Genomic DNA, 288,358 nt, shown 5'->3' with positions numbered 1-288,358 from the left:
CAGTACTCAGTGGTGCCTGACCAGGTCAGGGGCGCCACACATCAAGCAGTGAAAGTGCACGAACAGCGCAGTCTACGCGTTTCACGGCCATATAGCATATAGCAAAGATGCATTTCTATCCTGCAAAGATCTAACAGGTAGTTATAACATCAGCTGCAGCCACTCCCTTCTGCTATAAATATCCTCTTTACTCCTCCCTATGCCGGCTATAGCTCATTCCTATGCTGACCATTTTGTGGTATCGTTACTTTTACAGTTCCGAAGTTCCCTACGGAAGAATCCAAGGTGTACTGTTTGTCTAGCATCTCGGTGGCCTTCACTAGTCAGGGTGAGTTCAGAGCCAGCGAGGGCCTAGGCACATGACGGCGCCCAGGGAGAATGACTCATCTGGGGATGTTGGGAAGTGCAGAGATCAGCCTCAGGTGAGTGTTAGGAGGTGACCCCACTCCCCTCTCCCTAGACCAGGTCCTACTGTTGTATTGTACTGGTGTACCCTTTGTGTTGCGTCGCTCGCCAGGGTCCTCACCTCCTCCGTCATGACATTACCATGGTGTTTCTGGTGTGTTGCACCGCTCGTTGGAAGTCGAATCCCCTTGGTCCTGGCTTGACACCCGTAGGACGTTATACAGCAGTAATGAGCAGTGTGTCAGTGAATCCAGCTCTGCGATGACATAAAACACTTATTAGAAAGAATCAGCTGCATGGAGGACGTAATACAGCAGTTTGTGGTTAGGCAAATACTAAAAAGCAATAGCAGCATAGAAATTTTTATATAGCACCACTGCGCATTGTAGCTGTAAGTCCACCACTGAGTATGGCATTGCAGGGTAAATCACATGTTAGCCAATAATGTTAGCGGTAATTTTTCCTCCATTAGATCTCCAGAGGGAGGCAAATTGCAGTGTTTTTCTGCTTTAGCTAATAGGAAGGGTGCCAAATAGGAGAATCCCCTTCAAATCTGAATACCCTATATGTTCCTGGCATTAGTTGAGAGTTGCTTTCCCCCCAGAGCCTCCATTGATGCCAGACACATGTCGTGATTTCAGGAGTTGAGTTTTCAATAGATACTTGCTTGTAAGAGGTGAACTGACAGCTCCGTGAATTATGTTTCCTGCCTGGCATTAGGAAATGTCCAGTTTATTTAGGTATTTGGTCTGAGCCATTACCAAGAGCAAGCATGTGGTTAGTAGTCATTCATCTCTTATGGGCCATAATAAAAAAAAACAAAAAAAAAAAAACAAAAAAAAAAAAACAGGCCCCTTTAAATCCGCTGTGTATTTCTTTTTCCATCTCTATGACCAAACATTCATAAAAGTAATGCCAAAATAAATTAGCGGACAGTTCTTCAGTGTGAAAGTCTGAAATAGTGGGATTATTAATAACTAAATCTGTTTCTGGTTGTATGATCTTTTATAAATATTTGTTGTAGGACCCATGATTAAAGGGATTGTCCATGCGCCTATGGCCTGTACAACAGGCACAGCTAACACAGAGACATCAACATCACCATAGGAACATTAACGATGGAACCCCCCTTCCTAGCTTGAATGTACCGTTGCAGTAAAGAGTGGCCTCCACTCTGGAGGACTTAGCAGGACCATATATTACATAATTGTAAATGAATTTGAATGGATTCAATGTAATACCAACTTTCTCCTACAGAGGCCAATGCAGAAAAAATGTGCGGCTGCCAAAAACTTAGTCCAGATTCATCATGATGCTTAGAGTGAGGAATATAGTATATCCATACATACCAATCATACATATTTCCAAACATCCTGACCTGCAGCCGGAAGTCACTCTATTTAGGATAGAAACCAAATACCAAGATCCTGGAACAAATGGTAGGTGTCAAAATTACCAAAGTTAAGGAAAAAGCCCCTGAGCAGAGCACACCCCCTGGTGACAGAAGTAATTCAGCTAGGGAAGTAGGGAGATGATTGCTGCTTACAGAGAAGCTTCAAAGGAAAACCTTCAGACAGCCTGGCTCAAAGGTAAAAACTATAAAATTGTTGCGTAGCTCCCACAAATATGGCAGGCATAGTTTTGGCCTCAGGTCAGCGAGACGCACCTAACACATATTTTGTCTTAATGGAGGGACGTGTGTATCAGCTCATAATAAACTAGCCGTGGAAAGACAAAAGACCCATCATGTTTCCTAGCAATGGATAGATAAAATCATAATAGAAAACATGATGGTAATATCTTCTGCGTGGGACACTCAGAGGCCAAGATATGAGGAAAACTGCTATTTCAACATTTTCTGAAATCTGATGGCACATCCCATGTCTAGTCCTGTCATAGGTCACCAGGTGGGCGGTATATGGGAGGTACATGGAGTTACATGTTGGCAGAAGTGATGAGGTCTTATTGCGTGGCTCCGACATGTTAGAGATGTCAGGGTGGGGCTATGAGGTGTGGTTTCATCGCAGATTGATGAACCGGGGTTGGGTGTCTCTGTGACCTTCGTACCCCATGGCTGTGTGTGACACTTAGGATTTCAGATGCCAGATCCAAGTTCACTCCAGGTTGTCCAGAATGAAAAGTTTTAGATGTTCCTCCAAACCCCATAAAATCTCCTACTCCTAAGTCCACCTTATCCAGTAGGGTAATTATAACCTTTTAACATAAGCTGCAATGTGTATATACACAAGGAATAAAGCTATTTCTGGCCATTATGTGACCTGTATCCTACATTTTCACTAGATTTCCCCTCCACAGGCTCATCCTCTACTTGGCAATTGACACAATTGAGCTAGTAGGGGGAGACTAGCTGCTATGATGTCTCCCATACACAGCAGAGCACACAGAGAGGGATTCATTCCATGATTATAGCATAGACATAGCCTACAGAAAAATGGAGGATATTGTACCGAGAGGTGTAGATGTGAATTCACCTCTGAAGTGAAGAAAAGACTTATTAGAAAGCTCAGCTGTCATGCCTCAGGAATTGATCCAGTAACCTCTTACTGTGTGGTTGGTTTCCCTCCCTGCTGAGCCACAGGCCATTTTGGTTCATGTCTAACTGCTGATGGTTCTTTTGTCTTTTCTTATCTTTCTTGGTTATGCTTCTATATCAGATGTCTCAACTTACCTATTTGGTCTTATCCTATCGCATCTTTTGAGGGGCTATTTATACTGCATCGCCTTCTTTGTTGGCTATATTTCCAGGTGGATAGGTGGTTGTAGTTCCAGCTCCTCAGCTAGGGGTTTATCTTGCATGGTAAACCAAGTTGTTTTCCTAAAGTGAATCTGGGAGTTTATTTATTACAGAGTAGCGTATATTTCAGCTTTGTAGCTGCCACAAGTGTTATTTGTTGTTTCTTTCCCCACCCTGTTTGTCTTACTTTACTTGTGTTGTTTTATTGTAATAGTAGAACTAGTGTCTCGCTGACCTACTCACTAGTCAGGGTAAGTTCTGGGTCAACAAGGTCCTAGTCATATAATGGCGCATGGAGGATGGACCCTTCTAGGCACTAGTGTCTCACTGACCTCACTAGTCAGGGTAAGTTCAGGGTCAGCAAGGGCCTAGGGATGTGATAGAGCATGGAGGATGGATCCGTCTAGGCCCTAGTGTCTCGCTTACCTACTCACTAGTCAGGGTAAGTTCAGGGTCAACATGGTCCTAGACACATGACGGCGCATGGAAGGTGGACCCTTCTAGGCACTAGTGTCTCACTGACCTCACTAGTCAGGGTAAGTTCAGAGTCAGCGAGGGCCTAGGCAAGTGATGGCGCATGGAGGATGAACAATTTAAAGGCACTAGTGTCTTGCTGACCTACTCATAGTCAGGGTAATCAACATGGTCCTAGACACATGACGGCGCATGGAGGATGGACCCTTCTAGGTACTAGTGTCTCACTGACCTACTCACTAGTCAGGGTAAGTTCAGGGTCAGCGAGGGCCTAGGGATGTGATGGCGCACGGGGGATGGACCCTTCTAGAGACATAAGGGAGCTGAAGAATCAGTCACAGGTGAGTGTAAGATGGTGACCCTTCTTCCTATCACCAGGGCTTGCGCCACATATTGCTTGATTTTCCCCCTGCGTGTTGTGCCGCACGCCGGGCATTCTATTGCCCAGGCGTGACAGAGTCCCTCACATTGTAGGCTAGCTCCAACACTAACCTCGAACTGTCCTCACAGTTTCTTGTTGACTAGAATTCAACCTCCTCAAGGCACATTATAAACATTACCATGCATTATATTAAACAGGCAAATCACATTACTACATAGCACAGTTTACATGGAACATTATTTACAGAGACACAGGACACAATTCACATAACAACTTGATTGATGTTTTCAGAGAAGGAATGCAACAGCAACAGCCTTACAATGGCCCCCCAGATCTAAATATTTGAGACACCAGGAAACCAGTGACATGTTGCAGTCTGTGCAAACACAGCACAACAGTGATCTGCTGACCTCTCCGCGCAATCAAGTATACACAGGAGCTACAGCCGTCAGTCAAACCTACCTAGGTAGGAATTCATTACAAAAAAATGACTTCTCATGTTGTGCACTTTCATTTTGCCCCAGTCGCAGCACAGCCCCTGAATAGCCACCATATCGGTACAAGCCCCTGAATATCCACCATATCGGTACAAACCCCCTGAATATCAAGCAAATCGAGTGGGCTCAGGAGCTGAGTTATACATCCGGAACCCAAGTTTAACTGCTCAGATCGATTGCAGATAGCTTGACCTCTTAGATGCCTCTGTCAATCATGACAGCGGCATTCAAGAGGTTGGACATCGAGAAAGTTTTACCTTTTGACCCTCATCGCCCCCAGTTCGATGCCTTTGGCTTTGGCAACCGGGGGAGTGACGCGCCCACCAGGGCCGTGGGGCACTCGTTACTGGGCCGGTCCAGTTGAGTGAATGTCACGGTTGTAAGGCCCGGTTCCGTGACCCCGGCAGTGTCGTTATGAATGGGGGATTATTTACGGGGCATGATAGTTTGTGACGCCACCTGTGGTACTTGGCTAAAAATAGTCGACGCTGCGGGACGAGTTCCCTGGGGTAGGTGGTGACGCAGCTGGGTTGGAATAGCTCTCCACAGGTAGAGCTGGGCCCCAGGGCTGTTGGGGGTTGTAGTCCTCACCAATGATGAGGGGAGTCCATGGTGTTGTAAAGGCGGGGTGCAGGGCCGGAGGCGCTGGCGAACAACGGAGCGACACAAGGACGAAGACCCAAAGTTTTTATTCACTGTTACGGGTTCCAGGTTAACATGACTAGTCAGTGACCGCCTTTGGAGTGCTGAGATCCACTGTGATGGGCTCCAGCCGATCCCGGCTAGTTTGGAGGCCAAGACCTGTGCACCCTTTTATGTTCCTTCCCTGGTCATCTTCCTGCGCTGGCCTCTCCGGCCTGCCCTGCGCCTACGAATACAGTGCCCTGAGCCGATGTCTGCGGACCCTGTTGGGTGGCTTGAAGTTCTGTCCCTTGGCCCTATATGGTCACCTTCCAGTGGATTCGTGTGCGGTGATGGCTTCGGCACTTACAGTGTCCTTAGCCTCCGTTTTTACTAGTTGAGCATGTTGGTTAGTCTCCTCTAGTCTAGGGACCGGCTCTCAGAATGCGGCCAAGTCCCTAGACTTCGGTATGTCATATGTGGACCGATGTTACGAGTGTATGGCTCACTTCCCGTGGGCTCTAGGACCCCTTCTCTCCTGTGCCTGGGTCGAGCTGCTCCAGACCACAGGTCTTCACTCCTCCGCTCTTACTTCCTGACTCTCCCACTCCCAAATCCTTGAGACTGCATCCCTGTATTGCTCCGTTTTTTGTCTGCGCCTCCGGCCCTGCATCCCGCCTTTATAACACCATAGACTCCCCTTATTATTGGTGAGGACTACAACCACCAAAAGCCCTGGGTCCCAGCTCTACCTGTTGAGAGCTATTCCAACACAGCTGTGTCACCACCTACCCCAGGGAACTCATCCCGCAGCGTCTGCTATTTCTGGCCGAGTTCCACAGTGGCATCATGAACTATCATTTCCTGCAAATAATCCCCCATTTATAACGATATCGCCGGGATCACGGAACCGGGTCTTGCCGCCGCGACATACACCCAACTGGACCGGTCAGGTAACGAGTGCCCCACGGCCTTAGTGGGTGCGTCACCAGAATAATGAGAGAGAGAATGTGTTAAGGCATTCTTATTACTTTCTGGAAAGTCAAAAGTACAAGATTACTATACCTTTAAACAATATGGGACAGCCCATATGATGATGTCATGTCTTTAGAAGTTTCTGATAGGTTTATTGGTAACATCTGAGTTAATTAGAGATACACCTGTGGATGTATTATAATACCCACCTGAAACACACAGCTTCTTTTTGTGGCATCATGGGAAAGTCAAAATAAATCAGCCAAGATCTCAGGAAGAGAATTGTGGACTTGAACATCATCCTTGGGTGCAATTTCCAGATACCTAAATGTGGCTCATTCATCTGCACAAACAATTAAATGCAAGTACAAAAAGATGAGAATGTCCAGCCATCATACCGCTCAAGAGACGGGTTCTGAGTAGCAGAGATGAACGTGCTTTGGTCAGACATATGCATATCAACCCAAGAACAAAAGCAAAAGACCTTGGGAAGATGCAGGTGGAAGCTGGTAAGATTGTGTAATTATCCACAGTGAAAAGAGTACTGTGTCAACATGGGCTGAAAGGCTACTCTCCAGGAAGAAGCCATTACTACAAAAGAATTATAAAAAAGCCAAATTAATGTTTGAAAATGCACACAAGAACACATTTTTGGAGACATGTCTTGTGGCCTGACTAAACTAAACGTGAACTGTTTGGCCATCATTATGTTTGGAGGATACTAGAGGTGGAGAGACAAAGGCGCAATAGGGTCTTACCCGATATAACAGGGTAATGAGAAAGAAAATAGGTACACTCACCTGATGGGGTTGTGCCAGTCACAACTCCTTAAAGCACATGTGAGTGTCCGCGTGGTTCAAGCGGCGGCCCCGTGAATGCGTGATAAAAATATATACATACATACAGGAGGAAAACGGGTATATGCCGCGCTTAAAAACCACTGAGGCAGAACTGATTACATACAGGAGAAAAACGGGTATATGCCGCGCTTAAAAACCACTGAGGCAGAACTGATGATCAGTTCTGCCTCAGTGGTTTTTAAGCGCGGCATATGCCCGTTTTCCTCCTGTATGTATATGTTTGGAGGAAAAAGAGAACCTTTGAAGCCTAAGAACACAATTCCAACTGTGAAACATGGGGGTGGCAGTATCATGTTGTGGGGTAGTTTTGCTGCAGGAGGGACTGGTGCACTTCACAAAATAGATGGCATCATGAGGAAAGAAAATTACGTGGCAATACTTAAGCAACATCTCAAGATATCAGCCAGGAACTTAAAGCTTGAGCAGAAATGGGTCTTCCAAATGGACAATGACCAGAAGCTACTGCCAAACTGGTTACAAAGTGGCTTAAGGATACCAAAGTCAATGTTTTGGAGTGGCCATCATAAAGCCCTGACCTCAATCCAATTGAAAATTTATGGGCAAAGCTGAAAAGGCTGGTGCGAGCGGCAACCTACAAACTCTAACCTATGGCTTACTTACACCAGTTCTGTCAGGAGGAATGGGCCCAAATTCTTACCATCTTTTATGAGAAGCTTGAGGAAGGAGATCCAAAACATTTCACCTAAGTTATACAGTGTATGGGCTATTGTGGCACCCCTGAGGCTTCCGTCGCCACAGAGGTACTGCACCTCGGCCAGAGGTGTGGTATCCCATCCCCGGTAAGAATGGGGTCATTTACCGGTTCACAGACAAAACTTGCACACACCAATTGGTAGGTCACACACCGGGTCAGGGTTTAAGGCAGGCACTCCATTAATGCTGAGAGTAGCGACCAGTATGCTTGGTTATGGGTCCTAAAGTCGCATTCACTGGCCCATGAGGGGGTGGAGCCTACCAGGGAAGGGTGTGGGAGGAGTCAGGGAGTAGAAAGGGGAACTAGGAAGTTCAAGTTCAGACAGTCAGTGAGAAGGAGTAGAGGAGTGAGGAGGTGGGCTGTCAGGAGAAGACAGTGGTCGGAGAAGAAAAAGACAGAAGGAGGTTCCTGGTGGAGATCCTGGGGTCTTGCTAGGCCCAGGTGACACCGATAGAAGGGATTCCAGGGTGCCACGGAAGTACGAACTTCCCGTGGCCTTGTTCCACTAGAATACCGGGTGGAGGGATCCGGCTGCAATACAGGGACGGTCCCTAGACTGAAAGAAGAAAGACATTACTTTTAGTGAAACCGAAGGCCTGGGAGATCGTTGCAGGTGCTCAAGCCCACAACCCGCCACAGACCACCAGTGAAGGGGAGCAAGATACGACTGAGGTCAGCTACCTTTGTACAGGCCCTGTGGTGGAGGCACAAGACAGTCTACTACAGTTTGGCGTTAAAGAAACAGCCAGAAAGGACACATAGAGGGGTGCATCGGTACTGACCCTTGAACTATCCGGGATCGGCGGAGGTTCCTGACAGCAGATCCTGGCATTCCGTGGGTAACCGGTCAGCTGCAGCGTTGAAACTGAACAGTGAGTAAACATCTTAACTGCAAGCCCCGTGTTGTCTGCTTTTTCCTGCACCTCATCAACAAACACCATAGACTTTACCAAGTACCAAAGGTTGCCCCAGGGTACCCGCTCTACCTGTAGAGAGCAAGAAACACCTCAGCTGCCATAACATCAGCCCCGGAGATCCCTTCCAGTAGCTGCGGCTCCATAGCTGCAAATTACCACAGGTGGCGTTGTGGCGCCCTGGACAAGCCAGGGGCCACAGGTAACAACACACACACACCCCCACCCCCAGCAGTTCACAGCAGACATCCCCAGTGAGACCTGATTTCCTCCCTCGGGTTCAGACAGACACACCAGGTGGGCGGAGTCAGGCAGATGGAGATGCCCACCCAGGAGTCTAGGTGGTCTGAGGCAGGAAACAACACAGACAAGTCCAGGCAGAGGAAGAGAGAGGAGGTCTGCAGAGAGGCAGACGCAGACTGGGGCCTAGGTTGGAGCCTAGGTCCCTCGTGTAGCCAGTGAGGAAGACCGTAGTGGCCGTCTGCAGGAGCCGGGAAGACAGTCTTGGTGGAATCGTAGGTAGCCGGGACAGGGTAGTGGCCCGTCCGGTACTGAACCGGGGAGCCAGCTGGAAACCGGAGCACAGGAGGAGCGTACACGAAGGTGAAGGAAAGGACTTACACTACCAACCTGGGGTCAGGGGAAAAACACCGCAGCCGTCTGTGGGACCCGTCCATCCAGCCGTTTGTTTTACCGGAGACTTTGTATTCATCATTGGCTGAGTGAGTACCGGCACCGCGCTGCCCCCGCGACCCTGCACCTCACCAGGCCTCGTAACCCGCCTGTCATCCTTCCCTCACCGGGCCCCGGGACAACCAACCCCCCTACCAACGGAGGGGAGAAAACAACATCCAAGCTGCTCCCTGTCACCACTCCTGGGATCCCCGTCCAGAGCAGCGGTGGTGCCACAACCTCACCACAACCGTGGGTGGCGTCACGAACAATATTCCCAAACTAAACCACCCCCTTTCACTCACGGGCGAGGAGCGCCGCTCAAGTCCCCGGGATCCGGCCCACCGCTCGAGCCACCGAGCAGCAGCAGCAGCAGCCGGACCTGAGCAGTGGGTGAGCGCAGCGTCCCCTCCTCCGCCAGCGACAACTTGGTGTCACGAACAGGATCTTACCGCTCTGCCGTCTGGTAGAGGTGCGCCTTGTGACCGCCGGAGGTGTCCGGCCGAAATTTTTGAGAAGCCGCCATTTTGGGCGCGAAAAGTCCCCGCTCGAGCGTCTTCCCGAGTAGTGGAGGCGCGAAAGCCGAAACCCCGCCCCTGTAGAGGAGGAGCCGGAAAAAGACTAAGGGGGACGGACGGCGTCTAGCCGCATGTGAACCGCGGCTGTGGAAGCAGGGACGCCAGGACTCTGCAAGTATTTGGTTCCTGGAGCACCACTGCACGAGATGTCCTGTCCGTCCAGCACCGCTGAAACCTCAGTGCCCGTGCCCGCGGCCAACGCCCCGACTGACCCGTTACCCCTGTCACCGGTAGCGGAGCTCGCAGCGTCTGTGAGGGAGGGCCCAGACCTGGGGTCACCAGGCCTTACCTTCGTCACCGCCCTGCCACCGGTCCCGGCTTCCATCCCGGCCACACCGGAGATGACGACGACTCCGGCAGTCTGCCCGGCCGCAACGGCAGCGAAGTACCCGCCCGGGCAGCCTGGTGATGGACTGGGGCAAGCGGTGCTGCCCATTTGCTTAGGGGCAGCATCAGGGCCAGGTTGTTTGGGTGGGAGACTGAAGGACCCGTTCCGTTGTTATTATTAAAAGTGTATTGTTGTTGCAACGGTTGAAGTGATATGCCTCCCGTAAGGGAAGTTTTATAAAAAAAATTGCATGTGTGAAAATGTTTTAAAATGTTTTATTCTTTTTCAGTTTGTGAAAATAAAACCGGTGATGGACGGGTAGCCCGCGGACGGTCTGCATTTTACTAAGGGGGAATGTGGCGCCCTGGACAAGCCAGGGGCCACAGGTAACAACACACACACACACCCACCCCCAGGAGTTCACAGCAGACATCCCCAGTGAGACCTGATTTCCTCCCTCGGGTTCAGACAGACACACCAGGTGGGCGGAGTCAGGCAGATGGAGACGCCCACCCAGGAGTCTAGCTGGTCTGAGGCAGGAAACAACGCAGACAAGTCCAGGCAGAGGAAGAGAGAGGAGGTCTGCAGAGAGGCAGACGCAGACTGGGGCCTAGGTTGGAGCCTAGGTCCCACGTGTAGCCAGTGAGGCAGACGGTAGTGGCCGTCTGTAGAAGCCGGGAAGACAGTCTTGGTGGAACCGTAGGTAGCCGGGACAGGGTAGTGGCCCGTCTGGTACCGAACCGGGGAGCCAGCTGGAAACCGGAGCACAGGAGGAGCGTACATGAAGGTGAAGGAAAGGACTTACACTACCAACCTGGGGTCAGGGGAAAAACACCGCAGCTGTCTGTGGGACCCGTCCATCCAGCCGTTTGTTTTACCGGAGACTTTGTATTCATCATTAGCTGAGTGAGTACCACCGTGCCGTGCGGCACCGCGCTGCCCCCGCAACCCTGCACCTCACCAGGCCCCGTAACCCGCCTGCCATCCTTCCCTCACCGGGCCCCGGGACAACCAACCCCCCTACCCACGGAGGGGAGAAAACAACATCCAAGCTGCTCCCTGTCACCGCTCCCGGGATTCCCGTCCAGAGCAGCGGTGGTGCCACAACCTCACCACAACTGTGGGTGGCGTCACGGACAATATCCCTAAACTAAAGCACCCCCTTTCATTCACAGGTGAGGAACGCCGCTCGAGTCCCCGGGATCCGGCCCACCGCTCGAGCCACCGAGCAGCAGCAGCAGCCGGACCCGAGCAGTGGGTGAGCGCAGCGTCCCCTCCTCCGCCCACGACAGCGTCACGAATTTAAATAAACTACAACTACCATCATCATCTCCCCCATACCGCCAATTAAATTGACTCTGCCAGGGTCACGGAGTCGGGCCCCGCCACCGCTGACTACCCTGGACTAGTCCGGCCCGACACCGATACACCTAAGGCCCTGGGGCGGGCGAGTCACAATGGTACCAAATACTAATGAAATGTATGGAAACGTTTGACTTTGGAGAAAGTAATAAAAATGTCTTAAAACTTTCACTCTCTCATTCTGGCATTTGGTATAAATAATTTTGGTTCCTAATTGACCTAAAACAGGAAAGGTTTATTTTGATTTCATGTCAGACACTGAGAAAAACCTGCAGATGTGTCTTTTTATAAATGGTGTGCTAAACGTATTTGGGCTTTTTTTTTTACTTTCAAGGGAAATTCAATGACAAAATTGCTATAAATGGATTACACTGTAATCTGAGATTGATTATTATGGTCTTTTCTATGTACAAACCTGATTACGGTGCAATCAGAGAGCAGCAGCTGCCTCTACCCGGCGTGTCCCTACAAGACAGAAAACATCTGGACCGAGGCTCACTAAATAACATAGCGCTGATTGGACTAAAGACGTGGCAGAAGGAAAAGCCTCCTATTTCTGGCCCAAAGCGCTCCCCCTCCTTCCATTAAACAGAACCAAATGACACTGCAGACTCGCTGGTGTACGTGGCGTGTTTGCCACAAAATTGCTACTTATTTAGCTTAAAAATAAACCTTATAAAATTTACCAGAACTCGAATGTACTTATTATAGCCCGATGTAGAGAACGTATTTTATAAATGTGTCACAATTACTACTCTTTACTAAGGGGTTAAGTCAGATTTAACACAAAAATATAATATATTCATGTACAAACCTTAAAAAAAATGCACCCAAACTACAGTACTGTTCACACAAGTAATTTAGATGCATTTTTTAAAATAAAAAAAAAGTATTGTTCGTAGACATCATTCATATATTCCCGCAAACCAACATCAAATAAGACCATTATGTTTTAATTTCCCCCTAAAATGCTGAAAAACACATTATAAAAGCACAAAAACTTATACTAAAATGTGTGCAAATTCAGAAGTTCAGCAGTCACCACTAGAGGGAGCAGAGGAGCTTACTGCGCACTGTCTGTCTTGATTATGTACAGTTAGGTTCAGAAATATTTGGACAGTGACACAATTTTCGCGAGTTGGGCTCTGCATGCCACCACATTGGATTTGAAATGAAACCTCTACAACAGAATTCAAGTGCAGATTGTAACGTTTAATTTGAAGGATTGAACAAAAATATCTGATAGAAATTGTAGGAATTGTACACATTTCTTTACAAACACTCCACATTTTAGGAGGTCAAAAGTAATTGGACAAATAAACCAAACCCAAACAAAATATTTTTATTTTCAATATTTTGTTGCGAATCCTTTGGAGGCAATCACTGCCTTAAGTCTGGAACCCATGGACATCACCAAACGCTGGGTTTCCTCCTTCTTAACCCCTTAACGACCTTGGACGTACTGAGTACGTCATGGTGACATGGTGCTAAACGACCCATGACGTACTCAGTACGTCATGGCGAAATCGCGGTCCCGGAGCCCCGGGGAGTGAAATTTATTTACTTAAACGGTAGATTCGGGAAGGAGGGGACCTCTGCCTGACCTCAGGAGGGGTGGTGCCTCCTCCCCGAACCTACAGAGGCTGTGATTGGCTGACGAACGCCGCTCAGCCAATTACAGCCACTGTAATGTTCCAGCCATTGAAAATGGCTGGAACATTGAAATCCAGCCCTGATCAGTGCTGCTGTAGCACTGGCCATTGGCTGGAGCTGGGTGATCGATGCTTCACCCGCCCCCAGCTCTGATTGGAGAGACCGGTCTTGTGACCGCTCTCTCCAATCAATGTGGATCTGCGGCCTGTGATCGTCCCTAGAAGCCGAGGAGAGCGGTAAGTTGTTGTCCCCGCTCCACCGCTGTCCCCGCCGCCGCTCCCGATCCACCGCTGTCTCCGCTGCCATGCTCCCGCTGCACCGCTGTCCCCGCCGCCGCTCCCGATCCACCGCCGTCCCCGCCGCCATGCTCCCGCTGCACCGCTGTCTCCGCCGCCATGCTCCCGCTGCACCGCTGTCCCCGCCGCCGCTCCCGATCCACCGCCGTCCCCGCCGCCATGCTCCCGCTGCACCGCTGTCTCCGCCGCCATGCTCCCGCTCCACCGCTGTCCCCGCCGCCGCTCCCGATCCACCGCCGTCCCCGCCGCCATGCTCCCGCTGCACCGCTGTCTCTGCCGCCATGCTCCCGCTCTACCGCTGTCCCCGCCGCCGCTCCCGATCCACCGCCGTCCCCGCCGCCATGCTCCCGCTGCACCGCTGTCTCCGCCGCCATGCTCCCGCTGCACCGCTGTCCCCGCCGCCGCTCCCGATCCACCGCCGTCCCCGCCGCCATGCTCCCGCTGCACCGCTGTCTCCGCCGCCATGCTCCCGCTGCACCGCTGTCCCCGCCGGCGCTCCCGATCCACCGCCGTCCCCGCCGCCATGCTCCCGCTGCACCGCTGTCTCCGCCGCCATGCTCCCGCTGCACCGCTGTCCCCGCCGCCGCTCCCGATCCACCGCCGTCCCCGCCGCCATGCTCCCGCTGCACCGCTGTCTCCGCCGCCATGCTCCCGCTCCACCGCTGTCCCCGCCGCCGCTCCCGATCCACCGCCGTCCCCGCCGCCATGCTCGCCACTGTCCCCGCCGCCGTCGCACCCACCTTTTTCAGCCGCTGCTGCCCCCGATCGGCGGCGGCCGCCGCCGCCTCCTTCATCGGCTGCCCCTTCTCCATCGCCACACCACCTATCCCTCCATGTGCTGCAAGCCACCCTCCCCCCACGTGGGGGGAGGGTGGCTGGCTTGCAGCACATGTGGGGGGAGGGTGGCTGGCTTGCAGCACATGTGGGGGGAGGGTGGCTGGCTTGCAGCACATGTGCTGCAAGCCACCCTCCCCCTACATGTGCTGCAAGCCAGCCACCCTCCCCCTACATGTGCTGCAAGCCCCCCTCCCTCCCCCTACATGTGCTGCAAGCCCCCCTCCCTCCCCCTACATGTGCTGCAAGCCCCCCTCCCTTCCCCTACATGTGCTGCAAGCCCCCCTCCCTTCCCCTACATGTGCCATCTCTCTCTCCATCAGACTCTGCCCCCCTCCCCGATCTGCTGCCTGCTCTCTCCCATTTTCCATCTACTGCCCCCTCTCACCCTCCTCGATCTGTTGCCTCCTTCATCTGCTGCCTCTTCTGTCTGCTGTGATCCTGCTGCCTAGATCCATCCTGTAAGGTAGGTATCCCCATCTCACCCCCCCCATCCTCTGCCGCTCCTCCATCCGCTGCGCCATTTCCCATCCATCCGCTGCGCCATTTCCCATCATCCATCCGCTGCGCCCTTTCCCATCCTCTGCCGCTCCTCCATCCGCTGCGCCATTTCCCATCCATCCGCTGCGCCATTTCCCATCATCCATCCGCTGCGCCCTTTCCCATCCTCTGCCGCTCCTCCATCCGCTGCGCCATTTCCCATCCATCCGCTGCGCCATTTCCCATCATCCATCCGCTGCGCCCTTTCCCATCCTCTGCCGCTCCTCCATCCGCTGCGCCCTTTCCCATCTTCCATCCGCTGCGCCCTTTCTCATCTGCCGCCCCGCCCTCTCGCATCGCATTATCCAGCGCAGTTGCTCGCTTCCAGACTGCAGTGGATGATGCGATGCGAGACTCGTGCATTGCTCTCACGTTTGGCACTGGTCTTAGTGGCAGGCGCTTTTTTTTTTTTTTTTTTTTTTTTACTGATGTCTGTATTTTTTATTTCGCCAAACTAATTTTTTTTGTATGGGGGGGGGTCTAGTTTCCAAAATGGGATCACATGTGGGGGAGCTCCATTGTTTAGGCACCTCAGGGGGTCTCCAAATGAAACATGGCGTCTGCTAATAATTCCAATCAATTTTACTGTGAAATGACGCTCCTTCTCTTCTGAGCCCCGCCGTACGCCCAAACAATTGATTTCCACCACATATGAGGTATCGTCGTACTCAGGAGAAATTGCACAATACATTTTATGGTGCATTTGTTTCTGATACCCTTGTGGAAAAAAAAGCTACCTGTTTGAAAAAACAATTTTGTGGTAAAAAAAAGAATAAAATATTTTCACGGCTGAACATTACAAACATTTGTGAAGCCTCCAGGGGTTCAAAGTGCTCACTAAACAGCTAGATAAATTCCATGAGGGGTCTAGTTTCCAAAATGGGGTCAATTGTGGGGGAGCTCCATTGTTTAGGCACTTCAGGGGGGTCTCCAAATGAAACATGGCGTCCGCTAATAATTCCAACCAATTTTGCTGTGAAATGGCGCTCCTTGCCTTCCGAGTCCTGCCGTGCGCCCAAACATTTGATTTCCACCACATATGGGGTATCTGCGTACTCAGGAGAAAATGCACCATAAATTTTATGGTGCATTTTTTCCTGATACCCTTGTGATAAAAAAAGCTACCTGGTTGAAGCAACAGTTTTGTGGTAAAAAAAAATTTTTTTCTTTTCACGGCTCAACGTTATAAACTTCTGTGAAGCCCCCAGGGGTTCAAAGTGCACATCAAACATCTAGAAAAAATATTTGAGGGCTCTAGTTTCCAAAATGGGGTCATTTGTGGGGGAGCTCCATTGTTTAGGCACCTCGGGGAGTCTTCAAACCCGACATGGCGTCCGCTAATGAGTGCAGCTAATTTTGCACTCAAAAATTCAAATGGCGCTCCTTGCCTTCCGAGTCCTGCTGTGTGCCCAAACATTTGATTACCACCACATATGGGGTATCTGCGTACTCAGGAGAAAATCCACGATACATTTTATGATGCATTTTTCCTGATACCCTTGTGAAAATACTAATTTTTATGGCTAAAGTAACATTTTTGTGTTAAAAAAGTAAAATTTTCATTTTTTCGTCTACATTGCTTTGGTTACTGTGAAGCTCCTAAAGGGTTAATAAACTTCTTGGATGTGGTTTTGAGCAGAGTGAGGGGTGCAGATTTTAGAATTGGGTCACTTTTGGGTATTTTCTGTCGCCTAGGTTTCTCAAATCACTCCAAATGTGATGTGGTACCTAAACAATTTTTTTTTGTAAATTTTGTTGGAAAAATGAGAAATTGGTGATGAACTTTGAACCCTTCTAACTTCCTAACGGAAATTTTTTTTTTTCAAAAATTGCGCTGGTGTAAAGTAGACATGTGGGAAATGTTATTTAGTAACTTTTTTGTGTGACATATCTCTCAGATTTATGGGCATAAAATTTCAAATTTTGAAAATTGCAAAATTTTCAAAATTTTCGCTAAGTTTCCGAAATTTTCACAAATAAACGCAAAACATATCGGCCTAAATTTACCACTGACATGAAGTACAATATGTCACGAAAAAACAATCTCAGAATCACCAGGATCCGTTGAAGTGTTCCAGAGTTATAACCTGTCAAAGTGACACTGGTCAGAATTGCAAAAAATGGCCGGGTCTTTAAGGTGAAAACAGGCTGGGGGCTGAAGGGGTTAATGCTTTGCCAGGCCTTTACAGCCGCAGCCTTCAGGTCTTGCTTGTTTGTGGGTCTTTCCGTCTTAAGTCTGGATTTGAGCAAGTGAAATGCATGCTCAATTGGGTTAAGATCTGGTGATTGACTTGGCCATTGCAGAAGGTTCCACTTTTTTGCACTCATGAACTCCTGGGTAGCTTTGGCTGTATGCTTGGGGTCATTGTCCATCTGTAATATGAAGCGCCGTCCGATCAACTTTGCAGCATTTGGCTGAATCTGGGCTGAAAGTATATCCCAGTACACTTCAGAATTCATCCGGCTACTCTTGTCTGCTGTTATGTCATCAATAAACACAAGTGACCCAGTGCCATTGAAAGCCATGCATGCCCATGCCATCACGTTGCCTCCACCATGTTTTACAGAGGATGTGGTGTGCCTTGGATCATGTGCCATTCCCTTTCTTCTCCAAACGTTTTTCTTCCCATCATTCTGGTACAGGTTGATCTTGGTCTCATCTGTCCATAGAATACTTTTCGAGAACTGAGCTGGCTTCATGAGGTGTTTTTCAGCAAATTTAACTCTGGCCTGTCTATTTTTGGAATTGATGAATGGTTTGCATCTAGATGTGAACCCTTTGTATTTACTTTCATGGAGTCTTCTCTTTACAGTTGACTTAGAGACAGATACACCTACTTCACTGAGAGTGTTCTGGACTTCAGTTGATGTTGTGAACGGGTTCTTCTTCACCAAAGAAAGTATGCAGCGATCATCCACCACTGTTGTCATCCGTGGACGCCCAGGCCTTTTTGAGTTCCCAAGCTCACCAGTCAATTCCTTTTTTCTCAGAATGTACCCGACTGTTGATTTTGCTACTCCAAGCATGTCTGCTATCTCTCTGATGGATTTTTTCTTTTTTTTCAGCCTCAGGATGTTCTGCTTCACCTCAATTGAGAGTTCCTTAGACCGCATGTTGTCTGGTCACAGCAACAGCTTCAAAATGCAAAACCACACACCTGTAATCAACCCCAGACCTTTTAACTACTTCATTGATTACAGGTTAACGAGGGAGACGCCTTCAGAGTTAATTGCAGCCCTTAGAGTCCCTTGTCCAATTACTTTTGGTCCCTTGAAAAAGAGGAGGCTATGCATTACAGAGCTATGATTCCTAAACCCTTTCTCCGATTTGGATGTGAAAACTCTCATATTGCAGCTGGGAGTGTGCACTTTCAGCCCATATTATATATATATATATATATATATATATATATATAATTGTATTTCTGAACATGTTTTTGTAAACAGCTAAAATAACAAAACTTGTGTCACTGTCCAAATATTTCTGGCCCTGACTGTATAAACTGTATTCAGTAACCTTCTAAGCTCCCTCTAGTGGTGGCCGTCTGCTATGCATGTATTTGGGGCCTCAAATTATTTTTGAAATTGGGTTTCATTAAATATTTTGCATCGTTTTGCTGCACATAATACTTTGATGTGGTCTGTGGTCATAAAATAGCTGCGAAGAGCTCAAAAAAAGACCTTAGAGTTACAAACTAGCAATCAATACGAACTCACTGACCAATTCTCAGTTGAACCTTTTATGCACCTAACATGTTGTACTGCTCACAGCTGGTGTAGAGGCAGCGAGTGGAGTTAGTGGACCCACTGGACCATGGGGGGGGAATCGGGCTTACCCTTTTAGTGGGAGGGGCTTAACTAAGCGCCTGCTATGAGGCGGATGCCAGGTACCACTCCCAGGGCAGTGACCGGGATCTGTGGTAGCTGACCCCCAGGACAGGCGACGGACTCAGGTATAGACAAAGTATACACACTACCTGCATCTTGATTGTTTGCCGTGACTGGCCAGATGTCACGGCAATCTCATATATAATCTTGCGCTTATGTACTGCACCGCAGCTGCTCGGACATGCACACTGAATCTAGGTGTACATGCCCAGATGCAGGGGGGGTTAAGGGTTAGGCCCACTCCTGCATTTGTACCCTACACACCACTGTCCTATGTACTGGCTGTTAATCTCTGGTTTTATGCAGTTTCGCCACCAGGTGGCAGGGTTTCAACAAAGTTCTCCTGGCACCTGGGTGGGCAGAGAGAGAGCAGCAGTAGGAGGAGGACAGGAGTATATATAAAGGGGTGACATGAAGTAGACTGTAAGAGAGTCCCCAGGAAGATGCATGAGTAACAAGCCCACCATGATGATTCTGACCCAATGGGTCACCCCTGCGACCAGAATACGCGGGATCCGTATTGATCCCCCAGGAGAGGGGTATAGTCTAACAGTCGGGGGTCTGGCGTCCATTTCACCTGGCTGCTAATACTCATAGAATTTCACACTCACTGAAAGGTCAGTGCGTCCTTAGGTTGTAGGGTATGTCTGGACGGCCTGGACACGGATGGAGAGCCCTGTCAGTTGTGGTCCTTCTTGCGCTTTGGCGTCTCCTGTGGGTGGGGTGAATGGGCCCAATGGACTTCATGACAAGGTGTCGTGCCTGTGTGATGTGCAGTGATGGAAGGAGAGGCCTAGTGGTGACAGAGAGAGCCCAGGTGCCGGGGAGAAGGAATGCTACTAAATGAAATGTGAGAATAAATATGTAAAGTACCCCTATGAGAAGATTCCAGTGCCGGACAACTGCGGGCCGAGATACTGCTGAAGATAGAAGACAATAAAGTTGATTTGGTTGTTTAAGAAAAAGAGACTGTTGCTGGATTTTATTTCCTGTGAACGTGAGCCGCATGAGAGTGAAATGGAGTCGGTCCTGTGAGTGGTCTGGTGACAGGGAGGTGAGGGGTTAACTGCAAGTTGTGCTGTGACCTGTGGTTCCCCAGACACGATTACACTACTCTCTGCCTGCCCTGTGCGGACCACCACACCAGGATCCACTTAATATGTGGGCGTGTTGAATGCCTTGGGAGCGTGCACTCTAAGCACGTCCCTGTGTTCCCGCCACTCTGTGTACACTGTATGTGTGATGCCCCTGGACTAGTCAGGGCGTTACAGGATACTGCACTTACTGCTCTTTAGTGCTGGGCTCAACCTCCCATGGTTCCAACCTATGGTATTGCCTCCATCCGCATCCAAATTCCAACCACACCTCACTCCACACCCTGTCAGACACACCAGTGGGCTGCTGAGCTGGAATAGGGCCCCCCACCTAGGGGTCAGGCAGACTGGTGGGAGGGAAGGAAGGAGAAGTACAGAGTTGAGTGTTAGCCCTCCAGAAGTGAGGAGCTTGAAGTGTGTGGCTCCCAGGGGGTTACAGGGTGGGTCGCAGACGGTGGTCTGGGCCCGGAGGAGTCGGAGACCCGGTCGCAGGGTGTTGAGGCTTGATGCCTAGACCTGGTCTTGGAGGACGGTCAGCAGCTCAAGTCTAATAACCGGTCAGGGACCAAAAGCATGGCGGGGTACAGGACCCTAGGTTGGGGAGTAGCTTCAAGCAACCCGGAAATTTAACCTGCGGAGGATAGTGACTTTATGGACTGTCCCCAAGAAGCTCAGAGATCCGGGGCACGAGCGCAACGAGGGGCATAGGGCTTTCCAAACCACGCAGCCTACAGAAATCCCAAGCGTGAGCCCTTGAGAGTGCAGCTCTACTACCAACAAGTAGGGAGCGGGACCCGGACAGTTTTACGCCAACGGGCCTCCAGAACACTTCTAATTTGTGCACAGAGGCAGGCTCCGGATCACCCGGCAGTACCAGAGGGGACAGATACCCGGACGAGCTCCCACAAGAGGGCAGCGGTACCCAGAGACTTGGTTTACCTTGTTGTCAGAATCTGATTTGCGGTCGCATCATCCCCAACACTGCCTGAGTGAGTACGTGGTCCTCCCCTGCTTTCAACCAGTGCTGCGCTCCCCTACAACCAGCATCGCACCATCCAGAGTCCCGGGGCCTCCCCTATCCGTAGAGGGAACGTCATTTAGCTTTCCCGCTCCATCTCCCCCGGGTACTCCCATCGACAGCGGCGGTGCTCCCCTTACCGCGACCCACGGGTGGCGTCACAAAGTCTTATCCCCTGTAAATAGTTCCCTTTACATTTGAGTGGCCACAAGCCCCCGGATCCGGAGACCCTCGAGCCACAGCAAACCCGGATCTGAGCTGTTCGACCGCTGCAGGGGCATCACACATGCACACATATGAACTGAATCTGGCGATGTACACTCAGATTCAGTGCGCATGTATTATATCTGAGATTAACGTGACATCGGGCCAGTCACAGCAATCACAATGCAGGGGGTGTGGTGCATAATGTGAAGAGGGACCGTGACTGAACCAAAGAAAAGCACCACCCCTACGACTGAAGAAAAGGTATGACATGCATTCACAGGAGCATAAAAAGTGTTTTTTTTATTATAATAATGGGAAACTATTATTTGAAAAAAACATGCTAGTGAAGCACATTGTATCACTAAGAAGACATTGGGGCAATTTAATATAAATAAGGACAGGTTCCCTTTAAGAACAACAATTAAAAAAATAATTGGATTGTAAAAGCTAGTAGCATTTTTAGGAAGCTATCATTTACTAACCTGTACAACTCTATAAAAAGTTTTAGAAAATGTAGACAGAACAAAATGTATTCCTCTAATGCATTCCTCCACTATGACTCACTACAGAATAGGAAACTCAAGTGTTCTTGAGCTCAAAGCTGCAGCCACGTCACAAAAGCTCCAGTGAACTGAGGGCAGCTATATCGTGAGATAAGACTTTCTAGATTATCCATGATAAGATCCAGCGTAGACCAAACACTGAACCTGATCCTAGGATCACATCACGCTACACTGAGGTCTGCGGTAACATCTCCATAGTGTAAACCAGATTGCTGAATCCGGAGAGTGTTTAACATACACACTGTTAGGATTCCGCTCTCTTTCCTGTTTGAGTGATAGTCATGTGACCACTAGTATGTGATTTACATACTTCTGGTCTCATGCCAACTAGCATCTTTGACTACTATTCTCAATATCCTGTTGAGTGAAATGGATGAAAAGCTAGTTGGCACATGATTGAAAATATTCAAAGCACATGCTGGTGGTCATGTGACAACCACTCAAGATGGCAGAATCCTGACAGTGTGTATATTGCACACTGTGAGGATTAAGTCACCTGCTGTCACAGAGTGAGTGCAGATATATGTGTGCTGCCCCAGGAGCGGATCGGACCGCTCAGAACTGGGGGTAGTGTCCGATCGTGGCTCGAGGGTCTCCGGACCCGGGTGCTTAGGGACCACACTATAAAGAAAAAGGGGGGATATTTACAGGGGAGGTATAGTTTGTGACGCCACCAGTGGTGTGCGGTAATTGAGAGTACCGCTGCTGCCGTTGGGAGTACCCGGGGTGATGGAGTGGGGCAGCAAGGTGTTGTTGCCCTCCACGGGTAGGGGTAGGCCCCGTGACTCTGGATAGTGGTACTCGGTGCCGTGAAGGGGGGGAAATTACTCAGGTACTCACTCAGAAATAAGCAGACGCTGACAACCGGGTAAACCAAGTCTCTGGGTGCTGCTGCCGCTCAAAGGGGAGCTTGTCCGGGTCCCGTCTCCTGCAGTGCTGCCTGGTGATCCGTGACCTGCCTCCTAGCACAAAGTTTAAATTCACTGTAGTGGCTCAGTAGTCTGGAACTGGCTGGGCCCCACTCTCCACTGTGGCTAAGTGGGGGAGCCTGCTCTCAGGGCTCACGCTTGAGATTTCAGTGGGCTGCTTGTTTTGAAAGCCCTATCCCCCTCATTGTGCTAGTGCCCTGATTATGGAGCTAGCCGGAACAGTCCATAAAGGCTCCTTTCTTCGCAGGTTAATTGCCGGGTTGCCTGAAGCTTCTCCCCGACCTAGAGTCCATGTACCCCGCCGTGCCTTCGGTCCCGGACCAGTGATAGCACCAGGCTGCTGACCGTCCTCCTTGACAGGTCCAGGCACCTAGCCTTAATCCCCTGCAACCGGGGGTCCAACTCCTCTAGGTCCAGACCACCGTTTGTGCAGTACCCTGTGACAATCTGAATAGTCCAGGAGCATCACATATGTATAGCACTAAAAAACTCCTTTAAAGGGGACTCGTCACTGCCAATAAATATGTATTTTTTTTTTTACTGCTGTTCTCCTGATCCTGGAATTGTTTTTTATTTCTTCTTCAACTTCTTCTGTTTCTGAGATATTGCCCGATCTTCCCTGTGTATAAATGTAGTCTATGTAACTCAAGGAAGACGGTCCACAACTCTTTTCGAAGGTTTCTACATGAGGACCACACCCCCTGGCTTACATAATGTAGATTAGTTTTATGTACAAATAAGAAAGTACCATATTTCCGTAATGGAGAGACTTGGGAACAAAAGAAAACATCACTGGATTAAGGACAACAGCGGTATTTATACCAGGCAAATTTTTTACATATTTATGGCAAGTTGTAAGTTACATCTAAATTGTACTAAATGTCAGACACGAAATGGAGGGGAGATATGTATCACAGAGGTGGTTATCCACTGTGATGTAAGCCTGGAAGATAGCTCCAGTACTGACAGAGTAAATAGATCAAAAGGAGAAATGAATCAGCTCTCCATCTGGGTCAAAGCCAAAGCCTTTATTGCAGCTCACGCCTCAACGTTTCAGTTCTCCCAAGGCTATCAACAGCAGAAGACTGAATTATCGTGTGCCGAGATGTCCTGTTTCTACTTCTGATAGAATAAATATGGCTGACAAGTGCCAGGTTGAGGAGCAGTCAGAGACGGGTGGGACAGGCTGCTCTCATATCCCCACCCCGAGGCGTGATATGGTGGACATAGGAAAGTCCAGGTAGAATCATTAGCTGGTTGTGTGTGGAGGTAAGAAGTCCTCCTGTGTGAAATCTCCATGCTAGGACTGTGTGTCCTTTTCCTTGACATGAAGAAACATTTATTTTCCTTGTCTCTGGCAAGCTTTATTGAGTTTTAATAAAGCAGGGTGGATGTTTTGTTTACAGTGGCCTCCCATGCCTTCCTCAAAGGCCGTTGAGTGAGCTTTATCCTTACAATAGTCACAGCCAAAACTGTTGGTACCATTGAAATGGCTCAAGAAAATGAAGTATTTCTCTCAGAAAATTATTGCAATCACATATGTTTTGTTATACACATGTTTATTTTCTTTTGTGTATTGGAACAAAACAAAAAACAAAAAAAATCAAAGAAAAAAAGGCAAATTGGCCATAATTTCACACAAAACTCCAAAAATGGGCCGGATAAAATTGTTATCACCATCAACTTAATATTTAGTTGCACACCCTTAGAAATAAATAACTGCAATCAGTCGCTTCCTATAACCAGCATTAAGCTTCTTACTCCTCTCACCTGGAATTTCGGACTCTTCTTTATAAACTCCTCCAGGTCTCTCATATGTGAAGGCGTCTTCTCTTCTCCCAACAGCAATTTTAAGATCTCTCCACAGGGGTCAATGGGATTTAGATCCGGACTCATCTGCCACTTCAGAACTCTCCTGTGCTTTGTTGTCATCAATTGTTGGGACTTCTTGAGGTATGTTTGGGGTCATTGTCCTGGTGGAAGACCTATGACCTTGGCCGCAAACCCAGAATCTGACACTGGGCAATACATTGCGATCCAAAACACTTTGGAAATCTTCAGATTTCATGATCTCTTGCATACAGTCAAGGTATCCAGTTCCAGAGGCAGCAAACAACCCCAAACATTTTTGAGCCTCCACCATATCTGACTGTAGGTACTGTGTTCTTTTTTTTGTAAGCCTCATTCCATTTTTGGTAAACAGTAGAATGATGTGCTTTACCAAAAAGCTCTATTTTGGCTTATCTATCCACAAGACGCTTTCCCAGAAGGATTTTGGCTTACGTACATTTTGGCAGACTGCAGTTCTAGCTTCTTGATATCTCTGTGTCAGCAGTGGGGTCCTCCTAGGTCTCCTCCATAGAGAAGAGAAGAAGAAGACCAGCAACCCGATGACTTTATACAATCAAGATAATGGTGGAGAAGACCCTGGTGGACCTATCTAGGCAGCACAAGATTAATCTTCCTACAGAACGTTCATCCATCAAGTCGCCATGGCTGGAGATCGAGCTACAGACCGTTAAAAGAAGAGAAAGGGGGGGCGTGTCCAGGATGCTGAGCTGAGTGGACGTGGGGAAGAGGAGCTCCTGTTGACCCTCAGCTAAATCAGCACTTATCATAAGCACAAACCTACTCACCGGCTCTCAGGATGGGACCACGGAGGATTAAACCATCGCAGCAGGCATCGGTGGCCCCCCCGCTGCACACCACGGCGCTGGATACTTTCTTGGGCCTGGAACAGGGTCCAGGGGAGGCCCGGACGCCATCTTTCCAGGAGCATGGAGGGGAAATGGAGGCACTGGCCCGGCCTGCTAAGCAGCAAGAGAAGGAGAAGTGGGTGAGCGGGGACACAGGGGAAAGTGGAGGAATCTCTGCAGCAGTTCCAACAGGGAATGCCTTGGCTCAGCAGCCCTGCACTGCATCGGATCCTCAGGCACAGCAGCAGCAGGCCCAGGAGCACATAGTGGCTGTGGGAGATAAGGTGGAGGTCGGGGGGCAGCCCTCCCCACTGCCGGGAGAAGGGACTGCAGCCACAGCTGGTAATATCAGGGAACAGAGCAGCCTGCTTCCCCCCTCTGGGCCTCGGTGTGGAGATCAACCTTCCCAGCTTCCCCAGCACCAGACTAAAACTCCAGTGTCTATTACTGCAGGTGCTCACCTTAAAGGGCCAGACACCTTCTATAAGGACATGCATGATTTCATAAGTAAACTTCCTTCTAAAGAGGACTTTCAATGCCTCATACGTGAGGTTAAAGCAACTTGCAGGTCAGAAATAGCTGAAGTGAGGAGAGATTTGCAGCAATTGTCTAGCAGAATTGAATCCCTGGAGGAAGAGCATGACATCACCAGATCCCATGTATCAGAATTACACAAACTGGCAACATCGCAACAAAAAATAATGGAGGATATGCAGTCTCACATAGAGGATCTCGACAACAGAGGACGCCGTTGCAATGTCCGTGTGAGGGGGGTCCCAGAGTCAGATGGGCCCGAGGACACAAACTCCATACTACAATCCATCTTTAATGAAGTGTTGGACGCTCCCCCTTCTAACATCATCAAGCTGGACAGGGCACACAGGGCTTTACAGCCGAAGAATTTATCCACCCAACCCCGGGACATCATTTGTTGCATTCACGACTTCTCCACCAAAGAACTGATCATGGCTAAGGCTAGAATGAGGCGCACGGCACCTGTGTTCAATGGCAAGGAAATCCAGCTTTTCCCGGATCTTTCTCGCATCACACTCCAGAAAAGGCGGCACCTCAAACCCCTCCTCACGAGCCTGAAGGAGCACCAGGTTCCATACCGCTGGGGTTACCCGTTTGCACTAACAGCGCGCAGAGGGGGTAAATCGGCGACCCTTCGCACTCCAGCAGATACCACTCTGTTCTGTGAAGCACTGGACATTCCAGCGGTCTGTATCCCAGATTGGGACTTGCGAAGGGCCGCCCCCTCCCGTGTGGTCCAAGGTGAGGGGTGGAGGGCGTGGGGCTTTGGGGGGGAGAGGAGGTAGGGGCCGCGGGTCGCCCCCCTCCCCGGCTCACCGTTGAGGACACTTCTTAACCTGGTTGGTGCCTATTTCTTATACCCTCTGAGTTCCAGTGGCTGAGCATGCTTTGTGATACTGTGACTCTCTCTACAGGAAGCCTCTGACTGTCCTTTGTGTCATCTGCGGACCTCTGGGTCTGTTGAGCTGCATAAGGGGGGGGGCTGTAGCCACAATGATGCCGTGGGTGGTAGGGGGGTTGGCGGGAGCCCGGTCCCCTTACTTGGAGTTAGTGGTTGAGGTTTTTTGTTTTGTTTTTTTTTCCCTTGTTTCCTTTTGGCACGGGCCCGTGCCCACTGGACTGACCCCCGTGGGAGGGCTACTGGGGAGTGAGGTGGGTGGCTCTCTTAGCTCAGACGGGTTGGGGAACCTCCCTCTAGGTCTCTCCCTTCCGGGTTGACCCCCCGGGAATCTATGCCTAAGGTTTATGCATTTTGGTTAATGTTCTTAATTCATGTTCATTTCTATGTTTGTCCTTGTCTTCCCCCCTCCCCGATGTTTTTTCCTTATGTGTCCTTTCAGGTACCACCCCTTCTAGAGTCCCTGGGAGCTGCGGCCCTTTGTCGTATGGACCATCTCCTCTGGCCGGCTTCACAGGGGAAGTCATGCCCCCGACGGTATAGGTGTGCCATTAGCTTTTTCTTACTTCTAAGTTTTAGATATGACCCGCATTATCTCTCTTAACGTAAAAGGTCTGAATTCACCCCGTAAGAGGAAATTGCTGCTACAGGAACTGAAAACATCAGGTGCAGACATAGCCTTTATCCAAGAAACACATTTTGTGGAATCAAACACTTTCAAATTTGCGTCCCACCGCTTTCCCATCCATTACTCGGCTTACTCGGGCTCCAAGAGGGGGGGAGTTGCTATTTTAATATCCTCCAGTTGTCCTCTACAAATTACGGGTTCTCACTGCGATCCAGAGGGTAGATATGTGATTCTGGAGGGCCAACTGGGGGGATCCCCGCACATAATGGCCAACATTTATGCACCTAATGAAGGGCAGATACGCTTTCTTAAGAAAATACTCGATCTGATAGGCGGACTGGCACCGGCCTCTACGGTGTTGGGGGGAGACTTTAACATCCCTTTTTCGGAGGTGGCCGACAGACTCTCTGTGGGTGGACACCCTCCATCGGGTGCTTTGAAAAATTTGTCCCGGGACTTTCGTAGGCTCATTAGATCAGGGGCTTTATACGACGCTTGGAGGGTGGACCACCCGGGAGAGAAGGCCTTTTCCTTCTACTCGCATCCGCATCAGACGCACACCAGAATAGACTATTTTTTCATTGACTCACAGCTGCTGGGGCGTCTTGAGAGGGTGGAAATGGGATCCATTACGTGGTCAGACCATTCCCCACTCATAATGGACTTCAAGAAAGATGGTCCTCGACCTAGGCCTCAGCATTGGCGCCTTAATGAATCTCTGATCAAAAATCCCGACACTAGGGCCTTTTTAAATAAGCAACTGGTCGAATTCTTTCAGTTGAACACGGGCACGGTCACGTCGCCGGCAACACTCTGGGAAGCTCACAAGGCAGTGATGAGGGGACTATGCATTAGAGAGGGCGCCAGGGCTAAAAAGAATGCCACAAGCCAGCGGGACTCTATAACGGCCCATCTTAAGCTACAGGAGGGGAGACTGGCGGCTGCCCCATCACTGACTATTCTTAGGAGAGTCATCAGCCTTAGGGAAAAGTTGAGAGACTTGGCAATTGGCAGAGCAGAAAAATTGCTAACCTTTTCCAAACAAAGATACTATGAAAGGAGTAATAAGGCTCATACCTTACTCGCCAGGCAGCTTAAGGAGCGCGCTACATCCTCATGCCCTCAGGCTCTGCGCGACGAAAAGGGCACTATCCACTATCACCCCGCTTCAATAGCTGACATTTTTTTCAATTACTACAACAAGCTTTATAACCTTCCGGTTCCCCCGGGCATGGCTTCGCGCGGGGCTGGGGCACTTGGGGACTATTTTTCGGCCCTTGAGCTCCCTTCACTGCCTTGCGGAGCAGCCGCGGCTTTGAATGAAGAGATTACTACAGAGGAACTGGAGCAAGTTCTGGAAGCCCTGCCTGGCGGGAAGTCACCGGGCCCGGACGGCTTTACTTATTTTTATTACAAGGTGTTTGCGGCGGAGCTCCTCCCACACATGGCCGCCTTGTTTAACTCTTTCCTTCAGGGTGACCCTATCCCTCCATCCATGCTACACTCCCATTTAATCCTCCTGCCCAAGCCACCCAGGGACCCATTGGACTGTGCTAATTATAGACCAATAGCCCTTTTGAACTCCGATATGAAGATGTTCACCAAGCTCTTGGCGGCCAGGCTTAATCGATGGTTGCCCCAACTCGTGTATAAAGACCAGGTGGGTTTTGTCCCTTGCCGTCAGGGGGGGGACAACACCAGGAAGGTCATAGACCTGGTGGATGTGGCAAATCGGACGAAGCAACAGGCGTTGGTGTTGAGTCTAGATGCAGAGAAGGCTTTTGACCGCCTTGCGTGGCCTTTTCTCTTCAAGACAATGGAGGTCTTTGGGATCTCGGGTGGCTTTATGCGGGCCTTGAAGTCCCTGTATAGCGCTCCTACGGCCTCTATCAAACTCCCCCTCCACATCTCTAAGCCTTTTCTCATCTCCAATGGTACCAGGCAGGGGTGCCCCCTGTCCCCCCTCCTTTTTGCACTATGCATAGAGCCCCTCGCGGCCTCGGTCAGGAGCAACCCAGACATCTCGGGGGTCCTGGTCAGGAATAAACCGTTTAAAATCTCACTTTTTGCCGACGATGTGCTCATTACACTTACTAACATCCATGTGTCCCTTCCAATTTTAATGTGCACCTTGGGTAGGTACGGGAGCCTTTCGGGGTATAAGATCAACTCTAGCAAAACGGAGGCAATGCCCTTGAATCTCGACCCGGTGGCCCTGGATTACCTGCGTTTGAATTTTAAGTTTCGTTGGAAGACAGATGCGGTCAAGTACCTGGGGGTTAACCTCACATCTACTTATGATTCCCTCTATAACCTTAACTTCCCCCCCTTTTCCGAGAGCTGAGAACTCTTTTGAGCAAGTGGTTGCCCCTCCCTCTTTCGTGGATGGGGCGCATTGCGGCGGTTAAAATGAGCTTGCTCCCAAAATTATTATATTTCTTTGAAACCCTCCCAGTTAAGGTACCAATAAAGGAGCTGAAGTCCCTTCAGGCGGCTATCCTTAGATTTATTTGGTGTAACAAACGTCATAGGGTGGCCAGGGAGGTGTTGATGGCTCGGAGAAACAGGGGGGGGCTTTCTGTCCCGGACATCCTAAAATACTATTGGGCGGCCCATCTTAGGAGGATCCCCTGTTGGGTGTCCCTTTGGGCATACAACAGGTGGACTGAGATTGAAAAACTTTGGCTGGCGCCTATACATCCAAACGCGCTCCTGTGGCCCCCGGCCCAGTGTGATTCGCCCCCCCCTCTTCTTGGACCGATGCAGTTCACTAGGGACCTCTGGGCATTTTGCATTAGAAGATTTCCTTTGGCATCCCCCTGCTCCCCTCTGGTGTCCTTCATATACCAACCCTTGCTCCCAAGCAGTCTGGAGTCGGACATGGTGCACCCCTGGCTCAAGGCAGGTCTATTCAGATTTGCAGACATTATAGATGGAAGTACAATGCAGATCCATTCCTTTGAGTACCTTAGAGATAAATTCTCTCTCTCTAATCGAGAGTTTTTCCAATATCTGCAGATCAGAGACTTGGCTGGCTCCTTGTTTGGCAGGGCAGGGGCCTCGATTCCCACAGATTTTGAGAAAATTTGCAGAAGGGGCACTGATACTAAGGGGCTGATTTCGGAAATTTACATTTTGCTTTCTGATTCACGGGAGGGGCCCGAGGGGTCTTTTCCATACATGCGGAAATGGGAGTCTCTATTGGGAAGGCGGATACTTCCTCAGGAATGGGCAGCAATCTGGGGAAACGCCGCCAAGACGTCAATATGCACACTATATAAGGAAAATATCTATAAAATTTTGCTATTTTGGTACCACACTCCAGATTTCCTTCATGGCATAGACCCCTCCATACCGGCTTGTTGCTGGAGATGCGGGGGAGGCAGGGGCACCATTCTGCACATATTCTGGTCCTGTCCAGGGATAGTCCCCTTCTGGGAGCGGGTTAGAGGGTTGATCCATAAAGTACTATATATAGAGGTTGATCTTGATCCCCTGATCTATGTTCTGGGTCTTGGGAATGGGGGATTGGGAAAAACGGCCTCTAAGCTTTTGTCCCACATCCTTACGGCGGCCAGATGCTTAATTGCAAAGAATTGGAGGCAGCCAGGGACACCCTCACTCCAGAGCCTCAAGTATAGATTACTGGACGTTAGACGCATGGAACATCTCACGGCACTATTGCATGACACAGTTGACCGCTTCCAGGCCGTGTGGGCACCATGGGACTACTTTGCGGGACAGGAGGATCTGTGAGACTGAGGCCTATGGGTCCTATGGAAGGAGCATGGACTCTTGAAACCCTTCCCTCTTCCCTCCTATTTCTCCTCTCCCCTCCTAACCCTCCTCACCTGTCCTGTCATTGTTTGTCTAGGTTCGATAAGAATTGTGAATTTTGTTTTATTTTATGTATGAAAAACGTAAATTGAAAATCTCAATAAAAATTCAAAGTTTAAAAAAAAGAAGAGAAAGAATATTTATATATATATATATATATATATATATATATATATATATATATATATATATATATATATATAACATTTGGTAGAAGAATGAGTTTCCTGGCTTCACTGGGGTTAGAGATGCCAGATCCTGGATAGTTTTAGCAGGGGACTCCTGTTATTATAGAGGCGTAAATCCTTCAAGACTTTTGGATTTACAGTGGAGAAAGTGACAGTAAGTTTTATAGAAATATTACGTCATTGTGTTCTGCCAGATCCGCCCAACATACTGATGAATGCCGAACAAACTCCACTTGTGCTTGTATTCACTGCAGGCGATGAGTTGTCTGCCAGCGGTACGATATCATCATTTACAGCATGGCTTCTGGGCGAGCCTCTTCAGTGATGTGACATGTTGCTGTGCAGACATCGTTTTCCTTGCCACAAGCTGAAAACATACCCCCTGGAGCAAAAAAAAAGAAAAAAGACCAATCTATGCAGAATTCTCCTAGAGACAGCGGTTCAGCAGGATGGAAGGCATTCAGATGATGCTACTTAACACGTTTGTACAGTGTCGGGATAATCAAACATCTGCCATAGGATTGCAATGTAAACTCTAGAAGAGTAGGAGAGTAGTACTCACACTAAAAACATCAGCGACACCAATCATAATGGTCACGCGTGTAGGGGGGTCAGGGCTACGCCCACCCCTGCAGAAGTAGTCGGCACATGGGTAATCTATGTTTGATGGGTAAATATAGGAATGTGTATTGTGACAATAGCCACCAGCTGGCAGTGTTATAGCACGACTGTCCTGGCACCTTGGTGGGCAGGGAGAGAGTTAATAAGAGGAGAGTAGGTCATATAAAAGAGAGAGAGAGAGTAGGGAATAGGAGAGTCCCCTAGTAGGAGTTGTGTACAGAAGACTTTTGAAGCTTTTGACACCAAGGGTCACCCCTATGGCCGTGACACGCAGGATTCGCATTAAGATTCGTCATCTGCGTCCCCAGAAGCATGTTATAATCCTGACGGTCGGGGGTCTGGCGTGGAATACTCCAAGAGTCCTTCACTACAACTGAAGGTCAGTGCGCCCTCAAGGAGTAGGGTATGGCTGGATCCTGGCCTGGGCACAGACGGGAGAGCGCTGTTGGTTGCGGTCCTTCGTGGGTCCTAGTGTGACGCCCCTGCACTAGTCAGGGTATCACAGGGAACTGCACTCCTGTCCTTATAGTGCAGAACCCACCCTCCTTCTTTCCAGGTTACACCCAGTGGTATTGCTACCAACCGCATTCAAACCCTCAATCCACACTCACACCAGTACAAGACAGACAAGTCAGTGGGTAGGTCTAGAGAGGAAAGGGCCGCCTACTGAAGGATTAAGCAAAGGGAGAGGAAGGGAAGTAGAAACTCTCCAAAGGGAGAGGGGACCGGGGGTTGGAGCCCCAAGGAAAAGTGAAGTAGTGGCCCTCAGAGTGTGAGGGGCCGAGGAGTCGAAGCTCCCGAGAGGTCGGACTAAATTGGGACACCGCAAAAGCAATACAATTGGGATCCCTCAAGGAGAAGAGTATGGCTGGATCCTGGCCTGGCACGGACGGTAGAGCGCTGTTGGTTGCGGTCCTTCGTGGGCGCTAGCATCCCCTGTGGGTGGGGTGAAGTGGACCCACAGACTTTATGAACCGGTCGGTGCCAGAGTGAAGTTAAGTGGAGGGATGAAAGGCCTAGAGGTGTTGTACAGAACCCAGGTGCCAGAAGTATGGATAGCTGCCAAATTATATGCCAGAATGAGGTGTAGAAGGAACCCTGATGGGATGTGTAATGGTGCCGGTGTGACACGGGCTGAAGTAATGCAGGAGGGGAAGAATAATAAAGTTTACATGTTTGGAAGAAGAAACCTTGCCTCGACTCTAGTTACTGTAAGGAAGAAAATAGTGTCGTCTGGACTGTTGCGGAGACCTCCCGTGTGTGGTGTGGCGACGAGGAGGCATGGGGTTAACGAGCGGCTACGCTGCGGCCTGCTGACGTACGCAAGCACGACTATTACTGCCTGCCTCGTGCCTCCCACAATGTGTGCCACAAAATGTGAGCAAGAGGGTTAAAACACTTAGCAGTAGTTTTTCTAACTTTAGAAAAAAATAAAAAGAAAATTAAATAGGAATAAATTCATGAATACCATTAATTTCCAAATCATACTTGTTTAGTCTTCTTTCATAGGTTTAACTGCTTTCAGCTCGATCTAGAGCCATGGCGACTTGATGGATCAACGATCTGTATGAAGATCAATCTTGTGCAGCCTAGATAGGTCCACCAGGGTCTTATCCACCGTTTTCTTGATTGTATCAAGCCATTGGCTTGCTGGTCTTCCTTTTCGCCTTGTTCCTTCATTTTTTTTCGAACATGATGTCCTTTTCTAGTCTAGGGCGGTAAAAATGTCCACGGTCTTATTACATCTAGAGCAGAGGTCACCAACCTTTATGAGCTTGAGAGCCACATTCAGTTCTCAAAAAGGGTCTTAAGCCACATTCACCTCTGAGAGAAGGCCGTGAGTCACATTCACCTCTGAGAGAAGGCCGTGAGCCACATTCACCTCTGAGAGAAGGCCGTAAGCCACATTCACCTCTGAGAGAAGGCCGTGAGTCACATTCACCTCTGAGAGAAGGCCGTGAGCCACATTCACCTTTGAGAGAAGGCTGTGAGCCCCATTCACCTCTGAGAGAAGGCCGTGAGCCACATTCACCTCTGAGAGAAGGCCGTAAGCCACATTCACCTTTGAGAGAAGGCCGTGAGCCATATTCACCTCTGAGAGAAGGCCGTAAGCCACATTCACCTCTGAGAGAAGGCCGTGAGCTACATTCACCTCTGAGAGAAGGCCGTGAGCCATATTCACCTCTGAGAGAAGGCTGTGAGCCCCATTCACCTCTGAGAGAAGGCCGTGAGCCACATTCACCTGTGAGAGAAGGCCGCAGTAGTGGCACCCACAGACGATATTACTGGTAAAGTGATAGCCAAAGCTTTTCCACATAAATCACACCGTGGCAGTATATCAAGATCCAGGGGTTCCTACGGTACTCCCAATTAGATTTGATCTTCTACGTTGGGTTACTTAGAAAAGTCACCATCTAGAGACCTGCTCAAGCCGGAAGACAGCCGCAAGCCATATATCATGGATTCGGGAACCACATGTTTCTCCTGAGCAACCGGTTGGGGACCCCTGACCTAGAATACACCTGTGAGTAGGTGCAGTAGGAAGCTCGACCGCTGTGACCTAAAGATAACCTATAGTCCAGCCATCTTCAGGCCACAGCAGCTGAGCAGTAATAATTACCTCCAAAGACAAAACAAAAGTGATTTTCTAATTAAAAATATTTATAAATGTATTCACAATTACATTTTCTGAAATTAAAATAAAAATACTGATTTTTTTTTTATTTATTTTAAAGACACAGCACCACTCATGCCCAGTGGTTGTTTCTGGTATTGCACAAGTAAAGTGAATTGAACTGAGCTGCAGTATAACATAAAAGCCATTAAAGGGAATCTGTCACCAGGTTTTTGCTACCTTATCTTAGAGCAACATAATGTAGGAATATAGACCCTGATTACATAAAGGTATCACTTAGTTTACTGGGTGCAGCACTTGTTACACAGACTTCTTAGATGTAGCACAGCTCAGAGAACTGCCCTGCCCACAACTCTTTGTGTACATTGTCTATTGAAAATGAGTTGCTTATCAGAGGAGGGGGCAGGGTCAAATGACTTGGCACAAGCAACTACTCACAGCATTGACAATATCCTAGTGATACAATTTTCATTGTAATTATACAATAGCACATAGGTGATGATGTGTCATTAAGCTATCTCCTTCTGTTTTCTGATTTCATAGCAAAAACCTGCTGATAGTTTCGAGAGTATTGTCAGCCATTTAAATTGTTTCAGAAAATGAAGTATCTCTCCAAAAAACATATTGCAATTACACATGTTCTGTCATACACATGTTTATTTACTTTGCGTGCATTGGAACAGCAGAAAAATAAGAGAAAAAAACCTCAAATTTAGACATTATTTCACACAAACTCCCCAAAATTGTCTGGACAAAATTGTTGGCATCTTTCCAAAATTGTGGGTAAAAAAACTTTGCTTCAAGTATGTGGTGCTCTTTCAAACTCATCTGTGGTAAATAACAGGTGTGGGCAATATGAAAATCACACCTCAAAGTAGATAAAAAGGGGAGAAGTTGACTCAGTCTTTGAATTGTGTCTGGGTGTGCCATACTAACCATGGAGAACAGAAAGAGGAGAAGAGAACTGGAGGAAGGTTGAACTAGATGGACCTAGGTCTTTTTTCAACCTAACTATGTAACTGAGCACTGGAGAATCAAAATTGTTGAAAAATATCTACGACCTCAAAAGTTACAAGTCCATCTCCAGAGATCTTGATGTTCATTTGTCCACTGTGCACAACATAATCCAGAAGTTACAACCTATGGCACTGCAGATAATCTCCCTGGATGTGGATGGCAGAGAAAAATTGATGAAAAGGTTGCAATGTAGGATAGTCCGGATTGTGGATAAGTCGCCCCAGTCAAATTACAAAGCAATTCAAGCTGTCCTGCAGGCTAAGGACGCATCAGTATCAGCACAAACTATTCAGCAACATTTGAATGAAACAAAACTCTGTGGATGAGACCCAGGAGGACCCCACTGCTGACACAGAGACATTAAAAAGCTACACTACAGTTTCCCAAAATGTATGTGAGTAAGCCAAAATCCTTCTGGGAAAGCAACTTGTAGACAGATGAGGCCAAGATAGAGCTTTTTGGTACAGCACATTATTCTACTGTATTCTGAAAACAGACTGAGGCCTGCAAAGCAAAGAACACAGTACCTACAGTCACATATGGTGGAGGGTCAAAGATGTTTTGAGGTTGTTTTGCTGCCTCTGGCACTGAGTGTTTGATTTTGTACAAGGCATCATGAAATCTTAAGATTATGAACAGAATTTTGGGTGTCAATGTAATGACCAATGTCAGAAAAGTGGGTTTGTGTCCAAGGGCATGGGTCTCCAGCAGGATAACGACAAAAAACAATCTTCAAGAAGCCTCCAGGCAAGGATGGAAACAAAGCACCAGAGATGTCGGAAGTGGCAGCAATGAGTCCGGATTTTAATCCCATTGACATCTGTCGCGAGATCTTAACATTGCTGTTGTGAGAAGAGAAGACGCCTTCAAATATGAGAAACCTGGAGGAGTTTAGAAAGAAGAATCCAAAGTTCCGGGTGAGAGGAGTAAGAAGCTGCATGATAGTATAAGGAAGCAATTGATTGCAGTTATTTAATCCACAGCGTGCGCAACCAAATATTAAGTCGGGGGTGCCAACAATTTTGTCCAGCCCATTCTTGGAGTTTTGTGGGAAATTATGTCCAATTTGTCTATTTTTTTTTCCTTTTTTTAATGTTGTTCCAATACACACAAAGGAAATAAACAGGTGTAATTGCAATAATTTGCTGGAAGACATACTTCATTTTCTGGAACGATTTCAAGGGTGCCAACACTTTCGGCTACAACGGTTTATCAGAAAATGAAACCTTCTGGATTCTTGGAGGAGTCGGCAAATCATCGGAGCCTTACCAAATTCTCCTGGTAGTCAAAGATTCCAGAAGATCTATTGTGTGAAAATAAGCAAAGAAACATGGAGAGACAGTGAGTGCAGAAGTATCATTTATAACTGGACTCTGTGGGTACAAAACACCCTCTGCCACACACAAAAACACAGGATTATACATAATATCTGGTGAGTGGTTACAAAACCAATATTGGAACCCAAGAGCTTTAAAGGAGGCTTTTTAGTGGGACAAAATTACCTTTTTGGCCCTTTATTAACGCCACAGAAACTGACCTTCTTTTTCTAAAATTTAAAAATATCTTACAAAGGGTTCCTAAGTGATCTGAAATACTTTTACCAAAACTAGCATTGGGACGAGACATCAGGTTGACCCATTACAGTCTACAGTCAGGCCCGAAATCTCAGTAGAAAGAAGCCATCTCGGCATTCAGACTGCTTAGTGGGGAGAGAATAAAATTTGCATATATTACCATATGATGTTTTATACATTATTTTCAGATCTAGAGGGACAAGTGTGAACAAGGCCTAAATATTCTGTACAGAAGTGATAATAGGCATATAAATAGTATTTTTACTAGACCATCAACCAACGTTCTTGAAGTCCACATGGCACAGCTCACCCTCCATGCACAGAGCAGGAACAGCTGTTTAAATAAGACCCATTCTTAAATCCATTCAACAGTTTTTGCCTTCACCTCTGAAAAGAAGGAAAATACAGCCGGGTAACAGCAAACAGAGCGACACACAAATAGGCCGACGCCGCAGCTACAGGAGGTGTGGAGGTAGAAGTCATACCGGCCCCGAGAAGATCCCAAAGGCTTCTCTGCCACAGAAGAAGACACCAGTGTTGTAAATGGTACATAGTAGGTGGGGGGAGGGAGGAGGACGATAAGTGGTACATAATAGGTGGGGGTTCTGTAATGGTACATAGTAGGTGGGGGGATGGTAAATGGTACATAGTAGGTGGGGGGGATGGTAAGTGGTACATAATGGGTGGGGGTCCTGTAAACGGTACATAGTAGATGGGGGAGGGAGGAGGACAGTAAGTGGTACATAATAGGTGGGGGAGATGGTAATTGGTACATAATAGGTGGGAGTCCTGTAAATGGTACGTAGTAGGTGGGGGGATGGTAAGTGGTACATAGTAGGTGGGAGGAGGGAGGAAAGTAAGTGGTACATAATAGGTGGGGGAGGAGAGGAGGACGATAAGTGGTACATAATAGGTGGGGGTCCTGTAAATGGTACATAGTAGGTGGGGGGAGGGAGGAGGACAGTAAGTGGTACATAATAGGTGGGGGAGGAGAGGAGGACGATAAGTGATACATAATAGGTGGGGGTCCTGTAAATGGTACATAGTAGGTGGGGGGATGGTAAGTGGTACATAGTAGGTGGGGGGATGGTAAATGGTACATAGTAGGTGGGGGGGATGGTAAGTGGTACATAATGGGTGAAGGGGTCCTGTAAATGGTACATAGTAGGTGGGGGGAGGGAGGAGGACAGTAACTGGTACATAATAGGTGGGGGAGATGGTAATTAGTACATAATAGGTGGGAGTCCTGTAAATGGTACATAGTAGGTGGGGGGATGGTAAGTGGTACATAGTAGGAGGGAGGAAAGTAAGTGGTACATAATAGGTGGGGGAGACGGTAAGTGGTACATAATTTTGGGGGTCCTTTAAATTTATGCATAGTAGGCAGGGGTCATGTAATTAGTACATAGTAAGTGGGGGTCCTCTAATTGTATATAGTAGGTGTGGGGGGGGGGACGTTAAATGGTACACAGTAGGTGGGTGTCCTGTAAATGGTACATAATAGTTCCAGCTCCTATAATGGCACATAGTAGATCGGAGTCCTGTAATGGTATATAGTAGGGAGGGAGCGGTAAATGGTTCATAATTAATGGGGGGCTCTTTAATGGTACATAGTAGGTGGGGGTCCTGTAAATGGTACATAGTAGGAAGAGGTCCTGTAAATGGTACGTAGCAGTTGGGGGTGCTATAAATGGTACATAGTAGTTGGGGGTCCGATAAATAGTACATAGGAGATGGGGCCTTGTAAATGGTACATAGTAGGTGGGGGTCCTATAATGGTACATAGTAGGTGGGGGTCCTATAATGGTACATAGTAGGTGGGGGTCCTATAATGGTACATAGGTGGGGTCCTGTAAATGGTACATAGTAGGTGGGCGGTCGTGTTACAGGTTTTGCATCAGGGAACAGAAATTTCAAGTTCCGTAGCTTACATCTGACTACCATTAAAGGGACTCCGTTATCACACCGCTCGGTGCACCGGGGTGAGGCCAAACATTTAACTGCACCTTCCCACCTACTCGGTTTCCCTCTATCTCCGCCCTGTTCTTGCTCTTTGATGCCAGATTTGTCAATCACAGAAGAGAAGAGGATGGAGATAGAGGGAAAAACAAGCAGTTGGGAAGATGCACTTAAATTATTGACCTCGCCATCGTGCATCGAGCGCCTGTGCTTGGTTTGAACAGTCATTCTGTACCATTAAAAATGGTCACAAAATGGTATACAATATTTTCCTCAATATTTATATAGCATGAGATGTTTTGGTGCTCTTTAGAAGTTAGGCTCCAAATGTGACCTCCACCCTCTGAACAATTTATTTCAATTGTTTAATCAGCTAATGCACAAGAAAAAAAAATAAAAAAAAATATATATATATATATATATATATATATATTCATAAAAACGGTGTAATTACTCTTTGGTAATGATCTTGAAGAGAAATCTACAATAAATGTCAAATAATGAGCTATTATGAGGTATTATGCTCCAGATCTGCAATCATAATTCTGCCATCTTCACAGCAGAACTTTCATGGCATCCACGACAAGACCCAACTCTGCGTAAAAGTGGAAGTATGCCAGGCTTGTACTAAAGTGTAGGAATTTCTAGGAGTACATGTGATAAGGGTGTTCATTGTTTACAGTGATAGCAGCAGAACTGTGAATGCAGCTCTGAAGTATAATCTCTAGACTGTTATGCAGAATCAACCCTAGATCAGTGATTCAATGCTCTCACATAACAGTAGTTTCCCGGCGTCCCCCGCTGCGGGCCGGTATGCCCACTTGGCTTTTGTTGGCACAGGTCACAGCAGCTGCTGAATTACTGGGTGGACTCATTGTAGCAGTATATAAATAGCCCTAGCGGTGGCTGCCAACGACCTTCTTGTGTCTGGTTTCTTTCTTCCATTGCCCCGAAGCATTGAGGCTGCTTAGGAAATTGCATAAATAGCAGTTCCCTATAATACGTTCAATATTGGAAAAGCCGCTTTAAGATTTTCAGTAAGAAGAAAGAGAGAAATCATCTTCAATTACAACATAGGGACATACGTGCCAAAAAGTTAGGAAATCTCCCCTGCGTAAAGCAAAACTTTTGAAAACATTCCAAAAATCAGTGCATCAGGAACGTTTTGGCAAAGAAACGCTGGGATGTTCTCTAGTGATGAGCGGGCACTACCATGCTCGGGTGCTCAGTACTCGTAACTAGTGATGAGTGGGCACTACCATGCTCAGGTGCTCAGTACTCGTAACTAGTGATGAGCGAGCACTACCATGCTCGGGTGCTCAGTACTCGTAACTAGTGATGAGTGGGCACTACCATGCTCAGGTGCTCAGTACTCGTAACTAGTGATGAGCGGGCACTACCATGCTCAGGTGCTCAGTACTCGTAACTAGTGATGAGCGGGCACTACCATGCTCGGGTGCTCAGTACTCGTAACTAGTGATGAGTGGGCACTACCATGCTCAGGTGCTCAGTACTCGTAACTAGTGATGAGTGGGCACTACCATGCTCAGGTGGTCAGTACTCGTAACTAGTGATGAGCTGGCACTACCATGCTCGGGTGCTCAGTACTCGTAACTAGTGATGAGCGGGCACTACCATGCCACCCACCGCTGCTCCAACGTGCCCAGCTTGGCCGTATCTAGATGGGTCAGCGGGTTATTGTCTGTGTACGCAGTGAACTTGGCTGCTGCCAGGTAATGGCGGAACCGCTCGGTGATAGCCCACACTAGTGCCAAGAGCTCAAGCTTGAAGGAGCTGTAGTTCTCAGGGTTCCTCTCAGTCGGTCGAAGCCTTCGGCTAGCATAAGCTATTACCTTTTCTCTTCCGTCCTGGACCTAGGATAGAACAGCCCCCAAGCCCACATTGCTGGCATCGGTGTAGAGGATGAATGGGCGGCTGTAGTCAGGGTACGCTAGGATTTCCTCTCCGGTCAGGGCCGCTCTCAGCTGGTGGAAGGATTCCTCATGCTTTTCTTCCCTCACCAATGGGGCTCCTAGGGGCCTACCACTCTTGGTCTGTCCCACGAGGAGGTCTTGCATGGGGGCAGCCATCTTCGTGTACCCCTTAATGAAGCGACGGTAATATCCCACCAGGCCCAGAAACTGCCTCACTTCCCTCACCGTGGTCGGTCTCGGACAGTCCTGGATGGTGGTGATCTTCTCGGGGTCGGGGGCGACACCTTCCGCACCAACCACATGTCCTAGGTACTGCACTCTGGGTTTCAGCAGATGACACTTTGAGGGCTTCAACTTCATCCCATACTTGGCAAGGGACGCGAACACCTCGGCTAGGTGCTCCAGGTGGGCTTCATACGTCTGTGAGTACACAATCACATCATCCAAGTACAGCAAGACGGTCTCGAAATTTAGATGCCCCAGACAGCATTCCATCAGCTGTTGGAAGGTTCCAGGGGTATTGCACAGCCCGAACGCAGAGTCCCATAGGAGTAGCGAAGGCAGTCTTCTCTCGGTCTTCCGGTGCCACGGCCACCTGCCAGTACCCGCTGGTGAGGTCAAGGGTGGAGAAGTAGTTAGCGGTTCTCAGCGCGGCCAGGGACTCTTCAATGCGGGGCAGAGGGTAAGTATCCTTATGCGTTATCTGGTTAATCTTCCGGTAATCCACACACATCCGCATGGTACCATCCTTCTTCTTAACCAGCACCAATGGGGCGGCCCAGGGACTACAGCTGTCCCTAATAACCCCTGCCTCCTTCATGTTCCTCAACTTGTCTTTGGCGCATTGGTAGTGCGCGGGGGGAATAGGCCTGTATCTCTCTTTAATAGGGGGGTATGTACCGGTCGGGATGTGGTGTTGGACCCCTTTAATCTGCCCAAAATCTAGAGGGTGTTTGCTAAAAACCCGCTCATATTCCTGTACCACCCGGTATACCCCTTCCTTGTGGTGTGTGGGGGTATCATCAGTGCCGACGTGTAGCTCTCGACACCACTCGTCTAACTCCCCCAGGGATGAGTGGGAATCGGCAGTAGGCGGTGTGATCGGGGGAACGGCTTCATGGATGGTGTGGGGATCTAGAGTGAGCAATTTGGCAAGGGTAGCGTACCGGGGAAGCCTAACCTCTTCCTGCCCACAGTTCAGCACTCGTACGGGCACTCTCCCTTTTTTGACGTCTACCACCCCTCGGGCGGCCATTACTGTGGGCCAGTGTTCGGAGGACATGGGCTCTATCATGGCGGGGTAGTCTCGTCCTTGGGGCCCTACTGCTGCCCTACACCAGATCATCATCTCACTCCTGGGAGGCACAATCAAAGGGGCCGCATCCATCACCCTCACTCCTCCAATCTCTCCTCCTGTCGAGTTCACATGCTGGCGATACATCAGGGCCCGGATCTCACGCTGCACAGCTCTCTGTCGGCTCCCCGCCGCCGTGGCGGCTAGCTGCTGCAGTAGGGTCAGCACGTCACTCATACAGTGCTCCATGACATTAGTCCCTAACACTACCTTCGGGTTATGATCACTGGGTTCATTCATTATCACAATCATCCCCTGGTGTTGCAGTTCAGCTCGTCCCACGGTCATGGCCACCTGTTTGTACCCCACTTGGGTCAATGGGAGTCCATCAGCGGCAATCAGTGTCATGCTGCCATCTGGGGGGGTTAGTTCGTCCTTTCCCCAATATCGCTGATACAGTGTGTATGGTATTGTGGTTACCTGTGATCCAGTGTCCAGGAGAGCCATCAGCGGGATGCCGTCCACTGCCAGGGGGATGATGGGCCGAGCTCCGATGTACCGGTCCCGCCAGTCGGGGGGGCTACTGGGTTCGACTCCTGAGGACTGGCCCGTGGCCCCAGGGGTTGCTCGTTTAACGGACACCGTCGGGAGTAGTGGCCGGGTTTGCTGCACCTGTAACAAATCGGAGGTCCATACCGTGAGTCGTTGGCCCTTCTCCGCTGCATCCAGGGGACGTCCTTGGGGCGGTCGGCGAGCTGCAGCTTCCCGGGGGCTGGGACCTGGTCTAAAGCTGGAGTGCGGCGAGGATCTTGGCGAGGTCCCAATCCATGCGGCGGACTTGGGCAGCCAGTTCCTCCATCATTCCGTTTGGGGCTGCAGGTACCGGAGGGGCCACCACGACGGGAGCCGTCTCAGCTGGCCATGGGGCTGCCTCAGGGACTTCCGATGCTGGAGGCTGCAGAGCTTTAATGGCCCGTTCCTTTAACCCGGCAAAGCCCACATCGGGGTGTTCTAGGGCCCACAGCCGGAGTTGCTTGCGGTCCTCCGAGGACCTCATCCCCTGTACAAACTGCTCCACTAGCATTTTGTTGCTGTCCGCATCGTTGATGGTGTCTACCCGCTTCAGTGTGCGGAGGGCTGTTTGCAGACGCAAGGCGTAGTCCCGAATGCTATCCTCAGGCCGTTGCCGGCATTGATAAAACTGCATCCGCAGCTCGGCTTCGGTACGGGTCTCAAAGGCAGTCTGTAGCTTCTCAAAGATGGTGGCTACAGAGGACCGGTCCCCCTCGGCCCAGAACTACCATGCTCAGGTGCTTGGTACTCGGAACTAGTGATGAGCGGGCACTACCATGCTCAGGTGCTCAGTACACGTCGTAACTAGTGATGAGCGGGCACTACCATGCTCGGGTGCTCAGTACTCGTAACTAGTGATGAGCGGGCACTACCATGCTCGGGTGCTCTGTACTCGTAATGAGCAGATCCGATACTTGGACATGCTCAACTTGTGTACCAAGTATAATGGAAGCCAATGGGGAATGCAATAATTTTTCCAGAAGATTCCATGTTCTAGTCCCCCTTTGACTTTCATTATACTCAGTACGAGTCGAGTCCTCCAAGCATACAACTGCTCGTTACGGGTACTTGAGCATGGTAGTGCTCACTGATCACTAGTTACGAGTACCGAGCACCCGAGCATGGTAGTGCCCGCTCATCACTAGTTACAAGTACCGAGCACCCGAGCATGGTAGTGCTCACTCGTCACTAGTTACGAGTAATGAGCACCTGAGCATGGTAGTGCCCGCTCATCACTAGTTACAGGTACTGAGCACCTGAGCATAGTAGTGCCCACTCATCACTAGTTACAGGTACTGAGCACCTGAGCAAGGTAGTGCCCGCTCATCACTAGTTACGAGTACTGAGAACCCGAGCATGGTAGTGCCCACTCATCACTAGGTATGAGTACTGAGCACCTGAGCATGGTAGTGCTCACTCATCACTAGTTACGAGTACCGAGCACCCGAGCATGGTAGTGCTCGCTCATCACTAGTTACGAGTACTGAGCACCCGAGCATGGTAGTGCCCGCTCATCACTAGTTACGAGTACCGAGCACCCGAGCATGATAGTGCTCACTCATCACTAGTTACGAGTACCGAGCACCTGAGCATGGTAGTGCCCGCTCATCACTAGTTACGAGTATAGAGCACCCGAACATGGTAGTGCCCGCTCATCACTGGTTACAAGTACCAAGCACCCGAGCATGGTAGTGCCCGCTCATCACTAGTTACAAGTACCAAGCACCCGAGCATGGTAGTGCCCGCTCAACACTAGTTTCGAGTACCGAGCACCTGAGCATGGTAGTGCCCACTCATCACTAGTTACAAGTACCAAGCACCCGAGCATGGTAGTGCCCACTCATCACTAGTTTCGAGTACTGAGCACCTGAGCATGGTAGTGCCCGCTCATCACTAATGTTCTATTATTAGGAGGGGCCCTAGTTACCAAGTGACTATTTATGGGGGCTGAATTAGACCCATGGAAGGGGCTAACGAGAGGTGGAGCCTGAAAAAAGACATATACTGAAGGGTCCTACTGTGAAATACCATGGTCTTCCACAGTATGGCACCTAATAAAATTGGAAAACATTGAGATAATAGAAAACTATTGATTTCTATGGGAATTCAGAGTGCGTAGGGACCTAGGAGGAGCCCGTGGTGCACTTTTGTGTAGCTCTTCATGCGCAAAAGGCCTAAGTCATAACTTCCCTATGGTTTCAAAGTCAAAAAGCAAATTAAGCATATCTGAAAGACTTATCTTGTACTGATAATAAATTGCAGTCTCTTTATACTCCAGAGCTGCAATCATAATTCTGCAGTCTTCACAGCAGAATTTTTTTTTATGAGGTATTAATTATCTTGCTTGAAGGACACTATTTATTAGATACTTAGCCACTGCTATTTATTTATTGACAACATACAGTACAGACCAAAAGTTTGGACACACCTTCTCATCTCTAGAACAACAGTTAAGAGGAGACTTTGTGCAGCAGCCTTCATGGTAAAATAGCTGCTGGAAACCAATGCTAAGGACAGGCAACAAGCAGAAGAGACTTGTTTGGGCTAAAGAACACAAGGAATAGACATTAGACCAGTGGAAATCTGTGCTTTGGTCTGATGAGTCCAAATTTGAGATCTTTGGATCCAACCACCGTGTCTTTGTAGAAAAGGTGAACGGATGGACTCTACATGGCTGGTTCCCACCGTGAAGCATGGAGGAGGAGGTGTGATGGTGTTGGGGTGCTTTGCTGGTGACACTGTTGGGGATTTATTAAAAATTGAAGGCATACAGAACCAGCATGGCTACCACAGCATCTTGCAGCGGTGTGCTATTCCATCCGGTTTGCGTTTAGTTGGACCATCATTTATTTTTCAACAGGACAATGACCCCAAACACACCTCCAGACTGTGTAAGGGCTATTTGACTAAAGGGGGCTTTACACGCTGCGACATCGCTAATGCGGAGTCGTTGGGGTCACAGAATTTGTAACGCACATCCGGCCGCATTAGCGATGTTGCTGCGTGTGACACCGATGAGCGATTTTGCATCATTTTATAAACGTGCAAAATCGCTCATTGGTGACATGGGGGTCCATTCTCGATTATCGTTACTGCAGCAGTAACGATGTAGTTCATCACTCCTGCGGCAGCACACATCGCTATGTGTGACGCCGCAGAAACGAGGAAGCTCTCCTTACCTGCCTCCCGGCCGCTATGCGGAAGGAAGGAGGTGGGCGGGATGTTACGTCCCGCTCAGCTCCGCCCCTCCGCTGCTATTGGGCGGCCGCTCAGTGACGTCGCTGTGACGCCGCACGGACTGCCCCCTTAGAAAGGAGGCGGTTCGCCGGTCACAGCGACGTCGCCGGGCATGTAAGTATGTGTGATGGGTCTGGGCGATGTTGTGCGGCATGGGCAGCGATTTGCCCGTGTCGCGCAACAGATGGGGGCGGGTACCCACACTAGCGATATCGGGACCGATATCGCAGTGTGTAAAGTAGCCTTAAGAAGCAGAGTGATGGGATGCTACACCAGATGACCTGGCCTCCACAGTCACCAGACCTGAACCCAATTGAGAACCCAATCGAGATGGTTTGGGGTGAGCTAGACTGCAGAGTGAAGGCAAAAGGGACAACAAGTGCTAAGCATCTCTGGGAACTCCTTCAAGACTGTTTCTGGTGACTACCTCTTGAAGCTCATCAAGAGAATGCCAAGAGTGTGCAAAGCAGTAATCAAAGCAAAAGGTGGCTACTTTGAAGAACCTAGAATATAAGGCATATTTTCAGTTGTTTCACACTGTTTTGTTAAGTATTTCATTCCAAATGTGTTAATTCATAGTTTTGATGCCTTCAATGTGAGTCTACAATTTTCAGAATCCTGAAAATCTTTGAATGAAAAGGTGTGTCCAAACTTTTGGTCTGTACAGTATGTAGAATAATATTTTCCAAATACCAATTTTCCAGAGATATCGCTATATTGTGTGAAAACATAATTGACCCCACTCAGTCTCATTCACATTTGCTGCTGCTTGGTATTAGGGGGTTTAGGTCCATTCCTTATATACTACCGCCACCTGGTGGTTACTCTTGAAAATACATTTAAAGGGTAATTCCATTTTCTTCATCTATAATTTCAATCCATAAAAATAATTAAGTGATTTTGAAGACTGTCTGGATTATAAATATTTCATACAGCTCCGATGTAGATTTACAGAAAGAAAGGAGCAGTTAAATCAACCTTTTGCTACACCATGGCACTTCACTAAGGGGGAATTTTCTGTTTTTTTGTTTTTTTTTTCCTTCCTTCACATTATTTAAGAGAATTTTTTAAATTTTCCCCATCAACCTAGCCTCTTCATTATTTTTTTTTAAAGGGGGGAGGGTAATTTTATTTTTTTTTAGAATATTCTAAAACACATTTTTAGTTTTAGTTGCCATAGGAGACTACAACTTGCGATTGTTTAATCACTTGTCTATATACTGCAAACCTACAATACTGTTGTATAGAGGGAAAATAACAGCCATGTGCTGGGCTTCACAGGAGTATCAACATTAACAAAATTGCAGACATTGGGCCTTCAGATCATGTTGTAGGGGAAAGCGATGGGCACCTGTAAGGTCAACTGACCAGGATCACTGGCTTTAAAGGGAATCTATCACCAGGTTTTTGCAACCTAATCTGAAAGCAGCAGAGATCCTGATTCCAGCAATGTGTCAGTTACTGGGCTGGTTAGAATAGTTTTGATAAAATCACTAATTAATCAGCAGTAGATTATCATTATAGGACTTCTCATGCTGCAGGTAGTCCAGCATATTCATGAGCTCTGTTTAACTGCTAGATCTGCAGCAGAGAAAACATTCATTTTATCAAATTGACAGTAAACAGCTCAGTAAGTGACACATCGCTGGAATCAGGGTCTCTGACTCTATTATGCTGCTCTTAGATGGGGGCAGAGGGCAAAAACCTGGCAACAGATTCCCTTTAACTGCCTTTGTCAGAGATTCATTGGCAGCGATCAGAGACAACTCCTGTTGCTGCTGTATGGAGCGGCCTCAGCTCCTGAGCCCGCTTTATATACTCACAACATGGATCGTCCTATGATGACCCTGACAGGAAGGGGTTAAAGTAGACCTTTTACCTGTACTGGCATGTCTGCTTTAATAAGTAATTACATTCACTCTATTAAACGAATTGTGGAGCGACTTTTCTGACGACTAGATGCTGTGCTGTTCCTGTTATTCCTCCCAATCCATGAAACAATTGATAGCTGAGTGCTCCTATATGCGGAGGTGGGAGGGGGGGGGGGGGGGGGGAAGAGTGTCCCTGCTTATTCCAATACTGTCCAATTAGAACAAAATGTACCAGACTGCATAGGGACACACCACTTTGTTAAGGAAAGGGTAACGCCCAGTTGTCAATTTATCCATTTTTTTATTTTTTGGGGGGAAATTTCAGGATAAATACAACACAATTTTGAGTGCAGCTTTCTTTAAATGCCAAAGAAAAAAAAAAAAAAAGCATAAGCTGTGTGTGAACATACACCTAAAGTAATATACGGTGGTGTTGTAAGCTTAGTTCAATGTCACATAGACAAATTCTTATGCATTTTGGTCAATAGAGGTTACGTCTTGTTTGAGGTTTGCACAGGAGATGCTGGAGGTCTCCATGCCCAGTGTCTGTTGCCACCAAATATATCAGGTCTTTGCAGATACTTTCGGGTTTTTGATCACCGGCCTCCTCAGGAATCAGGGGGCAGCCTGTGAGAGACTACCTGGACGTGGCAGAAAAAAGGAGGGTAACTATTGATCCTGTATCTTTGCTTATAAAACTCCAGCTCTGGGAACCATTTAAGACCAGATTCAAATCACTTACGTTTTTTTCTCCCCTCTTTCTGCCTTGTGATATTAGTTGCAGTTGTAGAGGCCAAATTCATCAAATTGGTGCACGCAATTCTTGAGTACGATGCAAAGAGAAGACCACTTTTGCAACTTTTGATGCTAAAAAAGTCCCACTTTTGTGCCAAGAGTCGCAAAAATGAAGAAAAATTTTGAAGGACTGGACTGAAATTGCACCAAATTATGAAAAAATTTTTTGCGGAAAAAAAAAAAAAAAAAAATTGTAATTGATGAAAACAGCTGGAATAACTAAACACTGCCCACAATGTGGAACATAAGAAAAAAAAAATAACAGGCTCGTATACTGTATATAAAATACTTAAAGCCCCAAAAGTAAAAATGGATTGAGTGCAAGCAAAAAAAAAGAAAAAAAAAAAAAAAAGGAGGAGCTCGGGAAATGATGGATGCATGAAAGGGAACATTGTTATGTGAAAAAATGCTGTTAATCTGCAGGTTGACCGTGCTCTGAACCTGCCCAGCGCCCACATTTAGAGCCCTGCTGCTGGGAGGATATTAACTTTATTCCTCCTGGCAGCATTAGGCTTCCAGTCATAGAGGTGACGCTGGCAGAGGTTCAGTCACCACTTAGGCTCTAATGATGAGTCGGCTGTCAGTCACCGCGCGTGGTAGAGTAGATGCCACTGTCACTGGTATTTCAGGAGTGACATACAGCCCTGTGGTGTCCGGCTGCAGAGGGTCGCTGTGACTGGCTGCACAAACTGCTCCTTGACATTCCATTCTTTATTCTGTGGTGTGAATGGAGTTCTATGTATTTTATTTGTTAAGGTTAACGCTCTCAGTTTTGGACCCTGCAGATATCTTGGCAGTTCAGCTGCAGGTCCTCATCTCTGCTCCCTATATCTATATGTGATGCCCCTGGACTATTGGGTCGGTCGTCACAGGGTATTGCACAATCTGCCCTTCCGTGCAGTATCCACCTCCTTCTTGGTTTTGGGTCCCTAACTACATGGTGTTGCCTACACCAGCTAATCAAATCCTAGATACACCCTGCACCACACCCACCGGATACACCAGTGGACGGCTTGAGTGGAGTAGAGTCGCCCACCTGGGGGGGGGGGGTTGGAAAGGAGAGGTCAGGAGGAGAGAGTTGGGTCTGAGAAGTGAAAGTGAGAAGAGGTCCGGAGAAGGACTCCTGGGAAGCAATCTAAATGGCAGACGGTGGTCTGGGCCTAGAGGAGCTGGACCCCCGGTCGCAGGGGATCGTGGCAAGGGGCACGGATCTGTCGAGGAGGACAGCGGGCGGCCTTGCACCATCACTGGGCTGGGACCAAGGCACGACTGGGTATGTGGACCCTAGGTCGGGGAGTAGCTTCAGGCAACCCGACAATTTACCCGAGGAGAATAGAGCCTTCAAGATCCGTTACCACCCACTACAAAATCGGGGTACTAGCGCAACAAAGGAGATAGGACTTTCCACTCAAAATGGTCCAGAAAATGCCAAGCGTGAACCCTGAGAGCAAGCTCTCAAAGTTAGCCACACTTGGGAGCGGGACCCGACTGGTTCCATACTACCGGGACCACCAGAGAAGTAAACTTAGTGTCAGGAGGCAGGTCATGGATCACCAGGCAGCACCATTGGGGACGGGACCCAAACTAGCTCCCCTCAGCGGCATCCAGAACTTTGGTTTATCCAGTTGTCGGTGTCAGCTTAATGGACTGAGTGAGTACGAAAGTGACCCCTTTGCATCCGACACTCCCCTTCAAATCATCGAGCCCCGGGGCATTTCACCTACCCGTGGAGGGTCACAACACCTGGCTGCCGCATTCCATCCCCAACTGCAGCGGTGGTACTCCACATTACCACACACACACACCACGGGTGGCGTCACGAACTCTAATACAATCCCCTGTAAATACCCCCTTCATTTGAGTGACCGCACAACCCCCGGGTCCGGAGACCCTCGAGCCACCGCGGATGCGAGCAGCTCGGCTGCTGGCACCGGGGCGGCACACCTATCTCTGCATTCAACCCTTGGTTTGTTGCAAATGATAGTTACTTCTAAGCTGTCCAGATTGCAAACTGTCAGCTTGAAATCTCCTGTGGAAAACACATCATCATTTTATGTTGCTGTTGTTCTCCTAATGTCATCTTTGAGATAAATGTCCTTTTTGCATTTCCTGGTTTGTGCTTTAGAACTTAAAGGGGTTGATTAGTGCTCATCCCACCTGATCACTACCTAGGGCTTATTTTAGGGCCAGCTAAGGCCTAGGTATCTTGATAGATTGGTGCATAGGTGCGGAACCTAAGGACGTCAGGGGAGCCAGCGGTAGGCTCTCCCAGAGGTCTCCATCTTCCCCTGAGCGATGACTGAAGCTGCACCCATGACTGGAAATCAAATGCTGCCGAGAGGAATAAAGTTAGAGATCACACTTACAAAGATAATGACTCCATCATCTGGAGCTCCGTTACTTTAGGACCAGCGAGGGCCTAGGTATCCTGATCGGCGCATAGGATCAGAACCTTTCTAGGGCCGTCAGGGGAGCCAGCAGTAGGCTGTCTCCAGAGGTCTCCATCTTCACCTTCCCTAGTGTCAGAGTTTCCCTCTTGCTCCTTCCTGTCACCTTTCGTTTAGTGCTCCCCCATACCAAGCGTGACAGCCGCTCACTGTATACTGAGTGATGACTGAAGCCGCATGCCTATGACTGGAAGCAGAATTCTGCTGGGAGGAATAAAGTTAGAGCTCACGTTTCCAAAGATAATGACTCCATCATCATCATCTGGAGCGCCGTTATTTTAGGGCCTAGGTATCCTGATTGGTGCATAGGTACGGAACCTTTCTAGAGGCATCAGGGGAGCCAGTGGTAGGCTTTTTCCAGAGGTCTCTGCTGTATACTGAGTGATGACTGAAGCCGCACCTCTATGACTGGAAACCGAATGCTGCCGGGAGGAATTGAGTTAGAGCTCCTCTGCCGGGAGGAAATTAAATGCTGGGTAGGTTCAGAACACTATTAACCTGCAGATTAAACATAATTTTTTTTCAATTGACAGGTTGTCTTTAAGGTTTTGTATCCTTGTTTGTACAAGGCCATGGACTAAAGGCCACTTTACACGCAGGGATAAATCTTTGGCAGATCTGTGGTTGCAGTGAAATCATGGACATATTGTTCCATTTGTACACAGCCACAAACCTGGCACTGATTGTCCACAATTTCACTGCAACCACAGATTTATCTCTGTGTGTAAAATAGCCTTAAAGGGAACCTGTCATCAGAAATTTTCCTTTAAACCTAAATGTTTCCCCCTCTGCAGCTCCTGGGCTGCATTCTAGCAAGGTTCCTGTTGGTTTTTTTGTTCCCTTTTAGATCAAATATAATACTTTATAAAAGGTGTACCTTTTGGGATGCAAATTTTCTAAATCGTCCATGGGGGCGGGCTCTCTGGTGTCCGTTATGTCCATCCTGCCGATTTACTACGTCCCCCAACGAGATTATGGGCGGCGCTGTGATTATCATTGCAAGTGCCCACCCATAATCTAGTGCACGCGCTTTCCTCTCTGCCTCCAGCGTTCTGCGCAAGCGCTGGCCATAACCGGTGGTGTCCTGCTCTGATCCTCCCATGTATTTCCGGCTACAGGGAAAGATGGGAAAGAGGGGACGTGCGGTCATCTGGCCAGCGCTTGCGCAGAATGCTGGAGGCAGAGGGGAAAGCGCGGGCACTTGCGATGACAACACAGCGCCGCCCATTCTCGTGCCTGCGCAAACGTCACCAGCGGTCACACTGTGCACGCAGTGCACAGTCCCGCTACAGTGGCACTGCGCATGCGCCGGACCACGGGCTCACTGGGCGGCATCCTGGAAGTATGAAATGCTGCGTTGGGGGACGGCGTAAATCGGCAGGATGGACATAACGGACACCAGAGAGCCCTCCCCCATGGACGATTTAGAAAATTAGCATCCCAAAAGGTACACCTTTATAAAGTATTATATTTGGTCTAAAAGGGAGCAAAAAACCAACAGGAACCTTGCTAGAATGCAGCCCAGGAGCTGCAGAGGGGGAAACATTTAGGTTTAAAGGAAAATTTCTGATGACAGGTTCCCTTTAAGATTCCTCAGGAACGCTGCTAGAAGTCACATCTGCAGCAGGTTACAACAGCCAGAGAGGCTCTACTAAATACCAAAGATGCTGGAAGTCTAACCAAGTACATAAACGGAGTTCTCTTTTATATCTGACCCTCTGAAATCCTTTCCAGATGGATTCTTTGACCTAAAATATATATCACTTAAGACAGAGTTATATTGTATTTCTTTATTACAACAAACTACAGGCTTTTTATGCATTTACTTTTTTTTTTATGACAGAAAACAGAGGCACTTAAAAGAACAAGTCTATTCCATAATCAGATTCTCTGAAATCCGGACAACTAGCGAACAGACAAGACACACAGGTCCCCGACTCTTGCTCCACCGTCTCTTCATGAAGGATATAAGTGCCATGCGTCCATGAGTGCAGCTTTTTCTCTGATCTGAAAGATAAAGAATCTCATTTGATGAATTCAAGCAATAACAGGGATAAAGGGAACATTGTGATATGCTGTGTACTGTGCTGCGAGCCCATACAGAACCGGACAAGAAGATCAGATCTGCTGGAGTCCGAAGAATAGCGCCATCGGGTGGAAACCTTTGGGAGCTTCTATAGTGGTTAGATGCTTTCAAAGAAGGAGGAATGGAAACATGGCTGAGTTCCTGAGACACATTTAGATTTCTTTCTAGATGTTTTAAGCTGTGTACACACAGTGCTTTTATATTGCTTTTTTTGTTTTTTGAGCGCAGTTTTGATGACATCACAGTCTGAGAATCCTGAAGAATAATGCACACGCTGAGTAGTTTTTACTTTGCACAATTTGGTGCATGAAACAATCTGAAGGATGTCAATTCTTTCAGAGTTTTCACCTAATGATGTCAATGAAAAAAAAAAACAAAACGAGTGCAAAAAAGCGCACGAAAATGTGTCAAAGATGCATTTTTTTGCAATGTGTTTTTTTTTTCCTGCCAACAAATGCAGAAATTTCTGCAAATACTCCGTCTGGGCATATATCCTTACCCATACGTGCTCACGTTCAGTATGTGCAGCAGAAAAATCTATGAAGTGTTGGCAGGAAAAGTATTGCATAAAATACCTGCATCCCCCCCCCACCCCCAGTCATTTGAATGGGTGAAAAAAATTGCTTCAAAAACACTGAAAGAATGGATATGTTGCAGAATGGGGAAAAAAAAAAAAAAAAAAAAAAAAAAGCAGAAATCTCATTCACATTGGTAATACAGTAAAACGATTGAAAATTGTTTTGACAAAAATTAGGTGAAAAAGCAATGAGAACATACCCTATAGTTCGACAAAGGAGGATGGAAGAACATTTGCCTATGAAACCTGAAGTAATACAGGAGAGGGTAGCACATTTCCAAAGATAACGACTCCATCATCATCCGGAGCTCCATTATTTTAGGGGCAGCTAGAGCCTAGGTATCCTGATCGGCGCAGAATCTATTTAGAGACGTCAAGGAACCCAACGGTAGGCTTTCTCCAGAGGTCTCCATCTTCCCCTTCCCTAGTAGGGTTTCCCTCTTGCTCCCTCCTTTTGCCATTCATTTGGTCCCCCCCATAATAAGCGTGACAGCCACTAACTGTATACTGGGTGATGACTGAAGCCGCACCCCTATGACTGGAAGCCAAATTCTGCCATGAGGAATAACGTTAGAGCTCTCATTACCAAAGATGAGAACTCCATCATCATCATCCGGAGCACCCTTATTTTATGGCCAGCTAGGGCCTAGGTATCTTGATCGGTGCATAGGATCGGAATCTTCTTAGTTTAGGGTCAGCGGTAGGCTCTCTCAAGAGGTCTCCATCTTCCCCCTCCCTAGTATCATAGTTTCCCCTCTTGCGCCCTCCTTTTATGTTCCCCCACACCAAGCATGACAGCCGCTCACTGTATACTGAGCGATGACTGAAGCCGCACCCCTATGACTGGAAGTCTAATGCTGCTGGGAGGAATAAAGTTTAGAGTTCACTTTTCCAAAGATAATAACTCCATCATCATCCGGAGCCCCGTTATTTTAGGGCCAGCTATGGCCTATGAATCCTCATCGGTGCCTAGGTGAGGAACCTTTCTATGGGCGTCAAGGGAGCCAGGGGTCAACGGTAGGCTTTCTCCAGAGCTCACATTTCCAAAGATAACGACTCAATCATCATTCGGAGCTCTGTTACCAAGGATTGGTCATTCATATACAAATTCGACTCACACGTGGATGGGCGTATAGGCCCATGGATGGCCTTTTTCGCTTCTCCCCGCATCTTGAAAGGCTAGTTTCACACATCCGGCTTTTTGCCGGATTGCCGGATACAGCGCACTCCAGTACAGTGTATACAGTACAATGGCAGCGCGACAAGCTCCGGTCACATGCTGTCATGTGACCGGAGCAGGTGACCCAGAAGTTGCCACGCTGCCATTGTACTGTATCACACTGTACTGGAGTGTGCCGAATCCGGCGAACAGCCGGATGTGTGAAACTAGCCTTAGAGGAGACAGAGGAGGACACTTCTGCTCAGCACTGTCAATCGAAAACCAAGGGCGGCAACCGAGGGAAGAAGGACTGCAAGTCCACAAGTATGTCCTGCAGTGATACTTTTGAGCCTCATTTGTATATGGCAAAAAAAAATTGAAATACAAAATTTTGGTGTAACGGAGTGCCGGGTAACAATGGATTCTTGGAAATGTTACCCAGCAGTATCTCGGGTGTCCTAGGCACTAGCTCACTGACAGGTTTCCTTTAAGGCTGGAGTCACACTTGCGATTAACTCGCACGAGTGCAATGCGAGAAAATCTCGCATCTCACTCGGACCAATGTTAATCAATGAGGCAGCTCCGATCTGTTATTTTTTTCTGAGTCCAAATCGGATAAGTTTGATCCTCAGTGATTGTTTACAGATCTGTTAGATCCTCACCGCCACATTATTTGGTACATAAGTGTCTGACTTCTTTTCCAGTCTTCTTCAGAGTCTCCAGCAATTGGTCCACGGAATGTTTATCAGACTCGATCACAACCTTCTTATTCGGCAAATCAATTTCATACTGAACATCTGCAGGAGAAACAAAAGGAGATCAATCTATAGATAAATATAATAAATGAATGGTCGTAGGGACGTATGGAAAACATGGTGAGAACACAGCAGCGATAACATTCATAGAAAGGTTATACAATAAAAAACCCCTGGGATTTAAAGGGAATCTGTCACCAGGTTTTTGGACACCTAATCTGAAAGCAGCATAATGTAGACACAGAGACCCTGATTCCGGTGATGTGTCACTTACTGGGTTGCTCAGTGTAGCTTGATAAAAATCACTGTTTTATCAGCAGGAGATCTTCATTAGAGGACTAGTAAACCTGCTGCCATGTAGTCATAAGCTCTATATAACCCCACCCCCCACCACCACTGACTGGCAGCTTTCTGCCTATACACAGAACTAAGTGGTAATATAGAGCTCCGCATTCAGAGAATCAGTGGATCTACGATGGATAAAACAGTGATTTTATAAAAACTACAGCAAGACGTCCATAAAATGATACATTGCTTAAGTCCGGGTCTCTGACCCTACATTATCCTGCTCTCTGATGGATTGAAACTGGTATAGGATCCCAACAAAGAAAGGTCATCTTGCTGTGGTTAATGGACACACAAGAATTGGCCAATTTGTGAGCTAAAGTATATTTTATATAGCATTAATGCAGTTTAACTCATGTATTCTATGTTTGCGCGCTTACAGAGCGCATCTGTTTTCTTTTTATTTCGTATAGTTATAGCAGCTGGCACCTGTTCACACTTCTTATGTTCCATTTGGAGATGCAGTTTTTTGAAGGTAGCAAGAACCAGAGGACAGATTCCCTTTAAAACATAAGAAGCTGCCTGCTGTTGCCACTAGAGGGAGCTTGCTGTATACATGGAACCGAAAGGGATTTTCAACACCTTCAATATTCATAAACCATCTACAGAACAGGTCATCAACGTCAGATCAGGGAGCGTCCAACACTTGGAACCCCAATTAATCAACAGCTCCGCTCACTGTGTAGTGGCTGTTCTCAGGTACTGCAGCTCAACTCCTATGCAAGTGAATAAGAGCCGAGCTGCAGCACCTGGGACCTGGACCATAATAATACAAGTTTACAAGCCGCTGTATTGTTACATTATAGTGATGGTTGGGACATCGGTGGTAACTTTAAACAACTTGTTGCAGCAGGAGCCTCCCCCCTCTACTATAGAACACATCCTTTTAACTGCCTTGACTATTTAACTGCCCAAAATTAGGTTTGCGAGAAAATACACTACCCTCGCAAGCTTACTACAACACCATTTCTTTAAGGCCGTTTTACCCACGGATTTGCTGCGGAAATTTCTTGAGAAATGTCTGCAATCTTTGTGCAGACATTTCCCAGCAAATCCTATGAGAAAAAAAAAAAATAGCTGTGTGCACGCTGCGGATTTTTCTCAAGAAATTTCCTTGAGAAGATTTTCTTGAGAAAATTTCTTGAGAAAATGAGCATGTCAATTCTTTTCCGCAGGTACCTGCGGATTTCTGCAGTACAGCCTGCAAAATCCACAGGGAACAACCTGCGGGAAAATCGCGGCTAATCCGTGGCAAATCCGCATGCGGATTTACCTCGGATTTGGTGCGGATTTTTTCCGGAGGTCCGGAAATCTTCCACTCCCAGAAGTTTCTCAAGAAATTTTCTTGAGAAAATTCACATTTCTAGTGCGCACATAGCCTTAAGGAGTCAATATGACATTGCCTTAGGAGAGGTCATGAATATCAGGTAAATAGCCAACACTGATCAGCTGTTAGCGGGTCCTGCCTTGGATGGTAAGTAAACAGCGCAAAGAACCAAAAAACTGCACATCGCCATACGCTTTGTAGTGGTCATTCTCCTCGGGTACTGCAGCTCAACTGGAGTTAAAGGGGTATTCCCAGCTCTAAGAGCCATTCTTGAGGAAGATCTTGGAGATGGGAATACCCCTTTAAGCTGAAGTACCACAATGGTGTGCATGGAGGTGTGGTGTCCCGGATCCTTCTGCTGATTGGTAGGGGTCCCAAGTGTTTGGCCCTTACAGACTTGACGTTAATGAAACTAAGACCCTGTCTTTCAATGAGGGACAGCTTTCCACCTCTTCACATGTAACCGAGGACAGCTTTCTACATAATTACACATCTTCTCATACATTTTAAGAAACTTTACCTCCGAGCCGATCAAGTACTCGGGCCACAGCATTTGAGCAACCCTCACAGGTCATGTCCACGAAATACTCTTCCTTCTGCATGAGAAATCAGAAATCGTTACGACAAACCATGGACTGTATGACGGCTGTCACTGACAATTTCTTGTATAATGACCTTAAGATGATAGTTTTTGCATTCAGTTTTATGCCCACTTACCAACTTTTACAGCCAACCTTCCATGAGTTATTACCGTATTTTTCGGATTATAAGAAAACATTTGGGAGGAAAATGAGGGGTGCGTCTTATAATCTGAATGTAGCTTACCAGGAGGTGGTAGAGAATGGTGACAGGTGGCACTGCTCTGTGCAGCGGGCGGTAAGGTAGGGGCCATCCTGAAGACATCGGCGGTGCAGGGCTTCAAACGATGGTGCCTAGAGTCGACGCATGTGCAAATGTGGCTCTTCGCTCAAGATCTCATCTGCGCATACGCCGCCTCTGGCCCTTTGATGTCCCAGCAGCTGACGTAAGGAAAATAGCACTCGGAGATGGCACGTGCGCAGATCAGTTCTCGGCTTGTCATTGAGCCAATAACTCAATCTGCGCATACGCAGACTCCGGGTGCCATTTCTTTGAAGCCCACACCACTGACAGTACCTGGATGTTTTCTCTGCCTCAAACCGCATCTAGAACACCCACTGCACCACCTTGCTCCACGATCGCCCCTGCCTCTTGTGACCTCTTCCCCCCCCCCCCTCTAAATTTGGGGCGCGTCTTATAAAACGAAAAATACAGTAACTTGTGACGCACAAAGCGTTAGTGGAAATTTTTCATCAAATAGCCATGGCCCTAGCGTAAATCACACCCAGTTTCCTGCCCACAAATGGGCTAAACAATGCTTCAGGCACGCATCTTAAAGGGGAAGCCATCCAGAAGCGGAGTTCCTAGGAGGTGAAGGCAGCGTCCATCATGCAAAAGCGCACATGCAGCTGTGTACAAACCTACCGGGACCGTGCATCCCTGAGAGCTCACTGAGGGCTTGGACAGAGTGGTTTAGGCATATCACAGGGGTCTAATGCCCCGAACCCCAAGGGATCTACAGGGTCTTTAAATTGCTCCAATATTTAACAAAAACAACAAAAAATGATTTACGTTTCAATGAGTAAAGGCAGCTTTACAAGCAGCGACATCGCTAGCGATGTCGCTGGTGAAAGCACCCGCCCCAGTCGGTTGTGCGTCACGGGCAAATCGTTGCCCGTGGCGCACAACATCACTCGGACCCGTCACACGGACTTACCTGCCTAGAGATGTGGCTGTGGCCGCCAAGCCGCCTCCTTTCTAAGGTGGCGGTTCGTGCAGCGTCACTAAGCGGACGCACAATAAAAGCGGAGGGGCGGAGATGAGCGGCCTTAACATCCCGCCCACCTCCTTCCTTCCTCATTGCCGGTGGACGCAGGTAAGGTGACATTTCTCGTTCCTGCAGTGTCACACATAGCGATGTGTGCTGCCGCAGGAACGACGAACAACATCGTACCTGCAGCAGCAACGATATTGGAGATTAGAACGACGCATCGATGATCTGGTGAGTATTTTTGATCGTTAACGGTCGTTCCTGCGTTTCACACGCAACGACATCGCTAACGAGGCCGGATGTACGTCACGAATTCCGTGACCCCAACGACATCTCGTTAGCGACGTCGTTGTGTGTAAAGCCCCCTTCTGTAAAATAAAATCTTGGAGAAGGCAAGCTCAGCTGATTTTTCTTAGTAACGGCTCTTTCTATATCGAAACTATGGCCCTGTTTCCTCATTTTTTTTAGCTCTTTTAAGACTAGGCCAATTTTCGTCCCCCCACCCACTTTTCATTTTTTCCTACTGCCACATAGAAGGGTTTGTTTTGTACGTGACAATATATACACATTTTTGAAAAAGACACCATTCATTTTACCTTAGCATACTATTAAATCAGAAAAAAAAAAAAAAAAAAAAAAAAGTGGGGAGAAATTCTGAAAACAAAAAACCCCATTCTGACATGATTTTATGCAAAATACTGACCTTGCGATGTGATTCTCCTAATTTTGGCAACACCAAATTTGCCTAGTTTTTTTTATTATTTAAGTGGTGAATAAATAAAAAATAAATAAAATCAGAAATTTGTGGGGTTGTTGCTGTGATAGTTGTGTATCATTTTGTGTAGGTTCGTATTTCAGGCGTTGTGCTCTGTCCATTCTATGTATTTGTCCTGTATGCAGGTTAATAACTCCCTGCAATGCTTCTGTCCTTAGGTGTGGAGAAGGGGGCCTTAGGCTTTGTGCGCACGTTGCGTAAATTCATGAATTTACGCTGCGTTTAGCACTGCAGGGTAAATGCATGTGTCCTGCGTCCCCAGCACAATCTATATAGATTGTGAAATAATCCATCCGCACGTTGCTTGTTTGAATGCAGCAATTTGGATGCCAAAATTTTGACACAAATCCGTGCGTTCGAAAAAACAACATGTCAATTATGGCTACTTTCACACATGCGTTCAGCGCAATCCACCACTATGGAGAATAGTGCAGTCCGTTAACGCACTGCGCCATTCTCCATAGACTTGTATTGACGACGCACTAACGCAATTGTCTGCATTGCATCCGCTGGACGATGCTGTGTCGTTATTTTGACGCAGCGACGAGCGGAGGGAACACTACATGTAGCGTTTTTTTTGGGTCGTTAAAATAACGCACCTTGACGGATTCCGTTGGAATCCGCCAAGGTGTCTAATGATTGTCTATGGTGGCGGATTCCGCCGCTATGCGCTAAGCGGCGGAATCCGCTGACGGATTCCTTCACGTTCTACTGAGCATGCTCAGCATGTCCAGCAGAACGATCGAAATAGTTTAAAATCACTCCTGGTCTCTCTCCCCCTCTCTCATACTCACCGATCATGGGCGCGACGCTGCACGGCTGTCACAAAGCTCCGGCGGCTTTTCCTCTTTTGAAAATGCCGGCTGCTCATTATTCAATCTAGTGTTCACTGCTTTCCCCGCCCACCGGTGCCTATGATTGGTTGCGGGTCAGACCCACCCCCACGCTGACAGCTGTCTCACTGCAACCAATTACAGCCGCCGGTGGGCGGGTCTATATCGTGCAGTAAAGTAAATAAATTAAAAAAAAGGCATGCAGTCCCCCCCAATTTTGATACCAGCCAACGTAAAGTCACACGGCTGAAGGCTGGTATTCTCAGGATTGGGAGCCCCACGTTATGGGGAGCTCCCCAGCCTAAAAATACCAGCCAGCAGCCATTAGATGTGACAGTCCCGGGACTCTACCCGGCTCATCCCAAATTGCCCTGGTGCGGTGGCAATCGAGGTAATAAGGAGTTAATGGCAGCAACCCATAGCTACCACCAAGTCCTAGGTTAATCATGGCAAGCGTCTATGAGTCACCCACAATGATTAACCTGTAAGTGAAAGTAAATAAACACATACACCCGAAAAGATACTTTATTTGGAAGATAATAAAAAAAAAAAAAAAACAAAACCACACAACACACCCTCTTTCACCACTTTATTAAAATCCCCAAATACCCTTCCAGGTCCGGCATAATCCACACAAGGTCCCGCGACGCTTTCAGCTCTGCTACATGAAGCTGACAGGAGCGGCCGAAGAACACCGCCGCTCCTGTCAGCTCCATGCAGCAACTGAAGGGAGTCGTGCTGTCAGCGGGAATGTCACTGAGGTAATGCCTGTGTGATGATGAGTGCAGTAGTGCCTGCATGTGTGGTGATGATGGACTCACTCTCGCGGCTAGAAAACTTAATCCAACGCGTTGTTTCCCAGGAAGCCGTTGCCTTTATATCACACTATTTTCAAGGCATCCGTCACATAACGCAATGCAATGGTTGCCGTTCAACACAAGTGTGAAAGTAGCCTATTCCGTGCGCTTACGATGCAGCTCCCACTCTGTCTATGGTGGGGGCAGCATCCCGAGCGCATGAAAACGGGATTTATTGTGCTGAAACACTGCATCCATTGTGCAGTGTTTCTGCAGCGATTTGAAATGCATATGTGCTGTCTAAATCGCTGCAGAAATTTCAGCATTCACGTACACACAAAGCCAAACTCCGTTTACCTGGGAGATTATTCAGTCTGGCTGAAAAGGACAAGAGACAAGCAGGAAGATTCGTCCTCTGGGGGAGAAACTGAGGCTACAGGAATCACCCCAGAGAGCCGTTGAGAAACCCAGATTTTCCTGGAGAAGGACTGCTGGAGGATTGTGACCGATCCCTGGAACATTTATCCCATTACTGGACTACTTTACCCTCTGTGTGGTGGATTATTTTATGGACTTTCTGATTTTGCTTGGAATAAATATTCTTTGGATTGTTCCTCCATTTCCCGCTCTGTTGATTGTGTGATATGGGAGAAGGACCCAGTGACAGTTGCCATTTTCCAAGACCCATAATATTTTCATTTTTCGGTCGATGGAGCTGTGATGGATTTTTTTTTTTTTTATACCATTTTGAGATTGATATGATGTTTTGTGGCACTGGAGAAACCAAAAACCCCTTATTTTTTTACTTTCTTGATTTTTTTTTGTTTATAATGTTTACCTATCAGGTTAATTATTTTATACGTCAATAAATTGGACTTTTCTGAATGCAACAATACCACATAGGTGTATTTTTTTTAAATTATTTTTAAATGGGGAACAAGGGGGGGGGGTGATTTGAACTTAGTTTAATTTTTCTTTTTACCATTCACTGTATTTAATAGTCCCCTTATGGGACAATAACCTGCGATTATCTGTTCTCTTGTACTATATACAGTAATGCCCCACCACTGTATATAGCAGAAATCACAGTCTCCTTTGAAGCTCAGCCACAGGCAGAGTTACAAAGGAGCGTTGCTATGACAAGAACGGAGGTCATCAGCAGACCCCATGCTGTCATCGCAACACATTGGCGACCTGTGATCACGTCACTGGTGCGCCCATGGAAGCTGAAAATGGCTCACCCTATGCCGGCACATGGTAAATCCCGCTGTCAAAGTTTGACAGCGGGATTTAACAGTTGCTGGGGAACTCCTCTCCAAATATGGGGTGGACATCCCATGAACCTTTTTTATGTACCCGCTGTGTACTTGTGCGGCATATGTATGGAAGATTTTGTGAGGAAGATAAGTTGCTTTTCTTGTATCTGTCTTGTGGCATTGCTTGACATTTTTTTGCACAAAATTATTCAAAATGGTGCAATTTATTTTTTTTAAATGTCACAAATTATGAATCAGCCAAAAAAGATCTGGAACCTCCGGATCCTGCCTACAAAGTAGTATAAAAAAATAATTAAATATAAAAATAAAATTTAATATGGTAAATAAAATAATTCTGCATGGCACTTTTTTTTCAATTTTACTGTACTTTGAATTCCCCCCCCCCCCCCCCCATTTTCCAGTAAAATGCATGGTGTAATTCACAACTACAACTCGTCCAGCAAAAAACAAGCCCTCATATGTCTATGACGGAAAAATACAAAAAAAAACAAAAAAAACAAAAAAAAAAACCACACACCTCACATCGCTATTAAAAGCGATGTCGAGTGATTGTCACAGGGGACAGATGAGTAAAATATGTCACCAATATTGATCGGCGGGAGTGTAAGGCTATGTGCGCACGGTGCGTACTGGCCCTGCAGAAATTTCTGCAGCGATTTAAAGACCACACGTGCGCTTGAAATCGCTGCAGAAAGAGTCCGTAATTGGAAAAAAAAAAAAGCTGATTCCATGCGCTCTGGATGCAGCCCCTCCCATAGACAGAGCGGGGACTGCAGGCAAAGCGCAGGAAAGAAGTGACATGTCACTTCTTAGAATGCGCGCTTCGGGCAGCAGCCGAAGCGCTGCGCTCTAAGACGCCACGTGCGCACGTCTCCTGCATAATCTTCATAGATTGTGCAATGGACGCAGGACGCATGCAGTTATGTTGCGTTGCAATACGCAACGTAACTGCATGCAAATGCGCAACGTGCGCACATAGCCTAAGAGGGTTAGTGGGCCCGTGTGCCCCGCCCTGAAGACACCGATCGTCATTGTGGTATAATAATGGGAATTGTGTTGATGTATGAAATATATTCATGCATATGTGAGTACCAGGCCCGAACTCTAGAGAGGTTCCCCAGTCAGCGGACTGACCCCAGCAGATCAAGTCCTCAAGTTTAGGCTTGTCATTGTGCCGAGCCATTGGCCCAAGTCTGAGTGCAGTAGACGAGCTTTGTCCAACAGCAGGTGAAACTCCTAACCCCTTAACGACCGCGGGCAGTAACGTTACGTACTAACGGTCATAGGGTTAATCCCAGCGGGCTGCTGCAAGCAGCCTGCAGCGATCAGCGCACACCTCAGCCGGTTTATACAGCTGACATGTGTGCCTGCTAGGCATGAGCAGAATCACTATCCGCCCATGCCTTTTAACCCCTTAAATGGCGCTGTCAATATGTGACAGTGCAATTATAATAGCAATTGCGCTATAACTTTACTCACAGGCCGATACCAGAAGTCACGTGATGTGATCACGTGGATCTGCTGGTTGTCATGGTAGCACACAGTGTCATGCGATCCTGTCCAAGTCCTGAAAAGAAAAGAAAAAAAAAAAAAAAAAAAAAAAAAAAAGTCGAGTGCTGCTTGTTACAAAAGATGATCATTTTTCTAAGTCTGAGCGGTGCTGCTCTGATCGGAAGAAATGAATGAGCGATCAGACAGCTGATTATAGCCACCTAGGAGGACTAGTAAACGGGAAAAAAAAAAAAACAAAAAACACAAACACAACCCTAAAAGTTCAAATCCCCCCCCTTTTCGCCCCATTGAAAATGAAATGGTTTAAAAAAAAAAAAAAAAAATTTAATAATAATATGTACACAATTGGTATTGCTGCGTTCAGAAATGCCCGATCAAAATATAAAATCAAATTAACCTGATCGGTAAATGGCATAGCAACAAAAAATTCCAAACGGCAAAATTACGGGTTTTTTTGGTTGCCACAAATTTAGCGCTAAATGCAATAACAGACGATCAAAACGTACCATCTGCGCAAAAATGGTACCGTTAAAAAAAAATAAAAAAAAAAAGGTCAGCTCGAAACACAGAAAATAAGCAGTCATTGAGCCATAGCTCCCGAAAAATGGCGCAAAATGTATGCCACTTTTTTTTGGACAAACTTAACCCCTTAGATAAAAGTAAACATATTCAGGTTTGGTGTCTTCGAACTTGCACCGACCTCAGGCATCACACAGTGTTATCAGTTTTACCATATAGAGAACACCGTGAATAAAATATCTCAAAAACAAATCATGCAGTCGCACTTTTTTTTTTTGCAATTTTTTTTACCATTTTCCAGTACACTATATGGCAAAACTCATGGTTTCATTTAAAATTACAGCTGCTTTCACAAAAAACAAACAAGCCCTCACATGACCAGACTGACTAAAAATAAAAACAAAAAAAAAAAAAAAAAAAAAAAAAAAAAAAAAAAGCTATGTCTCTCGGAAGAAAAATGCTGGGGAAAAAAAAAAAAAACCCCGGATAGCGCAAAAATCGGCCAGTTGTTCGGCCCACCGAAGGACCAAGCCCACCCACCCGCGACTACTGCCCCGCACCACTCCCACAGGAGTAAAAGTGGTAAAAGTGTAACCCTCACAGTGACAAGGAGTTCGTAATGGTACTAGATTATTTCATGCAAACCTTAAAAAGGGAACCTGTCACCAGTTTTGGGGCCTATAGGCTCCAACCAGCACCGCTGGGCTCTTCAATACAGCATTCTAACATGCTGTATATGAGTCGCCCACCACAGTGATGCAGCGGTCGCCTCCGGGACACTGCAGGGACTTCTCTTTAGGGACCCCTCTGGCGACAGGTAGGGCAGGTTGTTTACTTCTGAGTCGTGACGCCACTCTCAGTTCTTGCGGTCCGGGTGATGGGTGACCGCCACTGCAGTTTAACAAGAGCCTGGGGGTGATGGAGTGTGCAGTTAGATGGTATGGCCTCCCGAGAGTGAGGCTGGCTCCAGGGGAACAACAGGTCGCGGAATAACTCAGTCTCAGTCCAGAAATGACTTGCAACTGGTGTTTACTCACTTTCAACTGCGACAAGTGGTACCCGGGCGATGCTGAGATGAACTACAGGGAGAACAGGTTTTCCTTCAGACTGTAAGCTTGCCTTCCTAGCACTTCTTGTTTCAGATAACCCCCGACTTGAAGTATATGGGATTCATCCAGGGAAGTCGCAACTGCCTTTTCTGGCCCGTTTGCTGGCAGCGTGGACCAAGTAAAGATGGCTCCTGGCCCCATCTCACTTATGGGCCCCCTCGTTGCTGCGGACTCTGTGTGTTTGGTGAAACACCTGGAGTGCCCTCACCGGCAGGTTTTAGCAGACCACTAAATGGATGTCTGGCTCTAGGGACCTGTTCCCCGTGCGTGCCTGGTCTACCAGGAGTCCCCATACTCAACTGCCTTGCTTCTTCCTGAGGTGTCTTTCAGGCTGTGTGGCAACCGAACTCCCCCGCAAACAGCCACTACACATGCAGGGTCTGACTAATGTGACCGCTCACTTGCGTCCTCACTTCAGACTGGCTTCCTCCATCTGCTCTCTCTCTCTGACTGCCACTGCTCAACTCACTTTCAGCATCTCCACCGCACCACTAGCTGAGATGTGGAGGCCACGCCCCCTCCTGGGTCTGCCCAGGGGGTCCTCTCTAAGGTGTGTGTGAGACCTGGTCACTAGTGTCTGTGCGTACACACCCTATTCAGCCTTTAGGATTACATGTCTGTACTCACCCAGCAGAGGTGCAATACTCAGTGGTGCCTAATCAGGTCAGGGGTGCCACATATATAAGAGCCCAGGCCACTGTGTAGAACATAAAACAAAACACTTCTAATACTCACCTAGAAGGTCGCTACGATGCACAATAGTCAGATGGGTTATGCTGTTCTCCAGGACCGACACCTCCTCTTTCAGCCATCTTGCTCTTCCATCTTCTGTGTCACACACTCGCCGGCATGGAGGTCCTGCGCAGGCACACTTTGATCTGCCCTGCTCAGGCCAGATCAGAGTATTGTAGTGCGCCTACGCAGGACCTCAATACCAGCCTGTGTGTATCAAGTAGGACGTGTCGTGTACCCAGGCTTCAGAAAAAGGAAGACCAAGATGGCTGAAAGAGGAGGCACCACCCATCTGACTGTTGTGCACCGGAGCGACCTTCTAGGTGAGTATTACAGTATAAAGTGATTTTTATGTTCTACAGTGCAGCCTGGGCTCTTATATACAGCATGTTAGAATGCTGTATATAAGAGCCTGGTGATGGTAGCCGCAGCTTATAGGCCCTAAAACTGGTGACAGGCTCCCTTTAAGAGCTCAGACAGCTTTTTTTTCCCATAAGAGTTCTATTTCACTTTTTTATGGACAGAGCTTATACATAGTATACTCTAGGGGACTGTTCACATGTTCAATAATTTTTGCGGACAGAGTGGTCAGCGCCAAATCACGGAGACATGTTTGAGTGTAGGAACAAAATCGTCAATGAAAGTCTATGAGTTTGTAGAAAAAAAAAAAAATACAACTCGGATGCTGAGTGCTGTCAGTTTATAACCGTTTCTCATCTTAAATCATGAAGGGGTGATTACTGCCGGCTGCTGTAGTGATGAAGAATAAGTTGTGCTCACTGCAATGACCTGGTGCTCGGGAAAAAAATAAGTCAATCAAGAAGGGTAATCCCGGCACACAGCATATGAAAAAATGGTAAGTCCAGGTATGGTATGCTTGAACAAAATTTCTTTATTTTTCAACAATTATTGTACTGCCCGCCCAACGTTTTGGCTCACGCAGGAGCCAAAACGTTGGGCGGGCAGTACAATAATTGTTGAAAAATAAAGAAATTTTGTTCAAGCATACCATACCTGGACTTACCATTTTTTCATATGCTGTGTGCCGGGATTACCCTTCTTGGCTGCTGTAGTGAGGCAGCGGCGATCCCTACATGTCTCCTTTGAACAGCAGACATGTGCGGCTATCAGGTGCATCCGTAGTTCTCCTGAGTCTGTGACCCCTTTAGATCGCGCTGCCATCAGAGGCCCTGTGACGCGATTACGGGAAGCCAATGATTGCCATGGTAGTGATGGGTCATGTGATGACTCCGGTCACTATCATGATGTAGTCCCTGTTACAGCCAACAGAGCAGCAGCTGTAACAGGAACGCTGCATTTCTGCTGATCAGAGCTGTGCAGCTCTGATCAACAGAAATGAATCAGCGATCAGACTGCTGATCCTTATAGTCCCATAGGGACACAAGTAAAAACAGCCGTCTGCATGATGTCTTATGGAGGAGACCTAACAAAGGGGAAAAGTGTAGCTATGCATTTCTATGAAGCCTGGGTGACTGATAAAATTACGGCTCCCAAACTGGCTAAAATGGCTGCTTCCCACACTAAACTACAAGGAGAGGACGAAACAGCACATGAAAGACCAAGAATATTCCTCAGGAATAGTTCTGACATGTGCTCAGAGCTTCCTACAACTATATTTCTGTCGATCGTTCCCACACTTTGCTGTAATTAAAGGGATTATATATTAATTTACGGGCGTCTACAAAAGGAAAGCTTTTATAGATTTTATGAATAGGGTTATCATTTCTGGCCAAAATACGATGCGTTTATTGTCTTTTGTATTCCAGACAAGTGGCTATAAAAGGTTTTTTTCTTTTGCTTTTTAGAGAATGACTTATGGTCGTCATAATTGCCTTTTATATTCCCTGCAGTGTAGTAAGAAACCTGCAATGCGGACTCCCATAGGAGTGATTGATTATGTTCTCTGGAGGATATCTAGCTGCACCCAAAAACCATTGCCAGAATCTTCATACTAAGGGGTGCTTCATACACAGCGAGATCGCTACTGAGATCGCTGCTGAGTCACGGTTTTTGTGACCTCATTAGCGATCTCGCTGTGTGTGACACTGAGCAGCGATCTGGCCCCTGCTGTGAGATCGCTGCTCGTTACACACAACCATGGTTCGTTTTTTTTTATTGTTGCTCTCCCGCTGATAAGCACACATCGCTGTGTGTGACAGCGAGAGAGCGACGAAATGAAGCGAGCAGAGAGCAGGAGCCGGCATCTGGCAGCTGCGGAAAGCTGTAACCAGGGTAAACGTCGGGTAACCAAGGTGGCTACCCGATATTTACCTTAGTTACCAGCCTCTGCAGCTCTCACGCTGCCTGTGCTGCCGGCTCCGGCTCTCTGCACATGTAGCTGCAGTACACATCGGGTTAATTAACCCGATGTGTACTGTAGCTAGGAGAGCAGGGAGCCAGCGCTAAGCAGTTTGCGCGGCTCCCTGCTCTCTGCACATGTAGCGACGTTATGATCGCTGCTGCCTCGCTGTGTTTGACAGCTAAGCAGCGATCATAACAGCGACATACAAGGTCGCTGTTATGTCACAGAAAATGTCACAGAAAATGGTGACGTAACAGCGACGTCGTTGTCGCTATGTGTGAACCCAGCTTAAGGCCGGGGCCGGGGCCACACGGGGACTACTGCGACCCTTGCATGACATTCGGCTCACGCTGGCAGCACAGCGGGAGCCGAGTGTCATGTGAGTGTCACTGCGACTGAGGTCAGATCGTGCGATCGGACCACAGCTGTGGAAGGGGGGGGGGGGGGAATGATCGGGCCGGCTCTGAGGAGGAGAGGGAGGGATTTATATATCTCTCTCTCTCTCCTCCGTAGCCGACTATTGCAATTCTCGCTCTGCACTCGCAGACACCGGTGTACCGCGAGTGCAGTGCGATCTCTCGCCCCATAGACTTGAATGGGGGCGAGAGAAACAAGGATCGCATTGCACCCACAGCCATGCTGCGACTGTTTTCTCGATCCGATTAGGGCTGAGAAAATAAAATTGCTCATGTGTGCTGGGACATAGGCTAATATTGATCCGAGTGGAATGTGATTTTTTATCGCATTCCACTGGCTCCGATTTTCATGTCGTGTGGCTTAGGCCTTAGTCTCAGTCTTACTGGGGCAATAGAGGGAAACGAAGCACAAATTGGGTGTGGTTTAGACAAAGTTTATCAAGAATAGGTGGTCATCATGATTGATTTGGGGCTGCATTAGGCATCCACAAGTTGGGGTTTAAACTAGAATTTCCAGACCCCCCCACTTCTGTGTTTTAGACAGCCCCCGAATTTAAGGAGCATCATTGTCAGAAGCTCCCTGTCCTCATCAGGAACACTCCCCTGCAACCAGAAAAAAAAAAAACGTAAGACCTGTCCATTCATACTGACAACGGACAAGATAAAGATTCCCAGATCACATCAGGACTACAAGATCCCAGGAAGCTTCAGCTGCAACACAACTCATGGGGTGTACTTAATTATATGTACCAAATGTCCAACTGGGGGTCTGTATGTAGGGGAGACAGGACAAGGATGAATTCTCACCGCCACACAATTAGAGAAAAAAAAAAAAAAATAGGATGGCTCTACATTTTTGTAACAGACCACAGCATCTTGGACATGACATTGCTGGTATTGAAAGGAAACTTCAAATCCCAGAGAGACAGGAGACTATGGGAATATAAACTTATGATGACCTTTGACAGATTCAGAGCAGGAATGAATGTGTGACATGGATTTATGTCTTTTTACATCAATGTGCTCCTCAGACCATCTGGGGTCATCACAACTCTGGACCAGACCTCAGTCAGAGGACAATACAACTTTCACACTGCTTATCTGTTGCTGCAATTTTTACTGCCACAACTGTTTGTCCCCTTGCCATACTGATCATTCTGCTTCACATACCTTGTGTTATTTACTGCTCCATTCTATGTCCTGTTGTGTAGAAATATGTGACTCTTCAGATTTTGTGTTATACTGAGGCTGATGAAGAGACCTGAGTGGTCTTGAAAGCTGCTGTTATTACCATCTTTATTAGTTAGCCATTAAAAGGAACCTGTCAGGTGCAATATACACCCAGAGCCATGAGCAGTTCTGGGTACATATTGCTAATCCCTGCCCAACAGTCCCTGTATACACTAGCATAGATAAAGAGATCTTTAAAAAAAGTATTTCTAAAGATCTTTTATGATATGCTAATGAGTGCAGGGACTAGTCCCCTGGGCGTTAGTTCCTCTCTCTAGTTGGCTCCATTAGCAGGTTAGTACGCCCCTGTGGGCCTGCTAACATATCTCACTCACCTCTCCGCTGCCATCGCCGCCCAACGCTGGATTTCGGCTCAGTGCTCATGACCCCGGAGATTCAGTCACGTGCACTACTTCAGTTTGAAGCCAGGACACGTACACCCGGAACTTTGGGGTCATGTGCGCTGAGCAAAAATCCAGCGTCTATGGCAGCTGAGAGGTGAGTGATCATCCTCTGACACTGCACATTTATTAGTATGTTATCATACCCACAGGGGTGTACTAACATGCTAATGGAGCCAACTAGCCAGGGGAACTAACGTTCAGGGGACTAGTCCCTGCGCTCATTAGCATATCATAAAAGATCTTTAGAAATACTTTTCCTAAAGTTCTCTTTATCTATGCTAGTGTATACAGGGACGGTTAGGCAGGGATTAGAAATATGCGCCCAGAACTGCTCGTGGTTTTGAGTGCATATTGCACCGGACAGTTTCCCTTATAAAGAAGAAAAAAAAAAACAAAAAAAAACAAACAACCAACCACTGGAGGACTCCGTTTTGATTAAACAATTTTTTTTCTATCTAGTGGCTAACATGGTACAATGATATATTTTACCTGCATAAAAGTATTTAGGAATTGATTTATAGGGATATTTTCCTGCTTTTGTGGCGCCCCTGACCTGGTCAGGCACCACTGAGTACTGCACCCATGCTGGGGACAGTACAATACAGGTAATCCAGAAGGCTGACTGGGGTGTGGTACACAGGCGCATAGTGATCAGGTCTCACACATGTACCTATGAGAGGACCCCTGGGGATTCCAGGAGGGGGTGAAGCATGAGCACGGCCTCCATCTCCTCTCAAGGGGTGTGGTAAGAGAGTCTGGTTGCTAGGTGGCGTAGGCAAGAACAGGAGAGGAGGGGCAGTGAGTCAGTTAGAGCAGAACTCCATAGGGCTCAGTGAGGAGCAGACCTGTGGGGCTGTTGCTGTCTAACAGCGCCCGCGCAGTGGCTACTGACGGGGGAGAACGGTCAACTAGGAGTGCTACCCGAAATCCATCTTCAGCTAAAGAGAGGGCACGGAGTGGGAAGTAAGGAGACTGCTAGAGAGTACCAGGCCCAAACGGGCGGCAGATCCCGGAGCGGAGATAGATCCAACTTTCTTTTGCTAAACCTGCCGGTGTGGGGCTCTCAAAGCCCACGCCACAACATTACCAAAAGCCGCAGCCACGTAGCCACAGTTAGGGCCCATAGGTCACAGGAGGCAAGCAGCTGGAGTGGCCTGGTCCAGGCGACAAGCACACGGCAAACGAAGGGGAGAGAGGCTGCAGCATCTTCCCTGGGTGACCCCCATAGGGACTAAAAGTCGGGGTTACCCCAAACCACCAAGGGCTAAGGAAGGCGAGTTAGTAGTCACCCTCACAAGTCAGCCTGAAGGACACCTGGTTCCCACTTGGTTCATCCCAGCTACGCCCGGGTCACTCACCCTGCCATCAACTGTGAGTAAAAACCCTGAAAGACATCCTGCTTGTGTGGAGTCATTCTGCGCCTTGTAGTTCTACACATCTACACAGGGCCCTGGGGCTTGCCTCACTCTCAGGAGGCCACTACATCCGACTGCACCCACCATCAGCCCCAGGCAGCCCTTAACCTGCAGTGGCGGTCCCCACTAACCGCAAATCTGAGAGTGGCGTCACGACAAGAAGAAGATCTCCTACCTGTGACCAGATCCAGCTGAGTGGAGTCCCTGAAGGTAATGCACCGACACAACACCTGTGGGGCTTCACACTTTCACCCAGTTCTGGAGAACCCCTTTAAAGTAATCCGGACAGAATTTTTAATCAATTAAATGTGTGGGTTCCGCCCTGATTAAAAGCTTGACTGTTCCCTGTAGGTAAGGTATAGCTACATGTATGTATTGAGGTGGATGCAAAAACTATGGGCAGAGCCGTCGGTTTGTAGCATTATTTCAGTGTTTATGGCTGTTTTTCTTACTTGCCCATAAAACTATAAACTTGTTCTTTTATGAGAAATGTGGCTTATGTTAAACAATACAAGGCAGAGCGCAAAGAATCATCCAAGATAATAGACAATGATTTTTTTTAGAAAGTAAATTTCTGTACGGCTAAACTAAAATGGGCAGTCAGCGCGCCTCCGAGAGGGACAGCCAAGCGCGCCTCCGAGGAGAGGGACAGCCAAGCGCGCCTCCTGGTAGGTGGACAGGACAGTCAGCGCTCCTGGTAGGTGGACAGGACAGTCAGCGCTCCTGGTAGGTGGACAGGACAGTCAGCGCTCCTGGTAGGTGGACAGGACAGTCAGCGCTCCTGGTAGGTGGACAGGACAGTCAGCGCTCCTGGTAGGTGGACAGGACAGTCAGCGCTCCTGGTAGGTGGACAGGACAGTCAGCGCTCCTGGTAGGTGGACAGGACAGTCAGCGCTCCTGGTAGGTGGACAGGACAGTCAGCGCTCCTGGTAGGTGGACAGGACAGTCAGCGCTCCTGGTAGGTGGACAGGACAGTCAGCGCTCCTGGTAGGTGGACAGGACAGTCAGCGCTCCTGGTAGGTGGACAGTCAGCGCTCCTGGTAGGTGGACAGTCAGCGCTCCTGGTAGGTGGACATCATTTCCGTCAAGTGTGTTGTCGGTGTCACTTCTGGTCCGGAGTACAACGCGCTAGTCGCCAGAGTGGATTGGACTCATGGGAGATGTGACGCACGCTCCCCATCTTTAGGGTATGTGCGCACGTTGCTTTTTACCTGCTTTTTACCTGCTTTTTTGCTGCTTTTTCTTCTGCGCTGTTTAATGCCAAAATGGATGTGTTCTTCTATTCAAGCAAAGTCTATGGGAATTTGGGTTTCTTGTTCACACTATGTTGTTCAAAATGCTGCCTTTTTGAGGCAGAACTTTGGTCAAAAACTCAGCTTTTCAAAGAAGCAACATGTCAATTGTTTTTGCCATTTGGGTTTTGCACTGCAAAGCTGAGTTTTTGACCAAAGTTCTGCCACAAAAAGGCAGCATTTTGAACAACATAGTGTGAACAAGAAACCCAAATTCCCATAGACTTTGCTTGAATAGAAGAACACATCCATTTTGGCATTAAACAGCGCAGAAGAAAAAGCAGCAAAAAAGCAGGTAAAAAGCAGGTAAAAAGCAACGTGCGCACATACCCTCAGCCCCCATTTAGTGTATCAATGAAATGCTGCAGGTGAAAAAGGGCAAAGGATGGTGGCCTTTGGGGGGGCGGGGGGTTATACTGCTGTGAGCATGCCTGTAGTGGGGTTTACAGTGGTGTCTATACTGCTGTGGGTTTTCCATTGATAGGATTTTAAGGGTCTATAATGCTGTAGGGATGTCATTCGTGGGATTTGGGGGCATACAATGCTGGCGGTACTCCTGTGTTGGGATTTTTTTTTTTTTTTTTTTTTTTTTTTTGGAGGGAGGGGTACACTGTTGTAGGTTTATAATTCTGAGGGTAGGCCTGCAGTGGAATTTTGTGGGGTCTATGATGCCTGTGGTGGGATTTGTGCTCTGTGCAGTGCAGATGGGGGACACTTTTGATGGATTTTTAGGGGGTGTGGGTGATGCTAGAGGAGGACTAGGATGGCATTTCTTGTGGAGAAGAATTTTATAGACCAGACTATGATCAGAGTGGTCTGTGCTAATAATGAGGGAGTTTCGAAATACTTGGATTCGCGATACTCATAACGAGTACCGTCTAATACTCGCGTATTCATTCCGAATAGCGTGTGCAATGCAAGTCACTTGGGAATACTTGCAAAGTAACGAGTAACCCAAATTCCGCACTATTTGCTAGTTGCAGAAATTGTACAGCATTCAGGTTACTAGTAACATTGCGAGTTTTTCCCCCATTGACTTGCATTGCACACGCTATTCGGAATGAATACGCGAGTATTACACAGTACTCATAACGAGTATGGCGAATCCGAATACAGAGGAACCTCTGTTTACGAGTAACTTGGTGTGCAAGAATTTCGCCATACGAGCAAAGCTTGCTGTAAATTTGTAACTCAGTTTACGTGCAAGCTTTGCCCTACGAGCAAATACTCACCGCACACACTTCCGGTTCCATACTTTCACCGCACTCTAACCTGCTCTTGCAGTCTGCACAAACACACACAAAGACGCACATATTATGCTCACCTAACCTTCCGTTCCATCGTTAGCCTCCTGGTTCTTGAAGTCCGCCGATACAGGATGTGTAACTGCTTATCATCGCGACGATTGAGGAACTTCCGATGTCAGCTGCTTCTGAAAGGCAGCGCGCTGACCAATCAGAGGCAAGCGGCTCCTACCTTTGACGTCAGCGCTCTGGCAGAGGAGGTTCCGGCATCGGTCACGATGGTTACCCGATATACATCCTGTACCGGCGAACTACAAGAAACAGTAGGCCGGCGATGGAACAGAAGGTAAGGTGAGCATAATATGTGTGTGTGAGTGTGTGTTTGTGTATGTGTGGAATGACACAATAGGTGACCAGGATGGGACATTTAACAAGTCGTGGAATGAATTGTCTGCATTGCAATGATTTCCTATGGGAACTCTTTGTTTGCTACACGAGTAACTTGGTTTACAAGCCACTCCCACAATAGATTGCTCTCGTAAACCAAGGTTCCACTGTACTTTGAAACTCGCTCATCATTAGTCTGTGCGTCTCAGTTTTGCTTGTATGTGGAAAAAAAAAAAAAAATAAAAGTTTCTCCCCATTCCTCCTTCTACATCTGGGGTCACGCGAGTGTATGAATACTCGGACCGACGATCATTCAGGAGAGTGTGATGAGTGAAGCCCGTTTGGTATTCCATAGGTCATGTAAGTGCTATATGAAGGTACCATCCCCCCCCCACCTCAGATCAAAATCTGACGTGTGTTCACATTTTCCACAGACAACACAGTCCGCGAAAAATCACAGACGTGAGTGGTCCCATAGACTATGGCTATGTTCGCACGTTGCGTTTTTTACCGCGTTTCTGCGTTTTTAGCAGCAGCGTTTTTGCGCTAAAACGCATGCATTTTTGTTTTCCAGCAAAGTCTATGGGAAAAGCAGAAATCCTGTCTGCACTTTGCTTTTTTTTCTGCAGCGTTTAATTTGCATATTTTGGGTCAAAAACCATGCTGAAAAAGAAGCAGCATGTCAGTTGTTTTTGCCATTTCTGCAGCGTTTCCTTAACATTGGAGTCAATGAGAAATGGCAAAATGCAACCAAAATCACAATTCCTGCGTTTTTCATGCTTTTTACCTGCTTTTCCACTGCGTTTTTGGCTCCAAAAACACGCATGCTTTTCTGGCCAAAAATTAATGGGTTCTAATGTTACTTTACACCAGGGGTCTCAAACATGCGGCCCGCATGCGGCCCATCAAGCTGCTTCATGTGGCCCCCAGGCTCGGGACCCTGTTACTATCGCGGCCAGTGCAGGGGCCGCAGCCACTGTCTGCACTTTGTTAGATGAATGTTTTGCCGGCACTGATCTGAGTCAAGGACTCTGTGCTCTCGCGCCGGCAAAACAATCATCTGACAGAAATCACTGACAGGGGCTGCGGCCCCTGCACCGGCCGCGATAGTAACAGGGGCACGGGTCTGGGGGCCACACGAAGCAGAGATGAGGAGCCGAGGGACAGGTGAGAAGAATATTGTGTGTGTGTGTGTGTGTGTGTGTGTGTGTGTGTGTGTGTGTTGGACGTTACCCCTTAGCGACCTATGCGTACTGAGTATATCATGGCTCCCTGGTACTTAAGGACCCATGACGTACCCAGTATGTCATGGCGAGATCACAGCCCCCGGTGGCTGCGATCGCTTTGCATTACAAATACCTTAGATTCGGGGAGGAGGGGACCTCAGGAGGGGTGGTGTCTCCTCCCCGGACCTACGGAGGCTGTGATTGGCTGACGAACGCCGCTCAGCCAATCACAGCCACTGATGTTTCAGCCATTGAAAACGGCTGAAACATTGAAATCCAGCCATGATCAGTGCAGCTGTAGCACCGATCATTGGCTGGAGTTGGGTGACCTGTGCTGCACTCGCCCCCAGCTCTGATTGGAGAGACCGGCCTTGTGACCGATCTCTCCAATCACTGTGGATCTGGGGCCAGAGACCGCCCCCCTCAGCTTCACTCCAGAGTCTGTGGAAGCTGAGAGTGATCGGTAAGTTATAGCCACTACTACAGGATGGGCACATTACTATAGAATAGGGACAAGGTGGGCACATGACTATAGGATGCGGACAAGGTGGGCACATGACTATAGGAGGGGGACATTACAAGGATGGGCATAATACTATTGGATGGGGACTTTACTATAGGATGGGCACAGTACTAAAGCATAGGGACATTACTACAAGGGAACAAGGATGAGAAACTTTACTATAGGATAGGGATAAGGCTGGGGACATTACTGTAGGATGGGCACATAACTATAGAATGGGACAACTATATGATGGGGACAGTACTACAGGATAGGGAGATTGCTACAAGGGGACAAAGATGGGGAACATTACTATAAGATGGGGGACAAGGCTGGACACATTACTACAGAATGGGCACATTACAACAAGATGGGGAACATTACTAAAAGATGTTGGCCAAAATTTCTATATAGTGATAATTGAAAACACTATTAGTTACAAGAAAGGGATAAAATGTAAAAAAAAAAAAGAAAAAAGGCATGACTTTTTCACCATCACATTTTTTTATTTTTTTTATTATATATTATATATATATATATATATATATATATATATATATATATATATATATATATATATATATATATATATATATATTTATTTAAACAAAGAATGTGCACATTTATAATAAACAAGTGAAAAATGTTCAAAATCAGTGATCCAAAGGAGTGTAAAAAAAAAAAAAAAAAATTATTTTTTTCCTCTGTGCGGCCCATACACCCAGCCGACTTTGAGACCCCTGCTTTACACACACACACACACACACACACACACAAAATTTAAATGTTAAAAAATAATAAACTTTACCTATTTTTCTGTTAAAATGTGCATAACCACTATTATTTCATTAAAATTGATAATTTTCCATATAGTTTTATTAAAAGTTAATTTTATACTTTTTTTCTCTTTTTTCATTCTTTTTGACTATTTCAACTTTATTTCTCAGTGTCTTGATCTACAAAACGCATCTGCAGAAACGCAGGTGAAAACGCAGGTAAAAAGCGCTAAAAACGCGGTAAATACGCATGCGTTTTTAGCGCTAAAAAATGGTCAAAAGTCATTTGGTCAAAAACCAAGGGAAGGAAAACATGCAGAATAAACTGCAGGTATTCCGACGCAACGTGCGCACATAGCCTATCACAGGTCCGAGTGCGATCCGTGAGAACCACACACAGCGCTCGTACATGAAAAGTGGGTGTATGAAAGAGCCCAGGCGGGATGGGAGCGAGTGGCCTTCTCACAGGCACCACCCAGGACAGGGTGGGCTCACACAGAGGTGTTTATTCAAGCAGAAACCTCTTCAGGAAATTCTTTTTTGGGTATTTTTTTTTTTTTTTTTTAATGATTTTTTCACCTGAACTGTTTATAGCCTTTCGATTTGGACATTGTCACTTTTTTGAAACTCCAAACTTGGCAGACACTAGCACTATGTTTTTTTTCCCCCACCAGGTAATTTTCGAAACCTCTTAAAAAAAAATAAAAATTTCTCAAAAATAACCAAACAAAAAAAAAACAAAAACACAACAACAACCAAAACACACAAAAACCTCCCTGTATTAAAGGCAAAGTGGATTTCTTGAAGAATTAGATAGGAAATGTTTTTGGAGCAGGAAGATAATGAAGCACATCTGCTCCAGAAACCTCCCTTATCAACCAATGTCTGACCCTTTAACGAGAATTATTTTGCGCCAATGTGGTCTTTAAGGCTATGTGCGCAGATTGCCATTTTTTTGTGACCACAAAGATGCAGAGTTTGTGCGTTTTTGGCTGCTAAAAAGACGCTCAAAAACGCACCCGTGGTTAGAAAAAAAAAAAAAAAAAAAAAAAGCCATGCGTTTTTAGCCCGCATTACACCTAGTTTTTGTTGCTGCGTTTTTTTTCCAATGCATTGCAAGGGTGAAAAACGCTGGCAAAAACACAGAAAGAATTGACATGTTGCATCTTTGTGGTCACCATAAAAATGCACCTAAAACAAAACTGCACTGTGCGGACAGCAAAACTCAAGACTTTGCTGGGGAAGCAAAGTCATGCAGTTTTTAGACCAAAACCGCACCCGAAAAACGCACGTGCGCACATTGAGTATTTGGTGAGTTTATTACCTCAGTATTTGTGGCCAAAACCAAAAGTGGAACAATCAGAGGAAATGTAAGAGGCTACGTTCCCACGATCAACATTTGTTGCGTTTTTTTATGCTGCAGAATTTTTACACCTTTAAGACTATGTTTACACAGAGCTTTTTTGGTAAGTTTTTGCTGCAGATTTGCCTTGGTTTTATGCAAATCCATGCTAATAAAATGCTGCTTTTTACAGTCCCAACAAGGTCTATGAAATTTCAGAAAACACACACGCAGGGTTTTTTCCTGACTTGTCAAATACCTGCGGTTTTGGTCAGGTTTTTAAAGAATGAACATGTCAATTCTTTGATGCAGATTTACTGCGTTTTTTCATTGATGCAAGCCATTTTGTAAAAAGGAAAAAAAAAAACAAAAACGCAGCAAATCCGTACCAAATCTACAGCAAAAATGTCAGTAAAATAAAAAAAAAAACAAAAAACGCACGAAAAACGCAACAAAAATACAGATGACTTAAAGGAAATTTCCTGCCACAAGATCAGGTTTTGTTCAGGGAAAAAAAACAAAAAAAACCCTGAACATAGGTTACTTGCAGTTTTTTTTTTCTTTGTACAGTGTCATGCTTTAAATAAAGCTGGTTTATAACGTTTCCTGGTATTGACACCATTAGGCAAAAAAAAAAAAAACAACAAATGTGTGTTTTTATTAGCATAGATTTGCATAAAAACAGACCAAAAAAAAAAAAAAAACACCCTGTGTGAACATAGCCTAAGGCTATGTTTACACATGGTATTTTTTATGCAGCAATTTTCTCAGGAGTTTTATGCTAATTATAAACTATTTTCTCCAGTACCAGAAAAACCTATGAGTTTCCAGAAATCCCATGCACACAATTGCTCTTTTCCTGACTGTAAAGAAAAACTGTTGCATTTTTAAAAGAATGTCAGTGTTTTTTTCACCATTGAAAGCAATTATAATACAAAAAACCCACTTGCTGCATTTTTGCTGATTTTGTAGCATTGAAACTAACTTTATTTAAACATGTACTGTAGACAAGACAAGAAAAACGCAACAATAAAAAGTAGCAGCTTGCTAAGGCTCTGTTCACACACTGCTTTTGTTCTGCAGCAAAACCTGCTCTCTTGGCAGTAATAAAGCTGCTTTCAAAAAAGCAGGTTTTTCTGTTTTTTTTTTTTATTAGTTACCTTTTTAGTGTGCCATTTGTTTACAGTACATGTTTAAATAAAGTTAGTTGAATTCTCCAAAAAAATGTAGCAAAAAAGGCAGCAAAAAAACCTCATTGCTTTCAATGGTGAAAAAAAAAAAAAAGAATATATATCAACATGTGAACATAGGCTGCTTTCACACATTAGTTTTTGGCATAAGGCACAATCCGGCTTGTGCCTGATGCAACGGATCCGGAGCAGAATATGCAAAAACTGATGTGCCTGATCCTTTTTTTTGACGGTTCCAATATACCTGATCTGTCAAAAAACGGATCCGGCGCATCCGTTTTTGCATCCCTTTCGTCCGTTTTTTTGCTGGATCCGTTTTTTTTTCAATACATTGGAGCATGCTCAGTTTACAAAAACGGATCTGGCGGCCGCATCCGTTTTTTTACCGCATTACGCCGGATCCGGCGTCCATAGGCTTCCATTGTAAAACACGCCGTATCGTGCCGGACAAAACAAAAGGTTAGGCTACACATCAGTTTTTCTCCATCAGGTACAATCCAGAAAAAAAACGGGTAAAACGGATCCGGTATTGCATCCGTTTTATCCCCATAGATTTGCATTGTTACCGGATTGTACCTGATGGCTTTGCGTTGCATTCGTTTTTTTCCGGATGCGCAAAATTAGTTAAAGCGGCGGCCGGAGGCAACGTAGCTTGCAACGCTTTTTTGTCCGGCAAAAAAAACCGCATCGCGCTGCATCTGGCTGCTGCGGCGCATTTTTCAATGCATGCCTATGGACGCCGGACGCGGAAAAAAACGCATCCGGCCGCCGCATGCGTTTTTTTCCACTGCGCATGCTCAGTAGCGTGCCGCAACCGGAAAAAAATGGACGGGCCGCATGTAAAAACTTACGCAAAGGATGCGGTGTTTTCGCCGCATCCGTTGCATAGGTTTCACAGCCGGATTGAGCCGCACTGCTCAAACTGGATGTGTGAAAGTAGCCTTACAGATACATTCCCTCCGGCCGCCGCTTTAGGCAATAATGACGGATCCGGCAAAAGCCGGATGCAACGCAAGGCCATCAGGCACAATCTGACGCTAATACAAATCAATGGGGATAAAACGGATCCGGCGCCAGATCAGTTTTACCCGTTTTTTTCCGGATTGTGCCTGATGGGGAAAAAAAAAAAAAAATGTATGAAATTAGCCATAAACATGAAAAAACGGATCTGGCGTCTGTTCCTGCCGGATCCGTTTTTTCCCCCCATAGACTTTCATTAGTGCCGGGTGGCCTTGCGTTTCATCCGTTTCTTGCCGGATCCGGCAAAATCTACTTGTCCGGAAGAAACGTTGAAGTGAACGTTTTTGTGTCCAGCAAAAAAAAAAAAAAAAAAAAAAAAAAAAAAATTGGATTGCGCCGCATCCGGCGCCGTGTTTTATAATGGAAGCCTATGGACGCCGGATCCGGCGTAATGCGGCAAAAAACGGATCCGGACGCTGGATCCGTTTAACTGAGCATGCCCAGTATCACACTGGATCTGTCAATAAACTAAAGGAACAGATGTAAAATCATGATGATGTGTGAAAGCAGCCATAGCCTTACTGCCAAGAAAGCAGGTTTTGTTGCAGAAAACAAAATGCCGCAAAAACGCAATGTGTGCACACAGCCTTATGGACACCACTTCTGCATTTTTCACCCACTCCTGGTTTTGGCTTACAAATACTGAGGTAAAAAACTCACCAAATACTCACCGTGTGCACAGGGGCTTTTACTTTGTCATTAGGAACAATTCGGATACTACGGAGTGTTCTTACCATTTTACATAGGACTGCAGGAACCCTACACCTGTACCGTAGCTCTGTCTGTATGCGGCGCTGATGTGAATGGCTGACTTACCATGGCTGCAGGCTGGGCTCACACTGGCTGACAGCTCAGCTTTTCTGGAGGGGAAGCAGTGATGAAGCCCGGCCCTGCTTCCTGTCTCACCATAGGAGGAGCAGCCCTCTTTCTCTCCAGGCCTGCTGGGGAAGCCGCACATGGGACATGATGCTGCTGCCATCTTCTGGTGTGCATGGTCAAAGTGAGGACAACACAGTTCTCATCATGGGAGAACCCGGCACAAAGTATGTACCCCCCCCCCCCCCCCTGCTTGTCCCCCTTGTTACTAATAAAGTCCTGCTTGGGTGTCACAACCAGCTCCACAATGCAGATGTCTCCTCTCTTCCTGTTTTGTTGTGGCACACCTAACCCTGCTGCACCCTGCCAGCCTCCACGCCGGGCACAGGCGGTGACCTGCATGTACAGTAATATGTAACATAGGAGAACGGAGGGGTCAGACACAGGGACGTAGCTAAAGGGGGAGCAGAGGTCGCCGTCGCACCTGACCTTTGTGCCAGAGAGGACACAAAGGTGCCTATGCCACCCATAAAGAAACTAGTGTTGTAAATCGCGCATGGAAGATGTGGCGCCTATGTCAGAGTATGAACGCTACACATTCCACCTCTGGAATATATCATCAGACTATACATAGCTATAAGGGACACAAAAGTAGCCATGACACCTGGGTCTGGGTGCCTGGAGGGATCCTAAAGTCGCTCTGCTATAAAATAAATCACCAGTGTGTCCAGTTACTGAGGAGTGGTGATGAGCGAGCACTACCATGCACGAGTGATCAGTACTCGTACCTAGTGATGAGCGGGCACTACCATGCACAAGTGATCAGTACTCGTAACTAGTGATGAGCGAGCACTAACATTGTACGGTTCTCATTAATAATGATGAGTGAGCACCACCCGGTACTCGGTAATAGTGATGAGTGACCACTAGAGTTGAGCGAGCAGTTGACTGTTCGTACTCGCTATGCTGTTAGTGAGTACTGTCCGCTACTTGCATATTCGTTACAAGTAGCGGGCGCAATGTAAGTCAATGGGAAATACTCGCTAAGTAGTGAGTAACTTGAAAACCGTTCTTTTCGTGCGAATAGTACGGCTTTCGGGTTAATCGCTACTTAGCGAGTATTTCCCATTGACTTACATTGCGCCCACTACTCGTAACGAATATGCGAGTAGTGGACAGTACTCACTAACAGCATAGCGAGTACGAACAGTCAACTACTCGCTCAACTCTAGTGAGCACTACCATGCACAGTTCTCGTTACTAATCATGAGCAGGCACTACCATGCTCAGGTGCTCAGTACTTGTAACTAGTGATGAGTGGGCACTGCCATGCTCGGTGCTTGTACTAGTGATGCGTGAGCACTAGTGTTGAGCGAGTATGCTTGTCACTACTCGGTACTCGCACGAGTATCACTGTACTCGGGCTACTCGGCGGGTACCGAGTAATCTCGCGATACTCGTGCTGTACTCGTGGTCTTCATGTTGGCGCTCTTTTGAGAGCCAGCCCTCATGCAGGGATTGGCTGGCAGACCGCAATGCCACAGCCCTGTTACTTGTGGAATTGCAGTGATTGGCCGGCCCTCACAGAATGACCGTGCCTTTAGCCCGACACTTCCCCGCTCGGCTACGGCCCCTCCCGCACTCCACTCCGCGTGTATATATATATGCACGCTTACACACACACGCACGTTTTTTTTTTTAATTTACAGTTTTATGGTTTCTACATGCTGCCGGTGGTCACTTCACAAAAATACTCGGGTCTCCCATAGGATAACATTGGGCTCGGTGCTCGGGCCGAGTACACGAGTATCTTGGGATGCTCGGCCCAAGCCTCAAGCACCCGAGCTTTTTAGTACTCGCTCATCACTAGTGAGCACTACCATGCTCGTGTGCTCAGTACTCGGAACTAGTGATAAGTGAGCACTACCATGCTCGGTACTCCTAATTAGTAATGAGTGAGCGCTATTATGCTCGGGTCTCGTAACTAGTGATGAGCGAGCACTACCATGCTCAGGTGCTCGGTACTCGTAACTAGTGATGAGTGGGCACTGCCGCCATGCTCAGGTGCTCGGTACTCGTAACTAGTGATGAGCGAGCACTACCATGCTCGGGTGATTGTACTCATGAAGAGCAAGCAGATGCTCGGATGGGCATGACTCAAGCACCTGAGTATAATGGAAATCAATGGGAAGATCTGGAAAAATGTTTGAGTCTCCATTAACTTCCATTATGCTCTGGACTTGAGTCGCGCCTATCCGAGCTTCCAACTGTTCTTAATGAGTATTGATCACCCGAGCATGGTAGTGCTCACTCATCACTACTGAGGAGTATGTCCAAGTTCACAGGTGGTGGTGCGAATCAATTCTCAGTCCTCAGTAATCTGCGGCAGACGGACCGGAGCCCTACGTCCTGTCTTCTGTTGACTATCCAGCCTGGTGTGACGACACGTGTGTAACATGGCAATGATGACATAGCGCCAGGCTTGGAGTCGGGGATGGCGTCGGGTAGGAAGTGGTTCTCAGGGCTCCCGTATGATGTGGCTCCTGTAAATCAATCCAGACCATTACGAGTCCATATATTGCGCTATGGGATGGGACCACGACTTCAGTATCGGCCCCCTGTCTCCTGACCCAAACTTAACCTCATAAAGGGTCAGTAGAGGAATCACACTCCGCACTGGGCCTGTGTAACATGGATGTCTGAATTTAGCCTTGAGCCTCATGATATCACTATGGCAACAAAATATTAAAATGTATATAAGGTCAGAGTCACACTTGCACGTATCTCGTGTGAGTCTCACATCGCATGACCTGGCACGGCCGCACTCTCCTGACAGGAGTGGATCGCCTGCATGTATTTCTATGCAGCTGAGACGCTCATGTCCGGAGAGCATTAGGCCGAGTCGGGTGATGCGATGCGAGACTCGCACGAGATATGCGCAAGTGTGACTCCAGCCTAAAACATTTATACGTAAGGCCACGTTCACACGCCGAATGTTAGGTGAGCATTTTACCTGTAAGGCCATGTTCACACTGAATTTTTGGAGAGTTGTTTACCTTTGTATTTGTAGCCAAAACCAGGAGTGGGTGATAATAAAGAAGTGGTGACGAGTTACTATTTTATACTTTTCCTCTGATTGTCCCACTACTGGTTTTGTCTTACAAATACTGAGGTAAAAAAACTCACCAAATACTCGTGTGAACATGGCCTTACAGATACTGAGGTAAAATGCTCACCAAATACTCATGTGAACATGGCCTTACAGATACTGAGGTAAAATGCTCACCAAATACTCATGTGAACATGGCCTTACAGATACTGAGGTAAAATACTCACCAAATACTGTCTGCACAAAGCCTTAGGCATCCTTTTTCTATATGTTAAATTTTCACTTTTGCGCTTTCTTCCAAGAACCATAACTTTCTAATTTTCCCATCCATATAGCCGTAGGAGGGCTTTTTTTTTTGTGGGACACTTTGTAGTTTCGAAGGACACCATTCACTTTACTATATGTTGTACTGAAAAATGAGGAAAAAAATATTCCAAGCTCGATGAGATGAGGAGAAAAAATGCTTTTCCGCCATTGTTTTATTTTTACGGTGTTCAGGATGAGATGTGGTCTATATTGGTGCCAATTTGGGGTAAATATGACACTCTTAGCGCTTTGAATTGCATTTTTTGGAGGGAGGTGAGGTGAGGTTATCAAAAAATGACAATTGTAGGGTTCTGTTGTTTGTTTTGCTTTTACTGTGTTTACCCCATGCTTGGGATGCAAGTCTGCAGTAACTGTGTGCTTGTGAATCCTCACAGCGAGCACAGTGCACACTGTTAGGATTGAAAAGTGCACAGGTAGGCATGTGACTGCAAGAATGGGATTTATATAAAGGAGGTCACGAGCCGACTAGACATGAGCGGCCTTGCTCAATACAAGTGAATTCGGCAATGCCGGACACGTCTAGTCAGTGTGTGTCTGGAAGACCACACCTTCCCAGCGCAAGAGAAGTCTGACAGTGCGCACACTGCACGCTGTGAGGATTCACATGTCTGCAGTCCCATAGAGTAACTGCAGAATTGCACCCCAAACGTGGGAAACGGGGATAACTCAGGATTTTACGGACACGACAATACCAAATATGCGCTTCCTTTTTTTTTGGTGAAAGGGGGTGGGATTTGTATAGAGGAAGAGATACAATTTTTTTTTTTTTTTAAATTTTCACAAATTTTTATTTTTAGTCCCCTTTGGAGACGTGATTATATGATCGATTGCCCAAAATACTGCCGTATTACAGTGTATGGTCAAATTAATGATCTATTTACACACATGGTGGTGATGATCGCCAACTGTAGGCCCTCATCTGCCACGGTGTAGCACATCAGCACCCATTTTGGGAGGTGGTGGGGGAGATAGTCACATATCCCAGGATATATTTACTTAAATGCTGCTATCAGCGAGAAACAACCCATGATGCAATGTTTAAATCACCTGACCGCTGCAGCCAATCACAAGGGCTGCAGTAGTCATGAGAAAGAGGACCGGTACCTTCACTTCTAGTGCAGCATGCGCTGAATACACAAGGGTGACAGCAGGTGAGTATGGCAGATTTTGGTAGAATAGGCTTCATTGTAAAAAAAAAAAGGTTCCCCGTTTGCCTTCTACAGCCTTTGTAATGTTGGCAGCTAAACGGTTTAACTGAGAATCGGTCAGTGAGCTCATTCTCAGTGTAATGAGGCAAATGGAGTGCAAAGTTTGGACTTCTTTTTAAGTAGCAGATAGTAGACTACGCTGTTGTATTTGGCGTAAAAGATGGAAGAGTCCAAATAGAAGGCCAAACTGAGCCTAAGGTGCAACCATGCCTGATTGTACTTGCCGTATACAGTATATCGCTCAGGGTGCGGGTGTATGAGAGGATCAGGAGCTTAAATTGCCCCAAAAAGGGCAGGCGCCGAATGTGTTGTACGCCAGGCTCCTGCCTCTGATTACTGCAGCCAGGTCTGATCACAGGAGTCTAAAAATGTAGATGCCGCTGCCCATCTCTGACAGTTACATTTAAAGGGGTGATCTGGGAGGTTTTTTTTCTTACTATGTGCCTAAAAACTAGCAGGTAGTTGTTAACAGAAACAACAGAGAGGTCACTGACTGCTCCTGGCGGCGACTCAGCTGCTCCCCGCCAACAGGGCAGTTCTTTCTCTTCCGGGCAGCTCTGTTGATGGGATGTGACAGCCAGTGTCATGCTAATTGATGGCTGGCTACCTGCAATTAGGCAACAGGGAGTCAGCTGTTTAACAGGCAGGTAGTGTCAGGAGCCGACTGTGACTTCTCGGTACTGGGGCCGGGTATAACAGGCAGGTAGTGTTAGGAGCTGAGTGTGACTTCTCAGTACTGGCACCGGGTATAACAGGCAGGTAGTGTCAGGAGCCGTCTGTGACCTCTCGGTACTGGTGCTGGGTATAACAGGCAGGTAGTGTCAGGAGCCGACTGTGACCACTCGGTACTGGCGCCGGGTATAACAGGCAGGTAGGGTCAGGAGCCGACTGTGACCTCTCGGTACTGGGGCCGGGTATAACAGGCAGGTAGTGTCAGGAGCCGACTGTGACCACTCGGTACTGGCGCCGGGTATAACAGGCAGGTAGGGTCAGGAGCCGACTGTGACCTCTCGGTACTGGGGCCGGGTATAACAGGCAGGTAGGGTCAGGAGCCGTCTGTGACCTCTCGGTACTGGTGCTGGGTATAACAGGCAGGTAGGGTCAGGAGCCGTCTGTGACCTCTCGGTACTGGCACCGGGTATAACACGCAGGTAGGGTCAGGAGCCGTCTGTGACCTCTCGGTACTGGCACCGGGTATAACACGCAGGTAGAGTCAGGAGCCGACTGTGACCACTCGGTACTGGCGCCGGGTATAACAGGCAGGTAGTGTCAGGAGCCGACTGTGACCTCTCGGTACTGGGGCCGGGTATAACAGGCAGGTAGTGTTAGGAGCTGAGTGTGACTTCTCAGTACTGGCACCGGGTATAACAGGCAGGTAGTGTCAGGAGCCGTCTGTGACCTCTCGGTACTGGTGCTGGGTATAACAGGCAGGTAGTGTCAGGAGCCGACTGTGACCACTCGGTACTGGCGCCGGGTATAACAGGCAGGTAGTGTCAGGAGCCGACTGTGACCTCTCGGTACTGGGGCCGGGTATAACAGGCAGGTAGGGTCAGGAGCCGTCTGTGACCTCTCGGTACTGGCACCGGGTATAACACGCAGGTAGGGTCAGGAGCCGTCTGTGACCTCTCGGTACTGGCACCGGGTATAACACGCAGGTAGGGTCAGGAGCCGTCTGTGACCTCTCGGTATTGGCACCGGGTATAACACGCAGGTAGGGTCAGGAGCCGTCTGTGACCTCTCGGTACTGGTGCTGGGTATAACAGGCAGGTAGGGTCAGGAGCCGTCTGTGACCTCTCGGTACTGGCACCGGGTATAACACGCAGGTAGGGTCAGGAGCCGTCTGTGACCTCTCGGTACTGGCACCGGGTATAACACGCAGGTAGAGTCAGGAGCCGACTGTGACCACTCGGTACTGGCGCCGGGTATAACAGGCAGGTAGTGTCAGGAGCCGACTGTGACCTCTCGGTACTGGGGCCGGGTATAACAGGCAGGTAGTGTTAGGAGCTGAGTGTGACTTCTCAGTACTGGCACCGGGTATAACAGGCAGGTAGTGTCAGGAGCCGTCTGTGACCTCTCGGTACTGGTGCTGGGTATAACAGGCAGGTAGTGTCAGGAGCCGACTGTGACCACTCGGTACTGGCGCCGGGTATAACAGGCAGGTAGTGTCAGGAGCCGACTGTGACCTCTCGGTACTGGGGCCGGGTATAACAGGCAGGTAGGGTCAGGAGCCGTCTGTGACCTCTCGGTACTGGCACCGGGTATAACACGCAGGTAGGGTCAGGAGCCGTCTGTGACCTCTCGGTACTGGCACCGGGTATAACACGCAGGTAGGGTCAGGAGCCGTCTGTGACCTCTCGGTATTGGCACCGGGTATAACACGCAGGTAGGGTCAGGAGCCGTCTGTGACCTCTCGGTACTGGGGCTGGGTATAACAGGCAGGTAGGGTCAGGAGCCGTCTGTGACCTCTCGGTACTGGCACCGGGTATAACACGCAGGTAGGGTCAGGAGCCGTCTGTGACCTCTCGGTACTGGCACCGGGTATAACAGGCAGGTAGTGTCAGGAGCCACCTGGGACCTCTCGGTACTGGCACTGGGTATAACGGGCAGGTAGTGTCAGGAGCCACCTGGGACCTCTCGGTACTGGCGCTGGGTATAGCAGGCAGGTAGTTAGTGTCAGGAGCTGACTGTGACCTCTCGGTACTGGCGCCGGTTATAACAGGAGCTGACTGTGACCTCTTGGTACTGGCGCCGGGTATAACAAGCAGGTAGTGTCAGGAGCCACCTGTGACCTCTCGGTACTGGCGCCGGTTATAACAGGCAGGTAGTTAGTGTCAGGAGCTGACTGTGACCTCTCGGTACTGGCACCGGGTATAACAGGCAGGTAGTGTCAGGAGCCACCTGTGACCTCTCGGTACTGGCGCCGGGTATAACAGGCAGGTAGTTAGTGTCAGGAGCTGACTGTGACCTCTCGGTACTGGCACCGGGTATAACAGGCAGGTAGTGTCAGGAGCCACCTGTGACCTCTCGGTACTGGCACCGGGTATAACAGGCAGGTAGTGTCAGGAGCCACCTGTGACCTCTCGGTACTGGCGCCGGTTATAACAGGCAGGTAGTGTCAGGAGCCACCTGTGACCTCTCGGTACTGGCACCGGGTATAACAGGCAGGTAGTGTCAGGAGCCACCTGTGACCTCTCGGTACTGGCGCCGGGTATAACAAGCAGGTAATTGGCAACAAAAAAGAAAACCCCGAAGCACTGGACATCCCCTTATGTGACATGACCCAGCTGGGGGTCGTTCAGCCGCCAACGACAATAAAATATATTTTAGTCACCGCGTTTGTAAAAGTTTGATCTATGAAAGCTCCAAATACAAATGTTCATGGTCTCGGAAAACGGAGACGCAAATATTATTCCGTAAATTGTCCGTTTCTCACATATATCGCCCCCGGTGGAGGGATTAGGCACTGAGCTGTGTTTTACAACCTTTTATGTCTGTATATTATTAAGGAGGACACTATGCAAACAAAAAACTGCAGCAGGTGCTCACATGAGACGGCCCAACTGACGAATGCCCATGAATGGGACAGGTTCTCTTTAAGAACCTTTTTTTTTTTTTTTTCCTCTCTCCTGTCAATCATGTGCCTAAAACGCTCTCATTGGTCAGCCGTTCCTTTTTCCCGCCTCTCTTTATGGCGGTCCAGGGTTTCCCGCTCAATATCACAGGGGCCTCTATTTCGCCACAACCACACTAGTTCGGGGCAACTTACACCAATCACGGCCAAGCTCTTTGCTTTGTTGGCTCATGTCCCGCCCATTCTTATGTATCCTATGTTGCTATAGGCTGCCTGTTGTCATTCACGGAAACTAGTCTGGAATCTTATTTGCTAGCAAAGACGTCTGTCATATGATTACCCCCCCCACTAAATATGTGATGCCCAATCGGCTGTTAGAGTTGTAGAGTCGCTGGCAGTGATTGGGTAGACGGGAGCAGTAGGCTAGGTTGCGCACTCAGTATATGTAGCCGGCAGCTGAGCACGCCGTTGCTTGTGCCGACGCTGTGTTAGGTAAACCAAGGCTGTACCGGAGCGCACAGCCCGCCCCAAGCCGGACCTTCCGCAGGTGAGCCCGCGCCGGCCCCTCACGGTCCCCCCACACACCGGGGTGGTTGGTGGTTAGAGCCGGGCCGCATCTTCTTTCTCCTTGAGCGTCGCGGCCTACGCCATTCCTCCCGGCGCGCCTCGCAGTACGCACGCCATGAGCTCCGGAGGCCGCTTCCTCGTATCTCCGTGCTGCTCCGAATCCTCGCGGGCTTTTGTCCCGTGTCTGGTTATCTTTCGAGTCCTCCTCTAAGATGGCTGATAACAGAGAACAATGGATATGCAGGGAAAGGACCGCAGTGAAATCCTGTCCGCTCAGGAAGTGATTGCTCGCACTTACTGCTAATGGTTTCTCCCACCTCCCTATTTTATGGGCGAGTTTGGTACCGGCCCAACACTACTGTGGGAACTGGATTACCTGGAGTGACGCCGTTTATTGGCCCCAGCTCACACCTGAGCGTTTTTGGTCAGTTTTCTTCTCTGGTGTAGAATCAGAAAAGTGAGATTAGTGACACTGCGGCCCTGACCCTATGGGTCATCATGGGATCCAATTGATTTACCCAAATGATGCCCATTCATGGCTGCAATTGTTCTGAAGCTCTCTCCTATCACGAGTATGAGATCTTGTCTATCATGAGACCCTACCCCCCTAAGAATGGGGGGGGTCTCCGCAGAGCCCCCCAGCATATGACTTGCTCCATTCATCCTTAAGGGGGTGACCGCAGCCTTTGGTCATCTTCAGCGCTCCCATTATAGGGGTGCTACTGACAACCCCTTCACAATCTGTATGCCCCCCTTTTTAAAGTATACCCCCCGGTGCTGATCCAGCGGGGTCGGCAGTGTCTCCTGGAATCGCATCAGTGTTATGTCGCACAATCCAAAGGGAGACCATGCTGATACGGCTGGACCAGCATCGGAGGTATACTTTAAAAAGGGGGGCATACAGATTGTGAAGGGGTTGTCAGTAGCACCCCTATAATGGGAGCGCTGAAGATGACCAAAAGCTGCGGTTACCCCCGTAAGGATGAATGGAGCGAGTCATATGCTGGGGGGCTCTGCGGAGACTCCAACCATTTTTAGGTGGGTAGGGTCTCATGATAGACAAGATCTCCTTGGAGAACGTACAGATTGTGATGGGGTTTTGTGACTAGTGGACAGCCCCTCTAAGAATGCTTAGAGCGGATGATAGACCTCCACCTTGTCCGTCTGGGCTCTTCATTTTCAGGGTCGGTGGGAGATTCTCCCCCAGGAGTCTGGAAGTTCTTCCCTACTCTTTGAGGAGTAACCTCCAAACTACCAGGATATCTTGTTCCACATCCATAGTATTGGGGACAACTGACTGCCTGACAGTGAATATAAAGGCAATCTGGCCAGCATCCCACTGTTTAGGAGTCTCTGCAGGGCTCATTTCGCTGGCGGTCAGACCCCGTGATCAGTGAGTCTATGGATAGCGTCTGTTTTCTCCCAACATTAAGGTGAACCTGTCAGGTGCAATATGCACCCAGGACCACGAGCAGTTCTGGGTGCATATTTCTAATCCCTGCCTAACTGTCCCTGCATTTAGTAGCATAGATAAAGAGATCTTTAAAAAAAAAAGTATTTATAAAGATTGTATATTATATGCTAATGAGGCCAGGGACTAGTCGCAAGGGTGTTACTTCCCTTGGCTAGTCAGCCCGCCCCTGTGGGCGTACTAACACGCTAATGAATGCGCAGCGATGCTGCACATATTTCACTTTTGATGGCGGAGGGTGGATGCGCACTCCGCATGACACCAGCGTTCTCAGCACTTCTGATCATGCGCACTAAACTGATGCCGGGTGTAAGCTTCCTGGCATCATCGAGGTATAGTGCAGTGCGCACGACCGGAAATGCTGGTGACTCCAGATCATGCAGAGTGCGCATCCATCCTCCGCCATGAAGAGTGAGGTATGCGCTGCGTGCGCATTCATTAGCATGTTAGTACGCTCACAGGGGCGTGCTAACATGCTAAGGGGGCCGACAAGCCAAGGGAACTAACGCCCTTGCGACTAATCACTGGCCTCAGCATATAATAAACTGTCTTTTAGAAATGTTTTTTCTAAAGATCTCTTTATTTATGCTACTAGATGCAGGGATTAGCAATATGCACCCAGAACTGCTCATGGTTCTGGATACATATTGCACCTGACAGGTTCACTTTAAGGGCTTTTCCATGATGGACACAATCGCCTAATATCTAACGGTTAATCCTTATAGCAGCGCTCTGACTCCGAACATTCAAAGATGGCGCATGTAGATGAGCCAATAACTGTATCTTGTACCTGATTATCCTCCCGTCTAATCAGGGGACACAATGTAACTGAAAAAGACAATGACCGCATATCCAGGTATTACACATTCATCTGAACCTGTCAGGTCTCCTAGGCTTTCCAGCCCAGCAGCATTGATGCCTGTATACCCATATTCCCTCCCTAAGCAGCCCTGTATAGCGCTATTCACTAACATGAATGGTTTTAAATAAAAATGAAAAAAAACAAACTTTATTAACCTTTTTGTCCCTATGCTAATTAGGCCTGTGACTAGTCACACGGGCGTTATTTTCATAGATTAGTCAGCCCTCTTTCCATATTACATCCCTGTGGGTATGATAACATGATTTCCATGAGCCAGTGTCACCGCCAGCTCCAGGAGAAGTCATGCATGTGCACAGCTCACTTCAATAGCGTCTGAATAGGCTTAAGTAGGCGCACAACACATGACCAGAAATCAAAAGATGGCTGCCATACATCTCTTCTGTGCTTCCGGTCATGCGCACTGCACCTAATGAAGCCGGGAAGCATAGACCCTGCTTCCAACACTGCCAAAATGAGCTGTGCGCATGTGAGATTTCCTGCAGCTGGCGGTGACACTGGCTCGTGGAAATCATATCACACTCAGAGGCGTAATAACACAGAAAGAAGGCTGACTAGTCAAGACCCTAATTAGTATAGGGAAAGCGGGGTTTATAAGTTTAACATTCATATTGGTGAATAGTGTTATACAGGGCTGGATAGGCATGGAATTTGGACAGGTGTGAATTGGGTTGGAGGACATAAGGACCTGACAGGTTACTGTTAAAGGGAATCTGTCACTTTTTTTTTTTTGTTAATATGGGCATACAGGTTACATAGAGGTAAAATTAGCCTTACCTGTATGCCTCCTGGATGAGGGGTCGTTTTGGAAAAATCCTCCTTTTATATCGTCTCTCTTCCAGGCTATGGGGCGTGTGTTGTCCGGAAGATAAGCCTGCCACAGATCTTTACACAGGATTTTTCCTCCCTCTCTCTTCCCTTGGGTCCCTGTGAAGTGCGCAGCCGAAAATCCTGCGCGTTCTGTCTGCCATCACTTCCCTGCACTGTGAAGTCGCAGCGACTCCCCGGCGCCTGCGCACATCAAAAGTGAACACTGCCCACAGAAGGGCACAATCTTCAATTTTGATATGTGCAGGAGCAGAGGAGACACTGCGACTTCACATTGCGGGGGAGAGATGGCAAAAAGAATGTGGAGGATTTTCGGCCGCGCACCTGACGTCATAGGCATACTAAAGGGGAGGAATCCTAATGAATACCGGAGGCAGGCTTACCTTCCGGGCAGCGCTGCCCCATAGCCTGAAAGATGAAAGGTGTTTTTTTTTCCCCAAAGTGGCCCATCAGCCAGGAGGCATACCGGTATAGCTAATTTTACCTTTTAAGGGTATGTGTGCACGCTACCGAATTTTTCTGCACCAAAAAGAGCACCTTGTGGCCAAAAAACGCATGTGTTTTGTGCATTTAATTTATTGTAAATTCAATGGCTAGGAGGATGGAAGAACGCACTAACGATTGTCATGCTGCTTCTTTTTTCTCCACCAAAAACTGCAAGGAAAAACTGAACGTGCGTACAGATTTTTTTTTTTTTTTTTTTTTTTTATTCTTCCCATAGACTTTGCCAGGATTAGGATAGACATGCAGATTTGGGCGACAAACTACACCATGTGCACAGAGCTTTATGCCGCTCGTATGCCCATACTAATAACTAAAAGAGAGAAAAAGGATGGCAGATTCCCTTTTAATTTGTACGAGTTGTTAATATTTATAGGCCAGATACAGATCTCCCGAAGTATGTACATCCAGAGCTTAGTTACCAGAGTGAGACATGTAGCTCAGGAGTGCAGACTCAGTCATTACATGTCTCACACTAGTAACGCCTCGTTTCATTTACAATAATCTCTGGTGGCAGATTGTCGGTATGATCTACGGGTGGTCCAGAGATCTTAACAGCTCTTATACATATTACAGGAACCTGTCACCAGATTTGGGGTCTATAAGCTGGGGCCACCACCAGTGGACTCTTATATACAGGATTCTAACATGCTGTATAGAAGAGCCCAGGCCGCTCTGTGTAGAACATAAAAAAACAATACCTAAACAGTCAGTGCGGTGGCGTTGGGTCATATGGGCGTCTCCGGTGCCGGCGCCTCCTCTTTCGGCCATCTTTGTCCTCCTCCTTCTGAAGCCAGGGTGCATGACGCATCCTACATAATACACACTCGCTGGCCCCATGCAGGCGCACTACAATACTTTGATCTGCCCTGCTCAGGACCTCCATGCCGGCGAGTGTGGATGACGTAGGATGTGTTATGCACCCAGGCTTCAGAAGGAGGAGGACAAAGATGGCTGAAAGAGGAAGTGATGGTAACGGAGACACCCATATGACCCAACTCCACAGCAGCGACTGTTTAGGTGAGTATTATAAAGTGTTTTTTACGCTCTACACAGCAGCCTGGGCTCTTATATACAGCATGTTAGAATACTGTATATAAGAGCCCATTGGTGGTGGCCGCAGCTTGTTGTCACCAAATCTGGTGACAGGTTCCCTTTTAAGAAAAAAAACATGGATTTCTCTGGAAGAAGACCGGACTGTCGATATCAAGATATCATTTTATTCAGGTTTCTATGACCTGTATGCCCACTTAGGAGGGTTGATCTGACATATTTCCTTTTGGACACCTGGGCCAAATGGCAAATGGGAGGGGGGTGATTGTATTAAGAAATGTAAAAATGAGGGGACAGACTATACATGACTGCAGCAGCCATGAACCACACACCCAGACCTTATACATTTCTCTCTAGTGTCGCCATCACGTGGCAGTGGGTTTTACACGTTCGGATCAAACTTTTTGCTAAGAAACTTGTGAATTGTTTAGTATGTAGAACAGATGATGTGTGGTCCTTTCCCTATTCATCAGCACATCGCCTCATGTACATAAGAAAACTGGGGGCAAAACTGTCCATCACTGTTTGATCTGCCTACGTAAACAGGCTAGAGCAAATTGTATGTAGTTGATTACCGGCCTGAATTGACCCCTTTTATAAATGGGTGATGAGGTTTTTAAGGGGAGTGTATTCTCAAAACCAGAAGTTATCCCCCATCTATTGAATTGGGGTAACAAGCCGATCACCGAGGAGCACAACGATCCCGAGAATGAGACTACAGAGCCTCGAATACAGTGTATGCAGTGCCTGGCTGAGTACAGCGCTGACAGTGCCATCCATGGTGACCCCAGCACCATACGGGTCCTGACCTTGTACAGTAATGGGGGGGGGGGGCAGCGAGCCTGGGGAGCCATGTTTGTTAGTTGCGGAGGGTCTTTGGCAATTAGAGATCTTTACTTTGTGGATGGGTGATAACTGGCCATTGTAGGAAGCCCATTTAACCCTAGAAGTCCCAGAGAGGGGTCATTTAACATTTCTACCATTTGAACCCTATGGAGCTCGAAAGTTCTGGGACTTCTAGTGTTAAGGGTCAGACCTAGACAAAGGTTGTAGTGACTCTGTTCTCCAGTCTGCTTTGGGCAGGTGATGATTGGGGCACCTCATCTCCCCCTTTAATCAGTAGGTCTGTGCTGGGAAGCAGTTGTAGGTATTGATGCTCTAATACGCTGAAAACTCCAGAACAGCGATGACTGGGAGGGGTGGCTAAATCGGCGGCTTCTGTCGCCTATCGTATGTATTTGGGGCCTGCGATATGCGGATGCTGCAGCATGTACAGAGAGGATAGAAGGATCATGCATGTCTTCTGTCAACATGTCCAATCTATTTTTCCTGGGGAAAAGCCGCAACGAAACTGTCTGGCAGTGGCTTAGTCTCCGCTACTCATTGAGCACATATCAGGTCTGCTGAACCAGCGTGTTGTGGGGGAGACTGTTATGTGGGGTGTATGGCCGCTTTGATCTGTGAGTACGGGGTCTCTTCTGCTAAATGGATGGGGCAGTCGGGTGAAGCAGTTTGCGCAGACGTCCATGTGCTCAGCTGGCATTACTCCACTTTTTTGGCAATGGTAACAAAGCGGGCAACTCCATTGTCAAATCAAAGGAAAAGTGGACCCATAAGTGAGCAGTCTGGGGGGCGTCATCCGGCAGAGTCCTGACTTTCGTTGTGAATGACGCCAACAATTCTGCTCACATCTGCCTGACCATTGATGCATTGTGACCATAGTGTGGACCATAGTGGTGCTTGTCAATTTTACAATGTTGGGAAGATGCTGCCAGAATCGAGATTTGGAAGGCAGGAGGCTATGATACAAAATTGACCAAAACCTTCAAAAAAGAACCATATATTACAGAACATAGAACTGGATCTAGACTGGTCTGTGGTCTCGGATCTGACTAAAGCATGAATTTAGCAATTGATGTCCCATTTTTGGAGGTATCCGGTCTAATCTTACAATTGACCCGTTCTTGCAGAGCTGTTACCGGAGGTCTGGTATGTGTCACAACCGGCACTAAAAGCTGCAGATTAAGTCAGGCCCATTCTTTAATATGCATGGGATCCTCCTGACTCTCCCCATGGCAGATAATGTGGGGTGGACAGAAGGATCCAACCTCCGAGTTTCTTTACTGGGAGATGAGCCACCACCAAAAGCGACTACTGTAATCTCTCAATGGAGGCCTTGGGTGACACCGCCCCTGTACTGAAGGTGGATGACCTGTGATGCTGTCCACTTGTCCCTCTGTAGCTCTTCCTGGTTGTAGTTTTGTCTCGGTGACTGTTTGGAGCACAGATCTGCCGGACGCGGTTGCCGTTCTCCTGTCTTCTCTTCTTTCCTTTCCTTTTAGGCTAGTTTCACACTTGCGTTGAACGGCATCCGTTGCATTGCGTTGTGTGACGGATGATCAGCTGATCGCTCACAGCAGCTGGCCGCCAGGTGATCAGCTGATCGTTTGGCCTCCGAGAATGGGGGCGGAGTGCGGGGTGGGTGGAGTCGAGTGGGGCCATGGTGCTGAGTACGTCAGTGCCAGGGACTGCATGGCTGTCTGTGTAGTGCGTGAGGGGGCGGAGCCAAGCGGGAAGTGTCGGGCTTCCTGCACACGTAGCCAGGGTAAATATCGGGTAACTAAGCAAAGCACTTTGCTTGGTTACCCGATATTTACCTTGGTTACCAGCGTACACCGCTTAGCGCTGGCTCCTTGCACATGTAGCCAGGGTAAATATCGGGTAACTAAGCAAAGCGCTTTGCTTAGTAACCCGATGTGTACCCTGGTTACGTGTGCAGGGAGACAGAGAGCATCCTAAGGATTCCGCTGCTCAAAAAACGTTACATGCTGCGTTCCTTCTGCCCAGCGAAAGCAACGCAGCATCGGCCTGCGGAAGCAACGTAGGTACTTCTGTCACAATCAGTCATCCATACAAGTCTATGGGAAACAGCGGAATCTGTTAACAGATTCCGCTATTTTCCAAAAGGGCGGATTGCGACTGAAGGTAATTAATGCGAGTGTGACACTAGCCTTCTATATACTTCAGGCCTGGAAGCTGTTACTTTTGAGGGTTTTGTAATAATGTTGCAGCTACTTTTGCTTTGTGCATATTTTTCTCCTCCTCGCTTGCTGTGAATAGTGGAGCAGTTCTTAGTAATGTGAGTACAAGTTATTTCCAGGTGCCATAAATAGCAGCAGCTGAAAATCAAGTTACAGCCGGAGCTGCTAATAACTCTGCAGGCAAGGTTTTTTTCTTTTTGCATTTTTTCCCCTATTGTCCTCGCACAGGAGATTGACTTCGCGCTGCTCTTGGGGCACGTTCCGGGTAATCAGTGATTCCTGCGGGAAGGTTCTCCGAATCGCTGGACTCCTGCACCGGTGTCTCCGCCCCGACATGTCAGACTTAGTAAATGGTTAATCTGCGGCGTCTCTTGTCTTTCCGGTTCCACAGTTATTCCTCCTGGAAATATCTGAATGAATTATATCACCTGGGTGTTACCAGCAAGGTGGCATGTCACTACAGCCTGACACTGGCCAATCAGTAAGGACTCGCTGAATGGATTGGGGGAACAGGAACACCCAAATGCTAATGTGTTTTGTACGTCTTGTTGAAGCATAATAAGAGGAGCGGTGCATGCAAAGTTTTGTAGTCGTTTCTTGGGAGACTCCAGTGCCGTTATTCTTAAAGGGATTCTGCCTGGGTTCAATTAGAATATAACAAACCACTCTGTGTAATGTGGATCCCGTGGCGAGCTTCTGGTGTCAGACCGCTGCAGCAATAACTGGCTCCACCAGTGTAAACAGGACCCCTGTCACTGATTAGCTACCTGGCTGTCAGTGGGAGACTACTGGAGGACCCAATGAAAGTGTGGAATTGTTTAAAGGGAACCTGTCAGCAGAAATTTTGCAATAAACCTAAAAGATTCCCCCTCTGCAGCTCCTGGGCTGCATTCTGGAAAGGTTCCTGTTGTTATTGTGCCCCCTTTGAGACCAAAATAAAGACTTTATAAAGCCTTACTTTTTTTTTTATGCTAATCTTTTTTTTTTTTTTATGGTCACGGGGGCGGGCTGTCTTGCGTCTGTTAGTCGCCCTCCTGCTGCTTTCGCCGTCCCCCATCGCTCATTTCGATAACGGAGGACGCCGCCCAGTGCTCCCGAGGTCTAGCGCATGCGCCGTTCCACTGTTGCGGGACTGAGCACTGTGCACAGTGTGACCACTGGTGACGTATTGCGCAGGCGTGAGATTATGGGCGGTGCTGTGATTATCAGAAAGTACCTGCCCATAATCTCATGCCCGCGCTTTCCCCTCTGCCTCCACCGTTCTGCGCAAGCGCTGGCCAGATGAACCCACGTCACCTCTTACCCATCTTTCCCTTAAGCAGGCAATAGATGGGAGGAGCGGAGAAGCAGAACGGTGGAGGCAGAGGGGAAAGCGCGGGCACGAGATTATGGGCGGGTCCTTGCTGATGACAATCACAGCACCGCCCATAATCTCACGCCTGTGCAACACGTCACCAGCGGTCACACTGTGCACAGTGCTCAGTCCCGTGAGAGTGGCACGGTGCATGCGCGACACCTCGGGAGCACTGGACAGCGTCCTCTGGTATGGAAATGAGCGATGGGGGATGGCGTAAAGCGGCAGGAGGGCGAACAACGGACACCAGACAGCCCGCCCCCGTGTACATAAAAAAAAAGATTAGCATACAAAAAGGTAAGACTTTATAAAGTATTTATTTAGGTCTCAAAGGGGGCACAATAGAAACGGGAAGCTTTCCAGAACGCAGCCCAGGAGCTGCAGAGGGGGGATCTTATGGGGTTTATTGCAAAATTTCTGCTGACAGGTTCCCTTTAACTTCACCCAGGACAGAAGATAGAATATTATCTGATAGGAGGCGACCCGCACCAGCTCATCAGGCTAGCAGGGATAAAACAGAGTGGCTGAATAGGTTCTTATATTATGTGAACAAGACACATGGTGTGGCCGCAGGCATCCTGACTTGAACCCGACACCTCGTAAATTCCTATGAGGCTCAGTTCGGGGCAAGGCTAGATTCACGTCCGCAGGTTCCATCACCCAAACTTGGCAGTCTCTAGTGTTCGGTCACGAGACCTGCGGCAGCTCCATGCATCGCTATAGGGCCCGAGACCCGATGTGTGAATGTAGCCTAAAGGGATGCGTGGCCAGACCGATCGTACTCAGACCGAGATTGTTGGCTGAGTTAAAGGGAACCTGTCACCAGTTTTTTCCATATTAAAAAAAATAAATTTCCCTTCTGCAGCTCCTGGGCTGCATTCTAGGAAGGTGCACCTTGTTGCTGCCCCCCCTTGCACACCCCTAAAAGAACTTTATAAAATCCCACCTTTTCCTATGCAAATAAGTTTGGTTGGCCAGATGGACGGGCTTTAATTCGGCTCCTGTCTCCCCTCCTGCCGCTGTTTGCCGTCGCCCAGTCATGATTTACATGGATGATGCCGCCCCACGCTGCTGGACAGGGCTGTGGAGTCGGTAATCCAAACCTTCGACTCCGACTCCTCAATTTCTCTTGCACCGACTCCTACATATATTGCTTATAGTTAGGTGAAAAATTTATTGTAGTACATGAAGATGTGTATGTGAACATCAGACATTTAATAATTTTTATGATACAATAATCAAGATATTTGGATAGAACATAAAATATATTTATTGGAATACAACTTTAGAACCCAAATTGTAATAAATTGTAAATATGTAATACACTATAATATACAAGTATTACACTTTAAAAAGTGTAACCCCCTCCCCTCTGCCTATACACCCTCCCGTGGATCACGGGCTCCTCAGTTTTATGCTTTGTGTGGAAGGAGGCACACATCCACTCATGCATTCTCAATTTAGTTATGTCGGTTGGAAGAAAAGAGGGCCCCCACGGGGCCCCCGGCATGTTCCCTTCTCACCCCACTACGTCGGCGGTGTTGTTAAGGTTGAAGTACCCATTGCGGGTACAGAGGCTGGAGCCACATGCCGTCTCCTTCACCATCCCTTATGCGGCTCTGGGAGAAGTGGGATCCTAAGCGGTCATCCATTTACTGGGACCGTGCTCCATCCGCAGCCCCTGTGGGACCCTGCCGGACCGGAGCCTCTTCAACCTCGGGGACCGGGCCCTGCAACTCAAAGGTACTCTGTGTCCCCATAGGGGACTGTGCAGGAGAGCACCTTCTTCCCGGAAGCTGCGGCAGCTGCTGAATTCAGGAGGCCGGTGGACTTCTGCGCCGACCGTGCCTGCTTGTCGGGCGCGGTCTCAAATTTAGCCCCCGGGCCTGCCTGTCAGGGGTAAGGGAGGGATTACCGACCTGACGTCGGATGTGAGGGCTGGAGCATCCTGCATGTTTCCTCCCCCCTCACTGATCACTGTGGGGACCCCAGATTCCCGCACTTTTCTGGCGCCGCCCACGGCTCCACTCCTCCCCTGAGCTCCAGCAGCCATTTTTTGGCATTCTGCCGGTGGAGGATTCTTAGTGAACAGCTCTGCAGCTCCAGGGGATCCAAGGCAGGGAATCTGGAGGACACAGTCCAGACCGGACCTTTCACAGGCCCCGGCCCCTGTTGGCTCGTCGCCTCCAGGCCCCTCTCGGTCCGCGCCGCAGCGCGCTCCCAGGTTGGCCCCTCAGTCTCAGGCGGAGGACTCCTGCCCGGACCGTAGTCCTAGACCGGCTAAGCGGGCTCGCTGGGACTCTTCCCCGACTTCCTCTCGCTGCTCGGGATCCCAGCTTGAGGACTCTCTGGAGGACGAGGCGGACGTCGCAGCTCAGGGCTCTGACCCGGATGTCGCCCTTAACCTTGATACACCTGAGGGGGACGCCTTAGTAAATGATCTTATCTCGTCCATCAACCAGGTGTTAGATCTCTCTCCCCCGCCTCCTCCTGTAGAGGAGTCGGCGTCTCAGCAGGAGAAACACCAGTTTCGGTTCCCCAAACGTACACGCAATACGTTTTTTGATCACTCTAACTTCAGGGACGCTGTCCAGAAGCCCAGAGCGGTCCCGGACAAGCGCTTTATTAAGCGCCTCACTGACACACGTTACCCCTTCCCATCTGAAGTAGTTAAGGGTTGGGCTCACTGTCCCAAGGTGGATCCTCCAGTCTCAAGATTGGCGGCTAGATCCGTGGTGTCGGTTGCAGATGGCTCATCGCTAAAGGATGCCACTGACAGACAGAGCTCCTGGTGAAGTCCATCTATGAGGCCACGGGCGCGTCTTTTGCCCCGGCCTTTGCAGCCGTGTGGGCACTCCAAGCTATCTCGGCTTGTCTGACTGAGATTAATGCTGTCACACGTAATTCTGCTCCGCAAGTTGCGTCTTTGACCTCTCAGGCGTCAGCCTTTTCATCCTACGCCATGAACGCTGTCCTGGACTCTGCTAGCCGTACAGCTGTAGCATCCGCTAACTCTGTGGCAGTCCGCAGGGCCATGTGGCTACGCGAATGGAAGGCAGACTCGGCTTCCAAGAGGTTCTTAACCGGTTTGCCGTTTTCTGGCGACCGTTTGTTTGGCGAACAATTGGATGAGATTATTAAGGAATCCAAAGGAAAGGATTCCTCCTTACCCCAGGCCAAACCTAAGAGACCTCAACAGAGAAAGGTTCAATCGAGATTTCGGTCCTTTCGTCCCTCCGCCAAGTCCCAATCCTCTTCGTCCAACAGGCCGGAGAAAGGCCAGAGGAACTCCTATGCGTGGCGATCCAAGTCTCGCCCACAAAAGGCCGCAGGAGGCACTGCCTCCAAGGCGGCTTCCTCATGACTCTCGGCCTCCCCTGCCCGCATCCTCGGTCGGTGGCAGGCTCTCCCGCTTTGGAGACGCCTGGTGGCCACATGTTCAAGACCGATGGGTGAGAGACATTCTGTCTCATGGTTACAGGATAGAGTTCAGCTCTCGTCCTGCGGCTCGCTTCTTCAGAACCTCTCCGCCCCCCGCTCAGGCCGACGCACTTTTTCAGGCAGTAGCCGCTCTAAAGATGGAAGGAGTTGTGATTCCCGTTCCCCTTCAGGAACGTGGTCGCGGATTTTACTCCAACTTGTTCGTGGTGCCAAAAAAGGACTGGTCATTCCGTCCCGTTATGGACCTCAAGCTACTCAACAGACATGTGAGAACCAGACGGTTCCGGGTGGAATCCCTCCGCTCCGTCATCGCCTCAATGTCACAAGGAGACTTCCTAGCATCGATCGACATCAAAGATTCTTATCTCCATGTACCGATCGCACCCGAGCATCAATTTTTCCTGCGTTTCGCCATCGGGGACGAACATCTCCAGTTCGTGACATTGCCTTTCGGCTTGGCGACAGCCCCACGGGTTTTCACCAAAGTCATGGCATCCGTTGTGGCGGTCCTGCATTCTCAGGGCCACTCGGTGATCCCATACTTGGACGATCTCCTAGTCAGGGCCCCGTCTCGGGTGGCGTGTCAACAAAGTCTATCTGTCGCTCTGGCGACTCTCCAGCGGTTCGGGTGGATCATCAACTTCCCGAAATCCAAGTTGACACCGACCCAATCACTGACGTACCTTGGGATGGAGTTTCATACCCAGCAAGCGTTAGTCAAGCTTCCGAGCGACAAACAGCTTTCTCTGCAGGCAGGGGTGCAATCCCTTCTTCGGAGTCAGTCACACCCCTTAAGGCGCCTCATGCACTTCCTGGGGAAGATGGTGGCAGCTATAGAGGCAGTCCCGTTCGCGCAATTCCATCTTCGGCTACTCCAATGGGACATTCTCCGCAAATGGGACAGGAGTTCGGCTTCCCTCGACAGGAACGTCTCTCTTTCCCTTGCAACCAAGACGTCACTTCAGTGGTGGCTCCTTCCCAATTCTCTGTCGCAGGGAAAATCCTTCCTACCCCCAACCTGGGCTGTGGTCACCACGGACGCGAGCCTGTCAGGGTGGGGAGCGGTTTTCCTCCACCACAGGGCTCAGGGAACCTGGACTCCGATAGTCATCCCTTCAGATCAATATTCTGGAGATAAGGGTAGTGTATCTAGCCCTATTGGCTTTTCATCGGTGGCTGGAGGGCAGGCAGATCCGTATCCAGTCGGACAACGCCACTGCCGTCGCATACATCAACCACCAAGGCGGCACTCGCAGTCGTCAAGCCTTCCAGGAAGTCCGACGGATTCTGCAGTGGGTGGAAGCCACAGCCTCCACCATCTCCGCAGTTCACATCCCGGGCGTAGAAAACTGGGAAGCAGATTTTCTCAGTCGTCAGGGCATGGACGCAGGGGAATGGTCTCTGCACCCAGACGTGTTTCGAAAGATCTGTCGCCGCTGGGGAACGCCGGATGTCGATCTCATGGCGTCACGGCACAACAACAAAGTCCCGGCATTCATGGCACGGTCTCAGGATCACAGAGCTCTGGCGGCGGACGCGTTAGTTCAGGATTGGTCGCAGTTTCGACTGCCTTATGTGTTTCCTCCTCTGGCGATGCTGCCCAGAGTGTTACGCAAGATCAGGTCCGACTGCCGTCGCGCCATTCTCGTCTCTCCAGACTGGCCAAGGCGGTCGTGGTACCCGGATCTGTGGCATCTCACGGTGGGTCAACCGTGGGCGCTTCCAGACCGCCCAGACTTGCTGTCACAAGGCCCGTTTTTCCATCTGAATTCTATGGCCCTCAACCTGACTGTGTGGCCATTGAGTCCTGGCTCCTAGCGTCTTCAGGGTTATCTCAGGATGTCATTGCCACCATGAGACAGGCCAGGAAACCTACGTCCGCCAAGATCTATTATAGGTCTTGGCAAATCTTCCTATCCTGGTGCTCTAATAACTGTTTTATTCCATGGCCGTTTGCCTTACCCACCTTTCTTTCATTCCTTCAATCCAGAATGGACAAGGGTTTGTCACTGGGCTCTCTCAAGGGCCAAGTATCGGCGCTCTCCGTGTTTTTTTCAAAAAAGTCTAGCCAGGCTTCCGCAGGTCCGCACGTTCCTGCAGGGAGTTTGCCACATAGTCCCACCTTGCGTCTGCTGGAACCCTGGGACCTTAACAGGGTGCTAACGGCTCTTCAGAAACCACCCTTCGAGCCGCTGCGGGATGTCTCTCTATCACGTCTTTCGCAGAAGGTGGCCTTCCTAGTGGCAGTCACATCACTTCGGAGAGTGTCTGAGCTCGCAGCGCTGTCATGCAAAGCTCCCTTCCTGGTGTTTCACCAGGATAAGGTGGTTCTGCGTCCGGTCCCGGAATTTCTCCCTAAGGTGGTATCCCCTTTTCATCTCAATCAGGATTTCTTCGGCGCTCCATTGGGAGACCCAGACGATTGGGTGTATAGCACTGCCTCCGGAGGCCACACAAAGCATTACACTAAAAAGTGTAAGGCCCCTCCCCTTCTGGCTATACACCCCCCGTGGGATCACGGGCTGCTCAGTTTTCAAGCTTTGTGCGAAGGAGGTCAGACATCCACGCATAGCTCCACTGTTTAGTCAGCAGTAGCTGCTGACTATATCGGATGGAAGAAAAGAGGGCCCATACTAGGGCCCCCAGCATGCTCCCTTCTCACCCCATTCCTATTGGCGGTGTTTGTTAAGGTTGAGGTACCCATTGTGGGTACGGAGGCTGGAGCCCACATGCTGCTTTCCTTCCCCATCCCCCTGAGGGGCTCTGAGGAAGTGGGATCTTACCGGCCCCCAAGCCCTGAGGCCGGGCTCCATCCACAGACCCGTAGAACCTGCTGGATACGGAGCTGGGTACCGTTCAGGGACAAGGCCCTGCAACATTCAGGTACTCTGTGTCCCCGTATGGACAGGCCGCGCACACTCCAGACTTGCTGGGTGTGCTAGTGCGCCGGGCACAGTAGCGCTGTGCGCTGGGGTTACAGTCACTGCAGTTTCTCTGAGGGACTTTATGTGTTGGGGACTGCCGCGCCGGCCGCCCCTGGAGCGGCGGCGCGGCTGAGACTTGTGGTGCGCCGGGGACTTAGCGCCGACCATGCTTTTACGACGGCGGCGCTTATAAATCTAGTCCCCGGCTTTTGCGGCCTAGCTCCGCTTCGTTCCCGCCCCCACCCTGTCAATCAGGGCAAGGGAGAGACGCTGTACGATAGTCAGCGCCGAGGGCTGGAGTCTTATTTACATACTCCAGCCCTCTCACTGAGCACAGTGGGGCGCAGGTTTCCCGCACTTTGTCTGCACACGCCCAGGGCCCGCCCCTCTCCACAGGACGCCGGCAGCCATTCCTACATGCAGTCTGGCTGGAGAACGGACACAGGCTCTGGGAGACCCAGACAAGGGATTTCTGGCGACCACACACCCGCGTTAAGCGGGCGGTAAGCAGCACATTAGTGCTGGCCCCACTAGTGCCACAGTGTTATATTGGTGTATTTTTTTCTCTATACCATATATATATATATATTGCACTGTAAGGTCGCTTCTTGGCTGTATACCCTATATTGCTCTGAGGAGACGACAACATGTCATCCGCAAAACGCAAGGGTGCCAAGACACAGGCTGTATACGCTACTTGTGCCGCTTGTGGGGCTGATCTACCGGCAGGTTCCAATGACCCCCATTGTGTGCAATGTTCGGTCCCTGTGCCACTTCGTCAGCCGGAGTCTATGGTGGTAGTGGCCCAGGCAGAGTCACCGGTGAACCCTGTCCCGGTGACGGGGACAGAGTTTGCAGTTTTTGCTGACAAGATGTCTGTCACTATGACAAATCCTAGAGACCTTGCAGGCCAGGCCAGTTACTCAGACCATGGACACTGCTGCGTCAATGTTCCCCGGTCCCCCTCAGTTGGAGTTAATCCGTGCTTCAAGGGGGTCCCAGGCATCTCAGGCTGAAGGCTCTGACTCAGATGACAGTCCCAGGCAGCCTAAGCGAGCTCGCTGGGAGAGACCCTCCACGTCATCACGCGGATCAGGGTCTCAGCGAGAAGAGTCTCTGCATGATGAGACAGAGGAGGGTGATCAGGAGTCTAATCCTGAGACCGCTCTCAATCTGGATACTCCTGATGGTGACGCCATGGTAAATGACCTTATAGCGGCCATCAATAGACTGTTGGATATTTCTCCCCCAGCCCCTTCAGCAGAAGAGGCAGCTGCACAGCAGGAGAAGTTCCATTTCAGGTATCCCAAGCGTAAACTGAGTACTTTTCTTTTTCGCTCCTAATTGGGAGACCCAGACAATTGGGGTGTATAGCTACTGCCTCCGGAGGCCGCACAAAGTACTACACTTAAAAGTGTAAGGCCCCTCCCCTTCTGGCTATACACCCCCCCCGTGGGAGCACGGGTCCCTCAGTTTTTGCTTTGTGCGAAGGAGGTCAGACACGCACGCATAGCTCCACTGTTTAGTCAGCAGCAGCTGCTGACTATGTCGGATGGAAGAAAAGAGGACCCATACTAGGGTCCCCAGCATGCTCCCTTCTCACCCCACTTTCTGTCGGCGGTGTTTGTTAAGGTTGAGGTACCCATTGCGGGTACGGAGGCTGGAGCCCACATGCTGATTCCTTCCCCATCCCCATTAGGGCTCTGGGCGAAGTGGGATTTTACCGGTCTCCAGGCACTGAGACCGTGCTCCATCCGCAGCCCCTGGAGAAGCCGCTGGATATGGAGCTGAGTATCGTCAGGGACATGGCCCTGCTCCGTCAAGGTACTCTGTGTCCCCGTGCATACGCGCGCACACCGCAGCATTGCTGGGTGTGTTAGTGCGCCGGGGACAACAGCGCTGCTGCGCTTGTGCCATTTCCTCACTTCAGCTTAGCTGAGTGGGTAGACTCAGGGAGAACGGTCGCGCCGGCCGCTGGGACTGCGACGCGGCTGGGACTTGTGGTGCGCCGGGGACTTCCGCGCTGGCCGTGCATATATCACGGCCGCGCTTATTACTACAGTCCCCGGTTTTTTGCGGCCTAGTTCGTTCGTTCCCGCCTCCGCACCTGCCAGTCAGGAGGAGGGCGGGACGCTGTACAGAGCATCAGCGCTGAGGGCTGGAGTCGTTTTTACATACTCCAGCCCTCACACCAGGCACAGTAGGACGCAGTTTCCCGCTCTTTGTTTGTGGCACGCCCACGGTCCGCCCCTCTTCACAGAACGCCGGCAGCCATTCCTGCCTGCACGCTGAGCTGCAGAGGGGAGACGGGGAGACCCAGACACGGGATTCTACGGCCTCATACCCGCTGTTCAGCGGGCGGTAAGCAGCCTCAAGGGCTCACCCCCACTTGTGCCATTTGTATACTGAGTATTTTGTGTTTGCAAATACTTTGTACTGTACGGTCGCTGGTGATTCTCGGCTATACCCCCTCCTAGATTACAAGGAGGCAACAGCATGTCGTCCGCAAAACGCAAGGGTGCCAAGGCACAGACATTATATACTGCCTGTACCGCATGTGGGGCTGCTCTACCGGCAGGTTCCACTGACCCCCATTGTGTGCAGTGCTCGGCTCCTGTGCAACTTGCACAGCCGGGGCCTCTGCTGGACGTGACCCAGGGTGTACCACCTGTGAATGCTGTCCAGGTGACAGGAACGGAGTTTGCAGCTTTTGCTGACAGATTGTCTATGACCATGTCAAAGATTCTTGAAACATTGCAGTCTAGACCAGTAACTCAGACCATGGACACTGTGGCATCATTGCTCCCTGGTCCCCCTCAGCTGGAACACTTCCAAGCTCCGGGGGTGTCACATGCACCCCAGGGTGACGATTCTGACTCGGACGACAGTCCCAGACAACCTAAGCGGGCTCGTTATGAGGGGCCCTCAACTTCGTCTCACTGGTCAGGATCCCAGCGGGACGAATCTATGGGTGATGAGGCGGATGTAACTGATCAAGATTCTGATCCTGGGTCCGCTCTCAATCTGGATACACCGGATGGTGACGCCATAGTGAATGATCTTATAGCGTCCATCAATAGAATGTTAGATATTTCTCCGCCAGCTCCTACTGAGGAGGAGGCAGCTTCACAGCAGGAGAAATTCCATTTCAGATATCCCAAGCGTAAATTAAGCACTTTTCTGGACCACTCTGACTTTAGAGATGCAATCCAGAAACACCACGCTTATCCTGAGAAGCGGTTTTCTAAACGGCTTAAAGATACACGCTATCCTTTTCCCCCTGACGTGGTCAAGGGTTGGACCCAGTGTCCCAAGGTGGACCCTCCAATCTCCAGGCTTGCAGCTAGATCCTTAGTTGCAGTAGAAGATGGAGCGGCACTTAAAGACACTCAAAGCTATTTCAGCTGGGCTTATACAAGTCGACTCGGTCACACGTACATCTGCCCCGCAGGTGGCACCATTGACCTATCAAATGTCTGCATTCGCGTCTTACGCGATTAATGCTGTCCTGGACTCTACGAGCCGTACGGCGGTGGCGTCAGCCAACTCCGTGGTTTTGCGCAGAGCCCTGTGGTTGAGAGAATGGAAAGCAGATTCTGCTTCCAAGAAGTGCTTAACCAGTTTGCCTTTTTCTCGTGACCGATTGTTTGGGGAGCGTTTGGATGAAACATTAAACACTCCAAGGGTAAGGACTCATCCTTACCTCAACACAGACAAAACAAGCCCCAACAAAGGAGGGGTCAGTCTGGTTTTCGGTCCTTTCGAGGCTCAGGCAGGTCCCAATTCTCCTCGTCCAAAAGGACTCAAAAGGATCAGAGAGGCTCAGATTCTTGGCGGACTCAGTCACGCCCAAAAAAGACAGCAGGAAGAACCGTTACCAAGACGGCTTCCTCATGACTTTCAGCCTCCTCTCTCCGCATCCTCGGTCGGTGGCAGGCTCTCCCGCTTTGGCGGCATTTGGTTGTCACAGGTCAAAGACCGTTGGGTGACGGACATTCTGTCTCACGGGTACAGGATAGAGTTCAGCTCTCGTCCTCCAACTCGTTTCTTCAGAACTTCCCCACCGCCCGACCGAGCCGATGTTCTGCTGCAGGCGGTGGCCGCTCTAAAGGCGGAAGGAGTGGTGACTTCCGTTCCTTTTCAGGAACAAGGTCACGGTTTTTACTCCAATCTGTTTGTGGTGCCAAAGAAGGACGGGTCCTTTCGGCCCGTCCTGGATCTAAAGTTGCTCAACAAACACGTAAAAACCAGGAGGTTCCGGATGGAATCTCTACGCTCCGTCATAGCCTCAATGTCTCAAGGAGATTTCTTAGCATCAATAGACATCAAAGATGCTTATCTTCATGTGCCGATTGCGCCAGAGCATCAGCGTTTTCTACGCTTCGTTATAGAAAGCGAACACCTGCAGTTCGTAGCGTTACCTTTCGGGCTGGCAACAGCCCCTCGGGTCTTCACCAAGGTCATGGCAGCAGTAGTAGCTGTCCTGCACTCGCAGGGTCACTCCGTGATCCCGTATTTGGACGATCTACTTATAAAGGCACCCTCTCAAGAGGCATGCCAACACAGTCTGAACGTGGCACTGAAGACTCTCCAGAGTTTCGGGTGGATTATCAACTTTTCAAAGTCAAGTCTAATCCCGACCCAATCACTAACATATCTTGGCATGGAGTTTCATACTCTCTCAGCGATAGTGAAGCTTCCACTGGGCAAGCAGTGCTCTCTGCAGACAGGGGTGCAATCTCTCCTGCAGAACCAGTCCCACTCCTTGAGGCGCCTCATGCATTTCCTAGGGAAGATGGTGGCAGCAATGGAAGCAGTCCCTTTCGCGCAGTTTCATCTGCGCCCTCTACAAGGGACATTCTCCGCCAATGGGACGGGAAGTCGACGTCCCTCGACAGGGATGTCTCCCTCTCTCAGGCAACCAAGGACTCTCTCCGATGGTGGCTTCTTCCCACCTCATTGTCAAAAGGAAAGTCGTTCCTACCCCCATCCTGGGCGGTGGTCACGACAGATGCGAGCCTATCAGGGTGGGGAGCAGTGTTTCTTCACCACAGGGCTCAGGGTACGTGGACTCAGAGAGTCCACCCTTCAGATCAATGTTCTGGAAATCAGAGCAGTCTATCTTGCTCCGCGAGCCTTCCAACAGTGGCTCGACAAGCCTTTCAAGAAGTCCGGCGGATTCTGACGTGGGTGGAAAACACAGCATCCACCATATCCGCAGTTCACATCCCAGGCGTGGAAAACTGGGAAGCAGACTTTCTCAGTCGCCAGGGCATAGACGCAGGGGAATGGTCCCTTCACCCGGACGTGTTTCAGGAGATCTGTCGCCGCTGGGGGATGCCGGACGTCGTCCTGATGGCGTCACGGCACAACACCAAGGTCCCGGTTTTCATGGCACGGTCTCACGATCACCGAGCTCTGGCGGCAGACGCCTTAGTTCAGGATTGGTCGCAGTTCCGACTACCTTATGTGTTCCCACCTCTGGCATTGTTGCCCAGAGTGCTCCGCAAAATCAGGTCCGACTGCCGTTGCGCCATTCTCGTCGCTCCAGACTGGCCAAGGAGGTCGTGGTACCCGGATCTGTGGCATCTCACGGTAGGACAACCGTGGGCGCTACCAGGCCGTCCAGACTTGCTGTCTCAAGGGCCGTTTTTCCATCTGAATTCTGCGGCCCTGAACCTGACTGTGTGGCCATTGTGTCCTGGATCCTAGGGACCTCAGGTTTATCTCATGATGTTGTTGCCACCATGAGACAGGCTAGGAAACCATCCTCCGCCAAGATCTACCACAGAACGTGGAAGATATTCTTATCTTGGTGCTCTGCTCAGGGAGTTTCTCCCTGGCCATTTGCATTGCCTATTTTTCTTTCCTTCCTGCAGTCTGGGTTGGAAAAAGGTTTGTCGCTTAGCTCCCTTAAAGGACAAGTCTCTGCGCTATCCGTATTCTTTCAGAAGCGCCTGGCGCGACTTCCTAAGGTACGCACGTTCCTGCAGGGGGTTTGTCATATCGTTCCCCCTTACAAGCGGCCATTGGAACCCTGGGATCTGAACAAGGTTCTAATTGCTCTCCAGAAGCCACCTTTCGAGCCTATGAAGGAGATTTCCTTTCTCGGCTTTCACAGAATGTGGCTTTTCTGGTGGCGGTCACGTCTCTTCGGAGAGTGTCAGAGCTGGCGGCGCTATCTTGCAAATCTCCCTTCCTGGTGTTTCACCAAGACAAGGTAGTACTGCGTCCAATTCCAGAGTTTCTTCCCAAGGTGGTATCTTCCTTTCATCTCAATCAGGATATCACTTTACCATCTTTGGGTCCTCATCCAGTTCATCAATGTGAAAAGGATTTGCATTTGTTGGATCTGGTGAGAGCACTCAGAATCTACTTTTCCCGCACGGCGCCCCTGCGCCGCTCGGATGCACTCTTTGTCCTTGTCGCTGGTCAGCGTAAAGGGTCGCAAGCTTCCAATTCCACCCTGGCTCGGTGGATCAAGGAACCAATTCTTGAAGCCTACCGTTCTTCTGGGCTTCCGGTTCCTTCAGGGCTGAAGGCCCATTCTACCAGAGCCGTGGGTGCGTCCTGGGCATCACGGCACCAGGCTACGGCTCAGCAGGTGTGCCAGGCGGCTACCTGGTCGAGTCTGCACACCTGTACCAAGCATTATCAGGTGCATACCTATGCTTCGGCGGACGCCAGCCTAGGTAGACAAGTCCTGCAGGCGGCGGTGACCCACCTGTAAGAAAGGGCTGCCTGACAGCCCGATCGCGAGGTATTCTTTTACCCACCCAGGGACTGCTTTTGGACGTCCCAATTGTCTGGGTCTCCCAATTAGGAGCGAAAAAGAAGGGAATTTTGTTTACTTACCGTAAATTCCTTTTCTTCTAGCTCCAATTGGGAGACCCAGCACCCGCCCTGTTTTTTCTGAGGGTATTTGTTTTTCGGGTGCACATGTTGTTCATGTTGATAAGTTACGTTCTCCGATATTGTTTATCGGATTGAATTTGTTTTTGAAACAGTTATTGGCTTTCCTCCTTCTTGCTTTTGCACTAAAACTGAGGGACCCGTGCTCCCACGGGGGGGTGTATAGCCAGAAGGGGAGGGGCCTTACACTTTTAAGTGTAGTACTTTGTGCGGCCTCCGGAGGCAGTAGCTATACACCCCAATTGTCTGGGTCTCCCAATTGGAGCTAGAAGAAAAGGAATTTACGGTAAGTAAACAAAATTCCCTTCTTCTGGACCACGCTGACTTCAGAGAATCAGTCCAGAAACACCATGCTTATCCAGACAAGCGTTTCTCCAAACGTCTTAAGGATACACGTTATCCCTTTCCCCCTGACGTGGTCAAACGCTGGACCCAGTGTCCAAAGGTGGATCCCCCAATCTCCAGGCTTGCGGCTAGATCCATAGTTGCAGTGGAGGATGGGGCTTCTCTTAAAGATGCCAATGACAGACAGATGGACCTTTGGTTGAAATCTGTCTATGAAGCTATCGGCGCGTCGTTTGCTCCAGCATTCGCGGCCGTGTGGGCACTCCAAGCTATTTCAGCTGGTCTGGCACAGGTGGACTCTATCATACGTCCAGCAGTGCCGCAAGTGGAGTCCTTAACTTCGCAAATGTCTGCGTTTGCGACCTATGCTATCAACGCTGTCCTGGACTCTACGAGCCGTACCTCAATGGCGTCTGCCAACTCGGTGGTTTTGCGCAGAGCCTTGTGGTTAAAAGAATGGAAAGCGGATTCTGCTTCCAAAAAATGTTTAACCAGCTTGCCACTATCTGTAGACAGACTGTTTGGTGAGCAATTGGCTGAAATCATTAAACAGTCCAAGGGTAAAGACTCCTCCTTACCCCAGCCCAGATCAAGCAAACCTCAACAAAGGAGGTGGCAGTCGAGGTTTCGGTCCTTTCGAGGCTCCGGGAAGGCCCAATTCTCCTCGTCCAAAGGGACTCAGAAGGAGCAAAGGGGCTCAGATTCCTGGCGGGCTCACTCACGCCCCAAGAAAGCAACCGGAGGAACCGCTTCCAAGGCGGCTGCCTCATGACTTTCGGCCTCCTCCCTCCGCATCCTCGGTCGGTGGCAGGCTCTCCCGCTTTTGCGACATTTGGCTGCCACAGGTCAAGGACCGGTGGGTAACAGACATTTTGTCTCACGGGTACAGGATAGAGTTCAGTTCTCGTCCTCCGCCTCGGTTCTTCAGAACTTCCCCACATCCCGACCGAGCAGATGCTCTTCTGCAGGCGGTGGGCTCACTAAGAGCAGAAGGAGTGGTGATCCCTGTTCCTCTTCAGGAACAAGGGCAAGGTTTTTACTCCAATCTCTTCGTGGTTCCAAAAAAGGACGGCTCGTTCCGTCCTGTTCTGGACCTAAAGCTGCTCAACAAGCATGTGAACGCCAGGCGGTTCCGGATGGAATCCCTCCGCTCCGTCATTGCCTCAATGTCTCAAGGAGATTTCCTTGCATCAATAGACATCAAAGATGCTTATCTCCACGTGCCGATTGCTCCAGAGCACCAACGTTTTCTACGTTTTGTGATAAGAGACGAACATCTCCAGTTCGTAGCTCTGCCATTTGGTCTGGCGACAGCCCCACGGGTTTTCACCAAGGTCATGGCGGCAGTGGTAGCAGTCTTGCACTCCCAGGGACACTCGGTGATCCCTTACTTGGACGATCTACTTGTCAAAGCACCCTCTCAAGAGGCATGCCAACACAGCCTGAATGTTGCGCTGGAGACTCCAGTCTTTCGGGTGGATCATCAACTTTTCAAAGTCAAATCTGTCACCGACTCAATCACTAACGTATCTTGGCATGGAGTTTCATACTCTCTCAGCGATAGTGAAGCTTCCGCTGGACAAGCAGCGGTCACTACAGACAGGGGTACAGTCTCTCCTTCATGGTCAGTCGCACTCCTTAAGGCGCCTCATGCACTTCCTAGGGAAGATGGTGGCAGCAATAGAGGCAGTCCCGTTTGCGCAGTTTCATCTGCGCCCACTTCAATGGGACATTCTCCGCCAATGGGACGGGGAGTCAACTTCCCTGGACAGGAAAGTCTCCCTTTCCCAGACGGCCAAGGACTCTCTTTAGTGGTGGCTTCTTCCCACCTCATTATCACAGGGAAGATCATTCCTACCCCCATCCTGGGCAGTAGTCACGACAGACGCGAGTCTGTCAGGGTGGGGAGCAGTTTTTCTCCACCACAGGGCTCAAGGGACGTGGACTCAGCAGGAGTCCACCCTTCAGATCAATGTTCTGGAAATCAGGGCAGTGTATCTTGCCCTACTAGCCTTCCAGCAGTGGCTGGAAGGAAAGCAGATCCGAATTCAGTCGGACAACTCCACAGCGGTGGCATACATCAACCACCAAGGAGGGACACGCAGTCGGCAAGCTTTCCAGGAAGTCCGGCGGATTCTGCTGTGGGTGGAGGACAGAGCATCCACCATATCAGCGGTTCACATCCCGGGCGTAGAAAACTGGGAAGCAGACTTCCTCAGTCGCCAGGGTATGGACGCAGGGGAATGGTCCCTTCACCCGAACGTGTTTCAGGAAATCTGTCGCCGCTGGGGGGTGCCGGACGTCGACCTAATGGCGTCGCGGCACAACAACAAGGTCCCGACGTTCATGGCGCGGTCTCGCGATCAAAGAGCTCTGGCGGCAGACGCCTTAGTGCAAGATTGGTCGCAGTTCCGGCTCCCGTATGTGTTCCCACCTCTGGCACTCTTGCCCAGAGTGCTACGCAAGATCAGATCCGATTGCAGCCGCGTCATACTCGTCGCCCCAGACTGGCCGAGGAGGTCGTGGTACCCGGATCTGTGGCATCTCACGGTCGGCCAACCGTGGACACTACCAGACCGACCAGACTTACTGTCCCAAGGGCCGTTTTTCCATCGGAATTCTGCGGCCCTGAACCTGACTGTGTGGCCATTGAGTCCTGGATCCTAGCGTCTTCAGGATTATCCCAAGGAGTCGTTGCCACCATGAGACAGGCTAGGAAGTCCACTTCTGCTAAGATCTACCACAGAACGTGGAGGATTTTCTTATCCTGGTGCTCTGCACAAGGAGTATCCCCCTGGCCATTCGCGTTACCTACTTTTCTTTCCTTCCTGCAATCTGGGTTGGAAAAGGGCTTGTCGCTCGGCTCCCTTAAAGGGCAAGTCTCGGCACTATCCGTGTTTTTTCAGAAGCGTCTAGCACGACTTTCTCAGGTGCGCACGTTCCTGCAGGGGGTTTGTCATATCGTCCCTCCGTACAGGCGGCCGTTAGATCCATGGGATCTAAACAGGGTACTAGTTGCTCTCCAGAAGCCGCCCTTCGAGCCTCTGAGGGATGTTTCACTTTCTCGTCTCTCACAGAAAGTGGCCTTTCTAGTGGCGGTCACGTCTCTTCGGAGAGTGTCTGAGCTAGCAGCGCTGTCATCCAAGGCTCCCTTCCTGGTGTTCCACCAGGACAAGGTAGTGCTGCGCCCCATTCAGGAGTTTCTCCCTAAGGTGGTATCCTCTTTTCATCTTAATCAGGATATCTCCTTGCCTTCCTTTTGTCCTCATCCAGTTCTTCGGTATGAAAAGGATTTACATTTGTTAGATCTGGTGAGAGCACTCAGAATCTACATTTCCCGCACGGCGCCCCTGCGCCGCTCGGATGCACTCTTTGTCCTTGTCGCTGGTAAGCGCAAAGGGTCGCAGGCTTCCAAAGCCACCCTGGCTCGATGGATCAAAGAACCAATTCTTGAAGCCTACCGTTCTGCTGGGCTTCCGGTTCCATCAGGGCTGAAGGCCCACTCTACCAGAGCCGTGGGTGCGTCCTGGGCATTACGACACCAGGCTACGGCTCAACAGGTGTGCCAGGCAGCTACCTGGTCGAGTCTGCACACTTTCACCAAACATTATCAGGTGCATACCTATGCTTCGGCGGACGCCAGCCTAGGTAGAAGAGTCCTGCAGGCGGCAGTTACCTCCCCGTAGGGGAAGGCTGTCTTTGCAGCTCTAACATGAGGTATTTCTTTACCCACCCAGGGACTGCTTTTGGACGTCCCAATCGTCTGGGTCTCCCAATGGAGCGCCGAAGAAGAAGGGAATTTTGTTACTTACCGTAAATTCCTTTTCTTCTAGCTCCTATTGGGAGACCCAGCACCCGCCCTGTTGTCCTTCGGGATTGTTGGTTTTTTTCGGGTACACATGTTGTTCATGTTGAACGGTTTTCAGTTCTCCGATGTTACTTCGGAGTGAATTTGTTTAAACCAGTTATTGGCTTTCCTCCTTCTTGCTTTAGCACTAAAACTGAGCAGCCCGTGATCCCACGGGGGGTGTATAGCCAGAAGGGGAGGGGCCTTACACTTTTTAGTGTAATTGCTTTGTGTGGCCTCCGGAGGCAGTGCTATACACCCAATCGTCTGGGTCTCCCAATAGGAGCTAGAAGAAAAGGAATTTACGGTAAGTAACAAAATTCCCTTCATCTCCTTACCTTCCTTTTGCCCTAATCCAATTCACCAGTGTGAAAGGGATTTGCACTCTTTGGATCTTGTGAGAGCACTCCGGCTCTACGTGTCTCGCACGGCGCCCCTGTGTCGTTCAGATGCGCTCTTTGTCCTTGTCGCTGGCCAGCGTAAGGGCTCGCAGGCTTCCAAGTCAACCTTGGCTAGGTGGATCAAGGAACCAATTCTTGAAGCTTACCGTTCTTCTGGGCTTCCGCTTCCTTCAGGGCTGAAAGCCCATTCTACCAGAACCGTGGGTGCGTCCTGGGCATTGCGGCACCGGGCTACGGCTCAGCAGGTGTGTCAGGCGGCTACCTGGTCTAGCCTGCACACTTTCACGAAACACTATCAAGTGCATACCTATGCTTTGGCAGACGCCAGTCTAGGTAGGCGAGTCCTTCAGGCGGCGGTTGCCCACCTGTAAGAGGGGGCCGTTTTTCGGCTCCTTTTATTGAGGTATTCTTTTACCCACCCAGGGACTGCTCTTGGACGTCCCAATTGTCTGGGTCTCCCAATGGAGCGACAAAGAAGAAGGGAATTTTGTTTACTTACCGTAAATTCCTTTTCTTCTAGCTCCTATTGGGAGACCCAGCACCCGCCCCTGTTCCCTTCGGGCTGTTGTTTTTTTGTGTACACATGTTGTTCATGTTGATTTGTTCTTTTGGTTTATGGTTTCAGTTCTCCGAACATCCTTCGGATTGAATTTACCCTAGACCAATTTATAAGTTTTCTCCTTCCTGCTTTTGCACCAAAACTGAGGAGCCCGTGATCCACGGGGGGGTGTATAGGCAGAGGGGAGGGGTTACACTTTTTTAAGTGTAATACTTTGTGTGGCCTCCGGAGGCAGAAGCTATACACCCAATTGTCTGGGTCTCCCAATAGGAGCTAGAAGAAAAGGAATTTACGGTAAGTAAACAAAATTCCCTTCATTACACACAAAGACATATATTATTGTATTACATATTTACAATTTATTAGTTTTTTGGGTTCTAAAGTTGTATTCCAATAAATATATTTTATGTTCTATCTAAATATCTTGATTATTGTATCATAAAAATGATTAAATGTCTGATGTTCACATTGTACTACAATAAATGCTTCACTTAACATTTAGTATAATGCTTATATTTATTATTTAGTAAAATATTCAGCACATTCTGCATTGCACTACTGTCCCCAATGAATTATATATTTTATGAGTCTGAGTCGGTGCATTTTATACCGACTCCACCAAAATGAGCTGTGACTCCACGATTCCGACTCCACAGCCCTGCTGCTGGAGTCTCGCGGAGGTGCATTTTGCTGTGCTGAGCATAACCTTTCCCTCGCGCGAGCGCTGGTGATGTAGTTGCGCAGGCGCGAGATTATGGGTGGGTACGAGGATGACGCTGGTTAGGTCATACACCGCGCCGCCCATAATCTGTCGCCTGCACAACTACATGACCGGCGCAAGGGAAACGTTATGCTCAGCACAGCAAAATGCGACTCCAGCAGCGTGGGGCGGCATCATCCATGTAAATCATGACTGGGGGACAGCAAACAGCGGCAGGAGGGGAGACAGGAGCCGAATTAAAGCCCGTCCATCTGGCCAACCAAACTCATTTGCATAGGAAAAGGTGGGATTTTATAAAGTTCTTTAAGGGGGCCAGCAACAAGGTGCACCTTCCTAGAATGCAGCCCAGGAGCTGCAGAAGGGGAGACTTGGTTTAATAGGGAAAAAAATGGTGACAGGTTCCCTTTAAATTGCCCCCATCCTGGTGCTGTAGTGACCGCCTCTATTCTGGCAGCACCGTCTGCGATTAGCCGTAGATCAGTGCTGCTTGTTGTGGAGGGACAGGGCCTGACGTTTCCTTTGCTGCCCCTGTTATGTCTTTCTATGGAGGGGCGCAGAAAGCCGTGTTTCACTATATATTTTAATGTCTGGTCCCTTCTGTATTACAGAATCCCTGTGCTTCCATCTGATGTAACGTGATCCCTTTGTATTATTTTGGCCATGGGTTGCCGGTTGTGTAGGTGTTTCCCTGTGTTGCTGGACTATTCACCTTCTCAGCGTTGTTTGCTAGGTCGTTGCTTAGCGGCTGCTGTGGTCGCTGGGTGTGTAAGGTGCGGGCACACCAAGTAGAGGAATGTCACCTTGTGAATCCTGTGCACAGGGGCCTGCGCGGAGTCAAACGGTGCCAGCTCCCCGGGGGGGGGCGAGCAGATGGTGAGGGCCGCGGGAGCAGCAGCCGCTCCTGTCCTCCATAGTGACTTATTCCTCCGCTTGTGTCCCTTTTATTGTCCTTTCTGTATCTAGAAGATGCTTTGGATTCAGACTAAAACTCTTGAGAAATTGTGGGTTGAGATTTTCCAGGTCACGGGCGGCTGGTGATGCATTGGTGATTTATCAGTCTTCCTTACTGAAGTTGTGATCATAAATGGTGTACATGGAGGGTCATCCGGATGCATCGTCTGCGAGTACCTAGCTGCACCAATATCAAAGAAACCAAAAAATAAAGGTCCTCTAAAGGCTTTTTATTAAAGCTTCATTCTTCTACTGAATTGGGCTGAAATCTGATTGTATTGGGACCCCCTCTATAAGCCAAAAAACATGTATTCAATGAACACCACATAGCCCGGAGTCTGCACCACGGGCACCTGCTCCAGCCTTCAGTCCGGTCTTCACCTCTGCGCTCCACTGTCATGGAGGACCGGACAGGACGGAGGAAAGCTGCACAAATCGATTTGCTCTTCTGTAACGTGACCCAAGTTGCAAATTGGAAACTTTGGCCAATCTTCTTCTTTCTTTTTCAGATTTCAGTTGACCAAAGAAATGGTGATGGAGAAGCCAAGTCCCCTGCTTGTCGGGCGGGAGTTTGTGAGGCAGTATTACACCCTGCTGAACCAGGCACCAGACTTTCTGCATAGGTAGGACTTGTGCGCCAGTACACACACCCCTATACTTCACACATCTGATAATTGGATGGGATGTAGTTGATGCACGCCTTAGGGTAAAATTGTCCCACCTAACGTTTTTCAGTATTTTTTGTAACCAAGGAGTATGTGTGGCTTCACATGATCTAGATTTGTTGCTCCTTGTATGAGTGTGTGTATGTATATTTATATGTGTATATATATGTATATATATGTATATATATGTATATGTGTATATGTGTATATGTGTATATGTGTATATGTGTGTGTGTAACAAAAATCATACATTAACTACACAATACGTAAATTCTAGAATACCCGATGCGTAGAATCGGGCCACCTTCTAGTATATTATACATATTATTATACATATTATACATATTATAATACATACACACATATATATATATATATATATATATATATATATATATATATATATATATATATATATATATGTGTGTATGTATTATAATATGTATAATATGTATAATAATATGTATAATAATATGTATAATATACTAGAAGGTGGCCCGATTCTACGCATCGGGTATTCTAGAATTTACGTATTGTGTAGTTAATGTATGATTTTTGTTACACTAATATATATATATATATATATATATATATATATATATATATATATATATATATATATATATATATATATATATATATATATATATATATATATATATATATATATATATATATATATATATATATATATATATATGTTGTTGTGTGTAGTTACCAAGTGTTTGTGTAGGGGCTGTACATGTTCTGGGTGTGGCGGGGGGTGAGAGCGGTGTTGTGTGTGTTGTGTGTGGAGCGCTGTGTCTGTAGCGTTGTTTGTGTGTGTTGTGCGGTTGGTGTGGGGTGTGTGTGTGTTTTGATGGGAGATATGTTTTGTGCAGTGTGTGTGTTGTGCGGCATGTGCGTATATTTGTGTGTGCCGCGGTGTTTGTGTGTGTGTGTGTGTGTGTGTGTGTGTGTCTGTGTAGGGCGGTGTTTGTGGTTCCCTGTGTGTGTGTGTGTGTTTGTTTTGGGGGGAGGTGTGCACCCCCCATCGTGCTCCATCCCCCCCATGCTGCGCACTCCCCATCATGCTCCATCCCCCCCATGCTGCGCACTCCCCATCGTGCTCCATCCCCCATGCTGCGCACTCCCCATCCCCCATGCTGCGCACTCCCCTTCGTGCTCCATTCCCCATACACGCACACACCCGATCGCATACACGCACACACAACATTAACGATATCGCACATACGCGCTCACTGTCACAACATCCGGAGATACTACATGCTTCCGGCCATGTGATCTTCTGGCAGGTCCTGGAAGGTCACTGCACGCACAGTATCGCCGCCGAGAAGCAAGCGATATCACTGGAAGTTGTGAGTGTGTGGATGCGATCTGATGTGTGTGTGTGGTGTGTGCGATCTGATGTGTGTGTGTGTGTGTGTGTGTGTGAGGTGTGTGTGATCTGATGTGTGTGTGTGTGTGTGTGTGTTCCGCCGCTGCAGGACCTTGATGCGCTCACCTGGGAGCCGGTGTACGCTGGTAACCATGCTGCAATATTACTCGATGTGTTCCATGGTTACCAGCGTACCCCGCCCCCCGCTCGCACGGGAGCCCACACCAGCGTACGCCGGCAACCCCAGCAATGCTGGGTTGCCGGCGTACGCTGATGTGGGCTCCCGGGGGTACAGCACTCACTTGGGAGTCGGTTCGGGGAATGCGTGCCGGGGCGGGGCCAGAGCGAGCGTGCAATGCGTGAGGGGGGCGGGGTGTGGCCGAGTTGCCAATGCGTGCAGGGGGCCGGGGCGAGAGGCCAATCCGTGCGGGGGGCGGAGCCGAGGCACGGCGAGCGGCCAATCTGTGCGGGGGGCGGGGCCATGGCGAGCCCAGCGGCCAATCCGCTGTTTGTCACCGTAAGGACACAATTTTGGAGACAGACAGACAGACTAAGGCAATTATAGATATATTTTATTTTTTGGGGTGTCTCTTATCTTATAACCTGGAAAATACGGTGGCTATCCATAAACATTAAATGGCTGTCTACTGCACGATCAAAACGAGCAGCCGTTGAAATTCAACACACCTTGTCCTTATATCCAAGGAAGAGTCAGGATTACCCCCATCCCACTATACACATTACATGGTGGGCTGATCCTGCCATAATAATTTCTTGTTTGAGCTTTATCCAATGTGTATGGGGGGGGGGGAGGGGCTTTAAGGGAATTTATCACCAGGTTTTTGCTCCCCCTCCCCCATCTGAGAGCATAATGTAGAGACGAAGATCCTGATTCCAGCAATGTGTCACTTACTGAGCTGTTTGCTGTCATTTTGATTAACTTACTGTTTTATCTGCAGTTATACAGAGCTCATGAATGCGCTGGACTACCTGCAGCAGGCCAAGTAGTCCTGTAATGATTATCTACTGCTGATTAAACTGTGATTTTATCAAAACTACACTACTTAGCCTCGTAAGTGACATAGTGCTGGAATCAGGATGTCTGCCTCTACATTATGCTGCTCTTAGATTAGGTGGCAAAAACCTTGCGACAGATTCCCTTTTTAAGAGTAAAGTAGTCATGGAGATTGTTTGTAGCGATGTAGCAGAGCTGAGCTTGACATTAAATTCTACAGCTGAAGTATGATAAATCACCTGTAGTCCTATTGATAACGGCTGATGAAGCATGATATGGTCATTGTGTTGTGTCGTCCTGGTTTAGCTCTGCTACATCACTATACCATTTGTGCTTTATATGGCTCTACATAGGACTGCAGAATCCCCCAGCCACAGTAAATGGTTGACAAACCCAGCACTACAGCATCTGTGCTCACTATTATTTTACTATATGGGGCTTTTTCTTGGGCTGCAGCATAAACTCAACCCTGCTTTATCTTCGCTCTACAGAAAAACACTTAATCATGTAAAATCAGAGCTTCTGCTGCAGTTCTATGTAAAGTCACAGGCTATATAGTGAAAGTGTCTTTCTTTCTTTCTTTCTTTCTTTCTTTCTTTCTTTCTTTCTTTCTTTCTTTCTTTCTTTCTTTCTTTCTTTCTTTCTTTCTTTCTTTCTTTCTTTCTTTCTTTCTTTCTTTCTTTCTTTCTTTCTTTCTTTCTTTCTTTCTTTCTTTCTTTCTTTCTTTCTTTCTTTCTTTCTTTCTTTCTTTCTTTCTTTCTTCTCTCTCTCCCCTCCTTCAAGTAGGGGCTATATAGCTTAGTGTGCCCAGATGTAGCTGCACTGGTTTTTCTTACTCAGTTTGTCAGTAATAGGTTTCCCTGCAGTCCTGTGTAAAGCCACATATGTATTGTGGTAGGTCTTCAGATCTGTGGCGGAAGCCTACTTTATTCCGATGACCAGTTGTCCGCCTCTTCTGTTCTGTCTGCAGCATCTTGCACTTATCTTCTCTTGTGTTGTGCTGTATTTGGTGCACTCTAAAGCGCAGGGGGCTGTATCTAGTGAAGTGCTGGGTTAGGCCGCTTTCACACTGCATTCTGATGACCATTCGGGGAGTATATACTTACTGCAGATGAACACCCAGACATAGTCTACTGCATCTGGGTATCCGCCTCCAATACACGTATACTGATAATGGTGCACGATAGAGCGCATGGTGACTCAATCTGCACCACTATAGTCGGTGGGCCCCATCTGCACAGATGTCCAAAACCTGTTTTGAGGGGCTTTCAGAGGAAAGCCTTGATGGGACCATTGAACTGGGATCAGAACAGTGTGAAAGCGATCTTAAACAGCAAAGGGAAGTGTTCCTCCTTTGAGGGCTTATACTGGGTATCCACTGCCAAATTTAAAGGGAACCTGTCGCCACTTTTTTGGCCTATAAGCTGCGGCCACCACCAGTGGGCTCTTATATACAGCATTCTAACATGCTGTATAGAAGAGCCCAGGCCTCTGTGTAAAATCTAAAAAACACTTTATAATACGCACCTAAACCGGTTGCTGCGTTGGATGTGGGTCAAATGGGCGTCTTCGTCCTCCGGTGCTTTCGGCCATCTTTGCCGCCGCCTCTGTCGTCCTTCTGTAGCCCCGGTGCATGACGCATCCAACGTCATCCACACTCGCCGGCATTCAGGTCCTGAGCAGGGCAGATCAAAGTATTGTAGTGCGCATGCGCAGGACCGGCGAGTGTGTGTGACGCAGGCACGTCATGCACCGCGGCTTCAGAAGATTGCCGAAAGACGCGCCGGGCCCGGAGGATGAACACGCCCATTTGAGCCACATCCACTGCAGCGACTGTTTAGGTGAGTATTCTAAAGTATATTTTATGTTATACCCCCGGGCTGGGCTCTTATATAAAGCATGTTAGAATGCCGTATATAAGAGCCTGGTGGTAGTGGCCGCAGCTTATACACTAAAAAAGTGGTGACAGGTTCCGTTTTAAGTACTATAATTTGCTTGTGTGCAGAAGCCCCAGGTGTAATAATATACATGGGACTGTGTTGTGATTAAAAAAATAAATAAAAATTGTATGTCCATTACTTTGCTCTCTGGCCTGAATCGTAGTGATTTGCATGTTGTATCTCCTAGTTTTCCATGTTTGGTTTTCTCCTAGGTTCTACGGCAAAAGTTCTTCCTACGTTCACGGTGGCTTAGACGGCAATGGAAAACCAGTAGATGCTGTATACGGGCAAACTGTAAGCCTTCACTCTGCGTGTTACACACTTTCTACTCTCTCGTGACCTGCCAGCTAACGTGTGCCTTCTCCTGTAGGATATCCACAAGAAAGTAATGTCCTTGAACTTCAAGGATTGCCGAACAAAAATCCGGCACGTTGATGCCCATGCCACCCTGAATGACGGGGTTGTGGTACAAGTGATGGGTGAGCTTTCCAACAACAGGCAACCCATGCGGCGCTTCATGCAGACCTTCGTTTTGGCTCCAGAGGTAGGTCCTAGATTCTGTAGGATGGCCCCTTTTAGTTCTTTTCCTTTGGGATCCCCACTGATAAGAGGGTCCTCAGTGCCCCGGTCAACTGCTATATTGAAATTCTATAAAACTGATAGTGCAGTACTCCACCATCTTAAGTCAGTGCCATATACTGTGAATGAAACGCGGTACCATACAATACTGTTACTATATTTCACGTAATCCCTTGTCCTGCACTACACGCCAGCAGTGAGCACAGACATGTAACTCTGCCTACAGCCCCTCAATGTCACACAGGCCCAGCACCATCTCCTGTACTGGATGATCCAGTACATAGCAGTGCTGCACAAAGCACCAGAACCACAGCTCTGACAAAGATTATATCCTATTCCTCACTCACTGACGGATGGCTGGGGAGAGAGAGAATACAGCAGGTTATATAGTCCTTACACAGGGTATAGAGGTTACATATACTGTATTTTCTGGTGTATAAGACTACTTCTTAACCCTGAAAATCTTTTCAAAAGTCGGGGGTCGTCTTATAGGGCGTATAATTAGCCCTCCCGGTCTCCAAGACTATCAGAGCGGTAGCGCATCCCTCTGGCTCGTCCTTGTATCCTATTACCGCCTTCTCTGCCTCTCAGGCACATAGACCCCTCCGTGATTGTGACTGTTGCACAGGGCTGCTGTCTATCGTCATCGCTTTACTGCAGTTGAATGCTTTATGTTGGCGGCACAAAACCGTCAATTGCAGTCAAGTGCTGACAGCAGCGGCGGCCCTATGTATTAGATGCGATCATGGAGGGGTCTTTGTGCCTGTGGTCTGCACGAGGCAGCTGAGGGCACCGCGGGAACAGAGGACAGGTGAGAATAATTTGTATATAAACTGCATAATAGGGGACAAGAAGGGGGCCAGTAGGAAGGCAATACTAAACAATGGGCCCATTACTGCAGGAGACATTACTAAACAATGGGCCCATTACTGCAGGGGACATTACTAAATAATGGGCACATTACTGTAGGGGACATTACTAAACAATGGGCACATTACTGTAGGGCACATTACTAAACAATGGGCACATTACTAAACAATGGGCACATTACTAAACAATGGGCACATTACTAAACAATGGGCACATTACATTTTATTGGGATCTATTTTTATTTTTGACATTTTCTAGTAGTTGCTGCATTTCCCACCCTAGGCCGGCCTCTGCTTATACTCAAGTGTATATGGCATATCTCAAACTCTAAATTTAAACTGGAAAAGTTGGGGTAATCATATATGCCCAGTCTTGTACGCTGGAAAATACGGTAGATAAGCGAGAGAGCAGTGTTTGCTGCAGCGTGCACAGGAGCAGTGTGAGCTCTGCCCACCCGTCACTATCCAGACCCCAGATTAGGTGACTGATGACTTTCGGGGGAAGCCTGATGATTATCAGTCTGCGGTCACATGACTAGAAGAGCAGCTCGGGTTACAGAAGGATTTGAGAAAGCAAAGTATTAGTGTGCTTATCTATGGCCGCTCACATGAAAGGGATTTGTAAGGCAGCGGACAACTCCTTACATACAGTATCTAAACAATCTTGTATTTCTACTAAGAATGACATGACTATTAATTAATATTTTTTATTTTAAGGGCTCTGTGGCAAATAAGTTTTATGTCCATAACGACATATTCCGTTACCAAGATGAAGTTTTTGGTGACTCTGACACAGAACCCCCTGAAGGTATGTATACCCTGCATGTGACCCCCGCAATGCCGCACCTTCACAGCGAGGTGGAGACTTACTATTCTCTGTGTGTGTCTGTGTGTGTCTGTGTGTGTCTGTGTGTGTCTGTGTGTGTCTCTTACTAACCCCCCCCCCCCCCTCAAAAAAAAACACCTTTTTTTTTCTTCGGCGCTCCATTGGGAGACCCAGACGATTGGGGTGTATAGCACTGCCTCCGGAGGCCACACAAAGCATTACACTAAAAAGTGTAAGGCCCCTCCCCTTCTGGCTATACACCCCCAGTGGGATCACTGGCTCACCAGTTTTCTGCTTTGTGCGAAGGAGGTCAGACATCCACGCATAGCTCCACTGTTTAGTCAGCAGCAGCTGCTGACTATGTCGGATGGAAGAAAAGTGGGCCCATATGGGGTCCCCAGCATGCTCCCTTCTCACCCCACTTTTGTCGGGTGTTTGTTAAGGTTGAGGTACCCATTGCGGGTACGGAGGCTGGAGCCCACATGCTGTTTTCCTTCCCCATCCCCCCTCAGGGCTCTGGGTGAAGTGGGATCTTACAGGTCTCCAGGCACTGAGACCGGGCTCCATCCACAGACCCAGAGAACCTGCTGGATATGGAGCTGAGTATCGTCAGGGACAGGCCCTGCTACATTAAGGTACTCTGTGTCCCCGGGCAAGCGCGCACACACACACCAGCATTGCTGGGAGTGTTAGTGCGCCGGGGGTAACAGCGCGGAGCGCTCGTGCTATTATTCACTGCAGCTTCGCTGAGTGAATTTATGTATTGGGAACTGCCGCGCCGGCCGCTGCTGGGTGTTTTTTACATTGTGGCGCGGCTGGGACTTGTGGTGCGCCGGGGACTTCCGCGCTGGCCGTGCACATGGACGGCCGCGCTTATTACTCGAGCCCCCGGCTTTGCGGCCTAGTTTTCGTTTCGTTCCCGCCTCCAGCCCTGCCAGTCAGGGGAGAGGCGGGACGCTGTACAGACAGTCAGCGCCGAGGGCTGGAGTCTGCTTTGCATTCTCCAGCCCCCTTCACTGGACACAGTGGGACGCCAGTTTCCCGCTCTGGGCTGGGGCACGCCCACGGCCCGCCCCTCGTCACACGAGCTGGAGAAGGACGCCGGCAGCCATTCCTGCACGCAGTCCAAGCTGGGGAACGGAGACATGCTCTGGGCAACCAACACAGGGCTCTGGCGACCACACACCCGCGTTATAGGCGGGCGGTAAGCAGCACCTGAAGTGCTGACCCCACTAAATACCGAAGTGTCCATTTGTATTTTATGCTTGTATGCATTTCAATACACTGCACTGTAGGTCGCTATCTTTGGCTATATGCCCTCCTAGATGGCGAGATAACAGCAGCAAAAAAGCAAGGGTGCTAAGGCACAGGTTTTCTAGGCTGCTTGTTTTGCATGTGCTGAAGTGTTCATTTGTACTTATGCTTGTATGCTATACATTGCACTGTACGGTCGCTACTCTGGGCTATATTCTCCTAGATGGCTGGACAACAGCAGCAAAAAAGCAAGGGTGCCAAGGCACAGGCTTTATAGGCTGCTTGTATTGCAGGGGTTCAAGTGTTCATTTGTACTTATGCTTGTATGCTATACATTGCACTGTACGGTCGCTACTCTGGGCTATATTCTCCTAGATGGCTGGACAACAGCAGCAAAAAAGCAAGGGTGCCAAGGCACAGGCTTTCTATGCTGCTTGTATTGCATGTGCTGAAGTGTTTATGCTTGTATGCCATACATTGCATAGATGGCTTGAATACAGCAGCAAATAAGCAACTAGGCTTCCTATGCTGTTTTTCCTGCATGTGATACTGCTCCACCGGCATGACCCCCATTGTGTGCAAGCGCCCCTGTGGCAATTGGTCAGCCGGGGTCTCTACTAGAGGTGGCCAAAGGAACCATCTGTGAACCCTGTCCAGGGACAGGGACGGAGTTGCAGTTTCGGCTGATAGATTGTCACGGGATAGGACTTTGCAGTCCAGACAGGCCATGGGCAATCTTGATTAATGCTCCCTGGCCACCCTCATTTGGAAGGCATTCCAGGGTGAAGGCTCTGACACGGACGGCAGTCCCAGACAGCCTAAGCTAGCTCGCTGGGTGCGGCACTCGGCTTCCTCACTGGTCAAGGTCCCAGCAAGGACTCTCTGTATGATGACGCAGACGTAGCTGATCAGGGCTTTGGTCCTGACACCGCTCTCAATCCGGATACACCGGATGGTGACGCCATAGTGAATGATCTTATAGCGTCCATCAATGGAATGTTGGATATTTCTCCCTCAGCTCCTCCAGTGGAGGAGTCAGCTTCACAGCAGGAGAAATCCTTTTTCAGTACTCATGCGTATATTGCGTATTTTTCTGGCCACGCTGACTTCAGAGAAGCAGTGCAGAAACACCACGCTTACCAGATAAGCGTTTTCTCCAAACGTTTTAAGGATACACGTTATCCCTTTCCCCTGACGTGGTAAAGCGTTAAACCCAGGGTCCAAAGGTGGATCCCCCAATCTCCAGGCTTGCGGCTAGATCCATAGTTGCAGTGGAGATGGGACTTCACTTAAAGATGCCATTGACAGACAGATGGACCTCTGGTTGAAATCTGTCTGTGAAGCTATCAGCGTGTCGGTTGCTCCGGCATTCGCAGCCGTATGGGCACTCTATCCTATTTCAGCTGGGCTTGCGCAGCTGGTCTTGAGCACATGTACATCTGTGCCGCAGGTGGTGTCCTTAACCTCGCAATGTCTGCATTGCGACTTACCCTAGTAATGCTGTCCTGGAGGGACAGTCGAGGTTGGTCCTTCCCAGGCTGGGGCAGGTCCCACTTGTCCTCGTCCAAAAGGACTCAAAAGGCTCAGAGGGGCTCAGTTTCCGGCCGGGCTCAATCACGCCCAAGGAAGGCAGCAGGAGGAACCGCTACCAAGGCGGTCTCCTCATGACTTTCAGCTCTCTCTCTCTCTCTCTCTCTCCGCATCCGCGGTTGGTGGCAGAATCTCCCGCTTGGCGACATTTAGCTGCCACAGGTCACAGGCCGGTGGGTGAGAGACATTTTGTCTCACGTGTACAGGATAGAGCTCTGTTCTCGTCCTCCGACTCGATTCTTCAGAACTTCCACCCCTCCCCCCACCGAGCCGATGCTCTTCTGCAGGCAGAAGAAGTGGTAATCCCTGTTCCTCTTCAGGAACAAGACACGGTTTTTTCCTCCAATCTGATTGGGGTGCCAAAAAAAGGGGGGGGCTCTTTCCGTTCCGTTCTGGACCTAAAACTGCTCACCAAGCATGTGAAGGCCAGGCGGTTCCGGATGTAACCTCCGCTCCGTCATTGCCTCAATGTCGCAAGGAGATTTCCTAGCATCAATAGACATCAGGATGCTTATCTCCACGTGCCGATTGCTCCAGAGCACCAGCGTTTGCTACGTTTTCGTTATTGAAGACGAGCATCTTCAGTGCGTAGCCCTGCCCTTTCGGTCTGGCGACAGCCCTACGGGTTTTCACCAAGTTCAGGGCAGCAGTGGGAGCAGTCCTGCACTCTCAGGGTCACTCTGTGATCCTTACTGGGACGATCCACTTGTCAAGGCACCCTCTCAAGAGGCATGCCGACACAGCCTGAACGTGGCGCTGGAGACTCTCCAGAGTTTCGGGTGGATCATCAACTTTTCAAGGTTACATCGGGCACCGACCCAATCGCTGACATATCTAGGCATGGAGTTTCACACTCCCTCAGCGATAGTGAAGCTTCCGCTGGACAAGCAGCGTTCACTACAGACGGGGGTGCAGTCTCTCCTTCAAGGCCAGTCACACCCCTTAAGACGCCTCATGCAGAGGCAGTCACTTTCGCGCAGTTTCATCTGCGTCCACTTCAATGGGACATGCTTTGCCAATGGGTTGGGGAGTCGACGTCCCTAGACAGGAACGTTTCCCTTCTCAGACGGTCAAGGACTCTCTTCAGAGGAGTCCATCCTTCAGATCAATGTTCTGGAAATCTGGGCAGTGTATCTTGCCCTGCAAGCCTTCCAGCAGTGGCTGGAAGGAAAACAGATCCGAATTCAGTCGGACAATTCCACAGCGGTGACAGACATCGCCCACCAAGGCGGAACACGTATCGCCAAGCCTACCAGGCAATCCGGCGGATTCTGATATGGGTGGGGGACAGAGCATCCACCATATCCGCAGTTCACATCCCGGGCGTCGGAAATTGGGAAGCAGACTTCCTCAGTCGCCTGGGTATGGACGCAGGGGAATGGCCTCTGCACCCAGAATGGTGTCAGGAAATCTGTAGCCGCTGGGGGATGCCGGACGTCGACCTAATGGCGTCTCGGCACAACAACAAGGTCCCGATTTTCATGGCGCGGTCTCACGAGCAAAGTGCTCTGGCGGCAGGCGCCCTAGTTCAGGATTGGTCGCAGTTCCAGCTACCCTATGTGTTCTACCTCTGGCACTGTTGCCCAGAGTGCTACGCAAGCTCAGCTCCGCTTGCCGCCGCGCCATCCTCGTCGTCCCAGACTGGCCGAGGAGGTCGTGGTTCCCGGATCTGTGGCATCTCACGGTCGGCCAACCGTGCGCACTCAGACCGGCCAGGCTTACTGTCCCAAGGGCCGTTTTTTCCACTGAATTCTACGGCCCTAATCCTGACTGTGTGGCCATCGAGTCCGAGATCCTAGCGTCTTCAGGATTATCTCAAGACGTCATTGCCACCATGAGACGGGCTAGGAAGCCGGCGTCTGCCAAGATCTGCCACAAGACGTGGAAGAGATTCTTATCTTAGCGCTCTGCTCAGGGAGTGTCTCCCTGGACATTTGCATTGCCTACTTTTCCTTCCTGCCTGCAATTTGGTTTGGGGAAAGGTTTGTCGCTCGGCTCTCTTAACGGACGAGTCCCAGCGCCGTCTGTATTCTTTCAGAAGCGCATAGTACCACTTCCTCAGGTACGCACGTTCCTGCAGGGGGTTGGTCACATTGTCCCTCCGTACAAGAGGCCGTTAGACCCATGGGATCTGCACAGGGTACTATTTGCTCTCCAGGAGCCGCCCTTTGAGCCTCTGAGGGATGTTTTTTTCACTTTCTCGACTGTCACAGAAAGTGGCCTTTTTGGTAACGGTCACATCTCTTCAGAGAGTGTCCGAGCTAGCAGCGCGGTCATCCAAAGCCCCTTTCCTGGTTTTTCACCAAGACAAGGTAGTGCTGCGCCTGATTCCGGGTTTTCTCCCTAAGGTGGTATCCCCCTTTCATCTCAGTCAGGATATCTCCTTACCTTCCTTTGGTCCTCATCCAGTTCATCGATATGAATTGGATTTGCATTTGTTGGAATCTGATGAGAGCGCTCAGAATCTACTTTTCCCGCACGGCGCCCCTGCGCCGCTCGGATGCACTCTTTATACTTGTCGCTGGTCAGCGCAATGGGTCGCAGGCTTCCAAAGCCACCCTGGCTCGATAGATCAAGGAACCAATTCTTGAACCCTACCGTTCTGCTGGGCTTCCGGTTCCATCAGGGCTGAAGGCCCATTCTACCAGAGCCGTGGGTGCGTCCTGGGCATTACGACACCAGGCTACGGCTCAACAGGTGTGCCAGGCAGCTACCTGGTCGAGTCTGCACATTTTCACCAAACATTATCAGGTGCATACCTATGCTTCGGCGGACGCCAGCCTAGGTAGAAGAGTCCTGCAGGCGGCAGTTGCCTCCCCGTAGGGGAGGGCTGTCTTTGCAGCTCTAACATGAGGTATTTCTTTACCCACCCAGGGACAGCTTTTGGACGTCCCAATCGTCTGGGTCTCCCAATGGAGCGCCGAAGAAGAAGGGAATTTTGTTACTTACCGTAAATTCCTTTTCTTCTAGCTCCTATTGGGAGACCCAGCACCCGCCCTGTTGTCCTTCGGGATTTTTGGTGGTTTTTCGGGTACACATGTTGTTCATGTTGAATGGTTTTCAGTTCTCCGATGTTACTTCGGAGTGAATTTGTTTAAACCAGTTATTGGCTTTCCTCCTTCTTGCTTTTGCACTAAAACTGGTGAGCCAGTGATCCCACTGGGGGTGTATAGCCAGAAGGGGAGGGGCCTTACACTTTTTAGTGTAATGCTTTGTGTGGCCTCCGGAGGCAGTGCTATACACCCCAATCGTCTGGGTCTCCCAATAGGAGCTAGAAGAAAAGGAATTTACGGTAAGTAACAAAATTCCCTTCTTTCCTTTTAATGCTGTGGTCAACCCCCTTCCACCCAATTTTCAGTTCTTTTTATTTTTATTTCCAAGAGCCATAACTTTTTTTTTTTTTCTCCCCCCTTTTCAATATAACCATACGAGGGGTTGTTTTCTGTGGGGTGAGTTGTACTTGTGAATGACACCATTCATTCTGTCCCCATATTGTATTTTGGTGGGGGGGGGAACTAAGTGTTGTGTAATTGCAAAACAATGCATTTTTTTTTTTTGTTTTTGTTTACCACTAAGGCTGTGTGCACACGATGCGTTTTTTACCGCGGAAACGCTGCGTTTTGAACCGCAGCGTTTCAGTGGCAAATTGCATGCGTTCAGCTTTCCCAGCAAAGTGTATGGGAAAGCTGAAAAATCAGTGCACATGCTGCGTTTCTTTCCGCAGCGTTTTGGATGCCAAAAATCGGTGCGGAAAGAAAAGCAGCATGTCACTTCTTTTGTGCGTTGTGGCTGCGTTCTCTCCCCCATTGAAATCAATGATGTGGGGTCAGAACGCAGCCACAACGCATGGACCTGCTTTTTTGTTGCGGTCCGCGGCCTTTGTCGGCACGCCAGAACGCAGGCATTTACCTGGAAGTGAGGTCAAGAGGCTTCCTGTTGACCTCACTTCCTGGCAAAGCCCCCGGTGTCGCCAAAGTGCCCGCCCCGACCCCCGACCCCCCCTCCCGAAAATCCAACATGGCCGCGCGCACAGTAGCGCACCGGCCGCCCTGCTCCTATGATTTCTGTCGCATGTGCAATAACACATGCGACAGAAAACTGTTCCCCAGGCCCTGCCCGTTCACCCCCTATTCCCCCCGGTGTCATACATACCTGTCCGGTCGCAGCGCTGATCCCCCGCGGCCCCCTCCTCCTTCACAGCAGACGCCGGCCGGTCACATGAGCAGAGCAGCTGACAGCCAGCACTGTGTTCAGTGTGAGCTGTGCTGGCTGCTCGGCACTCTGCACCTGTGACCCGGGGAGAGTGGGTGCAGATTTTTGCACCCACTCTCCTCAAATGGAGGGTCTGCCCTCCTAGAAAATGGGGGATACGTTTCCTGAACGTGCCCCCATATTCTAGAAGGTCCAGAGGCGACGTGGGACATCCATATGGATTTCTGTGGACCCATTTTTTTTTATTAAATTGGAGAACAAGGGAATGATTTGGGGAGTGTTTTTTCTAATAAAACATTTTTTGTTGTCTTTTTTTGCTTTTGTTTACTGTCAATTAGTTATGTCAGGTGTCTGATAGACGCCGTGACATCACTAATTGCTGGGCTTGATGCCAGGTGACATTACACATCTGGTATCAACCCCATTTATTACCCCGTTAGCCAACGCACCAGGGCGCCAGGGCTGTGGAGTCGGTAAGCCAAACCTTCGACTCCGACTCCGACTCCTCAAATTCTCTTGCACCGACTCCGACTCCGGCTCCGACTCCGACTCCGGCTCCGACTCCGACTCCTACATATATTGCTTATAGTTAGGTGAAAAATTTATTGTAGTACATGAATATGTGTATGTGAACATCAGACATTTAATAATTGTTATGATACAATAATCAAGATATTTGGATAGAACATAAAATATATTTATTGGATACAACTTTAGAACACAAAAAACTGTAATAAATTGTAAATATGTAATACACTATGTAATATACAGTAGATTACATATATATCTTGTGTGTGTATATACACTGTATATATATATTATATATATATATATATATATATATATATATATATATACAGTGTATATACACACACAAGATATATATGTAATCTACTGTATATTACATAGTGTATTACATATTTACAATTTATTAGTTTTTTGTGTTCTAAAGTTGTATTCCAATAAATATTTTATGTTCTATCCAAATATCTTGATTATTGTATCATAAAGACAATTAAATGTCTGATGTTCACACTGTACTACAATAAATTTTTCACTTAAATATAAGCATTATACTAAATGTTATTATTTAGTAAAATATTCAGCACATTCTGCATTGCACTCCTGTCCCCAATTTATTATATATTTTAGGAGTCGGAGTCGGTGCATTTTATACCGACTCCAACTCCGACTCCGACTCCACCAAAATGAGCTCCGACTCCGACTCCGACTCCACGACTCCGACTCCGACTCCACAGCCCTGCAGGGCGCGGGATGAGTTGGGGCGAAGCGCCAGGATTGGCGCATCTAATGGATGCGCCACTTCTGGGGCGGCTGCGGCCTGCTATTTTTAGGCTGGGAAGAGTCCAATAACCATGGCTCTTCCCACCCTGAGAATACCAGACCCCAGCTGTCAGCTTCACCTTGGCTGGTGATCTAATTTGGGGGGACCCCACGTTATTTTTTTTTTTATTCTTTATTTATAAATAAAAAAAAAAACATGGGGAGCCCTCCAAATTGATCACCAGACAAGATGAAGCTGCCAGCTGTGGTTTGCAGGCTACAGCTGTCTGCTTTACCCTGACTGGCTATCAAAAATAGGGGGGACCCCACGCCATTTTTTTTTTTATTGGATAAATACTAAGCTAGGCACCCTTTAGTGCCACATGAAAGGTACTAAAGGTGCCAGCTTAGAATATGCAGGCGGGGGTGGGACGTTATATATATTTGACATCCATTCATCCATTGACGCTTTTTAGGCTGTGTGTCCACAATCAGGGTTTGCAGCGTTATGGGCGCTGAGTGTTTTCCCTGCGTCCATAACGCTGCGTTGTGCAGTAGAAGCACAGTGGAAGGATTTTTGGAGATCCCATGCCCACTGTGCTTCTTTTCTCCGCAGCATAAACTGACCGGTAGCGTGGCTTCCCGAGCCTCAGCATGTCAATTTATGCTGCGGAGACGAGAGTGTTCTCTGCAGGTAGCATAGAGCTCCACAGCAGCCTGAACCCAAATCGTGGGCATGGCCAGCTGCAGGAAGGCTGGCACTGTGTACTAGACGCCGTGTCGCTGGATCATGGCCACATAGCCTTAGGCCTCTTTCACACGTCAGTGATTCTGGGACGTTTGTGCTTTTTTTTAAACGTACCAGGATCACTGACATACGCAGACCCATTATAATGAATGGGTCTGCTCACACGTCAGTGATTTTTCACTGCACGTGTCTCCATGCGGCGTACCCGCGTGTGCGTGATTGCCGCACGGAGACATGTCCATTTTTTTCTGGCATCACTGATGTCCCACGGACCACGCAGTGGTGTGATCCGTGAAACACGTGCCAGAAAAAAAACGTGCTTTTAAAATAAAAAACATTTTAACTCACCCGGCTCCAGCGATGTCCTCTGCAGCCCGTCCTCCCTGTTCCTTCTGTGCCGGCTCATTATTGTCGCGCATATTCATGATGCACGACACAGCCGACCCGGAAGCAGCTGCTGCGGGGGTCAGCGCCAGCCGGATGCTGCACCGCGGGAGCGATCAGCACCATGGAGAGCGGGAGCGGGTGCAGGTGAGTTAATCTCTAAGTGCAATCACGGGCCACGGAGAACGGAGCCCGGATTGCACTTAGACAACCCACGTGTGCCGTGATTCACGGCACACGGAGGGACATGTGCGTGTTTTACACGCCAGTGAAAAACGTCAGTGTTTTTCACTGACGTGTGAAGCGGGCCTAAAAGTGAGAATATTGTTGCTACAGCAACATTTTGGGTGAAGTAGCTGTGGATTCAAAATGCTTAATATACTCCTGAATAAAATCCTTGATGGGTGCAGATTCCAAAATGGGGTCACTTGTGGGGGTTTTCTGACGTATAGGTACCTAAGGGGCTTGGTGCGCGAAGTTTATTTCAACTTTTCCAAAATTCAAATGGTGCTCCTTCCATTCCAAGCCCTCCCATTTATCCAAACAGAATGTGGAGAAGGAAATGACATCACAGGTTTTTTTTTCCAAAGGTCTGTGTTCAACCAACTTTATTATCACTGACAAGTCTTAAAAAACGCACCTAAAAAAACGCATGAAAAACGCATGCGTTTTCGATGCGTTGTTTCTCAAAAAGCATTGCTTACAATTCTCCCCTCTGCCAGAGGGTGCGTTTTTTTCCGCGCGGAAAAAAAGCAACGTGTGCACATACCCTTACACCATATGGTAAAACATATAATCCTGGTGTGTCTTTTGTCTTTTTTCTTTGTCCCCCTCCCCTCCTCCCCCTTACCTGCTATGCTCTTTACCTATCAGATAAATTGACTTTGATTTTTGATCTTAATAGTACCAAATGTGTACACCCACCCTTTTGTTAAATAAAAAAAGGGGGAGCAATTTGAAAATTTAGGGAGATATTCTATTTACAGGGGACTTTATGCCTGCACTGTCTGTAATTTTTTTTTTTTTTTTTTTTTTTTTTTTTTTTTTTTTGCTTCTGCTGTTGAGCAGTGTCGGTGTTCTGCTGGCATTCACAAGAAGTGAGTCGTGACAGGGGTCTCAATCGGACCCTGCGCTGTCATGAGATTTGGCGTCCCGTGATCTGATCGGGGAACAGCGCAATCCTCACTGGAACGAGTTAGATTGCACTGAGTTTTGACAGCGCGATCTAACGAATTAAAAGGCACAAGTGATCTGTTATCTGCGCATCTGCCTATCAGATCAGCAGACCTGCAGGGACCTAATGCAGGTTTGCACAAGCCTGCATTAAAGGAGGGAGGTGTGTGTAAAGGGGTAAATAATTTTGACAATTCGAAACCTTTCTAGCACAAATTATAGGGTTTAAAGTCTTCTGTGTTACTAAGGTTTGTGTGAGAAGTGTCAATAGCCCTTTAAATTGAACTCTTGCAATAAAAAGAAAATGCTGAGGCAAGATCACCCCTACAGAAGGGGTAGTGTTAAGCTAGTTTTAGAAGGCACCTTACCAGATTTAAAACCCATCTTCTTCTCATTGTAAATTTTGTTTTATTTTTTAAAATCCAGAATCGGATGAGGATGTAGATGAGCCGGAGGAGAGGCAGCAAACTCCAGAAGTAGGTGCCGCAGATGACAGCGCATACTACGATCAAACCGGGAAGTAAGTGGCACCCCTCCGCTTTGTTCTACCACCATAATCTGTAATCTTGTTCGAAACTAATAGTAATTTATTCCGGTCAATTTTTTTAGTAGTAATGACTTGGATGAACCACTGGAAGAGCAGATCGTAGAGGCCGAACCCGATCCTGAACCTGAACCAGAGCAAGATCCCGAGCCAGAGCTGATAGAAGAGAAATGTGAGCCTGTGTGTGATGATCCCACTCCAGAAGAGGAAGAGGTGGTGGAAAAGGGCCTGTCTCCTCTGCCGTCAGATCCCACACCGGCCGTACAAGAAGACTCAAAGGTAAGCGACATGAAGAGGAACTTCAGACGACGGTCCTGCTGCGGTTTTTATGGACTTCTAATTATTTTTATATATTAGGCATTCTCATGGGCATCTGTAACAAGCAAAAATCTCCCACCCAGCGGGGCCGTCCCAGTGTCAGGAATACCACCACATGTTGTCAAAGTTCAGCCATCGCAGGTAAGCAATATCTGTAGATCATGGACCGCTGCTCTGCCTTCACGTCACCCCCTAGGAGCGTAGGCAGCTGGTGAGGGACTACTTTGGTCACACAATTTTTATTTATTTTTTTAATTGTTAGCCCCGGCCTGAAGTTAAGACTGAAAACCAGACGTCACAGAGGCCTCCACAAAGAGTCAGAGAACAGAGGACCACGACGGCCCCTCCACGAGGTGGACCGAGGCCTGGTGAGTACACAGGTCAGGCCACAATCCTTTTCCTTACATTGGTTACACTTTATAAGTCCATTCCATTGTTTAATTTTTATATGATAAATAGAGCTGATCAAACTGGCAGCAAATCGGGACCGGCAGGCCCCTACTGAATTTTTTAAAAAGAAAAAACCCGGATCCGGTCCGGAACTTGCTACCCATATAAATCTACGTGAACCAGAATCTGGAGATTAAAAATGACGATAGAAGGGATACAGGGGTAGGAGAGCGTGCGGTGTACTCGCCAAACCTCGTGGCGGCAAGCTATTTCCAGGTCACACTATCCCTTCTGGAGCCGACAATTAACCCTCATTGAATATTCACTGCTTTCCCCGCCCACCAGCACATGTAATTGGCTGCAGTTAGATGCGCCCCCACCCTGAGTGTCAGCTGACTGCAACCAATCACAGGCGCTAGGATGGTCGGTGGGTGGCGAAAGCAGTGCAAGTGTCTGTGGTCAATATCATGGTGTAAAAATGAATAAATAAAACAATCAGCGCAAGGTCTCTGTATTCTGATACCAGCACAGATACGGCTGCTTTCACACATCCGGTTTTTGCAGTGCAGCTCAATCCGGCTCAAAAACCTATGCAACGGATGCGGCGAAAAAAACGGATCCTTTGCATAAGCTTTTTCCATGCGGCCCATCCGTTTTTTCGACGGATGCGGCTTGGTACTGAGCATGCGCAGTGCAAAAACCGCATCCTGTGCCCATAGGCTTGCATTGTAAATTGCGCCAGATCCGGCGCGAAGCATTTTTTTTCGCCGCACAAAAAAACGTGCCAGGCAACGTTCCATGCGGCCACTGCATGGGCTAAATATGCCGCATCCGGCAAAAAACGGACGCAAGGCCATGTGGCACAATAGGGCGCTAATGCAAGTCTATGCGATAAAAACTGCACCCGGCGGCAAAAAAAGTTGCGTTTTTTCTGCAGAGCGCCGTATTGTGCCGCTCAGCAAAAACCGGATGTGTGAAAGCAGCCTAAAGCCTACAGCTGCAGCCCCCCAGGTGTCGTGCTTTTATCATTCCTGTGTATCAAAATAAGGCCGGATTCACACACGTCATGTCACCTGGCAGCTGCACACTGTCCTGACGGGAGCGTGCATCTGCATGTATAAAATGCAGCTGCCTGCTTGTGTGTGGCTGCCAGGTGATGCAATGCGAGACTTGTGTGAGTGCACACTAAGGCTATGTGCCCAGGCTGCGGAAGATTTATGGAATTTGCCACGATTTTTTTCACAAATTCCGCAGATTTTTCAAAAATCCGCAGTACAGAGTCCCCAGCCATTTCTATGGCATTTTGGAACTGCTGTGCCCATGCTGCGTTTTTTTTTCCGCAGCGGAAATAATGCGGATGAGCATGTGAATTATTCCTGCGGATTTTTCCGCAGGGTCCCATACTTGCCTGCCTTGATAGAAGACACCGGAGGCACTTCCTCCGGTGGAGCCAGGAGCGGCAGCAGGAGGTGGTGGGCGGGGCCTGCACGAGCTCCAGTCATGTGACAGCCAGAGCTAGCTCAGGCCCGCCCACCTTCTCCTGTAAAGTGCTGACAGATACTGCCGGAGAGAATGTGCTGCGTGATGGAGGCAAGTATGAACTCCCCCGATCACTCCACTCCAGCAGTTGTTCTGCATTGAGGATGCAGTGCTGAAGCCATGGTACTGTATCCTCAATGCAGAATGCCCGCAGCATATCCGCAGGACATTCTGCAATACATCCGCAGCATGAAAACAGGCAGTTGTGCTGCGGTTTTCTGGGAGCTCCTGCGGATATATCCGCAGGACACTTTCCCCGTGGGCACATAGCCTAAGACTGTAGACCCACTTGCGCAAGTTTCGCATTGCATCACCCAGCACTGTTCCTCAATCGTCGCGATGGTTACCCGATTCACATCCTGTACCGGCGATCTATAAGAACCAGGAGGCCGGCGATGGAACGGAATGTGTGTGTATGGGCACAATAGGGGACCAGGATGGAACTTTGGACAAGTTGTGCAATGAATTGTCTGCACACAATGATTTCCTCTGGGAAATTTTGCTTTGCTAGATGAGTAACTTGGTTAACAAGCACAGTCCCAGAACGGATTGTTCTCGTTAACCAAGGTTCCACTGTTCATTAAAAAAAAGCTTTCTTTGTCGCTCCTAATTGGGAGACCCAGACAATTGGGTGTATAGCTATGCCTCCGGAGGCCACACAAAGTATTACACTAAAAGTGTAAAGCCCCTCCCCTTCAGCCTATACACCCCCCGTACTGCTACGGGCTCATCAGTTTTTATGCTTTGTGCGAAGGAGGTCAGACATCCACGCATAGCTCCACAGCTTAGTCAGCAGCAGCTGCTGACTATGTCGGATGGAAGAAAAGAGGGCCCATAACAGGGCCCCCAGCATGCTCCCTTCTCACCCCACTCTTGTCGGCGGTGTTGTTAAGGTTGAGGTATCCATTGCGGGTACGGAGGCTGGAGCCCACATGCTGCTTTCCTTCCCCATCCCTCAATTAGGGCTCTGGGTGAAGTGGGATCCCATCGGTCTCCAGGCACAGGAGACCGTGCTCCATCCACAGCTCCTGAGGACCCTGCTGGATAGGAGCCGAGTATCGTTCAGGGACATGGCCCTGCTACTTTGAGGTACTCTGTGTCCCCGTGGGGACCGCGCACAGCAACACTCCAGCATTGCTGGGTGTGCTAGTGCACCGGGGACAGCAGCGCTGGCTGCATTTGTGCCACTATACACTTCAGCGTCGCTGAGTGTATTTGTGTAGGGGGACTGCCGCGCTGACCGCCGTTGCCATGGTTATCACTGCGGCGCGGCTGGGACTGTTAGTGCGCCGGGGACTTCGGCGCCGACCGCGCTTATACGGCGGCCGCGCTTATAACTATAGTCCCCGGCTTCTGCGGCCTAGTCTCATTCTTTTCCCGCCCCCAGCCCTGCCAGTCAGGGGAAGGGCGGGACGCTGTACAGGACGGCAGCACTGAGGGCTGGAGCGTGCTTTGCATACTCCACCCCCCTCACTCTGCACAGTGGGGCACCAGTTCCCGCACTTTTCTGGGTCACGCCCACGGCTCCCTCCTCTCCCCAGGACGCTGGCAGCCATTCCTGTCAGCTCTGCTAACGCTGGAGAGGAGAGACAAGCTCAAAGAGACCCAGGCAGGAATTCTGGTGCCCACACAAACGCTTTGCGCAGGCGGTAAGCAGCACCTGTGGTGCTGGCCCCACTAGTGCAGAAGTGTATTTATAGTTTTATATGATTATAGTCTATACTTTACACTGTAGGGTGCACTGTTGATTTGTGGCTATTTTCTTCGGCGCTCCATTGGGAGACCCAGACGATTGGGTGTATAGCTACTGCCTCCGGAGGCCACACAAAGTATTACACTAAAAAGTGTAAGGCCCCTCCCCTTCTGCATATACACCCCCCGTGGATCATGGGCTGCTTCAGTTTTATGCTTTGTGCGAAGGAGGTCAGACATCCACGCATAGCTCCACAGCTTAGTCAGCAGCAGCTGCTGACTATGTCGGATGGAAGAAAAGAGGGCCCATACTAGGGCCCCCAGCATGCTCCCTTCTCACCCCACTTTTGTCGGGTGTTTGTTAAGGTTGAGGTACCCATTGCGGGTACGGAGGCTGGAGCCCACATGCTGTTTTCCTTCCCCATCCCCCCTCGGGGCTCTGGGTGAAGTGGGATCTTACCGGTCTCCAGGCACTGAGACCGGGCTCCATCCACAGACCCAGAGAACCTGCTGGATATGGAGCTGAGTATCGTCAGGGACAGGGCCCTGCTACATTAAGGTACTCTGTGTCTCCGTACACATCGCGCACACACACACCAGCATTGCTGGGAGTGATAGTGCGCCGGGGACAACAGCGCGGAGCGCTTGTGCTATTATTCACTGCAGCTTAGCTGAGTGAATTTGTGTTAGAAACTGCCGCGCCGGCCGCTGCGGGGTGTTTTACACTGTGGCGCGGCTGGGACTTGTGGTGCGCCGGGGACTTCCGCGCTGGCCGTGCATAGGACGGCCGCGCTTATTACTCGAGTCCCCGGCTTTGCGGCCTAGTTTTCACTTCGTTCCCGCCCCCAGCCCTGCCAGTCAGGGGAGGGGCGGGACGCTGTACAGACAGTCAGCGCCGAGAGCTGGAGTCTGCTTTGCATTCTCCAGCCCCCTTCACTGGACACAGTGGGACGCCAGTTTCCCGCTCTTGTCTGGGGCACGCCCACGGCCCGCCCCTCTTCACAAGACGCCGGCAGCCATTCCTGCACGCCGTCTGGGCTGGAGAAGGGAGACAAGCTCTGGGCAACCAGTCACAGGATTCGGGCGACCACACACCCGCCTTTGGGCGGGCGGTAAGCAGCACCTGAAGTGCTGACCCCACTAATGCCATTTGTACTTTATGCCTAGATGGCTAGACTACAGCAGCAAAAAGCAAGGGTGCTAAGGCACAGGCTTTCTAGGCTGCTTGTATTGCATGTGCTGAAGTGTTCATTTGTACTTTATGCTGGTATGCTATACACTGCACTGTACGGTCGCTATTCTTGGCTATATACTCCTAGATGGCTGGACAACAGCAGCAAAAAAGCAAGGGTGCTAAGGCACAGGCTTTCTATGCTGCTTGTACTGCATGTGCTGAAGTGTTCATTTGTACTTTCTGCTTGTATGCTATACATTGCACTGTACGGTCGCTATTCTTGGCTATATGCTTCTAGATGGCTAGACAACAGCAGCAAAAAAAAAAAAAGAAAGGGTGCCAAGGCACAGGCTTTCTATGCTGCTTGTACTGCACGTGATACTGTTCCACACGGCAGGTTCCACGGTGCCCATTGTGTGCAATGCTCCCCTGTAGCACTTGGTCAGCCGGGGTCTCTGCTAGAGGTGGCTAAAGGAACCACCTGTGAACCCTGTCCAGGGACAGGGACTGAGTTGCAGTTTCGGCTGATAGGTCTGTGACTGTGACTAACATCTTAGAGACTTTGCAGTCCAGACAGACCATGGGCAATGTTGATACGCACTCATTTGGAACAAATCAGTGCTCCGGGGGGGTCCCATGCATCCCAGGGCGCAGGCTCTGACACGGACGACAGTCCCAGACAGTCTAAGCGAGCTCGCTGGGAGCGGCACTCGGCTTCATCACTGGTTAGGGTCCCAGCGGGACTCTCTGTATGATGAGGCAGACGTAGCTGATCAGGACTCTGATCCTGAGACCGCTCTCAATCCGGATACTCCGGATGGTGACGCCATAGTGAATGATCTTCTAGCGTCCATCAAGGGAATGTTGGATATTTCTCCCTCAGCTCCTCCGGTGGAGGAGTCAGCTTCACAGCAGGAGAAATCCCTTTTCAGTATCTCAAGCGTATATTGAGTACTTTTCTGGCCACTCTGGCTTCAGAGAAGCAATCCGGAAACACCACACTTATCCAGATAAGCGTTCTCCAATCGTATTAAGGATGCACGTTATCCTTTTTTCTCCCTGACGTGGTCAAGCGCTGGACCCAGTGTCCAAAGGTGGATTCCCCTATCTCCAGGCTTGCGGCTAGATCCATAGTTGCAGTGGAAGATGGGACTTCACTTAAAGATGCCACTGACAGACAGATGGTCCTCTGGTTGAATTCTGTCTATGAAGCTATCGGCGTGTCGGTTGCTCCGGCATTCGCAGCCGTATGGGCATTCCAAGCTTTTTCAGCTGGTCTTGCGCACGTGGACACTGTCACATGTACATCTGTGCCGCAGATGGCGTCCTTAACCTCGCAATGTCTGCATTGCGACTTACGCTATTAATGCTGTCCTGCACTCTACGAGCCGTACGTCAGTGGCGTCCGCCAACTCCGTGGTTTTACGCAGAGCCTTGTGGTTGAGGGAATGGAAAGCAGATTCTGCTTCCAAAAAAGTGCTTAACCAGTTTGCCGTTATCTGGTGACAGGCTGTTTGGTGAGCGATTGGATGAAATCATTAAACAGTCTAAGGGTAAGGACTCTTCCTTACACCAGCCCAGATCAAACAACACCTCAACAGAGGAAGGGACAGTCGAGGTTTCGGTCCTTCCCAGGCTCGGGCAGGTCCCAATTGTCCTCGTCCAAAAGGACTCAAAAAGCTCAGAGAGGCGCAGATTCCTGGCAGGCTCAATCACGCCCAAGGAAGGCAGCCGGAGGAACCGCTACCAAGGCGGTTTCCTCATGACGTTCAGCTCTCTCTCTCCACATCCGCGGTCGGTGGCAGACTCTCCCGCTTTGGCGACATTTAGCTGCCACAGGTCAAAGACCGGTGGGTGAGAGACATTTTGTCTCACGTGTACAGGATAGAGTTCTGTTCTCGTCCTCCGACTAGATTTTCAGAACTTCCTCACCTCCTGACCGAGCCGATGCTCTTCTGCAGGCAGAAGGAGTGGTAATCCCTGTTCCTCCTCAGGACCAAGATACGGTTTTTACTCCAATCTGGTTGTGGTACCAAAAAACGACGGCTCTTCCGTTCCGTTTTGGACCTAAACCTGCTCAACAAGCACGTGAAAACCAGGCGGTTCCGGATGGAATCCCTCCGCTCCGTCATTGCCTCCATATCTCAAGGAGATTTCCTAGCGTCAATAGACATCAGGATGCTTATCTCCACGTGCCGATTGCTCCAGAGCACCGGTGTTGGCTACGATTCGTTATTGAAGACGAGCATCTTCAGTTCGTAGCCCTGCCCTTCGGTCTGACGACAGCCCCACGGCTTTTCACAAGTTCATGGCAGCAGTGGGAGTAGTCCTGCACTCTCAGGGTCACTCTGTGATCCCTTACTTGGACGATCTACTTGTCAAGGCACCCTCTCAAGAGGCATGCCAACACAGCCTGAACGTGGCGCTGGAGACTCTCCAGAGTTTCGGGTGGATCATAAACTTTTCAAAGTTAAATCTGACACCTACCCAATCGCTGACATATCTTGGCATGGAGCTTCACACTCTCTCAGCGATCGTGCAGCTCCCGCTGGACATACAGCGTTCACTACAGACGGGGGTGCAGTCTCTCCTTCAAGGCCAGTCACACCCCTTAAGACGCCTCATGCAGAGGCAGTCCTTTTCGCGCAGTTTCATCTGCGTCCACTTCTATAGGACATTCTTCACCAATGGGATGGGAAGTCAACGTCCCTAGACAGGAACGTACCCCTTTCTCAGACGGGCAAGGACTCTCTTCAGAGGAGTCCACCCCTCAGATCAATGTTCTGGAAATCTGGGCAGGGTATCTTGCCCTGCAAGCCTTCCAGCAGAGGCTGGAAGGCAAACAGATCCGAACTCAGCCGGACAACTTCACAGCGGTGGCATACATCAACCACCAAGGCGGAACACGCAGTCGGCAAGCCTCCCAGGAAGTCCGGCGGCTTCTGATGTGGGTCGAAGACAGAGCATACACCTCACATCCCGGGCGTAGAAAACTGGGAAGCAGGCTTCCTCAGTCGCCAGGGCATGGACGCAGGGGAATGGTCTCTGCACCCGGACGGGTCTCAAGAAATCTGTCGCCGCTGGGGGAGGCCAGACGTCGACCTAATGGCGTCTCGGCACAACAACAAGGGCCCGATTTTCATGGCGCGGTCTCACGATCAAAGAGCTCTGGCGGCAGGCGCCTTAGTTCAGGATTGGTCGCAGTTCCAGCTACCCTATGTGTTTCCCCCTCTGACACTGTTGCCCAGAGGGCTACGCAAGATCAGCTCCGATTGCCGCCGCGCCATCCTCGTCGCCCCAGACGGGCCGAGGAGGTCGTGGTACCTGCATCTGTGGCATCTCACGGTCGGCCAACCGTGGGCACTACCAGACCGGCCAGACTTACTGTCCCAAGGGCCGTTTTTTCCATCTGAATTCTACAGCCCTGAACCTGACTGGTGGCTATTGAGTCCTGGATCCTAGCGTTTTCAGGATTATCTCAAGACGTCATTGTCACCATGATACGGGCTAGGAAGCCGACGTCTGCCGAGATCCACCACAAGACGTGGAAGATATTCTTATCTTAGTGCTCTGCTCAGGGAGTGTCTCCCTGGACATTTGCATTGCCTACTTTTCCTTCCTTCCTGCAATCTGGTTTGGGAAAAGGTTTGTCGCTCGGCTCCCTTAACGGACGAGTCCCAGCGCTGTCTGTATTTTTTTCAGAAGCGCATAGGGCGACTTCCTCAGGTACGCACGTTCCTGCAGGGGGTTTGTCACATTGTCCCTCCGTACAAGAGGCCGTTAGACCCATGGGATCTGAACAGGGTACTAATTGCTCTCCAGGAGCCGCCCTTTGAGCCTCTGAGGGATGTTTCACTTTCTCGACTTTCACAGAAAGTGGCCTTTTTGGTAGAGGTCACGTCTCTTCAGAGAGTGTCCGAGCTCGCAGCGCGGTCATCCAAAGCTCCCTTCTTGGTGTTTCACCAAGACAAGGTAGCGCTGCGCCTGATCCGGGGTTTCTCCCTAAGGTGGTATCCCCCTTTTCATCTCAGTCAGGATATCTCCTTACCTTCCTTTTGTCCTCATCCAGTTCATCGATATGAATTGGATTTGTATTTGTTGGATCTGATGAGAGCATTCAGAATCTACATTTCCCGCACGGCGCCCTTGCGCCGCTCGGATGCACCCTTTGTACTTGTCGCTGGTCAGCGCAAAGGGTCGCAGGCTTCCAAATCCACCCTGGCTCGATGGATCAAGGACCCAGTTCTTGAAGCCTACCGTTCTGCTGGGCTTCCGGTTCCATCAGGGCCGAAGGCCCATTCTACCAGAGCCGTGGGTGCGTCCTGGACATTACGGCACCAGGCTACGGCTCAGCAGGTGTGCCAGGCGGCTACCTGGGCGAGTCTGCACACCTTCACCAAGCGTTATCAGGTGCATGCCTACGCTTAGGCGGATGCCAGCCTAAGTAGAAGATTCCTGCAGGCGGCGGTTGCCTCCATGTAGGGAAGGGCTGTTTTTACAGTCCAAACTTGAGGTATTAATTTACCCACCCAGGGACTGCTTTTGGACGTCCCAATCGTCTGGGTCTCCCAATGGAGCGCCGAAGAAGAAGGGAATTTTGTTACTTACCGTAAATTCCTTTTCTTCTAGCTCCAATTGGGAGACCCAGCACCCGCCCCTGTTCCTTCGGGATTTTTTTTTGGTTGTTCGGGTACACATGTTGTTCATGTTGAATGGTTTCAGTTCTCCGATGTTCCTTCGGATTGAATTGTTTAACCAGTTATTGGCTTTCCTCCTTCTTGCTTTTGCACTAAAACTGAAGCAGCCCGTGATCCACGGGGGGTGTATATGCAGAAGGGGAGGGGCCTTACACTTTTTAGTGTAATACTTTGTGTGGCCTCCGGAGGCAGTAGCTATACACCCAATCGTCTGGGTCTCCCAATTGGAGCTAGAAGAAAAGGAATTTACGGTAAGTAACAAAATTCCCTTCTACCCTCCTGTATTGCTCAGAGGAGACAACATACTATGCTGCCTGTGCAGCATGTACGGCTATACTGCCGGCAGGTTCCACTGACCCTCATTGTGTGCAATGCTCGGCCCCTGTGGCACTTTCTCAGCCGGAGCATCTGCTAGGGGTGGCCCAGGGAGAACCACCTGTTAACACTGTCCAGGTGACGGGGACGGAGTTTGCAGTTTTTACTGAAAGACTTTCTGAGACTATGGCTAAGATATTAGAAGCCTTGCAGTCCAGGCCGGCATCTCAAGCCAGGGGCACTGTGGTATCATTGTCCCCTGGTTCCCCTCAGTTGGAACAGCAATGTCTTCCCGGGGTGTCTCATGGATCCCAGGGTGAGGTCTCTGACACGGACCGCAGCCCCAGACCGACTAAGCGAGCTCGCTATGAAATTCCCTCGACATCATCACAATGTTCAGGGTCTCAGCGAGAGGACTCTCTGTATGATGAAGCGGAGGTAGCTGATCAGGATTCTGATCCTGAAGCCGCTCTCAACCTTGATACTCCTGATGGGGACGCCATAGTGAATGATCTTATTGCGTCCATCAATGAAATGTTGAATATTTCTCCCTCAGCTCCTCCAGTGGAGGAGTCAGCTTCTCAGCAGGAGAAATTCCGTTTCAGGTTTCCCAAGCGTACAAAGAGTATGTTTCTGGACCACTCTGACTTCAGAGAGGCAGTCCAGAAACACCGAGCTTATCCAGATAAGCGTTTTTCCAAGCGCCTTAAGGATACACGTTACCCTTTTCCCCCTGACGTGGTCAAGGGCTGGACTCAGTGTCCCAAGGTGGATCCTCCAATCTCCAGACTTGCGGCTAGATCCATAGTTGCAGTGGAAGATGGAGCTTCACTCAAGGATGCCACTGACAGACAGATGGAGCTCTGGTTGAAATCCATCTATGAAGCTATCGGCGCGTCTTTTGCTCCAGCATTCGCAGCCGTATGGGCACTCCAAGCTATCTCAGCTGGTCAGGCGCAAATTGACGCACTCACGTACGTCTGCGCCGCAGGTGGCGTCCATAACCTCTCAAACGTCGGCATTCACGTCCTACGCTATTAATGCCGTCCTGGACTCTGCGACCCGTACGGCGGTTGCAGCCGCCAATTCGGTGGTAATACGCAGGGCCTTGTGGCTGCGGGAATGGAAGGCAGATTCGGCTTCCAAAAAGTGCTTAACTGGATTGCCATTTTCTGGCGACCGTTTGTTTGGTGAGAGATTGGATGAAATCATCAAACAATCCAAGGGAAAGGAAACATCCTTACCCCAAGCCAAACCAAAAACACCCCAACAGAGGAGGGGACAGTCGAGGTTTCGGTCCTTTCGGGGTGCGGGCAGGTCACAATTCTCCTCGTCCAAAAGGCCTCAGAAGGATCAGAGGAACTCCGACGCATTGCGGTCTAAATCACGCCCTAAAAAGACCGCCGGAGGTGCCGCTACCAAGGCCGCTTCCTCATGACTTACGGCCTCCTCACACCGCATCCTCGGTCTGTGGCAGGCTCTCCCGCTTTTGCGACACCTGGCTGCCACAAGTAAAAGACCGTTGGGTGAGAGACATTTTGTCTCACGGTTACAGGATAGAGTTCAGCTCTCGTCCTCCGACTCGATTCTTCAGAACATCTCCGCCTCCCGAGCGAGCCGAGGCTCTTCTGCAGGCGGTGGGCATTCTGAAGGCAGAAGGAGTGGTGGTCCCGGTTCCTCTTCAGCAACAGGGTCACGGTTTCTACTCCAACCTGTTTGTGGTTCCAAAGAAGGACGGGTCCTTCCGTCCTGTTTTGGACCTAAAACTGCTCAACAAACACGTAAGGACCAGGCGGTTCCGGATGGAATCCCTCCGCTCCGTCATCGCCTCAATGTCCCAAGGAGATTTCCTAGCATCGATCGATATCAAGGATGCTTATCTCCACGTACCAATTGCTCCAGAGCATCAGCGCTTCTTGCGCTTCGCCATAGGAGACGAACACCTTCAGTTCGCGGCACTGCCGTTCGGCCTGGCGACAGCCCCAAGGGTTTTCACCAAGGTCATGGCTACAGTAGTTGCGGTCCTCCACTCTCAGGGTCACTCAGTGATACCTTACTTAGACGATCTGCTGGTCAAGGCACCCTCTCAAGAGGCATGCCAACACAGCCTCAACGTTACTCTGGAGATTCTCCAGAGTTTCGGGTGGATCATCAATTTTCCAAAGTCAAATCTGACACCGGTCCAATCACTGACATATCTTGGCATGGAGTTTCATACTCTTCCAGCGATAGTGAAGCTTCCGCTGGACAAACAGCGTTCACTACACACAGGGGTACAATCTCTCCTTTAAGGTCGGTCACACCCCTTGAGGCACCTCATGCACTTCCTGGGGAAGATGGTGGCAGCAATGGAAGCAGTCCCTTTCGCGCAGTTTCACCTGCGTCCTCTTCAATGGGACATCCTACGCAAGTGGGACAGGAGGCCGACGTCCCTAGACAGGAACGTCTCCCTCTCTCAAGCAACCAAAGCTTCCCTTCGGTGGTGGCTTCTTCCCACCTCATTATCGAAAGGGAAATCCTTCCTACCCCCATCCTGGGCGGTGGTCACGACGGACGCGAGCCTGTCAGGGTGGGGAGCAGTTTTTCTCCACCACAGGGCTCAGGGTACGTGGACTCAGCAAGAGTCCTCACTTCAGATCAATGTTCTGGAGATCAGGGCAGTGTATCTTGCCCTAAAAGCGTTCCAGCAGTGGCTGGAAGGCAAGCAGATCCGAATTCAGTCGGACAACTCCACAGCGGTGGCTTACATCAACCACCAAGGTGGGACACGCAGTCGGCAAGCCTTCCAGGAAGTCCGGAGGATTCTGCTGTGGGTGGAAGCCACAGCATCCACCATATCCGCAGTTCACATCCCGGGCGTAGAAAACTGGGAGGCAGACTTTCTCAGTCGCCAGGGCATGGACGCAGGGGAATGGTCCCTTCACCCGGACGTGTTTCAGGAGATCTGTTGCCGCTGGGGGATGCCGGACGTCGACCTAATGGCGTCACGGCACAACAACAAGGTCCCAACATTCATGGCTCGATCTCAAGATCACAGAGCTCTGGCGGCAGACGCCTTAGTTCAGGATTGGTCGCAGTTTCAGCTTCCTTATGTGTTTCTTCCTCTGGCTCTGTTGCCCAGAGTGTTACGCAAGATAAGGGCCGACTGCCGCCGCGCCATCCTCGTCGCTCCAGACTGGCCGAGGAGGTCGTGGTACCCGGATCTGTGGCATCTCACGGTCGGCCAACCGTGGGCACTGCCAGACCGACTAGATTTGCTGTCTCAAGGGCCGTTTTTCCATCTGAATTCTGCAGCCCTCAACCTGACTGTGTGGCCATTGAGTCCTGGATCCTAGCGTCTTCAGGATTATCTCAAGAGGTCATTGCCACTATGAGACAGGCTAGGAAACCAACGTCCGCCAAGATCTACCACAGGACGTGGAAAATATTCCTGTCGTGGTGCTCTGCTCAGGCGTTTTCTCCCTGGCCATTTGCCTTGCCCACTTTTCATCTCAATCAGGACATCTCCTTACCCTCGTTTTGTCCTCATCCAGTTCACCAATGTGAAAAGGATTTGCACTTGTTAGATCTGGTGAGAGCACTCAGACTCTACATTTCTCGTACGGCGCCCCTGCGCCGCTCCGATGCTCTTTGTCCTTGTCGCTGGCCAGCGTAAAGGGACACAAGCTTCCAAATCAACCCTGGCTCGGTGGATCAAGGAACCAATTCTCGAAGCTTACCGTTCCTCGGGGCTTCCGGTTCCCTCAGGACTGAAGGCCCATTCTACCAGGGCCGTGGGAGCGTCCTGGGCCTTTCAGGATTTCAGGAACGAGCTCAGCAGCTCTGGGAGACCTAAGGCAGGGAATCTGGTGGACACACACTCCGCTTTGGGCGGTCGGTAAGCCACACCGGTCACCCGGTGCTGGTCCCCCTAGGGTGCCGGAGTATGTATATATGTATGTATATATGTATGTATATATGTATGTATGTATATATGTATATATATATATATATATATATATATATATATATATATATATATATATATATATATATATATATATATATATATATATATATATATATATATATATATATATATATATATATATATATATTAATATATATATATATATATATATATATATATATTAATATATATATATATATATATTAATATATATATATATATATATATTAATATATATATATATATATATATATATTAATATATATATATATATATATTAATATATATATATATATATATATTAATATATATATATATATATATATATATTAATATATATATATATATATATATATATTAATATATATATATATATAATATATATATGTATAATATATATATATATATATGTGTGTGTTTATATTTTTTCTCTGTTCGGCCGGGTTGTTTACTTTTGGCTATATACCCTCAGTGATCACTCTCCTAGGAGACAACAGCATGTCGTCCACAAGGAGCAAGGGCGCTAAGGCAAAGGGTTTTTTTGCAACCTGTACCTCTTGTGGGGCTATGTTACCTGCGGGTTCCACCTACCCTCACTGTGAGCAATGCTCGACCCCTGTTGCTCTTGCTCAGCCGGACCCTCTGTCACTAGTGGGCCCCTCAGATCAGGCAGACCCTCCTGCTTCCACTGTCCAGGCGGCAGGGACAGAGTTTGCAGTTTTTGCTGAGAAACTCTGAGTCGCTTTCACAATCCATGGCTCAGTCTATGGACAAATGGTCTGCCAAGCTACTAGAAGCCTTGCAGTCCAGACCGGTCCTTACACAGGCCCCGGGCACTGTTAGATCATCGCCTCCAGGCCCCTCTCGGTCTGCGCCGCAGCGTGCTCCTGGGGAGGCCCCTAGGTCTCACGTGGAGGACGCCTGCACGGACCACAGTCCCAGACCGGCTAAGCGGGCTCGCTGGGAATCTTCCCCGACTTCCTCACGCTGCTCGGGGTCTCAGCTTGAGGACTCTCTGGAGGACGAGGCGGACGTCGCAGCTCAGGGCTCTGACCCTGACGTTGCCCTCAATCTTGATACACCTGAGGGGGACGCCTTAGTAAATGATCTTATATCGTCCATCAACCAGGTGCTAGATCTTTCTCCCCCACCTCCACCTATAGAGGAGTCGGCTTCGCAGCAGGAGAAACACCAGTTTAGGTTTCCCAAACGTACACGGAGTGCGTTTTTCGATCACTCTAACTTCAGAGATGCTGTCCAGAAGCACAGAGCATTTCCAGACAAGCGCTTTACTAAGCGCCTTAATGACACACGTTACCCCTTCCCCTCTGACGTAGTTAAGGGTTGGGCTCAATGTCCCAAGGTGGATCCTCCAGTCTCGACTGGCAGCTAGATCTGTAGTATCAGTTGCAGATGGCTCATCTCTCAAGGATGCCACTGACAGGCAGATAGAGCTCCTGGTGAAATCCATCTATGAAGCCACAGGCGCGTCTTTTGCCCCGGCCTTTGCAGCCGTGTGGGCACTCCAAGCTATCTCAGCTTGTCTGTCTGAGATTAATGCGGTCACACGTACCTCTGCTCCGCAAGTTGCGTCTTTGACTTCTCAGGCGTCGGCTTTTTCGTCCTACGCCATGAACGCCGTCCTGGACTCTGCTAGCCGTACAGCGGTAGCATCCGCTAATTCGGTGGCAGTCCGCAGGGCCATGTGGCTACGCGAATGGAAGGCAGACTCTGCTTCCAAGAAGTTCTTAACCGGTTTGCCGTTTTCTGGCGACCGATTGTTTGGCGAACGATTGGATGAAATTATTAAGGAATCCAAGGGAAAGGACTCGTCCTTACCCCAGTCCAAACCGAAGAGACCTCAGCAACGGAAAATACAACCGAGGTTTCGGTCCTTTCGGCCCTCAGCCAAGTCCCAATCCCCCTCGTCCAACAGGCCAGAGAAAGGCCAGAGGAACTCCTATGCGTGGCGGTCTAAGTCACGCCCCCAAAAAACCGCCGGAGGCACTGCCTCCAAGGCGGCCTCCTCATGACTTTCGGCCTCCCCGAACCGCATCCTCGGTCGGTGGCAGGCTCTCCCGCTTTTGCGACGCCTGGTGGCCACATGTCCAAGACCGATGGGTGAGAGACATTCTGTCTCACGGTTACAGGATAGAGTTCAGCTCTCGTCCTCCGACTCGCTTCTTCAGAACATCTCCGCCCCCATCTCGGGCCGGTGCACTTTTTCAGGCTGTGGGCGTTCTGAAGACAGGAGTGGTGATTCCCGTTCCCCCTCAGGAACATGGTCACGGCTTCTACTCCAACTTGTTCGTGGTGCCAATGAAGGACGGATCATTCCGTCCTGTTCTGGACCTCAAACTGCTCAACAGGCATGTGAGCACCAGAAGGTTTCGGATGGAATCTCTCCGCTCGGTCATCGCTTCGATGTCACAAGGAGACTTCCTAGCATCAATCGACATCAAGGATGCTTATCTCCATGTGCCGATCGCACCCGAACATCAACGCTTCCTGCGTTTCGCCATCGGGGACGAACACCTTCAGTTCGTGGCACTGCCTTTCGGCCTGGCGACAGCCCCACTGGTCTTCACCAAGGTCATGGCATCCGTTGTGGCGGTCCTACACCCACTTCTCTATCGCAGGGAAAATCCTTCCTGCCCCCATCCTGGGCTGTGGTCACGACGGACGCGAGCCTGTCAGGGTGGGGAGCGGTTTTTCTCCACCACAGGTCTCAGGGAACCTGGACTCCGATAGTCTTCCCTTCAGATCAATGTTCTGGAGATAAGGGCAGTGTATCTAGCCCTAAAGGCGTTCCATCGGTGGCTGGAGGGCAGGCAGATCCGCATACAGTCGGACAACGCCACGGCGGTCGCGTACATCAACCACCAGGGCGGCACGCGCAGCCATCAAGCCTTCCAGGAAGTCCGGCGGATTCTGCTGTGGGCGGAAGCCACAGCCTCCACCATCTCCGCAGTTCACATCCCGGGCGTAGAAAACTGGGAAGCAGATTTTCTCAGTCGTCAGGGCATGGATGCGGGGGAATGGTCTCTTCACCCAGACGTGTTTCGAGAGATCTGTCGCCGCTGGGGAACGCCGGACGTCGATCTCATGGCGTCACGGCACAACAACAAGGTCCCGGCCTTCATGGCACGGTCTCAAGATCACAGAGCTCTGGCGGCGGACGCGTTCAGGATTGGTCGCAGTTTCGACTCCCTTATGTGTTTCCTCCTCTGGCGATGTTGCCCAGAGTGTTACGCAAGATCAGATCCGACTGTCGTCGCGCCATTCTCGTCTCTCCAGATTGGCCGAGGCGGTCGTGGTACCCGGATCTGTGGCATCTCACGGTGGGTCAGCCGTGGGCGCTTCCAGACCGCACAGACCTGCTGTCACAAGGGCCGTTTTTCCATCTGAATTCTGCGGCCCTCAACCTGACTGTGTGGCCATTGAGTCCTGGCTCCTAGCGTCGTCGGGTTTATCTCAGGATGTCATTGCCACTATGAGACAGGCCAGGAAACCAACGTCCGCCAAGATCTATTACAGGTCGTGGCGGATCTTCTTGTCCTGGTGCTCTGATAAGGGTTTTACTCCCTGGCCTTTTGCCTTACCTATTTTTCTTTCATTCCTTCAATCCGGAATGGACAAGGGTTTGTCACTCGGCTCTCTCAAGGGACAAGTATCGGCGCTCTCAGTATTTTTTCAAAAGCGCCTGGCAAGGCTTCCGCAGGTCCGCACGTTCCTGTAGGGAGTTTGCCACATAGTTCCACCCTACAAGCGTCCGCTGGAACCCTGGGACCTTAACAGGGTGTTAATGGCTCTTCAAAAACCACCTTTCGAGCCGCTGAGGGATGTCTCTTTATCACGTCTTTCGCAGAAGGTGGCATTTCTTGTGGCAATTACCTCACTCCGAAGAGTGTCGGAGCTTGCAGCGCTGTCATGCAAATCCCCTTTCCTGGTTTTTCACCAGGATAAGGTGGTTCTGCGTCCTGTCCCGGAGTTTCTCCCTAAGGTGGTATCTCCTTTTCATCTCAATCAGGATATCTCCTTACCGTCATTTTGCCCTCATCCAGTTCACCAGTGTGAAAAGGATTTGCATTCATTAGATCTAGTGAGAGAACTCCGGCTCTACGTGTCTCGCACGGCGCCCCTGCGCCGTTCAGATGCGCTCTTTGTCCTGGTCGCTTGCCAGCGTAAGGGTTCGCAGGCTTCCAAGTCAACTTTGGCTCGGTGGATCAAGGAACCGATTCTTGAAGCCTACCGTTCTTCGGGGCTTCCTCTTCCTTCGGGCCTGAAAGCCCATTCTACCAGAGCCGTGGGTGCGTCCTGGGCATTGCGGCACCGGGCTACGGCTCAGCAGGTGTGTCAGGCAGCTACCTGGTCTAGTCTGCACACCTTCAAAAAACACTATCAAGTGCATACCTATGCTTCGGCAGACGCCAGTCTAGGTAGGCAAGTCCTTCAGGCGGCGGTTGCCCACCTGTAGGAAGGGGTCGTTTTCGGCTCTCTTTTATTGAGGTATTCTTTTACCCACCCAGGGACTGCTTTTGGACGTCCCAATTGTCTGGGTCTCCCAATGGAGCGACAAAGAAGGGAATTTTGTTTACTTACCGTAAATTCCTTTAATTCTAGCTCCTATTGGGAGACCCAGCACCCGCCCCTGTTCCCTTCGGGCTGGTTGTTCTTTTGTGTACACATGTTGTTCATGTTGAATTGTTCTTTTCTTCGGCGCTCCATTGGGAGACCCAGACGATTGGGTGTATAGTACTGCCTCCGGAGGCCACACAAAGCATTACACTAAAAAGTGTAAGGCCCCTCCCCTTCTGGCTATACACCCCCAGTGGGATCACTGGCTCACCAGTTTTCTGCTTTGTGCGAAGGAGGTCAGACATCCACGCATAGCTCCACTGTTTAGTCAGCAGCAGCTGCTGACTATGTCGGATGGAAGAAAAGAGGGCCCATACTAGGGCCCCCAGCATGCTCCCTTCTCACCCCACTTTTGTCGGGTGTTTGTTAAGGTTGAGGTACCCATTGCGGGTACGGAGGCTGGAGCCCACATGCTGTTTTCCTTCCCCATCCCTCCTCAGGGCTCTGGGCGAAGTGGGATCTTACAGGTCTCCAGGCACTGAGACCGGGCTCCATCCACAGACCCAGAGAACCTGCTGGATATGGAGCGGAGTATCGTCAGGGACAGGCCCTGCTACATTAAGGTACTCTGTGTCCCCGGGCAAGCGCGCACACACACACCAGCATTGCTGGGAGTGTTAGTGCGCCGGGGGCAACAGCGCGGAGCGCTCGTGCTATTATTCACTACAGCTTTGCTGAGTGACTTTATGTATTGGGAACTGCCGCGCCGGCCGCTGCTGGGTGTTTTTTACATTGTGGCGCGGCTGGGACTTGTGGTGCGCCGGGGACTTCCGCGCTGGCCGTGCACATGGACGGCCGCGCTTATTACTCGAGTCCCCGGCTTTGCGGCCTAGTTTTCGTTTCGTTCCCGCCTCCAGACCTGCCAGTCAGGGGTGAGGCGGGACGCTGTACAGACAGTCAGCGCCGAGGGCTGGAGTCTGCTTTGCATTCTCCAGCCCCCTTCACTGGACACAGTGGGACGCCAGTTTCCCGCTCTTGTCTGGGGCACGCCCACGGCCCGCCCCTCGTCACACGAGCTGGAGAAGGACGCCGGCAGCCATTCCTGCACGCAGTCCGAGCTGGGGAACGGAGACATGCTCTGGGCAACCACTCACAGGGCTCTGGCGACCACACACCCGCGTTATAGGCGGGCGGTAAGCAGCACCTGAAGTGCTGACTCCACTAAATACCGAAGTGTCCATTTGTATTTTATGCTTGTATGCTATACACTGCACTGTAGGTCGCTATCTTTGGCTATATGCCCTCCTAGATGGCGAGATAACAGCAGCAAAAAAGCAAGGGTGCTAAGGCACAGTTTTTCTAGGCTGCTTGTATTGCATGCGCTGAAGTGTTCATTTGTACTTATGCTTGTATGCTATACATTGCACTGTACGGTCGCTACTCTTGGCTATATTCTCCTAGAGGGCTGGACAACAGCAGCAAAAAAGCATGGGCGCCAAGGCACAGGCTTTATAGGCTGCTTGTATTGCATGTGCTGAAGTGTTCATTTGTACTTACGCTTGTATGCTATACATTGCACTGTACGGTCGCTACTCTTGGCTATATTCTCCTAGATGGCTGGACAACAGCAGCAAAAAAGCAAGGGTGCCAAGGCACAGGCTTTCTATGCTGCTTGTATTGCATGTGCTGAAGTGTTTATGCTTGTATGCTATACATTGCATAGATGGCTAGAATACAGCAGCAAAAAAGCAACACAGGCTTTCTATGCTGTTTTTCCTGCATGTGATACTGTTCCACCGGCAGGTTCCACTGACCCCCATTGTGTGCAATGCTCCCCTGTAGCACTTGGTCAGCCGGGGTCTCTACTAGAGGTGGCCAAAGGAACCACCTGTGAACCCTGTCCAGGGACAGGGACGGAGTTGCAGTTTCGGCTGATAGATTGTCATGGGATAGAGACTTTGCAGTCCAGACAGGCCATGGGCAATCTTGATTAATGCTCCCTGGCCACCCTCATTTGGAACATAATCAGTGCTCCGGGGGGGTCCCAGGCATTCCAGGGTGAAGGCTCTGACACGGACGGCAGTCCCAGACAGCCTAAGCTAGCTCGCTGGGTGCGGCACTCGGCTTCATCACTGGTCAAGGTCCCAGCGGGAGGACTCTCTGTATGATGAGGCAGACGTAGCTGATCAGGGCTTTGGTCCTGACACCGCTCTCAATCCGGATACACCGGATGGTGACGCCATAGTGAATGATCTTATAGCGTCCATCAATGGAATGTTGGATATTGCTCCCTCAGCTCCCCCAGTGGAGGAGTCAGCTTTACAGCAGGAGAAATCCTTTTTCAGTATCTCATGCGTATACTGAGTACTTTTCTGGCCACGCTGACTTCAGAGAAGCAGTTCAGAAACACCACGCTTACCAGATAAGCGGTTTCTCCAAACGTATTAAGGATACACGTTATCCCTTCCCCCTGACGTGGTAAAGCGCTGGACCCAGGGTCCAAAGGTGGATCCCCCAATCTCCAGGCTTGCGGCTAGATCCATAGTTGCAGTGGAGATGGGACGTCACTTAAGGATGCCATTGACAGACAGATGGACCTCTGGTTGAAATCTGTCTGTGAAGCTATCAGCGTGTCGGTTGCTCCGGCATTCGCAGCCGTATGGGCACTCTAAGCTATTTCAGCTGGTCTTGCGCAGCTGGTCTTGACCTCGCAATGTCTGCATTGCGACTTACCCTAGTAATGCTGTCCTGGGGGGACAGTCGAGGTTTCGGTCCTTCCCAGGCTCGGGCAGGTCCCAATTGTCCTCGTCCAAAAGGGCTCAAAAGGCTCAGAGGGGCTCAAATTCCGGCCGGGCTCAATCACGCCCAAGGAAGGCTGCAGGAGGAACCGCTACCAAGGCGGTCTCCTCATGACTTCAGCTCTCTCTCCGCATCCGCGGTTGGTGGCAGACTCTCCCGCTTGGCGACATTTAGCTGCCGCAGGTCACAGACCGGTGGGTGAGAGACATTGTGTCTCACGTGTACAGGATAGAGCTCTGTTCTCGTCCTCCGGCTCGATTCTTCAGAACTCCCCCCCCCCCCCCCCCCCCCCACCGAGCCGATGCTTTTCTGCAGGCAGAAGGAGTGGTAATCCCTGTTCCTCTTCAGGAACAAGACACGGTTTTTTCCTCCAATCTGATTGGGGTGCCAAAAAAGGGTGGCTCTTTCCGTTCCGTTCTGGACCTAAAACTGCTCTCCAAGCACGTGAAGGCCAGGCGGTTCCGGATGTAACCCTCCGCTCCGTCATTGCCTCAATGTCTCAAGGAGATTTCCTAGCATCAATAGATATCAGGATGCTTATCTCCACGTGCCGATTGCTCCAGAGCACCAGCGTTTGCTACGTTTCGTTATTGAAGACGAGCATCTTCAGTGCGTAGCCCTGCCCTTCGGTCTGGCGACAGCCCTACGGGTTTTCACCAAGTTCAGGGCAGCAGTGGGAGCAGTCCTGCACTCTCAGGGTCACTCTGTGATCCTTACTGGGACGATCCACTTGTCAAGGCACCCTCTCAAGAGGCATGCCAACACAGCCTTAACGGGGCGCTGGAGACTCTCCAGAGTTTCGGGTGGATCATCAACTTTTCAAGGTTACATCGGGCACCGACCCCATCGCTGACATATCTGGGCATGGAGTTTCACACTCCCTCAGCGATAGTGAAGCTTCCGCTGGACAAGCAGCGTTCACTACAGACGGGGGTGCAGTCTCTCCTTCAAGGCCAGTCACACCCCTTAAGACGCCTCATACAGAGGCAGTCACTTTCGCGCAGTTTCATCTGCGTCCACTTCAATGGGACATGCTTTGCCAATGGGTTGGGGAGTCGACGTCCCTAGACAGGAACGTTTCCCTTCTCAGACGGTCAAGGACTCTCTTCAGAGGAGTCCATCCTTCAGATCAATGTTCTGGAAATCTGGGCAGTGTATCTTGCCCTGCAAGCCTTCCAGCAGTGGCTGGAAGGAAAACAGATCCGAATTCAGTCGGACAATTCCACAGCGGTGGCAGACATCGCCCACCAAGGCGGAACACGCATCGCCAACCCTACCAGGCAATCCGGCGGATTCTGACGTGGGTGGGGGACAGAGCATCCACCATATCTGCAGTTCACATCCCGGGCGTAGAAAATTGGGAAGCAGACTTCCTCAGTCGCCTGGGCATGGACGCAGGGGAATGGCCTCTGCACCCAGAATGGTGTCAGGAAATATGTAGCCGCTGGGGGATGCCGGACGTCGACCTAATGGCGTCTCGGCACAACAACAAGGTTCCGATTTTCATGGCGCGGTCTCACGAGCAAAGAGCTCTGGCGGCAGGCGCCCTAGTTCAGGATTGGTCGCAGTTCCAGCTACCCTATGTGTTTCCACCTCTGGCACTGTTGCCCAGAGTGCTACGCAAGCTCAGCTCCGCTTGCCGCCGCGCCATCCTCGTCGTCCCAGACTGGCCGAGGAGGTCGTGGTTCCCGGATCTGTGGCATCTCACGGTCGGCCAACCGTGGGCACTCTCAGACCGGCCAGACTTACTGTCCCAAGGGCCGTTTTTTTCCACTGAATTCTACGGCCCTGATCCTGACTGTATGGCCATCGAGTCCGAGATCCTAGCGTCTTCAGGATTATCTCAAGACGTCATTGCCACCATGAGACGGGCTAGGAAGCCGACGTCTGCCAAGATCTACCACAAGACGTGGAAGTTATTCTTATCTTGGTGCTCTGCTTCGGGAGTGTCTCCCTGGCCATTTGCATTGTCTCCTTTTCTTCAGCGCTCTATTGGGAGACCCAGACGATTGGGGTATAGCTACTGCCTCCGGAGGCCACACAAAGCACTACACTAAAAAGTGCAAGGCCCCTCCCCTTCTGGCTATACCCCCCCCGTGGTATCACGGGTTCTCCAGTTTTCAAGCTTTGTGCGAAGGAGGTCAGACATCCACGCATAGCTCCACAGAGTTTAGTCAGCAGTAGCTGCTGACTATTTCGGATGGAAGAAAAGAGGGCCCATATAGGGCCCCCAGCATGCTCCCTTCTCACCCGTTGATGGTGTTGTAAGGTTGAGGTACCTATTGCTGGTACGGAGGCTGGAGCCCACATGCTGCTTTCCTTCCACATCCCCCTGAGGGGCTCTGAGGAAGTGGGATCCTGCCGGCCTCAAAGCTCTGACGCCGGGCTCCATCCACAGACCCATTTGAACCTGCTGGATACGGAGCTGGAGTACCGTTCAGGGACATGGCCCTGCACCATTACAGGTACTCTGTGTCCCCGTACACACAGGCACAGCACACTCCAGACTTGCTGGGTGTGCTAGTGCGCCGGGGACAGTAAAGGGTTACAGTCACTGCAGCTTTGCTGAGTGACTTTGTGTATTGGGAACTACCGCGCCGGACGCTCCGGGAGCGGCGGCGCGGCTGGGACTTGTAGTTCGCCGGGGACTGGGCGCCGACCGCGCTTTTACGGCGGCGGCGCTTATAAATCCAGTCCCCGGCTTCTGCGGCCTAGTGCCGCTTCGTTCCCGCCCCCTCCCTGTCACTCAGGGAAGGGGACAGACGCTGAGCAATCAGCAGCGCCGAGGGCTGGAGCCTTATTTACATGCTCCAGCCCTCTCACTGCACACTGTCGGACGCCGGATTCCCGCTCTGACTTGGGGCACGCCCACGGCCCGCCCCTCCTCACACGAGCTGGGGAAGACGCCGGCAGCCATTACTGCAGTCCGAGCTCGGACTTTCGGCAACCAGGCAGGACGGTGGCGACCATACACCCGCTTATAGGCGGGCGGTAAGCGGCACACATAGTGCTGACCCCAAGATATACTGCAGTGTGTACATGTGTATTTTAACTGCATAGGTCGCTATATGCCCGCTTGGAGAGCGACACATCAGCAGCAGGAAAGCAGGTGTGCTAAGGCACAGGCTTTCTAGGCTGCTTGTATTGCACGTACTGAAGTGTTCATTTGTGTTTATGCTTGTATGCTATACACTGCACTGTACAGTCGCTAGTCTTAGCTATATTCTCCTGGAATGGCTAGACTACAGCAGCAGAAAACCAAGGGTGCTGGGGCACAGGTTTTTTTCTATGCTGCTTGTATTGCATGGGCTGCAGTGTGCATTTGTACTTGTGCTTGTATGCTATACATTGCACTGTATGGTCACTCTTCTGGGCTATATTCCCCTAGATGACTAGTCTACAGCAGCAGAAGAGCAGAGGTGCCAGGGCACAGGCTTCTATGCTGCTTGTATTGCTTGTGCTGCAGTGTTCATTTGTACTTTATGCTTGTATGCTATACATTGCACTGTACGGTCACCAATCTTGGCTATATACTTCTAGATGGCTAGTCGGCAGCGGCAAAAAAGCAACACAGATTTTCAGTGCTGTTTTTACTACATGGGATGCTGTTCATGACACCGTCCCATTGTGTGCATGCTCCCCTGTAGCACTTCGTCTGCCGGGGTCTCTAGCACTTCGTCTGCCGGGGTCTCTACTAGTCGTGGCCAAAGAAACCACCTGTCATCCCTGTCCAAGGACAGGGACGGAGTTGCAGTTTCGACAGATATATTGTCATAAGATAGAGACTTGCAGTCCAGACAGGCCATGGGCAATCTTCCTGACCAACCTCATTTGGAACGGGGGGGTCCCAGGAGGACTCTCTGTATGATAAGGCAGCTCTCCAGGACTTTGATCCTGACATCGCTATCAATCCGGATACACCGGATGGTAACGCCATACGGAATGATCCTATAGCGTCCATCAATGGAAGGTTGGATCTTTCTCCCTCAGCTCCCCCAGCGGAGGAGTCAGCTTCACAGCAGGAGAAGTCCCTTTTCAGTATCTCAAACGGATATTGAGTATTTTTCTGGCCACGCTGACTTCAGAGAAGCAGTCCAGAAACACCACGCTTACCAGATAAGCGTCTTCTCCAAACGTTTTTAAGATACACGTTATCCCTTTTCCCCTGACGTGGTCAAGCGCTGGACCCAGGGTCCAAAGGTGGATTCTCCAATCTCCAGGCTTGCGTCTAGAGCCATAGTTGCACTGGAGATGGGGCTTCACTTAAAGATGCCATTCACAGACAGATGGACTCTGGTTGAAATCTGTCTAGGAGGCTATCGGCGTGTCGGTTGCTCCGGCATTCACAGCCGTATAGGCAACCTAACCTTTTCAGCTGTTCTTGCGCAGCTGGCCTTGAGCACATGTACATCTGTACCGCAGAGGCGTCCGTAACTCTGCAATGTCTGCACTGCGACTTACCCTATTAATGCTGTCCTAAAAGTACAGTCGAGGTTTCGGTCCTTCCCAAGCTCGGGCAGGTCCCAATTGTCCTCGTGCAAAAGGGCTACAAAACCTCAGACGGGCTCAGATTCCGGCCGGGCTCAATCACGCCCAAGGAAGGCAGCCGGAGGAACCGCTACCAAGGCGGTCTCCTCATGACTCTCAGCTCTCTCTCTCTCTCCGCATCCGCGGTTGATGGCAGACTCCCCCGCCTTTGGCGACATTTAGCTGCCACAGGTCACAGACCGGTGGGTGACGGACATTGTGCTCACGTGCACAGGACAGCGTTCTGTTCTCGTCCTCCGACTCCATTCTTCAGAACGGCCCCACCTCCCCACCGAGCAGATGCCCTGCTGCAGGCGGTGGACGCTCTAAGAGCAGAAGGAGTGGTGATCCCTGTCCCCCCTCAGGAACGAGGGCGAGGGTTTGTACTCCAATCTCTTTGTGGCTCCAAAAAAGGACGGCTCCTTCCGTCCTGTTCTGGACCTAAAACTGCTCAATAAGCATGCGAACGCCAGGCGGTTCCGGATGGAATCCCTCCGATCCGTCATTACCTCAATGTCTCGAGGAGACTTCCTTGCCTCAACAGACATCAAAGATGCCTATCTCCACGTGCCAATTGCTACGGAGCACCAACGTTTTCTACGTTTTGTGATAGGAGACGACCATCTTCAGTTCGTAGCTCTGCCATTCGGTCTGACGACAGCCCCACGGGTGTTCACCAAGGTCATGGCAGCAGTGGTAGCAGTCTTGCACTCTCAGGGACACTCGGTGATCCCTTACTTGGACGATCTACTCGTCAAAGCACCCTCCCTCGAGGCATGACAACGCAGCCTGAATGTTACGCTGGAGACTCTCCAGACTTTCGGGTGGATCATCAATTTGGCAAGGTCAAATCGGTCACCGACTCAATCACTAACGTATCTAGGCATGGAGTTCACACTCTATCAGCGATAGTGAAGCTTCCGCTGAACAAGCAGCGTTCACTGCAAACAGAGGTGCAGTCTCTCCTTCAAGGCCAGTCGCACCCCTTAAGGCGCCTCATGCACTTCCTAGGGAAGATGGTGGCAGCCATGGAGGCAGTTCCCTTTGCGCAGTTTCATCTGCGCCAACTGCAAGGGGACATTCTCCGCCAATGGGACGGGCAGTCAACCTCCCTGGACAGGAAAGTCTCCCTTTCCCAGACGGCCAAGGACTCTCTGCAATGGTGGCTTATTCCCACCTCATTGTCACAGTGAAGATCCTTCCTACCCCCATCCTGGGCAGTGGTCACGACAGATACGAGTCTGTCGGGGTGGGGAGCAGTTTGTCTCCGCCACAGGGCTCAGGGGACGTGGACTCAGCAGGAGTCCACCCTTCAGATCAATGTTCTGGAAATCGGGGCAGGGTATCTTACCCTACTAGCTTTCCAGCAGTGGCTAGAAAGAGAGCAGATCCGAATCCAGTTGGACAACTCCACAGCGGTGGCATACATCAACCACCAAGGAGGGACGCGCAGTCGGCAAGCCTTCCAGGAAGTCCGGCGAATCCTCATGTGGGTGGAGGACACAGCATCCACCATATCCGCAGTTCACATCCCGGGCGTAGAAAACTGGGAAGCAGACTTCCTCAGTCGCCAGGGTATGGACGCAGGGGAATGGTCCCTTCACCCGGACGTGTTTCAGGAAATCTGTCGCCGCTGGGGGGTGCCGGACGTCGACTTAATGGCGTCTCGGCACAACTACAAGGTCCCGGCATTTATGGCACGATCGCGCGATCACAGAGCTCTGGCGGCAGACGCCTTAGTGCAAGATTGGTCGCAGTTCCGGCTCACATATGTGTTTCCACCTCTGGCACTCTTGCCCAGAGTACTGCGCAAAAAATCAGATCCGATTGCAGCCGCGTCATACTCGTCGCCCCAGACTGGCCGAGGAGATCGTGGTACCCGGACCTGTGGCATCTCACGGTCGGCCGACCGTGGTCACTACCAGGCTGGCCAGACTTACTGTCCCAAGGGCCGTTTTTCCATCGGAATTCTGCGGCCCTGAACCTGACTGTGTGGCCATTGAGTCCTTGATCCTAGCGTCTTCAGGATTATCCCAAGGGGTCGTTGCCACCATGAAACAGGCTAGGAAGTCCACCTCTGCTAAGATCTACCACAGAACGTGGAAGATTTTCTTAACCTGGTGCTCGGCTCAGGGAGTGTCTCCCTGGCCATTTGCATTGCCTACTTTTCTTTCCTTCCTGCAATCGGGGTTAGAAAAGGGCTTGTCGCTCGGCTTCCTTAAGGGGGAAGTCTCGGCACTATCCGTGTTTTTTTTTCAGAAGCGTCTAGCACGTCTTTCTAAGGTGCGCACGTTCCTACAGGGGGTCTGTCATATCGTACCCCCGTACAAGCGGCCGTTAGATCCATGGGATCTCAACAGGGTATTAGTTGCTCTCCAGAAGCCGCCTTTCGAGCCTCTGAAGGAAGTTTCCTTTCTCGCCTGTCACAGAAGGTGGCGTTTCTCGTTGCGATCACATCGCTTCGGCGAGTGTCTGAGCTGGCAGCTCTGTCATCCAAGGCTCCCTTCCTGGTGTTCCACCAGGACAAGGTAGTGCTGCGCCCCATTCCGGAGTTTCTCCCTAAGGTCGTATCCTCATTTCATCTTAATCAGGATATATCCTTGCCTTCCTTTTGTCCTCATCCGGTTCACCGGTATGAAAAGGACTTACGTTTGTTAGATCTGGTGAGAGCACTCAGACTCTACATTTCCCGCACGGCGCCCATGCGTCGTTCCGATGCACTTTTTGTCCTTGTCGCTGGTCCGCGCAAGGGGTTGCAGGCTTCTAAAGCCACCCTGGCTCGATGGATCAAAGAACCAATTCTAGAGGCCTACCGTTCTGCGGGGCTTCCGGTTCCTTCAGGGCTAAAAGCCCACTCAACCAGAGCCGTGGGTGCGTCCTGGGCATTACGACACCAGGCTTCGGCTCAACAAGTGTACCAGGCAGCTACCTGGTCCAGTCTGCACACTTTCTCCAAGCATTATCAGGTGCATACCTATGCTTCGGCGGATGCCAGCTTAGGTAGAAGAGTCCTGCAGGCGGCAGTGACACCCCCGTAGGGGAGGGCTGTTTTGCAGCCCTAACATGAGGTATTCCTTTACCCACCCAGGGACCGCTTTTGGACGTCCCAATCGTCTGGGTCTCCCAATAGAGCGCTGAAGAAGAAGGGAATTTTGTTACTTACCGTAAATTCCTTTTCTTCTAGCTCTTATTGGGAGACCCAGCACCCGCCCTGTTGTCCTTCGGGATGTTTTGGTTGTTTGCGGGTACACATGTTGTTCATGTTGAACGGTTTTTCAGTTCTCCGATGTTACTCGGAGTTAATTTGTTTAAACCAGTTATTGGCTTTCCTCCTTCTTGCTTTGGCACTAAAACTGGAGAACCCGTGATACCACGGGGGGGTTATAGCCAGAAGGGGAGGGGCCTTGCACTTTTTAGTGTAGTGCTTTGTGTGGCCTCCGGAGGCAGTAGCTATACCCCAATCGTCTGGGTCTCCCAATAAGAGCTAGAAGAAAAGGAATTTACGGTAAGTAACAAAATTCCCTTCTTTCCTCCCTTCCTGCATCGGGATTGGGAAAAGGTTTGTCGCTCGGCTCCCTTAAAGGACAAGTCGCAGCGCTGTCGGTATTCTTTCAGAAGCGCCTAGTACGACTTCCTCAGGTACGCACGTTCCTGCAGGGGGGTTATCACATTGTCCCTCCGTACAAGAGGCCGTTAGACCCATGGGATCTGCACAGGGTATTAATTGCTCTCCATGAGCCGCCCTTCGAGCCTCTGAGGGATGTTTTCACTTTCTCGACTTTCACAGAAAGTGGCCTTTCTGGTAGCGGTCACGTCTCTTCGGAGAGTGTCCGAACTAGCAGCGCGGTCATCCAAAGCTCCCTTCCTGGTGTTCACCAAGATAAGGTAGTGCTGCGTCCGATCCCAGAGTTTCTCCCTAAGGTGGTATCCCCTTTTTATCACAATCAGGATATCTCCTTACCTTCCTTTTATCCATTTCATCGATATGTAATGGCTTTGCATTGTTGGATCTGGTGTAGAGCACCCAGAATCTACATTCCCGCACAGCGCCCCTGCGCCGCTCGGATGCACTCTTTGTCCTTGTCACTGGTCAGCGCAAGGGATCGCAGGCTGCAAAATCCACCCTGGCTCGATGGATCAAGGAACCAATTCTTGAAGCCTACCGTTCTGCGGGGCTTCCGGTTCCATCAGGGCTGAGGGCCCATTCTACCAGAGCCGTGGGTGCGTCCTGGGCATTACGACACCAGGCTACGGCTCAACAGGTGTGCCAGGCAGCTACCTGGTCGAGTCTGCACACTTTCACCAAACATTATCAGGTGCATACCTATGCTTCGGCGGACGCCAGCCTAGGTAGAAGAGTCCTGCAGGCGGCAGTTACCTCCCCGTAGGGGAGGGCTGTCTTTGCAGCTCTAACATGAGGTGTTTCTTTACCCACCCAGGGACAGCTTTTGGACGTCCCAATCGTCTGGGTCTCCCAATGGAGCGCCGAAGAAGGGAATTTTGTTACTTACCGTAAATTCCTTTTCTTCTAGCTCCTATTGGGAGACCCAGCACCCGCCCTGTTGTCCTTCGGGATTTTTGGTTGTTTTTCGGGTACACATGTTGTTCATGTTGAATGGTTTTCAGTTCTCCGATGTTACTTCGGAGTGAATTTGTTTAAACCAGTTATTGGCTTTCCTCCTTCTTGCTTTTGCACTAAAACTGGTGAGCCAGTGATCCCACTGGGGGTGTATAACCAGAAGGGGAGGGGCCTTACACTTTTTAGTGTAATGCTTTGTGTGGCCTCCGGAGGCAGTACTATACACCCAATCGTCTGGGTCTCCCAATAGGAGCTAGAAGAAAAGGAATTTACGGTAAGTAACAAAATTCCCTTCTTGGTTATGGTTTCAGTTCTCCGAACATCCTTCGGATTGAATTTACCCCAGATCAATTTATAAGTTTCCTCCTTCCTGCTTTTGCACCAAAACTGAGGAGCCCGTGATGCACGGGAGGGTGTATAGGCAGAGGGGAGGGGTTACACTTTTCAGTGTAATACTTTGTGTGGCCTCCGGAGGCAGAAGCTATACACCCAATTGTCTGGGTCTCCCAATAGGAGCTAGAAGAAAAGGAATTTACGGTAAGTAAACAAAATTCCCTTCTTTGGTGGTTTTATTTATTTTTTCCCCCCTTTTGATCTGAGGCTTTGTGATTAATCTGTACCCTGAGCCTAAAGCGAGCTTTACACGCATTGACATTGCTAACGAGATGTCGTTGGGGTCACGGAATTCGTGACGCACATCCGGCCTCGTTAGCGACGTTGTGTGTGAAACGCAGGAACAACCATTAACAATTAAAAATCCTCACCAAATCGTTGATCGTTGTCCAGTCGTTGTAATCCCGATTATCGTTGCTGCTGCAGGTACGATGTTCGTACGATGTACATCGCTATGTGTGACACCGCAGGAACGAGGAACATCCCCTTACCTGCGGCCGCCGGAAATGAGGAAGGAAGAAGGTGGGCGGGATGTGTGCCCCTCCACTGCTATTGGGCGATAGGTTTAGCATAATTTCCATTTATCGCGGCATCCAATCAATCAAAACGCCACAAACGCTTAGGCTTCGTTCACACTTCAGTATTTTTACTTCATTGTCTGTATGCCACAGCCAGGAGTAGAACTCTGAGAAACCTATAGTTGCTTTATTGACACCTGCTCAGTGTTTCGGAGACGCTCCTGGTTTTGGAATATAAATCCTGATGAAGGGCTGAAATATGAATGAGGCCTTTTAATACGCTTCTAATTTCTAAGTCTTGAACGGTTTTCCAAAAAATGTTCCTCTGTTTGCAGGTGGGAATTTTTAACATGCGTAATCTAGACTTGTCTATAAAAAAAAATATATATTATAAAAATATAATTATTTTATTATTTTTTTAGTATTTTTAGCATTTTTTTATTAGTATTATTAGTATTTTCTTCGGCGCTCCATTGGGAGACCCAGACGATTGGGTGTATAGCACTGCCTCCGGAGGCCACACAAAGCAATTACACTAAAAAGTGTAAGGCCCCTCCCCTTCTGGCTATACACCCCCAGTGGGATCACTGGCTCACCAGTTTTCTGCTTTGTGTGAAGGAGGTCAGACATCCACGCATAGCTCCACTGTTTAGTCAGCAGTAGCTGCTGACTATATCGGATGGAAGAAAAGAGGGCCCATACTAAAGGGCCCCCAGCATGCTCCCTTCTTACCCCACTTGTGGTTTGTAAGGTTGAGGTACCCATTGCGGGTACGGAGGCTGGAGCCCACATGCTGCTTTCCTTCCCCATCCCCCTGAGGGGCTCTGAGGAAGTGGGATCTTACCGGCCACCAAGCCCTGAGGCCGGGCTCCTTCCACAGACCCATAGAACCTGCTGGATGTGGAGCGGGAGTGCCGTTCAGGGACAAGGCCCTGCAACTTTCAGGTACTCTGTGTCCCCGTATGGCAGGCCACGCACACCCCAGGCTTGCTGGGTGTGCTAGTGCGCCGGGGACTGTAGCGCTGTGCGCTGGGCTTATAGTCCCCGCAGATTACTGGGGGACTTTATGTGTGTGGATCGCCGCGCCGACCGCCCCTGGAGCGGCGGCGCAGCTGCGACTTGTAGTGCGCCGGGGACGCGCCGACCGCGCTTTTACGGCAGCGGCGCTTCTAACTTTAGTCCCCGGTCTTCTGCGGCCTAGCTCCGCTTCGTTAACGCCCCCCACCCTGTCAATCAGGGTAGGGGAGAGACGTTGTTCAATCGGCAGCGCCGAGGGCTGGAGCACGATTTACATGCTCCAGCCCTCTCACTGAGCACAGTAGGACACAGGCTTCGCGCTTTTTCTCTGTGCACGCCCTAGGCCCGCCCCCAGGCTTGCAGCTCCCCAGGACGCCGGCAGCCATTATACACATGCAGTCTGGCTGGAGAACGGACGCAGGCTCTGGGGGACCCAGGCTAGGGGTTTCTGGCGACCACACACCCGCGCTAAGCGGGCGGTAAGCAGCACATACGTGCGGCCCCACTAGTGCCACAGTGTTATATTTTTCGCTGTACCAGATATATTTATATACTGCACTGTAAGGTCGCTTCTTGGCTGTACACCCTATATTGCTTTGAGGAGACAACAGCATGTCATCCGCAAAACGCAAGGGTGCCAAGGCACGGGCTGTATACACGGCTTGTACAGCATGTGGGGCTAATCTACCAGCAGGCTCCAACGACCCTCATTGTGTGCAATGTTCAGTCCCAGTGGCACTTCGTCAGCCAGAGCCTATTGTGGTGGTAGCCCAGGCAGAGACGCCTGTGAACCCTGCCCCGGTGACGGGGACAGAATTTGCAGTCTTTGCTGATAAAATGTCTGTGACTATGACAAAAATCCTGGAGACCTTGCAGTCCAGGCCAGTTGCTCAGACCATAGACACTGCTGTGTCTATGTTCCCCGGTCCCCCTCAGTTGGAACTAATCCGTACTTCAAGGGGGTCCCAGGCATCACAGGCTGAGGGCTCTGACTCCGATGACAGTCCCAGTCCGCCTAAGCGAGCTCGCTGGGAGAGACCCTCCACGTCATCACGCGGATCAGGGTCTCAGCGAGAAGGGTCCCTATATGATGGTTCAGAGGTGGGTGATCAGGAGTCTTGTCCTGACGCCGCACTCAATTTGGATACGCCAGATGGTGACGCCATGGTAAATGACCTTATAGCGGCCATCAATAGGCTGTTGGATATTTCTCCCCCAGCCCCTTCTGCAGAGGAGGCAGCTGCACAGCAGGAGAAATTCCATTTCCTGTATCCCAAGCGTAAATTGAGTACTTTTCTGGACCACTCTGACTTCAGAGAATCCATCCAGAAACACAATACTTATCCGGACAAGCGTTTTTCTAAACGCCTTAAGGATACACGTTATCCTTTTCCCCCTGACGTGGTCAAACGCTGGACCCAGTGTCCAAAAGTGGACCCTCCAATATCCAGGCTTGCAGCTAGATCCATAGTTGCAGTGGAGGATGGGGCTTCACTTAAAGATGCCAATGACAGACAGATGGACCTCTGGTTGAAATCTGTCTATGAAGCTATTGGCGCGTCGTTTGCTCCAGCATTCGCGGCCGTGTGGGCGCTCCAAGCTATTTCAGCTGGTCTGGCACAGGTGGACTCTCTCATACGTCCAGCAGTGCCGCAAGTGGCGTCCCTAACTACGCAAATGTCTGCGTTTGCGACCTACGCTATCAATGCGGTACTGGACTCTACGAGCCGTACCTCAATGGCATCCGCCAACTCTGTAGTTTTGCGCAGGGCCTTGTGGTTAAAGGAATGGAAAGCAGATTCTGCTTCTAAAAAATGTTTAACCAGCTTGCCATTATCTGGAGACAGACTGTTTGGTGAGCAATTGGCGGAAATCATTAAACAGTCCAAAGGTAAGGACTCCTCCTTACCCCAGCCCAGATCAAGCAAACCTCCACAGAGGAAGTGGCAGTCAAGGTTTCGGTCCTTTCGAGGCTCGGGCAAGCCCCAATTCTCCTCGTCCAAAGGGACTCAGAAAGAGCAAAGGAGCTCTGATTCCTGGCGGGCTCACTCACGCCCCAAGAAAGCAACCGGAGGTACCGCTTCCACGGCGGCTGCCTCATGACTTTCGGCCGCCTCCCTCCGCATCCTCGGTCGGTGGCAGGCTCTCCCGCTTTTGCGACATTTGGCTGCCACAGGTCAAAGACCGGTGGGTAACAGACATTTTGTCTCACGGGTACAGGATAGAGTTCAGTTCTCGGCCTCCGCCTCGGTTCTTCAGAACTTCCCCACATCCCGACCGAGCAGATGCCCTTCTGCAGGCGGTGACTTCTCTAAGAGCAGAAGGAGTGGTGGTCCCTGTTCCTCTTCAGGAACAAGGTCAAGGTTTTTACTCCAATCTCTTTGTGGTGCCAAAAAAGGACGGCTCATTCCGTCCTGTTCTGGACCTAAAACTGCTCAACAAGCATGTGAACGCCAGGCGGTTCCGGATGGAATCCCTCCGCTCAGTCATTGCCTCAATGTCTCAAGGAGATTTCCTAGCATCAATAGACATCAAGGATGCTTATCTCCACGTGCCGATTGCTACAGAGCACCAACGCTTTCTACGCTTCGTGATAGGAGACGACCATCTTCAGTTCGTAGCTCTGCCATTTGGTCTCGCGACAGCCCCACGGGTGTTCACCAAGATCATGGCGGCAGTGGTAGCAGTCTTGCACTCTCAGGGACACTCTGTGATCCCTTACTTGGACGATCTACTGGTCAAGGCACCCTCTCAAGAGGCATGCCAACTCAGCTTGACTGTTGCACTGGAGACTCTCCAGACGTTCGGGTGGATCATCAACTTCTCAAAGTCAAATCTGTCACCGACCCAGTCACTAACGTATCTTGGCATGGAGTTTCATACTCTCTCAGCGATAGTGAAGCTTCCGCTGGACAAGCAGCGGTCTCTACAGACTGGGGTGCAGGCTCTCCTTCAAGATCAGTCGCACTCCTTAAGACGCCTCATGCACTTCCTCGGGAAGATGGTGGCGGCAATGGAGGCGGTTCCGTTTGCGCAGTTTCATCTGCGCCCACTTCAATTGGACATTCTCCGCCAATGGGACGGGAAGTCAAAATCCCTGGACAGGAAAGTCTCCCTTTCCCAGACGGCCAAGGACTCTCTGCAGTGGTGGCTTCTTCCCACCTCATTATCACAGGGAAGATCCTTCCTACCACCGTCTTGGGCGGTGGTCACGACAGACGCGAGTCTGTCAGGGTGGGATGCAGTTTTTCTCCACCACAGGGCTCAGGGTACGTGGACTCAGCAGGAGTCCACCCTTCAGATCAATGTTCTGGAAATCAGAGCAGTGTATCTTGCCCTACTAGCCTTCCAGCAGTGGCTGGAAGGAAGGCAGATCCGAATTCAGTCGGACAACTCCACAGCGGTGGCATACATCAACCACCAAGGGGGGACACGCAGTCGGCAAGCCTTCCAGGAAGTCCGGCGGATTCTGATGTGGGTGGAAGCCACGGCCTCCACCATATCCGCAGTTCACATCCCCGGCGTAGAAAACTGGGAAGCAGACTTCCTCAGTCGCCAGGGCATGGACGCAGGGGAATGGTCCCTTCACCCAGACGCGTTTCAGGAAATCTGTCGCCGATGGGGAAGGCCGGACGTCGACCTCATGGCGTCCCGGCACAACAACAAGGTCCCAACCTTCATGGCACGGTCTCGCGATCAAAGAGCGCTGGCGGCAGACGCCCTAGTGCAAGATTGGTCGCAGTTCCGGCTCCCTTATGTGTTTCCACCTCTGGCACTCTTGCCCAGAGTGCTACGCAAGATCAGATCCGATTGCAGCCGCGTCATACTCGTCGCTCCAGACTGGCCGAGGAGGGCGTGGTATCCGGATCTGTGGCAGCTCACGGTCGGCCAACCATGGGCACTACCAGACCGACCAGACTTACTGTCCCAAGGGCCGTTTTTCCATCGGAATTCTGCGGCCCTGAACCTGACTGTGTGGCCATTGAGTCCTGGATCCTAGCGTCTTCAGGATTATCCCAAGGGGTCGTTGCCACCATGAGACAGGCTAGGAAGCCCACGTCCGCTAAGATCTACCACAGAACGTGGAGGATATTCTTATCCTGGTGCTCTGCTCAGGGAGTGTCTCCCTGGCCATTTGCATTGTCTACCTTTCTTTCTTTCCTGCAATCTGGGTTAGAAAAAGGTTTGTCGCTCGGCTCCCTTAAAGGTCAGGTCTCGGCGCTATCCGTCTTTTTTCAGAGGCGTTTGGCACGCCTTCCTAAGGTGCGCACGTTCCTACAGGGGGTTTGCCATATCGTACCCCCGTACAAGCGGCCGTTAGATCCATGGGATCTGAACAGGGTACTAGTTGCCCTCCAGAAGCCGCCCTTCGAGCCTCTGAGGGAGGTTTCACTTTCTAGACTATCACAGAAAGTGTTTTTTCTGGTAGCGATCACATCTCTTCGGAGAGTGTCTGAGCTGGCAGCGCTATCATGCAAGGCTCCCTTCCTGGTCTTCCACCAGGACAAGGTAGTGCTGCGCCCCATTCAGGAGTTTCTCCCGAAGGTGGTATCCTCTTTTCATCTTAATCAGGATATCTCTTTGCCTTCGTTTTGTCCTCATGCAGTTCATCGGTATGAGAAGGATTTACATTTGTTAGATCTGGTGAGAGCACTCAGAATCTACATTTCCCGCACGGCGCCCCTGCGCCGCTCGGATGCACTCTTTGTCCTTGTCGCTGGCAAGCGCAAAGGGTCGCAGGCTTCCAAAGCCACCCTGGCTCGATGGATCAAAGAACCAATTCTTGAAGCCTACCGTTCTGCTGGGCTTCCGGTTCCATCAGGGCTGAAGGCCCATTCTACCAGAGCCGTGGGTGCGTCCTGGGCATTGCGACACCAGGCTACGGCTCAACAGGTGTGCCAGGCAGCTACCTGGTCGAGTCTGCACACTTTCACCAAACATTATCAGGTGCATACCTACGCTTCGGCGGACGCCAGCCTAGGTAGAAGAGTCCTGCAGGCGGCAGTTGCCTCCATATAGGGGAGGGCTGTCTTGCAGCTCTAACATGAGGTATTCTTTACCCACCCAGGGACAGCTTTTGGACGTCCCAATCGTCTGGGTCTCCCAATGGAGCGCCGAAGAAGAAGGGAATTTTGTTACTTACCGTAAATTCCTTTTCTTCTAGCTCCTATTGGGAGACCCAGCACCCGCCCTGTTGTCCTTCGGGATTTTTGGTTGTTTTTCGGGTACACATGTTGTTCATGTTGAACGGTTTTCAGTTCTCCGAGGTTACTTCGGAGTGAATTTGTTTAAACCAGTTATTGGCTTTCCTCCTTCTTGCTTTTGCACTAAAACTGGTGAGCCAGTGATCCCACTGGGGGTGTATAGCCAGAAGGGGAGTGGCCTTACACTTTTTAGTGTAATTGCTTTGTGTGGCCTCCGGAGGCAGTGCTATACACCCAATCGTCTGGGTCTCCCAATAGGAGCTAGAAGAAAAGGAATTTACGGTAAGTAACAAAATTCCCTTCTTCTTTATCGTTCCTTATGGGAGACCCAGACCATGGGTGTATAGCTTCTGCCTCCAGAGGACACACAAAGTACTACACTAAAAGTGTAGCTCCTCCCTCCGAGCATATACACCCCCTGGATGACAATTCTAACCAGTTCAATGCTTTGTGTTCAGGAGGTCACACACACACATGCATTCTCTGATTTTTGATTTTTAAGATTTTTGATTTCAAAGATTTGGAAGAAAAGCGGGTCCAGTCTGGACCCCCGGCATGTCCCTTCTCACCCCACTGTGTCGGCGGTGCTGTTAAGGTTGACTTTACAAGGCTGGAGCCTTCACATGCCGCGCTCCTTCACCATCCCCTGAGGCTCTGGCTTGAAGTGGGAGCCATCACGGTTCTCACTGCTTTGCAGGAGACCGGCCTCCATCCGCAGCCCTGTCAGGATCCTGCCGGACGGAGCGTTTTTCCCCCCCCCAGGGACCTGGCCCTGCGTCTCAAAAGCTAAGTATTGAGACGTTATTCAGGGGTCCCGGGTACATTTATTGTGGGGAGAGTGTGTTTTGCCACTTTGCTGTAATTTCCGGCCGGTTCTCTGTTTTTTTCCTGAGAACCGCGCCGAAGGTGCCTGCTCGTCGGCCGCATGGAGAAATCTAGGCCCCGGCTTCAGATGCGGCCTAGTTTCGTTTTCAGTTCCCCTGCATGTTAGTCATGCAGGGGAACAGTGCGGCGCCGCCCACCGGCCATTCAGCAGAGGGGAGGACACTCCTCTTTGAGGAGATGTTTCCCTCCCCTGTATCTCTCCTTGGCCCTCCGGTTCCCGCTCTTGGGCTAAAACCCGCCCCCCCCTCCTCACTCCAGCGCCATTTTATCAGCGTTCACTCACTGATCGGCGCTGGCTGCTGCAACTTCTGCATCCACTGGGGGTCCGAGCTGGGAATCCGGAGGGCACACAAAAAACGGTCTGGTAAGCCACAACCTCTGGCTCCACCTCAGCAGCATGTCTCTCACTAGGAGCAAGGCTGCAAGGCTGTACTCTATATGCACTGCATGTCAGCTCATTCTGCCTGAACCGAGCACATATCCACATTGTGATGCCTGCTCTAACATGGTGGTGCCTCAGCCTGGAGCCTCCTCAGGGGTCCCTCCGGCTGCTCCGGCCCCGGTGGCTGAACCCCCCGGCTTGGGTAGCATCGTTTTCCCTGCCGCCCATGACAGCACCACATGAGAGATAGGTTCCGCCCACATCAGGACAGGAAACCCACTGATAAAAAGGCGGTACCTCTCCTCCACATCAGTTTAGTTTCCTGTCCTGGTATGGACAACCCATTGCTGTCCCAGGTCCGACCCGGTGTGGAAGCCTGGCTTTCGGCACTATAGGCTGGACTTGTCCTCCACAACTGACCTTTCCTTTGGGAGACGGGTCTTGCAGGCGGTGGTCCCTCCCTAAGGTGGATGGTCTATATAAATCTCTCATGTGGTGCTGTCATGGGCGGCAGGGAAAAATCTTAATTACTCACCGGTAATGGGATTTTCAATAGCCCATGACAGCACCCTTAGTTCCCCCCCTTTTCACTGGTTGTGGGCACCCTTCGGGGAGTGTTAGTTATGGGTGTTTTTCCTTGGGTGGTGGTATGATTAATCTGTTTGTTGTGTTTTGTTGGTCCTCTCTGGCTCTGAAAACCTACTGATGTGGAGGAGAGGTACCGCCTTTTTATCAGTGGGTTTCCTGTCCTGATGTGGGCGGAACCTATCTCTCATGTGGTGCTGTCATGGGCTATTGAAAATCCCATTACCGGTGAGTAATTAAGATTTTTCTAAAGCTATCTCACAGTCCTTTGCCGACTCCATGGGACAGCTGTCCCGGACTCTGCTGACCATGCATCAGCCACCTTCTCAGGGCGTCTCTGCTGCTCCGACTCGCTCTGCAGAGCTAACAGAGCATGTTTTAGGACCCCGTCCTCCTAAACGGAGACGCAGGGACTCTTCTCCTTCCTCGTCCCACGGCTCTGATTCACAGGCTGAATTGCAGGGCGAGGAGGATACTTTTACTGTGGGCTCAGACGCTACCTCTATGTACCCCATTGATTTATCTGAGGGTGATGCGGATGTTAGTGACTTGATTGCATCCATTAACTCCGTACTGAACCTCAATCCACCAGTGTCAGAGGAACAAGCCTCTCTGGTAGAAAAACACCAGTTTACCTCACCTAAGAGAGCAAGGAGTATGTTTTTTAACCACTCCAGTTTTCAGGCCACTGTGACCAAGCCCAGGGCCTGTCCTGACAAACGCTTTCCAAAGCGTAGTTCTGAGAACCGTCTTCCTTTTCCACCAGAAGTGGTCAAGGAGTGGGCTCACTCACCAAAGGTAGATCCTCCGGTGTCTAGAATCTCAGCCCGGACAGTCGTATCTGTGGCCGATGGCACCTCTCTTAAGGATCCCACTGACCGCCAGGTTGACCTTCTGGCCAAATCTGTATATGAGGCGGCAGGAGCCTCGTTCTCCCCGTCCTTTGCAGCAGTGTGGGCTCTTAAGGCAGTCTCTGCTTCTCTGGCGGAGATACATTCCCTCGCCAGGGACTCTATACCCGAGATGGTTGCCTTAACTTCCCAGGCTTCGGATTTTTCATCCTATGCCATGTCTGCCATTCTGGAGGCTTCTCACCGCACGGCGGTGGCTTCCGCTAATTCCCTCGCGATCCGCAGGATCTTGTGGCTTCGAGAGTGGAAAGCAGACGCTTCTTCCAAGAAGTATCTTGCTGGGCTCCCCTTTGCTGGGTCCCGGCTGTTCGGTGAACAACTGGATGAAATTATTAAGGAAGCTACTGGCGGGAAGAGTACTTCCTTGCCACAAACTAAAACCAGGAAACCTGTCCAGGGCAGGAACCAGTCGAGGTTTCGTTCCTTTCGTTCCTCTAACTGGTCATCCTCTAAGCCCTCAGCTTCGTCCACCAACTCAGCCAAGGATCGAAAACCCAGCTGGCGCGCGAAGCCGCGTCCTCAGAAGAACGGAGGAGCCGCTGCCACTAAGGCAGCCTCCTCTTGACTATCTGGCTGCGCCAGCAACGTCCTTGGTCGGTGGCAGGCTCTCCCACTTTGGCGACGTGTGGTTTCAACACGTCTCCGATCAGTGGGTGCGGGATATCATCTCCCACGGCTACAGGATAGAATTTTCTTCCAGCCCGCCAAACAGATTTTTTATGTCCACTCCCCCCTGCTCCAAAGCCGCCGCCTTCTCACAGGCCGTGGCATCCTTGCAGGCCAACGGAGTAATTGTTCCGGTTCCCGCCCGGGAACGGTTCAGAGGTTTCTACTCAAACCTCTTCCTAATCCCCAAGAAGGACGGTTCCTTCCGGCCCATCCTGGATCTCAAGCTTCTCAACAAGCATGTTCAGGTGCGGCACTTCCGCATGGAATCTCTGAGATCGGTCATTGCCTCAATGACCCAAGGAGATTTTCTAGCATCCATCGACATCAGAGATGTCTATCTGCATGTGCCAATTGCAGTTTCACACCAGCGTTGGCTAAGTTTTGCAATCGGAGAGGAACATTTCCAATTCGTGGCTCTCCCCTTCGGGTTAGCCACGGCCCCTCGTGTTTTCACCAAGGTCATGGCAGCAGTGGTTGCGGTTCTGCATCTCCAGGGGTTGGCAGTAATCCCTTACCTGGACGACCTTCTAGTCAAGGCCTCATCCAGTGCAGACTGTCAGCGGAGTGTCTCGCTCACTCTCGCCACGCTTGTACATTTCGGGTGGCTTGTCAATCTGCCCAAGTCCACTCTGACCCCGACCCAGAAACTTGCGTACCTAGGGATGCAATTCGAGACGCGGCCGGCACTTGTGAAGCTGCCCTTAGTCAAACAGCAGTCCCTTCATCTGGCGGTGCGTTCTCTGTTGAAGCCCCGCCGTCATTCCATCAGGCACCTCATGCAGGTGCTGGGTCAGATGGTGGCGTCAATGGAAGCGGTTCCCTTTGCCCAGTTCCATCTGCGTCCTCTGCAGCTGGACATTCTCCGATTTTGGGACAAGCGGACCTCTTCCTTGCACAGGCTAGTGGCTCTGTCGCCACAGGCCAGGAGCTCTCTCCAGTGGTGGCTTCGGCCCCTCTCTCTGTCTCAGGGACGCTCCTTCCTGACTCTGTCCTGGGTGATCCTCACCACGGACGCCAGTCTCTCCGGCTGGGGAGCAGTATTTCTCCACCACCGAGCACAGGGCACTTGGACTCCGTCCGAATCAGCCCTCTCGATCAATGTGCTGGAAATCAGGGCTGTACTTCTAGCTCTCGTAGCCTTTCACCATCTGTTGGCAGGCAAGCACATTCGAGTCCAGTCGGACAACGCGACAGCAGTTGCCTACATCAATCACCAGGGCGGGACTCGCAGCCGCCTGGCGATGTTGGAGGTTCAACGCATCCTTCAGTGGACGGAGGACTCAAAGTCCACCATATCCGCAGTCCACATCCCAGGCGTAGAAAACTGGGAGGCAGATTATCTCAGCCGTCAAACCGTGGACAGCGGCGAGTGGGCCCTGCATCCGGCAGTGTTCCGGTCAATCTGCCGCAAGTGGGGCACTCCGGAAGTGGATCTAATGGCATCCCGGCACAACAACAAGGTCCCGGTTTACGTGGCTCGCTCCCACGATCCTCAGGCCTTGGCAGCAGACGCGCTGGTTCAAGATTGGTCCCAGTTCCGTCTGGCCTACGTGTTTCCCCCTCTAGCTCTCTTGCCCAGAGTCCTGCGCAAGATCAGGATGGAGGGCCGTCGGGTTATAATCATTGCTCCAGACTGGCCCAGGCGAGCTTGGTATCCAGACCTGCTCCGTCTGTCCGTAGAAATGCCGTGGCATCTCCCGGACCGCCCAGACCTTCTCTCTCAAGGTCCGTTTTTCCGCCAGAATTCTGCGGCTCTCAGATTGACGGCGTGGCTCTTGAGTCCTGGATCCTGATGGATTCAGGCATTCCTTCCGAGGTCATCTCCACTATGGCTCGGAAGTCTTCCTCGGCCAGGATTTACCACAGGACTTGGAGGATTTTCCTGTCCTGGTGTCGCTCTTCCGGCCATGCTCCTTGGCCGTTTTCTTTGCCGACCATCCTGTCCTTTCTACAGTCCGGCCTGCAGCTAGGACTATCCCTCAATTCCCTCAAGGGACAGGTCTCGGCTCTGTCAGTGTTGTTCCAGCGTCGTATCGCCCGACTGGCCCAGGTGCGCACCTTCATGCAGGGCGCATCTCACATCATTCCGCCTTACCGGCGGCCTTTGGATCCCTGGGACCTTAATCTGGTCCTCACGGCCTTACAGAAACCCCCCTTTGAGCCTCTTAGGGAGGTTCCTTTGTTCCGACTTTCACAGAAAGTGGTCTTTCTGGTGGCCATAACTTCTCTCAGTAGAGTCTCTGATTTGGCTGCGCTCTCTTCGGAGTCACCCTTTTTGGTTTTTCACCAAGACAAGGTGGTTCTCCGTCCGACTCCGGACTTTCTCCCTAAGGTGTCTCCTTTCCACCTTAACCAGGACATTTCATTGCCTTCCCTTTGTCCGGCCCCTGTGCATCGCTTTGAGAAAGCGTTGCATACTTTGGATTTGGTGCGGGCGCTCCGGATCTATGTGTCACGCACCGCCGCTCTTAGGCGGTGCACCTCTTTTTGTACTAACCACGGGTCAGCGCAAGGGTCTCTCGGCTTCTAAACCGACCCTAGCTCGTTGGATTAGGTCGGCCATATCCGATGCCTACCAATGTTCTCAGGTGCCCCCACCGCCAGGGATTAAGGCGCACTCGACCAGAGCTGTCGGTGCCTCCTGGGCTTTCAGGCACCAGGCTACGTCTCAGCAGGTTTGTCAGGCTGCCACTTGGTCTAGTCTGCACACCTTTTCAAAGCACTACCAAGTGCATGCTCCTGCTTCGGCAGATGCGAGCTTGGGCAGACGCATCCTTCAGGCGGCTGTCGCCCATTTGTGAAGTTAGGTTTTACCTACTTCTCAGTTCTGTTTATTTCCCACCCATGGACTGCTTTGAGACGTCCCATGGTCTGGGTCTCCCATAAGGAACGATAAAGAAAAAGAGAATTTTGTTACTTACCGTAAATTCTTTTTCTTATAGTTCCGACATGGGAGACCCAGCACCCTCCCTGTTGCCCCTGTTGGCAGTTCTTGTTCCGTGTGTTTTTCACCGGCTGTTGTTGTAGACAGAGGTTCCGGTTATTCCGGGTTTTACTCTATCTCTACTTATGGGTGGATGTCCTCCTTCAGCTTTTGCACTAAACTGGTTAGAATTGTCATCCAGGGGGTGTATATGCTCGGAGGGAGGAGCTACACTTTTAGTGTAGTACTTTGTGTGTCCTCCGGAGGCAGAAGCTATACACCCATGGTCTGGGTCTCCCATGTCGGAACTATAAGAAAAAAAAGAATTTACGGTAAGTAACAAAATTCTCTTTATTATTATTATTATTATTATTATTATTATTATTTATTATTATATTAATATTATTTTTATATTTTATTTTATATTTTTATTTTTTTTACATTTTATTTATTTTTCCCTTTTTTTAGTGCGAGAAGGTGAGCCAGGAGAGTTAGAAACCCGACGCATGAACAGATATCCAGATAGCCATCAGTTATTCGTGGGCAATCTGCCGCATGACGTAGACCGAAACGAGCTGAAGGAGTTCTTCCAGAGTAAGTTTGTCAAGATGCATCCTGCGTTCTGTCTAGCAGGGATCTGATTCATTAGCAATGATGTGAACATTACACATTTTGTCTCCTCAGCTTACGGCACTGTTGTTGAGCTACGTATAAACAGCGGTGGAAAGCTTCCCAACTTTGGCTTTGTGGTATTTGATGATGCAGAACCAGTGCAGAAGATCCTTGGTAGCAGGGTAAGTGGGTTTTGTCACTTTCTAGTTTAACTCCTTCCTCCTCCTTTTAGCTTGTATATCTGTCATGCTGCAGGTTCTGGAGCGGAGTCCACACCACACAGAGCAGGTGCTGGCTGTGGTTTACAGTCAGCACCTGGCTCTAACTGCAGCAATGGAAGCCAGCTCAGATCACCGTTTATTTTAACCTTTGTCCGGCTGAATAGGTACTATTGTAACTATTCCGTTTTTAAAATTTCAATACATTTTTTTTTTTTTTTTCCCCAAAAGCCGTAGAGGGCTGGAATTTCGTGACATCTCTGCAGTTGTGGTCCAGAATATATTGGCCAAATTTCAATAAAATATCTCCGCCCCCTTCCGAGATAAGGGGTCGCTGTTAACGTTGTAAAATTTTGCAGCCTGACGAAGGTTAAACAGTCAAGACAGCCTATTTGTCTCCAGAAATACTAATACAGTGGAACCTTGGGTTACGAGCATATTTGGTTCCGGGACTGTGCTCTTATACCAAGTTACTCTTATATCAAAGCGAATTTTCCCATAGGAAATAATTTATACACAGACAATTTGTTCCACAACCCAAAAATATTTACTGTAATAATACAAACTTATTACAGTAATATAAAATAATGTCGTATTCATATAACATTACTGTACACTAATACAAAATACTTTACCATATGAAACCATAAAAACAAAGTTAACTGCAGTTAAGCGTATAATAAAATTGTGTGCGAGAGGTACAGTATAAGCAATGTGCTGTACTGGTTATCAATAAAGTACAATACTATATCCACAAATGCAAATTGATAGAAATGCTATATAGTATATACTGAACTGTACAAATGTATACAGAATACAGTACATAAGTACAAAGTTACCTACAGAGCAGGTCAGAGCGCGGTGAAAGGACAGAACCAGACGTGTGCACGGTGAGCATTTGCTCTTCTTGTAAAGCATTGCTCTTAAAGTTACAAATATTTGTAAAAAGCTTTGCTTGTTTTGCAAAACGCTCTCAAACCAAGTTACTCTTAAACCAAGGTTCCACTGTAGTAATAAACTGTTTAAATCATGCATGGCTGGTTTACTTAAGCAGCAGCTACAGGGGAAAAAAATGAATTTATATTCTACCTGCAGCTGCGGTGTTGCAGGGGGCTGCTAGTCACTGTGATCACTCCCGTCACATTGGCATTCTGTGTTTGTGTAGAGCAGGTGGTCAGTGTCAGGAGTGAGTTCAGTGCGATCTGTATAGTGAGCGGCTGCAGGGAGACCATACCTTCATTTTCTCCTTGTGACCACTGCTCCAGTAAGACAGTACACTGTGTGCAAAATTATTAGGCAAATGAGTATTTTGATCACATGATACTTTTTATACATGTTGTCCTACTCCAAGCTGTATAGGCTGAGAGCCAACTACCAATTAAGTAAATCAGGTGATGTGCATCTCTAATGAGGAGGGGTGCGGTGTAATGACATCAACACCCTATATAAGGTGTGCTTAATTATTAGGCAACTTCCTTTCCTTTGGCAAAATGGGTCAGAAGAGAGATTTGACGGGCTCTGAAAAGTCCAAAATTGTGAGCTGTCTTGCAGAGGGATGCAGCAGTCTTGAAATTGCCAAACTTTTGAAGCGTGATCACCGAACAATCAAGCGTTTCATGGCAAAAAGCCAACAGGGTCGCGAAAAGCGTGTTGGGCAAAAAAGGCGCTAAATAACTGCCCATGAATTGAGGAAAATCAAGCGTGAAGCTGCCAAGATGCCATTTGCCACCAGTTTGGCCATATTTCAGAGCTGCGACGTTACTGGAGTATCAAAAAGCACAAGGTGTGCCATACTCGGGGACATGGCCAAGGTAAGGAAGGCTGAAAAACCACCACCTCTGAGCAAGAAACATATGATAAAACATCAAGACTGGGCCAAGAAATATCTTAAGACTGGTTTTTCAAAGTTTTTATGGACTGATGAAATGAGAGTGACTCTTGATAGGCCAGATGGATGGGCCAGAGGCTGGATCGGTAAAGGGCAGAGAGCTCCACTCCGACTCAGACGCCAGCAAGGTGGAGGTGGGTACTGGTACGGGCTGGTATCATCAAAGATGAACCTGTGGGGCCTTTTTGGGTTGAGGATAGCTCAACTCCCAGACCTACTGCCAGTTTCTGGAAGACAGCTTCTTCAAGCAGTGGTATAGGAAGAAGTCGGTATTGTTCAAGAAACACATTTCTTCGGCGCTCTATTGGGAGACCCAGACGATTGGGTGTATAGCACTGCCTCCGGAGGCCACACAAAGCAATTACACTAAAGTGTAAGGCCCCTCCCCTTCTGGCTATACACCCCCAGTGGGATCACTGGCTCACCAGTTTTCTGCTTTGTGCGAAGGAGGTCAGACATCCACGCATAGCTCCACTGTTTGTAGTCAGCAGTAGCTGCTGGCTATATCGGATGGAAGAAAAGAGGGCCCATATGGGGCCCCCAGCATGCTCCCTTCTCACCCGCGGTGGTGCTTGTAAGGTTGAGGTACCTATTGCTGGTACAGAGGCTGGAGCCCACATGCTGTTTTCCTTCCACATCCCCTGGAGGGCTCTGTGGAAGTGGGATCTTGCCGGCCCCCAAGCCCTGGGGCCGGGCTCCATCCACAGACCCAGAGAACCTGCTGGATTTGGAGCGGGAGTGCCGTTCAGGGACAAGGCCCTGCAACTTTCAGGTACTCTGTGTCCCCGGCAGGCACGGACACTCTCAAGGCTTGCTGAGCGTTATAGTGCGCCGGGGACAGTAGCGCTGTGCGCTGGGGTTAGGTCACTGCAGCTTTGCTGAGTGACGTTACATGTTGGGAACTACTGCGCCGACCGCTCCTGGAGCGGCGGCGCACCTGCGACTTGTAGTGCGCCGGGGACTTTGCGCCGACCGCGCTTTTACGGCGGCGGCGCTTCTAACTTTAGCCCCCGGCTTCTGCGGCCTAGCGCCGCTTCGTTCCCGCCCCCACCCTGTCAATCAGGGTAGGGGAGAGACGCTGCTCAATTGGCAGCGCCGAGGGCTGGAGCTTTATTTACATGCTCCAGCCCTCTCACTAGGCACAGGGGGAAGCAGACTTCCCGCTCTTCGTCGGTGTACGCCCAGGGCCCGCCCCCCCTCTCCACAAGGACGCCGGCAGCCATTACACATGCGGTCTGGCTGGGGAAAGGCAGCAGGCTCTGGGAGACCCAGACTAGAGGGATTTCTGGCGACCACACACCGCTCCTAAGCGGGCGGTAAGCAGCACAGTAGTGCTGGCCCCTCTAGTGCCTCAGTGATATATTAGTGTACTTTTGTCTTGGTACTATATATATATATATATATATATATATATATATATATATATATATATATATATATATATATATATATATATATATATATATATATATATATATATATATATATATATATATATATAATTTATATTTATATAGTGCACTGTAAGGTCGCTTCTTGGCTGGACACCCTGTACTGCTCTGAGGAGGCAGCAACATGTCATCCGCAAAACGCAAGGCTGCCAAGGCACGGGCTGTGTACACTGTTTGTACTGCATGTGGGGCTGATCTACCGGCAGGCTCCAATGACTCACATTGTGTGCAATGTTCAGTCCCAGTGGCACTTCGTCAGCCAGAGCCTATTGTGGTGGTAGCCCAGGCAGAGACGCCTGTGAACCCTGCCCCGGTGACGGGGACAGACTTTGCAGTGTTTGCTGATAAAATGTCTGTGACTATGACAAAAATCCTGGAGACCTTGCAGGCCAGGCCAGTTCCTCAGACCATGGACACTGCTGTGTCTATGCTCTCCGGTCCCCCTCAGTTGGAACTAATCCGTACTTCAAGGGGGTCTCAAGCATCACAAGCTGAGGTCTCTGACTCAGATGACAGTCCCAGGCAGCCTAAGCGAGCTCGCTGGGAAAGACCCTCGACGTCATCACACTGCTCAGGGTCTCAGCGAGAAGAGTCTCTCTGATGAGACTGAGGACGGTGATCAGGATTCTAATCCTGAGGCCCCTCTCAATCTGGATGCCCCTGATGGTGACGCCATGGTTAATGACCTTATATCGGCGATTAATAGACTGTTGGATATTTCTCCCCCAGCTCCTTCAGCAGAGGAGGCAGCTGCACAGCAGGAGAAGTTCCATTTCCTGTATCCCAAGCGTAAATTAAGTGCTTTTTTGGACCACTCTGACTTCAGAGAATCGATCCAGAAACACGACGCTCATCCAGACAAGCGTTTCTCTAAACGTTCTAAGGACACCCGTTATCCTTTTCCCTCTGAGGTGGCCAAACGCTGGACCCAGTGTCCAAAGGTGGATCCCCCAATTTCCAAGCTTGCGGCTAGATCCATAGTCGCAGTAGAGGATGGCGCTTCACTTAAAGATGCCAACGACAGACAGATGGACCTTTGGTTGAAATCTGTCTATGAAGCTATCGGCGCGTCGTTTGCTCCAGCATTCGCGGCCGTGTGGGCACTCCAAGCTGTTTCAGCTGGTCTGGCACAGGTGGATGCTATCATGCATCCAGCAGTACCGCAGGTGGCGTCCCTAACTTCGCAAATGTCTGCGTTTGCGACCTATGCTATCAATGCTGTCCTAGAATCTACGAGCCGTACCTCTATGGCGGCCGCCAATTCTGTGGTTTTGCGCAGAGCCTTATGGTTAAAGGACTGGAAAGCAGATGCTGGTTCCAAAAAATGCTTAACCAGCTTGCCATTATCTAGAGACAGACTGTTTGGTGAGCCATTGGCTGAAATCATAAAACAGTCCAAGGGTAAGGACTCTTCCTTACCACAGCCCAGAGCAAGTAAACCTCAACAGAAAAAGTGGCAGTCGAGGTTTCGGTCCTTTCGAGGCTCGGGCAAGGCCCAATTCTCCTCGTCCAAAAGGACTCAGAAAGAACAAGGGAGCTCAGATTCCTGGCGGGCTCACTCACGCCCCAGGAAAGCAAATGGAGGAACCGCTTCCAAAGCGGCTACCTCATGACTTTCGGCCTCCTCCCTCCGCATCCTCGGTCGGTGGCAGGCTCTCCCGCTTTTGCGACATTTGGCTGTCACAGGTCAAAGACCGGTGGGTAACAGACATTCTGTCTCGCGGGTACAGAATCGAGTTCAATTCTCGGCCTCCACTTCGGTTCTTCAGAACCTCCCCGCACCCCAACCGAGCAGATGCCCTGCTGCAGGCGGTGGACTCTCTAAGAGCAGAAGGAGTCGTGATCCCTGTCCCCCCTCAGGAACGGGGGCGAGGATTTTACTCCAATCTCTTTGTGGTTCCAAAAAAGGACGGCTCCTTCCGTCCTGTTCTGGACCTAAAACTGCTCAACAAGCATGTGAACGCCAGGCGGTTCCGGATGGAATCCCTCCGCTCAGTCATTGCCTCAATGTCTCAAGGAGATTTCCTAGCATCAATAGACATCAAAGATGCTTATCTCCACGTGCCGATTGCTACAGAGCACCAATGCTTTCTACGCTTCGTGATAGGAGACGACCATCTTCAGTTCGTAGCTCTGCCATTTGGTCTGGCGACAGCCCCTCGGGTGTTCACCAAGATCATGGCGGCAGTGGTAGCAGTCTTGCACTCTCATGGACGATCTACTGGTCAAGGCACCCTCTCAAGAGGCATGCCAACTCAGCCTGAATGTTGCACTGGAGACTCTCCAGGCGTTCGGGTGGATCATCAACTTCCCAAAGTCAAATCTGTCACCGACCCAATCACTAACGTATCTTGGCATGGAGTTTCATACTCTCTCAGCGATAGTGAAGCTTCCGCTGGACAAGCAGCGGTCTCTACAGACTGGGGTGCAGGCTCTCCTTCAAAGTCAGCCGCACTCCTTAAGACGCCTCATGCACTTCCTCGGGAAGATGGTGGCGGCAATAGAGGCGGTTCCGTTTGCGCAGTTTCATCTGCGTCCACTTCAATGGGACATTCTCCGCCAATGGGACGGGAAGTCAACATCCCTGGACAGGAAAGTCTCCCTTTCCCAGACGGCCAAAGACTCTCTGCAGTGGTGGCTTCTTCCCACCTCATTATCACAGGGAAGATCCTTCCTGCCACCGTCTTGGGCGGTGGTCACGACAGACGCGAGTCTGTCAGGGTGGGGAGCAGTCTTTCTCCACCACAGGGCTCAGGGTACGTGGTCTCAGCAGGAGTCCACCCTTCAGATCAATGTTCTGGAAATCAGAGCAGTGTATCTTGCCCTACTAGCCTTCCAGCAGTGGCTGGAAGGAAGGCAGATCCGAATTCAGTCGGACAACTCCACAGCGGTGGCATACATCAACCACCAAGGGGGGACACGCAGTCGGCAAGCCTTCCAGGAAGTCCGGCGGATTCTGATGTGGGTGGAAGCCACAGCCTCCACCATATCCGCGGTTCACATCCCCGGCGTAGAAAACTGGGAAGCAGACTTCCTCAGTCGCCAGGGCATGGACGCAGGGGAATGGTCCCTTCACCCAGACGTGTTTCAGGAAATCTGTCGCCGCTGGGGGGTGCCGGACGTCGACCTAATGGCGTCACGGCACAACAACAAGGTCCCAACCTTCATGGCACGGTCTCGCGATCAAAGAGCGCTGGCGGCAGACGCCCTAGTGCAAGATTGGTCGCAGTTCCGGCTCCCTTGTGTTTCCACCTCTGGCACTCTTGCCCAGAGTGCTACGCAAGATCAGATCCGATTGCAGCCGCGTCATACTTGTCGCCCCAGACTGGCCGAGGAGGGCGTGGTATCCGGATCTGTGGCAGCTCACGGTCGGCCAACCGTGGGCACTCCCAGACCGACCAGACTTACTGTCCCAAGGGCCGTTTTTTCCATCGGAATTCTGCGGCCCTGAACCTGACTGTGTGGCCATTGAGTCCTGGATCCTAACGTCTTCAGGATTGTCCCAAGGGGTCGTTGCCACCATGAGACAGGCTAGGAAGCCCACGTCCGCTAAGATCTACCACAGAACGTGGAGGATATTTTTATCCTGGTGCTCTGCTCAGGGAGTGTCTCCCTGGCCATTTGCATTGCCTACCTTTCTTTCTTTCCTGCAATCTGGGTTAGAAAAGGGTTTGTCGCTCGGCTCCCTTAAAGGTCAGGTCTCGGCGCTATCCGTCTTTTTTCAGAGGCGTTTGGCACGCCTTCCTAAGGTGCGCACGTTCCTACAGGGAGTTTGCCATATCGTACCCCCGTACAAGCGGCCGTTAGATCCATGGGATCTGAGCAGGGTACTAGTTGCCCTCCAGAAGCCGCCCTTCGAGCCTCTGAGGGAGGTTTCACTCTCTAGACTATCACAGAAAGTGGCTTTTCTAGTAGCGATCACATCTCTTCGGAGAGTGTCTGAGCTAGCAGCGCAGTCTTCCAAGGCTCCCTTCCTGGTCTTCCACCAGGACAAGGTAGTGCTGCGCCCCATTCAGGAGTTTCTCCCGAAGGTGGTATCCTCTTTTCATTTTAATCAGGATATCTCTTTGCCTTCGTTTTGTCCTCATGCAGTTCATCGGTATGAGAAGGATTTACATTTGTTAGATCTGGTGAGAGCACTCAGAATCTACATTTCCCGCACGGCGCCCCTGCGCCGTTCGGATGCACTCTTTGTCCTTGTCGCTGGTAAGCGCAAAGGGTCGCAGGCTTCTAAGGCCACCCTGGCTCGATGGATCAAAGAACCAATTCTTGAAGCCTACCGTTCTGCTGGGCTTCCGGTTCCATCAGGGCTGAAGGCCCATTCTACCAGAGCCGTGGGTGCGTCCTGGGCATTGCGACACCAGGCTACGGCTCAACAGGTGTGCCAGGCAGCTACCTGGTCGAGTCTGCACACTTTCACCAAACATTATCAGGTGCATACTTATGCTTCGGCGGACGCCAGCCTAGGTAGAAGAGTCCTGCAGGCGGCAGTTGCCTCCCCGTAGGGGAGGGCTGTCTTGCAGCTCTAACATGAGGTATTTCTTTACCCACCCAGGGACAGCTTTTGGACGTCCCAATCGTCTGGGTCTCCCAATAGAGCGCCGAAGAAGAAGGGAATTTTGTTACTTACCGTAAATTCCTTTTCTTCTAGCTCTTATTGGGAGACCCAGCACCCGCCCTGTTGTCCTTCGGGATTTTTGGTTTGTTTGCGGGTACACATGTTGTTCATGTTGAACGGTTTTCAGTTCTCCGATGTTACTCGGAGTGAATTTGTTTAAACCAGATATTGGCTTTCCTCCTTCTTGCTTTTGCACTAAAACTGGTGAGCCAGTGATCCCACTGGGGGTGTATAGCCAGAAGGGGAGGGGCCTTACACTTTTTAGTGTAATTGCTTTGTGTGGCCTCCGGAGGCAGTGCTATACACCCAATCGTCTGGGTCTCCCAATAAGAGCTAGAAGAAAAGGAATTTACGGTAAGTAACAAAATTCCCTTCTTTTATGCAGGACAATGCTCCATCACATGCATCCAACTACTCCACAGCGAGGCTGGCCAGTAAAGGTCTAAAATGAAAAAATGACATGGCCCCCTTGTTCACCTGATCTGAACCCCATAGAGAACCTGTGGTCCCTCCATAAAATGAGATCTACAGGGAGGGAAAACAGTCCACCTCTTGGAACAGTGTCTGGAGGCTGTGGTGTCTGCTGCACGCAATGTTGATCATAAACTGACAGAATCTATGGATGGTCGGCTGCTGAGTGTCATCATAAAGAAAGGTGGCTATATTGGTCACTATTTTTTGGGGGGTTTGTTTCTGCATGTCAGAAATGTTTATTTCTAAATTTTGTGCAGTTATATTGGTTTACCTAGTGAAAATAAACAAGTGAGATGGGAATATATTTGTTTTTTATTAAGTTGCCTAATAATTCTGCACTGCAATAGTTACCTGCACAAACAGATATCCTCCTAAGATAGCCAAATCTAAAAAACCCCACTCCAACTTCCAAAAGTATTAAGCTTTGATATTTAAGTCTTTTGGGTTGATTGAGAACATAGTTGTTGATCAATAATAAAAAAAAATCCTCTAAAATACAACTTGCCTAATAATTCTGCACACGGTGTAGTAGTGTATAGTGAAGACGGCTTTACACATACTCATCCATAGCTGTGTGGTTTGGATGCAAATTTAATCAATGTTCTGAACTGTTCTTTCCGATTCATTCTTGCAGCCCATCATGTTCCGTGGAGACGTCCGCCTTAACGTGGAAGAGAAGAAGACTCGTGCGGCCAGAGAGGGTGACCGGCGTGGAGAAAGGCCCCGTGGCCCTGGAGGACCACGTGGAGGTCTTGGAGGCGGTCTGAGGGGACCACCTCGCGGGGTGATGTCACAGAAGCCTGGTTTTGGGGCTGGAAGGGGCATTCAAGGTCCACGCCAGTGATTGTTCCTTTTTTGTTTTGTTTTTTCTTTTGAGTGGCTTCTAAACATCAAATTTGGGTACAGCCCTCTTCTGTCCTGCAGCCTTCTGAAACTTGGGTCTTGGATGTCCTGACAACGTGTCCCAATGTGACGGACTGCTACACTTCACATTTCCCATCCCAAATGTGTTGCAATTTTTACAGATTTTTTTTTTTTTTTTCTTTCCCCTCTTCTTGATCCTCTTCCCAGAATCCGGCAATTTGTTGGACAATTTCTTTTTAGGGGATTAAAGGAAAATTTAAGAATCATCCTGTTTTTCAGGAGTCAAAATAACGGAACATTGACCTGATTTTAGGCAAATCCACAGTGTGATTTTTGAACACTGGTCTAAGCATCTGGGTTTCTGACTGATGGCAAATTTGACACTTTACTCAATGCCCTTTGTAGAAAAGGCTAGCCTTGGCACAGTATTCAGGTGTTGAGAGTAGTATATATCCTTCGAAGCTGTGAGTAGTGATGAAGACACGAGTGGCGAAGAGCGGCCGCTTGCCGATCTCCATCCATGCTGTTTTTACTTCAGAATATAGGGTGATCATTGGAATTTCTGTACTAACTAACATTTATTATTTTTTATATAATATATACACGTCATCATCCTGGAAAAATAAAGCAAAAAATTGCAGAAACTGCTGTTTTACCACCCAAATTTTGGATCATGGGATGGGTTTTAAATGTCTATCTACTTTGACTTTAAAACACATTTGGATTTGTGAATATTTTTTTTTTTTTTTTTTGATAGGGATTTTTTTTTTTTTTTTTCTTCCTCCATGGTTTTTAGTTTGTATTTGTAAAAGACGAAAAAAATTCAAAAAAGAGCAAAATTGTTGTGCCTTCTATTTATCTCTCATTCCAGTCTCAGCAAGTTATTAAATGCAAAAAGAAAAAATAACAAACAAAACTGACGTTTGTGTTCACAATCTCAATATTCCCAGTCTGGGGCGTTGTGTAGATTTGATGGGTTAAGAAACAAATGTACACTTTTTATTTTATTTATATTTTTTTTTTTTTTATCAAATTGCTCATACATATATTACTGTATTTTTTTTTTTTTTTTTTTTTGGTTTTGAGACTTACCCCAAATTTAAAGGGGGGGGGGGGGGAGAATATGGCGTCTGTCTTATAATTGTGGTGGTGTCGTCTTACCGGTGAGGGGGTGGTGCAGGCGGTGCATCGGGTGTCCCAGATGCTCCTGTGAGGCAGGAGCGTGCAGAAATTGTCAGCGGTACAGGCGTCAAAAGAAAAAAATGGCTCCCGGAGTCGGCGCTTGTGCAGATTGAACTCTCGGCTCAAGATCTCATCTGCACACACGCGGTCTCTGGCCCATTGATCTCCCAGCAGTGGACTTAAAGAAACTGGTGCGTGCGCAGATCAGATATGTCAGCATGGCATGGCATTGAGGCGATGGTGTGTGCGCAGATTGAATATTAGATCAATGCCATGCCAAGAAAAGTGTGTGTGTCCATGTATAAGTCCTGCATAGGATCAATTGATTTTTCAAGTTTTAAACGTTTTCTGTCGAATATCTTCGATGCTAATATTATATATATATGTATGTATGTATGTATGTATGTATGTATGTATGTGTATGTGTGTTTTGTTCAGAAAACAATTTTGCATTCTCTCCCTGTAATATTTTTTTAGCTTTTAAAGCTGTTTTGCATGAAATTATTGCAACAATATGGGAATTGAAAGCACAACTAAATATTGTACAGCTTCAGATCCAAAATTAGCCAATCACAGATGAGGTTCTTGTGACCAATCATAACCTGGATATGGCAGCCAATCACATTCCATTACATTGCATCACATCTACTGCTTTGTTTCTTTTATCTGTAGGTCTAGTGAATGATACTGTAGAGGTTTATGATGGGAGCCTTCACATTTTTGTCAGCGGAGGATCATGTGCGAGTTGTGGTTGAGTGTTATACTGGCCCCCAGATCGCAAGAAGGTCGGCTGTAAACAGAGGACAGTTGTAAGAATTATAAGAAACATAAGCAGCTTGGAATTACCCAGGACAGGCCCAGATCTGGTCGGCCCAGAAAGTCAACTAAAAGGGAGAATAGTGTACTGATAAGAAAATCCCTTGCCAATGGGAAGCTCACCTCTCCTCAGCTTCTGCGAGAATGGCCAGAAAAGTGCAATATTGAGGTAGCACCATCAACTGTTAGGAAGAGATGTTTGGAAGCAGGATTGAGAGGGTGCAAGGCCTGAAAGAAGCCATTGATGACAGCCATACAAAGGCGAAAACTGTGGGCATTGAAATATTCAAAATGGAGGCAGGAGGAGTGGGAAAAAGTGCTCTTTAGTGATGAAAGCACTTTTTGCATTTTAGGAAATGATGGCAAGTCTTATGTGAGAAGGTTTCCACATGAAGAGTACAAGCCAGAGTGTTTGAGCTTCTCTGTGACACATCCGATGACAGTAATGGTCTGGGGCTGTATGGCAGCCAATGGTGTTGTAAGGCTTCATACTGTGGAGGGTATGGTTAATGCAAAAAAATACATAGACATCCTTAATAAGAAAATGCTGCCTTCTGCTCAACACCTGTTTTCATGGGATTATATCTTTCAGTGTGATAATGCTCCTTGTCACAGGGCTAAGACAGTAACGCAATGGAAAAAAATGAACAAGGTGGCTACTATTGATGCCAGCCCAGTCCCCAGACCTCAATCCAATTGAAAATTTGTGGCACAAGGTATCAATAGAGATGTCTAAAAAAACAGCCAAGGACCAAGAGAGAGTTGATTGAGGCTCTGATACAGGCCTGGAACCACATCATCACTCGTGAGCATCTGCAGAAGCTTGTTCACTCAATGCCACAGAGATGCAAGTTGGTGCTCAAGAGCAAAGGCCGGCCAATAAAGTATTAGAAGCTAAAGATGCACTCAAAAGGCCCGAATCAGGACTCTGAATTAAAGGGAACCAAACATCAGGATTTTCATGTATAAGGTGCAGCCAGTGCAGTACTGGCACTATTGGGCACAGTGTGTACATACCATCAGGGGGCAGCTCGGGTGTTTTAGTCAGTGAAATCCAACTTTATAAAGTTTGAAAATTCGTGCACTTTTTGATTGACGTGCGCACCTGTCTCCTAATGTCCGGGCGTGTTATGGACGTCTATCCCTGCCCGCAGTTGGCGCCTGCTCATAGCGCTTATCTCCGGCGCCATGTTTCTGAAGCCCGCTGTACTTAGTATTTTGCAGGAGAGGGCGGCGCGTGCGCCCTCGCTTCAGATTCCATTGTGACCGCGCGTGGTCACAACAGGACTGCAGAACAGCTGATGAGGAGACGCGATTAGCTGCAGGTAATCGTGAAATTTACGTAGAGCCAGTGACCTCGACGAACGGGGCGGGGATAAGCGTCCATAACACGCCCGGACATTAGGAGAGAGGTGCACAAGTCAATCAAAAAGTGCACGAATTTTCAAACTTTTTAAAGTTGGATTTCACTGACTAAACACCCGAGCTGCCCCCTGATGGTATGTACACAATGTACCCGATAGTGCCAGTACTGCACTGGCTGCACCTTATACATGAAAATCCTGATGTTTGGTTCCCTTTAAATAAAAAAAAAGTAAAATTTAAGTCTGTGTGAACTTGCATTGGAAGGTAATGAACTTAGAAACCTGTTCATTCTACACACTGTACTGGTGTAGGTATGGTTATGCTGTAAAAAAATAGCCTAAATGCACATACCATAACAATTTATATACTTGGGACATTCAAAAATGAGTATGGCATACAAAGGGATTACAAAAACATATATGTTCCACCAGTTTCACTGTAGGGATGCAGAAGTATGAAATATATAGTTTTCTTTATGCCTATGCAGGACTCATAAACACCACTGTATGTATATATAATACAAATTTTCTTCTTTTATTTGGGGTTTCTTCATAGTCATTGTGATTCTATAATATCGTCTGAAATTGACTATTGAGTGATCGGTGTCTGCAGGCTTTTAGACCTGTGAAGTAACGTCCTCACAATTACAGGCACTTTGCTACTTCCATATTATTCTAAGACTGTGCCTTGTAATCCATCGACATATACAGGGGCTCTGCACTTACAGCTTTCCGGCTTTGCCAGCCTCCTGCCAGTGATTAACAGGTCACTTGTGTCTGTGACCTCAAACACCACCCGGCTGACCTCTCGCACTGGCTCCATTATTCCTCGGCATAGCCAGTAATGTGTTGATGATGTGATTGCAGCCCCTGGGAATGACAGCACCTGTGAGATCTCGGCCAGGGTAGAGGGTCCGTGACCTGTCTGTCACTGGCTGCACTTGTGACCTCAATTGTATGTGCTAATGGATTAAAAGACACAGATATATAGTATAAAGTCATCATTATGGGGATTTTACAGAGATTGTGTTGAGATCTAAAAACCAGGTGCCCTTTTAAAGGGAGTCTGCGGCACACAATGACTTCAAACCCAGCATGGGCGCTCGGTGCAGCTTCCTACCTACTTGTTTTCAATCTATTGATTCTCTTATGGGGCTAATGTAATGCAGAGTTATCAATCAAGGAAAGCAGCGGGGGTGGATGGGGAAAATGGGTAGGAAGGTGCACTGTCTGAAAGGAGGGGGGGAATCCATTGCTACAAAGAGTGTTAATGGCATTGGGAAAATTTTTCATATACAGTGGAACCTTGGTTCACGATCCGTTCTGTGAGTGTACTCGTAAACCAAGTTACTTGTATAGCAAAGCAAAATTTTCCCCCTCACCCATGACAGCACCCATATAATCATAGTGCTGTCATGGGTTCTGGAAAAACCGGCTACCAGTAAGTAACCTAGGTGTTTCCCGTAAGAAATAATTGAAACTCCAGACAAATCGTTCCACAACTTGTAGCAATGTCACATCCTGGTCCCCTATTGTGCCATTCCACACACGCTCACTTACCCTCCGTTCCCTCGGCGGCCTCTTCCCTGGTTCTTGTAGTCCGCAGGTGGATGGGGTAACCATCGCGACCGATGCAGGAGCTGTCGGCGCTTAAGCAGCTGACGTCAAAGGCATGATCCGTTTGCCTCTGATTTGGTCAGTGCGATGCCTTTGCATCGCTTGCGATGGTTATCGGATCCACCTGTGGACTGCAAGAACCAGGGAAGAGGCCTCCGAGGGAACGGAGGATAGGTGAGCATAATATGTGTGTTTGTGCAGACTGCAAGAGCGGGTCAGAGCGTGGCGAAAGTATGGAACCGGAAGTGTGCGGTGAGTATTTTCTCATAAACTGAGTTACAAATTTACAGCAAGCCTTGCTTGTATAGTGAAATACTGGCACACTGGGTTATTTGTAAACCGAAGTTCCACTGTGTTTGAATGTGAAAGGATGTGTCGCCGACACTGCTGATTAGTGATGGGTGGACCTGGACTGTAAAAGCCTGGATCTGCTCAGTTTCAAAAAGTATCCCGGGGCCAGGCTCGGAGTTCTCAGGAAGCTCCAGCTAATGATTGGGGTCCAGCAACTCGGGAAATTGACAAAAAAAAAAAGGCAAGCACTCTCTAGACTTAGCCTCGCGCTGCTGTAATTGCTTCCAGGCCGCTCACTCTTCTTCTGGGGCCGCTCATTATTGCTCATCCATAGGACGCATGCGGTTCCTCTTCTTTTGTGCTGGGTGTCATCATATGAAGGAGGGGGGACCCTACTCCAATTTATTTCTTTATCGTTCCTTATGGGAGACCCAAACCATGGGTGTATAGCTACTGCCTCCGGAGGACACACAAAGTACTACACTCAAACGTGTAGCTCCTCCCTCCGGCTATATACACCCCCTGGATGACAATCTACCCAGTTCATTGCTTTGTGTTTCAGGAGGTCACACACACTTGCATTCTCTGATATTTTTCATTTTTTTATTTTTTAAAGATTTGGAAGAAAAGCGGGTCCAGTCTGGACTCCCGGCATGTCCCTTCACGCCCCACTCTGCGGGGTGCTGTTAAGGTTGACTTTAAGAAGGCTGGAGCCTTCACATGCCGAGCTCCTTCGCATCCTCTGTCGAGGCTCTGTTTGAAGTGGGAGCCATCACGGTCCTCTCTGCTTGCAGGAGGCCGGCTTCATCTGCAGCCCTGTCTGGTCCCTGCTGGAAGGAGCGTTTACCCCCCTCTCCAGGGACATGGCCCTGCGTCTCAAGAGCTAAGTATTGAGACGTTTTTCAGGGGTCCCGGGTACTTTTATTTGGGGGACAGTATGTTTTGTAACTTTACTGTGAATTTCAGCCGGTTCTGGGAGTTTCCTCTGAGAACCGCGCCGAAGGTGCCTGCTGCTCGGCCGCGTTTTGAAATCTAGGCCCCGGCTTCAGTTTGGGCCTAGTTTCGTTTTCGGCTCCCTGCATGTTTTGCATACGGCGCCGCCCACCGCCCGGCCAGCAGAGGGGAGGACTCTCCTCTCTGGAGAGAGGTGCCTTCCCCTGTACCTCGTCCTGTATCTCTCTGCCCTCCGTTTTTCCCGCTCCTGGGCTTATACACGCCCCCCCCCCTCCTCCTCCCAGCGCCATTTTCTCAGCGTTCTTACACTGGACGGCGCTGGGAGCTGCAGCTGTTGCTGTTTTGGGAAAGCTGTCGCTTCACTGGGACTTGGAGCTGTGGAATCCGGAGGGCACACAGAGAGTGGTGTGGTAAGCCACAACCTCTGGTTGTGGGCTTTTTATATACACTTTCAGGACATTCTACAGGAGTGTTTATTGCTGCAGAGTCCCCCCATCAGCAGCATGTCTGTCACCCGGAGCATGGCTGCAAACATGTATGCTTTTTGCACTGCATGTAAGCGCATTCTGCCAGAGCCGAGCACATTCCCACATTGTGATGCCTGTGCTAATATGGTTGTGTCTCAGCCTAGAGCCTCCTCAGGGGCCCCCTCGGCTGCTCCGGCCCTGGTAGCTGAACCCCCGGCTTGGGTAGCATCTTTTTCACAAGCTATTTCCCAGTCTTTTGCCGACTCCATGGGGCAGCTGTCCCAGACACTGCTGTCTATGCATCAGCCCCCCCCTCAGAGTGTCTCTGCTGCTCAGAGCTCTGCGGAGCCCTCAGAGCATGTTCTAGGTCCCAGTCCCCCTAAACGGAGACGTAGGGACCCTTCTCCTCCCTCGTCCCACGGCTCTGATTCACGTGCCGACGTGCAGGGCGAGGGGGATTCGTTTACTGTGGGCTCAGACGCTACTTCTATGTACCCCATTGATTTGTCTGAGGGTGATGCGGATGTTAGTGACTTGATTGCGTCCATTAACTCCGTTCTGAACCTCAACCCACCAGAGTCAGACGAACAAACCTCTCTGGTAGAGGTACACCAGTTTACCTCACCTAAGAAAGCTAAAAGTATGTTTTTTAACCACTCCAGCTTTCAGACCACTGTTAACAAGCCCAGGGCCTGTCCTGACAAACGCTTTCTGAAGCGTAGTTCAGATGACCGTTTTCCTTTTCCACCAGAGGTGGTTAAGGAATGGGCCCAGTCCCCAAAGGTAGACCCTCCGGTGTCCAGAATCTCAGCCCGCACAGTCGTAGCTGTGGCTGATGGCACTTCTCTTAAAAATCCCACTGACCGCCAGGTTGACCTTCTGGCCAAGTCTGTATATGAGGCGGCAGGAGCCTCGTTCTCCCCGTCTTTTGCGGCAGTATGGGCTCTTAAGGCAGTCTCTGCCTCTCTGGCGGAGATGCATTCACTCACCAGAGACTCTATTCCTGAGATGGATGCCTTAACTTCTCAAGCTTCGGCTTTTGCATCCTACGCCATGTCTGCCATCCTGGAGGCTTCTCACCGCACGGCGGTGGCCTCCGCTAACTCCCTCGCGATCCGCAGGATCTTGTGGCTTCGAGAGTGGAAAGCAGACGCTTCCTCTAAGAAGTACCTTGCGAGTCTCCCTTTCTTCGGCGCTCCATTGGGAGACCCAGACGATTGGGTGTATAGCACTGCCTCCGGAGGCCACACAAAGCATTACACTAAAAAGTGTAAGGCCCCTCCCCTTCTGGCTATACACCCCCCGTGGGATCACGGGCTGCTCAGTTTTCAAGCTTTGTGCGAAGGAGGTCAGACATCCACGCATAGCTCCACTGTTTAGTCAGCAGTAGCTGCTGACTATATCGAATGGAAGAAAAGAGGGCCCATACTAGGGCCCCCAGCATGCTCCCTTCTCACCCCATTCCTATTGGTGGTGTTTGTTAAGGTTGAGGTACCCATTGTGGGTACGGAGGCTGGAGCCCACATGCTGCTTTCCTTCCCCATCCCCCTGAGGGGCTCTGAGGAAGTGGGATCTTACCGGCCCCCAAGCCCTGAGGCCGGGCTCCATCCACAGACCCGTAGAACCTGCTGGATACGGAGCTGGGTACCGTTCAGGGACAAGGCCCTGCAACATTCAGGTACTCTGTGTCCCCCTATGGACAGGCCGCGCACACTCCAGCCTTGCTGGGTGTGCTAGTGCGCCGGGGACAGTAGCGCTGCGCGCTGGGGTTACAGTCACTGCAGTTTCTCTGAGGGACTTTATGCGTTGGGAACTGCCGCGCCGGCCGCCCCTGGAGCGGCGGCGCGGCTGAGACTTGTGGTGCGCCGGGGACTTAGCGCCGACCGTGCTTTTACGACGGCGGCGCTTATAAATCTAGTCCCCGGCTTTTGCGGCCTAGCTCCGCTTTGTTCCCGCCCCCACCCTGTCAATCAGGGCAAGGGAGAGACGCTGTACGATAGTCAGCGCCGAGGGCTGGAGTCTTATTTACATACTCCAGCCCTCTCACTGAGCACAGTGGGACGCAGGTTTCCCGCACTTTGTCTGCACACGCCCAGGGCCTGCCCCTCTCCACAGGACGCCGGCAGCCATTCCTACATGCAGTCTGGCTGGAGAACGGACACAGGCTCTGGGAGACCCAGACAAGGGTTTTCTGGCGACCACACACCCGCGTTAAGCGGGCTGTAAGCAGCACATTAGTGCTGGCCCCACTAGTGCCACAGTGTTATATTGGGGTATTTTTTTCTCTATACCATATATATATATATATTGCACTGTACGGTCGCTTCTTGGCTGTATACCCTATATTGCTCTGAGGAGACGACAACATGTCATCCGCAAAACGCAAGGGTGCCAAGACACAGGCTGTATATGCTGCTTGTGCCGCTTGTGGGGCTGATCTACCGGCAGGTTCCAAGGACCCCCATTGTGTGCAATGTTCGGTCCCTGTGCCACTTCGTCAGCCGGAGCCTATGGTGGTAGTGGCCCAGGCAGAGTCACCGGTGAACCCTGTCCCGGTGACTGGGACAGAGTTTGCAGTTTTTGCTGACAAGATGTCTGTCACTATGACAAAAATCCTAGAGACCTTGCAGTCCAGGCCGGTCACTCAGACCATGGACACTGCTGCGTCAATGTTCCCCGGTCCCCCTCAGTTGGAGTTAATCCGTGCTTCAAGGGGGTCCCAGGCATCTCAGGCTGAAGGCTCTGACTCAGATGACAGTCCCAGGCAGCCTAAGCGAGCTCGCTGGGAGAGACCCTCCACGTCATCACGCGGATCAGGGTCTCAGCGAGAAGAGTCTCTGCATGATGAGACAGAGGAGGGTGATCAGGAGTCTAATCCTGAGACCGCTCTCAATCTGGATACTCCTGATGGTGACGCCATGGTAAATGACCTTATAGCGGCCATCAATAGACTGTTGGATATTTCTCCCCCAGCCCCTTCAGCAGAAGAGGCAGCTGCACAGCAGGAGAAGTTCCATTTTAGGTATCCCAAGCGTAAACTGAGTACTTTTCTGGACCACGCTGACTTCAGAGAATCAGTCCAGAAACACCATGCTTATCCAGACAAGCGTTTCTCCAAACGTCTTAAGGATACACGTTATCCCTTCCCTCCTGACGTGGTCAAACGCTGGACCCAGTGTCCAAAGGTGGATCCCCCAATCTCCAGGCTTGCGGCTAGATCCATAGTTGCAGTGGAGGATGGGGCTTCACTTAAAGATGCCAATGACAGACAGATGGACCTTTGGTTGAAATCTGTCTATGAAGCTATCGGCGCGTCGTTTGCTCCAGCATTCGCGGCCGTGTGGGCACTCCAAGCTATTTCAGCTGGTCTGGCACAGTTGGACTCTATCATACGTCCAGCAGTGCCGCAAGTGGAGTCCTTAATTTCGCAAATGTCTGCGTTTGCGACCTATGCTATCAACGCTGTCCTGGACTCTACGAGCCGTACCTCAATGGCGTCTGCCAACTCGGTGGTTTTGCGCAGAGCCTTGTGGTTAAAAGAATGGAAAGCGGATTCTGCTTCCAAAAAATGTTTAACCAGCTTGCCACTATCTGTAGACAGACTGTTTGGTGAGCAATTGGCTGAAATCATTAAACAGTCCAAGGGTAAAGACTCCTCCTTACCCCAGCCCAGATCAAGCAAACCTCAACAAAGGAGGTGGCAGTCGAGGTTTCGGTCCTTTCGAGGCTCCGGCAAGGCCCAATTCTCCTCGTCCAAAGGGACTCAGAAGGAGCAAAGGGGCTCAGATTCCTGGCGGGCTCACTCACGCCCCAAGAAAGCAACCGGAGGAACCGCTTCCAAGGCGGCTGCCTCATGACTTTCGGCCTCCTCCCTCCGCATCCTCGGTCGGTGGCAGGCTCTCCCGCTTTTGCGACATTTGGCTGCGACAGGTCAAGGACCGGTGGGTAACAGACATTTTGTCTCACGGGTACAGGATAGAGTTCAGTTCTCGTCCTCCGCCTCGGTTCTTCAGAACTTCCCCACATCCCGACCGAGCAGATGCTCTTCTGCAGGCGGTGGGCTCACTAAGAGCAGAAGGAGTGGTGATCCCTGTTCCTCTTCAGGAACAAGGGCAAGGTTTTTACTCCAATCTCTTCGTGGTTCCAAAAAAGGACGGCTCGTTCCGTCCTGTTCTGGACCTAAAGCTGCTCAACAAGCATGTGAACGCCAGGCGGTTCCGGATGGAATCCCTCCGCTCCGTCATTGCCTCAATGTCTCAAGGAGATTTCCTTGCATCAATAGACATCAAAGATGCTTATCTCCACGTGCCGATTGCTACAGAGCACCAACGTTTTCTACGTTTTGTGATAAGAGACGAACATCTCCAGTTCGTAGCTCTGCAATTTGGTCTGGCGACAGCCCCACGGGTTTTCACCAAGGTCATGGCGGCAGTGGTAGCAGTCTTGCACTCCCAGGGACACTCGGTGATCCCTTACTTGGACGATCTACTTGTCAAAGCACCCTCTCAAGAGGCATGCCAACACAGCCTGAATGTTGCGCTGGAGACTCTCCAGACTTTCGGGTGGATCATCAACTTTTCAAAGTCAAATCTGTCACCGACCCAATCACTAACGTACCTTGGCATGGAGTTTCATACTCTCTCGGCGGTAGTGAAACTTCCGCTGGACAAGCAGCGGTCACTACAGACAGGGGTACAGTCTCTCCTTCATGGTCAGTCGCACTCCTTAAGGCGCCTCATGCACTTCCTAGGGAAGATGGTGGCAGCAATGGAGACAGTCCCGTTTGCACAGTTTCATCTGCGCCCACTTCAATGGGACATTCTCCGCCAATGGGACGGGAAGTCAACTTCCCTGGACAGGAAAGTCTCCCTTTCCCAGACGGCCAAGGACTCTCTGCAATGGTGGCTTCTTCCCACCTCATTATCACAGGGAAGATCATTCCTACCCCCATCCTGGGCAGTGGTCACGACAGACGCGAGTCTGTCAGGGTGGGGAGCAGTTTTTCTCCACCACAGGGCTCAAGGGACGTGGACTCAGCAGGAGTCCACCCTTCAGATCAATGTTCTGGAAATCAGGGCAGTGTATCTTGCCCTACTAGCCTTCCAGCAGTGGCTGGAAGGAAAGCAGATCCGAATTCAGTCGGACAACTCCACAGCGGTGGCATACATCAACCACCAAGGAGGGACACGCAGTCGGCAAGCCTTCCAGGAAGTCCGGCGGATTCTGTTGTGGGTGGAGGACAGAGCATCCACCATATCAGCGGTTCACATCCCGGGCGTAGAAAACTGGGAAGCAGACTTCCTCAGTCGCCAGGGTATGGACGCAGGGCAATGGTCCCTTCACCCGGACGTGTTTCAGGAAATCTGTCGCCGCTGGGGGGTGCCGGACGTCGACCTAATGGCGTCGCGGCACAACAACAAGGTCCCGACGTTCATGGCGCGGTCTCGCGATCAAAGAGCTCTGGCGGCAGACGCCTTAGTGCAAGATTGGTCGCAGTTCCGGCTCCCTTATGTGTTCCCACCTCTGGCACTCTTGCCCAGAGTGCTACGCAAGATCAGATCCGATTGCAGCCGCGTCATACTCGTCGCCCCAGACTGGCCGAGGAGGTCGTGGTACCCGGATCTGTGGCATCTCACGGTCGGCCAACCGTGGACACTACCAGACCGACCAGACTTACTGTCCCAAGGGCCGTTTTTCCATCGGAATTCTGCGGCCCTGAACCTGACTGTGTGGCCATTGAGTCCTGGATCCTAGCGTCTTCAGGATTATCCCAAGGAGTCGTTGCCACCATGAGACAGGCTAGGAAGTCCACTTCTGCTAAGATCTACCACAGAACGTGGAGGATTTTCTTATCCTGGTGCTCTGCACAAGGAGTATCCCCCTGGCCATTCGCGTTACCTACTTTTCTTTCCTTCCTGCAATCTGGGTTGGAAAAGGGCTTGTCGCTCGGCTCCCTTAAAGGGCAAGTCTCGGCACTATCCGTGTTTTTTCAGAAGCGTCTAGCACGACTTTCTCAGGTGCGCACGTTCCTGCAGGGGGTTTGTCATATCGTCCCTCCGTACAGGCGGCCGTTAGATCCATGGGATCTAAACAGGGTACTAGTTGCTCTCCAGAAGCCGCCCTTCGAGCCTCTGAGGGATGTTTCACTTTCTCGTCTCTCACAGAAAGTGGCCTTTCTAGTGGCGGTCACGTCTCTTCGGAGAGTGTCTGAGCTAGCAGCGCTGTCATCCAAGGCTCCCTTCCTGGTGTTCCACCAGGACAAGGTAGTGCTGCGCCCCATTCAGGAGTTTCTCCCTAAGGTGGTATCCTCTTTTCATCTTAATCAGGATATCTCCTTGCCTTCCTTTTGTCCTCATCCAGTTCTTCGGTATGAAAAGGATTTACATTTGTTAGATCTGGTGAGAGCACTCAGAATCTACATTTCCCGCACGGCGCCCCTGCGCCGCTCGGATGCACTCTTTGTCCTTGTCGCTGGTAAGCGCAAAGGGTCGCAGGCTTCCAAAGCCACCCTGGCTCGATGGATCAAAGAACCAATTCTTGAAGCCTACCGTTCTGCTGGGCTTCCGGTTCCATCAGGGCTGAAGGCCCACTCTACCAGAGCCGTGGGTGCGTCCTGGGCATTACGACACCAGGCTACGGCTCAACAGGTGTGCCAGGCAGCTACCTGGTCCAGTCTGCACACTTTCACCAAACATTATCAGGTGCATACCTATGCTTCGGCGGACGCCAGCCTAGGTAGAAGAGTCCTGCAGGCGGCAGTTGCCTCCCCGTAGGGGAAGGCTGTCTTTGCAGCTCTAACATGAGGTATTTCTTTACCCACCCAGGGACTGCTTTTGGACGTCCCAATCGTCTGGGTCTCCCAATGGAGCGCCGAAGAAGAAGGGAATTTTGTTACTTACCGTAAATTCCTTTTCTTCTAGCTCCTATTGGGAGACCCAGCACCCGCCCTGTTGTCCTTCGGGATTGTTGGTTTTTTTCGGGTACACATGTTGTTCATGTTGAACGGTTTTCAGTTCTCCGATGTTACTTCGGAGTGAATTTGTTTAAACCAGTTATTGGCTTTCCTCCTTCTTGCTTTAGCACTAAAACTGAGCAGCCCGTGATCCCACGGGGGGTGTATAGCCAGAAGGGGAGGGGCCTTACACTTTTTAGTGTAATGCTTTGTGTGGCCTCCGGAGGCAGTGCTATACACCCAATCGTCTGGGTCTCCCAATAGGAGCTAGAAGAAAAGGAATTTACGGTAAGTAACAAAATTCCCTTCTTTGCTGGGTCCCGGCTGTTTGGAGAACAGCTGGATGACATAATTAAGGAAGCTACTGGCGGAAAGAGTACTTCCTTGCCGCAAACTAAGGCCAGGAAACCGGTCCAGAGCAGGAACCAATCGAATTTTCGTTCCTTTCGTTCCTCTAACTGGTCAGCCTCTAAGCCCTCGACCTCGTCCACTACCGCAGCCAAGGATCGTAAACCCAACTGGCGTGCAAAGCCGCGTCCTCACAAGGCCGGAGGAGCCGCTGCCACTAAGGCAGCCTCCTCTTGACTATCTGGCTACGCCAGCAACGTCCTTGGTCGGTGGCAGGCTCTCCCACTTTGGCGACGTGTGGTTTCAACACGTCTCCGATCAGTGGGTGCGGGATATCATCTCCCACGGCTACAGGATAGAATTTTCTTCCAGCCCGCCAAACAGATTTTTTCTGTCCACCCCCCCCCCGCTCCAAAGCCGCCGCCTTCTCAGGCCGTGGCATCCCTGCAGGCCAACAGTGTAATTGTTCCGGTTCCCGCCCGGGAACGGTTCAGCGGTTTCTACTCAAACCTCTTTCTAGTCCCCAAGAAGGACGGTTCCTTCCGGCCCATCCTGGATCTCAAGCTTCTCAACAAGCACGTTCAGGGTGCGGCACTTTCGCATGGAATCTCTGAGATCGGTCATTGCCTCAATGACCCAAGGAGATTTTCTAGCATCCATCGACATCAGAGATGCCTATCTGCATGTTCCTATTGCGGTTTCGCACCAGCGTTGGCTACGCTTTGCAATAGGAGAGGAACATTTCCAATTCGTGGCTCTCCCCTTCGGCCTAGCCACGGCCCCTCGAGTATTCACCAAGGTCATGGCAGCAGTGGTTGCGGTCCTGCACCTCCAGGGGTTGGCAGTGATTCCTTACCTGGACGACCTTCTAGTCAAGGCCTCATCCAGTGCAGACTGCCAGCGGAGTGTCTCGCTCACTCTCGCCACTCTAGTCCAGTTCGGGTGGCTTGTCAATTTGCCCAAGTCCACTCTGATTCCAACCCAGAAACTCGAGTACCTAGGGATGCAATTCGAGACTCTGCCGGCACTTGTGAAGCTGCCCTTAGTCAAACAGCAGTCTCTTCGTCTGGCGGTACGCTCTCTGCTGAGGCCCCGCCGTCATTCCATCAGACACCTCATGCGGGTGCTGGGTCAGATGGTGGCGTCAATGGAAGCGGTTCCCTTTGCCCAGTTCCATCTGCGTCCCCTGCAGCTGGACATCCTCCGCTGTTGGGACAAGCGAATCTCTTCCTTGCACAGGCTGGTGGCTCTGTCGCCACAAACCAGGAGCTCTCTTCAGTGGTGGCTTCGGCCCCTCTCTCTGTCACAGGGACGCTCCTTCCTGACTCCGTCCTGGGTAATCCTCACCACGGATGCCAGTCTCTCCGGTTGGGGAGCAGTATTTCTCCATCACCGAGCACAGGGCATTTGGACTTTGTCCGAATCAGCCCTCTCAATCAATGTGCTGGAGATCAGAGCTGTGTTTCTAGCTCTCCTAGCCTTTCACCACCTGTTGGTGGGCAAGCACATCCGAGTCCAGTCAGACAACGCGACAGCGGTTGCCTACATCAATCACCAGGGCGGGACTCACAGCCGTCTGGCGATGCTGGAGGTTCAACGAATCCTCCAGTGGACGGAGGACTCGAAGTCCACCATATCTGCAGTCCACATCCCAGGCGTGGAAAACTGGGAGGCCGATTATCTCAGCCGTCAAACCGTAGACGGCGGCGAGTGGGCTCTGCATCCGGCAGTGTTCAAATCACTCTGCCGCAAGTGGGGCACTCCAGAGGTAGATCTAATGGCATCCCGGCACAACAACAAGGTTCCGGTTTACGTGGCTCGCTCCCACGATCCTCAAGCCTTCGCAGCAGACGCACTGGTTCAAGATTGGTCTCAGTTCCGTCTGGCCTATGTGTTTCCCCCTCTAGCGCTCTTGCCCAGGGTTCTGCGCAAGATCAGAATGGAGGGCCGTCGAGTCATGCTCATTGCTCCGGACTGGCCCAGGCGAGCGTGGTACCCAGACCTGCTCCGTCTGTCCGTAGAGGTGCCGTGGCGTCTCCCGGACCGCCCAGACCTTCTCTCTCAAGGTCCGTTCTTCCGCCAGAATTCTGCGGCTCTCAGATTGACGGCGTGGCTCTTGAGTCCTGGATCATGACTGCTTCAGGCATTCCCTCTGAGGTCATCTCCACCATGACTCAGGCTCGAAAGTCTTCCTCGGCCAAGATTTACCACAGGACTTGGAAAATTTTCCTGTCCTGGTGTCGTTCGTCCGGCCATGCCCCTTGGCCGTTCTCCTTGCCGACCATCCTGTCTTTTCTACAGTCCGGTCTACAGCTAGGACTGTCCCTCAATTCCCTTAAGGGACAGGTGTCGGCTCTGTCGGTATTGTTCCAGCGGCGTATCGCCCGACTGGCCCAGGTGCGCACCTTCATGCAGGGCGCATCTCACATCATTCCTCCTTACCGGCGGCCCTTGGATCCCTGGGACCTTAATCTGGTCCTCACGGCCTTACAGAAACCCCCCTTTGAGCCTCTCAGGGAAGTTCCCTTGTCTAGACTTTCACAGAAAGTTGTTTTTCTAGTAGCCATAACTTCTCTCAGGAGAGTTTCGGATTTGTCTGCGCTCTCTTCAGAATCCCCCTTTTTGGTGTTTCACCAAGACAAGGTGGTTCTTCGTCCGACTCCGGACTTTCTCCCTAAGGTGGTGTCTCCTTTCCACCTTAACCAGGACATTTCATTACCTTCTCTTTGTCCGGCCCCGGTGCATCGCTTTGAGAAGGCGTTGCACTCCTTGGATTTGGTGCGGGCGCTCCGAATCTATGTGTCACGCACCGCTGTTTTTAGGCAGTGCACATCTCTTTTTGTGCTAACCACTGGTCAGCGCAAGGGTCTCGCTGCTTCTAAACCGACTCTAGCTCGTTGGATCAGGTCGGCTATCTCCGATGCCTATCAGTGTTCTCAGGTGCCTCCCCCGCCGGGGATTAAGGCGCACTCGACCAGAGCTGTCGGTGCCTCCTGGGCTTTCAGGCACCAGGCTACGGCTCAGCAGGTTTGTCAGGCTGCCACATGGTCCAGTCTGCACACTTTTTCGAAGCACTACCAGGTGCATGCTCATGCTTCGGCAGATGCGAGCTTGGGCAGATGCATTCTTCAGGCGGCTGTCGCCCATTTGTGAAGTTAGGTTTTCCTACTTCTCAGTTTGGTTTATTTCCCGCCCATGGACTGCTTTGGAACGTCCCATGGTTTGGGTCTCCCATAAGGAACGATAAAGAAAAAGAGAATTTTGTTTACTTACCGTAAATTCTTTTTCTTATAGTTCCGACATGGGAGACCCAGCACCCTCCCTATTGCCTGTTGGCAGTTTTTTGTTCCGTGTGTTTCACCGGCTGTTGTTAGTAGACAGAGTTCTGGTCTTTCCGAGTTTACTCTCTCTACTTATGGGTGGATGTCCTCCTTCAGCTTTTGCACTGAACTGGGTAGATTGTCATCCAGGGGGTGTATATAGCCGGAGGGAGGAGCTACACGTTTGAGTGTAGTACTTTGTGTGTCCTCCGGAGGCAGTAGCTATACACCCATGGTTTGGGTCTCCCATGTCGGAACTATAAGAAAAAGAATTTACGGTAAGTAAACAAAATTCTCTTTTTTTATACGGCGATATAGACCTGCAGAGAGGGTCTGTGATTGGTTGCAGTCAGATGATGTCACACAGGCTGGTAGCGTGTCTGACTGCAACCAATCACAGGTGCCGGGCTGGTGGGCGGGGGAAGTAATATGGATGAGCAATAATGAGCGGCCGTGAGGCAGTATAGTGCCGTGCCAGAGCCTGTAAGTGTAGCGCGTGCGCTCTAGTCCCCCTATCCCTCCTATTACTATTTTAAGCACTGGATTCTGGTCCCTATAGACTTTTATATGGAGACCGGCATCTGGGCTGGAGCAGTTTCTGGGTTCCCACCTCCAAAATATCTGCAAGTTCACCCATCGCTACAGCTAATTAGTCAAAAGGGTAGCACTTTTACTGTGACAAGAAGGGAGAAAACTGATGAACTAGGAAGAAGCGCATTGTGCGTGAAACGGCGATCACTGTGTGCACAATGCATTTTTTTTTTTTTTTGTGCGGTTTTGCACAAAGCTGCAAGCAAATCCTCATGTCAGCAGTGTCAGTGAGAATCCGGACGTGTAGCATTCATATTAAGTTTTTTTTTTTTTTTTTTATTTTTCTTTGCAGATATGGTGCAGGAAATCTGGAGCATGTCAATTCTTTCAGAATTTTTTTTTTTTCTGCAACCAAATACGCCCTGTGCGCACATACCCTTATTCAATTCTTTCTCTTAAGGCTATGTGCGCACGTGTGCGTATTACATGCATTCGCGCTGCGATCTGCACCGCAGCGTAACTGCATGCGTCCTGCGTCCCCTGCACAATCTATGGAGATTGTGCAGGAGCCGTGCGCACGTGGCATTTTAGAACGCAGCGCTTCGGCTGCTGCCCGAATCGCTGCGTTTTAAGAAGTGACATGTCACTTCTTCCGTGCGCTTTGCATGCTGTCTATAGGGAGAGGCACCATGCAAAGCGCACGAATTCTGCAGGCACCATGCGCATCAGAATGCAGCTTTTCAGCTGCGCTCTGAAGCGCACCTTTTCTGTGCGGTGCAGAGCGCACACGTGCGCACATAGCCTTTGTGTGACAACACTGAAGGGCAAAAAAATTGAATAAGGCTATGTGCGCACAGGGCGTATTTGGTTGCAGAAAAATCTAAGCATCTCTAGTAGTGAGTGCCGCTAATTTTTTTTATTTTTTGTCTGTTTTTATAATTTCTTACCAATTTTCCACATATATTATACTGCAAATGGAGCCTTTCCGTCTTGCCTTGAAGTTCATAATGTTTCCCGGTTCTTGGCGTGTGCCACATTTTACTTACTTTTCAGACATTAGTCCGAAACTAGTTGACGTGAAATGTACTAAATTTATTAAAGGGCTTTTATCGCGAGTCTTCTCTTCCCCGCGGCCCAGCATTTTGCTTGCTCCGGTGTTGGGGATGCCTTGCGCTCCCAGTAGGTTGGTGTACTCTTTTTCTACTGCAAGTGGCGGTGGCTTTTTATCCATAATCTCAATCTGTAACGTCAGAAGAGCATGGAGACTTAAAATGGCCGACCCCGTGATCCGACCCCAAGTACTGTATTTTCTCTCCTTAGAAGGCCACCGATAGACTTGAAGAGGGGTCCGTAACCTAGAATTAAAAATTCCTCTTGAGAATGTGATTTCTAATCCCCCAAACTCTTGCTTGTGTTTGGTCAAGGACAGAATGGTAGCACCATTCTAAAGTTTTCTACCGTCCTCCTTTCCTACTAACTAAAAATGTCACCAGGTTTTTTGGAGGTTTTTTTTGTGTTCTACTGAGTGCAGCATAATGAAAAAAGGAGACTGAGTCCAGTGATGTATCACTTAGGCCGCTCTCACACATTCGGCTTTTCGCCGGTTTGCCAGATACGGCGCACGCCAGTACAGTGTATACAGTACAATGGCAGCGCCGCAGACTTCTGAGTCACGTGCTTCGGTCACATGACTGCATGTGACCAGCACTTGTCACACTGCCATTGTACTGTATACACTGTACTGGTGTGCACCGTATCCAGCAAACCGGCGAAAAGCCGGATGTGTGAGAGCAGCCTTAGATTACTGGGTGCAGCAGTAATCCCACAGAGTTCTTAGATGTAGCAGAACTCAGAAAGCTAATCCCACCCACACCACAGTTCTGTGTGCATTGTCTATTGACCGTAAGCTGCTAATCAGTGCTACGAATGCGGACTGTCTAGGTCTCACGGATGCCTAGTCTGGGCAGTAATAATCTCTTGCTGATGAAGCTCTATATTGAAACTGCACACAGCTTAAGTGACACTTCCCTGAAATCAGCCCTTACCTATTATCAGATTACATAGCAAAAACCTGCGACGGATCCCTTTTTAAATGCCTGCTCTTATGAGTTTTGATAAAGGATGTAACTGAGAAATGAATACATGATGCAGTGTTACTTTGTACCGCCTAGCCTGGTGCTTACGTAAGTACTAATGTACGGGATTATCGATGTCACATTGTGAGCCTTTAGGGTGTGAAAAGTTGTTAAAACTGAATTGGTTGCAAAATTGTCCATAATTGACATTTAATTCAATAGATTGAAGGATATGAGTCTTGCATAATAGGGCTTTGCAAAATCTTCTGTGGGCTCCATCTGCCAACCACTGTAGTGCCTGGGTCTCTCCGGGCACACTGTTTTTTTATTTTATTTATTTTTTTTCCTCCCTCTTCCCCCAAAAAACCTCCATGCAAAATACGTCTCTTCTGGTATTATTAATAATAATAATTTTATTCATTTATATAGCGCTATTAATTTCACAGCGCTTTACATACATTGGCAACACTGTCCCCATTGGGGCTCACAATCTAGAGTCCCTATCTGTATGTCTTTGGAGTGTGGGAGGAAACCAGAGTACCAGGAGGAAACCCACGCAAACACGGGGAGAACATACAAACTCCTTGCAGATAGTGTCCTTGATGGGATTTGAACCCCAGCGCTGCAAGACTGCAGTGCTAACCACTGAGTCACCGTGCCGCCCTGTACTAAATATTGCTTCAGCATATAAGTACTCCTGAAAGATGTCTCTGCGCTATCTCACGAACATCCTGGTGCCTGATATAAGGCTGGCCTCATAGGTGAAGTGTAAGTAGTTAATGTAGTTGTATTAAAGAGGTTGTCCCCTTCTTTTACAGTGATGGCCTTGGCTTAGGATAGGGCATGAATGTTTGATCGGCCGGGGTCTGACCTGGCACCTGGTACTCTCACCGATCAGCTGTTCTTGGTGGCAGCAGGTAGCTGGAAATGCTAAGTTCCGGAGGTCCTCCATTTTCTGATAGCGGGTGGGTACTGCACATCTGTCTCCAATCTGAATAGGAGGCGAATTTGCAGTGTATGGCCACTATCAAAAGATGGAGAACCTCTGGAACTGAGCATTTCCGGCCGCTTACTGTCACCAAGAACAGCTGATCGGTGGGGTTGTGGAGTGTTAGACCCCGGCTGATCAGACATTGATGACCTATCCTAAAGACCCCGTCACACACACGCGTCAATATGTCGTGCGATGGCACCCGCCCCCGTCGTTTGTGCGTCACTGGCAATTCATTGCCCGTGGCACACAGTCGTTAACCCCAGTCACACGTATTTACCTCCCTAATGACGTTGTGGGCGGAAAACATCCTCTTCCTGAAGGGGGAGGGACCTTCGGCATCACAGCGATGTCACACAGTGGCCGCCCAATAGAAGCGGGGGGGAGGAGATGAGCGCCCGGAACATCCCACCCACCTTATTCCTTCCGCATTGCCGGCGGGACGCAGGTAAGCTGTGTTCGTTGTTCCCGGGGTGTCACACGGAGCGATGTGTGCTGCCTCAGGAACAACGAACAACCAGCGCGCAGAAGGAGGAACGACATTATGAAAAATGAACGACGTGTCAGCGAGCAATAAGTTGAGTATTTGCTCGTTTGTAGCTGTCACACGCTACAATATCTCGAACGATGCCAGATGTGCATCACGGAATCTATGACCCTGACGACATATCGCCCGATTATATGATACCGTGTGACGGGGCCTTTAGGATAGGTCATTAATGTAAAAGTAGGGAAGAACCTCTTTAAGTTTCGTATTCAACCTTCAACTTTCTCTTTTTTTTCCCGAACACTCTGATAGTGTGCCGTGATCAGTTTCCAATTTTCTCTTATTTCTTCCATTCGTACAGGCTGGATGTGGGGTCTTTGGGTAGATGGGCTGTTCTCTTCACTAGCTCATGTACGGCGTACCTCTAATACTACACGTAACTCCTTCCCATGCGATTTCTTCCTGCTTTTCCATAAGACTTTGTGCTTTTCCGATCTTTCCTCCCTCCTGCTATCTTGAACACGGGGAGAAGAGAGCAAGAGCTCGGACTGATTTGTTTTTCTAAAAGTGCGCTTATAAACATTACAAAATTTCTAGCATTTTGCAATACTTTATTTTAGAAAGTTTCTTAACATTTTGCATTTAGTAAGCAAATGAACAATAGAAAAAAATGTTTGAAAGTGTACGTGGCTTTTTTAAAAAAGAAACAAAAGAAAACTGTGTTCTATGTAGTTGTCTGCCCCTTCTTTACCGTGCATTTCCTGCTTCTATGGCAGATCCCCCGCCAATGATTTGTCCATGCTGCTCCCCCCAATCATACTATTAAAGGGACCAGATTTTTATCCCAAACCATTTATATGCTCATGTAGCATTTTCAAAGATTATCCAGTAATACCTTTACTTTACATGGTCAGTTCGTTCCTCTCTTACTCAGAAATCAGTGCTTGAATTAATACTGAAGGGCTATGGTAGATCTGAATCCTCTGTCACTCCAGCTTTATTTTGTGCTGCATGTCACCTACTCCCACTTGTCTAATGACTTCCTTTCCTGGAAGATACACAGATCGAGGCTGTCAGACAGGAGGGGGATAGAGAATAGAGCTGGAGTGACAAAGTCTTCAGATCTACCATAGCTCTTCAGCTTCATTTGCATATTTGAAGCCTCTGTCACTTCTGCTTTATTTCCTATTCCACGTTGCCTAGTCCCATTTGACTAAAGAGCCCGTTACACGGTATAATATATCTAACGATAGGTGGTCGGGGTTACGTCGTTAGTGACGCACATCCGGCATCGTTTGACATATCGTAGTGTGTGACAGCTACGAGCGACTGTGAACGGGCAAAAATACCTTATCGTTGCTCGTTGACACGTCGCTCATTTTCAAAATATTGATCAATTTCCTGGATGCAGGTTGTTCATCGTTCCCGGGACAGTACACATCGCTCCGTGTGACACCCCGGGAACGATGAACACAGCTTTCCTGCGTCCCACCGGCAATGCGGAACGAAGGAGGTGGCGGGATGTTACGTCCCGCTCATCTCCGCCCCTCCGCTTCTATTGGGCGGTCGCTATGACGCCGAACGTCCCTCCCCCTCAGGAAGTGGATGTTAGCCACCCACAGCGAGGTCGTTTGGGAGGTAAGTACGTGTGACGGGGGTTATCAAGTTTGTGCGACACAGGTAACTAATTGGCCGTGCCGCACAAACGATGGGGGCGTGGAGAAATTGTAACGTGTAAAGTGGCCTTTATGCCTCCTATCCTGGAGGATACACAGTGTGGAGTCTGTCAAGCAGGAGGAGGCGGGGAATAGAGCTGGAGTGACAGAGGCTTCAGATCTACCATAGTGCTTCAGCTTAATTTGCATATCTGAAGCCTCGGTCACTCCTGCTTTATTTCTTGCCCAGCGTTACCTCCTCCTTTAATTCACAGTGAGGAGGCGGTGAATAGAGCTGGAGTAACAGAGATTTTATGCTTACAAATAGGACTTCAGCCTGATTTCCTATCAATTCAAGCACTGATTTCGCAATAAAGGAGAAATGGACTGGTCATATAAAGATATTACTAGATTTGTCTTTGAAAGCACTTCTGGGCACACTTTGGTGATAATCTCCCCCCCCCCCCCCCCCCACACCCCAATCAATGGGTTTTTCACACACAAAAGTTTTCTGATTTAAGAGTATAGTTTTTTTTTTTTTCTCAATAGTACACTTGGGGGGGGAACTCCTGGACTCCTTTCATTCTCCAAATGTTTAATTCCCGGTAAAATGTGTCTTCAGTGAATACAGATGTCTATATAGCTGAGATAGGCGTGGATACAGACAAGCGCTTCCTTCCTCTAACGTCCTCTTTTCTATATAGAATCTTATTAAAAAAACACAAACAACACAACTCTTATCTCACTGCAGAACTGAGTATGTTGAGACTGACAGATCACCAGTGCACCATGTATACAGCATTCCAGAATATTGTACAGTGCCTTACGAAAGTATTCGGCCCCTTTGAATTTTTCAACCTTTTCCCACATTTCAGGCTTCAAACATAAAGATAAAAATGTTAATGTTCTGGTGAAGAATCAACAACAAGTGGACACAATTGTGAAGTTGAACGAAATTTATTGCTTATTTTAAACTTTTGTAGAAAATAATAAACTGAATATTGGGGCGTGCAATATTATTCATCTCCTTTAAGTTAATACTTTGTAGCACCACCTTTTGCTGCGATTACAGCACAAGTCCCTTGGGGTATGTCTCTATCAGTTTTGCACATCGAGAGACTGAAATTCTTGCCCATTCTTCCTTTGTAAACAGCTGGAGCTCAGTGACGTTGGATGGAGGCGTTTGTGAACAGCAGTTTTCAGCTCTTTCAACAGATTCTCGATTGGGTTCAGGTCTGGACTGTGACTTGGTCATTCTATCACCTGGATACGTTTATTTGTGAACCATTCCATTGTAGATTTTGCTTTATGTTTTGGATCATTGTCTTGTGGGAAGACAAATCTCCATCCCAGTCTCAGGTCTTTTGCAGACTCCAACAGGTTTTCTTCAAGAATGGTCCTATATTTGGCTCTATCCATCTTCTTATCAATTTTACCATCTTCCCTGTCCCTGCTGAAGAAAAGCAGGCCCAAGCCATGATGCTGCCTTCACCATGTTTGACAGTGGGGATGGTGTGTGCAGGGTGATGAGCTGTGTTGCTTTTACGCTAAACATATTGTTTGGCATTATGCCCAAGTAGTTCGATTTTGGTTTTATCTGATCAGAGCACCTTCTTCCACATGTTTGGTGTGTCTCGTGGCAAACTTTAAACGACACTTTTATGGATATCTTTGAGAAATGGCTTTCTTCTTGACACTCTTCCATAAAGGCCAGATTTGTGCAGTGTACGACTGATTGTTGTCCTATGGACAGACTCTCCCCTCAGCTGTAGATCTCTGCAGTTCATCCAGAGTGATCATGGGCCTCTTGGCTGCATCTCTGATCAGTCGTCTTCTTGTTTGAGATGAAAGTTTGGATGGACAGCCGGATCTTGGTAGATTTGCAGTTGTATGATACTCCTTCAATTTCAATATGATCGCTTGCACAGTGCTTCTTGGGATGTTTAAAGTTTTGGAAACCTTTTTGTAACCAAATCCAGCTTTCTACTTCTCCACAACAGTATCATGGACCTGCCTGTTGTGTTCCTTGGTCTTCATGATGCTATCTGCGCATTATACAGAACACTGAGACTATCACAGAGCAGGTGCATTTATACGGAGACTTAATTACACACAGGGGATTATATTTATCATCATCAGTCATTTAGGACAACATTGGATCATTCAGAGAGCCTCAATGAACTTCTGGAGTGAGTTTGCGGCACTGAAAGTAAAGGGGATGAATAATATTGCACGCCACAATTTTCAGTTATTTTTTTAAAAAGTTTAAAATAAGCAATAGATTTCGTTCAACTTCACAATTGTGTCCCAGTTGCTGTTGATTCTTCACCAGAACATTAACATTTTTATCTTTATGTTTGAAGCCTGAAATGTGGGAAAAGGTTGAAAAATTCAAGGGGGCCGAATACTTTCGCAAGGCACTGTAGATAAGAGCCCAGGCCGCTCTGTATAATGTAAAAAAAGCAACTTTATTATACTCTTCTAGGGGGCGGTCCGGTTCGATGGGCGTTGCTGCTCTTCAGTCTGATGCTCCTTCCATCTGCGATTTCCGTCCTGTCCAGCCCCATGTATGACGCATCCGGCGTCATTCACAGTGAGGCCTCCATTGCGGTCCTTGATCTGCCAAGCTGAGGGCAGAGCAAAGTATTGTAGGGCACATGTGCAGGTGGTCTTCGACCTATTCGCGCCTGTGCATTAAAGTACTTTGCTCTACCCTTAGCAGGGCAGAGAAGTGTGCATGCGCAAGAGCGCAATGGAGGCCTCTCTGTGAATAATGCTGGATGAGTCATACCCTGCCAAAGATCGTAGAAGATGGAGGTGGTGCTGGGCCGAGAGCAGCGACTCCCATCAGACTGATCCGTCCTCATAAAAAGGGGCCAAATCTGGTGACAGGTTCCCTTTAAGATATTCTGAGTCTGCCTGTGGTGTGGTAAGAAGTAAAAACCATACCTGCCACCTACTGTGCTGCCGATCTTCTGCACTCAATGTCAGGGTCTTTGCCTCTCCGGGTGTAATTTGACGACCTACCTGAAATGCTGGGGGACATGCTCTGATATGAGACACACACACACACACACACACACACACACCTAGACGTGCGGCCTCAAAGGTTTGCTATGTGCCACTACTATGTCACCGCATAATGCTGGTTAAAGGGAATCTTTCGTTAGGTTTTTGCCACCTAATCTGAGAGCAGCATGATGAAGGAAAAGAAACCCTGATTGCAGCGATGTGTCACATACTAGGCTGCTTAGTGTAGTTTTTATAAAATCACTTTAATCAGCAGGAGATTATCATTACAGGACTATTTATCACCTGCCACAGTCTTCTAGCTCTGGTCGGACACCGGTGATTTGGGACCTGATGGCTGCTCCAGTGTTTCCTTGAGCACGCTGAAGTTCACAAATCAATACAAGTCTATGGGAGCCTCGTTCTGGCTCTCATAGACTTTTATTGAGAACATGTGACGAAACTGCTGACTTCCGGACAGTCAGAGGCTACAGGCACAAGATGGCATCACAGGACTGGAGCGGTGCCAAAAAGCTTGAACACCCTGCAGGTAAATATAAGAGTGGCCTTGCATTTAAAGAGCCACTTCAATGCTTAAATACGTCCTTTAAGTGCTGGACATTGGCTGTGTATACATCACGGTACACGTTTGCTACACTCCTAGGGCCTTCGTCTCTTCCACAACCTCCATTCTTGGCGACACTCACACTTGGTAGAACAAAATTCAAGTCCAAAAAATTCAGAAAAATTTCAGAAAACTTTATTTTTCATTATGAATTGCGATGACCGGTACATGGGATAATAAATATATCTTTATTTATATGTACAATTACAACAAATGCTACATTCCATGTTCAAACTGAAAGTTATCTGTAAATATGTTTTCATTTTTTATAATTTTTTTTAATTATTTATATATATTTTTTTTCTTACAAGCCAAAAAATAAAATAATTTGCGGAACTTTTGCTCTTTTTCATGCAAAAGATTATAAGTATTTATATTATTTTTTTTTATTACTTTTTTTCTGGCATTTTATAAAATAATTGCATAAAGAAAGCGGTTTGCGTTATTCGTCTTGGTCGAGCGGCAGGATATGGAAGCACTTGGCGTCACTGACATAAGAGATATTACAGACATCCGGAACCTAAAATCTCTGTTACAATTACAGCAAATGTGCTCTTGTTCTGATACTTCTCTTGGATTTGGAAAGTTCCTATAACAATGGAGGGGGGGGGGGGGTTGTTTGAAATGGTGGACAAAGCCTTCACGTCTTATTGAGACTCATCCTAATATATAGCAATATTCTAAAAGAGGCTTGGAGGGGGGACACAACTATCCACAAAGGTCCTGGTGAAAAGATATTTCGATTAGTCGGAATGGGGGGGGGGGGCATTGTTTTGACACTTTTTATGAGGGTCTGTCACATATCTTGAAGGGGTTTTCTGGCCCTTGCTAGGCTATACCTCTGATTGTGAAATGGTCAATGGCTGGCAGTGCCATCTATTCGCATGATCAAGGGGCCACGGCTTTAGTTAGGCATGGAGGTGACCCAAGTTCCCTACGTAAAGACCCTCCTATATGGTCCGTCTCTTGGGTTTAAGACCCAGAGTATCACATCCATGTTTTATGGTTTGAGTACGGACAAAGGCGGTTGGGTTGGGTGTGTCTGGATCGGGTTGGGTTGGGAGTGTCTGGATCGGGTTGGGTTGGGTTGGGAGTGTCTGGATCGGGTTGGGTTGGGAGTGTCTGGATCGGGTTTGGTTGGGAGTGTCTGGATCGGGTTTGGTTGGGAGTGTCTGGATCGGGTTGAGAGTGTCTGGATCCAAATTCCACAGCTTCACGTACAACCTTTGAGGCTGTCAAGTTTGTGTCTGGTCAGTCCATCATGGACCACAAATCGTGGATGTGTGAATCTGGCCCAAAGAGAAAGCTGGTGGGAGATGGGGTCCTGCTCTTCAGAATGATAGTGTTTATGCCATTAATAACTCAGATGGAATAACCCTTTAATTCGAGAGACCCCAAGATGGCAATTATCATCCCCAAAGCTTTTGGCAAAGAATAAAGGGGTTTCCATACTCCCCCACCCAATCTGACAAAGTGTGAACAGATGCAGTTGCATGCTGGGTGGTAAAGTTTTGAGGGCATCAGTCTAAAACGTATCTAGCATGAGTCCTAGTCCAATCAATGGGGTGCAAGGTGGCTGACTTTTACCATCCAGTGGGCACTAGAATCTCTATGCTCGGTTGTACAGTTGCAGGTTACACTAAGTGGGCACTACAATCTCTGCACTTAGTATAGAACTACAACTGTACTATGCAGTGGGCACTACAAGTTCTATGCTCAGTGTAGACCTGCAAAAGTACCACCCAGTGTGCACTGGAATCTCTACGCTCAGTGTAGATCTGTAGCAGTACCACCAAATGGGTAGTACAATCTCTATGCTCAGTGAAGACCTGCAACTGTTCCACCCAATAGGCACTAGAATCTATGCTCAGTGAAGACCTGCAACTGTACCACCCAGTGAGCACTACAATCTCTACGCTCATTGTAGATCTGCAACTATACCAACCTGTGGGCACTACAATCTCTACACTTAGTGAAGACCTGCAACTGTACTACCCCGTACGCACTAGAATCTCTACGCTCAGTGTAGACCTGACACTATATCATCCAGTGAGTGCTACAATCTCTACGCTGGAACTGTACCACCCAGTGGGCACTAGAATCTCTACACTCAGTGAAGACCTGCAACTGTACCACCGAGTTAGGCCAGAGTCACACTTGTAAGAGACTCACGCGAGTCTTGTATCACATCACCCGGCATGGCCGCACACTCTCCTGACAGGAGCGGGTCGGCTGTATGTATTTCTTGTGCGAGTCTCTCGCAAGTGTGACTCCGGCCTTAGCATTAGAATCTCTATGCTCAGTGTAGATCTGCAACTTTACCACCGAGTGAGCACTACAATCTCTACGCTCCGTGTCAAACTGGGCAGGACAACCCCTTTAAGTTGTCTGCAATAATGTAAGGCCTCAATGCATATTATGGATCTATGATATACATCCAAAGAATTGTCTATAATACAGAGCCATAGGACCCCATATGTGGCCATACTTAAAGGGATATTCTAGCTGCAAACAACCTATACACTTGAGTAATGATGCAAGAAAAATGGGGAATTACTTGGCACCCATTGATACCAAAGGGTCTTGACGAAATGTGCCTAGTCCTACAACCCTGGTGTCGATTCCCACAGATTTCATTTTTCATGGCGTCTGTACTAAAGTCTTAAGGGAACTTTCCAAAGAAATCTTAGTTTTCCCAATGTTATTGCTTTATGTATTAGTCCAACTCTTGAAGAAAAATGATAGTTTATAACTCCTGGATATAGGAAAAGTGCTTTAGTTTAGGCTCCACTGTCTATGACTGGGAGGTATACCGTAGTCGGACACCATAGTGCCCTAATTAAAATTAAAGGGGCTGTCTATTATAGGAAAAACATGGCTGCTTTCTTTCAGAAAGAGCCACTTGTGTCCATGTGTTATGTTTGGTATAACTCCACTAAAGTGAATGATGACCTGTAGTACCACACATGACCAATGGACAGATGTGGCGCTGTCTTGGGAAGGCAGGAGTACTGTTTTTCTATTTTTTTGTCATATCGTTTTACGTAAAGGAGTAAAATACTAGTGCACTAGATAAAAATACTAGTGCACAAGGTGCTAAATATTTACCTTTTTTTATCATATACCCAAAATCACAAGGTATAACCACCACCATACAAAAAAAAAACCTACCAAAAAAGGGTCAACACCCTAGAACGGCAAAGCAAGAATGATAAGCTTTTCTGTTCCAAAGGGGTGCGTCCCATCATCCATCATCATCAATTTGGCCAAACCCTTTGCATATTCCTAGTCCCAGCAAGGGGATGACCAGGGCATAGAGGCCAACAAACCACATAAAAGCCTATCTGTACCACTGATTTAGAAGAATTTTGGGTGTCTCGTTTTTGGAACACCCTTGTATCCGCAGGACACCTATAAATTTAAAACGTTTATAATATATGTTACCTATACATTGTTTCTTCAGTATATATACCCTACATGGTTCTATGCCCCCTTCTGGTAGAGGGAGGCTACTGCTGACTACCCCTTTAAATTTTTATCTGGATTACTAGGGGCCGAAAGTGCATTGATTCTGGTTTAACCATTGAAGCATTGCTTCTTGGAGACAATATAGGGCCTTTTAAGGGGTTAACCCATAAATGTATGATCACGAGGGTTCAACTCCTGGGACCTCCACTGATAACAAGAATGATTTCCCTTATGTGAATGGAGTGGTACTGAGCATGTGCGACCAGTCCTCCATTGACGGTCTAAAGCAGTGTTTGCATATGCTCAGTATCACTCCATTCACACAGAGGACCCTTGAGCTTGATAAGAGTCTCACTAGCCGGACCCTCAGTGTTTATACATTTTTATAAATGGATGGATATCTGATGAGTCTCCGACTATTCCAGGACACTACATCATAAAAGTGTTCACTACCACAAAGTGCTTACAGTCTATTCGGCCATGGATGTAGCCAAAAGCTGTATTAAAGTGCTATGAACGCCATCTATAGGGGAAATCCATAAAGTGCAACGCAAGCAATCCTGAAAGTAATATCTGAAATTAGCGACACGATTTGTCGAAAGTAATAAGGAACCGGCGCAATCTGTGTACACCACAACAATATACATGTGACACAGGCGACCGAAAACGGGTATGACCCTCACCTTTTGGGAAAGAGGGCTCACATCATACTGTCTGGGAGGACATCAGATGGCATCTAAGAGGGGCAACTTGTGCAGTGCACCCACTATTTCAGCACTATTAGATCACTATTCCCATTAACCCTATGTCATAGAAGTACCAACATCGCAATGATGAGGGCCTTCAATAGTCCCCCGACTGCCATGATAACCCACCAAAACCCCACGAACGTGTCGCATAGTCTGTCCTCAATGATTTAAATGCTATTGTCAGAGATTGACAGCTGCATCTAAATGGTTAAACAGCAGCGATCAGAGCTGCTGTTAGCTGCAGGTGCTGACTGTATAAAACAGCTAACACCTGGAGTGGGCTCAGCTCCTTAGTCTGCTTCATAGCCTGGAGTCACACTTCCTTGTGACTTGTCCTAGGATTGCATTGCCTGGAACGGCCACCGGCTCTCCTGACAGGAGCGTGACACAATCATGTATTTGTATGCAGCTAACATGCTCCTGTCAGGAGAGCCGCTGGCCGGTCCAGATGATGTGATCCTGGCGCGAGTCACACGCAAGTCTGACTCCAGCCATACACCGGACATAGGATGTAGCAGTGTGTCCTATGCCTAAAAGGGTTAAAGGATTATTCCCATCTTCAATATCCTGCCAATATGTAGTAGGTGTAATAATAATATTAGCAAATATCTCCAATTAGAAATGTAGTATAGTTCTCCTGATGAAACCATACCTCTTACTTCATGTGCTGGGCATTGGATGTTAGGAATCCATGGTTACGACCACTCATATAGTGGTAGTTAGTTAGTCGCTCGTGGTCGTGACCATGGATACCTAAGCTGCAATACCCTAAACATGAGGTAAGTGACATGGCTATATCAGGAGAACTATACTACATTTCTAATTGGAGGTATTTGCTATTATTATGGTCGGAACCATGGATACCTCAGCTGCAATGCCCTGCACATGAGGTAAGAGGCATAGCTAATCAGGAGAACTATACTACATTTCTAATTGGAGGTATGTGCTATTATTATTATTATTATTATTATTATTATTATACCTACATATTGGGATAGGATCTTGGAGATGGGAATACCCCTTTAACACGTTTCAATATAGGACACACTGCTATATCCTATGTCAGAAGTCACACTTGCGTGTGACTCGCGCTAGGATCGCATTGCCTGGAATGGCTGCTGGCTCTCCTGACAGAAGCGTGACAGCTTATCGTATTTCTATGTAGCTGACATGCTCCTGTCAGGAGAGCCACTGGCCGTTCCAGGTGATGTGATGCTAGCCTGAGGACGTAGCTGTGTATCCTATGTTGAAAAGTGTTAAAAGGGTTATAGTCATGGATACCTAAGCTGCAATACCCTGCAGATGAGGTAAGAGGCATAGCTAATCAGGAGAATTATACTACATTTCTAATTGTATGGATTTAATATTATTATTATTATTATTATTATTATAATAAATCTACTGCATATTGGGATAGGATCTTGGAAATGGGAATAACCCTTTAAGGAAAATGCTTTGTTGCCCATAGCGACCAATCAGAGCTTTCATTTTTTAAAGAGCTCTGATTAAATGAAAGCTGTGCTGTGATTGGTTGCTATTGACAACAGCAATGTGTCACATTGAGATGCGAGTTCCTCTGATGGAATCATAAAAATCTAACAACATAATCCAAAAATACAGTAATTGTGCCCTTTCTAATAAATACATGGGTCCGCCGCCACGACTAAGTGATTCTGCAATACACAGCAATGACACTAGGTGGCAGGACAGGCCTTTGTATCCCACAGCTCTTTATTATGGGATGTGGTCGCTGTGTTGGGTGCACTGCAGATTTTTCTGCTCTTTTAATATAATCCTAAAGGAAACAACAGTTGTGTTCATTAGTGGTAGACGACTCTCCGAGCTCTCAGCAATCTCATCGCCATCACTATTTTTTTTTTTTCCTTTTCTCACTTGAAAAGTTGTTTTGTTTTTTCTCTCTAGTAATTAGGAAGATAATCATGGCAAATATTGCTCCTCCGGGGTATTGTCCTCATATAAAGGCAATTATGTGAAATGAGACCAGCCGCTCTCGTATTTTGCGCCTTCTCCGACAGACGCCCAAAATGTCACTTATTTCTAGTCACATCCTTAAAGGGGTTCCACCATTTTTTTAAAAAAAAAAAAACAAAAAACAAAAACAAACTGAGGAGACTTTTGAGAACTGTGTTAAAGGAAAACCTACTAATTTTACCCATAGAAACTTGTGACAATGCATCTTTCGCTGTGTAATTTGCTTTTCTAAAATAAAATGGTGGGCGAAGGTTGGTTGCTATGGGTCTAAAAGAAGACCTGGCTTTCTTGCCCATAGCAACCAATCACAGCTCAGCTTTGATTTTAAAAGAACCGTTTAAAAAATGAAAGCTGAGCTTTGATTGGTTGCTATGGGTCTAAAAGAAGACCTGGCTTTCTTGCCCATAGCAACCAATCACAGCTCAGCTTTGATTTTAAAAGAGCTGTTTAAAAAATGAAAGCTGAGCTCTGATTGGTTGCTATGAATCTAAAAGAAGATCTGACTTTTTTACTCATCACAATGCAGCATTCACTGTGTAATTTGCTTTTCTAAAATAAAATGGTGGGCTAAGGTCGGTTGCTATGATTCTTAAAGAAGATCTAACTTTCTTGCCCATAGCAACCAATCACAGCTCAGCTTGATTTGTAAAAGAGCTGTTCAAAAAAAATGAAAGCTGAGCTCTGATTGGTTGCTATGGGTCTAAAAAAAGATCTGGCTTTCTTGCCCATAGTAACCAATGACAGCTCAGCTTTAATTGTAAGAGAGCTGTTCAAAAAAAATGAAAGCTGAGCTCTGGTTGCTATGGTTCTAAAAAGAAGATATGGCTTTCTCGCCTATAGCAACCAATCACAGCTCAGCTTTAATTGTAAAAGAGGTGTTCAAAAAATGAAAGCTGAGCCCTGATTGGTTGCTATGGACAACACAGGTTCAACAGGCCCATATCAAGATTGAAGGATATATAGTTAATTAAAAAAATAAAAACATAAAGCTATAATTTGGGAACCCGTCCTTAGTGTTCATGCACACGTGCATATTTAAGGCCTTGGATATGACAATATTACATCACTAGGGCATCTAGGGAAGAATACTGAGACTTAGGAGCACTTTGCACACTGCGACATCGCAGGCCGATGCTGCGATGCCGAGTGAGATAGTCCCCGCCCCCGTCGCAGCAGCGATATGTGGTGATAGCTGGCGTAGCGAAAATTATCGCTACGCCAGCTTCACACACACACACTCACCTGCCGTGCGACGTCCCTGTGGCCGGCGACCCGCCTCCTTGTTAAGGGGGCGGGTTGTGCGGCGTCACTGTGACGTCACACGGCAGGCGGCCAATCGGAGCGGAGGGGCGGAGATGAGCAGGATGTAAACATCCTGCCCACCTCCTTCCTTCCGCATATCCTACGGAAGCCGCAGTGACGCCGGTAGGAGATGTTCCTCGCTCCTGCGGCTTCACACACAGCGATGTGTGCTGCCGCAGGAGCGAGGAACAACATCGGACTGTCGCGTCAGCGTAATTATGAATTACGCCGACGCTGCACCGATGATACGAATACGACGCTTTTGCGCTCGTTAATCGTATCATCTAGCCTTTACACACTGCGATGTCGCATGCGACGCCGGATGTGCGTCACTTTCAATTTGACACCACCGACATCGCACCTGCGATGTCGCAGTGTGCAAAGCCCGCCTAAGGCCGGAGTGCCACTTGCGAGTTACTCACATCGCATCACCCGGCATGGCCGCACGCTCTCCAAACAGGAGCTGGTCGGCTGCACGTATTTCTGTCCGGAGAGTGTGCGGCCGTGCCGGGTGATGCGAAGCGAGACTCGCACAAGTCACTCGCAAGTGTGACTTCAGCCTTATGGAAGTAAATGGAAGAAACAAACCTTATTATGGACCAAAATGTGCTACTGTACATTGTGTATCTGGTCTTAAAGGGGATTGTATGAAGCTTAGATATAATCTGTACACCTTTTGTCTTTGGGAAAGCAAATATAGCTGAGCTGCAGTACCAGGCACAGCCCAAGGACAAGGGAGGCGCTGTTGATGAGAAAAAAAAAAACAAAAAATAAAACTCTGATCCTAATTTAAATCCATACACACTGAGCTTTCCATTTTACTGAATATAGATTTACCGATCTTATAGATGATAATAATCATCTGACCATCTCATGTGCTTTCTACTCTCTACCAGCTGTTAGCACCTGATATTACCTCTATATACAGGAGGATATAACTCACAATAAGTCTAGAAAAGACCTCATAAATATTTTTCTACGTCCACTAAATGGCATATTAGAAAGAAATGAGCTAGGCAACGTTTGAGGATTTGTTTTTTTGAGGCTTTTTCATTTTTAGACTTATTTTCCTCATCGAAGGCTATGTGCTCAAGTTGAGTATTTGGGGCAGAAATTTTCTGCATCAAATATGCACCTTTTGGCAGAAAAATGCACCAAAAAACGCTTCAATTTTTCTTAATGAAATCAATGGGTGTGAGGGCTAAGTAAACGCAGGCAAAAAAGCATAACAAATAATTAGTTTCTGCACCAAATCCGCAAGGAAAAAACGAGCGCATAAAACTTCAGCAATCTCATTGACTTTGCTGGTATAAGGATAGACATGCAGATTTGTGATAAATCTGCATAAAATCTGCACCAAATCTGCATAAAAAAAATCATTAAAGCACTGTGCGCACATACCTTAAGGCCTTGTGCACACGCTGCGATTTTTGATGCGGCTTTTATTTTGTTTTTTTTTAAATCTGCAGCAAAATCTGCATGCCTCTCCTGAAGTCAGCAAAGTCTATGTGACTTTTGAAGTGCTGTGCCAACGTTGTGTTTTTTTTCCTTGCAAATTTGGTGCAGATTTTGATGCAGAAAAAATCTGCAGAATGTCAATTGTTGGGGCATTTTTCCTGCGTTTTTTTAGCCCTCCCTTTGACTTCACTAAAAAAAATACATGCAAAAATAAAAAAAAAAGCACCAAAACCGGATGCAGCTTTCGGTGCTTTTTTCTGCCAGAAGGTGCAGATTTGATGCAGAAAATTTCTGCTCCAAATCTGCAGCGTGTGCACATAGCCTTAGGGTTTGCTTTGTTTGGGCCCCTGATCATACGGCAATCTCCGAGTATCCTGCAAGTAATCAATTTCTCTACAGCGCCTCCCCAGGGAATATTAAGTATTACACATTTCCCATTAAAATCCATGTGGTGCACATCCTATGAAAGTTTTTTTTCTGGCACTTTTTCTATAGGCTGCATCCAAGTTCCTTAAATGCCATATGCACTTATGTTCCTTTATAGATATTAGTAAGCAAGATGAGGGGAAGAGAGTAATGCAAGTCTACAGGATCAGTCTATATATACGGTTGGATATAGTCAGTCCTAACTGACCATCAGGCTTTGATGCACATAGGTCTGCATATGAGCTGTATACCCAAAACGGTGCAATATTTATTTATTTTTTTACCAATTTGTTTATTTATTTTTTTATTTTAAATTTAGAATATTCTCATTTAGAACATCAGAAACTTGCAAAGTGGATTCAAAAAGTGCATGTAACTTTTTTAAAGTTGAAATGCCAAATTAAAAGGGACAGCGACAATTTAAAAACTTCAAAAATATATTGATAAATGTAAATAATACTAATTTTAAGCTCATATAGTCTGATAGATCTAAATAGATAATTTGACTGCAAATGAAAAACTTAAAGGGCCATTCCACATTCTAGTAAAATTCATCTTAATGGGGGGATCTGATTCAGTTCTAATAGTTGGTGAAGTTGAGCAAAAAGAGTCACAGGTCCTTGGTACAAAGAATTCGTCCATAGTGTTTGGCTGCCAGACCGGAGTCCTGCAACATTCCTAGCACAGCGTAAGGCTATGTGCACACTTTGCAGATTTGGTTGCAGCAATTTCTGCACCAAATCTGCATTTTCTGCAGCAATTTCTGCACCAAATCTGCATTTTCTGCCGCAATTTCTGCACCAAATCTGCATTTTCTGGCAGGAAAAACACAAGTAAAATCACGCGTTTTTGCTGCAATTTGTAGCATTTTTTGCTGCTTTTTTAAGTTTTTTCATTGATTTCAATGGTGAAAACAGCCACAAACAGAAAGAATTGACATGCTGCAGATTTTTTCTGCAAAGAAAAACCATCCTGAACGTGTGCACAACACTTTGGGTTCTCAAAGACTTTGCTGGCATAAGGATTTCCTTGCAGATTTGTGACCATCTGCAGGCAAAAAGGCGGCAAAAACATAACGTGTGCCCACAGCCTAGGGTCTCCTTCGCACGTCTGTGTCTCCGGTACGTTTGGTGCCTGTTTTGCCACATAATTGAGACACGGACAAACGTATGCCAATGCAAATAGTCATGTTTACACATCAGTGTTTTGGCACAGACCATGTGTCTATGTGAAACACACACATCTCCATGTACTTCACATGGCAATATGTCTGTTTTTGGCCCGCAGCACGGATGTCACATGGACCGCACACCGATGGGATCCGTGTGACACGTCGGAGAAAAGTTTTCCCCTTAGACCCTACTATAGCTTCTCATACAACCAGATCAGATCTCATACTTTGCACTGATGAGGGACAAACATCCCGAAACACCGTGTCTGCAAATTGAGGCTCTGATCTTGCATAAATCTTAAGTCATATGAAAAGGGTCACTTTTGACTTTGAGGATTACTACTTCCAATAGGAAGCACTAGAGTTCGTCTCCTTCCTTCTAGAAGGGACAATTTTAATATTTCGCAGAGGAGCATTGCAGCAATAAGTTTCCTCACTGGCAGCCAGATTGGTTTGACAATCTCCACAAGGAGAAAAGTTTTCCCCTACTTCCCGGAGGAAACTCATGTCACTGAAATACATGGACTTTTACACTTACCTGACTCCGGCGCTGCTGTCACACTTGCTTCTGGGTCCCGCTCATTATGCCTCATGAATATTCACTGCACTGCAATAGCGGACCCAGAAGCAAGTGTGACAGCAGGGCCGGAGACAAGTAAGTACACAAGTTCATGCTGTCCATGTGACACGTACCAGAAGAAATGCATATCACTGAAATAAATGTATTTTTATACTTACCTGTCTCCGATGCTGCTGTCACACTTGCTTCTGGGTCCCTCACATTATGCCTTATGAATTTTGACTGCACTGACTGCAAAAGTGGAACCGTAAGTAAGTGTGATAGCAGCGCCAAAGATAGGTAAGTATACAGGTTTATCCTGTCCGTTTGCTATCCGGACGTCAGACGGATGACCATATGGAGCTACACAATGGGCATGTAAAGGAGGCCTAAAGGCCGCTTTATACGCTGCGACATTGCTCAAGCGATCTCGTTGGGGTCATGGAATTTGTGACGCACATCCGGTTGCTTTAGCGATGCCGTTGCGTGTGATTTGCAAAAACGTGCAAAATCGCTCATCGGTGACATGGGGGTCCATTCTCGAATATTGTTGCTGCAGCAGTAACGATGTTGTTCCTCGTTCCTGCGGCAGCACACATCGGTACGTGTGACACCACTCCTTACCTGCCTCCCGTCCCGCGCATCTCCGCTTCTATTGGGCGACGGTTCAGTGACGGAGCTGTGACGTCGCTGTGACGCTTAGAAAGGAGGCGGTTCGCTGGTCAAAGCGACGTCGCTAGGCAGGTAACTAGTGTGACGGGTCTGGGCGATGTTGTGCGCCACGGGCAGTGATTTGCCCATGTCGGACAACCGATAGGGGTGGGTACCCACGCTAGCGATATCGGTCACGATATCGCAGCGTGTAAAGCGGCCTTAACACCATAAAAATGAAGTCAAGCCTGATCTACTAACCATAAGAAGTACCGGGACAGGTCAAGAAGTTATGGACTACCAATGTGGCGGCTGGACGAAGCACTTGCACGTCTTTTCGCTCAATTCTTATAGTTTGGGGGGGGGGTGTCCCTAAATCTTTGACGCCAGGTCTTCCATTAACTAAGAAAATGCCCCAAAAGAACCAATTGGATTATGCAGTTTTAGAGTTAAAAAGGGGCCCATAATTTAATATTCTGATACACAGACCTTTCCCGGCATACCTGCATATGGAGATACAGATTTTTCTGCAATATAGTCATCACCAGGATACTTTGAGAGATATCGGACATACATCATAATATACGCCTAGGCCATTTTTGGGTTAAAAAAAATAAACAAAAAAAAACAAAATCGATCATGAATGATCACAAAGTATCATAGGATTCGAAAATAAATCCCATAATTATTTCCAGATTGCTATGCATCCCAAAAAAAAACAAAAAACGGCTCACAGAGCCAAGTCGATAAGTGAAGAAGAGCAAACTATATATTTTCTAACCACTACTAATTATTTCTGTGCATTGAGACTATAATCAGAGACATTTATATGTTGCATATTTTACATATATTATCCGGGCACTTTTCTTGTATTTTACAAATAACTTCAGTGGATTCATCCCCACTCTGTAGACCTGTCCACGTGTAAATCTTAAGGCCTATATACACTTTAAAGCCCCAAATCCTTGGATTTGTATGTATACATATATTTATATATATTGCCACATTCTTAAAATCATGCATTTCTGCATTGCTATTGCACAAAGTTAATACAGTTTTTTTTTTCTATTTTTTATGAAAACCCATTCTTTATCCAGGTTGTTCTTTTTAACCCTTTTCCTTTTTTCCGTTTAATCCCCCCCTTTCATATCATATTTGTAAATGACCCTTGCGCCCCCAACATACAGCACTAGGATACACGGGTACAATAAAGGATTAGTGAAATATCATTGATTCACTCATTGTGTACCCACATCCAAAAGTTTTCTTAGATTGTCCGCCCCCGACCCACCCTTGACCGACTTTTTGTCTTCACTGCTTATGGACATCCTCGCTACGTACTATCTTGTAGATGATCCAGTAAAATGTGTTGAATATAAGAAAAACCAAAGGAAATCCGATCCTCGACATCTTGTCAATATACTTGGCCCGGCTTATGAAGAGCTTGCGCATTTCATCGGGAGATTTTGATGCTGGGGGTGCGGAGCTTGTTGGGTTGTTATTGTTGTTGCCTTTCACGGAGATCCCATCCTTTGCCTGGAGACATGCGGGGGGGCCCATTCCATAAGCTGCAAAGCTGAAACGTCCTTCACCGGTGTCCTCCTCCTGCAAAAGATTGAGCATAGGGCTCTACTTAAAATAAGACAAGAATGTTGCACCCTCTGTAACAGGCTCTCACTTCTCTACTGTTTCTAGAAGTTTCCTGCTATTTGGGCATCCACAAAACTAAATTTAGGCATATAAAATTTCATAGGCTGCTACTAGGAAAACATGGATCTTGTAAATCTGCAATGTCTACAAAACTATGAGTGGCTGACTTCAAACTACATTGTTAACGTGTACCTGAGTTCGCGGTGATGTATGTGTACATGAGAGATAGAACTATATCTAGTCATTATAGGACTCGTGTCCTGCACCAGTTTGGCCACGTTAAACTGGCCACGTCATGGAATAGCGGCTGCAAAGCTGACTAATATATAGTTTTTTTTAATTCATCATCTACATTGTGAAGATATAAGTTTGTAATGCTTAGGTTTAAAATTATGATAAGCGCAAGGAGGTGTTCGCTGAGATTCACGTCTAGGGTTATGTACTTCTTCCTCTACATAAAGTTGACTAGCAAGAGGCATCATGTAGAAAAAAAAATGTTCCCAGAAAAACTTAGGACATGTAATACTTTGATCTCTGTACCTACTATGTAGCAGAGCTGAGTGTCATTACAAACATCTCCAGCTTTCATCTCATGACAGTCAGTGAGGGGAGATGGAAACTACACCAGAGATGATAATGCTAGTCTGTATGGGGGTAAACAAATATAGCAGAGCCGATAGTGATATGAAAGGAAAGCAAAAACCATTTGTTATGACACTTTGCTCTACTGTATTCCTTCTCCCACCACACCGACTGTCGTGAGATAAAAACTGGAGGTGTTTGTAATGATGGGCATTATGAATCAGATCCTGGCTGCACTATTGCAGCCAGATATGTGTTAGAGAAAACATAGTTTGAAGAGATGTATTATGCTAGTTGATTGACAGGTCTCTCCCACGTGTCTACTTTATATAGTCAATCAACCCCAAACTGATATCTAACATGTGGTAATGATGCTATGGAAAAGTTTCTGTTACTGTCTATTAATTTCAGGAACACACATGACACCGTTGTCTCCACTATAAATCTTCTTTTAGCTTATATTTGTGTTGACACATTTGTTAATATACAGTCCTCTAAAGTGGGATTTAATAACCGCACTCGGAGAACCGTCTGGGGTTGTCATAGCAAAGACGGCAGCTTGAGATATTACAGAGCAAATGTCACAAAAGAGAATACAAATCCAGTAGTAAAGATGCCTCCCAAAATTGCATTTTTTAATCAGAATTTCTTAACCTTCCTTTTTGGTAATAAAAATCGATGATGTACCCTTTCGAAAGTAAACAGTAAAAGAAAACTTACACCAAAAAAAAAATATGGAGACTGGTGGCCATGTTATTTGCTAAGTGGAACGAACAATGGTGCTGGTAATTAATGAATAATATATGGCAGTGGCCCCCTCAGTAACATAAAAAATGACTACAATAGCCGGGAGATGCAATATGGTTACCTTTTAGGTAGCCACCAAAGACATGCAACAGGACAAAGCATCATAATCAGGGATTAGAGATGTGCAAACCCAAGGTTCGGTGGTCGTACCAAACACCACTAGCACGAGCATCGCTGTGCTCGGGTATTCTCAGTGCTCAGCCCAGTGCGAGCCGCTTGCAGCGTTTGATCTGCTCGCCCTGGGGGGTAACAACAGCGTGATCGGATGTAGGGTGCAGCAAACAAAAAATGGAAAAATCCTGTCCACGAGCCTCCGAAAGTGGTCTGTTCATGGCTTGCTGTATGTGTGCAGAGACCTGAATTGCCCACTTAGTGACTTCATTGGGGTTTAAGTCAAGTCCGGGACCCAAGCCGAATTTTATCTAAAGTCTAGCTGATCCTGCTGAACCGAACTTCCACGGGTCCACTTGCAGGGGGGTTGAGGGTTAGGCCCACCCCTGCACTCGTATTCGGCACACCACTACCATGTATGTTATCTGCAAATGTCTTGTTTATGTGATTTCGCCACTAGGTGGCAGTGTTGCAACACTGTTCTCCTGGCACCTGGGAGGGGCAGAAAGAGAGCAGTATTAGGAGGAGGAGGATAGGAGTATATAAAGGAGGGACAGGAAATAGTCTGGAGGAGAGTCCCCAGGAAGATGGATCAGTAACAAGCCCACCACGATGATTCTGGCCTGATGGGTTACCCTTGCAACTGTGATACGCGGGATCAGGTTCCGGATTGATCAACTGTGTCCCCCAGGAGAGGGGTATAGTCTACGGTTGGGGGTCTGGCGTCCGTTTCACCTGGCTGCTAATACTCAAAGAATTCCACACTCACTGAAAGGTCAGTGCGCCCTCAGGTTGTAGGGTATGTCTGAATGGCCTGGACACGGATGGAGAGCCCTGTCGGTTGTGGTCCTTCTTGCGCTTTGGCGTCCCCTGTGGGCGGGGTGAATGCGCCCAATGGACTTAATGACCTGGTATCACGCCAGTGTAATGTGCAGTGATGGAAGGAGAGGCCTAGTGGTGACAGAGAGAGCCCAGGTGCCGGGGAGATGGACTGCTGCTAAATTAAATGAGAGAATGAATTTGTTAAGAATCCTTATTTGAAGAATTCCGGTACCGGCAAACTGCGGACCGAGGTATTGCTGAAGATAGAAGAGAATAAAGTTGATATGTTTGTTTAGGAAAAGAGACTTATTCCCTGTGAATGTGTGCCGCATGTGACTGTAACAGAGTCCCTCCTATGTGTGGTCCAGTGACGGGGAGGTGAGGGGTTAACTGCAGGGTGTGCTGTGACCTGTGGTTCACCTGCAACGACTACACATTCCTGCCCCGTGCCGACCACCACACACTCATCTCTATTGTTGACCTTTTTTGAATAGCAGTTTGGCAAGTACAGATTGTTGCCACTCAATTGCAGGAATGATGCTTTGACACTTTCAGACCTGTCCGGAGACACATACTGGGTTCACTCATCTCTACCTGAGATCAATAAAACCGTCTTAGGTCAATGGTTCACCACACTGATCCAACTATAGAGGTTCGAGTCGTCACAGCTGCCATTGGCCCAACAACCTTTAAGTCCCTGCCATGTAAGATCCTGAAGGTGGCTTTTTGTATCTGATATAGGGGTTTACAGAGACAGAGGGACACATTAAAGATTTTGACATAGGACCAAACACTTTTTGTCATTTGTGCTTCAACATCTTTAGCATTTAAACACATAATGAACTCAACAATCTTGGCCATAATATTGTCTTGAGTACAGACTTTATGGGCCAGTAGACCACACTAGAGATAAAAATAGGGGAGGTTCTTTGGAAATGAAACAAGTTTAGATAGGTTCCTCCTTACAATAAGATGAGGAATCCCTACACTAGTAAATCATTAATTTTGGATACCAACCATTAAACCATTTTGGTCCAAACTAGCTCCCAGAAACGAAGGTCTGACCGGCGGACAAAAATGAGGCAGGAAACATGCGCTCCTAGATCTCTAGTGCAAAGCTACTTGGGGATCCTTGGATCTGCTAGGTGACCACCAATTAGTCATGTTACTCACATTCATTTTGGATGTCAACCATCAGATGTAACATCAGATAGCTTTTTGGTCCAAACTAGCTCCCAGAAAGGAAGCTACTTGGGGCTCCTTGGACCAGCTAGGTGACCACCAATTGACCATTTTACTCTCATGAGCGTTATCTCCGAGCTTTTACTAATATCAACATAGAACATAACCCTAGTCATGTAGCTGGATGGATACAGCTGCTCTGCTATCGTCCACTTTTCTCTCCCTGAAATGATACTTAGGACACATTAGTAATGTGGATGCACAAATGGCTCTTTCTTTATGTTTTTGAGTTTTACACTACTTTTAGAGAAGCCTTGTCAAGGGGTGCAATGTCTAATTGCAGTTGTGCAAAACAGGGGATCCTCATTCCTGATCCCACCAGCAAAATGGGAATTCACTTTCATAAAGACAGGAAAGGTTGTTACTGAACTCAAAAATATTCCAATTATTTTTTTTTTAATATACATATTTAATTAAAAATTCAATTTCTTAGTTTTTGATTATTTATATCCCCTGGTTTGCCTCTGCGGCCCACCCTCCCATTCCCTTTACCCCTTGCAAAAATACTCCTTGTCACCACCTGGTCAAAAGCTTTGGGAGAGATATGGCACTGTTAAGTAAATATATGAATCTATTAAATGTTTTTGTGCTTTTTCAGGTGGTTTCTAAGTGGAAAGCCCCTGAAGAAGATGTTGTGTGCACGTATCCTTATTGGGAAAAGAAGCACAGAACTTTAAATAAACGAATGGGAAATATAAAGGGAAAGCTTAGGATATATTCACGCAGAAACTCTCCAAAACTCAAGAGAAGATCAAAAATCATGAGTTTTGTTTGGAGAGTTGGAGAGTTTCTGCTCCAAAAAATCCTGGAAAAAAACTGTGTGAACAGACGCTTAGGGTTTATTCGCACGCTCAATACCTGTAAAATATATTTGATTTCTGAAATCTCATGCACACGCTGATTAATTTTTCCTTGCAGCTTTAAAGCAGTTTCTGATCAGCAGAATGTCAATATTTTTAGCGTTTTTTTCATAATTTTTCACCCATTAAAATGAATTGGAAAAAAAACACTTAAAACGTGCAGGCTAAAATGTGAGTATTTTAAGCAGCATTTTTCCTACTGACTCTGGTTTTTACTGCAGAAAAGTTTCAATGTGTCCACATACCCTTAAGGCTGCTTTACACGCAGCGACATCGCTAGCGATGTCGCTCGTGAAAGCACCTGCCCCCGTCGTTTGTGTGTCACGGGCAAATCGCTGCCCGTGGCGCACATACTTACCTGCCTAACGACGTAGCTGTGGCCGGCGAACTGCCTCTATTCTAAGGGGGCGGTTCGTGCGGTGTCACAGCGACGTCACACGGCTGCATCCATTTGAAGCGGAGGGGCGGAGAGCAGCCGCAGGAAAGTCACGCTCACCTCGTTGCGCAGGTACGGTGTTGTTCGTCGTTCCTGCGATGTCACACGTGTCACACTTAGCGATGTGTGCTGCCTTAGGAACGACGAACAACCTGCGTCCAGCACCATCAACGATATTTGGGATTTCAATGACATGTCAACGATGAACGATGTGGTGAGTATTTTTGATCATTAGCACGTGTCACACGCAACGACGTTGCTAACGAGGCCGAATGTGCGTCACGAATGCTGTGACCCCAACGACATCTCGTTAGCGATGTCGTTGCGTGTAAAGCCCCCTTTAGGCCGCTTTCACATTGCGTTATAACCTACGTTCACCGGTCCCGTCGGAGCCTCCATATGAACCCCCCCACAAAACGGGTTTCGGACACATGCGCCAACGGGCCATTGCTTATAATGGTGCAGACGGAGTCACACTGTGCTCTGTCTTGCACCACTTTCGGGCGTATATGTTTTCTGCAGGTGGACACCCAGACGTACTACCCCAGGTTATTGAGCTCCGGAGAGCCTCACACACTATGTTGTATACATGGTGTGTGAGGCGCAGTGCTGCGATATAATCTCCCGTAGTAATAAAGAATTGCAAAGGATTATAGAAATGCAGAAACAAATGACATGTTGCTTCTTTTTTCAGCAACAAAATCTGCAGGAAAAAAGAAGCAGCGTGTGCACAGCAAGTCAGGATACTCATAGACCTTGCTGGGATGCTTTTTCCTTGCTTCTATTGATTAAAATCTGCAAGAAAAAAAAAATGCATAAAAAAAGGCAAAAAGAAAGCCACATGGGCACATAGGCGTACAGTGTTTTTTTCAGCTTTTTTTTTTGGGGGGGGGGGGTGAGGATTTTATGAGTGATTTGTCTACAACATATAATAAAGTTTGTTTTATTCACCAAAAATGCAGAAAAAAATGCAGAAAACCTCAACAAAAAGTAAAAAAAAATTCACATGCTGCACTTTTTCAATTGAGTCAGAAAAAAAAAACCCCAATCGTATGCATGAGAGCTTTGAAATCCAATAGCCTTGGCTGGTACTGTTAAAGGCGACTTTTAATTTGCATTAAAACAACCCATAGCCTGAAATTTTGGTTATTAGATGGCAGATTACAGGAATTTTTTATAAAAACACATTTGCTAACATCACTGATACATTTTATGCTCAGCCTGGCTTTTCCTCGCCTGGTAAAACCTGTAGAGCGGCATGCACAGCATAGAAATGAAAGTTTTCCGGAGGTGGATTCTCCATTTACGGAAGCGCTGACAATTCCTACATCGTGTTTATCACCAACTCATTAGATATTTGCTTTCAGCAATGTCAGTAATTAAAGCAGGTTACCTTATCGGAGCGGCAGACGAGGCACTATGTTTTATCGTCAGGTTACTTCACTGTTTCAGTTCATTATGGCATTGTTTGAGTATTCAAAAAGCAATTTTAATCCTCCTGGACCGCGGTTAAAATTAATTGAGGTCTTCTACCATTTCTTATTGTATTTGCAATTAGGATGCATGGCTGCTTTCATGGACGAGTTATTTTCTGTAGTGTTTTTACTTCCATTTGATGGGAATAACACTATAGTCTCTGTTTAAAGATAGACGACAGTGTGGTCCATCGCAAGGTCCGCAATTTTAGCAATCTGGCGCTTATAGGACTTCTTGTTGTAGCTTTTATATAGTCACCTTTTTATCTGCTGCGGCTCTTCTAGTACTTTCAGTGGTGAACTCCTGCTACATAGTCTAGTACTCTCAGTGGTGAACTCCTGCTACATAGTCTAGTACTCTCAGTAGAGAACTCCTGCTACATAGTCTAGTACTCTCAGTGGTGAACTCCTGCTACATAGTCTAGTATTCAGTTGTGAACTCCTGCTACATAGTCTAGTACTCTCAGTAGAGAACTCCTGCTACATAGTCTAGTATTCAGTTGTGAACGCCTGCTACATAGTCTAGTATTCAGTTGTGAACGCCTGCTACATAGTCTAGTAATCTCAGTGGTGAACTCCTGCTACATAGTCTAGTACTCTCAGTGGTGAACTCCTGCTACATAGTCTCGTACTCTCAGTGGTGAACTCCTGCTACATAGTCTAGTACTCTCAGTGGTGAACTCCTGCTACATAGTCTAGTACTCTCAGTGGTGAACTCCTGCTACATAGTCTAGTACTCTCAGTGGTGAACTCTTGCTACATAGTCTAGTACTCTCAGTTGTGAACTCCTGCTACATAGTCTAGTACTCTCAGTGGTGAACTCCTGCTACATAGTCTAGTACTGTCAGTGGTGAATTCCTGCTACATAGGCTAGTACTCTCAGTGGTGAACTCCTGCTACATAGTCTAGTACTCTCTGTGGTGAACTCCTGCTACATAGTCTAGTACTCTCAGTGGTGAACTCCTGATACATAGTCTAGTACTCTCTGTGCTGAACTCCTGCTACATAGTCTAGTACTCTCAGTGGTGAACTCCTGCTACATAGTCTAGTACTCTCAGTGGTGAACTCCTGATACATAGTCTAGTACTCTCAGTGGTGAACTCCTGCTACATAGTCTAGTACTCTCAGTGGTGAACTCTTGCTACATAGTCTAGTACTCTCTGTGGTGAACTCCTGCTACATAGTCTAGTACTCTCTGTGGTGAACTCCTGCTACATAGTCTAGTACTCTCGGTGGTGAACTCCTGCTACATAGTCTAGTACTCTCAGTGGTGAACTCCTGATACATAGTCTAGTACTCTCTGTGGTGAACTCCTGCTACATAGTCTAGTACTCTCAGTGGTGAACTCCTGCTACATAGTCTAGTACTCTCAGTGGTGAACTCCTGATACATAGTCTAGTACTCTCAGTGGTGAACTCCTGCTACATAGTCTAGTACTCTCAGTGGTGAACTCCTGCTACATAGTCTAGTACTCTCTGTGGTGAACTCCTGCTACATAGTCTAGTACTCTCTGTGGTGAACTCCTGCTACATAGTCTAGTACTCTCTGTGGTGAACTCCTGCTACATAGTCTAGTACTCTCGGTGGTGAACTCCTGCTACATAGTCTAGTACTCTCAGTGGTGAACTCCTGATACATAGTCTAGTACTCTCTGTGGTGAACTCCTGCTACATAGTCTAGTACTCTCTGTGGTGAACTCCTGCTACATAGTCTAGTACTCTCAGTGGTGAACTCCTGATACATAGTCTAGTACTCTCAGTGGTGAACTCCTGCTACATAGTCTAGTACTCTCAGTGGTGAACTCCTGCTACATAGTCTAGTACTCTCAGTGGTGAACTCCTGCTACATAGTCTAGTACTCTCTGTGGTGAACTCCTGCTACATAGTCTAGTACTCTCTGTAGTGAACCCCTGCTACATAGTCTAGTACTCTCGGTGGTGAACTCCTGCTACATAGTCTAGTACTCTCAGTGGTGAACTCCTGATACATAGTCTAGTACTCTCTGTGGTGAACTCCTGCTACATAGTCTAGTACTCTCAGTGGTGAACTCCTGCTACATAGTCTAGTACTCTCAGTGGTGAACTCCTGCTACATAGTCTAGTACTCTCAGTGGTGAACTCCTGCTACATAGTCTAGTACTCTCTGTGGTGAACTCCGGCCACATAGTCTAGTACTCTCTGTGGTGAACTCCGGCTACATAGTCTAGTACTCTCAGTGGTGAACTCCTGATACATAGTCTAGTACTCTCGGTGGTGAACTTCAGCTACATAGTCTAGTACTCTCGGTGGTGAACTCCTGCTACTTAGTCTAGTACTCTCAGTGGTGAACTCCTGATACATAGTCTAGTACTCTCTGTGGTGAACTCCTGCTACATAGTCTAGTACTCTCAGTGGTGAACTCCTGCTACATAGTCTAGTACTCTCAGTGGTGAACTCCTGCTACATAATCTAGTACTCTCTGTGGTGAACTCCTGCTACATAGTCTAGTACTCTCTGTGGTGAACTCCTGCTACATAGTCTAGTACTCTCAGTGGTGAACTCCTGCTACATAGTCTAGTACTCTCAGTGGTGAACTCCTGCTACATAGTCTAGTACTCTCAGTGGTGAACTCCTGCTACATAGTCTAGTACTCTCAGTGGTGAACTCCTGCTACATAGTCTAGTACTCTCAGTGGTGAACTCCTGCTACATAGGCTAGTACTCTCAGTGGTGAACTCCTGATACATAGTCTAGTACTCTCTGTGGTGAACTCCTGCTACATAGTCTAGTACTCTCAGTGGTGAACTCCTGATACATAATCTAGTACTCTCTGTGGTGAACTCCTGCTACATAGTCTAGTACTCTCTGTGGTGAACTCCGGCTACATAGTCCAGTACTGTCAGTGGTGAACTCCTGCTACATAGTCTAGTACTCTCTGTGGTGAACTCCTGCTACATAGTCTAGTACTCTCAGTGGTGAACTCCTGATACATAGTCTAGTACTCTCAGTGGTGAACTCCTGCTACATAGTCTAGTACTCTCTGTGGTGAACTCCAGCTACATAGTCTAGTACTCTCAGTGGTGAACTCCTGCTACATAGTCTAGTACTCTCGGTGGTGAACTCCTGCTACATAGTCATTGATATTCATGAGCTCTGGATATATCTACTCCTCACCATTCATTGTGAACAGAAAGCTGTCAATCGATGTGTGTGGGGTTATACAGAGCTCAGTACTGAGAAGACTAGCAGAGCTATAGCACATAACACTGATGTATTCAAAACTACAGCAAGAAGCCCAATAAGTGACTCACCTGCGAAATCTGGGTCTTTGTCCCTCTTTTATACCAAACACACTAAAAATGTTTTAAAGGATTTTCTTGGCTGATTGTTCTTGAAATGATTCGTTAAGTTTCCAGTAATCATCTGTGATTACTAAGAATTAGTTATGAGTGAGCACTACCATGCTCGGGTATTCGATACTCGAAAAGAGTACTTTAGAGGCTCGGACAGACTCTACTCAATTACCGAGTATAATGGAAGTCAATGGGAAACTCAAGTATTTTTCCAGAAGATCCTCCTGTTGACTTCCATTATACTAGGTACTCAAGTCAAATCTGTCCGAGAGTCCGAATTGATAGTTTTGAGGACCGGTTACCCGAGCATGGTAGTGCTTGCTCAACTAGAAAGGCCAGAGGGGGTTCCCCCAGGAAATCTTCTTTTTTTGATGGCTATCAAGGTGTACATACCATACAGACAGACTATAGGACTGCTACATCGAATTTGGCGAAAGGTGGCATTGCCCTAGTTGGTTCCATTGTCTTTGCTAATTGGCAGGACTCCTGATTCAAAGATTGGGAAATTGCCCCAAAAGTCAAGAAGAGAAAATAATACAAAAATTCCCTTATCTTCGATTAAAGTAGGCCAAATCGGTCCATATCGTTAGGGCTCCTAACAGTTGATGGTCAGAGGAGTTAAAGTGAACCTGTCATCAGAAATTTAGCTATAAACCTAAAAGTTTCCCCCTCTGCAGCTCCTGGGCTGCATTCTAGCAAGGTTCCTCTAGTTTTTATGGCCCATTTTATACCAAAATAAACACTTTATAAAGTTGTACCTTTTCGTATGTAAATTTCGTAAATTATCCATGGGGGCGGGCTGCCTGGTGTCCGTTACTGTCCTCCTGCAGATTTACGCCGCCCCCGAACGCTGAATTTCAAACCTCAGGACGCCACCCCTGGGCGCCCGAGGTCCCGCGCATGCGCTGTGCGACTGTAGCGGGACTGTGCACTGCGTGCACGTGTGACCGCTGGTGACGTTTTGTGCAGGCACGAGGTTATGGGCGGTGCTGTGAGTGTCACCAGCAAGTGCCCGCCCATAACCTCGTGACCGCACTTTCCCCTCTTCCTCCAGCGTTCTGCGCCGGCCAAATGACCAGACGTCACCTCCTTCCCATCGTACCCTGCAGCAGGAAATAGATGGGAGGAGCGGAGCAGCACAGCACAGGAGAAGCAGAAAGGATCTGAATGACGTACAGAGGTGAGAGCACGGCCACGAGAGTATGGGCGGGCACTTGCGATGCAATCACAGCGCCGCCCATACTCTCGTGCCTGCGACCACGTCACCAGGTGTCCTGGCGTGCATGGGACCTCGGGCGCAGTGGGCGGCGTCCTGAGGGATGATTTGGAGCGTGGGGGGACGGCGTAAGGGACAGCAACGGACACCAGAGAGCCCGCCCCCATGGAGAATTTACAAGATTTTCATACCAAAAGGTACAACTTTATAAAGTATTTATTTTGGTTTAAAAGGGGGCACAAAAAGTATAGAAACCTTGCTAGAATGCAGCCCAGGAGCTGCAGAGGGGGAAACATTTAGGTTGAAAGCCAAATTTCTGATGACAGGTTCCCTTTAAGGATTCGGCATGTCCGATTAGGGACTTCTGATTCTTTTGTTCTCCCTGAAATCTACACCACCAGCAGCTCTCTCAACGAGTGCATGACTGAGTGAGCGCTCCTGTGTATGGGAGAGTTGGGCGAGATGACTGCTGGCAGAATGATCAGCTGAACCATCGTTCAGCCCACAGTTATCTAAAATGAGTGGGACATTTTCAACTTTTGTGTCCTGTGTAGCAAAACCCAGCATCATATTGGATGGCCTGTTCTTGATCTTCGCTATGGTGACCTCCATGCCTTCTCTGTAGGCACCTGATGTCCATACAGATGTTTCTACTCTTGACTTCTTGCAAATTTTGTTAAAGGGAACTTGTCACCAGTTTTTGAGTCTCTGAACAAACACCACCATATTTATCTGCTCCTGTGATGCATTCAAAAAACCTTTCTATCATCTTCGGACTTCCTCAGTATACCCCCCAAAATACCATTTCAATTGCTCCTGCACTGTATGTGACGATGGTCCAGTTCGATTGGCGTCCTCGCTGCGGTGGATGTCCCTCTTCTCTGTGCTTAATCGCCATCCTCTGGCTTTGATTGATGTGGATGATGTGTCCTGCATCATCCACATAGTGAAACAAAATCACGCGCCTGCAGGCACAATTTGCACTGCTCTATTCTAAGCAGAGTATAAAATATCACTGCGTAAGCGCCGAGTGATGCCATTCTGGCTCCAACATGCCACAAGCTTTCGTCCTCCTTGTTTTTTCCCTACCACCAAAAATGACCGGAATGATGTCACTCAGGGATTTCACCATCATGTTTTAAGCTGTGCATGCAGTAGAGATGAGAAAAGTGTGCTTGTGCAAGCCTGTGATGATACTATGCAGGTGTGACATCTGCCCGGAACCACAGACTCAGGGTGACGGTCACGGACAGACTAGAGGCTAGCTGCCCACTCAGCAGGATCCCAAGAACCCCAAAACCCTTAACCCCTGTACAGTGATCTGGAATTACAACAAGGCCGTCCAGGAGATCGCTGCCTATGAAAGGCTGCAATCTAGGAAAGAGTGCTCATCAGGCAGAGTCCAAACCAGGAGGTACAAAAAGGGACAAAATCGGCGGGCAAGAGGGTAGTTAGGAAATTAGGCCAAGGTCAAAACTGGAGATAGTAGCGAAGTACAAAACATGGCAGGCAGGAGGGTAGTCAGAATAGGCAAAGGTCAAAACACGGGGATCAGAAGTTCAGGAACAGGGTGCGAACCAGAGACAAGCAGTATGCTACAAGACTATATCTAGTGGCGACCAGCAGACAGGAGACGGAATTAGAAGGGTGTGGTGCCTTCAAATTGGCTGTAGCTGAATGGTGGCAACTTCAGCTGGAAGACACATGCCACTACAGTCAGCCAGTGGTACTGCAGGTCCCGAGGAAATCCAGCTTAGTGGATGGGCAGAGCCTGCACCCACCAGAGCCACTGGTACCGACTCCTCCCCTATCACCAGCACCGTCCATGGCAGAAATACGGTGGCGTCTGGTGATCGAAGCAGAAGTCACAGGATTCTGGTGAAGACATGACAGCTGGCACAAGATCTCGGTTCTCAATGTGGATTATGTAGGATGCGTCATTCACATCAATCAAAGCCACAGGATGGTGATTAGTTCCACGCAGGGGCAGACGATGCAGCGAGGCCTTTTTGGGGGGGTAAACTAACCCCCAACCTGTCTTTCTCCGAGATTACACCCAACCCAAAAAATTAGAAAATGGCGAATTTTCAGGGACAAACATAACATAAGACAGTGTCTTATTTTCAGGGAAACACGGTAGGACTCAAAACAACCTGAGGTAACTCGTAAGAAAACCGTGAGGTTGCAAAGTAAATAAAATTGGGAAGGGGTGTAACAGAGCTACATTTTTGAACTATAGTTCTTTAATAAATAGCTGAACATGATTTTATGTCGCAGTTATAATCTTTAAAGCACCACTCCAGCGTTTTTTTATTCCACCGCTGGAGTGGCGCTTTGACTCTAAAGGGGGCTTTACATGCAACAACATCGCTAGTAACAAGATGTCGTTGGGGGTCACGGAATTCGTGACGCACATCTGGCCTCGTTAGTGACGTCGTTGCGTGTGAAACGCACGAACGACCGTTAACAATCAAAATTACTCACCTTATTGTTGATCGTTGAGACGTCGTTCAAATCCCAAATATCGTTGCTGTTGCAGGATGCAGGTTTGTCATTCCTGCGGCAGCACACATTGCTACGTTTGACACCGCAGGAACGACGGAAAAACACTGTAGCTGCGTCCTCCAGCAACGATGTGGGCGTGTCTTACCTTCGGCTGCTCTCCGCCCCTCCGCTTCTATTGGACGGCTACCATGTGACATTGCTGTGACGCCGCACGAACCACCCCCTTAGAAAGGAGGCGCTTTGACGGTCACAGCGACGTCGCAGGAAAGCTAAGTCCGTGTGACGGGTCCTAGCGATGTTGTGTGCTACGGGCAGCGATTTGCCCGTGACGCACAACCGACGGGGGTGGGTGCTTTCACCAGCGACATTGCTAGCGATGTCGCTGAGTGTAAAGCAGCCTTAAGTCCTCCACCCCTGTCTTATACTCTCCTTCCGGCGGCTTCACCTTCTATCGCTGCCGCCACAAGATGAGTATATGATAGGGAGCAGGGGGTTTAGATTCAAAGCGCCACTCCAGCGCTGCACAAAATCCCAAAACCGCTGGAGTGGTGCTTTAATCATTTCATCGCCACAGAGATTGTACTGTTGGCTGACCTATCACCGCGGTTGTGGTAGGAGATAGATCATGTTTAATTTTATACAGAATTACCTCTGCAGTACAATTTTTCTCCAGAATTAAAATAAAATCCAGAATACTGTTTTCAATCTGTGATTAGTAGGATCAGCACTCTGCAGCGCCACCGAAATGAATAACATCAATTATTCTGTTCTCTCCGAGAAATCTATTAAATATAACATTAGCCTTTTTGTGCTGGAGAAAGCTGCAGGGTTTGCTCATAACCATTGAAATAGCGAAAGCCTCAGTTCCCATACAATATAATTATATGGAAAATAAGGGGAAAGATTGAGACCATCTAAAACAATTTCCATAAAGGTGGATTTGTTGACATAGATAGTTTGGTGATATATTAGAAAGTAAATTATATACAATGTCTTGAAAAAGTATTCTCAACTTCTGCACAATTTTTCACGTTACACCTACGAGCTTTAATGTGTTTTATTGGGATTTTATGTGCTATATTAACACTAAGTACCAAGCATTTGTGAAGTATAATGGAAATAATACATGGTTCTCAGAATATGAAAATTGTGACGTGCATTTGTATTCAGCCCCCTGTACTCAGATAGCCCTAAATGAAATTTTTAGTGACCAATTGCCTCCAGAAAGTAAATTTGGTCCACCTGTGTGTAATTTATTTTCATTATAACTACAGCTGTTCTGTGAAGGCCTCAGGTTTGTTTGAGAACATTAGTGAACAAACAGCATCATGAGAACCAAGGAACGCACCAGACAGGTCAAGGATAAAGTTTTGTGAAAAAGTATAGCAGGGTTAGGTTATAAAAAAAATAGCCCGAGCTCTGAACATCTCACAGAGTACTGTATAATCCATCATCTAAAATGGAAAGAGTATGACACAACTGCAAACCTACCAAGTTATGTCTGTCCACTTAAGCTGCCATCCCAAGCTAGGGTATCATGTCTCCACCAGAGTCTGCGGCTGTGATTTCTGCTCCGGCCACCGAGCGCTACCGCATTCTCACGGTGAGCTGTGGTGGTGGTAGAGGAGGAATCAATACCAGTAGCTCTGGGGTGAGTGCAGTCTCTGCCCATCCACCAAGTTTGATAGGCCTGGGAGTTGCAGTACCACTGGCTGACTGTGGTGGTGTGTGCCTTCCAGGTGAAGTTATCAGCTTCCAGCTCCAGCCTATGGGAAGGCACCACACCCTTCTTATACCTTCAGTGGTCTGCTGCTCACTGCCAGATATAGTCTAGATATTACTGCTTCTCTGGTTCACACCCTGTTCTGTATTTTAATCCCTGTGTTTTGATCTTTGCCTGTTTCCTGACTACTCTTCTGCCTGCCGTTTTTGTATTTTGCTGCAATTTCCAGTTTGACCTTAGCCTGACTTCTTGACTATGCTCTTGCCTGCCGATTTTGTTCCTTTTCAGATCTCCTGGTTTGATCCTGCCTGGCGACTACTCTTCTCTGGATTGCAGCCTTCCATAGGCGACCTCCTGGGACTTGTAGTAATTCCACATCCCTGTACAGGGATTAAGGGGTTTTGGGGTTCTCAGGATCCTGCTGAGTGGGTGGCTAGCCTCTAGTCTGTCCATGACAGTCATCCTGAAACTGGTCCCAGACAGAAGTTACATAAGGGAGCACTAATCAGAGAAGCAGTCAAGAGGCCCATGATCACTCAGGAGAAGGTGCAGAGATCCACAGCTCAGTTGGGAGAATCTGTGTACAGGACAGCTATTAGGGGTACTTTGCACGTTGCAACATCGCTACTGCGATATCGTCGGGGTCAAATTGAAAGTGACGCACATCCGGCGCTGGTAACGATGTTGCAACGTGTAAAGCCTAGATGCGCCGATAAACGATCGCTAAAGCGTCGTAAATCGGTGATCTATGTAGTGTCGGTCATTATCATAATGTTGCACCAATAGGAGATACGATGTTGTTCCTCGTTCCTGCGGCAGCACACATCGCTGTGTGTGAAGCCGCAGGAGCGAGGAACATCTCCTTACCTGCCTCCACCGGCAATGTGGAAGGAAGGAGGTGGGTGGGATGTTTACGTCCCGCTCATCTCCGCCCCTCCGCTTCTATTGGCCGCCTGCCGTGTGATGTCGCTGTGACGCCGCACGACCCGCCCCCTTAGGAAGGAGGCGGGTCGCCGGCCAGAGAGACGTCGCAGGGCAGGTGAGTGCGTGTGAAGCTGCCGCGGCGATAATGTTTGCTACGGCAGCAATCACAAGATATTGCATGTGCGACGGGGGCAGAGACTATTGCGCTCGGCATCGCAGCATCGGCTAGCGATGTCGCAATGTGCAAAGTACCCCTTAGTGTTGGTATTTCACATAAAATACAATAAATTAAATTTAAAGGGGGTTTTCACACAAACAAGGTTAATTTTAATCATTAGATCTAGGAATAATATTAATTTCCACAATTGGATGTGTTTAAAAAAAAAATGTTCCTGTGCTGAGAATCTTATATGTGTCCCTGCTGTGTGCTGTGTAATGGCCATGTCTGACCGTACAGGGACACGGTCTGGTTATATGACAGATCCTGTGCAGGGGAGGAAGTAAAAGAGTATAAAGACAACACAGCACAGGATCACAACTAGTTCTTTGATGTAAAACATATTTTTAAAAAACAGACCTCACAAAAAGAATCAGCTATGATCCCATATTGCAATGTTCTTATATTCCTTTTTTTGTCTTCCTTTGCTGAAGAGATGTGGTGTGATCAGACCATGTCCCTGTACAGTCAGACACGGCCATTACACAGTACACAGCAGGGACACATATATAAGATTATCTCAGCACAGGGACATTTTATTTAATCACATCCAATTGTGGAAATTATTATTATTCCAAGATCTATTGATTAAATGAACTTTAAAATTACCTTTGTTCGTGGTAGCCTCTTTAAGTTTAGGAGTGTAAAGTGAAAGAATGTGAAAAGTGTCATGGGGCTGAATACTTTTTCATGACACTGTATGTACGGTATTTTGTATCCTTCTTAACTAAATTTTCATCACATAACTATAGAAAGTGATTGATATACCTAACATCTACTTGGACGATACTTTACTGCAGCCAGTGGTGACCAAAGAGCAGATGGGACCCAATGTAGAAGTCAAAATAGGATCTTCTCCTTGCTAGAAAATGGGCAGTCCCCCTCTTATCCACCCTTCCAGAAGGACAATCTTACCCTCAAACTGCAGCTCATTATTTTCTTATGTTTTTCTTATGTTGCTGCCTTGTGGAAAAGTAAATAAATACTTACATGGTCTATAAAGCTGGAATGATCTGGTCCTTCTACTTCTTGCAGACTCCATAAGCCATAGTTTAGCCTGACTATTTTTTATATGGCTTTGCTTTGATTATTCAGCACATGGGGTATTGTGTGGCTTTTTTTTTTTTTTTTTTTTAAATAGCCTTATGTGTATCACTTACCGGGCTCCTTGCGATATTTTCCATAATATCACTTTTTATATGCTGCAGATCTGCTAGTCTTCTCAGCCATGAGCTACTACATCTAAACCCAGCCTTGTCATTGATTGACAGGTTCCTGCCCACACTACATATAGAGATAAGACAGCACAATAATGAAGGGGCAGGGTTTGACATAGCTCATGAATATTGAGAAGTAAAAAGGAGAATCTTGTCACTGAGAGATCTAACAGAGCTGCAGCAGTATTTTAGCAAAACTACAAAAACGTCATCAAGAAGCCCAATAAGTGACACATCTCTAGAATCAGGGTCTCTGCTCCTACTTTATGATGTCTTTATAGAGCAATAATCTGGCAGCAGATTCTTTTTAAAAGGTGAACATCTGATAAATCTAATACATGGTGCTACTGAACAGACCTGTGCATGTGCCAATGTTGGTGCATTTCCATTAATGCACAGACACTAGTTTAGGCATGGTAGTTGCTTTAGGTCTCCTTCACACAACTGTGACGTCCATTGGACACACGTAGACCCATTAAAATCAATGGCTCTGCACACACGTCCGTGTGCGCCACACTGTGACATGGCCGTTTTCTGCCGGCAGCACTGATGTCACACGGACCGCACACTGATTTGATATTTGTGACATCAGTGTGACACATACTGGAGGAAACATGTCACTGAGAAATAAATGTATTTATATACTTACCTATCGCCAGTGCTGCTGTTGCTTTTGGATCCCGCTCATTATGTTCATCAATATTCACTACACTGACTGCGGACCCGGATGCTGCAGCGCCATCGACAGCACCCCCGGAGACAGGTAAGTATACAAGTTAATGCTATCCATGTGCTGTGATGTTACACGGACAGCACACGAACATCATGAACTTGTATACTTACCTGTCTCCGGCACTGATGTCCCAGGCGGTGCTGTTGCTTTCGGGTCCTGCTCATTATGCTCATGAATATTCACTACACTGACTGCGGACTCGGAAGCTGCAGCGCCGGGGACAGGTAAGTATACTAGTTCATGCTATCCGTGTGCTATGATGTCACACGGATAGCATACAAATAGCATGAACTTGTATACTTACCTGTCTCCGGCACTCATGTCCCAGGCGGTGATGTTGCTTTCGGGTCCTGCTCATTATGCTCATCAATATTCACTACACTGACTGCGGACCCGGAAGCTGCAGCGCCGGGGACAGCACCCCCGGAGGCAGGTAAGTATACAAGTTAATGCTATCCGTGTGTTGTCCGGATGTCACACGCATAGCACACGTACAGCATGAACTTTTATACTTACCTATCTCCGATGCTGCTGGCCCGGGCGCTACTTTTGCTTCCGGGCCTGCTCATTATGCTCATAAATATTCACTGCACTGACTGTAGATCCAGAAGCAACAGCAGCGCCGGAAACAGCAGCACCGGAGACAGATAAGTATACAAGTTCATATCCGTGTGCTATCCGGATAGCACACGAACAGTGCATAGAACACACACGGAAACACTGACGGACATACGCACCTACACCACGGACAGTGCATAGCGCTCTTTTTTTGCACAGGTGTGTGAAGGGGGTTTTAATGGAAGAGTTCCTATTTAATAGCCATAATTATATTTTTTTTAGGAAGACAGCATTTTTTGTTTTTTCTTTAATTTACTTTTCTATAATAATGTTAAACTGCTGAATTATTTTCTGCCTTAAATCTAAATATACTTAGATATCCTCATGTGTAAAATAAGAAACCCCCAGTCTTGCAAACTATAGCCCAGAGGAGGTTACCCTGTGATGTCGTCTCCTCCTCCTGAAACGTAGAAGTTCCTTGTGCTGTCGTGATACAAAGTTGACAGCGGCGTATTCCAACAGGGCAGAAAAGACAAACAGCAAGCAGACCGCCATCCATATATCAATAGCTTTCACATAGGACACCTGCGGGAAGAAAAAAATGCCAAAATTACATGTTATAAATATGCCTTCCACTTAATAAATCAACATTTTGTATATTGTTTTCTGAATTAAAAGCCATTATGTCACTATAGCCAGTTGTGCTGCAATACCAAACACAGCCTAAGCAGGAAAGTGGCGCTGTTTCTGGAAAAAAAAGCTTCTTTCTGTCACAAATAACTTCTTTTCAATCTTTGGAAGCTGCAAGGTGTTGATAAAATTGGCTCTTTAAAAGTTTTTGGGGGGAGGTTGGGAACCAATCACAACGTAGCTATAATTTCTTATAGCGCTATTTGAAAAATTAGAGGTCTACTGTGATTAAGTTGCAATCAGTGGAAAAGACAGTTGTTCTTTAAACCTTTTTTTTCTAAATGTGGCCTATTGTGTTAGTGCTCACAATTATCTAGGTCCCCAGGCATTAAAAGTGTTAGACCAACCATATAGCTCTTTATGAGCGTTGTCTTCATCAATGCCATGTTGGGTAGCAAAGAATGGAGAGGTGGCAACTCATGTGGTTTTCAAGATACAAAATGAATCTAGATACGACCACACTACCAAGGGTTGGAGACTCAAGGAAATATGTATTTTACCTGGGAGAGGTGGACTCAAGGGTGTAGGACAACGGGCTAAAGATGGAGAAACCGATCTCCACCAGAACCTGTGGAGAAAACGGCGAAAATGAGTAGCTGCCAAGGGTGAGGTCCCCTAAAAAGAAAAAATGGAGGTGGCACTGGTACTGACCTCAATCCAACGCAGGGAAATTGGATTGAGGTCAGTACCAGTGCCACTTCCATTTTTTCTCTTTAGGGGACCTCACCCTTGGCAGCTACTCATTTTTCCCATTTTCTCCACAGGTTCCGGTGGAGATCGGTTCCTCCAACTTTAGCCCATTGTCCTACAACCTTGAGCCCACCTCTCCCAAGTAAAACACATTTTTCCTTAAGTCTCTCTCTAACCCTTGGTAGCGTGGTAGTACCAAGATTCATTTGTTTCCTTCACCATTGACAGGTTCTACGCAGACCATGATGACTAACTGCGGCTTACAACGGGAACTATAATTTTATACCCTTGCTAGTCCCCAATCTCCAGGAGTGCTAATTATTATTATATTTGTTAAGGTTATCAAGATATGGTCTATCGGCCTCAACGGTAATCTCTAGAACCTTGAGAACCGCCTCTTACTTGTTGACATCCATGGCTCTTCTTTTGATGAATTGGTATGGCATGAGGTCACCTATGCGTCACACAGCAACGATGACGTTGCACCAGGTCAACTAAGTAAAACAAGAGTGATGTATACCGACAGGTAAGAGGTGGTTCTCAATGTTCCTTTCCAGCTGCCAGAGACTACAGTCGCAGCCAATGGACTGGGTCATGAGAATTGACTCGCACCAACGCTAGTGGTTTCCATTCACTTGTATAACAGTTTCCAAAAAATTGTCAGGCATCCTAACCTAGCAATTTTTGGAACTCCCTTATGAGGAAATGAAATGAGCCACTCATTTGGGTGGTCACCTCTCAGTTATCACCTATGTGAAATGGTCTCCATTCCAGAAATAGGTGAGGAACCAAGCAATAAGACTTTCTTCTATGAAACGTATATGTTCAAGATGGGGATACCCATGAATTTGGAATATACAAAAACTTACCTCAGTCCTAATTGGCAACCAAGACTATTCCCAAAATTTGCTTGTTTTTGGTTATTTGGAAGGTCATTTTTTATATTTCCAAATCAATCATGTCAAAACTCATAACAAATTTTACCAACCCCCTGCTAGTCCAGTGGAGGCCAACATATCACATTTTCATTGACCCCCATCTGTGTAATTCTCGATGACGGCACGCAAACACAGCCACCTTCTTAAAGGGGTGGTTCACGGCTCTGCAATAGTGGCCACATCCCTGTAAAACTGATAGGGAAGTCTTTTTCTGAGGACCTTGTTCAGCCTATTCTGCCTGTGAGTCCGCTCATCCCCATGAATTGACCTCAGGGCTCGGCGACCTCTGAGATCCGGTGATGCCACGTTAACTTCCAGTTGACCCAACATCACCGAGGCTAGACCCAGTCTTCCTGAGTGACTGGGCTGTGGGCAGAGTTTGACCGCTTGTCACAGCCCAGTGTCGCTCCTGTTTGCGGCACTCTACATTGAAGGAGAAAGCGCGGGAGATGCTGCGCTGTGACGAGCGGTAAAACTCTGCTCACAGCCCAGTCACTCACGGAGACTGGGGCCGGCCTCGGTGATGTCGGGTCAGCTGGAAGTTGACGTGACATCACCGGATCTCAGAGGTCACGGAGCCCAGGGATCATGTAATGGGGATGAGCGGATCGCAATAGCGCCGCTCACAGGCAGAACTGGCTGAACAAGATATTTGACAAAAGCCTTCCCTTTCAGTTTTCCAAGGATTTGGCCACCATTGCAGGGTAGTGTTCCACCCCTTTAAGGAGTATGGAGAAAGCTCCAGCCTGAAATTGCTAAATAGGGGTCATGACTATGCAACAATGAATGAACCCTCTTTGGGAGGACCACCCAAAACAGTGTTAAAATATAGGTTCTTTGAGTGATGGTCATCGCAAGGAAGATGAGAACGTTGCAAAGTATCTACTCTCGATAACTGGTGGCTTTCTGTAAGAGATGGAATCTTAAAAAGTATCACAGTATATACCGAAATGTTATCAAGTCCTAAACTACAAGAGTCTTGTTTAGTTCTAGACTTGCCTTATCGAGACCTTGAGAGAACACAGATCCTCCTGCACTGAGAGAACGCAATAACCATGAGCGACCACAACACATGAAAGGAAATAATGAAAGCTGATGACTGAAATGAGAAGAATTACATGAAAAAGTATTAGAATGGGCGCAAACAATGAAATGGTGCTGAAATTTGACCACATGGAAATAGTAAGTGATAGGGAGTTGAATGGGGCAAGATAGGGACAATGTTAAGGCCCCTTTACACACTGAGACTTTCAGCGATCCCACCAGCGATCCCAACCTGGCCGGGATCGCTACAAAGTCTCTGGTGAGTCGTTGGTGAGCTGTCAAACAGGCAAACCTGGCCAACGACGCAACAGCGATCCGGACCTGCAGAACGACCTAGCTAGTCATTGGGGACGTTGTAAAGCAGCTTTTTGAAAGGGAAGTCGCTAACGAAGTCGCTGTAAAGTCCCCTTTACACACTGAGACTTTCTAGCGATCATGCTGCACAGCGGGAAACAAAGGACCAAAGAATGGTCCTGAACGATTTGTAGCCATCAGCAACCTCACAGCAGGGGCCAGGTCGCTGATGTGTTTCACACACTGCAATGTCGCTGGGGAGGTCGCTATTACGTCACAAAACCGGTGACGTTACAGCGATGTCGTTTGCGATGTTGCAGTGTGTAAAGCCACCTTTAGAGCAGATTAATCAACACTGGCTACTTCTTAAGACAATGCAAATTTGAACAAACAGCCTCAAAATGCTCCAGACTTCTTAGTGGTTAATGCTGCTTGATTAATCTGTCTAATTTTAAAGGGAATCTATCACCAGATTTTTACTACCCCATCTGAGAGCAAAACGATGTAGGGGCAAAGACTCTGATTAAAACGATGTGTCACTTACTGGGCTGCTTGCTGAAGTTGTCATTAAAAACTGTTTTATCTGTTGTAGATCTACCAGTTCTCTGAATGCTAAGCTCTGTATAACCACGCCCACACCACTGATTGGCAGATTTCTGTGTACACTGTGCATAGTCAGAAAGCTGATGATCAGTAATGGGGGCACACCAGCAGCCCAGTAAGTGGCACATCGCTGGAATCAGGGTCCCTGTCTCTACATCATGCTGCTCTTAAATTAGGTAGCAAAAACCTGGTGACAAATTCCCTTTAAGACTGTCTTTTGTAACCCACACGACACACATTAAGGGGCCCTATATATACTAGATCGCTGTCAGCTCAACCATTATTCAGCTGGCAGCTATAACTTCTGAATGCCGAACGCTCCTGTATTCTTCACGAGAGAGCAGCTACCAGATATCTTACCAAGATCAAAAGCAATGGCAGTCCAAAATAGGGAGTGCTGGATTCTCATCTCCCCCAACATTGCCTAAAAGGGGAGAGTTGAGAGGCCTCCATACACATTAATATGTCGACCGAGCCCACCCACATCATATAATGTGTATGGGGGTCTACTTCTTAGCTGGCTATCTTTTTGGCAGAAAAGTGCACCACAATTTTGGTACATTGAATTGCTAATTAGGCCAGACCTCTTTTCCTCATAAGAAGCACCTCCTCAGTTAGGGCAAGCTCCCTTTTTGGTCAAGAAATCCAGAATTATGGCACATTACCATGATAAATTACTTCCATTTACCTTTAATGACAAATCTAAAGATGTGTTGTGAGATGGTCCGCGGGAAAGTCATTGAGGGTAGATCTGTATTATCGAGGTTGATGGCCTCCGTGATGTAAGCCTGAAAGAAGGCTCCAGCATGCTTAATGCTGAGAGAGTTAATAGGGCATGTCATGGGCAGTTTTACAAGCAGAAAAATGGGTGTCAATGGCTGCTCACATATCTCCCAAGGGCGAGGTATAAGAGGTAAAATGAAGACCACAGGTGTCTGTGTGTGGAGGTGTGCAGACCTCCAGTTGTGTTGCTGTTGCTAAGAGTTGTACGTTATGCTGAGCTGGCAGACCCCGCAGCTATATATGCACTTGTTAGTTTTCTGTTTGTTACCTTGTGCCATCAAAAGGTTGTTTTGAGTTTGTCCTACTGAGCGGTTTATGGAGCCTGAATAAACCACAAGGACATTTAAACATAAATGGTTTCTGTGTCTACCTCAACACGCAGCCGAGCGGACAGAACCTTACAGTACCCTTACATGAAAACTTAATTTTTCATTTTTGCCGCACTGCTTTCTTTCAGACCCCTTTATATAGACATACACACACAGTTATGACAAAAGTGAGTACACCCCTAATTTTTTTCCCCCAATTTTTATTATATATGGGACAAGACTGAAGATATGACCTTTGATAAAATGTAGTCAGTGAACAGCTTGTAGAACAGTGTAAATTTGATGTGCCCTTTTAACATGCAGCGTCAAAACCACTGGTAACAAAAGTGAGTATGCCCTTAAGTGAAAATGGCCAAATTGTACCCAAAGTGTCAACATTTTATTATGTTGAAATACTGCCCAGTTTCTGAAGGAGGGGATCATGCTCAGCTTCGGTATGTCATAGTCCATGTTGGCATTCATAGTTTCCTCAATGAATTGTAGCTCCCCACAGCCGGCAGCACTCATGCAGCCCCGAACCATGACACTCCTCCACCATGCCTGACTGTAGGCAGGACACACTTGTCTTTGCACTCGTCACCTGGTTGCTGCCACACACATTTGACACCATCTGAACCAAATAAGTTTATCTTGGTCTCATCAGAGCACAGGACATGGTTTCAGTAATTCATGTCCTTAGTCTGCTTGCCTTCAACAAACTGTGGCCTTTCTTGTGCATCATCTTTAGAAAAGGCTACGTTCTGGGATGACAGCCATGCAAACCAATGTAATGTAGTGTGTGGTGTATGGGTTGATCACTGACAGGTGGACCCCCCACCCCTGTAACCTCTGCAGCAATGCTGGCAGCTCTCATATGTCTATTCTGAAAAGACAACCTCTGGATATGACGCTGAGCACGTGCACTCAACTTCTCTGGTCGACCATTGCGAGGCCTGTTCTGAGTTAAATCGCTGTATGGTCTTGGCCACCATGCGGCAGCTCAGTCTCAGTGAATTGGCAATCTTCTTATAGCCTATTCCATCTTTATGTAGACCAACAATTCTTTTCTTCAGATCCTCAGAGAATTTTTTGCCTGTGACCTTGTAACACTAATGAGTCACAGGACATCGGGGAGGGAAAATGGCTAATTGGACACTATTTGGCCATTTTCACTTAGGGGTGTACTCACTTTTGTTGCCAGCAGTTTAGACATTAATGGCTGTGTGTTGAGTTATTTAAAGGGCACCACATTTACACTGTTATACAAGCTGTACACTGACTACTGTACATTGTATCACAGGGTCAGATTTTCATGGTTGTTGAGGGGTGTACTCACTTTTGTGATATAGTGAAATATATATATCTGCATCTATCTATCAATATATATATATATATATATATATATACATATATATATATATATATATAATTTTTCCCCTTTTGTGTCTGTATTCCTGTTCAGGAATTATTTTTAACAGGACAGATTTCAATACATTGTGGTACATACGAGCTAGGTGCAGTATATACATTTTTTTTGCATTGTCAGAATGCGGAACATATAGTCAAAAGGCCTTTAATCTGGGCCTAGATTGGGGGTGCAGAATGTGTTAAACAGATGACTTTTTTTTTCTTTTTTCGATACCTTGGGTGAGTGCTAAAGGACAGCCGTCCATAATGGTTTACAGCAGGTGATGAGCCCCATGAGAACACTACAAAGAGGCTATAGAAGTGCTATTAAATAGGGGAACTAAGTGGAAGTGAAGGCACAAAGAGGCTTTGGTAATATATATCATTACTAGCATGGTGGCACATGTGCATTGCACACGCTTATGAGCATAACGAGTACAAATAGTTAGGTACTCGCTCAACTCTAGTCATTATCTCAAAAAAAATTAGAATAATTACCACAAAACATCCGCAAAGGCTTACTAAACATTTAAAATGGTCCCTTAGTCTGGTTCAGTAGGCTACACAATCATGGGGAAGACTGTTGACTTGACAGAAGTCCAGAAAGCAGTCATTTACACACTCCACATGAAGGATAAGCCACAAAAAGGTCATTGCTAAAGAAGCTGGCTGTTCACAGAATAATATATCCAAGCATATTAATGGAAAGTTGAGTGGAAGGAAAAAGTGTGGTAGAAAAAGGTGCACAAGCAACCGGGATAACTGCAGCCTTGATAGGAATGTTAAGAAAAGGTCATTAAACATTTTTGGGGAGATTTACAAGGAGTGGACTGCTGCTGGAGTCAGTGCATGCTTTCCTCTCGCGACAAGCTGTTAGGAGATGGAAATTTCATTTTCCAGCAGGACTTGGCACCTGTCCACAAAGCCAAAAGTACCAATACCTGGTTAAATAACCACAGAATCACTGTGCTTGATTGGCCAGCAAACTCACCTGACCTAAACCCCATAGAGAATCTATGTGGTATTTTCAAGAGGAAGATGAGAGACATCAGACCCAACAATGCAGACGAGCTGAAGGCTGATATAAAAGCAGCCTGGGCTTCCATAACACCTCAGCAGTGCCACAGGCTGATCACCTCCATGCCACGCCACATTGATGCAGTAATTCATGCAAAAGGAGCCCCGACCAAGTATTGAGGCATTTACTGTACAGACTGTTCATGTTGAGTTTAAAATCATTTTTTCAGTTGGTCTTATATAATATTCTAATTTTCTGAGATAATGACTTTTGAGTTTTCATTGGCTGTAAGCCATAATCAACATTAACAGAAATAAACACGTGAAATAGATCCCTCTGTGTGTAATGACTCTATATAATATATAGGAATATCTCCTTCTGTGTGTAATGACTCTTTATAATATATAGGAATAGATCCCTCTGTGTGTAATGACTACCGTATATAATATACAGTTAGGTCCAGAAATATTTGGACAGTGACACAATTTTCGCGAGTTGGGCTCTGCATGCCACCACATTGGATTTGAAATGAAACCTCTACAACAGAATTCAAGTGCAGATTGTAACGTTTAATTTGAAGGTTTGAACAAAAATATATAATAGAAATTGTAGGAATTGTACACATTTCTTTACAAACACTCCACATTTTAGGAGGTCAAAAGTAATTGGACAAATAAACCAAACCCAAACAAAATATTTTTATTTTCAATATTTTGTTGCGAATCCTTTGGAGGCAATCACTGCCTTAAGTCTGGAACCCATGGACATCACCAAACGCTGGGTTTCCTCCTTCTTAATGCTTTGCCAGGCCTTTACAGCCGCAGCCTTCAGGTCTTGCTTGTTTGTGGGTCTTTCCGTCTTAAGTCTGGATTTGAGCAAGTGAAATGCATGCTCAATTGGGTTAAGATCTGGTGATTGACTTGGCCATTGCAGAATGTTCCACTTTTTTGCACTCATGAACTCCTGGGTAGCTTTGGCTGTATGCTTGGGGTCATTGTCCATCTGTACTATGAAGTGCCGTCCGATCAACTTTGCGGCATTTGGCTGAATCTGGGCTGAAAGTATATCCCGGTACACTTCAGAATTCATTCGGCTACTCTTGTCTGCTGTTATGTCATCAATAAACACAAGTGACCCAGTGCCATTGAAAGCCATGCATGCCCATGCCATCACGTTGCCTCCACCATGTTTTACAGAGGATGTGGTGTGCCTTGGATCATGTGCCGTTCCCTTTCTTCTCCAAACTTTTTTCTTCCCATCATTCTGGTACAGGTTGATCTTTGTCTCATCTGTCCATAGAATACTTTTCCAGAACTGAGCTGGCTTCATGAGGTGTTTTTCAGCAAATTTAACTCTGGCCTGTCTATTTTTGGAATTGATTAATGGTTTGCATCTAGATGTGAACCCTTTGTATTTACTTTCATGGAGTCTTCTCTTTACTGTTGACTTAGAGACAGATACACCTACTTCACTGAGAGTGTTCTGGACTTCAGTTGATGTTGTGAACGGGTTCTTCTTCACCAAAGAAAGTATGCGGCGATCATCCACCACTGTTGTCATCCGCCCAGGCCTTTATGAGTTCCCAAGCTCACCAGTCAATTCCTTTTTTCTCAGAATGTACCCGACTGTTGATTTTGCTACTCCAAGCATGTCTGCTATCTCTCTGATGGATTTTTTCTTTTTTTTCAGCCTCAGGATGTTCTGCTTCACCTCAATTGAGAGTTCCTTAGACCGCATGTTGTCTGGTCACAGCAACAGCTTCCAAATGCAAAACCACACACCTGTAATCATCCCCAGACCTTTTAACTACTTCATTGATTACAGGTTAATGAGGGAGACGCCTTCAGAGTTAATTGCAGCCCTTAGAGTCCCTTGTCCAATTACTTTTGGTCCCTTTAAAAAGAGGAGGCTATGCATTACAGAGCTATGATTCCTAAACCCTTTCTCCGATTTGGATGTGAAAACTCTCATATTGCAGCTGGGAGTGTGCACTTTCAGCCCATATTATATATATATAATTGTATTTCTGAACATGTTTTTGTAAACAGCTAAAATAACAAAACTTGTGTCACTGTCCAAATATTTCTGGACCTAACTGTATAGAAATAGATCCCTCTGTGTGTAATGACTATATAATATATAGAAATAGATCCCTCTGTATGTAATGACTCTATATAATATATAGGAATAGATCCTTCTGTGTGTAATGACTCTTTATAATATATAGGAATAGATCCTTCTGTGTGTAATGACTCTTTATAATATATAGGAATAGATCCTTCTGTGTGTAATGACTCTTTATAATATATAGGAATAGATCCCTCTGTGTGTAATGACTACCGTATATAATATATAGAAATAGATCCCTCTGTGTGTAATGACTATATAATATATAGAAATAGATCACTCTGTGTGTAATGACTCTATATAATATATAGAAATAGATCCCTCTCTGTGTAATAACTATATAATATATAGAAATAGATCCCTCTGTGTGTAATAACTATATAATATATAGAAATAGATCCCTCTGTGTGTAATAACTATATAATATATAGAAATAGATCCCTCTGTGTGTAATAACTATATAATATATAGAAATAGATCCCTCTGTGTGTAATGACTCTATATAATATATGAATAGATCCCTCTGTGTGTAATGACTCTATATAATATATAGGAATAGATCCCTCTGTGTGTAATGACTCTATATAATATATAGAAATAGATCCCTCTGTGTGTAATGACTCTATATAATATATAGGAATAGATCCCTCTGTGTGTAATGACTCTATATAATATATAGGAATAGATCCCTCTGTGTGTAATGACTCTATATAATATATAGAAATAGATTCCTCTGTGTGTAATGAGTCTATATAATATATAGGAATAGATCCCTCTGTGTGTAATGACTCTATATAATATATAGAAATAGATCCCTCTGTGTGTAATGACTGTATATAATATATAGAAATAGATCCCTCTGTGTGTAATGACTCTATATAATATATAGGAATAGATCCCTCTGTGTGTAATGACTCTATATAATATATAGAAATAGATCCCTCTGTGTGTAATGACTCTATATAATATATAGGAATAGATCCCTCTGTGTGTAATGACTCTATATAATATATAGAAATAGATTCCTCTGTGTGTAATAACTCTATATAATATATAGGAATAGATCCCTCTGTGTGTAATGACTCTATATAATATATGCGTTTCCCTTTTTGTATTGAATTACTGAAAAAAATTAACTTTTTGATGATATTCTAATTTATTGAGATGCACTTGTATGTATATATTTTTAAACATCTATAAAACAATGAAGACAATGAAAACACTAAAAAAAATATGCCCGGAGCCCTCCCATTGAGGTCTATTGTAAAGTATGGAGCCTCTTCCATGTGGAAAATGTTTGAAGAATGGTCTACACATTTTTTTTTAACCGCTAGGCATTTTTGGAAACAAACCAGATGTGGTAAAAGACGCTGAAAGGGCTGAACACATAAACAGCAAGTTGTTCTTCAGTAGGAATAAGTAGGAAGATTATTTTGAGCGCTCTTTCAGGTGGTGTGAGGAGCGGCGCCGCTCCAAATCCGAGGGAACTAAACGTCATGTGAACACACCCTTACATCGATTTTATTCTGGCTGTGAGGTATCAGTCACTGACCAAGATTACTCCACAAATACTTGTCCAGTCTCATACACTTTCTTGTAGAGAGTAAAGACCACTTTACACACAACGATATTGCTAGCGATCTCGTTAGCGATGTGACACGCCCAGATCGTTGCTACGATTTGCCGATATTGCTCATAGGTCGTTTTGTAGCGGTCACACCAATCAGAGCGGAGGAGGCGTGGAGCATTGCTCGTAACGACACGCCCGCGTCGCTAAGGACGGACTCACTAACGATGTTTCAAAATATTTTGAAAATGAACGACATGTCAATGATCAACGATTTTCGCTATTTTTACGATCATTCAGAGTCGCTCGTAGGTATCACACGCAACGATGTCGCTAACGACGATGGAAGTGTGCCACGAAAACTGTGACCCCGACGACATATCGTCAGATAAATCGTACAGCCTTTACACTTGCATGGCATAACAGGTACAAACCAAAGAAATTGTTAAAATGGGTCAGTAGTGTCCGGTGTGGAGAAAGTACCAATTAGTTTTCTACAGTACAAACCTTTGGCAGAGATGCTCGAGATCCAGAGCTCTGAGTAGTCATGGTCAACACGGTGGTGATGCCAAGACCAACTCTGGCCGGAGCTGCATCCATGTTGATCCAGAAGGACACCCACGAGAGGATGACAATAAGCAAACTGGGGATGTACATCTGAATCAGATAATAACCCATCTGTCTCTCCAAGTGGAAACGAGCTTCGATACATGTGAATTTTCCTTAGATATGAACAAAAATAAAGAACAAGGTTTAGAGACAATGACAACATACTGTTCATGGGTTAAAGAGGACCTGTCACCGGGTTAAGAGTGGCTCTTACTTTATATCACTCTCCCGCTAAGTATTCTGATATTTTTCATATATTATTCCAATGTTTCCCCGAAGTATTCTTTTTTCTACTTTTTTTTTTAAATCCACGATATGGTTCCAGATATATGGAAGAGCTCATTTTTATGGTCTACAAATAACAATACAGAGGAGCCTAAAGACATGCCCCCAAGGAATCCTGTGAGCAAAGCCCCCTTGGTAAAGACCTTAAAAATTAGAACTAATTAAGAATGCTCATATCTCTGGAACTGTATGATGGATTTAAAACCAAAAACAAACAAACCAGGATACCATAGGGAATAGTGAAAATAAAATAAGAACAAATTGGCCCTTTTTGACCTCGTGACAAATCCTCCTTAAACACTTATTAGTGGTAATACGTGTAAATCCCTTCAAGAGGAGGCTTGAAGGAGTTGTCCATTTTAAGCTTACAACTCAGTGCAGGAAATTCCCTAAAGAGAACTGTGGGCTATATGGGTTCAGTTCTGGTTAAAAGATGTAGTCCTTAGCTTATAAGGTTGTGCCCTTCTGGAATCTTTATGGCATATCGAATGGATATGTAATAAATGTCCAATAAATGATTGCCCACTGCTGGGAGCCACATCTACCAAGTGAATAACAGGGTCCTGTTGTTGGGATAGATGCTAGTCACTCAACTGTTGCCCCACTGCTGGAAGCCATATCTACCAAGTGAACGACAAGCTCCCATTTTTGGGACAGATGCTGGTCTTCCAACGATTGCTCCACTGCAAGAGAATGACAGGCTCTCATTCTTGGGACAGATGCTGGTCACCCAACTGTTGCCCCACTGCTGGGAGCCATATCTACCAAGTGAATGACAGGGTCTCATTTTTGGGATAGATGCTGGACTTCCAACTGTTGCCCCACTAATAGAAGCCATATCAAGTGAACGACAAGCTCCCATTTTTGGGACAGATGCTGGTCTTCCAACGATTGCTCCACTGCAAGTGAATGACAGGGACTCGTTCTTGGGATAGATGCTGGTCTTCCAACTGTTGCCCCATTGCTGGGAGCCATATCTACCAAGTGAACAATAGGGTCTTGTTCTTGACATAGATGCTGGTCACCCAACTGTTGCCCCACTGCTGGGAGCCATATCTACCAAGTGAATGACAGGGTCTCATTTTTGGGATAGATGCTGGTCTTCCAACTGTTGCCCCACAGCTGGAAGCCATATCTACCAAGTGAATGACAGGGTCTCATTTTTGGGATAGATGCTGGTCTTCCAACTGTTGCCCCACTGATAGAAGCCATATCTACCAAGTGAATGACAGGGTCTCGTTCTTGGGATATATGTTGGTCACCCATTTGTCAAAACCTTCTCTCCTCTGACTTATGCTGTCCAGAAAGAGTCAGGTAGCCCCTGTACACATTTGATGGTTGACTGGTCCTTTCTATTGTTTTGGTTCTAGTATAGTAGAAATGACCAGGATATGAACTTTACCTTTTGGATCAGATAAAAATATATCAACTAAATATTTATATGGTAGAGAGGAGAATGTCTTATAATAATGTTTTTGTGACTAAAAAGGTTATGTGGCTTATAAATCCAATTTTTTATGTCCATGTTCTGTTCCTGTGTGCTGTGCCTTCAATATGTAGCAGAGCTGGAATAGTTGTTTGCCCTCGTGTGGATTACGTCGGAATTGGGTGTTTTGGGGATTAATAAAGGGGAGAAAGAGGGTTTTTAAAAAAATGTTTTCTTAGAAATAAAGGATTTTTCAGTTTTTTGTGTTTTGTTTTCACTTACAGATTAGTAATTGGGGGTTTCATAGACACCTTCCATTACTAATCTAGGGCTTAGTGGCAGCTGTGAGCTATCATTAACTCCTTATTACCCCGATTGCCACCGCTCCAGGGCAATCGGGATGACCCAGGTAAAGTTTTGAGATTGTCGCATCTACTAGATGTGACAATTCTGAGCAGCTGCAGACCGATATTTTTAAGCTGAAGGGGACAAATAACCATGGCTTATCCCTTTTTTAGAATACCAGCCCCCATCTGTCGGCTTTATCATTGCTGGGTATCAAAATTGGGGTGAAACCAAATGCCATTTTTAAAAATTATTTATTTAAATATTTTTTTAAAAAAAGCCATATCCGGTCCTCCATATTTTGATATACAACCAAGATAAGCGAAACGCTGGGGGCTGCAGCCTGTAGCCATATGCTTCATCTCTGCTGGGTATTATAATAGGGGTGGAACCTATATCAATTTTTATATTTATTTTTACACCACGATAGCGACACAGACAGTGCCTGTGATTGCAAGCAGTCAGACATGCTGTCACACCGGGTGGGGCCGCGGTCTGTCTGCAACCAATCTGAGACGCCGTTACTGTCGGTGGGCGAAGGTAACAGTACATATACATGAGGTTAATGAGCAACCCCAGAAGTAGTGTTACAGCTGTGCGGGAAACTGGTGAGTATAACGCGACTGTTCTAATCCCCTATCCTTCTACCACCATAAAGTGCCGGATTCTGGTCCCCACAGAGTCACATGGGACCGGCGTTTGGACAGATATCTGGGACAATTTTGGGCTGGAACCGTTTTTTGTTTATTTTTAACCCGGTTGGAGCTGCCAATCTGCAGATCTGCCGGTCCTAAACCCTGAACCTACTTTGATACAAGATAACAGTCAAGTGGGCTCCAGAGTGGACCTACGATCAATGAAGTATTGAGACCTCCTAATTCCAGATTCCCCAGGGGAAACATGTGGATGAGACACACTCGTGACATTACCGCTTATGTTTTACTATTTAACTTTATTTAAAGATGCACTATGGACATGGACAACTGGCGAACCAAAAAGCCCAAAAATCCTGCAAAAATGCTACAAAAAACGAAGCAAAAACACGGCAATAGACACTCACCGGTACTGTAGTGTTTAGTACAATAGCGTAGATCCTTCTCTTCCTTCAAGATAAACTGTGGCAATGTAAGTCCTTCTGCCACCTGCACGGCGCCCACCTCCTCCCACTCGAATATCAGATCATTCATGGTGTAACCAACTGTGTACAGAAAAAATTACTTTCATTTGTTTTATGCATCGAACATGATGCAAACAGCAAATTAATGAATTTTTAACATTTCTCCAAGGACATTTTGAATTCCGTATTATTTGCAAATTTTCAGCAAAGCCTCGCTTATCAACTGTTCTGCTTGGAAAATGGTAATTAACATAATTTTTGTAAATTAAATAATGCCATAAAAATATATTTCAGATAACTAAAATCTAAAAGTTAATATTAGGTTATAATTAAATGAAGAACAAGAACATTTTAATTAAAACATTGGAGGAACCATTGTTCTAGAACCTTCGGTCTTTGGAATCGAAACACTAATGTAGACCAAGGTATCAGAATCTTTTCCAACTTACAACTCTCCAACTGCATGATACAGGTTTGGACGTCCATTGGAAAATTTTTCAGGTCCATGGGGCAAGCCAAAGTCAAAGTTAATCTGAAAACAAACAAAAAAAACCAACAACATTATATTGCTATAGCTGTATTTACGCAGTGTGTTTCCAATTTAAATTTTGCAAAATTTTTCAAAAATTGTGGAAAGAAAAATGCATCATATAAACATGATTGTATAAAGGCCCCGTTACATGCAACGACGTATTAACGATATATCGCTCGGGGTCACGGATTCCGTGACGCACATCCGGCATTGTTAGCGACGTCGTTGCGTGTGACAACAACGAACGGCCGTTAACGATCAAAAATACTCACCTTATTGTTGATCGTTGACACGTCGTTCATTTTAAAAAAATCGTTGATTGTTGCGGTCACAGGTTGTTCGTCGTTCCCGTGGCAGCACACATCGCTATGTGTGATACCTCGGGAACAACGAACTGCAGCTTATCTGCGGCCGCCGGCAATAAGGAAGGAAGGAGGTGGGCGGGATGTTACAGCCACTCATCTCCGCCCCTCCGCTTCTATTGGGCGGCCTCATAGTGACGCTGCTGTAACGCCGCACGAACCGCCCCCTTAGAAAGGAGACGGTTCGCCAGCAACAGCGACGTCGCTAGGCAGGTAAGTACGTGTGATGGCTCCAAACGATATTGTGCGCCACGGGCAGCGATTTGCCTGTGACGCACAAACGACGGGTGGGCGGGTACGCTCGCTAGCGACATCGCTGCGTGTGACGGGGCCTTAACAAGAGGTCATTTTGTTTAAAATAGGGCCCTAAGCAACAAGCAAAGTAATGCCTCCCACTATGGACCCTATTCAGAATTGTATTCGTGCCTTTTTTGTCTATTTTTTTTGTTTTTTGCTCATTTTTTATTTGCGCCTTATAATTTCTTTAATTTCTTCCTTTTTAAAAGTCAATTTTATATGTGTTTCCCTGATTTTTTTCAATATTCATTCATGTGGGTGTCACGCTAGGTACGGAAAAGTACCAAGCAAGCGGCAAAGGAAAGGGAAAGGAACCCCTGCATCTAGGGACGGGGAGATGGTGACTAGGGATGATCGAAGACCTCAAATATTCGGCTTCGCGAATATCCGACGAATAGGTCGCCGCTATGCAAATATTTGATGCGCAATGTAAGTCTATGGGAAGCCCGAATAGTTCTGAATAGTTGTTATTCGGGTTACCCATAGACTTACATTGCGAATCGAATATTCGCGAATAGTCGAATAGCGGCGACCTATTCGGCAAATATTCATGAAGCCGAATATTGAAGTATTCGATCATCCCTAATAGTGACCCCTGATCACACCTACAAAATATATATTCGATAATCACAAGTATGGATCAAGATATCTCAACTTGATATCTGAAGATCCAAATTCAACAGCCTATGTGTCACGCTAGGTACAGAGAAGTACCAAGTGAACGGCGAAAGGGAAAGGAAACCCTGTGTCTAGGGAAAGGGAAGATGGTGACCCCTGACCAAACCTACTGCTGGTCCCTCACCACCCTAGATAGGTTCCTCACCTATGCGCCAAGTCGGATACCTCACCATCCCTAGTGCTGGACCCTAAATAGGGAACGGGTGGGATGAGCTCTTAATCAACCCCACAAAATGCTAAAGGAAGACACAAGGTGGACACACGGTGAAAAACGCATGAACTACTTATCCACAGATGATTCAGGCAGGAGTTCATCAGTTACTACAAATGAGTACAAGCCACCTGCTTGCAACCAGAGCTAGAATGAACTGAATAATATCACCAGCACCAGTCCAGGGAAGAAGGGAGTATGGCAGCAGCTGGATGGAAGTCGAGCTCATACTGGGTCCAAAAGGGGGAGAGATGAATCCAGCAGGAAAGCTAGCTATACCAATGAATACAGACAGCAGGAACAATAGAACATCAGGGATCATTTTGCACGGCCAAACACTGTAAACTTCTACAGCCAGAAACCACATGACTGTCTGTCACTCGTGACCGTCGGATGGGGTTGGGATTTACAGATTTTTTTATGACTGATTCATCAAATTGCAAAATGGTTGCACAAATTTAATACTGTCCACCCCTGATGCCACATATTTTGGGGCAACTTTTGCATCACTTAGCGGAACATGTGATTTCTTTTTGTTAAAAAGTTTAAGAACAAAATTCATAAAGCACATGAGCTATTTTGAAGAATTTGGAATACAAAAAGTGCAGCAATGCCTTAAAGTACCACTCCAGCATTTTTTTGGAGTGGGGCTTTAAATCGAAGTCCCCTGCCTCATCTTACACTCACTCTCTAGCATCTTCATCTTTTTCCAGAGCTGCTCCAGTCAGTCTCAATGATTTGTAGCCTGCCGGTGGCTCTAGTGCTCCCTGGAGCCTGTCGGAGGTCACAAATTAATTTAAGTCTATGGGAGCCTCGTTCTGGCTCTCATAGACTTGCATTGAAAGCTTGTGATGTAACTTCTGACTTCTTTCCCAGAAGTTACAATAAAAAGATGGCACCGTGAGACTGGAGCCGGTGGAGATAAAAGGTGAAGATGCTGGAAGATGAGTATTTGACAGGGGGCTTAGATTTAAAGTGCCACTCCAGTGCTGAAAAATAAATGCTGGAGTGGTGCTTTAAGACATAAAAGGAAAAGTGACTTCAAAAAAGCTACAAATGATGAATCGGGTCCAGTGTGTAGGATTTAATATGGGCACCGGAATGGGGAGCGGATCCGGATTTTTTGTACAATCCGGCAGGGATCCGCTGGTTCCGGATTTTGGCAGATTCGATCAGCCCTATTTAATAGCCATTTAGTTCTTTCTATTGTTGGGCATAGACCTTGGTGTGAACGAGCGCTCGGGAGGTTTTATTTTATTTATTACTAGCTGCACTACTCGGCTTTGCCCGGGTTAATAACTGTTGTTAACAAAATAGAATGTATTAACATTCCCGGGATAGAATGTATAAATAGAATGTATTAACGCCCGGGATAGTAACTGTCTCTCTGTTTCTCTCCCATTCTCTGTCTGTCTCCCCCTCTGTATATCTCTCTCTGTCTCGCTCTCTCTTTGTCTATCTGTCTCTTTCCCTGTCTGTCTCTTTCTCCGTCTGTCTCAATCTCTTTCCCTGTCTATCTATCTCTTTCCCTGTCTATCTATCTCTTTCCCTGTCTATCTATCTCTTTCCCTGTCTATCTATCTCTTTCCCTGTCTATCTATCTCTTTCCCTGTCTGTCTCTTTCCCTGTCTGTCTCTTTCCCTGTCTGTCTCTTTCCCTATCTGTCTCTTTCTCTGTCTTTCCTTGTCTGTCTCTTTCCCTCGCTTTCCCTGTCTGTCTCTTTCCCTCTTTCCTTCTGTCTCTTTCCCTGTGTCTGTCTCTTTGTCTGTCTCTTTACCTGTCTTTGTCTGTCTCTTACCCTGTCTGTCTCTTTACCTTTCTTTCCCTGTCTGTCTGTTTCCCTGTGTCTGTCTCTGTCTCTTTGTCTGTGTCTGTCTCTTTCCCTGTCAGTCTGTCTCTTTGTCTGTGTCTGTCTCTTACCCTGTCTATGTCTGTTTCTTACCCTGTCTGTCTCTTTCCCTGTCTGTGTCTGTCTCTTTCCCTGGCTGCATTGTGACACGCCAACATTCCATAAAAGGGCGTGGCTGTGCATTCTTCTGACGTTCTGGCTGCACTGTGGCTCCCAGCTTCATTCACTTTAATGGAGGCAGGTTTTTTGGCGAATAACTGTAAAGCGCAGGGTTAAAATTTCCCCTCGAAACATAGCCTATGACGCTGTCGGGGTCCAAACGTGTGAGTGTGCAAAATTTTGTGGCTGTAGCTGCAACGGTGCAGATGCCAATCCCGGACATACACACACATACACACACACACACACACACACATTCAGCTTTATATATTAGATGATGCTCACTTGTATAGCGCCATTAATTCCGCAGCGTTTTACAGAAAACATCAAGTCTGTCCCCAATGGGGCTCACAATCTAAATTCCCTATTGGTATATATGTGGTGGTTTCCAATCTTGAAGGCCTCCAAGGAAAAGCCGTAACTCAGTTTCTTATTTCATAAAATGGCCCCACTGCGCCAAATTACATTAGGTCTTTTCTCAAACCCAAGTACATTGGCTTTGACCCTACCGAAGAATACTTTCGACTCACCGAATGCTGTACAGTACATTGCCAGTCTTAAAGATCCTTAGCAGTTTGTTGTCTGTGGTTATTTCATGAAAATTCGCTCCTTTTTCGTTGGCAAAGAACAGATCCGGCTTCCAGATAGAATCCAACATAGAGGGGTCCAAATCCAAGGAGTCGTCCGGATATTCACTATAAGCCAAACGAGGGTCATTCCATTGTTGACGCAGGAATATATTTAATCTGTAATCCTAAAGGATAATGAAAAATTACAATAAATAATTTTATTATGTTATTGGTACCTTATATACAAATTAAAGAAATATAGGTAAATTGAACAAAACAGTCTAATTTCATCATCAATCCACAAAAATTGTATAGTTTACTGCCTTTATCTAACTTTTAATAGTTTTTCTGATGTCATTAATCGTTTTCTCTAGAGAGAATAGGCATCTACTTCTCCACGAAACGGCCGTCGTCCGGCTCAGTGCTCCTGTCTGTACCCTCTCCCCCTGTTTGCACGAACACTGTGGCTAATGTTTTTTCATATACAGTACCTGGATTAATAAAAAAAGAAAACTTTCACCTTTGAAGTGTGGCGCTGTTCTTCTGTGTTCCTACTTCTCCATGGATGAACCAACGACAAACCTACAGTACTTGTCTACCAGTTTCTAACCCCTTAGTGCAGTGTTTCTCAACTCCAGTCCTCAAGACTCATCAACAGATCATGTTTTCAGGTTTTCCTCAATATTAGACAAGGAATAATTCCTTCACCTGTGCAACATTAATGAAAACCTGATTGAGGAAAATGTGACAACATGATCTGTTGGTGGGTCTTGAGGACTGGAGTTGAGAAACACTGCCTTAGTGTAACTTGAGCAACATTTCCTCGTTGACTATTCCATTTTCCTTCATTAACTATGAAGACAATATTTCTTAAATGACTGAATGGAATTTTTCCAGTAAAAAGCAGGATACAGTACTTGCAGGTCCAGGAACAAGCCCTTCACACTTTATACGTAGTTTTAGATAGTGAAACGCAAGTGAGAGGGATGCAGAGTGGGATTTTTTTTTTTAGAGAAAATGAGTACAGTATGGTATGTATGGAGCTTGGGACTCTAGGAAAAGGATCGTAAGCAAGTATAAGAAGAAGAGCTGTAGAAATAGAGATATCGACCCTTTAGATGGCTAACTGATGCGATTCTGGGCTAATCCAGGTTCACGCCAGGGCGAGGGAACTCCTGGCGTGTGGCACAACAAAAAGGGAAAACCAGGAGGATGTTAAGAAATGCCCTTGTGATAGAGGGGAGTGGGGTTACTACCTCACACTCACTTGTGACTGATCCCAGAGCTCCCTAATGTCTCTAGATGGCATGCTGTACCGTTACATGGCTAGGCCTTCACTGACCCTGAACTTACTCTGGTTAGTGATTAGATCAGCAACTACTACAATAAAACAGCATGAGGAAGGTAAGTCAAATGCGTGGGAAAAGACACAAGAAAAATCACTCCTTGGTTTCTTCAGCAGGAAACGTTGCAGTTGCAACTGAAACGACACCACAGCTCTGCAGAGACGAGCTCCTTCAATGTCATCAGGCTAGAGAATCTATCACCAGCATAGAGTGAAGCCAGGAGTGGGTATATATAGTGGAAGGGCGTGATGACAAAATTCCACAGCTGTGATTAAGGCTATGTAATCTCAGCCAGCAGGGATTAAGTTCTTAATCCTTTCAGCATCAACAGAAACTAAATCCACTCCAATACAAGATGTAACCTGTGGACATGACACTCATGACACTAAAGGATTATGAAACCTTTATTCTAAGATCACAGCATTTTCATTTGGGCCACTAATTAGAGGCAGTGTTAACACTTCCATATAAAGCCCTGAAAAAAAAGGATTTGGATGGAATCCACCACAGAGCCAATCACTATAAAGAAGCAGATGGAGTCACTCTAAGCCTCCATCTTGGCAATATCTTTCCTTCTTGAGGGAGAAGTTTACGGAATGGTTCGAAAAGGCGACACTGCCACAATGGAGACCAAATGGAACACAAAGTGACTCTGCTTCATTTTACTGAATGGCTCCATAGGAGGTTCCATCTACATCTCGTTTTTAGGGCTTTAGACGGAAGCGCTAATGAAGTCTCCAATGTATGACCCAAGCGCAGTGTGATCCTGTCGTTAATCCTCCACAGGGGCTCTGCATTTTCTCTATAGAATTCCTAGGTCGATACCACAGGAGAAGTCTATATAGGCAACTGCTGGAGCATAAACTGGAAAACCCCTTTAAGTCACCAAGTCAGAGTGCTAAGGTAGTGGCCAGGAGTCACAGTCAGGTGGTTGAGGTAGGTAAAGTGTTCAGCTACGTTCCCACAATGAGCTCTTGCTGAGTTCTTTATATTCCAGAATTTCTGCACCTTTTATGTAAGTCAGGCTACTTGTGGGGGTTTTTTCTTACATGCCTTTTTACCACTTTTTTGACTCTGCATTTTTTGTCTCTTCTTGGTATGTAAGGTTTGTTTTTTGTTTATTAAAAAAAAAAAGACAAAACCCCCCCAAAAAAACCTGCTTTGCTATTAATACTTCCTGGCATTTGACATTAATAAAATGTTATTAATATCTTTTTGTGCAGATTAGAAGTGTTTTTGATGCGTTTCCGCAGCGGAAGCACACTAAAAATGCATGTGTATTTTTTACTTGCAGATTTTCTGCATCTAATGTAATTCTATAGGGAAAAAGACAGGCACAAAAGGACGTTCCTTGATTTATCATCTTGATATTCCTATACTGCAAAACCCCTATCTCAAGAAGTCTCATGAGATAAACTTAAAGGAAACCTATCAGGGGCAATATGCGCCCAAAACCATGAGCAGTTCTGTGCATATTGCTAATCCCTGTCTAACCGTTCCTGTATACACTAGCCTAGATAAAGGGATCTTTAGAAAAAGTATTTCTAAAAATCCTTTATAATATGTTAATGAGGCCAGTGTCTAGTTGCAAGGGCATTACTTCCCTTGACTAGTCGGCCCCCTTAGCATGTAAGCATGCCTCTGTGGGTGTGAATGCGCAGCATCAGAGGATGATCTCACTCACCTTTCTGCTTCCATCGTGTTCGAGTCCTGGATTTCGGCTCTGTGCACATGATCCCGGACTTTCGGTCATGCGCACTACTTGGGTTTGAAGCCAGGACGCGTCCACCCGGCTTCATAGTGCGCATGATCGAAACTCGGGGATCATGCGCAATAAGCCGAAATCCAGGACTCGAACTCGATAGCAGTAGAAAGGTGAGCTCAACCATCCTCTGATGCTGCACATTCATTAGCATGTAAGCACGCCCACAGAGGCATGCTTACATGCTAAGGGGGCCGACTAGCCAAGGGAAGTAACACTCTTGCAACTAGTCCCTGGTCTTATTAGCATATCATAAAGGATCTTTAGAAATACTTTTTCTAACAATCCCTTTATCTATGCTACTAGATACAGGGACAGTTTAGCCGGGATTACGAATATGCAAATACCAAATTTTTCATTACCTTAAAAACAATTATTTTATTGAACGTATATGCCACAAACATAGTACACACAATTGTTGCTTTTCATATGTCGATATAAGAAGAGAAAGGTGGGAAATTCATATACACCCTACTCTCTCCCTTCCTGAAATACGGGGGTCAGCATCCTATTAATCTTGACGCCCCCGTTCCTCGTCGACTCACCTCTATACTGACCCTCCTCTATCTTTAGATACCGAGTGCTCCTGTATAATTGTGGGTAAAGTGTATCACCAAAGAACAGCCCACAAGAATAGTACGTGCACTGTCATAGAGAGTGTTATTGTCAGTACTTATCTGTCATTTACTAATGGGATGGTCCTAGTTTAGTCAACTACCAGTTCAGGATAATATACTGTATCTGTACAAATAATTTTAAATTTTTTTTTTTTGCTGTAAATTAGTCCAAGAATCACCCTACGCATTTCACCCCCTATGTAATCAGATGGGGCTCATCAGGGGCACTTCAACAATGATCCTTGAATTTCAGGTCACAGCTTATAATCTAAATCAACTTCATATTTCAATACAGAGGACCACCTAGTGTTGGAGACCCTCATGTACAGTCAGTCTTGATTAGATTGATGCTATACTGCATCTGTCTTGGCTATTCAAATGGTTGCGAATTATGGACTTCTGAATTCAACCGCCAATTCAGGTTGCTGGATACAAGCAATTACCATTCTCCTATATATTCTATCTGTCACTATCTACAGGTGTGCTGTGACACACTAAACGCTAGCGATATCGCTGGTGACAGTACCCGCCCCCAATGGTTGTGCATCACGGGCAAATCGCTGCCCGTGGTGCACAATATCGGTAGGAACAGTCACACGGACTTACCTGCCTAGCGACGTCGCTGTGTCCGGCGAACCGCCTCCTTTCTAAGGGGGCGGTTCGTGCGGTGTCACAGCAGCGTCACTAAGCGGCCGCCCAATAGAAGCGGAGGGGCGGAGATGATTGGGACGTAACATCCCTCCCACTTCCTTCCTTCCTCATTGCTGGCGGCCGCAGGTAAGCAGCAGTTCGTCGTTCCCGAGGTGTCACACGTAGCGATGTGTGCTACCTCGGGAACCATGAACAACCTGCGTCCTCTACAATCAACGATTTTATGAAAATGAACGACGTGTCAACGATGGACGATAAGGTGAGTATTTTCCATCGTTAACGGTCGTTCGTGCGTGTCAGACGCAACGACGTCGCTAACGATGCCGGATGTGCGTCACGCAATCCGTGACCCCGGCGATATATCGTTAGATCTGTCGTTGCGTGTAACGGAGCCTTTAGACTCAATGAGAGAAGAGAGGTGAGCGCGACCATCCTCTGATTCTGCGCATTCATTAGTATGTTAGTACACCCAAAGGGTTGAACTTTCTTGCTAAGAGGGCCAGCTAGTCAAGGGAACTAATGCCCTTGCGACTAGTCCCTGGTCTCATTAGCATATGATAAAGGATCTTTAGAAATACTTTTTCTAAAGATCTCTTTATCTATGCTAGTGTATACAGGGATAGTTAGGCAGCGATTAGCAATATCCACCCAGAACTGCTCGTGGTTGTGGGTGAATTTTGCCCCTGATAGGTTCCCTTTAAGAAGTCAGTAGAGCAATTTCTCAACGATTGACTCTTCTTGATCAGTGTTCCAGATGGTCAGGGAATAAACTAATTATTAGCGCAGAAAGGCAGCAATGACATTTTACTAAATAATGTGATATTATTTACTAGTAGTAGAGTAAAAGTCATCAAACCCCTGATAGCAGAGATTCACATTTAACATTTCCATTTTCAAAATAAAATTGAAAAATAATAACGTATATTTCCTTGGAAAATGGAGTCAACGTAAGTACATACAAGCGGTAATTGAAAGTGACCTTTCCGTTCTCCTGGTTCTATTAATATGACTCCTGGGTTTCTGTGAAATGGATTAGGAGCACATTGTATGTAGCATTTCTCCCATTCATGTTGCTATTTTGCCCTTTTTTTTATAGCGGATTCGGAGCTACGACTTTAAATTTCCTTCTTTCAATCTTGGAAAAAAAAAGAAAATCCTGCAGATGTGCCCGCTACTGATGCTCAGATGCATTAACGTAATTCGATTATCAGATTCTTGTGGATTAAATTCAATACACCATAAAAACAAGCACAAAGCAATGCAAAAATGGTTAGCTGCATTCAAGAGGATGAAGGTAAATCCTTTTACGCGATTGATTCCTCACTGCGCACAGATCCATCAATCCACCCTTACCTTCCTGAGCATTGTGCTCGGTACATATTCCGTATACGTGTACGTCATGCTAACAAAACTCTTGACAGGCTGCAATTCACATCACAACCACTGGATGGCAGCCTATAGATACCTATAGCATAAACATCTCCCCGCAAAATATCACCAAATCATTTATTTTTCAGCCTGGTGTATGTTGAGCAAAAAGGAAAGATAAGGAAGGATGTATGATCATAGTGTGTTTGGGTGGATATAGCTGATCATGTTTGTCAGTGTCATGCTTGAGCAAGGGATCATCCGGTGTATGGAGCAGCACAAAGGTTACAACGGGGGATGGAAACCAGTGTAGGACGGCCTTTACGGTAGGGAGAGGTCACAACCTGACAGTGTCCTGTATCTGTACCCTAAGCTTCCTTATCCTTATATCCCTAAGCGGGTCCTGCCCCATTGCCACCATCACATGCCTAGTCCCTCACGGTCCCTCTACTCACCCTGGCTAGTGGAAAGGCTGGTGTGTGTCCAGCCCCTATTAAGGATGTTGCTTTTCTGTGACTTTAAGACTTTGTTGTGCTGTAGCTTTAAAAGCACAATGGAATGATCCGCATCTCCCCTGCTGCTGTGTATTTGTTTGGTCTTCCCTGAGAAAAGTGCATACAAACAGGAGAAGAGAAGGGGTTAATGCCGCGTATCAGCCAAATGAAGATGTAGAGTTGTTGATGAATTAATCTCTTTTTTATTTCATAGGTCTACATGTTTCGAGGTTGAAACCTCTTCCTCAAGACCAGAACATGGCTTCAGGGGCGCTACTTAATAGATTGATGTTCTGGTCCTGAGGAAGAGGTTTCAACCTCGAAACGCGTAGACCTATGAAATAAAAAAGATATTAATTCATCAACAACTCTACATCTTCATTTGGCTGATGCGCGGCATTAACCCCTTCTCGTCTCCTATTTGAATGCTCATCCACGTGGGGCTGCGGCAGATGCCATTATCTTATGCTTGGCAGTAGTTGTGACTTTCACAACCACATTAAGTGAGTGTATATATTTATTTTATATATTACTCCTGTCATCTGGTAATACCCTATTAGCGCTTCTTTTTTCTAGTCTTATCACTGAGAAAAGTGCAGGTAGAACAGAAAGTGGCAGACAGTGTGAGAGAGTTTCAGGACGTACAGAGGGATGCACACAGGAGTGTCAGTATCCGGCTTGTACACGGCGCCTGATGAGGCCAGCTGCCCAGAGAATCGTGGGAAGAGAGGTCTGCAACGCCCTCCCGGAATTAAGTGCGCATCACCATACAGTCAAGCCGTAGAACGGAGCGGTCCTGCGGACGGAGCCACGAGTGTACACCCGGGTGCGGAACTATATTAGGCCTTCGTAGTCAGAGTGCGGTATCTGCACGATCCCTTTAGGGGAGACCAGTTAGGATTGAGGACGTTGAATATATGGATATCGCTGTACTGCTATTACAACTATATTGTAGGTTGTAGTAGTTGTGGCGACCTGGGCAGTCGCTTCAGCTGAATAGTATACTGCTGTACTGAGGGGTGTTTTCACGCCTTTACTCCTTTTTCCCCCTCCTGCTGCTCGGCAGCTTGTGTTTGCTACTCCTTGTATATAAACATTCTCCCTGGTTTATCTGTTAATCCGTCTGATCTCGTGACTTGCTCTGCAGAGCGGAGAGCCCTGGGTTCATGACTTAATGTAAACTAGGCATGGCCACTGAGGTAACATGACATAGGCAGTGGAAGACAGACAGGGGAACATAGACAAAAAGGATATCCACAAACGTCCTCTATTGCAGCCAGCTACCAGGGCTGCTAGTGTGTCACCCTGGACAAGCCAGGGGCCACAGAGAACAACACCACAACACCCCACACTCCCAGCAGGCACATCAAGGTCAGACAAAACCCTTGTTGCCCTCCTCCAGGGGCTGATGATCACACCAGGGGGTGGGCCAGGCGATTGGTCCCGCCCACCGAGGAGTTCACAGTTCTGGAGGTGGGAAAACCAGGCAGTTGAGTTTTGGAGAGAAGAGAGTTTAGTTGGAGTTGTGAAAGTGGAAGGAGAAAAGTGACAACTAAAGAGCCTGAAGTTGGTCCGGGTGTGTGGCCCGGACAGATCAGCAAGGTTGGTAGACGGTGGTGACCGTCTGCAGGAGTGGCCGATTGGAGTCTACCATAAGGACCTTGGATGGGTTGTGGCCCGGCGGTACCGGACCGGTACGCAAAGAGAAGCCAGCACCATTGGCAGGGGCTTTTCGGACCCCGGCAAGGCTAGGAGTCGCCGTGAATTTGCCAGATCCGTTAGTGAAGGGGACCTCCTGGGTTTCCAAACAGTCAAGTCCCGACAGAAGGCAACAGTCCAACCTAGTGAGAGAGACACCGCCACCGCCAAGGCAACCGTTTCTCAGGGCCAGCGCCTGCGGGCAAAAGGGGCTCCCCCGGCTCACATCCAAGTCGGGGAGCGGGTTACCGGTGGGAACCCATTGGAACCGTACCGACAGCGTAGGTGCAGGGAAAGGCAGTCACCGCTAACCTGCCAGGAGCAACAACACCGCAGCCGTCCGAGGGACCCGTCCATCCAGCCGCTTGTTTTACCGTGAACTGTGTCATCATCATTGGGCTGAGTGAGTACCTCCGTGCCGTGCGGCACAGCGCTGCCCCCGCGACCCTGCACCTCATCAGGCCCCGCAACCCGCCTGTCATCAATCCCTACCCCATCACCGGGCCCCGGGACAACCAACCCCCTACCCACGGAGGGGAGAATTAACAACCAAAGCTGCTCCCTCTCACCGCTCCCGGGATCCCCGTCCAGAGCAGCGGTGGTGTCCACAAAATCACCACAACCACGCGTGGGTGGCGTCACGGACAATATCCCCAAAACCAAACCACCCCTTTTCACTCACGGGCGAGGAGCGCCGCTCGAGTCCTCGGGATCCGGCCCATCGCTCGAGCCACCGAGCAGCAGCAGCAGAGCAGCCGGACCCGAGCAGTGGGAGAGCGCAGCGTCCCCTCCTCCGCCCGCGACAACTTGGCGTCACGAACAGGATCCTACCGTTCTACCGATTGGTGGAAGTGCGCCTTTGTGTGACCGCCGGAGGTGTCCGGCCGGAAAATTTAAAAAGCCGCCATCTTGGGTGTGAAGAGTTCCCGCTCGAGCGGCTCCTCGAGTAGTGGAGGCGCGAAGGCCAAAACCCCGCCCCGATAGAGGAGGGGCCGGAAAGAAACTAAGGGGGACGAAATGGCAACTGGTCGCATGTGAGCGCGGCTATAAAAGCAGGGACGCCAGGACCCTGTGGCCATCTTGTTGCTAATTCCTGGAGAGCACGATTGCTAAGATGTCCGCTCCAACTAACAGCAGCGAAACCCCTGCGCCCGGCACTGCGGCGTGGGTGGAGGACCGGACCGCCTCGCTGAATCAACGTCTGCAGGCCCGCATGCAGCTTCTCCTGGAGGATTAGGAGGCCGACATGGTGGACATGGTGGCTACTATGCGGAGATGCGAGGTGGAGAGAGATTTGGAGGAATGGGTAAGAGACCCACGTCCCTGTATTCCCGAGGGATCGGCCACTGCAGCTGAGGGGCCCGGCCTACACCCGTTCACCCTGCTGTCTCCTCCGCTACCCGCGTTAGCCGCTGCCGCCCCACCACTAGGCCTGCTACCTGTCCAACCGGTAGCGGTACCCTGCCCGTCCGCCCAAGTGGACCGACCGGCTGCAGACGCCTGGCACAGCCCTGAACTGCTTCCCCAGAGGCCACCGGAGCCGAGGCCCCTTAACGAAAATGTGTTGGAAGCCCCGGCAGTGATTGCACCGGGTCCCGTGCCCGAGCCCGGGACTGTGGCGTGGATGAGGGCCAGAGTAGTTGAGTTCAACCAACGTCAACAGAATCAGATCTTCTGGATGATGGAGCAGTGGACCCATGAGGTGGAGATGCTGATTGCAACTACCCCGATGTACGGGATGGGAACAGATGTGACGGAGCCGACTGGTGACCCACGTCCCTATGTCCTACCAGGACCGGCCACTGCGGCTGAGGGGCCCGGCCTAGTCTCGACCCATGCATTGCCATTACCGTTACTTATGGGGCGCCTCAGTGTAAACTCGCCTGACCTGCTGCCCCGTGCTACTGCAGAAGGATCTGATGTGCTGGATACTGGAAGCCAGGAAGCTGCGGCAGCTGGCGGCAACCCGCCTGACGCAGATACAAGTGACGGTGACTCCAGCGACTCCAGCTCTGGTGCTGAGCCCACCTCTGAAAGTGAGGAGGCAAGTGAGCGTCTCCGCTTGTGGGGGAACAAGTAGTTTATTACACCGCACGCAATGGTGGGAACGGATACCGGGCACCCCTGTCACAACAGGCATGTCACTGCATGTTCGATATGCTGGTGGCGGAGGAAGGGGCCGCCGCATCAGAAGAATCTGAGTAAGGGCAGCGGAATGCCGTTGTCACCGTCCCCGTTGGGACCATGTGTGGTTAAAGTTTTGAAAGTTTTGAAAATGATAAGTGAATGAAACCGTGAAAAGTCACCTGATTGCACCCTGATTTGGAACCGGTCGTAGCCGGCAATTGGTCCCCGTTGAGACCTCCTTTACAAGTTTACATAGGAACTCCCATGAACATGCCTGAGAACTTGCAAGGCAACCACAAACTTGTGGCATGTAAATATGTTTGTTGTGGCTTCTACCGTGACCGCCTCCAGAGAGGCAGATTGGAGGGAGGGCCGGCAGTGGAGCAGGCTGGGGCCCAGCCACCACCGGAACCGGTGGCTACCCTCTGGGGGTTCCAGGGGCTCCCCATGGACGTGGGTCCCCTGGAAAGGACAGAACCCGCTCGGGCAACTTGTGCAGGACTGGGGTCAAGGGGTGCTGCCCATTTGCTTAGGGGCAGCATCAGGGCCAGGTTGCTTGGGTGGGTGAGAGCGGAAGCCGTAACCGTTACCGTTGCAACGTTTAAATAAGAGTACCTCCCGATGTGGGAAGATGTTATTTTAATTGTATGTCTGTCACCGTTTTACCTTTTTCTATTTTCCAGTTGGTGAGAATAAAACCGGTGTTGGACGGGCAGCCCGAGGACGGTCTGCATTTAACTAGGGGGAATGTGTCGCCCTGGACAAGCCAGGGGCCACAGAGAACAACACCACAACACCCCACACTCCCAGCAGGCACATCAAGGTCAGACAAAACCCTTGTTGCCCTCCTCCAGGGGCTGATGATCACACCAGGGGGTGGGCCAGACGGTTGGTCCCGCCCACCGAGGAGTTCACAGTTCTGGAGGCGGGAAAACCAAGCAGTTGAGTTTTGGAGAGAAGAGAGTTTAGTTGGAGTAGTGAAAGTGGAAGGAGAAAAGTGACAACTAAAGAGCCTGAAGTTGGTCCGGGTGTGTGGCCCGGACAAATCAGCAAGGTTGGCAGACGGTGGTGACCGTCTGCAGGAGTGGCCGATTGGAGTCTACCGTAAGGACCGTGGACGGGTGGTGGCCAGGTGGTACCGGACCAGTACGCAAAGAGAAGCCAGCACCATTGGCAGGGGCTTTTCGGACCCCGGCAAGGCTAGGAGTCGCCGTGAATTTGCCAGATCCGTTAGTGAAGGGGACCTCCTGGGTTTCCAAACAGTCAAGTCCCGACAGAAGGCAACAGTCCAACCTAGTGAGAGAGACACCACCACCGCCAAGGCAACCGTTTCTCAGGGCCAGCGCCTGCGGGCAAAAGGGGCTCCCCCGGCTCACATCCAAGTCGGGGAGCGGGTTACCGGTGGGAACCCATTGGAACCGTACCGACAGCGTAGGTGCAGGGAAAGGCAGTCACCGCTAACCTGCCGGGAGCAACAACACCGCAGCCGTCCGAGGGACCCGTCCATCCAGCCGCTTGTTTTACCGTGAACTGTGTTATCATCATTGGGCTGAGTGAGTACCTCCATGCCGTGCGGCACAGCGCTGCCCCCGCGACCCTGCACCTCATCAGGCCCCGCAACCCGCCTGTCATCAATCCGTACCCCATCACCGGGCCCCGGGACAACCAACCCCCTACCCACGGAGGGGAGAATTAACAACCAAAGCTGCTCCCTGTCACCGCTCCCGGGATCCCCGTCCAGAGCAGCGGTGGTGTCCACAAAATTACCACAACTGTGGGTGGCATCACGGACAATATCCCCAAAACCAAACCACCCCTTTTCACTCACGGGCGAGGAGCGCCGCTCGAGTCCTCGTGATCCGGCCCATCGCTTGAGCCACCGAGCAGCAGCAGCAGAGCAGTCGGACCCGAGCAGTGGGAGAGCGCAGCGTCCCCTCCTCCGCCCGCGACACTAGCAACAGAACTCCAGAAACAGAATTCTAGCACCAGATCACCAACAGCTCCTAGAGACTTCCTGCCTCCACAGTGGCTAGTTCAGAATGCAATCTATAACCGGCATCCTGTGATGGAACATGGGACTATTTGAAGGGAATTGGAGTGGTCCCAAACCGGCTGCATCTGAGATTACATCAGCTAGCAACTACCAGCAAAGAAAATGACATTAACCCTTGCTGCACCAGCAAAAAGCAAAGCACATTTAAAATCCAGAGTTTCACAGAGCAATGTGCACCTCACATCCCAGAGCTGTCCTGTCATTCAAGGACAGGAGACACTCATGAACTCCTTGGATGAATGGTTTCAAAACTATAATTCTGAAGATATGCCTTATGGACATTATATAGATAGGATCACCTAAATTGAGAATCACTGCGTACATTGGTGCTCAGTCCAGTAGACCCAGCCTGCCCATGTATTAAGTAGCGCCCCTGAAGCCATCAGGATGCTACAAGGTTCTGCATCCCCACCAGGATGCAGGGCCTACCCCCTAGGGACCCGGAAGACCAGTGCCGGTAACACACAAACTCCAGGTAATCCCAGTTTTCCCCCAACAATCCCCCATACAATGGTACATGGCTAGGGTCGGACCAATGGATGGCCGCCTAAAGGTGGAGCCAGTCCAGTCCACTAGTTGACCAGGTGGGAGGGGCGGACTGAGGACAGACAGTCATAGGCTGAGAGAATCGAGACATGAAGGTGGACAGGAAGAGATGCACTGACACGGTGTTAACAGTAACCTGGTGCCCAGGAGGGTAGTTGCCGGTGGAGTACGGTGGTGTACTCCCGGAATTACGCACCAACGGGGTACAGGACCCTAGGACAGGAAGACGCTCCAAGCCGACCTGTTAACACCTGCACAGCAAGAGGACCATCAGGGGCCTCGCTGACCCTAAAATTCCGAGACTCAGTAGCAAAGAGAGAGCCGGGGACAGGACCAGAGACTCCCAAACCCACAGGGTTCACGCTACCGTTATATGGACAGAAGTGGAAAGAAACACCACCAGACGGGGACCCCCAGTTGCTCTACGCCACGGGGACCCACTAACCAGAGACAGGTGCAGGGGAAGAAGGCACCAGCTTACTAAATTGGCACTGGGACTAAGGGAACATAGAGGTGAAACAGCCGGCCTCGGGTAACCAGTTACCACCAGCAAAAGTGAGTAAAAACCCAGTTGCACTGAACTCCTGTGTGGACTACCTTCTTCCGACTCCCGTCACATCACTTACCCTCTTGTGCTTGTGGAGGGCCTACCATCCAGGCTGCCATTAACACCAGCCCCAGTAGTGAACATTGTGCAGCGGCGGCTCCATCTACTTAGCCGCAAAACTGCAAGTGGCGTCACATGTGAACATTATCCTAATCCCTTGTAATTATACCCCTTTTACAAAAAGGGCCCAGGGCACGGAACCGGGCAACGACCACCAAAGTGACATTCCCAAGATATACACTCCCCGGGACCGAGTACCCCATATCTCTGGGCGTGACAATTACATACAAGGCCTTTTATTCCAAAAAGCCACCATGTAATAGTACATGTCCCCTACAGCTGCCAGTGCTGTTCTCATCAACTTATTTTTCATGGACCCATATTGGCCCTTTTCATCCCGTAAACTAGGTTTGTGTTGTAGTCATGAAAAATACGGCGAGACCATGTACAGTACATGCAATGCATATTGCGACCAAGATTTTATTAGCCTTTTCCAGCTCCAGTTTCTCACAATCATCACTTGTCTCTGGCTGTAAGGCAACTGCCGGCAGCAGAAGACCTCCTACAATGTCTACTCTCCTCTACAGTCTACCCTCCTGAACTGTATACCCTTCTACACTGTCTACCCTCCTCCACTGTCTACTCTCCTCCACTGTCTACCCTCCCCCACTGTCTACCCTCCTCCAATATCCACCCTCCTCCACTGTCTACTCTCCTCCACTGTCTACCCTCCTCCACTGTCCACCCTCCTCCACTGTCCACCCTCCTCCATTGTCCACCCTCCTCCACTATCTACCCTCCTCCACTCTCCACCCTCCTCCACTGTCCACCTTCCTCCACTGTCCACCCTCCTCCACTCTCCACCCTCCTCCACTGTCTACCCTCCTCCACTCTCTACCCTCCTCCACTCTCCACCCTCCTCCACTCTCCACCCTCCTCCACTCTCCACCCTCCTCCACTCTCCTCCACTCTCCACCCTCCTCCACTCTCCACCCTTCTCCACTCTCCTCCACTCTCCACCCTCCTCCACTCTCCACCCTCCTCCACTGTCTACCCTCTTCCACTGTCCACCCTCCTCCACTGTCTATCCTCCGCCACTCTCCACCCTCCTCCACTCTCCACCCTCCTCCACTCTCCACCCTCTTCCACTCCCCACCCTCCTCCACTGTCCACCCTTCCTCCACTGTCCACCCTTCCTCCACTCTCCACCCTCCTCCACTCTCCACCCTCCTCCACTCTCCACCCTCCTCCACTCTCCACCCTCCTCCACTCTCCACCCTCCTCCACTCTCTACCCTCCTCCACTCTCCACCCTCCTCCACTCTCTACCCTCCTCCACTCTCTACCCTCCTCCACTGTCCACCCTCCTCCACTGTCCACCCTCCTCCACTGTCTACCCCCCTCCACTTTCCACCCTCCTCCACTGTCCAACCTCCTCCACTTTCCACCCTCCTCCACTGTCTACCCTCCTCCACTGTCCACCCTCCTCTACTGTCCACCCTCCTCCACTGTCTACCCTCCTCCACTGTCTACCCTCCTCCACTGTCTACTCTCCTCCACTGTCCACCCTCCTCCACTGTCCACCCTCCTCCACTGTCCACCCTCCTCCACTGTCTACCCTCCTCCACTGTCCACCCTCCTCCACTCTCCACCCTCCTCCAATGTCCACCCTTTCTCCACTCTCCACCCTCCTCCACTCTCCACCCTCCTCCACTCTCCTCCACTGTCTACCCTCCTCCACTCTCCACCCTCCTCCACTCTCCACCCTCCTCCACTGTCCACCCTCCTCCACTGTCCACCCTCCTCCACTGTCCACCCTCCTCCACTGTCTACCCTCCTCCACTTTCCACCCTCCTCCACTGTCTACATTCCTCCACTGTCTACCGTCCTCCACTGTCCACCCTCCTCCACTGTCCACCCTCCTCCACTGTCCACCCTCCTCCACTGTCCACCCTCCTCCACTGTCCACCCTTCCTCCACTGTCCACCCTCCTCCACTCCCCACCCTCCTCCACTCTCCACTCTCCTCCACTTTCTACCCTCCTCCACTCTCCACCCTCCTCCACTCTCCACCCTCCTCCACTCTCCACCCTCCTCCACTGTCCACCCTCCTCTACTGTCCACCCTCCTCTACTGTCTACCCTCCTCCACTTTCCACCCTCCTCCACTGTCTACCTTCCTCCACTGTCTACCCTCCTCTATTGTCCCCCTTCCTCCACTGTCCACCCTCCTCCACTGTCCACCCTTCCTCCACTGTCCACCCTCCTCCGCTGTCCACCCTCCTCCACTGTCCACCCTCCTCCACTGTCCACCCTCCTCCGCTGTCCACCCTCCTCCACTGTCTACCCTCCTCCAATGCTCTGTACTGTTTGTAGAGAATGCTGAAAATCTTTGAGATTGACAAACACCATGAACAAGTGTTTTTTTTGTTAAATTTATAATATATTTTAAATGTTTTCTGCTCCTTTAAATAAGAGCAAGTCAAAGTTTCACTAAATAAGTTTAATGCTTGAGTGAAATAATAGAATTACCACTGATATATGACCTTTCAGGTTCCTCCAACAGATAGTTCTATCAGTGCTTCTGATTTATCTTTGCTCATGCAAGGATATAATTAAAGGCTAAGACTGGCTGTGTTATGGATGCTGCGGACCTTAAAATTTCCACGTATATGACATGAAGAGAGGAGGTGTTTTCCAGTCTGCATTTACGTGCGTCGTACAAAATAAATCCATACAATTACTAGGAAAAGGTTAGAATCCTTCAGACAGTGGTGCACATAGAAATAAGAGGCGCAGCAGCAAAAAATAAGACTGTGCCCCTGATCATACAGACAACATTTGCCACTTGGATAGAAGTGTTTTGTGTTTCTCATTCGACGCCTAGAATGACCCTTAAAGGGAACCTGTCGCCAGTGTTTTGGCGTATAAGCTGCGGCCACCACTACTGGGCTCTTATATACAGTATTCTAACATGCTGTATATAAGAGCCCAGGCCGGGGGTATAACATAAAAATCATTTTATAATACTTACCTAACGGTTGCGCGGTGGGTCTAATGGGCGTCTCTGTTTTCCGGTGCCGGTGCCGCCTCTTTCGGCCATCTTCGTCCTCTTTCTGAAGCCTGGGTGCATGACGCGGCTGC

The 288,358-nt window shown here is 48.5% G+C and overlaps 3 protein-coding genes across 10 annotated transcripts in view; 1 reads left to right on the top strand and 2 right to left on the bottom strand.

The window, feature by feature from the left end:
- Positions 1 to 53,073: 53,073 nt before the first annotated feature.
- On the bottom strand, positions 53,074 to 82,469 carry ATOX1 (antioxidant 1 copper chaperone). Of its 2 annotated transcripts, XM_075344330.1 has the most exons (4): positions 82,389 to 82,469; positions 58,068 to 58,143; positions 55,783 to 55,917; positions 53,074 to 53,305 (listed from the first exon to the last, which is right to left on the bottom strand). In XM_075344330.1, the coding sequence occupies exons 1-3, from the start codon at positions 82,452 to 82,454 to the stop codon at positions 55,790 to 55,792; spliced, it is 270 nt and encodes an 89-aa protein (XP_075200445.1). In that variant the 5' UTR covers positions 82,455 to 82,469; the 3' UTR covers positions 53,074 to 53,305; positions 55,783 to 55,789. The 2 variants fall into 2 exon arrangements, with proteins under 2 accessions (XP_075200445.1, XP_075200446.1); XM_075344331.1 differs by lacking the exon at positions 82,389 to 82,469 and having other exon boundaries at positions 58,068 to 58,149.
- Positions 82,470 to 82,636: 167 nt separating this feature from the next.
- G3BP1 (G3BP stress granule assembly factor 1) lies at positions 82,637 to 194,078 on the top strand. 6 transcript variants are annotated; one of them, XM_075344328.1, is made up of 12 exons: positions 82,637 to 82,760; positions 121,054 to 121,167; positions 125,755 to 125,836; positions 125,913 to 126,086; positions 127,708 to 127,798; positions 138,888 to 138,981; positions 139,074 to 139,284; positions 139,363 to 139,464; positions 139,586 to 139,691; positions 183,518 to 183,643; positions 183,734 to 183,843; positions 192,945 to 194,078. In XM_075344328.1, exons 1-12 carry the CDS (start codon positions 82,681 to 82,683, stop codon positions 193,152 to 193,154), a joined length of 1,500 nt encoding a protein of 499 aa, XP_075200443.1. In that variant the 5' UTR covers positions 82,637 to 82,680; the 3' UTR covers positions 193,155 to 194,078. The 6 variants fall into 6 exon arrangements, with proteins under 6 accessions (XP_075200443.1, XP_075200440.1, XP_075200442.1 ...); XM_075344325.1 differs by having other exon boundaries at positions 139,586 to 139,703; XM_075344327.1 differs by having other exon boundaries at positions 82,638 to 82,760; positions 139,071 to 139,284; positions 192,945 to 194,077.
- Positions 194,079 to 226,177: 32,099 nt separating this feature from the next.
- Positions 226,178 to 288,358, bottom strand: part of GLRA1 (glycine receptor alpha 1) — a 212,106-nt gene continuing 149,925 nt past the window's right edge. The window contains exons 4-9 of one of the 2 annotated variants that reach the window (XM_075344321.1): positions 271,910 to 272,133; positions 267,741 to 267,823; positions 267,235 to 267,372; positions 264,017 to 264,231; positions 252,479 to 252,625; positions 226,178 to 233,263 (exon numbers count right to left, since the gene is read on the bottom strand). In XM_075344321.1, coding sequence (XP_075200436.1) covers positions 232,946 to 233,263; positions 252,479 to 252,625; positions 264,017 to 264,231; positions 267,235 to 267,372; positions 267,741 to 267,823; positions 271,910 to 272,133 — 1,125 coding nt within the window. In that variant the 3' untranslated portion in view covers positions 226,178 to 232,945. The remainder of the gene's footprint in view (positions 233,264 to 252,478; positions 252,626 to 264,016; positions 264,232 to 267,234; positions 267,373 to 267,740; positions 267,824 to 271,909; positions 272,134 to 288,358) is intronic. The other variant, XM_075344322.1, reaches the window with a different exon arrangement.

The sequence above is a fragment of the Anomaloglossus baeobatrachus genome, chromosome 4 (assembly GCF_048569485.1).
Source record: "Anomaloglossus baeobatrachus isolate aAnoBae1 chromosome 4, aAnoBae1.hap1, whole genome shotgun sequence".
NCBI classification, from domain to species: domain Eukaryota; kingdom Metazoa; phylum Chordata; class Amphibia; order Anura; family Aromobatidae; genus Anomaloglossus; species Anomaloglossus baeobatrachus.
Note: the sequence above shows the minus strand (reverse complement) of the source record. Positions and strands in the feature narration are given on the sequence as shown.

What these genes read in the sequence shown, in the direction of transcription:
- G3BP1 (XM_075344324.1), top strand. Translation starts at nt 82,681, where the DNA reads ATGATGCTGCTGCCATCTTCTGGTGTGCATGGTCAAAGTGAGGACAAC. An exon ending in GCACCAGACTTTCTGCATAG is followed by an intron (nt 121,168 to 125,754) that starts GTAGGACTTGTG and finishes GTTTTCTCCTAG; the next exon opens with GTTCTACGGCAAAAGTTCTT. An exon ending in TCAAAGTTCAGCCATCGCAG is followed by an intron (nt 139,465 to 139,585) that starts GTAAGCAATATC and finishes TTTAATTGTTAG; the next exon opens with CCCCGGCCTGAAGTTAAGAC.
- ATOX1 (XM_075344330.1), bottom strand. Translation starts at nt 82,454, where the DNA reads ATGGTAAGAACACTCCGTAGTATCCGAATTGTTCCTAATGACAAAGTA. An exon ending in TAAAAGCCCCTGTGCACACG is followed by an intron (nt 58,144 to 82,388) that starts GTGAGTATTTGG and finishes TTTCTCATGCAG; the next exon opens with AAGGAAGAGTATTTCGTGGA. An exon ending in AGTACTTGATCGGCTCGGAG is followed by an intron (nt 55,918 to 58,067) that starts GTAAAGTTTCTT and finishes TTTCTCCTGCAG; the next exon opens with ATGTTCAGTATGAAATTGAT.